The 288,358-nt window shown below is 36.3% G+C and overlaps 1 protein-coding gene across 1 annotated transcript; it reads left to right on the top strand.

The window, feature by feature from the left end:
• Positions 1-70,893: 70,893 nt before the first annotated feature.
• Positions 70,894-237,636, top strand: Kcnu1 (potassium calcium-activated channel subfamily U member 1). Its single transcript, XM_076855278.1, is given in 28 exon segments — positions 70,894-71,088; positions 73,639-73,758; positions 102,108-102,169; positions 103,314-103,404; positions 104,589-104,700; positions 105,648-105,723; positions 107,203-107,278; positions 113,523-113,693; positions 115,496-115,587; positions 118,331-118,441; positions 141,466-141,571; positions 142,913-142,995; positions 144,089-144,158; positions 144,576-144,728; positions 149,118-149,230; positions 149,551-149,622; positions 153,139-153,228; positions 153,372-153,469; positions 209,922-210,007; positions 213,110-213,334; positions 215,199-215,354; positions 217,867-217,877; positions 218,753-218,794; positions 221,522-221,574; positions 224,554-224,693; positions 232,399-232,593; positions 234,769-234,887; positions 237,249-237,636. Coding segments are annotated over 28 exon segments (3,306 nt in total).
• Positions 237,637-288,358: the final 50,722 nt, after the last annotated feature.

The raw sequence follows: 288,358 nt of genomic DNA, 5'->3' as shown, positions 1-288,358 counted from the left end.
TCTTGTTTTGGTCCCATCCCTTTTCTCTCTCTCTCTCTCTCTCTCTCTCTCTCTCTCTCTTTTTTTTTTTTTGGTATTTTTTGGTTGTCAATGGATTTTCTATGTTATTTATTTATATGTGGTTCTTAGGATGAACCCAATGCCTCATACATGCCAGGCAAGTGCTCTACCACTGAGCTACAACTCCAGCCCCCCATACCTTTTTTTCTATACCCCTGTTTTTGTAAATGGAAATGTTTACTTAGTACCTTAATATATTTGATATTTGTAAATTGCTTTTAATTTTACAGGAGTTCACAATGTGAGATTGCCTTGAGCCTCAGAGAAGGCTTTGATCTTGGAACTGTTTAGACTATAGGGACTCTTGGAAATGGACTAAATGTATTCTGCATTGTGAGATGTGGTTGTGAGCTTTGGGGGAGTCATGGAGGAATGTTATGGTTTGGATGTGGGGTGTCCCCCAAAAGCTCATGTGTGAGACAATGCAAGAAGGATTGGAGAAGAAATGACTAGATTGTATCCTTTAACCCCTGATGGGATTAACTGAGCAGTAACTGGAGGCAAGTGAGGTGTCATTGGGGGTGTGGATACAGGGTATATATTTTGTATTTGGAGAATGGAGTCAGTCTCTCTCTCTCTCTCTCTCTCTCTCTCTCTCTCTCTCTCTCTCTCCTATTCAAATCACAGTCCATTGTCCTGCACATCCATATCACTTGAGGATTTTCTCCAATGTAAATTCTCAAGCACCACTTCAGACCTCTTGAATCAGATAACTCTGGGGGTGGGACTGTTCACTTTATGAGGGAAATTCTGGTAATTCTGATGCCCACTAAAGTTTGAAAGATACTGATTGACCTAGACCAGGGAACAAAAAACTGCAGCTCCCAAGCCAAGTCCTGTCAGCCACCTGTTTGGGGAAATCACATTTCACTGGAACACAGCCACAAGCATTTATTTATGTCTTGTCTCTGGCTGCCTTTGCATTACTGTGGCAGTGTTGAGTAGCTGTCTCAGAGACTAGGTGGCCCCCAGAGCCTGAATATATACTATCTGGCTCTTGGCAGAAAATATATTTACACCTTTCAGTGAAACTACCACCCTAAAGTGATAATGTTTGAGGGGTTGGACATCAATAATTGGCCACTTAGAAAAGGCTATTGAAAAGGTACAATTAAAAGAGATAAAATAAATGAAAAGTCAGATCAAAGACTAAGTAATGAGGTTTTGAAGAAGTGCATGCCCCTGCAATCCAACAGACTCTGTGCTGTCCTGGGTGCCCCTGCAGAGGCATCCAGGATTGGCACCTGCGCTTGACCTCTTGCTCTTATTGCTTTGCTTGCCAAACCCAAGATTGGAGAATCTAATGCTGACTCTTGTTCTTACAAATTGAAGCTCTTGTACTCAACTTCTGTGGCTTATCAATTTGCAGTACATTTTTTGAATGTTGAGAGTTTCAATCCTCAGAAAGTAAGGTAAATACTAGAATAATTTAAGAATCAATGTTGCATTTACTAGAATGCTGCATTTGGTTTATCTAAATATTTTCCACCCAAACGAACTTTAAATGACTTGTACACAGCATATGTCCTCACCACTAGAAGAACCGCTTGAGTAATGCTGTTATTAATATGCACAGTCATACCAATTTGCCCCATGAATATAAAAACACTCTCCACATAGTGCACCTACATTTATTCTTATTCTCTAAAATAAACATCTCTCCACTTCACTGGAGTGATATGTACAATCAGTAGCAGAATATTGAGAATGCAAAATGTACTAAAAGAGATGCATGTGTGATGGGACCAATATTAAGCATGCCACAACATGACTGATGGAGTCCTCTGCAGTGAAGTCCACTGCACGGGGAACATCTTGCTGTGCCATACAGGGCAATGTGTGAAAGCTAATGGATAACAGATGTAGAAGCAAATGATTTGAATGAGGCCCTATTCAAATCTCCTGAGGGCTGTAACTGCTTTTTATTTGTAGTTTTGTTTTAAATCAGAGCAAAGCAGTAACAATTTAAATACGTTTTTTAAGAAAGAGCTTTTTTTTTTTTTTTTCCTGCTAAATGTGTCACTCTGGAAAAAAAGACTGAATGCGGAATAGCCTCACTGTGCCACTTTTCCTAGCAAACTGTCCCAGAGGAAGGAAGTGGTTTCATGAATGGCCTTGAGGTCTGGTCCATTGTGGGTGAATGCCTTGGGCAGATGGGGAGGGGACTCATGCTGGCAGTGTGGATCTTGAAGGTTCCCAAACTGGAGCACGTGGCTATAATTTCCCTATACCAAATCCCCCCTACACCATTTCTGAAATTTTAAATTCTGTGTGATTTTTGGAACTTCAGTTTCCTCATCAAGTATTGAGTCAATGATGCACATACCTGATGGGTTTAAAGTACTGGAGAAGATAGTGTATGTATAATACTTAGCATAATGCCTGGTACATTAACAATGGCTCAGCTATTGTTGGTTTATATTCCATTCCAGGGTGCTTATGCTTTTGGATGATACTAAAGAGGGGAGGATTTATTTGCAAGATAGTAAAAAAGATCAAACTTCTATAACAAAACCAAGAAACAATAGATAAGCTAAAAGGAAAATAAATATGAAATTAGAAGAGCATGAATTTTGCTCTCAATTGTGACCCATGTATATCTCAGCAGGTACTTGTTTCTTTTACATTTTTTTTGGAAACTTCATTATATTTCCAAAGGTTCCAGAATTTTCTGAATGGTTTTCAAAGACTCTATACTCCTAACTTTAGCTAGAAGTGAGGGCTAAAGTGTAGGGTCAAATAGTTGTGCCACTCTTGATCCATTTCCCTTTGTGACTTCTTGCACAAGCTAAATATATGCACTATGAAAGAAGCCTGTCTAATGTATAACCAAAATATTTCAGTTGGTATTGAAATTCTGTTTTCATTGCTTTGAATGTAGTTGGCATTGGGATCAGCCTATTATCCTTTTCCACATTAAATTCATTTTATCATCAACTCAGATCATAGGTCATGATTTGAGCTTTTTCTTTATGAAAGAAATTTAGCCCATTTCTCATAGACCTCATTTGCATCATGTTTTTAAATTCTACCAAGTTCAATTGGAAATCACTCTAAAGCCTATCAAAAGGGTGCCTCAAATATGTTTTCTAGTTAATGAAAATCAGTATCATTGCCCCATCCATATGTCTGGAAGAACAAGTTTAATCTTATCCAGTCTGCCACAATTATTTGTTAGGCTGAAAGCTATTGATTATTAATGGTAATTACTTGCTTCAGGAGACCTCCCCAGGTTCTGAAATTCAAATCACAGCACCCCCAGGCTTGCTGGCAGGGGCTGTTACCCAGCCTGAAGAAGAGCAGGGAGATAAAGCCCCGGAGGACACTGATGGAATCACAGATAGTCTTTAACCAAACGCCAAGCCCACCTGACAGGACCCACACAGTAATTCCAAGGGCCCAGGAGTAAGAGCAATGCATTTTAGATATACTCCCAGCCAACGATCTGTCAGTAACAAATTAGACTTGTCACTTTCTCAAGCAGATTTAGTGAGGACATTACCAATGTTAATGATCTGTGTTTGCCACGGGAAGAAGAAGCTGGAAGCAGAGTCTGGTACCACCCAGGGAAAGCTTTCATTTTCCTTACACGACTTTTCTTTGGTAGCATGACAAACGCTGCTTTTTCATGGTCATCTCTCTCTCAAATTTGGGAAATATCAATGTAAAATATCTTAATATATTCTATCCCTAAATGGACCAGCAAGCACTAAGCCACTATTTACTCTTAGGCAAGGGTTCATTTGAGAGATGCCAGGGAAATAACTCTCCAGGAGGAGCATGTGAGAGTGTGTGTGTTTGTGTGTGTGTGTGTGTGTGTGTGTGTGTAAAGGCGATCTTGTTTTATTGGATGTAGGCTCTCCAAGGTTTCCCCATGGAGGGGCAATGTTTTATGAGTCATATGTTTTTAAACAGGTTCCAAACTCCTGTGGACTTTCTTTTGACTGAATCTGGCTATTCTCTAGAGGAAGGAGCTTGAAACTAAAAGACAGGTAGGAGCCTAGTGTCATTATGATGAACTGTCTACATGGAACATCTCTACCTTTGGGAATAAAGTTCCTTTAATTTATCCCATATAATTAAAAAAAAAAAAAAGCCTCTTCATTCCAAGTAGCATTCCGAAGTACTACTTTGCAGTAGATAACAACTCATGCACATGATTCCATCTAAACCTACTAAGTTCAACAATTATTTCAAACTCCAAAATAGAACAAAAAGAAAAGAATGTTGATGGCTCAGGTTGAAACTGATGGAAAATTTAATTCACCAAACACCCACAGAGATTACTAAAAATAAAAACGACTAAATGTAGCATTACATTAAAGGACAAAATGGGTTTTAAAGAGAAGACTATTAAGCAGGGTATATTGAAATTGGGCTATTTATAGACTGAAATCTCCTGAGTTTGTCAATAGCTTTGCATCTTCCTTTGAAATCAAGCAGCTCCCCTCACAAGTCTCAGGTCTGAGCCCAGCTATACACAAACAAGTTAATAATAAACATAATTAAGGATGATTCAGGAGGGAAATTTATTTCATGTTCCTGCTATAATGGGTTGTTCATTAGCCATTATGATTCCTAGGGTTGTGGAGGGTTGGAAGGGAGGAAGATCAATGGCAAAGTGAATATAGATCAAAGCAAAAGATTTTTCTGTGTTTCTTTTCTCCTGGAATTGACAGTTAGGCTTGCTTTCCATACCTGAGCTTGTATCTGTCTTGAGGCTGGAAACATACCAAGAGCAAAGGACAGCCCGAATTGGCACCACCGGGGCAGGATTTCAGAAGCAGGTCTAGGTTATTCATCTCCCACCTCTTGTTCAGGCCATAATCTGCTCCCAATGCAAAGCAGCAGCAGGGTTGTGCGCTCACCCCTTACTGTAAGCTAATAATGCCTTTGCTTTGATTCTCAAGACTTTGAAGTATTTTACTGCACACACACACAGAGAGATGAATTTCTACAGGCAAACTTCAGGTTTTTTTTTTTTTTTTTTTTTTTTTTTAGGATTTGTATCTATTTATTTTTCTTGTCCCTGTCATCTTGCGTCTTTCCCATATACTTTTCCTCAGCATAAACTTTACCTCCATCCCCTTTCCTCCTCTTTAGAGCTATCATCCTTAATTAGTCATTCTTACTGTTGAAATGACTACCTTCTCCGAGGCATCTCCCACTGGGAACCTGGCCTGGGTATAAGCAGGTTTGAATTGCAGGTTGGTTGCCTTTTTGATAAGTCCTGAACATAATGTGCTATCAGCCAAGGATGGATGAAGCCAGTGGCATTTGGACTGAGTGGCTTAAGGCACATATTCTTCAGATATATTGAATCATTCGAAGTTTTCATTGGATTTTGCCCCACAGGAATATAACTTATTTATTCCTTTAATTTCCAAGCCACTGTGGATTTAAGAGGGCCTAAATCTATACGATTGAATTACACTAAAGACTTTATAAGTTCCTTTTAAACCCAAAATATAAAGAAGAATCTAAATGAGTAGTAATTCCCAAATTAGTGAAAAATGGGTTCTTTCTAGTATGTTGAACAAACTATGTTCAAACTCTAGATAGAAGCACAGTCTAACCACAAGGGATATACATGAAATAATGTGTGTATGTTTATGTGTATATGCATATATGTGATATAAATGTATATGTGTGTGTGTGTGTGTGTGTGTGTGTGTGTATATGAAATGATATATCAGATTTTGCTGTGGCAGCAAGTAGTTCTAAAATTTTAGTAGTTTACAACATAAACATTCACAAACTTTTTGTTTCTGGAAATCAGGCTCAAGAAGCATCTGCTCACTGAGGCATACTGTTCTGGCGACAAGGCCCCTGAGCTCAAGAGGAAGAATGGAATTCAAGGACTCCTCAGAAATCCTTCATTTGGAGCTGGCACTCACTGCCGTCTACATTTCATTGTTCTAAGCAAGTCACATGAACCAAGCTCAAAGTCAAGGAGTCATGGAAGATAAGGTATAGTAAAAAGTAAATATCCAGGCTCCTGGAATAGAGTTCCTAAAACCCTTGGTGTTTACAGTCCTGTATATGCTAAGAAGAGGTCTCATCAGGAGGAGGAACTAGTCAGGTTCAGGAGGGTGGATGTTCACCAGAGAAACCAATTGTGTAATTGTGAAGTTGAAACAAGAGCAGAAGAGGGGCTGGCCATGGAGTTCAGTCACCAACGTTGATTTAATGATTTAATGCCTATACGATGAAACCTCCCTAAAAATCTCTAAGCAATGGGTCTGGAAGCTTCCAGGATGATGATCACATCCATGTGCTAGGAGGTCTGTGTGCCCAGAACGGGCATGGAAGCTCTGCGCATGCTTACACTTACCTTGACTAGCATCTCTTCCACTTGGTTGTTCCTGAGGCATAGCCTTTATAATCAGCCAGTAATCATACCTAAAGAATGTTCCCAAGTTCTGGGAGTCATTCTGGCAAATTATTGAACCTGAGTGGGGGTATTTGTTTAACTCTTAAACTGGAAGTCACCAAGCAGAAGTATGGGTAGCTTGGGGACCCTAAGTACAGATGGTATCTGAACTGTGAGCATTTTTTTTTTTTTTGGTGGGACTCAGTCCTTAACCTGTGGTATGTGTACTAACTATGGATAGTTAAGGTCAGAGCTGAAATGTTGGACACCAAGTTAGCATTAGAGAATTGCAGAATAGATTGGTGTTAGAACACTGTATTTGCTATAAAAAATATGAAAACATATTCTTCTAACCACAAAGAAACCCAGTTTAAGGAGCTATTACATAATCAAACAAATAATATAATCTACTATTAATCATGAAACTGATTTAAATGTACCACCAATACTTAGCACTGTGGAATATTCTCAAACCCAATTTTTTAGTCCACTCCCTGTTCAACTCTAGTAAATAACATTAACTATTTAATAAAAAATATCAAGACCGTTCAGTGTTATCCAGGAGTCATTTCTTTCTTAGTCATTTTACATGACTGAATGAAAGAGAGAATTATGGGAATATATCCTGGGTCTCTAGCTAGACTTCAAGTACCTGAAGAAGATCCTTCACCCTACCTATTCCCTGTTCAGTTTCTTAAAGGTTTGGTCCAGAGATAGTGCCAGTTATCTTTTGCCCATTGATTGATATGCTAAAGGTACCTTTTATTATTTATGTATATACTTATAAAGTCATGTATATTCTTAAAAGACTTTCCTAAGAATATTACATATTTATTTTCTCAAACTGCACACACATCCTTGATATGTCTCCTTCTCTAATTTCAGTGAAAATAAAATGGCAAAGAAATGTAAAACAACACAGTTAAGTCCTGCACAGTTCTGGGTGTTTCCTCTTCATTAACAACTTGGATCCTCACTACAGCTCTGGAAGAGGGTACCCCAACACCTCTCCATTCCCAGTTATCCAGATGAGAAAACTGAGTCTCACAAACTCCAGTGCCCGAATGGCACCATTATAATGGAGAGAGCCAACATTTGACTTAGTGCAGTATGACAACAGCCTTTCTCTCTTTTTCATTTTCACACCTAAGGTCCCAGGCCATATTTTAAGGAAAAACAGACTAAGAAATGCTGTCATGTATATTATGAAGTTGATCAAATTATATCTATAATTGGAGAAGAAAGGAATAAAATAAGGCCATGTGAACCTGGAGTAAGAAGACTGATATTAGATGTCTCTGGCAACAGAGAGTTCATGACCAGGCTTAATCTGTTTAGAAATCTTCATGCATCTTACATTAAACAAGTATAAACAAATAATCTGCCCAAAGAGGGCAAGATATATGAGTTATATATTAATTAAGAGAATAAAAAGATGGCAAAGAAGCACATGAAAAGATACCCAAACATAATCAGTCATTATAGGGAAATACAAATTAAAACCCAGTGAGTTGCTGCTCACACCTATAAGAATGCCTAAGTTTTAAAAAAAGACAACAAATAATATGGACAATGATGCAGAATAAGTGGAACTATTCTAAACTGCATTCGAAGTAAAATTGTACAAACAAAACTGTACAACCACTTCATAAAACTTGCAGTTTTTGCAAATGGTAAACAAAGCACTTTGTTCAACTATTTGATGACTAGGTATTTACTCAAGATAAAAAAAATATATACAAATTGTACACAAATGCTTATAGAGCTTCATTTGCAATAGCCCCAAATAGGAAATAAGCCAAATGTTATTGACAAAGTGGTAGATACAGGCATAAACAAAGTTTGGTATATCCATGCAAAGCAATAAATAAAAATGAGTGAACAATAGACATATATCTATATATCTATATATATGAAAATATATATAGATATATATATATATAGATATATATATATAGATATATATATATATAGATTTTTACTATATATATATATCCTTTAGTAAAAATCTATATTGCAAATATTTTCTCAGATATTGTAACTTCACCTTTTATTTTCAAATATATAGTTGATAGCTTTTAATACGTTTAATTTTTTTTAATGTTTATAAATCATTTATTTTATGGTTAGTACTTTTAAAAGTCTTTGCTACTAAGAGATCAGAAAATTATACACCTTTTTAGTTTCAAAAAGATTAAAATTTTTATTGTTCACATCCATATTTATAACCCATTTAAAATTGAGTTTTGCTTATAGTATGTGGTAGAAGTTAAAACACATTTTTATACATGAATTTCCAATTAGTTTATATCATTTATTGAAAACTAGAAAAGCCACTTTACTCCTATTTCTTTGAGGTGGCAATCTTTTCATGAGTCAAGTGAACATGCTCATATAGGCCTCTATTAAATTCTTAGAAGTTTGTCTCTCCTTGCACTAAAACCACATTGTTTCAATTAGTATAGCTTTATGTTGATTCTTGATATCTGTTGGTAATTTTTTTAAGTTTGTCATAGCTTCTTTTGAGCCCTTTACTACCTATATTAATTTTAGAATCAAATTCTCAGTTTACAAAAATAAAATAAAAATCCTTCTGTGATTTTGACTGAGACAGTTTTGAATTTAAATGTTCATAATCAATTTGTAGAAGTGATTCCTCCAAATAATGAGTCCTTTAATTCACATACAGAGATTTCTTCCACTTACTTGTGTCTTCTAAAACAGATCTCAGCAATAGGTTTCAATGCAGGAATCTTGTCCATATTTCATCAGATCTATTCTTAAATAATTGATGTTCTTTTGGGGGGAGGTTCTAATTTTTTTTTACTTTATAATTTTTTATTTGTTTTAATTAGTTATACATGACAGTAGAATTAATTTATGCTCTTCGATATATTATATATAAATAGGGTTTTTCTCATTTTTCCAATTGTACATGTTGTAGAATCACATCATTCATGCAGTCATATATGTACATAAGGTAATAATGTCTGTTTTATTCCACTATCCTTCCTATCCCTGTATCCTCTCCCCTTCCTTCACTCTCCTCTACCTAATCTAAGGTAACTCAGTTCTTCCCTAGAGCCTCCTCCCCATTGTGAATTAGCATCCACATATCAGAGAAAACATTCAACCTTTGGTTTTGTGGGATTGGTTTATTTCACTTAGCATGATAGTCTCCAATTCTATTCATTTACTGGCAAATGCCAAAATTTCATTCTTCTTTAAATCTGAGTAATATTCCATTGAATATATATACCACATTTTCTTTACCCATTCATCTATTGAAGGGCAGCTAGGTTGCTTCTATAGTTTACCTATTGTGAATTGAGCTGCTATAAACATTGACGTGGCCTCCTCATTGTAGCATGCTGATTTTAAGTCCTTTGGGTATAAACCAAGGAGTGGGATAGCTGGGTCAAATGGTGATTCCATTCCAAATTTTCTGGGGAATCTCCATACTGCTTTCCAGAGTGGTTGCAGCAATTTGTATTCCTACCAGCAATGAATGAAGTACCTTTTCCCCAACATCTTCACCAAAGTTCATTGAGTTCTTCATATATCCTAGAGATTAATGCATTATCTGAGGGGCATGTGGTAAAGATTTTCTCCCAATCTATAGGCTCTCTCTTCATATTTTTGATGGTATATTTTGCTGAGAAGAAGCTTTTTAGATTGAATCCATCCCATTTACTGATTCTTGCTTTTACTTCTTGTGCTTTAGGGGTCTTGTTAAGGTTCTTTATTGTATTAAAATAGCATTTTAGTAATTTAAAATAAAACCTATTTTTATGATATATAGATATAGTCGATTTTGTATATGTATATTGATCCAGAATCCAGGTGACCCCATTAAATTAACATCTCTATTCTTTTAATTATTTTTCTGTAGATCTCTATTTACTATTCACATACAAAGACTTTGTATCAATAATAATTTAATTCAAACTTCCAAATCCTGAAAACCTTATTTTATTTTCTGACTTTCATATATTATCTAAGATTTTATTGCTTTATTATGTTATGAATGATGATAGCATAAATCCTTACCTCACTCCCAGCTATAAGACATCATTAAGTATATTATTTCCTCAAGTTATTTTTGATAAATACTGAATTTTTGCTTCTATCACTACTTTGCTAGTTTTTATTATGCATGCCTATTGAATTTTATCAAATATTTTCTCTACATTTTTTTGTAAATGTGTAAATTATTTTTCTCTTCCCCTCATATAGTGAATTCTATTGATTGAAAGTTTATTGTTAAAACACACAACCTTAAAGTAAATCAAATTAAATTGTGTTATTAAAACATTCAAAGGAGAATTAAATTATAGTATTTGCTGGTAAATGGTTGTAGTTGGAGAATATCATACTAAGCAAAATAAGCCAATTTCAAAAACCAAAGTCCAAATGGAATGTTTCCTGGTATATGAAGATGCTAATTCACAATGTGGGGGACACTAGGGAAGAATTGAGTTACTTTAGATTAAGTTGAGGAGAGTGAAGGAAGGGGAGGGGATATAGGAAGGATGGTGGAATAAAACAGACATTATTAATTTAAATATATATATATATATACATATATATATATATATATATATATATACATATATATATATATATATATATATATATAACTGCATGACCAATATGATTCTACAACATGTACAATCAGAAAAAATGTGAAATTATAACTCATCTATGTATGATATATTGAAGTGTATAATTGCATTTTACTGTCTAATTAAAACAAAGTTAAAAAAATTAAAAACATTCATATTTAATTATATGTGACTGAATGATATTTCATTTAAGATATTGGTATTTTTGCTAATGATTTACTCTTCCATAATTTTTTCCTGCACTATACTTGTCAGAATTTGTTATCAAAATTTTAAAGCTCATTACATTATTTCCTTAATTTGCTTATTATTTTTTCTGTATTCTGAAAGAGTTGATAGAAATTACTTGGTTTTTAAATGATTTATCCATTTAGTCTAATTTTTAAAATTTGCTGACATTATGTTCCAGACATATCTTTTTAATTGTAATGTTTGTAGATTTCATAATAATTCCCTCTTTCCATTCCTAATAATTGTTTTATGTGCTCTCCATTTTTTCTTGATTTGTCTTGCTACAGCTTTATCAATTCTATTAATTTTTTAAGGAACTAACATTTTATTTTCTGTCATTAACTTCTACTATTACTTTGTCATTTTTTGATGTTACTACATTGTCTTTTTCCTAACATCTTGAGTTTGATTCTCAAACAATCAATTTCTACATTTTCCTTTTAAAAGTGCATGCACTATAAATTATACTCAAGGAGCAGCTTCAGTTCCATCCCATAAGTTTTAGTATACCGTGTTTTCATTGTCATTCACATAGCAAGGTTTAAATATAGAATTTCTAATTCCACTTTACCATTCTTCCAAGTAAATGAGCATCGTTCACTTCTTTGACACCCATAAATAAATGGTTTGCAAACATTTATGTGAAATGACTTAGACCAAAGGAAATAAAATTGCCATTTTTTTTGTTTACCTACTCTGCCAATAAATGTGTCAAGCTCGTTCTTTCTTTATTTATGCATGGAACTTAATTTAGTTTATTTACTTATTTGTTTGTTTGTTTGTTTATTTATTTAAATTAGGTATATATGACAGCAGAATACATTTTGATTCATCGTACACAATTGCAGCATAACTTTACATTTCTATGGTAGTACATGATCTAGCATCACACCATATGTGCAGTCATACCTGTACCTAGGGTAATGATGTCCATTTCATTCCACCATCTTTCCTACCCCTTTCTTTACAAATGAAGACTCCTATGCATAAAGAGTTTAATTGATAGTGTCCAGCCAACTAAAATGAAACCAGGATTTGAAGACACTTCCCTAACTCCAAAGTCTGCATTCTTCCTTTCCCTTGTTTCCTTTCCCTTTCTTTCCTTTTATGCTCTCTTACCTCATGCTACTTCTCCACATACCCCATGCATTCAAGTCATAAAATTTAAGACTTATAGCCAGGCCAAGAAAAAGTCCCTAAGATTTTGTAAACAAGAAAACTGGATGCTAGGATAGTCACATGGCTCATCCAAGACTATTTAGTCAGTACCAAATACACTGATTTTAGAAAAATGATCTTTCTGCCCTTCTAAATTGTTTCACAGTTCTATCAAGATCAGAAATAGTGCTGCAAGATTAACATTGTTTAAAATACCTTTAAGTTTACCAAGTTGAAAAGCTTGAGAAGAAGCTAGTTTGTGAGTATTGCTATAAAAGAGTATTGAATCCTGACATTAATCCTCATTAGCTTACTAAAAATCTTTCAATAACTTCTTCAATTGATTAAGTCAAAACAATTTTCCTGTATCTTGTTGGTAGTCACTGGAAGGAAGGAATATGGAGTCACTAATTAATAGTACTGAGGGGAATCAAGGTGGAAAGTGGGTGGTGAGAATTCCCAAGTGGCCAGTGAGAACATTTCCTGGAAACACCAATCTGTTAGGTCTGAACCTGACTTAGGGACCAGAATCATAGCACATGAACCTATTGGGATTGACTGGTGAAACTTCACCTGCCAGTTTTTCTCATCTCTTGGCCTTTGGCATTTTTAGTTTACCTGCCCTGTACCTCAGGGGATTCCTTTAAGGTCACAAAAATCTTTGACATGGAGTCCTTTGGGCTGTGACAGGAAAGAGGAGATTGTAGCCACATGATTTAGCCTGTCTTCACTATCCACACCCCTTGTCAGAAAGAATATCTGTCACTAAAGGTGGAGATGAAGCCAGTGAGAGAAACTAGAAACTGTAAAACTCTATTCTGAGAAAACACATCATCCAACGAATGCCTTGCAGCTTTTGCTGAGAGACAATAAATGTTACCGCTCTACAGTAAGGAGAAATGAGAAATCCTATTCCCAAGGGAGAGAAAATACATCTCCACATATGACAAGTAGTTAACATTATGGATAGCATCTGCCTGGGCTCTTATCATGATGTAAATTTGTTTTCTATTCACTGGCTTGAATAGTAACAAAATAATATTGAAATGTGAATGAAGCACAGGATACAAATTTTATTACAGCTTCCACGGTAATCTGACTGTGGGGGGAAAAGTTTAGGAGTGAACAAAGGCAGCAAGCAGTTAGTCAACTTTCATATTTATAATCTATATTGGAAAGCCAATCTGTTTATTAATAATAAGCCAAATGCTTCTTGAAATGGGAATTTTTTTTAAGCTTTGCTGCATCATATAATCAGAGTTTACATAAAGTTCCTGAACTGGTTTGTACTAACTTGTTGACAAGCTTGCTTATCATCTCTTTTGGATGAAACATAAAATGAAACTTTGGCCACAAGGCTCATAAAAACTATCTTATGCTTTTCTATATATACACTAGCAGTGAGGTGCTGGGTGAAATCTATTTCAGATTTATCCTTTATATTAAGCTGCTCAGGGACAGGACTCATATTTCTTAGAACTTAGTGCAGCACATAGGCTCAGGTGGTTTGGAAGGTGTGCCATGACAAAAATGAACTGGGAACTTTTAAGACTTATGGTATCAGAATAAAACTCCTACTTCAAGTGAACTCTAGCATTTTAATTTTCTGTAATCATCATTTTATTTTACATGTTTAATATAGATTTATACTTATTTTAATATACATAACTATATTTTTTCTTACAAAGTCTAAAATTATAACACTTCCATTTTTCTTTTCGTCACGTACTATTTCTGCTTTTTATTTGCTAAGTTTTGTTTTGAGAGGGGGACTTGCCTTGGACTCCTGATTCTCAGTCTTCAGCCTCTTGAATTGCTGGGATTCTAATTATGCCCAATTGTGCCTGATGATTTTTTAAAATATCTCTCAGTAAGAATTTATGAATGATTAACTTTATGAATCTTTGTCTATACAAAAATGCCTTTACCTTGCCTTCCATTTTTATTAAATGATAATTCATGTGGGTATAGAATTCTAAGTGTTATGTTCCCTTCAAACTATCTTGCCTTTGCCATTTATTATGACTGATGAGAAATCTATTGTTAGTTGGTTTTTTTCTTCTCATAAATCTGTCATTTCTGATAGTGTTCTTATTTATATCCATATTTCAGATATATCACACATACAGAGAGGCAGGTGATTAAGCATTTATATGCTATTTAAGGAATAATTGTAAAGTAAACATCCATTCAACTAGTGTTTGTGACATGACAGAATATCCACTGCATCTTAGATGGTTACCATCCCAATCATAATCTCTTCTCTTTCTCTTAAAGTAACCAGTATTCTGACATTTATGAGAGTCATGATCTGATTTTTTTTAATAAGAAGAGTTTTACTCCCTTATATAGACCTCTAAGAAACATAGCATAGTTTTACTTATTTATGAAAATGATGGTTAAATGCCCCAAAACAGATCAACACCTTCCAGGTATGCCCAGAAAGGAGAGAGCAAGTCAGTGTTCTTGTAGGTTTTTGAGATGGTCTCTTTCCTTTGTAGTCGACAGCTTTACTGCAATGTACCTACATATTATTTAATTTATCTTCTCACATTGCAGAGTGAAATTTCAATCTGAAACTGAAGTGTTCTTTTAATTTGGAGATTTTTATGCATTATTTAGCTTTAAACGTAGCTTCTCGGTAAGCTCCTCCATTCTTCTATTATTATACCTCTCTTAGATATATGCGGGTATCTCAAGCTCTGTGCACCATGCCTTTTAAGGATTTGCTTATATATTTTTAAAAAATTCCTGTCTCTCTCTGATGTTCTACATAATTTATTTAGTGAAATCTTTTAACTAGTCTCAAGTCTAGAGTTTTAATACTTTAAATAAACATTTATTTCAATGATCATATTTTTTCAAGATAACAAATTGATTGTTTTCATTTTTTACCTGCTATTGTTTTGTTTCTGTATTTTTCTTTTATATCTTGATATATAAATATTTTATTAATTTCATATCATCTAGCTTTTCAGTCTTCCCCTCCTTTCCTTCCTGCCTTCCTTTTCTTATTGCCCAAAGTCACGTATTACTTCTATAAATTCAAAAATAATATGATTTTGTTATAAGCATACTTAAGTACTTAATTACACTAACCAATTTTTCTGACCATCAATTTTAGGATAATCTAACAGACACATGAGCTCAAGAGCTAGAGAACAATTTCAGAGCCAGAAGTGTCTACAGTCACCATTAGTTCTAATCTCTTCATTTTAAGACAGTAAAACTGTGTTCAAGGGAGGCTGTGAGCTCTCTCTCCAATATTTAGATCCCAAGCATGTGGGAAAGAAGGAATAAGGAGAGATTTCATCCTTTCACCGAGACCAAATCTGTGATAAGTCCTCTTTAAAATGAGATCTGCCTCCCTTGGTATGCTGCCCAAGGGTGCAGGGACCATGGCTGCACTACAGAAGGCAGAGACAAATCAAACTGTTACTAACCTGCACCACACAAACTGCAAGGCTCAAGGAGAGAGGTCAATCAATACGTGTGTTATTGCATTTAGTTCTGGCTGGAACACAATCACAGACAAGCCTTAATTCTGGTTTCTGCTCTTTGTAGCTGTAAAAATCTGTCAGGTCCCTTGTGTTGAATTCTTATTGGTTGTAGTCATCCCCCATAATGGAAAGTATCAGTATTCTGTGTATAGACAAGACGATTCACGTCAATAAATTGATTCCAGGACCCAAGTGAGAACTCTCTTAAAGTGACAAAGTTAACTTATGATACATACATTGAGAGCATCATAACTGTGAAAGCATGATATGAACACGATCCAGCTAAAACCTCTAAGTTCTTCATTGATTTCCTTAGGGAAAAATCCACTGACAGGAAAAACAGAACTTTCAAAAAATACATATAACTTGATACATTTACATTTCTTTTCCCTTCTGCCCCAGGAAGTAAATGTTAATGATACGAATGTCTTAATAATACTTTCTACATTTCACATATCTTATTAAATCTAATTCTCAATAAGATTATGGGACTGTGTTGTTTTAATTACTACTTCACTCAGGACTCCTCATTAGGACCTACTACCTATGCAACAGCTGCAGGGGAATGTTACCTCCGACTGTTCACCATGGTCTGCCTCTGGAGAAATTGTCTTCAGCCTCATAGAATAGGGGAATAGCCATGCCTATAATGTTTCCTGTTTTCAGTAAGTGGTCTATGATTACCTCCAAAGAGCACTCACATTGTTCATCTGGAAAATGCATGATTTTTTCTCTCTCAGAAAAGAGAATTCCACCAAGGGATATTCTCTGCCCAAGATTGTGTTCCTTCCCAGGGGATGTCATTGAGGCAATGAGTATCTGATGTTGGGATATAAAGCCTTGGCCTCTTACCTTGAGTTGGAACAATAAAGATTCCTTGCCCTGATTTTTGCATATTTGCAGAGCCAACCCATTACAGAGTTCCCTTTGGATGCAGCTAAGCCTTTAGTTGTAGCCACATTGCATGTCTTCTTTTTCTGTCCAATAGTCAGTGTGCTTTTCCCATCCTGACAGGCATATATTCCAAGAATTACTTTAAAATAAAACTTTGCATTCAACTGTCCATCTCTCAGATTATTTCTAGCAAACTCAATCTGAAACAATTATTATTACCATTCTTATTTATATGCAAGTGAGTCTTACCAAATTCCCAGTTGGAAGTTCAGAAAGTCAGGCCACTTATCCAAACTGTCTAACATCAAGTCCATATATTTTCTTTTATACCCTAATTCTAGAATTTGTCCTCTACTCTAACAATATGCCTGGGGAAGGATTAAATTTCCCATTGACTTGTCTTTGTGTTGTTAGGGAACCAATAGCAGACATATCCCAGCAGATGGAGTAATGTGCACTTTAGATGCAAGAAACTAATTACTCAGCAGAATACTCAAGAAACCTTTCTTCAATGGCACTATTCATTCCTGATCGATGCATACCATTTATTATCTTTTTTTCTACCTGACAATATTCAATATAGGTTTAAAATTCAGTTCAAATTCTCAAAGAAGTTTTCCTATTGTTCCAGCTTACATTTTTCTCTTCTTTGGTACAGCAGCACTAAATATACCATAATGTCCTCAGGGGAAAGATGTAGTGTCATATTTCAGTCTTTTAAAGATTTTTGGGATAAACATTGTCTCATATACAGTATAGTATAATAGTTAAGAGGCAGGATTTTGAGTCAAAAAGACCAGGTTCAAACTTTGACTCCATCATTCATTAGTTGTGAGCTTTAAAACCCTGAGGAAATAAACTGAGCTCTCAGTGACTCAGTTATTCTGCACTGTTAAGTGAAGATGACAGAGACCATGTCATAACTCAATGATCAATCTTAGGGCCATGAGTAGCATGATAACAAGCCATCAATATGTCTTCTGATATATTGCATTATGATGCACAAGGCACTACCTATGAATAATTTTTGCCACAAATATTTAAACTGAATCTCACCAAGACTTTAGACCAGACTTTCGCTGAAGAAAATAGGAGATAGAGGAATATGTCAAATGATATGACAAAAGAAAAAAGAAAAACAGACAAGTCCTCAAGTTGCTACATTCTACAAATAACTTGCCCAAAGTCTTTTTTTCATTCAACTTTACTTGTAGAACAGTTTTTAATTTAACAATTGCAAAGACAACATAATAAGTTCTGACATACTCAACACCCAGTCTCTCTTGTATGATACATTTGCTATTATTAATGAGGCTATACTGATACATTATTGCTAACCAACATTTCTACTGGATTAATTTCTTAAAATTTTACTTGATGTACTTTTGATGTCCCATTACTCTATCAGGACACCGTAGTACATTTAGTCATCCTGTGTCCTTTAGTTCTTTTTGGCAGTGACAGTTTCAGGAATCTGTTTGATTTGAAGACATTAACAGTTTTAAAGTATACTGATCAGGTGTTTTGTATTCTTCTATTAGAATTTATTTGATGTTTACTCTTGATTAGATTGGGTTATAGGTTTTGGAAAAGAAGGCTACAGAGCTGAAACGCCATTTTCAGTGTACTCTATCAATCAACATACCTTATGACTACCGATAACCTTCATCACCTGCATAATGAAGTACTTGTTGGGTTTCCACTTTTTTTTCCTCTCTCTCTACATACTGTTCTCTTTGGAAGGACGTCACTGTGTACAGCCAACACTGAAGGAGTGAGAAATTTTCTCCACCTCCTTGAGGATAGAATATCTACATAAATTCTGCATAAATTCTTCTGCATGAGAAGTTTGTCTCTTTTATCCTATTTATTTATTCCATCATGCATATCAGTATGAATTCATGGATACTTAATTAATATTTCAGATTAAAATTCAATACTACTTTCTTTCTTTTGTTGCCTAAATGATTGCAGCTGAGGCCACTGGGAGCTTTATCATTTGGTCTCTACATCCCATTGACAAACCCCCATTAATGTGGGAAGGTTTTTTTGTTGTTTGTTTTTGTTTTAGCACTTCTTTTATTTCTGGCATTCAGTATGCTTCAGGCTCTACTTGTGTATTTCTTTAACCACGAATGCAGTGTCTTGACCATGTCTTAGAATCAAACATTTCTTTAAGGCTCATTGGGCAGTGTGGTATTAGAAATCAAAATCTGGGCAATAAGTGTGTTTATTATCACTGTAGTGTCATTGCCTAATTACTGGGGTGTCATTGCTTCTGGGCCCTCTCAGTTGACAAATAAGGAAATACGTGCATATATCTTAATTCATGTGTACATACCTATCTAAATTTTTTTCTCTGTTATCATCTGTATCTGTATTAATATAAACACAAGTTTAAACTTATATCTCCAACTCTAATCCATTACCATATGGATCATTCTGGCTTTCTCTTCTCTAACAGAAATCTGGCAGTCACAGCACCCATTCACTTAATGTTGATTCCAGTATGTGTCCAAAGCAGTACCAGAACCCATACTTCCATGAGAAATAACTTGATTCACTAGATTATATTGCTTATGAATAATTTCTTTGTTGCAGACTCAAATCATTTCCATACTTCCTTAGGCCTTCCCGTTTCCCTCTTGGACCCTTCAATCAGGATTGCTTCATGCATTTGTGATACAGTTAGGTTTCTTTTGTTGCATTGTGCATTACCTGCTAGGATTTTTCAACTTCCTAAATGATTTTTTTTAATTGCATACATTAATGTTAACTCTTTTTCTGTAAAGTTCTATAGGTTTCTACAAATGTATTGTTCCATTTGTCTCTAATACACTAGTGCAGAATATAGTTCACTGCCTGAAATATTCTCCTGTGCTTCACCTATTGAACTTAATCCTCTTCCTGACACTGGCAGGCAGAGACAGTTTTATTGTTTCTGTTAAGTTTGCTTTTCCCAGAATGTCATATAATTGGAATCATACAATATGTAGTCTTTTTCAGGCTGACATCTTTACCTTGGCAACATTCATTTAAGATTCATCCATGTCTTTTGTGGCTTGATAGCTCATTTCTTTTCATTATTGAATAATATTCCACTAACAACCAGAGACATTTTTATTGTTTCTATAATTTTGCCTTTTCTAGTATGTCATATATGATTTACTAACTGTATATTGGCAGAGCTGAAACTGGAAGACTTCTACTTTAAAAAAAAAATGTAATGTCATAAAAGACAAAAAGATTAAGGAAGAATGAGGAGGAAAGGGCATTAAGATAAATGCTTCTGAATAAAATTTGTGATACTCTATTGAATATTACTTTGTTCATACATATATATGCATATATATGAATATATGTGCATATACATATATTGGGTGCAATTAAAAACATTTTAATAGTAACTTGATATTAGATAATATTAAGAAAAAGCTACATCTTGGTGTCATAATAATGCAAATTATTATTTTTGGAAACTTTATTTTTTAGAGATGCATACTAAAGAATTTAGGCTAAAATGACATAATATCTACAATTGACTTTTTTAAGCATAGAAAAAATGAAGAAAATGTGGCCAAATGTTAACAATTAAATTATGAACTGTGGATGATAGATATCTAATGTTCATCATGCTATTGTTTTATCAGCTTTTTCATTGCTGTGAATAAAAGTTCTAACAGGACAATTGTAGAGAAGGAAAAGTTCATTTGGGGGCTCATGGTTTCAGAGGTCTAAGTCCATGACAGCTGGCTCAAGGTAAAGCAGAACATCATGGTAGAAGTGTGCGACAAAAGGAAGCAGTTCGCATGATGATCAGAAGCAGAGAGAGAGACTTAACTCTCTAGCTACAAAATATATATCCCAAAGTCACACCCCCAGGGACCCACCTCCTCTAGTCCTACCCTACCCACCTTCAGTTACCACTCAGTCAATCCCATTAGGGGATCAATTTGCTGATTAAGTTGACTCTTACAACCCAACTATTTCTCTTCTAAATCCTCTAGCATTGTCTCACATATGAGCATTGGGTAAATATAATAAACTTTTCCATAATAAAGTTTAAAGTAAATGAGAAATCTACCTACCTTGCCATGTCAATGAATATTAAAAATCACATATGAGGTAACATAAATAAAGTACTATTCATGGTACACAGATGGTGCTCAATAAGAGCTTCCTAAAATACCAAGTGGGAATTTTCTATTCTTGGGTAAGGATTGTGTATTCAACTGAGAATAAATAATTTGGCCCTCTGCAATTAGTTTCACTTCACCTAACACTCACCTTTTTAGAGTAATGAAGGGTAAATCAATGTTGTTCATTTTTTTAAAAGCCACTGTTAACATGAATGCAGCATATGTTAATGCTATCGCAGGTTAATGATGAATGATCAATAAGCAAGTTAGACAGCTATAATACCATCCCTGCTGTGCATTTCCTGACATTTGGTGACATCCATTCAGTGATTGATGGTTATTGAAGGATTGATGGGAAGGGCAAATTTCTTGATTCTCTGTGCTTCATAAATAGTTTTGGTCTATGAAGATATGCATTAAGAAGGTTAGCAAGTATTTAGTATATAAATAGTTTGTGAGCGTGAAGTTATGTCTTCTTCACACTTCATTAGGCTATTTGAAAGTTCTACATTCTTTGAGCTATGAACTGCTTTCAAAATCAATGAGAACTTAAAAACCATTACAACAATTCCCTCATTTCAAAGATGATGAAACTGAAGCTCACAGAAGTCAAGGGGCTGCCAGTGGGAAATAGGACTCTCAATACTCAGTTCTGTGTCCTAATATACATATCATTCCAGTTTTTTCCCCTTCTTATCTATAATTGCCCATTCTAACAGTAAAGGAACCTGACTCATCCATTCAGCATCCATTCACCTAATATTGAATTCCAGTATGCATGAACAGCAGTACCAGAATTATTAAACCATTCTCCACGAGAAACAAATTTATCCAATGGATTGTATTGCTCATTGAATGGCTCATTACAGTTACTTTTGTCTTTAGTATTACAAACTCCATAAAGGGTGTTAGGAAGTTTTTTTTTTTGTTTGTGTATTTTGTAGTTGTATTTATTTTGAATGTGACTTTTAACATATAGCTTGGAAAATTCTTTGTATTTTTTTCTCAAATAATTTTTACTCAAACACATTTGTTAATTGCTTACTATGTATCATGCAATCAAGATGCTGAAAGAAATGAACTGTTTCTTGCCCTCAACAAACTCAAAATCCAGCGGGAAAATTAAATGAATGTCCAAAATCCAGTGGGAAAATGAAAATTAAACAGGTCAACTGGGCTGTGGAAGGGAAATAAAGAAGAATTGATTCTGTGAAGATTGGGGATGGGAAGAGGGTAGATGTGATGGAGGAAATGGATTTTATCTGGGTCACACAGATAATAAGTATAAATTCCCTGGATGGTATAAGAGTGACAAAGAACAGTTTGAACAATGGCAAAAAATGTGAAAAGTTTGGGTGTATTTAGGGAAATGTGAAGAATGTGGATAGTTGTGGTTGGAGAAAAAAAAAAAAAAGGTGAAGTATCAGGAAGGACAAGGAACTACCAGGATACAACCCTAAACTCTGGCTGTGTATTATAGAATTATAATCCTCAGGCAGTTTTAAGATATGCTAATGCCAAGGTCTCACTGCCAGAACAATTCTTACCTGGATTTCTGAGCATAGCTGCAGGTATGGGCACTTTAAGAGTTCCCGAGGTGACTTATGTGCAAAGCCAAATGGCAGTGAATCAAAGCAAACTTAACTATGGAAGCAAATGGACTTAAGGTCATTAGTTATCTGGATCATGCTGACCTAATCCAGCATCAGATCTTTATTATTAAATGACTTTTTTATTTAAGCAAATAGAAAGGCAACAATTTTACCTACCTAAGGACTCAAGAACCAAACTTTTGCCATAAAAGTATTAGTTTTAGTTGTTAAGGTACTAACTAAATCTATATAATAAACATCAGAGTCGGTGTAAGAAACTCAAAAGAATGTGTTTCCTCAAATCTAGCTCCCACTCAGATATTTAATGGCTCTGGTATTAAAGGAAACCCAATATGGGACACTGTCAATTTGCCTGGATCTGCCAAATCCTTGTATTACAATCTCCACCCAGAAGTTCTCCAGCATTGCTTTAATTATATCACTCCACTTTTCATTCATTCAATGCATATTTATTGACTGTGTGCCAGGGACTGGTGTGGGCTCTGAAGACAAAGCTGTGAATAAGACAACTTCAGTTTCTGGCCGCATGGTGCTTACACTCAGAGAACTTTCAGTTTAGCATTTCTAATTTCAACCTCACATTCAGAAACAAATAATGATAAATATTAGGTTTGATTAAAAGCTCACAATAACTTTGCCATCCCTCTCCCACCATCTCTCTGTCACCCATCTTCCATATTACTCTTTTAAAACATCACTATCATCGTATACCTCTCCCTGCTCAAAAATCATCCAGTAGATCTCTGTGGCTTATAACAGTGAGTCTGCTATATCTTCTATACCCTATGCCGTGGTTCTTCAGGAAAACTGTTGTGCCAGCTCCTGTTATTGATATGACTAGAAATATGCCCCAGGTATATCAGAATAAAAAATGAAATATAAATTTCTTACCCTAACTTCGGTAGCACCTTACTGCATGCTTTCCTGGTCAACTCTCTCTGCTTCTGATACAGGAGCATTAAAGTGCTTTTACATCTCTACCTAAAATGTTTTTATTGACCATGTTTATATTATCTGCAAGGCCTCAGTAGGTTTGACCTCTTTCATTCTTTGGTAATTAAAATTTTTCATTATCTTGAGGTATCTATCATGTTATTATTTTCCTTTCTATTAACCTCAACATAATAATGGTGTCTTGAGGAATCAGTGTTATACATTTTCAATGTAGTTAAGTTCATAGCACCTGGAATTATTGGGCACCTAGAGGCAGTATAGGGGGAATGCAAGAGCTTAGGGTTTGGATCCAATTGACCTTGGTTTAACTTAAAATCTAGCATTGCCAAACTCTTGTCTCTAAAATAAGACTTATGGCAATCACTGTCTGTATACCAAAGAATAACTACACAACTATCTCTTTTAAAACTCAAAACTCAAGTACCAAAGAATAAACAATTTTCTCTTTAAGAAGAACTAATGCTCTTAAAAATTAAAACTTGCCAGCAAAGAAACAAACCAGTAATGAGATTCACTGTGCTGTGTTCTGGGTAGAAAAAAATAAATCAGGGCATTTTAAGTGTTAGGAGGAGTTAATCGTGGATATGTTAATTAAGCATTGAAGCCCAGCGTTTTCCATAGAACAGAATGAGTCCATAGGTCTGATATGGTTAATTGAAATAAGTTCCATTATACAAGGGTTAGTACAATATTTCAATTAGGTCCAGTATTGCAGAGTATTGAGATAATCCCAATTTTATGCTTTCTCTCTACTTCAGCTACTTAGAGTCTCTCATTATGAAACAAAACAGTGAATTTTAGTAGTTCCTAGGAAAGTGCTAGCTTAACTGGAAATTTCACATATAAATGGTTGTTTTAAAAATTTCAAAAATATTTACATTGCCTAGTATAAGATAAACAATAAATTTTATTTTTGTGTTTATCTTGTATCCTATAACCTTGATGAAAGCATTATTTTATCTGCATATAAAGACAGTTTTATTTCTGCTCTTCCATTCTGTTTGCTTTTACTTCCTTTTCTTGTCTTATTGACAATTTGAATTTCCAGCACTCATTTCTTAACAGTGGTCAGAGTGGACATCTTTCTTTTCCTTGTTTCTAACCTTGGAGGGAAACATTCAGTGCTTCACCACTAATAGGTGCTACCTACAGATTGTCATTAGAAATTCTTTATCAAGTTATAGAAGGCATTCTTGGAAAAAAAATAAAACAGAAAGATACACTCCATTTCTATTTTGGTGAGATTTTTATACCATGAAACGGTTGAGTTATGTCAAATGCTTTCCTTATATTTAGCCTCTTGTATTAGTTCAATATTTCATTGTAATAGTGTAATATCTGAGGATGAGTGATTTTTTAAGGAAAAGAGATTTATTTAGCACACACATTGGGAAGCTTAAATGTCCAAAGAGCAGGAAGCTTGTTCTCACAAGGTGCTCCCCTGGGAGAAGTCACATCATGGTGGACTGCACAACCAAGGAAGATGACCTGGCAAAGTAGGAAGCCACAGAGCATGCAGGAGTCAGTCTATTTCTTTTGATAATGACTCTCTCACATAAGAACTGATAGGGGTTCCCAATGAGAACTTATTAGTCCATTTTGAGGGCAGCACCCAAAATGACTTTTCCCTGGCTCCTCCTCATAAGTCCTACCATGGCAACATCACCACATTGTGGGTAAACTTCTACATAGAAACTCTTGGAGGACAAACTACACCAAACTGTATCACATGCTAAATGGATGACCTTGATAGATTTCTGAATATTGAACCACCCTTCTGTCTTTGGAATAAATGCTGCTTAGACCCTACATATCATTCCTATTGTATTTTGCTGATGTCCATTTGTTGATTTTCAGCTAAAATTTTGCTATGTATTGTGGGAAGCCATTCTCACATGTAGATACCTCCCTGACTGGGTGTGAGGCACTCAGACCAGCTGAGTCAGAGCTTTCCCCACCCTTTCCGAGTGCGAGGGCTTGTCCATGTGAGGTGTAGCTGACCATTGACCTGGAAACCAATCACTGACCCTGACTTTGGAATGTTGTCTCCCTCGACCTTCATTGGATGGAATTTTCCCTTGAATTTCTTGTTCCCCAATAAAAGGCCACTCCCTGGCATGCCCTTCCTCTTTCCTGCTGGTCTCTTGTGTAAACCTCACTACCACCTGGTCAGGTAGCTCAAGGCAGGAACCGGGAAGGGCCGTCTCTGAGCTGGGCAAGAAAAAGGTAAATTGAGTTTATGTGTCTTTATTTTGAACTCAGTAGTTAACTTCTATGTTTAGAACCTCTAGTATGAAGCTATCGTACTAGTCGCACGGCAGGATGTATATTCATGAGGTATTTTAGTCTGAAATTTGTTGTTATCATGGATCCTTTGTGTTATTTGATTTTGTTGTCAGATTAATGTTAGTTTAAAAAACATAAAGTGAAAATTATTCCTTCTTCTACTTTCTGGAAAGGGTTATTTTGTGTTGGTGTAGATTCTTTCAAAGTTTGCTAAAGTTCTCCAGTAAAATCATCAGAGCCTAGAGTTTTTGAATTATGAGTTCAAATTATCAATAGTTATAAGACTATTAAAATTGTCGATTTCACATTTTGTGAGTTCTGGAAGTTAGTGTTTTCTGACAAATTGGTTCTCTTCACCTAAGTTATTAAGTTTTTATATATATTATAAATATATGTAATATTCTCTTTTTATCATTTTATTGTTTGCAAGATCTCTAGTGATATTGCCGATTTCAATTCTGATTTTGGTAATTTGCGTTCTTTCTCACCCTCCCTCCCTCTCTTTCTTTCTCTCATTAATCTTGTTAGACTTTGCTACTTTTATCAATATCTTCAGTAAATTCTTTGTTTTATTGTATTTTGTTTGCTTATATTTTCTATTTCATTTATGTCTGCTTTTGCCACTATTGTTTCTTTCTATTTCCTTGCCTTTTGTTGTTTATTTTGCTCTTCATTTTCTGAATTCTTAAGTTAGGACCTTACATATTACATTAAGTGTTTTTTCCAGGTACTGCTTGTTAGTGCTATGATGTCCCTCTCAGCATTGACTTAATTCTGTCTTACAAATTTTTGATATGCCGCATCTTTATTTTCAGTTAGTTCAATCCATGTTTTAATTTATCTTCAGACTCTTTTTTGATCCATAGATTATCTAGGAGTGCCTGTTTACTTTCCAAAGATTTAGAAAGTTTTCTTTTGTCTTTCTATTATTGATTTTTACTCTAATTCCATTGTAATTGAACAGCATATACAGTATGAGTTTGTTTTTCCTTAAGTTTGTTGAAGTTAGACTTATGGCCCAGGATGTGGTTTATCTTAGTATACATTTTATGAACACTTGAAAAGAATGAATATTCTTCTATTGTTGGATGGATGGTTTTGTGAAGGTGGATATGATCCTGCTATTTGATGGTAATTTTTTTCTAAATTCCTATTGATTTTTGGTCTAATAGTTCTATTAATTACTAAGAGAGGGTTTTCTCCTAGTATAACTGCTTTTTCTTTCAGTTTTACCAGTTTGTACTTGACATATTTTGCTGTTCTAACCTTTGATGTATACACATTTAAGATTTCTGTGTCTTCTGGGAAGGTTAGCCCTTTTATCAAATGATGTCTGTCTCTGTTCATTTTCTTCCCTCTGAAGTCTAATTTGTCTAATGTTAATAAAACCATTTCTCCTTTCCTTTTCTTCAATCTCCATGTCATTACATTTGAGTACATTTCTGGCAGAGTGCATAATGTTGGGTCACATTTTTAAATCCACTAGGCCAATCTCTATCTTATAATTGTTATATTTATACCATCTATATTTAATGTAGTTATAAATATATTAGCACTCAGTGAGTTATTTTATTTTATGGGTATTTTTTTGGCCTTTCTAAATTTCTGGTTTTTTTTCTGTTTTCCTCTTGGTTACCTTAATTTTTTTTTCAAATTCCATTTGGATTTTTCTGTAAAATGTTTAGCACATCTTTTTGAATAGCTTTTCTTAAAATTGTAGCTCTATGTATTTTATTATGTTAGACATAATTTATTGCAGCATATTGATGTCATTTTATTGCTTTTAGTAGTATATTTATTCCCTTAATCCTACCTTCCATTATTTATAAAATAACTATCTTAAATGTTTCTACTTATACTAAACATTTATAATCACATCAAATAGTGTTGTATTTTCTGATTCAACAATGTACTATCAGAAGTGGACAGATACAGCAGGCAGAAAACCAATAAGAACATAGGTGAAATCAAGAGTATCATTAATCAATTGGATATAGTTGATATACACAAATAACTTTATGTAATGGCAGCAGAATGTACATTCTTTTAAGCACACATAAAACATTTCTAACTTAAACTATATTATGGGCCATAAAATATACCTTAACAAATTTAAAATACTAGAAAACAAGCAATATCTACTCTTATACCACAACAGAATTAAATTAGAAGTCAATCACAGAAAAACAGCTGGAAAACTCCCCAAATAAATGTATATTAAATAACACACATCTAAATAACACATCGATCAAAGAAAAAAGTCTCAAAAGAAATTTAAAATATTTTGAAATAAATGAAAGTATAGTTTATGAAAATTTATGGAATTTAGTGATTAGATGGAAATTTGCAGCATTGAGTGCATGTATTTAAATAAAGAAAGATTTAAAAATTAATCATCTAAGCTTTTACTCTAAGTAGGAAATGAAGAATAAATTCAATGCAAAGCAAGCACTAAAAAATAAAATTGAAACAGTAATCAATAAAAGAGAAAAGAAAAAATTAAGAATCAACAAAACTAAAAGCTGTTTCTATGAAAAGATAAATAAAATCAACAAATCTCTAGTGAGATAAACTAAGAAAAAGAGAAAAAGAGAGAAAGGACAAATTACTAATTGAGAAATGAAAGTGAGGACATCACTACAAAGCTTAAAAATAAAATAAATGAGCAATTATATTCCCCCAAAAGTTGATAATCTAGATTTACTAAACTCATCCCTTAAAAGACAAAATCTTCCAAAATTCACAAAAAAAGAATAAACAATTCCACTAGATATATTTCTATAAATGAAAATTGAATAAATAATTAATGACCTTGCAAAACAGAAAGCAATATACACAGATGGATTCACTGATAAATTCTGCCAAACTCTGAATGAAGAAATTACATCAAATTTCTACAATTTCATTAGGATGATAGAAAGAGGGAATGCATCCTGTATCACTCTGTGAGGCCACCATTATTTTGGTACAAAAATCAAACAAAAATATTACACAAAAGAAAACTAACAACCAATATTTTTCATGAACATAAATGTAATTTCTTTATCAAAATATTATCAAATTGTGTAAAAAAAATTTATAACACACCAAGTGGGATTTGTCCCAGGTATGCAATGATAGTTGAACATTCAGAAATCAATTAATGGAATCCATCATATCAACAACCTAAAGTAAAAAAAGATCATGTGATTATACCAATTGATACTGAACAGGCATTTGATAAAAATCTAAACCCTATTCATGATAATGACAGTCAGCAAACTAGGAACACAGAAAACTTCTTCAGCTTGATAAAGAATATTCACACAGATCCCATAGCCAATGTCAAACTTAATTGTGAAAAACTAGAAGCTTTTCCACTAAAATTAGAAACATGACCATGATGTTGTCTCTCATTATTCATTTTCAGCATCCCTCTCTTATTCTTGTTAATGCAACAAGACAAGAAAGTGAAATAAAAATTTTACAGATTGATAACAGAGATAAAACTGCATTTGTTAACAGATGACAATTGTTTATGTAAAGAAAATTGAAAAGAATTAACCAAAAAATTTATTCTAATGTTCTAGTAATGAATACAATGTGGCATTGAAAAAAAGAATAGAATAAAAAAGCAACAAACCAATGGAACAGAGGAGTGAGCCCATAAACAGATTAACATAAATATAGTCAACTGGTCTTTTAGAAAGGAGGAAAGGCCATACAATGGAGAAAAGATAGTCTTTGCAAAAGAAGGTGGTGATTGTGATGGAACAACTAGACATTCACATGTAAAAGAAAAAAAAGGAAGGAAAAGAAAGAAAGAAAGAAGAATGTAGACATAGAATGTACAGTCCTCATACTAATATAGACATCAGAAAACCAAAATTTAAATAGAAAATTATAAATTTTTAGAAAAAATAGGAGAAAACCTAAATGATTCTGTGTACAGTGATGACATTTTATATACAACACCAAAGGAATGATGCGTTAAAGAAAGAATTTATAAGCTAAACTTCATTAACATTGAAAATTTGAGTCTGTGGAGGACACTGTCAAGAGAATGAGAAGACAGGCACAGATTGGGTAAAAAAATATTTGCATGAGACAAATGATAAATTACTGTAATCTAAAATATACAAAGAATTCTTAAAACTCAACAACAACAAAAAACTATAAAATAATGGTCAAACGTCTTAAAATGATACCTCACCAAAGAAGATACAGAGATATCAGAGAAGCATTTTGAAAGATACTCAGTATCATATGACACAAGAGAAAATTACAAATTTAGATACAAATGATGAGATACCACTACATGTGACCAAGACTCCAGAACACTGATGATAACAAATGCTGGTGAGAACATGGAACAGTAAAAAAGTCTCATCCAGTCCTGGTGGGAATGCAAGCTGACACAAGCACTTTGGAAGATAGTTTGGCAGATTCTTACAAAGCTAAACATAATCCTACTGCATGCTCCAGCAACTCTGCTCCCTGGTATTTACTCAAATGAGATGAAAACTAATGTCCACACAAATACCTGCATACCAATGTTCATAGAAGTTTTATTCGTAATTGCCAAAAGAAGCTAGGATGATGTTGATTAGTAGGTGAGTGTATAAACTACACTACATCCAGACACTGAAAATTCACATGTATTCAAAGACAGAGAAGAATTAGTTATGAAGCCATCAAAAGACATGGAGAAAACTTAAATGTGTGAGAAAGTGAAAAAAAAAAAAAGATAAACTGGTAAGGTTATATATTGTATGTGCTCACCTGTGACACTGTAGAAAAGGTAAAATGATGGAGACAGTGTCACAACCCATAGAATATACACCAACAAGAGTGAAAACTCTATTGGAAACTATAGACTTTAGGTTCAGACATTGTAACCAATGTACCACTCTAATGAAAAGGGGTGATCATGAGAGAGGATGTTGATAATGAGGGATGGAGAGGAAGTAGGAGATAGATGGAAAAATCTCTGTACATTCTGGTAAACTTTGTTGTGAACCTAAAACTGTTTTTTTTTAAAGTTTGTGTTTTTTTGTTTTGTCTTGTTTTTAGTGGGTATTCCCTGGGATTGGGGTTCAACCCAGGGCTTGATGAATGTCAGGCCACATCCCCATCTGTAAATAAATATTATTTTAAAGATCCTGGATTCATAATTGGCCTGCTCTGACACAGTCTCTGTTAGTGTATCAGTCATCTTGTCACCACTTTCCAAGAGTCCCCATCAGTTCCAGCTTCATCTTTGCTGGCATTCAGGTACTGTGCATATCAGTATGTTTACATTTATGGTTCATAGGGCCACAACTTTTCTGTGGTGTCTGGATAATGGAGAGGGAAAATCCAAAGAACTCAGCATTGTATCATTTCTGTGTTCCTGAGGTCCCTAGCCTATTTTCTACTTCTCACAGTATATATATAGAACATATGTCCAAGGATTTTAGTTGTATTTAAGAATAGGGGAAAGATTTGTAATTTATTTTCCCAGTAATCCCCATATAATATTTTGACTCAAAATTAATGTAAAAACATATGATGAATACAGTATCAAAACTTTCAAGAAAGACATAATCAGTATTATTGAATATCTGTCTTTTCTAAGACTGCAATGTGGACCTGCACAAAAAAGTTATAGATATTGCTTATATTTAAAATTTGCCTTCATGTAGTAAACAGAAGAATAACCAGTTCATGGCTTAGAGAGAAATGTATTTGTTTGCTGCATGGAGAAAATTTCGAGATAGCTAGCAGCTCTGAGCTGGTAGGGTGCTCTTTGGCATTATCCCAAATTTAGGATCCTCCTTGTCTCTTCTATCATCTTTAAGCAATGACTTATTTTTCAAGGTCACCTTGTGCTGGGCATGAACTACAATGACACCTGAAGAAGAAGGAATGAGATAGAAGCGCACAAGTAGTTCCTCTCTCAGCTGAGACACCTCTTTTCAAATAACTTTTCCAAAAATACTACCCATTTCCATTTACATCTTCCTGGTAAAGATTTATTCCTTTGTTACTTTTAAATGGAAAGGAAGGTTGGGAATTGAGTCTTCTAGTCTGACCTGTAATGAGCTCAACTGAAAATCAGGTTCTCTATCTAAGCAAGAGGAAACCAGATGTTGGGGGAAGGTAATGAAAGCAATGATTGCCATACACAAGATACCTCACATTTTCCCCAAGTCTTAAGGGAACCAGCCCAATCCCTATTTATGTTACCATGTAAGAGTTGGTAAATGGGAATAATTTTCTCAGGAGGAAAATGGAATGTCAAATGCAGTGAGTAGAATACAAAGACTCTAAGGTTCATGAACACAGAGATCTGCTGTCAAACATCAACACTAACAGCTCCTGCTTACCCTTTCCTCAGGGCCAATTTAATAGTTCTCCCTTATCATTCTAGCCAATGTGAATGGATGCTGTTTTAGATCCAAGGGGCGGTATCTCCTGTTCACTGATATAAATGTATACATTATTTCTACATATCAGTCCCAATGCTCTGGACATTTAGGAGGCAAGTTCTCATCAGCATTCAGGATACTGTGCATATCAGTATGTTCACATTTCTGGTACTTAAACTCTCTCAGATCTCACTCCTGACAGTTTTACAGAGGTAGCCGTTAAGTTTTCCAGGGCATCTCATCAGTTCAGGGCAGCATACCTATTCAAGGAAGAGAAACCAAACCCCTTATTGTAGCAATTTTGAGCAAGGTCAATAGTTGTTTTATAGTTTTTGTTTGTTTGTTTGTTTGGCGTGAACCCAAACAATGTAGTAACAGAAGAGGAATTCCAAACCAAAGGCTGAAAGACATAACTTTATTGACTCTTTAAGGGAATAAAAACAAGCCAAAAATGTTTGATAGGAAAATTTTTATTTGTTTGAAAGCCAAAAATATACAAATTGATAAAATCACAGAAAACAAATAAAGCACATATGGACTAAAACATTCCATGTTAGTTTTCATTGCTTTATATTATTTATGTGTTTATTAACATTTTATATTTATATAAATGTATACATATGTTTACATATATTTTATAGTTATATAAGTTTATATACACATCTATCATTTGTATACCAATTTTAATGTAGCAAGCTGTTTATAATAAATTCCAAATATATTTTGATCTATTTCAACTAAGGGAAATAGGTGCAAAAGAAAAAAAAATACTTGAAAAGACATTGGAAAACAATTATTAGTGAGGAATACAATTCGAGTGTCACAACAAGCCAATATTTAAGCATGCAGTATTGTTTCTCAGAGCAATGACAAAATTCCCCTAATGTTATACATTCAGAATGAGTAACAGTCAGGACTTGAACGTCTAACCTTCCAACCTCAGGAAAGCATGCTGCTGTTCAGGTATGGGGACATCATAGGCATGAGGAGCAGAAGGCCTAATGCAAGGGAAAGGGCAACAGCGAGGCCAGTGCAAGATGAAGGAGTGACCATTGCCCAAAAGTCCTCAACCTTCATAGATTACTGTCATCACTCCCTGCTATCCATGCACTTGAGCTAAGGATCTCCATGTTTCTCTCTCTTATTACCATAGGTTTTTTTTAATGTGATATATCCCTATATACACTGTTCATATTACTTTTGCTCTTTTCTCCTCTTTACCTGATTTAAAGTACCCATAGTGGTGAATCAGGAGGAAACTGCATACAGGATTAAGCAAAAATAACCACATCATGAGGAAAAGGAACACTCATATATTGCTGGTAGGACTGCAAATTAGTGCAATCACTATAGAAAGCAGTATGGAGATTCTTCAGAAAACTTGGAAGGGAGTCATCATTTGACCCAATTATCACACTTCTCAGCATATACCCAAAGGACTTAAAATCAGCATGCTACAGTGATGCAGCTATGCCAATGTTTATAGCAACTCAATTCACAATAGCTAAGCTATGGAACCAACCAAACTAGATGCCCCTCAATAGATAAATGGATAAAGAAAATGTGGTGCAGGACTGGGGATGTGGCTCAAGCAGTAGCGCGCTCACCTGTCATACATGCGGCCTGGGTTCGATCCTCAGCATCACATACAAACAGAGATGTTGTGTCCGCCAAAAACTAAAAAGTAAATATTAAAAAATTCTCTCTCTCTCTCTTTAAAAAAAAGAAAAAAGAAGAAAATGTGGTACAAATACACAATAAAATATTAGTCAGCCATAAAGAAAAATGAAATTGTGGCATTTTCCTATAAATGAATGGAACTGGAGACTATCATCCTAAGCGAAATAAGCCAATCCAAAGAAAACCAAGACCAAATGTTCTGTCTGATATGCAGATGCTGACACATAGTGGGGAGGAGACTAGAAATTTACTGGATTATCAAAGGGTAATGAAGGGAAGGGATGGAGAATGGGAATAGGAAAGACAGTAGAATGAATGGAACATAATTTTCCTATATTTATATATGAACACATGACCAGTGTAACTCCACATCGTGTTCAACCATAAGAATGGAATCCTCATTAGAATTAGTTATACTCCATGTATGTATAGTATGTCAAAACACACTTTACTGCCATGTATATCTAAAAAAAATTTTAAAAAAATGTTTCCTTGCCATAAAAAAAAGACCACATCACTAACCTTGAAGAAAATTAATTTTGAAGTCAAAGTCCTTTTCCTTCCCTCTGTTGATGGTTCCTCACCCTTATGTATAGAGTGTTAGGAAAAACCTGTCTGCACCCAATTTTTCATACAAAATATGCTGACACACTTGCATGGAGAAGTCAGGAATTGCTCAGCCTGTCTTAAGTCCCACTGTGGCCCACTCACTGTGATTAGTCAACTGCTTTCAGCATGTGGATCCCTAGTACGTTGGCATTCTTAAGATGGGGCTGTGTGAAGTATGCGGGGATCATCCTCATTCCAAGAGTGGAATCAGGAGTTGCTGCTATCCTTATGACTTGAGGAAAATATATGGAACGTGGTCATATTCTTTCTCTTTTGAAGCTCCATTTGTTTCTGTGAGGACTGCAAGAATCTAGGGGCTGAGAATTGCTTGAAAAGAGGTGATTTGCAATGGAGAAATGTCTCTAGTACTACCTGTTGTCTCCTGGATTGTATATTTCTTTTGAAATCTCCTTTTGCTATTCAAGTCTTTCTAGATAGTAGGGAAATTAATGTGGCATATCAAAAGTATGAAGTAAAATTTGTAAAGGTAAAATAATATATTCAGATACGATGCTGTACGTAATCCCACTTAAGGAATGATTCTTTCTTTTATTTAACCTAGTCTAAGATTCCACTGGATATCTTTGGTATCTTTGTAAGATTTTAAACCAAAGGAGATTAGTTTATTATGTTAAAGAGAGGGGGGAAAGCATATTTATGTTCAGAAATGTTAGAAAAATGGGTTGAAATGTTGAATATTGTTACTCTCAAATAAAACTGACAGAATATAAATCACTCTTAATGCAACTTTATCCACTTTTAAAAATGAACCAGGAGAAAATGGTTTCTGCTTCTCATATGGTTTGAACATATTTAATCCTCCTGGTTTGTCCCCTGACTCTTAACTACAAAATAAACATTACTGAAGACCAAAGTAGAGTTTAGGTTTTCATATCCAATCTAGGAGAAATTAGAATTCCAGAACAGTTGCCAAATGAGAAGTCAGTTATGGATTTTCCTGTCACCTGATATTTTCTGAGCTTCCCATCATCTATACCCAAAGTTCATTCAATGTTAATCAAGTTTGTAAATTTATAAGATAGGCAGGATCGACACACCTACCCTAGACAGATGTTCTGTCCCTCAGAACATGAGCAGCCCCTTATAAGAGTTGATTCTTGTTAACAAGAATTAAAAACCCCTATTCACAGACAAAATAAAACTTAGTCAGAAGTATAAATATATGCCCAGAGAAAGAAAACACTTTTCTTTAAGATATTCTCCATTCATTTTTTTAAAGCATTAAATATTTATGGTTTAAATACAAAATAGATTCTTAAGAGCCAGGGATCCAACTCTATTGAGTCTTATAAATCCCTGGAATATGGCAATGGTGATTAGTTTCTCAAATTTGAAATGCTAATTATTTCAACAAATAGAAACACTAACTATTTAAAAAATACTGATTTGATGTTTGGTGGAGAATCATACTTCTATGCTCAAGTCTTGAAAAGTGAATATGATCCAAACATCTTAAAAATCTCTTGTATTTTTTTCAAACTCAGGCTATGAGGACCAAATCAGCATTTATTAAAATTGTCCTGAGAATTAGAAGTAGGAAGACCGAGAGCTTTGATCAACCAAAGCTCAGAAAATCTTTAGAATTCAAAATGGTGAGGTATTTCAAGGTAGAAATCAATCACATGGATTTCAATTCTGGATTCCTAAAAAGAGATGTAGCGGAGGATGTCAGTAGACTGATGAGCTTTTCTTTCCCTGGGTTACCCAGCAAACCATGTTATTGAAAATCAGTGGTTGACTCTGAGACAGAGAGAAATGATGTTCTATAGTTCATAGGCATGTGTTCATTCAGCAATAGGCATGCTGAGTTAGCATGGCAGAGGCTGAACTTTTCTAGGGGAAAAGTAAGAATAGTCCATGGCTAAACTAAGACAGTGAAGGTTAAGAAATGATGTCACAGCAGAATCCAAAGCAAAAACCCTAGAATTTTAAAATATTTTGTAACTGTTTTCATTCAGATTTGATTGGCTAGATTAACTGCAAAATCATCATCATCATCATCATCATCATCATCATCATCTTTGTGGAGCATCTTCAATGTGAAACAAGATACTAAATTTTTTAGATCTACATTATTTCTTTCAATCTTAACAAAAAACCTATAAGATAAGTATTGTTAATGTCATGTTTGCATAGTTTATCCAAAAAGTGATAGATTCACACCTGAGGTGATGTGATTCCAAAACCTGTGCAATTTCCACTGCACTATAATGACTATTTGGAGGAAATCACAAGTGTTTTGAACTAACCATCCTACCTATAGTAATTTATTTTGTAAACATATATGTGCAAGTTCAAAATAGCATTCAGGAAGTTACTGGTATGTGCAGTATTTGTAATAGTAAAAGCCCAGAAAACAATACAAAATGACTCCCAATGAAGGAAGGGTTGAATAAGATAATGTGCTTGCATATTAAATTAATATATATTTAATGAAGTAATTGCTAGAAAAAATTTTTGAAAAAACTACAGAACACTGTATATAGTATGTTAAAATTTGTGTGAGAAACAAGAGAAATCAGATTACCATATATATTTTATACACCCATATGGTTATAAAAAGAATCATGAAAAGGAGTAACCAAAAATTAATACAAAAATTTACTTAGTGGTGGCAAAGAGACATGGGATGAGGTGACAAATGTAGAAACTCAAATTCTCGGAGCTTATTATCATTTTGACTTTTGAGCAATGTAAATCTAAAACAATGACTGAAAATAAATTATGGGAAACTAAAGCTTTACATCCTAAAATGAAAGCCATATGAAACACACAAAAACAATTATATGTAAATTAGCAACATAGAACAAATAATTACTTTGACGGCATTAGAAGACAACACTGATCAAGCACCCATAATGAGACATATTCTAAGGCAAAATGCACACACACAAAAAAATCCTAAACCTCATTCAGAAATGTTTCCTCAGTGGTAATAGTTATTTTATTATTTTAAATCATTTTGTGAATACCAACCGTACTACTGCAGATACATAACCATTTGAAATTATTATGTGTCCAGATTTGATTGTAAGGGGAAAGAGGTAATAATATAATGTTCAAAAAGTTAAGTAAAACTTCTGTCAATTTTTTAAGTTGAAATTTTATATATGATTTTTTAAAATGATGTGTGCATGAAAGGGCATAAAAACAATAATATCCAAGTAGTACTGAGCACCTACTCTACCCAAAATATGTTTTCTAAATACCGTTCTCCACTAAAAGAGACAGTATTTCTTCCTAAAAATGGCTATAGAATAAATAATAGCCATTTACTCATAGAGTTAATACAGGATGTTGGAACATGTTTTTTGTTCAAGAAATCAAAAAGGCATTCCAAGATCAATGTAGTTTTGTCAAAAGAAACCAGGAAACAGTTGAAAGAGATTCGACTGGTCAAACTTGAAAAAATCTGAACCACGAATGTGTTAGATTTCTGTCTCTGTGTCAAAATACTTGATAAAATCAATGTAAAAGGAAGAGAGGTTTCCTTAATAGTTCCAGAAGTTTCAGTCCATGGTCACTTGGCCATGTTGTTTGGGTCTATGGCAAGGCAATATATCATGGTGGGGAGCACAAAGAGGAACAAAGCTGATTACCTCAGGGCAGCCCGAAAGCAAAAAGAGAAAGAGGAAACAGGGTCCCAATATTCCCTTCAAGCAAACACCCCTCAATGACCTTCCTTCCACTAATCCCCACCTCCTAAATGTTCAATCACCTCCCAGTGGTACCATAGGCTGCCAACTAGGGTTTTAGCATATGGCCCTGGAGGGATACTTAGGATACAAACCACAACACAAAATAACTAATAAATGTGATGTATTGCATCATGTAATTTTCATCTACAACACACACACATGCACACACAGAAACTGCTTCCATTATAGATAACAATTGTATCATCTTCTTCCTTGAAAATTGATGAAATAATGAGAAACAATTGAGCATCTGTACTTTTGTTTTACTGACCATAAAATGACACCAAATAGCCTTAATTGATGAAGGAAAGCTCTTTTGTTATAAAAGACAGTCAGCTAATAATTATAGATCGACTAACAGAGGGGGGAAACACCACCATTTAATAGTTTCTAATAAATCTTTAATTCAGGAAAGGATCAGTAGTGAATGCTAAAATTTTTAGGTGAAAAGTTAATAGTGCTAAAAAATATACTGCCACATAGTTATTTCCTAATTATGAAGGGAAAAATCAATGTGTCAGCATATTTTGTATGAAGAATTGGGTGCAGAAAAGATTACTTTACAAAGGAAATAAATCACTGGCACCATCACAAATAATATGTTAGCTAGTCATTATTCTGGTTTGGATATGAGGTGTTCCCCAAAGCTTCTGTGTTAGTACGGAATACTCAGAGGTGAATGATTAGAATATGAGAGCTGTCACCTAAACAGTCCTAGTTTGAATGGGATGAGTGGATGGTAACTGTAGGCAGGTGGAACATGGCTAGAGGAGGTAGGTCACTGGGACTGTGCCCTGGAAGGGCTGTTCTTCCCTGCAGAACTTGACCTAGAGGGGAGAGTCCCCTCTACCCTGGGTGCAGTGGGAGCTCCCCCCGACACCCAGGTTAGAGGTGTCTCCCTCTAACCAGGGGGACTAGAGCTTCTCAGTTGGCCATACCCTTCTTCCAGGATGTCCTACCTCACCTTGGATCCACCATGAACTAAAACTTGAAACTGGGTGCCAAAATATAATTTTCCTCCCCTAAGTAATCCTTGTTGTATATTTTGGTCACAGTGATGAAAACTGACTTAAAAAAACTCACATTATGCAACATAAAGTAGATCAGCATCATCAGTGACTTATTTTTTGATAAAACAAACATTATATAAAATACATAATTTCACACCTTTTAATTGAAAATTTCAGTGGTCTTATATAATTAATATTGTTGGGCAACCATGTTTAGCCTTACCTCAAGCCCCAAGGAATGGAGCCAGCCTTTTATGGACTAAGACCTCTTAAACCATGAGCCTTCCAATAAACTTTTCCTTCTTTAAAATTGTTCTAGTCAGATCTTTTAGTCACAGCAGTGAAATATCTGACTCAAACAAATGTATAACTAATTAGAACAAATAAAATAAGTAAATAAAATTAAAACTATCTTTTGCCCATTAAATGACCCTAGCACCCTTGTTAAGAATCATTCGACCATATATGCAAAGATTTGTTTATTTCTGAACTCACTCTTCTTTTCTGTTGTTCTATATGTCTATCTTTGTGTCAGTACCACACTATTTTGATTGCTAACAGTTGGTAGTAAGTTTTGAAAGCTGTTAAGTGTGAGACCTCTAACTTTCTCACACCATAGTATCTGTGTCTGTCTGCAGTGGCTTCTGCCAGCTTGGGATCCAAACTATGCTCTTTTACATGTCTCACCTCCAAGTTACATGGCAAAAAATAACACTTGCTCCCACAGGTTGTCAAAGGACAGAGTACTATAAACAACTTCTACCCTGCTTTTTTCAACAATCACCTCCTTTCAGCAATGCAGGGATGTAAAAGGTGAGGGCAAAAGAAAAAATATATATGAAATCTCCTATCATTTTTAATGGGGCTTTTTCTCAATTGGATTTGTTTTATTGTTGCAAATTTTTGACATGATTCCAGAGAACCTATAAAGATGTTTCAGTAATTCTGTAGTTTATTTAATTTATCCATGAGAAAATGGGGGACTAGAGCTTCTCAGTCAGCCATCTTATTGGCATCACTATACAAGTGACTTATTGAAAAAAAAGTTTTATCTGAATACAATCATATCTTTAAATCTTACTTCCAGATGAAAGACTATATGAAACATAGGGAAATTACATAAATGAAATGATAAACCAATAAGATAAAAAAATGATGGGCTTGATGGTCTATTAAAAGGGATTTAATATTGAGATAGCATATGTCCTGATTTTTCTAGATAGTCACTAATTACAACTATTGCCCTGCAATGTCTGAATCAAACTAATTAACATATGCATTATATCACATATCATTTTTGTGATGAAAATTCTACTCTGTTAGCAATGTTTAAGAATACAATACATAGTTATTAGCTATAGTGTCTATGTTCCACCACAGATCCTTTGAATTTGCTCTTCCTGATACTTTGAGGATTATCTCCCTACCTCCATCCTTAACACCCATAATAACCACCATTATATTCTCTACTTCTACAAGTTCAACTTTTTAAATTCCTCACAAAACTAAGATCATGTGTATTTATATTTCTGTGCCTAACTTATTTCATTTAACATAATATCTTCTACCATGTTTTTGCAAATGACAAGATTTCCTTCTTTCTTGAGCATATTTCTTTGTGTATATATACCACTTTTCTGTATCATTTATCTGTTGATGGACACTTAGGTTGATTCCATATCTTGGCTACTATGAATAAGGCTGTACAAAACGTGGGAGTGCATCTATCTTTTTGACATAACAATTTCATTTCCTTTGGATAAATACCCAGTATAGTCATATGTTGCTTATTGATGATGACATGTTCTGAGAAATGTGTTTTTAAGGTAATGATTTCATCATTGTGCCAACATAATAGAGTATACCTATACAAACACAAAAGTTACTTCACACGTAGCCAGTACTATAACACAGCATATTGTTTTACATTACTTTTTTTGTAAGTACAAGAAGCACACTGTAAAATAATAATAAAAAGTATGACATAGTATATACAAACATAAATTAAAGATATTTATTATTACTGTCAAGTATTATGTAATAATCACAACTGAATGTGCTCTGCGTTTGTGACTAGCAATTACCACCACAAACACATAAGTAGAGCATTGTACCATACTGTTAGAATGGTGTCACTATCACAGAGTTACAGGAATTTTTTAGTTACAATATAATCTCAGGAGAGCATTCTCATATATGCAAACTATAATTGACCAAAATGATGTTATGCATTATATGATGACAGACAGATCATTTGAATATACCATATCCTATTTTTAACTTTTTGAAGAACTTTCACACTGTTCTCCATATAACTGGACCAATCTAAATTCTAATCAACAGTATGCAAGGATTGCTTTTCTCTACTTTCTCACCAGTACCTGTTACCTTTCATCTTTTTGATAATAGCCATCCTAACAGGTGTAAGGTGATATGTCCCTGTGGTTTCAATTTAAAATTCTCCGTGGTTTTAATTTAAAATTCTCTGATGCATTTTTCATATACCTGTTGGCCATTTGTATGTCTTCTTTTGAGTAATATCTGTTCAGATTTTTTGCCCACTTTAAATCAGGTTATTTGCTTTCTTACTATTGGGTTACTAGAGATCATTATGTATTTTGAAGAGTAAACCCTTATAAGATGTATGGTTTAAAAATGTTTCCATTCCATAAGTTTAATTTTCATGGCAATGATCATTTCCTCAGTTGTGCAGAAGCTTTATAATTGATGTAATTTCACTAATCTAGTTTTGCTTTTGTTACTTGTGCTTTTGGGTTCATGGCTAAAAAGAACCTTTGCTCTGATTGATGTCATAGAGTTTTATCCAATTTTCTTCTAGTAGTTTTACAGTTTCAGGTCTTATGTTTAAGCTTTAATTAATTTTAAGTTGATTTTATATATTGTGTGACATGGAATCTGAGTTCATTATTTTGCATGCAGATATACAGCTGTTCCAAAACTCTACCGAAGAGACTGACATTTCCCCATTGTATGTTCTTGGCACTATTTTAAAAAGCAGTGGAATACATGAACTTATTATAACTTTGTAGTATATTTTGAAGTCAGTGATGCATTACACTTTGTTTTTGGGGTATTTTTGTTCAAGATATATTTGTCTACGTAGGGACTTTTATGGTTAACTACATATTTTAGTGTTCTTGTTTTCTATATACAAAACATTACTATTGAATTTTGGTAGGAATTGCATTGATTTTGTAGATTGCTTTAAGTGTGGATATTTTAACAATATCAATTCTTCCAATCCACTAGCATGGAATATTTTTTCTATTTATTTCTGTTCTTTTCTATTATCTTATCAATGTTTTATAGTTTTCCATGTCTACGGGTTTTTTTCTCCCTTGGTTAAGTATTTATTTTTGTAGTTCATGTAAATGGAAATGTTTTCTTGATTTATTTTTTAATAATTCATTATTAACATAAATAAGTGCTACCAATTTTGTATGTTGATTTTATATTCTGCAAAACAAGGTTCATTAGTTCTATTTTTTTAACTTTTAATAACTTTATTTATTTACTTTTTATGTGGTGCTGAGGATTGAACCCAGAGCCTCACCCATGCAAGGCAAGTGCTCTGCCACTGAGCTACAGCCACAGTCCCCCATTTTTTTTTTATTGGTGGAGTCTTTAACATTTTCTGTATATAAGATAATGTTATCTGCAAACAGGGACAATTTAATATTTAGTCTTTCCAGTTGGATAACTTTCTTTCTCTCTTGCCTAATTTCTCTGGCTAGAACTTCTCCTTCTATGTTGAATAGAAGTAGCAAGAGTTGGCCTGCTTATCTGGGTTTTTTTATTTTAAAGAAAAAGTTTTAAACTTATCAACATCAAGTATGATGTTAGCTATGGATTTATCATATGGGAACTGAATTGTGTAAAATGCTTTCCTTCAATACCTAATTCATTGAGCATTTTTTATCAAGAAATGATATTGAATTTTGTCAAATTTTTATGCATCTATTGTGACAATCATATGGTTTTTGTCCTTCATTCCACTAAGAGGCTGTTTCACATTTATAGATTTGTGCATATTGAACTATCTTTCAGTCACTGAATAAGTTCTATTTGATCACAAAGAATGTTCCTTTTGTGATGTTGAATTTGGTTTGCCAATATTTGTTGAGGACTTGAGAATTTCTGCATCTATTATAGTCATTGTCAATATCTGGCCTATAAGTTTGTTGGGGTTTTTTGTTTGTTGGTTTTTTTGTTTGTTTTCCTTATAGCATTCTTGTCTAATTTTGGTTTCAGAATAATTCTGGCCTTGTGAAATGACTTGGGAAGGATTTCCTCATTTTAAATATTTTGAAAGAGTTTAAAAAGAATTTACATTAGTCCCTTTTCATATATTTGGTAGAATTCATCAGTAGAACCATCTGGTCCTGGGCTTTTGTTGATGAGTAACTTGTTTATTACTGATTTAATCTATTTTTTCCTCACTGATAAGTTTAGATTTTCCATTCTTCATGATTCAGTCTTGGGAGGATTGATGTATCTAGAACTGTATCCATTTCATCCAGATCATTCAGTTGTTTGGTGTGTAATTTTGCACAGCAGTTTTGAATGATCCCAGTATTTCTGTGGTATCAGTTGTAATGTCACTTTCATTTCTGATCTTGTTTATTTGAGTCTTCTTTTTTCTTTCTCTTAATGTAGGTTAAGGGTTTTCAACTTTATGCTCTAAAAAAAGCACATGTGGTTTATTAACTTTCTAATATCTAGTTCATTTATTCTGCTCTGATCTTCATTATTTCCTTGCTCTTGCTAACCCTGAGCTCAATTTTTCTTGTTTTTCTGCTTTTTTTAGGTATGAAGGGAGGTTGTTTATTTGGAATCTCTCTTATTTTTTGATGTAGATATTGTTATATATTTCTCTTTATTTGTAATTTTAATACATAACACACATATTACATATATGTGTTGCATATGTACATGTATTGTGTGTGTGCAATATGGCAAAGTTGATAATTTTTTAATTTAGTTAGTAGGTATATCGGAAATAATTATATTATTTTCCTTCTTGTTAAAATGTTTAAATTATTAGAAAAAATGTTTAAAAATCAATAAGTTGTGTAAAGCAAGATTAAATAAGTCTTTAAAACCACTCACAAGACCTTAATCTGCTAGCAGAAACAAACAAGAAACTGAACTAGCTAAATAAAATAACATGTATTTGAAATTATCTCTATTTCTATTAATTTTTCTGTCATTCATATTTCTCTAGCTTATATGTGTTAGGCTACAATTAGCTGGGGATGTTTGCACCTATAGATCTCACATAAGGGGAATGCTTTTCTTCCTCATAGATTATATAGGCAACTTCAATATAGGAATAGTAGTTTTGTTCCTGTTTTCACTCCTCAGCATCTATAAAAAGTGCTGTAATGATTGCCAGTGACAAAGAAACTCATGAAAGTTTGAAGAGGGAGGTGATAGATCATAAAAATTGCCATAATTCCTCACTGCAGCTTTTATCTATAACTCTTTGAAATGTAACTTTATAGGCCTTCCTATCAAAAGGTAGAATCTATTTATTAATCCTTTACATCTGGGCTGTGAGTTGCTTTAACCAGTAGAAAGTGGATGAAATGCTGCTGTAGCAGTTCTGGGCCTCCTCCTTGAGAGGCCTGGCATGTTCCTACTCTGCCCCAGAACCCTCTCCGCCCACTACATGAGCTGATGCAGTCTAACCCACTGTGTATTAAGATACTCGCTCAGTTGTCTCCAATACTCCAGCTAACAGGCAGCCTAGAAGCAGAGCCTCCTAGCTGACTACCATGTACCACAGAGGGGTAACTGAAGCAACCTGAGAGCAGAATAACTTGTTACTTGTTATTCTGCTCAGCTAAAATTGCTGATGCACAGAATTATGAGCAGCATAAATGGCTATTGTTATAAGCCACTAAATTTGAGGTGGTGGTTTGCACAGAGAAAGATAAATGATATGAGGAAAGAAAGAGAAGGAAAAGGAGAGGGAGAAGAAGTCAGTAATAGAGAATAGAGGTCCCGAAGATAAGAATGACTTTTTCATGGATGTCTTGAATCCTGTATGTTTTTAACCACTTTTTTTTTTTTTGCTATTGCATTGGTAACATTGAGTAAGTACACAAAAGTTATGCCATATTGTTTCTTCTATTATCTTAAATTTGATTTTTGAAATATTTATACAGATAAAAGAACTCTTTAGGGTCCAGGAGAATATTTCATTTACCATTAGTTTATACCTAGCATCTGTCTTCCAGCAATTGGTAGCTACCCAGTCTCACTTAGCAATTTTCCTTTTAATTAACACCATACCAGAATATCATTGTTTTCCTGTCTTTTAGCCCATGGTTACGTTAGTCTGTTTAGTGTTGCTCTAATAGAATACCAGAGAATGGGTGACTTATAAACTAAGTACACTTATTTCTTACAATTCTGAAGGCTGAGAAGTCTAAAATTGAGGAATCTACATCTAGCTGTGGCTTTCTTGCTCTGTCATTTCTCATCATGGAAGGCAGAAGGACAAGAGAGTAGCACAAGAGACAACCAGAGGTCAAAGTCCCATCCTCAACCCCGTTTTATAATTGACATTAACCCATTCCTGAGGATTGAGTCTGATTAGGCTCCATATCCCCACACTCTCATGTGAGGTATTAAATTCCCAGTACTTGCTTTCAGGAGCACACATTCAAACCATAACTCTGGTGCTTCAATTTTTTTAAGACTGGTGGTATTAGGTTAGGAGATTTCTCCACAGGGATATTGACCTTAACGTTTATTCCTGAAGCCACAGATTGTGAATTCCTACCTGGAGCTCCTAATTTCTTCCTCTCTTCCCACCATATACCACCTCTGAATATAATTTAATATATCAAAAAATACATGATGAATTTTATCCAGTGAAAAATATTGACAAAAATAGTGAAAATATTTGATCAGTATCAAAGTCTAGATAAGAAGTGTTGATTCGACTCACAATTGAAATGTCATATTCTTGATACTGTGCAAGGACCAGAAATAATATCTGCAGATATAGGAGATTAGAGAAAAATAAAAGAGGTTAAAAGTAGAAAATATCAAACCAAAGATTATACTCAAGTGCCTATGTTCATAACCCTCCTCTTCTACCACTCCTGCAAAGGGTTTTGAAAACTTAGAGAACTCAGAGGATTAGCAATACAGAGCTGATCATTTTCATCTGGGAATAGACTGGGATAAAATAAAGGAAACATGCTATAAGGACATCTGACCAGATCTTGCTTTTGTAATTTTGGCTTTCGCCACCTTTCCTTGGATCTTGATTTCTCCCACACTGGGGACTGTTCTATCAGATCAATTGAAAGTGATCAACACAAACAGCAGTCCTAGGCTAGTAAAGCGGTCAAACTGTAGTAGTCAATGAATTTCTGTAGTCTTCTTAGTCCTCCCTCACCAAAGAGTAGGAAAAAGAGGAGCCAGTAATTCTTAGGACACTATGGCAACATAGATTGACAAACAAGGTAGAATAGACTCTAACCAGGACCACAGAATCAACATCTCTGAAAGCATGTATCTGGTAATTCAAGTTCAGAAAACTCCCCCAGTTATTTTCTCTGCAGCTATCAAGATGCTGGTCCATGAATGACATTTTGGAAACCACTGGATATTTTTAAAATTAAGGTAAATGCTCTCAAAGAGTTGGTATTTACAGTATTTTTGGTAGAGAAAATCAACTTTTATATAGTTAGTCTGAGCATTTCTATAAATATAGCATTTGAGTGAAACTCTAGAGAATACAAATATGTAGAGAATGAAGTAGAGAAGTGGACAGTATAAAATACTGACCAGAGAGTAAAGTATGATTTTTCAAGTATCAAAAAATCCAGGAATTTTAAAGTGAAATTTCTAGAGTTCAAAATGTTAACTTACTTTTTTTTTTTTTTTTTAATTTAAAACACTGCTCTCGGGCCCAGCTAGACGTTTCTATGGTCTAGAACATGAACACTCTATGAGTTACCATTAGAGGGTCTGCAGATACAATGCTGCCTTTGCATAATTGCATTCTAAAGTATTTTAAGTATCAAAAGAAATTACCTCAGGCTGAATAATGACTAATCTTTACCAAATACAGTTTTTTACCTCCATATGCTTTGTGGTAGTACATAACTCATCCTAAACACATATTGATTTGGTGCACAACACAGCAGCATCCCTATCCCCATACACAAACTTAAACATGAGTATACACTCATGTCTCAATGTTAGTCAGCTCTTCATCTCCATGACAAAATGCCTGAGAACAAAACTCAAGAGAAAAAATAATATTTTGGCTCAGAGTTTCAGTCCATGGTCATCCAGCTTTATTGGGCCTGTGAGGTAAGAGAATATAATGGCAAAAGGGTATGGTGGAAGAAAGCTTCTTACCTCATGGAATCTGGGAAACAAAAAGAAAGGGAACAGGAAAAAGATACTATGCCCAATACCATGCCTCCAAGAACCTACTACCTCCAATTAAGTTCTACCTTCTGCAGATTTCAACGCCTCCCCATAGTCTATTCAGCTATGAATCCCTCATTCATCCACTGATGAGATCAGAGCCCTCAGGATCTAATGGCTTCCCCAAATCCCCACTTCTGAACATTACTACACTGGGGACTAAGTTTTCAAAATAGGAGCCTTTCAGGTATTTTCCAGACCCAAACTATAACTAAGAGATGGTATTCACAGTATTTTTGGTAGAGAAAATTAACTTTTTTGCAGTTACTTTGAACATTTCTATAAATATAGCATTTGAGTGAAACTCTTGGTATCTATTTTTGTGAACTTATATATATTGGGTGTTTGGGGACTGAAGGAAGGTCTTTAACGCAAGAATATCTAGAGTAATAAAGTGATGAAAACATAACTACCACTCTCAGTATTTCATGAACTGAAATTTTTGAATCCGTACTAAAGAAAGTATTGAAAGTACAGGATAAAACATATTTCCTTCAGCTATGTTGTTTGGGCACCTCAATGAGAATGTCAATGTGGAGATGGGAGATAGGTTTTCTCTCTCTGTCCTTCTGATTATTGCATGGCTTCAGCACCTGGAGGACTAAAACAGAATACAGCTTCATTTGGCATCTTTGGCTGTTGTGTGGGGTTAGAGTGAGTGGCTCAGCATTTTAGAGATGGTTCCACTGGCAATGCCGGAAGACCTATCTCAAGTCACTTGTGAGGAGCCACCAATATCCAAGAAGACGGCAGTTGACATAGGCCAACTTTTTCCTGTATAACGGTGAAACCACAAAGGGAATTCCCACACCCAAGAAATTGAACTTGCCCATCATAGACCTACCACTCTTACCATCTATGACCCCACTGAATACCTCATTTGCCCCAAAGTCATCTTTTTAGAATGGATCTAAGCTAACTTAGCCATGCAGAGTCATTAGGTTCTTTTTGGTGAGAATTGGTTGCTACCAATGATCAGTGAGAGATGAAGCCAATTGTTTGTTCTACAATGTTATTGCCATATATATTTGCTGTTTTTTTTAATAGCAAAAAAGCACCCTTAATTCTGCAACAAGTACAAATCATTATTAGTGACCAGGCATGGAAATCTGCAAACAATGAGTTCTTGCACACTTGGAGAATTCCCCACCTTCCAATATTTTCACTCTTCTCTTCAGGTACTCCACAGTGCCTTGCATTAATCACTCACCCTGAGCCAACTGCAATGAATGTAGTAATCCTAGTAAGCATTCCTTATCTATGGTTTTGCTTTCTGTACTGTCAGTTACATGCGGTCAACCGTAATCTGAAAATATTAGGTGGGAAATCCAGAAATAAATAATTCATCATTTTTAAATTATGTAACATTCCAAGTTAGGTGATGCAATCTCACACCATTCTACTTTATCTCACCTGGATGTGAATTACTCCTTTGTTCAATGTATCTGATGTATATACTCTACCACCCACTAGTCACTTAGCAACATTTCAGCTGAGATTACAGTACTTATGTTCAACTAATTCTTATTTTACTTATAGTTGTTCCTAAACAAATGAGTAGCAATGCTGGAGATATGCATATGCCAAAGATAGTTATAATATGCTTCAATAAATAAAAAATTCTTGACTTAATAAGGAAAAAAACAGTATCTGGTGAGTTTACTATGATCTATGCTAAGAATGAACATTCTAGCATAGAATTTTGAACACAGAAAAACAAATGTGTATTAGTTTTCCTATTGCATCTTAAACTGCAAAATTTATGACCATAGAGCATAAGTTCTTAGTTAGGAAGAAAAGGAGAATTAAAGTTGGGTGTGTATAGTGGGGGAGAACAGTATACACAGAGTTTGGTACTGTTCAAGGTTTTGGCCTGCACTGGGGTGGCTCTTAAAACATATATCTCATAGATAAGAAAGTACAACTGTATTGTTAGGGCAGAAAAACTGTTTCTAGTATTATTGAAAAAAATTCTCTATGAAGTGGGAAACTAAGGAATAAGTACAATTCTGGACCTGATGTCCTACTCAAAAATATATTAGCTTACTGGAATTTTAGTGAATTAATTATTCAAGAGTAGAGTGCAAATATTTTCCAGCCAGTACATATTGAACATTATTAGTTTTCCTAAAACATATTTTTATTCATCTTATCAATTAATAAACCCTCTATTTCCAAATCAGACTGTGATATATGAAGCATACTCTATTGCTTCCTCCTGAATTGTAAACTGTGGGATAAGGCCCTTCAGGTATTCTTCAACTGCGTTTGAAGGATCCTAAAGAGTAAATTATTACCTTACAATAGGTTGTCTATGCTGTCCAGGTGATTCTGATGCACAATAAAGGTGGGGGACCTGTAATAACCCTAGGGGAAAAAAAAAGAGTAAATTATTGAGGAGCATCCTTTACATGATATCTGCTATCCACAGAGTATAGATTAATATTAATTTACACATATGTGCACACCTCACGCTGTCCTAATACAACATAGAGAATAATTCAATATCCCACAGAATGTTGATTTTGGCCAAGGAAACTACTTTATAGTGAAGATGTTATAGTTTGGGTGTGATGTGCCCACCAAAAACAGATGTGTAAGACAATGTAAGAAGGTTTGAAGGAGAAGTGATTGGGTTATAGCCTTAACCTAATCAGTGAATTAATTCCTGATGGGATTAACTGGTGGTGGCTGGGTGCAGGTGGGGTATGCCTGGAGGAAGTGGTTCATTGGAGTATATATTTTGTATCTGGAGAGTGGAGCTTCTCTTTCTGCTTCCTGATGGTGACATGAGCCGCTTCCCTCCACCATGATGTTCTTCCTCACCTTGACCCCTACGAATGGAGCCTGCTGTCTATGGCTTGAGATCTCTGAAACTGTTAGCCCTCAAATAAACTTTTCCTCCTCCATAATTGTTCTGATTGGGTCATTTTAGTCATAGCAGCAAAACAGCTGCCTAAACAGGAGAATCTACATTCCTGTAGATTCACTGTTCTTGCTAACTTATCCATCTTCTAGAAGAAGCTAGCCCTGTAATATAGTAGAATAGCGTATGAAGACTGACACCAGGTTAACTAGGAGAAAAGAGAAATAATAGGAGTGTTGTACACAGATTTGATAATCATTCATAATCAGGAATCAACAATGCAACCCTTTCTTCCTGAATGTATGTGAACACATACTTAAAGATTGAGGTGACAGGAGTCTCTTTTAGATTTACACACATAATTGTCTTCTCACAAAATTTCACACCATGAAACAACAAACATATTCTTTGTTAATCAGTTTTCATGGTTAGTATCTTGATATCATAAACCTCCTTTCCTTCCATTTAATCAATGGTGAGAAAAGCCCAAATTAGCTAGGTGAATGTCTCAGTTTCCATTCCAGTGGAACCATTGTTTTACTTGGTGGAAGCCCTGTTCTGAAACATAAAAATCCTGAAACCACAGGAGCACAAAGTTCATATTGATATTGAACAACAAAAAAAAGAGTGATACAGAGCAGTAAGAACACCTTTCTCCAACCATCATTTGAATCTCCTTTCAATTTTAGGGCAACCCCCACATTGTGAGTCTTGCTAAGAAGCACAACATACCTCCCACCCCATTATAGAAACATAGACTGGGTACTCACTTTCCATGCCTCCTTGTAGTTATCATGTGGGCACTTGATCCAAGCAGAGCCAATAACAAATGTGTGTTCTGTAACTTGAATAGAACTGACAAAGAAAAGAAGCAAAACAGGAGGGAATTTCTCCGCAAGTAGATGCGAGGTTCATCCAGTTTTCAAGGGCACTAGCATCTGTATTGCAAGCAAGAACATCCAGTGATGAGTGCAAGGCAAACCACTTGCCTACTCTGGTGCTCAGAGCTCTTGATTTTTCTATTGCTGTGTAATAAATTATCCTCTCTTATCACCTTAAAACAATACATCTATCCTCTCATTATTCTGTCTCCCAAAAGTCCCAATGGTCTTGACTGATCCTATACCATAGGTCTCATAAAGAATAAACCGAGAGAGTGGCCAGCCTGAACTCTTTGTTGGAGGCTCTGGACAGCTTCTGGAAAGGATTTGTGTCATATAGTAGCTCTGGTGGTACACTGGTGACATTGTGTGTATCCATATAAGTCATATAGGCAAAGGCTTGAAGTGCCACTAGATATCTGCTCCTTACAAGAATGCTTGTGATCCTCCAATAATCTTAGAGGATGGGAGGATGGTAAGGAACTTCCCTGAGACCGTCTCCCATTGGATCTGTCTCCCTGAAGGCTTTCATGAGAGAGCTTCACATTTTCTCCAAGGTATTGATAAGGCATGAGATTTTCTTCTCTACCCCGTTAAACAGGGAGCTGCAGGATATAAAACTGCTTAGCTATGGTCTCAAATTTGTTCTTCAGCAACAACATCTCACGATCCTTGTTACAGGCCCCTTTTTGTCTCTGTGTCATCCTTTCTGATGTGTGGAACAAAGAGTAATGGGAGCCAGAGCCTTTGGCTAATCTTCCTTCAGCAATCTATGTGAGTAATAAACTCTCTGAATCTAAAAGTAGCTCACTGTATCTTTACAGTCAAGTCGTAACCTTGCCTTGTCTTGTATTTGCTTGATGATCTACTTCCACGCTCATGTAGATTGCTGACAGAATTCAGTTTCTTTCGTATGCAAGCTGAGTCCTCATTTCTTTGCTTGCTGTCAACTGGGAATTTCTCTCAGCCCCTTAAGGTCACAGTCATTCCTCATCATGTTGCCACCTCTATCTCTATGCCAGCAATAGTACAGAGTCCTTCTTATGCTGCAAATCTAACATTTACCTCTGCCATATTTCTTCTTCCTCTTTTCAGAAGGTTTTGTTTTAGAGATCATTTGATGAAATTGGGCCCATCTGAATAATACAGGATAATTTCCCTGTTTTAAGGTTCAAAAACATAATTTGCCAAGTTCCTTTAGCCATGTAAGTTAACATATTCATAGGCTGTAGGGATTAGGGCAATTAGGGTACTTCTACCTTTGGAGATGCATTCTGCCAATTGTAACTAACAGTGACATTGGTATTTCACTAGATCCGATCTATTGTGAAATTTTAGTTCTTGCCTTGGCTGGGTGGTTTCAGAGTTTAGTTCTCCAGCACTCTCAGCTACTCAAGCTACTGCAAGATGTTCAATACTATTCTATAAAATCCTCTACTGAATATCAGAGTCCATTTTTATTTCTTTCAGCTCAACTTCAAACTGACACAGATCCACATCATTTTCAGCATGGTTTACAACTCTTGGATGATATTACTTGGGGCTTAAATTTGATTTTTGCTAAGTAATTATAGCCCATAGATTGCTTTAAAATATCTTTTTTTTTCTTACAGTTCTCTAGTAGAAATGACACCTTAGTGTGAGAATCCTCTTTTCTTTTTATTGATAGAGTCCTATCTGAAATTTGTGGTACCCATCTCTATAACTGTCTTATGAAGTAATTCCTATATTTTTGACTGACCATTATAGTGGAAAATGATTGAGAAAGTAGTTACACAAAGACCAACATCTTATCTCTCACTCCCAATGCCCTCCTATCCTCAGTTCTATTTCCAGTCAATATTTTTTATACATACATCATCTAAAATTGCAGAGGAAACAATCACTCAATATCATTTAGTTGCTTTCTCAGGTCTATACTTGGAACTAATTGTCACCCTTCTTCCAGGAATGCATCTGGAATAATCCTGCAATATCTTTCATCCCTACTTAGCTGAGATACCACCTGTATTCTCATCTCTTTACTGTCACTTGTATTCTTCTCCCCTGACTGCACTGAACATTTCATAATCTGCTTCCTACCCTTTCTTGCCCCTGAAAAGCCTCCACTGTTCACCGAGGGCCCCCTCACCTGGAAACAGCAAATCTTCCTCCAATTCTTGATCACTTTGCTTTGGTGGAGAGTTGGCTTTCCCCCAAAGACTACATTTCTCCACAATTCTCCCCATTGAGGCCTTTTATCTACCTCCCCTTTTTCTTCACACTGCAGGGCCATGCAGCAGCACAAGTATTCTCATTTGCCCTACTGACTTTTCCATACCCTCTGCCTTCTTCCTGCAATCTCCCCACTAGAGGCAACAAGACACAGAGGAGGGACCACTTACTTCCTGTCATCTATAGACAACTTGCTCTTTCCCATTTCCTTGCTGAGGAAGTGATTCTTGCAGTCTCTGTTCAGATACCTTCTCCTGAGAGCTTTCCATGGTCTCTCCATTTGTTTTCTAGTGCATCATTTGGTCCATTTTCTTCCAAGCTTCTATAGTCTAATTTTTTATTGTTACTCACTTAGATTGTTTCTCCACATTAGAAGAAGCCAGAGTTGTTTTATATTTCGTAGACTTAATATTAACCAGCTTTCCGTCACTGTGACAAGACACCTGAGATAAACAATTTAAAAGGAGAAAAGTTTTAATTTGGCTTATGATCCCAGAGGTTTCGGTTCATGACTGCTTGGTTTTATTGCTTTTGGGCCTCTGGCAAGGTAGTTCATCATGGTGGAGAATGTATATTAGGTGAAAATTGTTCACTCAGAGTAGCCAGAAAGCAAAGAGAAAAGAAGAATATGTTGAGGTCCCAATATCTCTGCCACTCCCAGAAGCACCATCTTCTAGGAACCAAGTCTTCAACACACATGGCCTTTTGGGGACATTTAAGATCCAAATCATAACAGATATAACTGTGTATCTAGAATTGTTTCTGATGCTTTTGGAAAAATTACCTAACTAAACTTGGGTTAAATTTTTACTTCATAGCTACATGAAGTTCTGTCTTGATATTTTATCTAAATAGCCAATTCTGCTAGTACTACTGATACAATAATACACTTCTTTCTCACTAACATTCCTTATTACATATGATGTACTCATATAAAGTCTGTTCTGGGATTTTTCTACTGTCATTTGGATGTATTTGCCTGATTATTCTACCAAAGGCAGACTGTTTTGATTACTGTGACTTGATAGGCTTTGAAAACTGGATGAACATAGCTGGTTTGAAATGGAGGTGGGAACATGATGATGAATGCCCATGGCCTTAAGGGGCTGAGAGATTTCCAACTGAGAGCCAGCAAAGAAATGGGGACTCAGCTCACATCCACAAGAAACTGAATAGTGTCCACAACCTGCAGGCACTGGGAAGGAGATCATTGAGCACACACAGGACAGGAATTGATAGGGCCAGTTTCTCTTTTCCTTTTAAGCATCTCATGGGAAGTGTCTTGCAAATTTACATTAATATTCAGATGCTTGGGGTGTTTTCAATGAAAAAAAAGAAAAACTAAATTTGATTACATAAAAGTTGAACTTCCTTATGCTACAAAACATCAGAAACAAACTTAGGAATAGTATTTGCACAATATGTAAAAGTATATGGGTAGGGGTCAGACAGACATGGTGATTCCCTCAGAGGGTATCACATCAGCCTTGAGCTACCCCATCATCCATCAAATTGCATGATCGCCCAACTGTCACAGAATGCTCGGGGAAAGATTGGGAACACTCAGCTCAGCCTTTCACTTGGGAAGATGGAGGAGCCAATTTGAGAAAGAGCACAAAGCTTGAATACAATCAAGATTGAATGCATCCATAGATCTGACCTGTGGACTGGACAGAAAGAAGAAAATTGAGAATGTCTGGAAGAAAGTACTGGAGCCTATAGATGAAATACAAAGATTTCCAAGAAACAAGTGAAATTGGTGTACCCATTACCCCCAATTGTACTACATCCTAACCCTTGAGAGACCTCTGTTGTCTGAGGAGAGACGATAGTAGGAAGGAACAGAAGGACTCAATAATCTGGTGTGGGAAATCCCTCCCCCAAAACCAGACAAAAGTCATGGAGGTGCCTGCCTTATGGTCAGTCTAGGCAAAGAGTGCCTGGGTCTGTTCAGGAATGTGGAGGAACAGCATCAGCTGTGGTCAAGGACAATGGGACAAAGGAGCAGTCATGACTCCATGAGACAGACAGCTGATTTTCTTGTGAGTTCCTCCCTGTTCCCTAACCAAGTTCCTAGAAAATAATGTGATAAAGGGGAGGTCCCAGAAATGCTTGATCAAAGAGGTGGAGATTCTGCGTTTGTGGCATTACTACAAAAATTTAATTACCAGTAGGTGAGGTCAGGATACTTATGAAAAACAAATGAAAGAACTACAATATTAATATTCCTAAAAGATGTTCCTCACTGGAACATAGGAAGGACTGGCTTTCCAATGGGGGAAAAAAGGTCAAAGTCTATTAACAGATAATTTACTGGTGAAGAATTGTGACTTACAATGAACATATACAAATGCTTAGTTTTAAAATAAAAGAAGAAATAAAAATGAACATGAGAAAGTACATTGAGCCAATATGTAAAAAAATGTTAAATGTGATAATATGAGTGGAATGGAGAAGGCCTAGGAGTTTCAGGAAAAATAAAAACAGCACAAGCTTACTAAGAAGACATTGGCAATAAATATCAAATATTTAAAAATGCTTGAATTCTTGTACATAGGAATTTTATTTTTAGGAATTAATCCAAGAATGTCACTAGAAATGGAGAAAAATATTTACAAAGATGCTTATTGCAGCATCTTTAATAATAAAAGCATTGCAAACAATTTAAATGCATAGGAAATATCTAAATAATCAAGATAATACAGTAAGTATTACACTGCCATTAAAACAATGTTTAAAAGTAATGTTAATGATTTTAGTTGAACAATATTTAATGTTCAACAGAAGAACCAAAAAAAAAAAAAAAACAATAGAGTGTGATTACCTTCAAGCCATAAAATCACTGAGCTGTGCCTCAGGTATTACCCTGGCCCCTGAAATCATTTTATGGATGAAGAAATTAAGATTCATAAAAGAAACTAAGAATGAGAGAGGATAAATAAGTGTTGTCCCCAAAGTCTCAGTGTTGGTTGGAAGCAGATGTAGGACTGTAATTCTAGTTCCTCGATTTTCCCTTCACTGTTTTTGAGATTTGTTCACTTGGATTTCCATACAATATGCATTTTCAGAGAAGTCCAACCTTTAGCTGTATCAGTACATCCTCATTGTGTGTGTCTGTCTCTCTCCATTAGTATTACCTTTATCAAACTTTTTGGACTCTCAAATTGCCTTATCTCCAAATCTTTGTCTGACTTGGTAAAGGGAATTCTTTTTAAAGAACTTTGTATCCTCTCTTCTCTAATACTTTTGTTCTTATCTGTACTATACATTAATACTTTAAGAAATATGCATTCATGAGGAAAATGTTCCTAAGTCTTCTCGAATTCACAAAATTTAATATACCACTATAATTCTCTCTGAAAAATGCCTAAAAGTATTACTTAAAATTTTAAGTGACCCCCCTTAGACAATTAATGATTCTATGAATTCAGAACTAAAGCCTTTTATGAAGCTATTAAAATAAATTCTGGCAGAAGCAATTGCTGAAATAGTTTCCCAGATTGCTTACTCTTGTTTTTCTGTACAGTGCACAATTCTGAGTTGAACTCATTATTTAATTCCTAAAGTTATTTAATTATTTAATTCCTTTCTTTTCTGTTTGAGAAATATAATCATTTAACTTTTTTAAATCTCAAACTTAGTTGTCAATTTTCATTACAAGGTCTTTTTTTTTTTTTTTTTTTTTTTTTTTTGAGAAACAAGTATGTGTTTCTGTGTCCTGAGGGCTTTTTATTTTGGATTGTGAGTTTTTAATTCAATCATCACAAAGAAAACACAACACTGAATATAGGACAGAGCCGAGTCACTATTTAAATTCCGAGAGGCCAACTAAGATCATCTACCAGGAGACTTGGCATCTTATTCCATTCTGAACACAAAGTTCAAGTTCATGAGGCTTACAAAATGACAAGTTAATATATATGTCCAAATAACTAAAATTTCATTGTCATCTACAAATGCCAAGTCTGTTCTTTTTTTTTATGGGTTTGGATTTCCAGTAGGACCTTCAGAGTCTACTTCTTAAATTATCATATGCCTACCTTTCTAGCTTCCAACTAGCTTGTGAAGATGTACTGTGTTTCTAACTCTGTCCCCAACACAATGCTAAGCATAACAATTGCTCAGTACTTACCTGTTTGCAAACACAGCAGGTCCAGGTTGTCATGGGACAAAAAAGAAAAAAAAAAGCAAAAACAGATGTTTGTGGGAAACCTCTGTGGTCTTACATAATCAAACATTTGATAGTCCATGTTGTCCCCAACCAAGTGCTTTGTTTTACTTTAAGAGATTGAAATGCACCCTGATCTATCAGAGGTTCTTAACAATGAAAATATTGACAATTATACAATTCCATATAATGAATAAAAAGAAGAAACTTTATCATGAAAGTATAATTCCACTGTCCCTGGCATGAAATAAAGTACACATGGACACTCAAATAGTCATGTGCTTTCCTTCCTAGCAAATACCAGCTCACTTTAGATCTATCAGCTTGCTGAGGACTATAAATCTAGGATGAGGTGACCTAGGGGCATGCCCTACTCATTGTTACAGCATATTTAAGATTGAAAAAGTAAATTATTTTCTATTTGAACTTAAAAAATATCATCCTGGTATAAATTCACATTGAATAAGGGAAAATTTTAAAGACTTTTCCCCAAAAAATGATAAAGCTTACCAGCTGTTAATACCTTTTTGAGTCAAGTAAATAAATCTCAATTAGATTTCATACAATAAATGTCATTGTGCCTTACCACAGTTCCCACATGCAATCACGAACAAGTACTCACGATTTTATCTCCTAAATAACTCTCAAACCCATCTGCCCTTCTCTGATCCTTTGGCCATCCTTCAATTCCATGATGCAATATTCCCTGGCGTGGCTTTGACAACCATTTTCCATTCTGATCTCCACTGCTGCCATGTCGTCTGCCTATTGCAGAGACAGATTTAGATAAATAAAAATCAAGTGTCTGGTCTCTACTCAAAAGGCTTTGGAGGCTTCCCTGTGCTAGCAATAATCAAATGAACAGGATCAAAATCCCACACCCCACAGGGCCCTGTACACTTGGTATGATTCCAGTCACCTCCGCTGCCAGTGTCTGCACCTCCTCCTCACTTCAGAATCCTGTTGCTCTCAACCCTGATTGTTGTCTTATGACCTAGAGAGTGGCACCTGGGCCTGAGTGATAGGAAAAGGGAATGGGAGGTGAGATTGTTTATTTTTGTTTGTCCCAAGTGATTCTCATATTCAGAGTTGAGAAATGCACCTCATGGATAGTTTGGGTCAAGTGACTTTGTTTTGAATTCTTCTTTACTATTTTTAGTTATATTTTACTTTAGGTTAATAGAGTAATAATTAAATACTAATAATAATAATAATAATAATAATTAAACACACTTATGGGAACAATGTGATGTTTTACAGCATTTAAACATGGTGTAATGACCAAATCAGGACAATTAGCATACCCCTCACCTTAAACATTTATGATTTCCTTGTGATGAGAACCTGCAACACACACATACAATATGTATTTTTAGCTGTATTCTCAGTGCAGTAGAGCACCAGAACTTACTCCTTCTATCTGACTATAATATTGTACTTCATGAACAGCCTCTCCCAGCTCTACCTTTATGAGATCAACACTTTTAGATTCCATATGTTTTGAATCTTAGGGAAATACACTATCTGTACATAGTACTTGTTTTATATTATATTTGATCATTTGTTTGAAAGTTTCCTGGGAACAAGGACCCTGGTGACCACATAGTACTGTTTCAGTAATCTCTTATTATACGGGTGAGTAAAAGAACAGCTAGCTACAAGATAGGTGATTATTTTATCTAAAATATTTGCTATGTTAGAGTGCCTATTCATTATAGAGACTATGAGAATGATGTTTTTTAAAATACCTATAATCTTACCACAAAAGATAACAAGCAGCCTTCATTATATTTTCTTCTACTCCTCTTTTTCCAAAGCATATATATTTAAATATTTTGGGGACAATATTGTACATTCAAGGTTGTTACCTTTATATAAGAAAGCAATGTTGTTTGTGATAATTTTCCATACTGGGTATGACAGGATAATAATCCACCAAAGGATTTCTTCATTTATTTAATCGTTCATTTAACACTTCAGTGTTTTCCATTATTTCTCCATTAAAAGTATAAACTATCTTAAAGAAATGATAGATGTTTGAGGAGATAGATGTTTTTAACCTGATTTAGAGATCATATTCATGTATTGAAACATCACGTGCTACCCCATTTATATGTCAAATTTTATTTATCATTTTAAAAATTAACTTAAAAGTTAAAATATATTTTTCAGGAATTCTTATTCCCAAATTCTGATTACTTCCTAAGGACAGATAACTAAAAATTGACTTATTGAGTCAGATAAGTGAATATTTTGATATTTGGCAACATCTACATTTTCAACAACAATAGATGAGGTGACACTTTTGTACTCATGATGAAGAAAATTTCCTCTTATTTGAACTTTCAGATTATTTTCAAATATTAACTTTTGTCTTTATTACTGAATGTTCCTGTTTCCGTTCTGTTTTGCTTGTAGTGTTTACTATTTCTTAAAAATTTATAAGAGTTATCAAAATTTCTACCAATTATTTCCAGTAAAAATTCGTTGCTTGATTTAATTTTATGATGTTTATAAAATACAAAGAAGTTAATTTCCATACAAGCAAAGAAATTCATTTCCCTGTTGTGATTGTTTTCATTCTTTTTATACTTTCAAAGTCTTTGCCTCTATCAGATCAAATAACTAATTACTGAATTTTCTTCTAGCTTTTAGTTTCTTTCGTTTCTTTAGACATTTATATATAGATCTTTCGTTTCTCCTTTAAAGAATTGAGCTCTGAAATTAAGAGGAGACATAGTTTGAAGGAAAGAACTCAGAATTGAGGTTCAAAGAGTGGGGCTTCTATTCCTGATCAGTTCTGTGCTCCAGACAAGTTAACTCATACCTTTGAGTAAAATCGGTATCTTAACACCTGCCATCTAAGACTCTTACTATGAAGGAGGTGGAAAATGGGGAGATACCAAGGATGTTTCTGCTTTTTTCTCCCCTTTGCACATGTGTTTATTCTTGCATCTGATGACATTTTCTCATTTGGAATGACCCTTTCTGTTTCCTTTCTTTGTCCTCTAAAGTCTACCAGTTCTCTACTACTTTCTGGTCCTTCAGACAACATGTGATCCCATGTTCCTCTTTAGGGTTGCATGGTTGAAGCTATAATTAAGTATCAAATGCCTCTTCATAGTTTTTTACTGCCTTTTGTATGTTTGCCCTAACTGCGCAACTTCTCCTCCACTAAACTCATTTTTTACAACATGGAAAGATTTTGCAAGACGCTGTGGAGTACACACACACACACACACACACACACAAAATAGATGGGTGACTCTCAGCTGAGTGGTTTGTTGATTTATAAAAATGAAATTAATTCACAAGAATTTAATACCCTTCTGTCAACCTACCCCAACCAACAACTTGTGCCTTGAAAAGATCAATGAAGGGTTGACCTAATTCCAGACACGTATACTAAGCACATGATGGCAAATGACATAGCAGAGGTTATATCCCCTTCCTAGTGCAGTTCAGAGCAATAGAGCTATTCCCAGGTTCTGAACATAGTCTCTAGAGTACAGACCTCACACTGAAGTAGTTCTAGATGAACCTGGTCTCACCTCCCAGAGTGCACACCTGCTTGTCTTCTAGGGGACTGCAGCTCCTTCAAAGCATTGCTGTCTCCTAGTCTGGCTGCTGCTTAGGAGAATTCTCCTCTGATCTATGCAGTCTACAAAATACTGCTAATTAGGGTAGTAGCTGGCTTCATCTTTTCCATGTGCTCTCTCTTCCCTTTTCTCCATCCTCCGCCTCCTTTCTTCTCTCGTTAGACTAAAGAGGTCCCCTTAGATACAACATGATTTTCAAATCAGAGCAGCAGAGGCAATCAGGATAGTTATATAAGGCCATTAAAGATCCTTCATTAACATCAAGTGCCCCTTTGTAATGAACCATGTGGCCTGGAAGGAGGAAGGAGGATTAACCTCTCTGCAGGGAGGCAGCCTCAGATGCTGAAGTTTTCTGCCCAAGATAAAGGCAGCAGCTTGCAAAGCACCCATCTGTAAAGCAATCTGCAAAGCTTAGTGGTGAGAACACTTATTTGGAGTCAGTTAGACTGGACTTTGAATCACAGTCACCATTTACTAGCTTGGATACTCTGGGAAGATCACTGAATTCCCCTGCACCTCAAATTTTTAATCTTTAAAGTAGAGAAATTTATATCTCCTGTGCACCATTGTAATGACTTAGTGAGATAATCTGCATAAAGTTTTGATATGGAACCCTATGTTCAATAAATAACTATTATTATTACTCTTGAGTATCCAAAGTTCTCTCCTACTGAGAGTTTAATACTTTAAATTTATAAAACACTTTGTAGTATCAAACTTGAACCCTATGTGAGCTATGAATCAGATGGAATCAGTATTTTATCTCCCAGGATTCTGGACCCCCTCCCATTTACTCCCCCATTACTACCACCAGATTTGTTAAACAGCAAATTCAAGAGTCAGAGCCATCCCACGAGGGTCCAGGATGCTTCTCACCTGGCCACAAAAGCCCCCTTGACTTATTGGTGAAGGAGCCACAATTAACAGAGGCCATGATTCCCCTGTGAATAATGAATTTCTAAATGATGAGCACTGGCTTGCCTTTGTTGTTTTCACTCCATCTACTAGGTTCCAGCCAGGCAGTATTAAAGCTGAGAAGTCCAGCTATTGTGCACTGTCAATTTGTTTAATGATTATTCGAGGAGGAGCAGGTGATTTCTATTAGAGTGCAAGTGACAGATTGCCCATTAGCTGGAAATTCGTGTTTTTCAAACAAGAAGTTCTCAGCCAACAGGGAAGCAAAGCTGGCTTGTCTGCCTCTTCAGGCACTACTCTGCCCACTTCCAGCCCCAGCAAAAAGGTTAATGGATGGTGGAACATCTGGGTGATGTTTGGCCAGGCCAACACTAGACTCTGAACTTATCCACTACCACCAACAAGGAGGATAGGAAACAGGGTAGGGAAAATGACTGCCAGTGTGTGTTCCAAGGCTAAAAAGAAGAGTCTGGAAACCTAGATCCCAAAGGTTATTTTTTAGCTAAAGGAGGTTGGTAGAGAAGACTCCTAAAGCCAGGGAAGAGGCTCCTGGACCACCCTGCTAACAGCAACACAGTCTTGCTAGGGAAACTAATGGAAATTTTTCCTTTTGCACATTGTTTTGCATTAGCACATTGATGAGAACAAATTTTAAGATTCTCCTATGTCTTGATTTCTGTGATGAACTTTGATTGACTATGATCAAGATCACTCTTGGTCTTCATAGTAATAAAAGACAATTCTAAACAAGACATCTGGAGTGAAGAAGGAACAAAGTTATTTGCTATTTTGGTCCTTTTATTAAATTTTCTAGCCAGGCATGGTGGCAGTGGCCTGTCATCTCAGAGACTCAGGAGGTTGAGGCAGGAGAATCGCAAGTTGGAGGGCAGTCTCAGCCACTTGGCAAGACCCCGGACAACTTAGCAAGACCTTGTCTCAAAATAAAAATAAATAAGTGAATGAAATAAAAAGGGCTGGGAATGTAGTTCAGTGGTAAAGTGCCCCTAGGTTCAATCCCCAGTACCAAAAAAAAAAAAAAAAAAAAAAAAAATCTAAACCAAGGATGGTGATCCAGGGCATGGGTTAACTTTGTTAACCTAAGTTACAGATCTCTGACATATGATAGTTCAGAGAGGAAAGGTATCCCAAGCGCTTCCCAAACTATGAGACTGATGTGCACAGCCAGTATTTCTCCTTTTAGCATCACTGAGGTGAGCCAGGGCTTTTGCCAAGAAGTGGAGGTGATGGTGGATAAAGGGCTCTCCTTTTATCTCAATGTTTCTCAAGATTTTTTACTTCTTCCTGCTCTAAGCAGGATGTGGTTTCTGAAGAATGTTTTTTCCTTTTTTTTTTATTTCTCTTTTTTTATTTTTGCATATCCCAAGGCAAAAAAAAAAAAATCTTTTTCTTAAAAATAAATAAGTAAATAGGAAAAGAGAAGGTGGGTGTTGTGGCAGTAATGGTGACAGAAGTTGTTGGTAGCAGTGGTGGCAGAGGTTGGAGGACTTTGTGGGCAAAAGTTAGTTGATATTGCCCCCTTGTGGAAAGATTCCCAAAGAACAATCTTTACTCTGGTGCAAAAATTGCCATAGCACTTTGGTGGAAGGGGACCTGGCCTTTGGCATTAAGGATTACAGACAGTATCAATGATAAAAGAAAGGGATAACTTGTTCAGAGGAGGACATTCCGTGGAGTTTGGCTTTCGTGACAAGCAAATAACATCTCACCACCAAATTGCTATGCTTCTCCTTCCACTATCTCTCCTGGCCAGAAAGGATTTGATTCTTATCTCTTGTGTAGTACTCCCCCGCCACCAGCCCCCATTAGCTCAATGCTTGTTAGAAGTGAGATCAGAAGATATTTTAAAACACTCAGAAGATTCAAAGGTTTTACGAAATAAGCTTACTATTAGTCTTTGATGACTATAAACCTTCATAGGTTTTCTTTTTTTTCTCCAAAATCCTATTTGGTTGCAGTAGCTCCAATCTGCTTTCATAGATTGAAGAACTAATTCCTCTGCCTGAATCCCAGTTTCCTCCTTTTAAAAAAGTATGACTAAAACTAGGGGCTAAGCATATTTAATGCTTAATGATTTCTGTACCCCAATACTTATCTATATACCTTTTGCATATTATGTTACAAAAACCCTTACTTCAAGGACATGCTGAAAAAGAAAATAAGTGTATTAATGTGAAGAGCTTTATATCAAGGACTTCTCATATAAAGGCAATTAAAATAGACAAATGCAATTAAAATCACAATACTGATGAAGAAAGCCAGAAATACCAATAAAGAGGGCTGCATTATCCTTTGATGGGAAAAAGAGCAAAGGCTGGGTAAGTAAGCAAATTTCTGTCTTAGAAGACAATTAACCCATTCCAAGCCATTTCACTCCCCTCATGCACACATCATATATCCCTGTTTTGGATTTTCTTTGAAATGCGTAGATTAGAATGAATTTTATGTTTGGAAAGTTATTTTGTATTTATGGTGTTTTAGTTTCTCTCATGAGATAATTGGAAACTGCTGTGTTGTCCCCAAACCAAAGATGGAGCTAAAGACGGATCCTTTCATGTTTTGCCAAAGCTTGCAAGGAGACAGGGGACCTTGGGGAGGAGTGTTTGCAGGAACATGCCAACTCAGTGGGGACTGACAGGGAAAACATGGCTTTCATCTCCTATGCCATTGGTTACAACTGTTCTTTTCACCTAAGCTTCATGTTGGGACTCAAACAAATGCACAGTTTGTTGTAATTAGGATTTTGGAAGCAGGCTCTGCACAGCACCCACAGGAATAATGCAACCAGCCGCTGGGACAATGGTCTGGGATTTGCTGCAGCTTCTCAATGGTAGACCAGTCATTTCAAACAGGAGCAGTAGAAAGGGTGGGCAGAGGGATGGCAAATCATCAGGGCACTGGCACTGCAGCCAGGATTGCTGGTTGGAACTGCCAACAGTGGGCCTCTGCTGTTGTCTCCCTCACCCCACTCTTGCTGGTGAGCATTAAACATTCAGATAAAATCACCAGCTTGATGTTCAGCTGGCCTGATTGCCAGAGACTGATTGCATTATTCATTCTCCTGAAAAGATTTTTAGGACTCTCAAGGATCCATAGAGATTATATTTTTAAAAAGAAAGAAAGAAGAAAAAACTCCAGAGTTATCAACAGTTTAATTTATCCTTTTGTTCTTTAAAAAGAGAGAGAGAGAGAGAGAGAGAGAATTGCAGAAGATAAACAGAGACCCCAAATAGGAAACAGGTTTGGGGTGAGGTTGATAGATTTTTGGAAGCCCTGTATGTTATAGGATTGGGAGACTCTCCATCTCGTCTTCTTCACTTCCCCTTTCTAGGTGGGTTCCTCCATCTTCTTTAAAAACAACTGTAATAAACAAAATCAACAAAACACAAACCAAAAACAAACCTCTTGCTCCTTCCTAATTCCCTATAAAATACCTCCATCTACTGGTCAAATGAAGAATGTTCACATCTTATCTTTTGTTGTATTTGTACCACAATGATTTATGAGAAATGCCCTCCAAGCACTTAATGCATTAGTTAGGAATCACAAATGTTAAAAAATTAAAGAGATTGAGGAAATTTTTCATTGCATTTCACAATTCACCCAAGTGTTGTGTTTGTATATTGGGAATGCATGCATGTGGACATACATACACAGTTTGCAAACACCCAAAATGAGAAATAACTCCGTACAATTGTAGAATGCAAAATAATGAGAAAAGATTAATGAATGGGAGCCTGGGGGGGGGAGAGAGAGAGAGAGAGAGAGAGAGAGAGAGAGAGAGAGAGAGAGAGACTGACTCTCTCTGGCAAACTACTTAAGCCTATCCCTAGCCAGACCAGAGAGGGAAGGTTCTGGTTTCAGAGATGGAATCAGACACAGTGGCCCAAGTAACCATGCTCCCTTCATGGATGAAAGTAACTCCATGAGATCTGAAGAGAAATTAAATTGGATTCCAAGAAAATTTCTGAAAGACAACACCCTTTCATCAAGAGTCACTCCAAAATGATTCAATCTTCTTCTTCCTCTCCCCTCATTTTTATAAAGAATCCTTTTGACACCAGGTGTGGTGACAATGCCTGTAACCCCAGCACTTGGGGGGTTGAGACAGGAGAATCCAGAGTTCAAATCCACCCTCAGCCATGGTGAGGCACTAAGCAATTCAAGGAGACCCTGTCTCTAAAAAAAAATTCAAAATAGGGCTGGGGATGTGGCTCAGTGGTCAAGTGCTCCTGAGTTCAATCCCTAGCACCAAAAGAAAAAAAAAATCCATTAGAGGAATGAAGTCAGACACTGGAATATGATAAGATGTTTTCAATCTGTCGTATAAATAATCCAGGACTATAGGAAAAAGTTTCCCTAGTATGTAGACCCTGAGAGAGAGCCCAAACACCAGTCTGACCTTCTCACCCTACAGATAAGAAGGTTAGGATCCAGGAAATATAGGAAACTTCTCCAAAGTCTCTACTTCAGATGTTTACCAACAAATTCTACAGAAAATATAAACAAAATTTAAGGTATCTACATGGATTTCAAATCAAATTGTATTATTTAGAACACCAGCCTTTTCAGTACTCTTCCTTTCTAAAAAAACAGACCCAGACACCCACCCTGGACATCTAGCTATGGCATTTTAATTCCTATCACAGTAGGACATCTTGTTGTGGACCATCCACAGGGACAATAGAATTCAGAAAGGACAAGTTTCAGTAAAACACGGATCCAAATAAATAGGGATTACATCACATTTCTTCAAAGACAGGCTTTCTCACTCTCCCTATTGGTGAAATTAAAGAGAGAAGTTAAAGTGAAAATGAAAACCAAAGGTGGAGTTAAGAAATCACTTGGTGACTAAAATCTGCCCATGCACAAACCTGGAGGAACCAAGCTTTTCATCTTTAACATTTCCCAAGTGATAAGCACATTCCATCAACAGAGGTATTTACCCCAGAGACAGCTTACATGAGGCAATTCCACCACCACTCAAGAGCTCTGAAGGAGGCAATTGTTTTCAGCCTTGGCTTTAGACCCAGTTCTGTAATTGTCTACTGTGTGAATGGCAGCCCAAGATTTCATGATGAGTGTTTGGTCAATGGTAATGGATGATCTTTGGGAACAAGAAATAAACCTACTTGTAAAAATAGCAAAAGATAATGTCACAGAATTTAATGAATGGATTTGGGTCCTTAAAAGATAACATTGCAACATCATCTATTGCTTTCAAAAGCATTGCAAACATACATATGCGTACATTCATGAGTACTATACTATGCATACTGTAGAAATGAAGTTCTTACTTTCCCAGATAGGCCATGTTTCTTGAAAGGGTAAATCATTAAAATTAATCATTTATTCAATCTCATTATAAAGTATAATTTTTACAGAAAAATCTGAGTACCCAGAGGTAAATTACAGAGTTGTCTACAAAGTGAAGCAAATTTTCTAATTAAATGACTGATATGTTAAAAAGAATTCATTTGAACTTTACAAAATACAAACAAAAATACTTGACAGCAAGCATAGTCTTCGTTTCTTAGATTTTATTGCAAGGGCTTGGCAGCAAATAGCCCCAACCAAAACCCAGAAGAACCATCTAGAAATCCAAGGTCAACTTGACGACTCTTTAAAAAAAATACCATTGTCCAGAGTGTGTCTTCAGTCTAATAAAGCCTCCCCTGGTCTCCCCACCTATTGGATTTCATAATCTAATCATTTCACCTCTGAACATTCCTGTGCTCATGCAGGAATTTGGGGGGACAACTCATATCGAAACTGTAACAGTGAATAACTTAGTTTACAGTCCCTGAAGATTCAGTATTTCATTCACCTGACATATATTTGAGTATGTATAATTTATTCATTGAATCAACAAATATTTATTAAGTTCATTGCATCTGCCCAGTGTGTGCCAAGTACCATATGAGATGCTGGGTACATAGTGATTAGTAAAACAGGCGATGTACAGTGCTTGTGGAGTTCAGAGTCTTGGGAGAAAAGATATGAAGTAAACCCAGTGGGAGGCTACGAAGTGCAATGAAGACAGGCTCAGAATCACATTAACAGATAACAAGGGGCATGTGGTGGGGTTTTCCTTTCCCTTGGACGGTCAGAAGGAAGTGCTGGGACCTGAAGAAATGGAGAGCTGAAGTGTGACAGGGCTGCCTCTAGAGCCACAGGTGTACTAGGCAGAGGGGACAGAGGCAGTATGCTGCAAAAGCCTGAAGAAGAAAAATGTTTCTATGTTCTCCTGGCTAGGAGGAGGTGGTGTGGCAGGAACACAAAGTAGCTGGAGATTCATGGAGTGCAGGGTGACCAGCCATCTCAGTTACCTCAGGACTGAGGGCATTCCCAGGGCACTGAGCCTAGGACCCTTCTGGAGAACTGGAGACTTTGGGTCACCTTAGGTTCAGTGAGTTAGAAGATAACTTACTTTGAAACCGCTTGCATGCTTTTTGTCTCCTATGCTGAAGCTAATAATGTTATTATGTCGATAGCAGATTATTAGAGAAACAAACCACCTAGGTGTTTGAACTGAATCAAATAGGGAAAAGGAAAAAGATGCCAGGAATACCTTCGAGAGGATTAAAATTCTTTGAAAATATTGAGTGGCAGAAATCAAGAAAATGGGAAAATAAATTGGTGGTGATAGCTTAATCATTACCTGAGAGTAAGCAGACAAAGGGATATGGATAAATTTTGACTTGAAAACTCTGATCTTGTTGTCTAAATAACTACAAGTGTGTGTGTGTGTGTGTGTGTGTGTGTGTGTGTGTGTGTGTGTGTGACAGAGGAAGAGGCTGGGAGGAGAGAGAGAAGAGGAGGGAAAAGAGGAGGAAGAAGGGGAGGAGGAAGAGGAGGAGGAGGAAGAGGAGAGAGGGGAGAGTTCATGCATGTCTAAAGAACAAATGATTTCTTCTTCCCTTCCTTCTTCTCTCACTCTCTTTCCCTTATAATCTCTTCCTTCCTTTATAATCAGTGCTACTAAGAAAAGGAACTGACATGATACTGGCATTTTTTGTTGTTATTCTTTGTTTTATGCTTTTCAAAGTATGTCCATGCTATATTTTTGAATCTTGACAATGATTATACCAAGTAGGTATTGTCCTTGGCATCAAATAAGACCGTGAAAATTAAAGTGATTTGGTAGACATTTACACATTAACTCAGCAGAAGGACCCAGGCTAGAGTTCAGGACTTCTAACTGCTAGAGTTAGAAGAGTTCATCCTAATCTCACCCTAGCTCAATGACAAGATGCTGTGAAAATGCAAGTGTCAAGGAAGGAAGTATGACTGGCAGCAGTTCTAGGAATTGCTCCTGCTCCCTTCAGAGAATAGCCTTCCCCAGAGCAAAGTCATGGTGGGCTCCCAAGGATCACATGAGTTCCCCTGTGTCTCATCTGCTCATGTCAGGTCATCCTCCTAGTGACTGGGGCAAACCAGGCCCTCCATCAGACTGACATTTCAACTGCCACCTGTGTATACTGTAAGGTATGATATTTCTCATACCTCTGAAAACACCTAGATAAAATAAATTTCTCCCATTTTGAATTTTACTTCTGATGGGCCAATCATTTTTCTCACAGTGTAAGAATAAAAGCAAGAAAGAGGAGGGTCTCCAAAAGAAGGGATAAGGAAACCCAATATATAGGCTTAAGTAGTAACCAAACAATGATTGCGCTAGTAAAACTGCTCTTTACAATATCTGTGCTCTATGATAGACCTATCTCATTCAAAGGAAAATAAAAAAAAATTATTTCAATTTGAAGGCATCTTGTTTTCTCAAAATTATATTTATTTAATGAAAACAGCATAATGTGCTGATAACATGCATACCAGATGAAATGGTTACTATAGTCAAATTAAAATATACATCTCACATCTCAAATTAAAATCACATCTCACCTTTGCATGTGGCCAGTGCACCTAGCATCCACTATTTTAGCAAAAATTTGGAATATACTAAAATATTATTAATTATTCTTTGTGTTACACACTGGATATTTAGAACGATATATCCTACATATCTACAACTTTTTAAAAGATAAAAATTTGAAGCTTTCCTCCTCTGTCCTTCTGAGATTATTGAGGGTGTGGCATGCTGTCCAATACAGAACCAACTCATCCACATGCATATATGGGTTGAATGTTATTTCACCCAAAAAGTTGTTTGGGGATTGTTTGATAAAATAAGCCAAACAGTTAGCTAGCTACCAAATCAGTAGGATCATGGTCCCAGAGGATGTGGTTCCCTTGAGGTCAGACAGAATGAATGTAACCATCAGATCTAGCAATCTCATCTTCTGACTACCCATATGGTGAGGTCCTAGCAGTCCCCAGATGATGACCAACTTGAAGCCTGCAGCATGGTTGCATGGTGGATGGAGTCCTTTCCCCCAGAACTCCTCATTGGTTGTCATGCAGCATTCAGATGCTGTAATACAATGAACTCTACTTCCTGGAACGGTTTCCATGCCACCATGACATCACAGAATAACCCGACAATTCTGTCTCCTGATGTATCAAGCTAAGCTACAAGAGGAAAATGGGGAAGAATTTGGGAAAACGACCTGCACATCTGAGGTCCAGGCAGCGTTTATCCTCTCCTCCTTTGTGACCTTCTTCAGTGGACTCATCATTTTATTCCTGTGCAGATTACTCTGGAGAATCATAAAAAAAGGAGGAAATTTCCAGGGAACCGGATTTGTCTTGGTCAGTTTCCTTATTTGGGACCCTCTGTAGGAAGATTAGTGATAGGTTTGGCATGTGTTTGTGTTGAACAAACAATTTAGGCTTCCCTCAAATTTTCAGGCTAATCTTAGGGAGATAGGTCCCCAGGCCACCATTCCAAAGCTTGTAGGCACAGGGCCCTGTTTTCACTCACTCACCATGGGGGGAAACAATGTCTTCTGTTTCTGATGATGAATGTCAGTTCTGGAAACTGAGGTCACTATTCTGACAAAAAAAAAATGTCCATAACTATAATGTCTGTACCTCTACTTATAATCTTAAAAAGATAATTGTTCTAGGTACCACAGGGCACAGGGAGGCAAAAAGGAACAAGATATTAATGTCACCCTCACATTAGTAAATCATCCACACTTATGTGCTCACATGAGTATGCTGTCTCACGTGTACGATGCCAACACAGTACAACTACATCAGCCACAAACACAGACAATTTTTATACCCAAGTCAGCTTTGCAAGTGTTGTTGTTGTGAAATAACAACTGGCGAATGATGATGATGAGAAAAAAGGACACCTTAATAAGAGGAGGCATTGCTTAAGAGTTTGAAATAAAGCTCTCAATGCTGCCTCATGACTGTTCTATGACTAACAGTCAAAGGCAAAGTGTTTTACCATGCCCTGTGTAGTTTTCTTTCCAGTTTGTCTCTCAAATTTTGTTTTGTCTTCCCAACAGTTTATAGTAATTTTCATATAATAGAATACATATTACCTGTGCTTCGTAATTAATATAGAAAAATTTGTTTAAAACATTTAACATGAAAGAGCAATATAAAATAATATAATGTACAATTATGCAGTAAATTTTTAAGGTTATGGGTAATATGCAATTTAGGTTTCTATAAAATGTAACCAATGTTGAAATGTATAAATTTTATAGCTGAGTTCACTCTAGTAATAATTATTTCTACATTAAAGAATTTAAGCAGTGGCACAAAAATATGGGAAAAAATTCTGAGATACTGACTTAGGTGTAAATAGACACGGTGAATCTGCCTCCAGATATCTATTTTTTGAAAACTATGCAACAGAATTTGTAGAATTTTAAAAATCTCCTGAGTCCTGGTACAGGAAGTATTTCTTCTTCTTCTTTAGATTCATTTTTATGTAATGGTGAAAACGTGAACATATTTGTCAGTTCATATTTATTATATTTTTTATTTCCAACTTTGGGTATAATTCAGTCCAGGTATGTCTTTTAATTTCAAATATTAAACAAGTGTTACAAAATGTTAAGAAGCTGGATGTAAGCAGCCAGAATACTATGGGTTCTGCTTTCAAATTTAAGGACGATGTTTGAGAAAGTTTGAGTCTCTTCTCAATAATTTGTTATATTTAAATAAGCCTAAGGAAAAGTTGGCTAAATGCAAAAATGTCACAAATCTTGTTACTGTGAAAAGTTCTTTTAAAAATTATTTGGAGAGTTATAATTTTCCCATTCTCAAGGATTTACTACCTCCATAAGTATGATTCAATTATATCTTGGAGCCAATTTTTTTTCCACAGATGGTGCCTCCAGTTTTAAGATGAAATTCAAATGAGTATTCCATATTAATGCCATATTAAGTATTTTTGATAAAAATCTATTCTCAGACAACGTCTCAGGAATGCACATGCTGAGTCACATGTATTCAAGGACAAAATCATTGATCAGGATGTCAACTCCATCAGACTCTTTTAATGAGGCTTCCCTACATACCACTCAGAAAATATAAGTATAAAAACTGAATGATCTTGAAACCCTGGCTCCATGTAAAATGAGCTTTTCAGAAAATCCAAAGGACTCGGTCAGCTTGCAGCTGCCCTTATTATTTAGCATCCCGCTCTCTGACTGTTCTAGACTCTGTTAACAGACATGGACACTTGCTCTTGGGCAAATTATTTCATTCTTCTATAACCTGGTTTCTTTAGCAATGCAAAATTGATTTAATCATACCTACTCTACCACATACTATTATGATAACATTTCAAGTACAATAAGTAGAGGTGTTCTGCAGATGTAAGGAAAGATGATGAATTGGGGAGAATATGATACCAGGTGAGAAAGCAAGGGCAACAAAACATTTTTGCAACCCTCCACCCTCCTTGTTGTTAAAAAAAATCATATATTTGAGCAATCACTTAAATATAAATTTTTCCTTTATAAATTTTTCCTTCATCCGTGTATTTTGATGGAAATATGTAAAAACACTCATTCCCGGAGCAGAAAGCAGCTTGCTGCTCTCAGTTCTGAACATGACAGCCATGTCCGTTTGGAGGGTCTGGGGCTCAGAATAGGCATGAAAGGCATGCATAAAGACTGCAGAATTCAGAACGAAAAAAGCTGTGCAGAAAATTCAGAGAGACAAACCCATTAAGATACATTCTATGAGATACTGGATAAGCACCTTTGATGTTCCCTGGGTTGGGCAAGGTAGAGTGAACTCTGGCTGATACCATGATAAGAGCCTTCATCAACAGAAATAAGGCAGATAGCATTCTCTGAGTTGCATCTCTGTTGATTTCTTTGTTTATAGGATTTCCTCTCATCGGGTAGCTTTCACAGCAGTACTTTAAGAAGGCTTTATTTTTATGGAGTATTCCGTGATCGTATAGAAATGTTGCTTTCAGCACAGACCTTTGTGGGGCAAGTGCTGGTAAGTATGTTCTCAATGTTAACTTGCTAATGGACTTAAGCCACAGATATGATTAAGGCTCAGTATGTGTAATTTTTCACCCAAATAAGCATCTACTATTCTAGTGGTTTTACCTCCCCACCCCACCTCCCTGTGTCTGCCACTTTCTATCCATTCTTGTGCTTTACTTATCTCTGTACTGAATATAATACTGAGCATTAGGTTTTATAATATTGCTAGATGTTTACAAGAAGGAAAGCTATAAATTAGGGCAAAGGTTGTGTGGATTTTATTCTCTTTATTAGTAGATGGATGAATATTTTTTCAAAATTGACATTTGGTGAACTAATCTAGCCTAAAATGTACACCTACTTTCCCCTTCTTTGATTCCAACAGACCTCTTTCTTTTTTCTTTAGTACACAAACTAGCTTTTTTTTTTTTTTTTTTTTTTTTTTTTTTTTTTTTTTTTGCCTCTCCATGATTTCCACTGCTTTACTTCTTATTGTAATTTCAGTAACTTGAACATATTACGACTTAGTTTAGGCATTGTATCCTCAGGGAATCATACCTTATCCCCACAAGTCTAAAAGCCCCTCCTCTAGCCTCTGTTAAATCCACTGGACACTGATATCAAAATTATCTAGACACATGCCTTTCTGCCCTAGTGCACTGTGAACACCCTGAGAAAAGACTGTGTCATGAAAATGTGTATTTCCCATGGTCTGGGAATAGCAGACGCCCCATCAACAGACATTGCAGTGATCATGATTTCAACAGTACAGTTTGTTCTAAAGCAATAACAAGGAAACTCCTTCTATGATCTGGGATGTGCTGCCATCAGATGGTGATATAGTGGAAGTAGGCTCACATGATCTAAAGATCATACTTTGTTCTTTATAATTAGCAAAAACATGGCTCTTTTCTAGTTGGTGTTGCTGATTCAGGTATAATCAACTGCTAAAGTTTGCTTGGAAGTATATAAGTAAAAGTGCTTTCATTAAAGCTGCATGAAATGGTGAATCATCCGGGAGTGTGCCTCCCTTTCTTCTGTCTTCTAAAGTTTTAGTTTCTTTTCCTGAAATCCCTGTGGGTATGACCTGTTGCGGAGGATTATGCGATTCTCTTTGATTACATTAAGGATTTCTTGGTTAGGATCTCTTAAACTGTTCAAGTCGTATTTGACTATGTGAGTATATGTAATACTGGGAAGGACATATTAAAGGGCACTAGAGGGAAGCAGAAGAAATCTTATAACACCCACCATAGGAGCATTGCCTATGGGGGCAGGTGAGAAAGAACTTATCATTGATTGTGCACCAGTAGAAATTCCTGTAATGATGGGGAAAATGTCCTTTCAACCTGTAACATCTAATAATGATCTAGTTGGAACACCAGAAGACATGTAATAAATGTTAGATTAGAATAAATACTCTATCTGAAAAGGCATAATTGAGTTTATTAGAGGTTCCAAGTCAATGTCTAGGAAAGAATGAGAAGAGAAGGAAATGGATTTTAGATTTTCTTCCTTCCTTCTATTTGTCTTTTCTCTGTTTTCATAGAAATTCCCTTACTTCTTTAAACAAATGGTCAACCACATGCTAGGTCAGTACTCTAGACATGATAAAAACTGTGGGCAAGAGACTTGAACTTAATTCTGGTGGTGAAAGAGGTGATAAATACATACCTAAATCAATAAATTCAGATGCTGACCCATAGTATTATGAATGATGAGTTTGCAAGTTGTGCTTGTTAAGGAGATAGATCACATTAGATAAAGTGATAAGAGAAGAAATCTCTGAAAAGGCAAAATTTGAGCTGAAACATGAAGAACTAGTAAGCTAATGCAATTGAAGAGTGAAGGGAACAGGATCGCAGATAAAGGAAACAAACTTGTGGAAATAAAGAGCTCAGGTTACCACAAGTACCAAAAGAAGTTTCATAGTCTTAGAGACCATGGAAAGTGGGAGACAGTGAGATCTGAAAAGAGACTGGAGATTAGTTCAAGGGCTTGTGCTTCACAGGAAGGCGACAAAGTTCTCAAAAGGAACCATTGTATACTAATGTAAGGGAAGCCATCTAGGATCTAATAGCATGAATGGATTGACATGATCTGATCCTGTTTTTAAATTAAAGAGGCACTAAAGATTGAAAACAAAGAAATCATGGAAGGTATACTGGCAAATGACAATAGAAATCAGTAGAAAATTTTTGATATCATGTAAGTTAAATTCACAGCAAAAAAAAAAAAAAAGCATGCCAAGTAACACGTATTCATTTTCTAGAACTCACTCACTTAACAAAGTACCACCAACAATGGCTTAAAACAGCAACAATGTATTGTCTCATAGTTCTGCTGGCTAGAAGTCCCAGATCAAGGCATTGACAGTGTCGTTTGCCTGTGAAGCTCAGTGGAGAATGTTCCATGCTTTTCTCCATGCCTGTATTCTGTCTTCTGGAAATTTGCTGGAAATCTTAAGACTCTTTAGCATGAAAACACATCACCTTTCCCTCTGCCTTTATGTTCACATGGTGGTGTCCCTGTGTGTGTATGTATGTGCATGTGTGTGTTTGTGTGTCTGTCTATTTAGCTGTGTCCAAACTTTCCCCTTGTATGAGATCACGGTCACGTTGGATTAGAACCCATGGTGTGACCCCATTTAACTTGAGTGCATCTGCAACAACCCTAATTTCAAACAAAATCCTATTCTGAGGTCCTAGAACTAGAACCTCAACCTATCTTTTTGGGGAGGAATATAGCTCAACATGTAATCCTTGTAAAGACCAACATATGACATTATGAATATTATCACACCAAGAATATAACTTCAAAATAATTCATAAGTAAAATTACAAAGATGAAAAGTGTAATATAAAAAAATCACATTGGTAGTATTCGATTTTAGTTCACTTATTTCATATTAGAACATACTAAATCAAATAATAATCATTATAAATACAAAGACTAAAGTAGCTTAATTAATGACAGTTTATTGAAATGATTAATATCCATGCTCTGAAAAGAAAGATTACTTTTACAAATGTTTATGTTTCATTTGTAGACTTTTGGCATATGTAACAATGACAACTATAAACCTTAAAAAGTAGAAGCAGGGACTGGGATTGTGGCTCAGTGGCAGAGTTCTTGCCTTGCACATGTGAGGCACTGGGTTCAATCCCCAGCACCACATAAAAATAAACACATAAAATAAAGGTATTGTGTTCATCTATCACTAAATAACATATTTTTTAAAAAGTATAAGCAGACAATATCACTGTACACCATGCAATTAAATATATCCAAAGAAAAGTAAGATATCAAAGACCTAACAGTTAAGCCTGTTTAAATGACTTTTGAAAAATTACAGAATATTTAGAGAGTAAAGGCAAGGAAACTATTAGATATCCCTTGCCCCTGTAGTATAAATTGGAAGTTGTTCTGAGTTAAATTCATAACATGTAAAAGTTATTTTGCTAAATATAAAATAATTAAAATAAATGAATTAAGCATTAAACTAAAAAATTAATGAAGACAGATTAAATTCAAGAATAATAAATTAAAAATATAGAAATTAATAAGCTATAAAACAGCTGACATTACAAGTGAACAAAATTTAGAAAATCATTAGTGTAATCAGGGGAAAAATTACAAATACTTGAATTAAGACATTAAAGTGAGAAAATAAATACAAATAACAAGGAAATTAAAAGATACACACACACACACACACACACACACACACACATGCAATTAAGTTTAAAAACTGGATGATTCCCCATAACAATGTAAATTCTCAAAACTGTCCATAAAGAAAAGAAACTTAGACCAAATATTTTTTTAAAAAGTAAAGTTGTCAAAGACCTCTAATTATCACCATTATGCACCTCTCCTCTCCCTCCTGTGGGAAACTGATGGCTTCAAGGTGTAGCCCAACAAATTTTCTGAGTGGATATCTCTAATACTAATTAAACAATTCCTGAACAAAGAAAATAAAATAAAGTGCCCAGTTTTCTTTTTCAATGAAGAAGGCACAGTGTTTCTATCAAAACCACCAAAAATAGCAAATAAAAAAATCTACAGACAAATCCCCTTAGTACTTTAAGAGAGGACTTATGGGTTACTACCCAAGGAAGAAGAACAAAAGGAAGGAGGTGGAGGGGAAGTGGTGGTGAAAGAAGAAAGGAAAAAATAAGGAAAAATTGAACAAGAAGGAGACATCCGACAAATGAAAAGAAAAGAAAATGAAAATTATCTTCCAAACAGATGTCTTCTTGAGAACTTTTAGAAGACAACAGGACAAGACATCAATTAGCTGTATAGGATCTATGGGCTTGAAGTTATGGTGCATCACAAAGCATATTTTTATAACCATGACTTGTGGAAGAAATTTTCTTCTGAATTTAATTCTATATATGGCCCTGTTCTCCTATTCTTAGACAATATTGTCTTCCTTTTTTTTTTTTTTTGGTTGTCATTAATTGTGTATATGACTATGCTTCTCTTTCATTTTTGGCTAGAAAATTTAGAATCGAAATTATGTCATTATGTCTTATTTTTGGCAAGTATATCCATTTTTAGCGTAATTCTCGCATCATTTAGTGCCTCTATGCTGTTTTTCTGTCTCCTCTGAATCCTATTTTTTCAGGTAATCTGGGATTCTGTGTCTTTGTATTCTGCCTTAAATCCTTTATGCTGATGCATAATCTTTTCTGTGAATGTGTAATCCTCTCAGTAGATGAATAGGCCTGAGCAGCAGCCGCAGCTCCAGTTGTTAACCCTAACACACAGGATAACTAGCACCAATGGAGCAGCACAACTCATTCAGAAATGAGAACAGTTCAAAAATGATGCTGGAAAGTGGGTCAAATAAAGATTTATTTTGCCATTTTTTACTGATTTTCCTTCTACAGAGAAAAACAAACAAGCAAACAAACATGAAACATGGGAAAAGATCAGTCTCTTACTACGTTCTTCACGGCCACTGTGTGTTTTAAAATAAAATAAGCCTGTCCACCAACTTGAGACAAGTTGTCTCTTTACCTATATTTTTTGTAGATTTCTATTCATTATTCTATAGTCTGAATAGATACTACCAAGCATCAAGGATTTATTTTGGTGAATGGCATAAGATTGTACTCTAGTTTAGAGATCTTTGTCATATATAAAGAAAAGACTGATAGGAAATGTTCCACCATGCTTACATTAACTTGGTGAAGTAAAATTTTATGAAGTGATTTTGTGGATAGCTGCACTGTTGTATTTATATGCACATAATACCATATTCAACAAGTACAAAGGATACATTATAAGAGCTTCCTCACCCCAAACCAAGAAGCAACCACTGCTTTGAGTTTCTTCACATCTGAAAATGCTCAGTAACATTTTCTTTAGGGGTGTAGTCCACTTAAGACAACTCAACTCCTCCCTTAAGTTATATTTATAGAACTATAAACGTCCAAGTAGTAAAATATTTTACTCCTGAGGCAAACCTTGTAGCGAGCAAGTCTAGTTATGCCCGGGAAGGTTAAATCAGATCTGAATTCAAGCTAGTTCATGGATACTGTATCTTTAAACAAGGATACATACTTCCCTGAGGAAGGGGAAGGAAGACAGGTAATCAGCAGATGTAGGTGGGTGTGGACAGGTGCAGGTATTCTCCAACTTTCTTAGTTGTTATTTCCTAAAATCCATCTATCTGAATAACCCTCATGCCAGTTCTTTTTCCCCAAACCCTTTTAATAGTGCATTTTATAAAAGAGAGCTATCATCATTACCTCCTTTTGATAAGTGGAAATTATAACATGGGGATGAAAATGTTATCTATAGAATTTCATGAAGAAGTTAGTTAATATATGAGGATGAGTTAACATAATATTTATATGAATTCATAAGTGTGAAAATATACAACTAGTGTATATAGGTAATAATTATTATTGATATTTACGTCATCAAGCTACCTCAGTGTTGACATCTATAAATATAAAAAGACTAATATTGATGCTGAACTCTGTCTCATTCTAGAAATAAGTAATATTCCTCTGTGCATATATTAATTTTTGAAAATCCATCTTTTGGTTGGATTTTCTATAAAATTTTATCAGTTTTTAATAACATCTTTATTGCTTTGATCAACTTTCTTAATAACAATTGTAACAAAAATTCAATCCAGAAGAAATTTATGAAATAATATTTAAACACAGATATCAGGAAATTTTGATTATCTTTTAAGTTTCTTAGGCTGCCTAGAGATTTCAAACATGTACCTGCATTTCTGCATTGGATTATTATTTGTTAAAGATGTTAAACAGTAATTACCAAATCAACATGATATTGTATATTATAACCACAATGATCATAAGTTTGGGATTTCTTTGGTTCTCTTGATGCAATTATTAATAGAATCTCATTTTCAACAACTTATAGTTTTGCACAATAAATTATATAGCTATATTAGTTTTAATAAAAGTTTTGATTTTTAACTCTACAGGACATTTTCCAAGGAAAAGGAAACAATGAACATAAAGTGTCTTTGAAGGGTTCCTTAACTGCGCAGTAGATTATACTCCACCTTTAGTTAGAAAGAAACATCTCTCTTTCTTCTCTCCCTAATTCATACCTTTCTTCTTCTCACTTGATGTGCTATAATGGTACCTTTTGATTTCATTTAACTTCCCTGCAGGTTTATATATTTCATGAATCTCTTTTTAAAAATAGTTTTATTCATCAATTCTATATACATATTTATACCACACAGCCATTGGATCTTCAAACACAGAGCTCGATATCATCACTGGAACAGCTTTGCTGAGTTCTCTTCTGAACCCTTTTCCTAAACTCATCCTTCTCCTCTGTCATTTCCACCAGAGGCTTGTTGTGGTAGACTCATCAACTGGGTATCCTAGTATTAAAGACCATTTTGTCTCTACCTAATATGACTTAGGCCAGAAGATACAGGACAGCACTACATACGTCTAGTGACAAGCCCCACCATCCTGGTGTAGTCTCCTCCCTGGGAGACAACCATTCCAGATGACCAAATTTCCCCAGATTCTTGAGTTTTGTTTGATTTATTAGAATATTTCCTCAGAGTATTTCTTTGACTGTAGACTTTGGAAAAAAAAAGTTGTTACTTTTTATTAGTGCCTGGTTCATCTTTAAAGTTGTGTTAAATTTAATTTTGATTTCTTCTTTGATTCATGATCACTTTAGAGGAACATTGGAGTATGTCTTCATTTTCCACAAGAGGGGCTTTTATTGGAAGTAGGGTGGTTATTCTTTCTACTTTGGTAGAAATTTATGGTCCAGAGATGACATTACTTGTATGATTTCCAGTTTGTGGAATTTATAAGAAATTCTTTTTAAATTTTTTTATTTATATGTGACAGCAGAATGCATTATAATTCTAATTACACTTATAGAGCACAATTTTTCATATCTCTGGTTGTATACACAGTATATTCACACCAATTCATATCTTGTACTTTGGATAATAATTATCATCACATTCCACCATCAGTAATAACTCCATGCCCCCTCCCCTCCCTTCCAACCCCTCTTCCCTATCTAGAGTGTGTCTATTCCTCCCATGCTCCTGTTCTCTGTCTCACTATGAATCAGCCTCCTTATATCAAAGAAAACATTTGACATTTGGTTTTTTGGGACTGTCTAACTTCACTTAACATTATCTTCTTTAACTCCATCCATTTACCTGCAAATGCCATGATTTTATTCTCTTTTATTGCTGAGTAAAATTCCATTGTGTATATATGCCACATTTTGTTATCCACTCATCTATTGAAGGGTATCTAGGTTGGTTCTACAGTTTAGCTATTGTGAATTGTGCTGCTATAAACATTGATATGGCTGTGTCCCTGTAGTATGCTGTTTTTAAGTCCTTTGGGTATAGACTGAGGAGAGGGATAGCTGGGTCAAATTGTGGGATCATTCCCAATTATTCAAGAAATCTCCATAATGCTTTCCATATTGGCTGCACCAATTTGCAGTTCCACCAGCAGTGTATGAGTGTACATTTTTCCCCACATCCTCGCCAACATTTGTTGTTATTTGTCTTCATAATAGCTGCAATTCTGACTGGAGTAAGATGGTATCTTAGAGTAGTTTTGATTTGCATTTATCTAATTGCTAATGATGATGATGTATTTGTTAATTGTTAATTTGTTATTTGTTAATTCATGTATTTGTTAATTGATTGTACATCATCTTCTGAGAAGTGTCTCTTCAGGTCTGTGGCCCATTTATTGATTGGGTTATTTGTTTTTTTGGTGTTTAGCTTTTTGAGTTCTTTATATGCCCTAATTATTAGTGCTCTATCTGATGTGTGAGGGGTAAAGATTTTCTCCCAAGATGTAGGCTCTCTATTCACCTCACAGATCTTTTTAGTTTGAGTCCATCCTATGTATTGATTCTTGATTTTAATTCTTGTGCCAAAGGAGTCTTATTAAGGAAGTTTGGGTCTAATCCCACATGATGGAGATTAGGGCCTACTTTTTCTTCTATTAGATGCAGGGTCTCTGGTTGTATTCCTAAGTCCTTGATTGATTTTGAGTTGAGTTTTGTGCATGGTGAAAGCTAGGGGTTTAATTTCATTTGTTGCATATATATTTCCAGTTTTCCCAGCAACATTTGTTGAAGAGGCTATCTTTTCTCCAATGCATGTTTTTGGCAACTTTGTCTAATATAAGATAATTGTAATTTTGTCAGTTAGTCTATGTGTCCTCTATTCTGTACCATTGGTCTATCAAGGTGCCAATACCATGCTGTTTTTGTTACTATTGCTCTGTAGTATAGTTTAAAGTCTGGTATAGTGATGCCACCTGCTTCACTCTTTCTGCTAAGGATTTTAGCTATTCTGGGTCTCTTATTTTTCCAGATGAATTTCATAATTGCTTTTTCTATTTCTATAAAGAATGTCATTGGGATTTTGATTGGAATTGCATTAAATCTGTATAGTGCTTTTGGTAGTATGGTCATTTTGATAATATTAATTCTGCCTATCCAAGAGCAAGGTAGATCTTTCCATCTTCTAACATCTTCTTTGGTTTCTTTCTTTATTGTTCTGTAACTTTCATTATATAGATCTTTCACTTCTTTTGTTAAGTTGATTCCTAAGAATTTTTTTAGGCTATTAAGAATTGGGTAGTTTTCCTCATTTCCCTTTCTGAGGATTTGTCACTTATATACAGAAATGCCTTAGATTTGTGAGTATTGATTTTATATCTTGCAACTTTGGTGAATTCATTTACTAGTTCTAGGAGTTTTCTTATGGAACTTTTAGGGTCTTCCAGGTATAGAATCATATCCTTAGCAAATAGTGACAATTTGAGTTCTTCTTTTCCTATATGTGTTCCTTTAATTTCTTTCATCTGTCTAATTGCTCTGGCCAGTGTTTTAAGAACTATATTAAATAGAAGTGATGAAAGAGGGCATCCATGTCTTGTTCCAGTTTTTAGAATGAATGCCTTCAATTTTTCTCCATTTAGAATGGTGTTGGCCTAGGGCTTAGCATAAATAGCCTTTATGATGTTGAAATAAGTTATGTTTCTAGTGTTTTAAACATAAAGGGGTGCTGTAGTTTGTCAAATGCTTTTTCTGGGTCTATTGAGATGATCATTGTGTATATATGCCACATTTTTTTAATCCATTCATCTACGGAAGGGCATCTAGGTTGGTTCCACAGTTTAGCTATTGTTAATTGTGCTGCTATAAACATTGATGTGACTGTGTCCCTGTAGTATGCTGCTTTTAAATACTTTGGGTATAGTCCGAGGAGAGGGATAGCTGGGTCAAATTGTGGTTCCATTCCAAGTTTTCCAAGGAATCTCCATACTGCTTTCCAAATTGTCTGCACCAATTTGCATTCCCAACAGCAATGTATGGGTGTCCCTTTTCCCCCACATCCTTGCCAAAACTTATTATTGTTTGTCTTTATAATAGCTGCCATTCTGACTGAAGTGATATTGTGTCTTAGAGTAGTTTTGATATGCATTTCTCTAATTGCTAGAGATGATGAACATTTTTTCATATATTTGTTGATTGTTTGAATAACCTCTTCTGAGAAGTGTCTGTTCATGTCCTTGACCCATTTATTAATTAGTTATTTTGGTTTTTGGTGGCATATATACACAATGGAATATTACTCAGCAATACAAGAGAATAAAATCATGGCATTTGCAGGTAAATGGATGCAATTGGAGAAGATAATTTTAAGTGAAGTTACCCGATCCCCCCCCCCCAAAATGGTGAATGTTTTATCTGATATCAGATGACTGACTCATAGTGGGGTAGGGAGCCGGGAGCATAGGAGGAATAGACAAACTCTAGATAGGGCAGAGGGGTGCAAGGGGAAGGGAGAGAGCAGGAGCTTAGCAATGATGGTGGAATGTGATGGACATCACTATCCAAAGTACATGTGTGAAGACATGAATTGGTGTGAACATACTTTATATACAGAGATATGAAAAATTGTGGTCCATATGTGTAATAAGAATTGTGATGTATTCTGCTGTCACGTATTTAAAAAATAAAATCAATTTAAAAAAGAGAAGATTATATGATTCTTATTGTTAAGTCTATTGATGTGATGAATTACACTTATTGATTTCATATGTTGAAACAATCTTGCATCCCTGGGATGAATCCCACTTGATTGTGGTGCATGATCTTTTTGATATGTTTTTGTATTTGATTTGCCAGAATTTCATTGAGATTTTTGCATGTATGTTCATTAGAGTTATTGGTCTGAAGTTTTCTTTTTTGATGTGTCTTTGCCTGGTTTTGAAATCAGAGTGATATTGGCCTCATAGGATGAGTTTGGAAGTGCTGCCTCTTTTTCTATTTCCTGAAATAAATTGGAGAGTGTCGGTATTAGTTCTTCTTTAAAGGTCTTGTAGAACTCGGCTGTGTATCCATCCAGTCCTGAGCTTTTCTTGGTTGGTAGACTTTCGATGGTGTCTACTATTTCGTCACTTGAAATTGATCTGTTTAAATTCTGTATATTATCCTGATTAAATTTGGGAAAATTATATGACTCTAGAAATTTTTCAATGCCTTTGATATTTTCTATTTTATTGGAGTATAGGTTTTTAAAAATTTTTCAATGCCTTTGATATTTTCTATTTTATTGGAGTATAGGTTTTTAAAACAATTTCTAATTATTTCTGTATTATTGTAGTGTCTGTTGTGATATTTCCTTTTTCATCACGTATGTTAGTGATTTGAGTTTTCTCTCTCCTTCTCTTCATTAGCATGGCTAAGAGTCTGTCAATTTTATTTATTTTTTCAAAGAACCAACTTTTTGTTCTGTCAGTTTTTTAAATTGTTTCTTTTGTTTCAATTTCATTGATTTCAACTCTGATTTGGATTATTTCCTGTCTTCTGCTGCTTTTGGTGTTGATTTGTTTTTCTTTTTCTAGGGCTTTGAGATGTAGTGTTAAGTCATTTATTTGTTGACTTTTTCTTCTTTTAAGGAATGAACTCCATGCAATGAACTTTCCTCTTAGAACTACTATCATAGTGTCCCAGAGATTTTGAAATGTTGTATCTGTGTTCTCATTCACCTCTAAAAACTTTTTAATCTCCTCCTTGATGTCTTCTCTAACCCATTGTTTATTCAGTAGTATATTATTTAGTCTCCAGGTATTGGAGTGGATTTTATTTCTTATTTCATAATTGATTTCTAATTTCATTCCATTGTGATCTGATAGAATGCAGGGTAGTATCTCTCCTTTTTTATATTTGCTAAGAGTTGCTTTGTAGCATAGTATACGTTCTATTTTAGAGAAGGATTCATGTTTGGAATATTCTATATATGTCAGTTAAGTCTAAGTTATTGATTGTATTATTGAGTTCTATAGTTAATTTTTTTCAGCTTTTGTGTGGGAGATCTATCTAGTGATGAAAAAGGTGTATTAAAGTCACCCAAAATTATGTGCTGTGGTCTATTTGACTCTTGAACTTGAGGAACTTGAGAAAAGTTTATTTGATGAACATAGCCACTCCATTGTTTGGGGTGTATATATTTATTATTGTTAAGTCTTATTGGTGTATGGTTCCCTTGAGCAATATGGAGTGTCCTTCTTTGTCCTTTTTGATTGATTTTACTTTGAAGTCTACTTTATTTGGTATGAGGATGGAAACTCCTGCTTGCTTCCACAGTCCAATTGAGTGGTATGGTTTTGCATGTGGTGGTGTGGTTGGGAGGATTCATAGCATTATACATACATCTGTAAGATTTCTTCTTTATATTTCTACTTTATTTGGTATAAGGATGGAAACTCCTGCCTCCTTCCACAGTCCAATTGAGTGGTATGATTTTTCCCAACTCTTCACCTTCAGTCTGTGAATGTATTTTTATATCTATGAGTTGTTTCTCTTGGAGGAAGAATATTATTTATTTTTTTTAAATTAATTTTTATTGTAGGTTGTTCAAAACATTACATAGTTCTTGATATATCATATTTCACACTTTGATTCAAGTGGGATATGAACTCCCATTTTTACCCCATATACAGATTGCAGAATCACATCAGTTGCACAACCATTGATTTACATATTGCCATTCTGGTGTCTGTTGTATTCTGCTGCCTTTCCTATCCTCTACTATCCCCCCTCCCCCCTCCCCTCCCCTCTTCTCTCTCTACCCCCTCTACTGTAATTCATTTCTCCCCCTTATATTTTTCTTCCTTTCCCCTCACTTCCTCTTGTATGTAATTTTGTATACCCCTGAGGGTCTCCTTCCATTTACATGCAATTTCCCTTCTCTCTCCCTTTCCCTCCCACCTCTCATCCCTGTTTAATGTTAATCTTCTTCTCATGCTCTTCGTCCCTACTCTGTTCTTAGTTACTCTCCTTATATCAAAGAAGACATTTGGCATTTGTTTTTAAGGGATTGGCTAGCTTCACTTAGCATAATCTGCTCTAATGCCAACCATTTCCCTCCAAATTCTATGATTTTGTCATTTTTTAATGCAGAGTAATACTCCATTGTGTATAAATGCCACATTTTTTTTTATCCATTCGTCTATTGAAGGGCATCTAGGTTGGTTCCACAGTCTTGCTATTGTGAATTGTGCTGCTATGAACATGGATGTAGCAGTGTCCCTATAGTGTGCTCTTTTTAGGGGAAGAATATTATTGGGTCTTTTCTTTTCTTTTTTTTATCCAATCTGCTAGTCTATGTCTTGATTGGTGAGTTTAGGCCATTCAGGGTTATTATTGAGACATGATTTGTATTCCCAGCCATTTTTTATTTATTTTTGGTATTTAATGTGATTTGGTTTCTCCTCTGAATAGATTTTCCTTTAGTGTAATTCTTCCCTCTTCTGATTTTCATCATTTTTTTTTCATTTCCTCTTCGTGGAATATTTTGCTGAGGATGTTCTGTAGTACAGGCTTTCTAGTTGTAATTTTTTAACTTTTGTTTATCATGGAATGTTTTTATTTCATCATCAAATCTAAAGGTTGGTTTTGATGGATATAAGATTCTTGGTTGGCATCCATTTCTTTCAGGGCTTGGTACATGTTGTTCCATGATCTCCTGGCTTTGAGGGTGTGGGTTGAATAATCTGCTGAGATACGAATTGATCTCTCCCTATATTTGATCTGATTCCTCTCTCTTGCAGCTTTTAAGATTCTATCTTTATTCTGTATGCTAGGCATTTTCATTATAATGTGCCTTGGTGTAGATCTTTGTAATTTTGTACATTTGTTGTCCTGTAAGCCTCTTGTATTTGGTTTTTCAATTCATTTTTCATGCTTTGGAAATTTTAGGATATTATCTCATTGAAGAGATTGTGCATTCCTTTGGTTTGAAACTTTGTGCCTCTATCCCAATAACTCTTAGATTTGGTCTTTTGATGCTGTCCCATAATTCTTAGATGTTCTGTTCATTGTTTCTAACTTTCTTCACTGTGTGATCAACTTTATTTTCCAGATTGTATACTTTGTCTTCATTATCTAATGTTCTTTCTTCCAAGTGATCTAGTCTGTTGGTTATACTTTCTATTGAGTTTTTTTTTTTTTTTTGATTTATTGTATCCTTCATTTCAAGGATTTCTGACTGATTTTTTTTTCAGGGTCTCTATCTCTCTCTTGAAGTAATCTTTTGCTACCTGTATTTGGTCTCTGATCTCATTGTTTGAGTGATAAATTTTTGCTTGTATTTGTTCATTTAGGTCATTTTTAATTCACATATCATTTAACCTTCTAAACTCCTTCTCTGACATTTCATCAACTTCGCTGTTTATAGATTCTGTTATTATAGTGCACTAGCTTGTTTGGGGTACTTCCCTCCCTTGTTTTTTCATGCTGCCTATGAGTCTTCCTTTCTTGCAGCGTGAATCTGAGAAATTACAGTTTCTTCCCTATATTCCTGTAGTACCTGTACAGATTTTCTGTACCTCACCTTGATGTTGGGCACCAGACCTGCTGTGTCCCTCAATGGATGCTACTGCATCCTGTGTCTGGGACCTGTGTAAGTTGGAGTGGGTTGGTCTGGGCCACTGGGCTTGACCTCCAGTGGCAGTACACTGGTCAGAAGGGGCAGTCCTGCACCAGAGGCTAGGCTCTGGTGAGTGTCACCTACCAGGAAAGGGATGGACCAGGTGTGCTGTGCACCTGGGCCCTGCAGTGGCCAGTGTGGGTGGATCTGCTCTGCTTTTTATTGATAGACCTTTTACCAATAGGAAATATTCATTTTTATTGAATTTAATGTCTTTTTCTGGAATATTTTAGTATGTAACATTGACTTTCCTGCTTTCATTTTATGCAAACTTGTTTGGGATTTCTTTGCTCGACTCTCTTTTAATCTTACTTTTATTCTCTTTTAAGTGTGTCTCTTGTAAATGTCATGTAGTTGGATTTTTGTTCTTGTATTGATTTAAGAATACATTCATTTCTTAATTTACCAGGGGAATTTTATCATTCTCCTTTATAGAGATCTTTTTTATTGGTCTTTAGAAATTTAAAAAAATAGTTTGCTACACCAAAGAATATCTAAATATCAGTGGTTTTAATTAAAAAAAGGAGATCTATTAGTAAAGAAAGAGAATGGACATGTGATACACAACTGGACACCTGTTGTAGTTTTAGTTTCTCAGCCTACTGAAGAGGCAGAATTTATGCTGGTTATGAATTTTAAGAAATGGGCTCAAATATTAGCTCCTCCACTTTCTAGTTTGTAATCTTGGGCAAGTTGATTTTTCTAAATTGGATTTATTCATATAGTACAAATATAAAAAGAGATTATAATAACCTCATTATATTGTAGAGACAATTACATAATAATACATGCAAACCACTCAAAGCATAGTAAACACTTAAAATAAGCTGGTATTTACATTTCTAGTTTATTTTTATTACTTTTTTATTTCTTGGCATCTTCTAATGTAGGTAATTCTATTTTTAAGAGAATATTAAAAACATTAGGTATATCAAATTCACCATTTATTTCTCTGTATATTTCTGTGTGTTTCATATTTATACCCTCCTCTTGCTTGATAATTTTTGTGGATTTTTTTTTTCACAACACCCCTTCTTCCTCCCAGATATTGTTGAACTGGTTTGAACATTGAATTTCAGATTGCAATTATGTATGCTTCTGTGTGTGTGTGTGTGTGTGTGTGTGTGTGTGTGTGTGGTTTTGCATGTGGTGGTATGTTTGGGAGTATTCATAGCATTATACATCTGTCAGATTTCTTCTTTATATTTATCAAGTTGAAATTTACATTAATTTTACCAGTTTTATATACCATGTTTTTATATATTTATCTTTCTCATTTTTTTCTCAAGTTCTTCACATAATCTTCTTTTCTTCTTGGAGCACTTTACATATTCATTTGCAAAGGGAAGTCCTTTGCTGTTTTTTTTTTTTTTTTTTTTTTTTAGTTCTTCTTGATTTGTTTCAATAATGTTGTCCACATGTGTTATATTGACCTGTGAGGTGTCTTGGATTTTACCAAGCCATGATTCAGACAGGTTCCTCTATGACATTTCTTGAGTATCTGTGGCTAGATAAGATTTCCCATTTATTGTAATATTGATTACATTTGTCAATTTATATATTATGAGTTTATGCCAACCTCAGCATTTGATCCTGAGGTATGAGTGTAATACTGCACCTCAGTATTTGATTCAGTGTTTGATACATAATGTATTAGCTTTACAAAGTTTCCCATGTTCTGAACATATGTAGATATAACTGCTATGTTTAAGGGGAAATAATCTATGATTGGGGTAATCTCTTCAAATGTATAATACACTAATTATGACCATTCATACGTAATTTCTTTGTTAATATAATATCCTGAATTGTATAATGGGTGTCCTCTAGCTGAAATTTGATATTTATGATAATTGCATGTTTGTGGTATTGCTATGATGAGATAAGCTATCGATAATGTTTCACTATTCATTATTATTATCGATAATGAATGTTGAATTATGTGTAGTCATAATCTCTTGATGCTGAACATCCAGAAGGCCTGGATGGGTAAATTTGTGTTATTTCTTATTGATGAAGACTCAATGTAAAATGATCCACTTTGCATGCTATTCTGATATCTTGTCATGCACTTTCTAGTACCTGTTGCATCCAGTTATGTTGTGTTTGAAATCTATTTTGAATCACATAGTGTGTGAGAGTTTGTAGACAATTTTTCATGATATCATGATGTCCACTTTATGGTTCAGGTTGTAATTGAATTGTTCTTGGTAATTCTACCAATTGTTGTCTTTTTTTTAGTAGGAAATAAATTGGCTGAATTGATGTAAATAGTGCTGTTACTATGTGTGCTATTGATGGCTGAAAAGCATTCAAGTTCCATTTAAAATTAAATTAAGTTTGTCTTAATTTCCTGAACTTCAGCTTCCTATATTTTGGAAATTGCTAAATGTGCTGTTATGCTAAGTACTACAAACAATTATAGGTGTTTTCTTAAGAGGTATCTGTCAGTGGGTGGTTATTCAGGTAGGTTCTATGGAGATCTATTATATTACTTTAACACCACACAATGTGCCATTGCTTTGGCTGTGACAAAAATCATCCTTTCTAAGTTATATGTGGATTCTAACTGGTGTTGGTTGGTAGATGATTCTAACTAAGAAGTGCATTGGGGTTTACATAGATTGGATTTGTAAAGCTTTGGTGCAGGTAGTGTGAGTCCTTTTGATCACCGTGTAATGTGCTGTTCCTATGGACTGTGTGTCACTTCAGCATACCCTGCATATGTAGCAGGGTTCCTCGTGAGGCATGGTTCATACAGCAAGATTTAAATGATATGCCTGAAGCTACAGTTGGTAACCGTATGTCCTGCAGTGTCAGGTTGTGTTGTACTGGATATCGTATGAAAAATGGACATCATTCTAGGATTTTTATATGAAAATAATAATTTGTGAGTCCAGGGTCAACATGGGTTATTTTATCAAAGATAATTTTTGTGCATTGTCGGCCACTACAGTGAATCCTTTCTTTCGATAATGTCCTTAAGAATCTTTGGAAATGTGAATGTTAACTGTCTTCCTGTATATAGTCTTGTGTTGTGCTAGTAGAAATGGGTTTATGTAATAATTTGTGTTATTTTCATAGGGGTCTATATTCATAATGTTTTCTATCTTAAATTTTGTTTATGTGTTATTAATTTGGTATGTCTTAAATATTGGTAAGTATGGCCTAATTGTTAATGGTGAATTAGAAAGTATTATATTGTAATTTGAAAATAGCCCTTTCTATATTCTTAGTTCAATGGATTTAAAGAAATTATTATTGCCATAATAGTTAACGTGACTGATAATGTCCGAACTGCCAGTGTGATTAGTTCATTTATGCACCTAGTTGTAGAGACTGAGATTGTAGATTTTCTGTAGTTGTCATGTTCCCTTATGTCCTGTTGTTCAATAGGAATTTTCAGTCATGCCAAGATATCCTGTGGGGAGATACTTTTATCTTTAGTTTTGATCTGCACTTGAAAGGTAGCATATTAGGTATTTCTAATTCCTTTCTTTCTATATTTTCATAGGTATATTTAAATAGGAGTGAGGATTTCCCTTAATTCTATGTTCTCTCTGATTTTGATTGAAATAAGCCTAAAGCAATTTTAGTTGAAAAGTCAGAAATTCTGGCAATAATTGTAATTCTCTTTTTAATAGTTCATTAAAATTTTCTATATATTCTAATGCTATAGGGTTATGTGGTAAATGAAAATTCCATTGTATATCCCATGCATTGCTAAGGCATTGCAGCCCAGGCTGCAAAAATGGATCTCTGATGACTTTATATTATCCCAGGTGGCCCTCAGGCTGCATACCATAACATTAATGCTATGGTTGTAAAAGGCTGGTGGCTTAACTGCTTCTACAACTGAACTTAATTCTATGTAAATTTCTACCATTGTTACTGTATATTTTTGTGGGTTTGGTATTGTATTTGCCCTATAAATTCTATTTGCAGGGTATATCTGCAGAGATATCTGTCGGTATTCTGTATTGAAACATTGTCAAAGAGTTTTGGCATTCTTCACCTCCTCATATTACCCTTTGCATCTCATGCCATGTTACTTTTTGGTTTCTATCTGTCTCCATTTGTATAGTTCACTGGTGCCCACATGTTCTTTGAATGCATGTATAATTAATATCTTATGTAATTTTTGCATGTGGATCTTTCTTAATTGGCTATTTCTCTCTTTTCCTTGTTATTTTAATGCTTGGCACCTTGGGTATTTCCCATGTGTCATCTTCTTCCTTTCTAAGTGTTACAGTTGGAAGTGTATGTCTGTAGTTGTAATCTGCATTCCTTATGAATTTTACTTTGGGTATTTTATCCTCCATTCTTATACTTTGTGTTAGTCAGTTTCTTACTTAGTTGTATTTAGTTGTTTTTCATTCTTCTTCCAACAGGGTGATATGTGTGTGAATGTGAACCCAATGTTAATTTTGTGTGTGTGTGTGTGTGTGTGTGTGTGTGTGTGTATGAGCCTTCTTGGAATGCTCTCCAGTATTGGTGGGACTTCCCCTTGTCCATTTATTTTATAATCATTTTGTTTCCACTTGTGTGCTCACAAGCCTATTAAATATACATATTTTTTCATTCTTCAATTATGCATTGTCTGACTGTGAGTACCTTTGCTCTGCATTTGGCACATTGCACAGAAAATGAAAACCCTTACTTCATGAGGACCATATTATCTTGGGTTCTCAGGGCTGCTGATTTCCATTTATTTTCCTTTGGGCTATGGACGTTGATCTATCTGTAAATCAGTAATTATGAATGTTATTTAACTAGGCGGAATTTGTTTTGCCCTTGGAATGAATTCCATCAAGTCTATCTCCCTATTGTGAAGATCTCTGATTGGCCTTTGATGTCAGTATTCATGCTGGGTGTGGTGGCACATGCTTTTCATGTCACGCATGTTCTGGCTGTCTGCCAATGCCTTCATGAATGAGCATTTTTGATGTCCTAGAGCATCTATTACTTAAACTTTCTTTACATCATTTCTTGCTACTATATCATATGCCTCTGCATATGCATTTCTGGTAAAATATCATTGTTGAGATTGCTGGTTTTAGTGGCTTGATATAAACCTAGCCATTCAAATCTATCCCCAATTTAGTAGTATTGCAGTAAGGGCTTTTGTTAAGCTTGATGTTCTCCAGCTCACTGCTATCCTGGTCCTATGATAACATGATTTTGGGTGGTTAGCTGTAAGCTTAACAGATCATGGTTTAAATTTGGGTTTCTGCTAAAGAGAAGAGTTTATACATTTCGGAGATGTTTAAGGCTGGTATTTATCCCTCTACCCCTCAGGGGTACTAGCCAATCAACATATACGATTTGTTTCTGCATAAAATCTGTCCTAAGTTTTTGCAATTCTGCCCTTGTGTATTCCCTGTCTTCTAGTGTATTTTGAGGCCTTTGTTATCCATGGATATAATGTATTACTGTTTTTCTAGTTTAAATTGGTTGTACCATATAGATCCCCCTGCAAGGATCATTATAATCTCCTAGGTCCTTGGGATGAGGGCTCCATGGCCTCAGGGATTGGTCTACTTGCCATCAAATTATCTGCATATTTATGTTTCCTATGTACTTTAACTGCCAATTGTTTGGTTTTGTGTCTGTCCTGATCAATTTGTAACAGACTTTTTAACAATATTGCAAGCACCTTTTCTTTTGCTGTCATATATATAAATGTGTTGACATTATTATTATTAGGATCCCTTATACCTTATTCCATATTCCCTGCATCTGCCATTAATAATTTTCTCCTAACCTTCTGGCATGTAGGATACCATGGATTCCCAGAGGCAAGCAACATTTGAGGGTGTTCTCTGTGCACTCTTTCCCTTATCTTTCTTCCCAGAGCTAGCAGTTTTACTTTTAATTTTCTTGTTCACTCAAATAATATTTTAGTCTTGCATTACTCAGTAGTCCACCTTATAGAGTTGTAATCATACATGTGTGTCCTGAGGTTTGCCTCCCTTCTTTTTACTGCTTTATATATCACTTTTGATAATCAGTACCAAAGTACACGTAATTTGCTTTCCCAGATCACCAACCTTTGGCCATTGATCTGTACAAAGTCAAGATGTGCCTGCCCTCTTTTTAGCACTTGAGTTGAGTTTCACCTCAAATGGTTTACACTGCAGGGAAATACAGGTCTTGGATTCATGCAGCAAGAGTATGGTTTCTGTTGTCAAGTCCCTATCAAAGTATGGGTCTCATATTTTATCTTTATTGCCAAATGATTATTTGTTTGCAAAAAACTGTATATATCTAATTATTTTGCAAGTGCTCTGTTTACTCATTGGATTCCATTTTTACTGAGTGCAATTCTATGACTATGCCAATTGTCAGGAACAAACTACGCCATTAACATACACTGGACATATTTGTATATTTCTACAATGGCATCATTTGTTGAATAACAGTAAATTCACAAGTTACATCATTTTCACTTGTTGCAATTCTCTGAGTAATTATGGGTCACTGGATAGCTCTAAGCTGAGATAATCACAGTTTCTTTTATTTGATTTTAATCTTAATTTTAAGAACTATAACACTTAAGTCATACATCATACTCCACACAATAATATATGTGGGTTACAGAAAGAGAAAGGGTTAAGATGACCACAGGGTTACAGATTACAGTGCCAAAGGTAAAGGCAGAACAAATAGGAATGCAAAGAGTCACTGCAAGTGGTTAGATAAGGGTTTTCACAAACCAGTTCTGAGAGTTGTCAAGGCAAGTGTTCAAAGGAACTACAGTTCCAGGGTGTCAGCCTGAAGTGTCAGATTGAAGTGGGAGTCTGTCTGGTAAGTCTTGTCTTAGGAAGGAGAACCTGCTGAGCTGAAGAGAGTCAGAGTTTCGATGCTGTGGCAATTTGCCTTGGCAAGGGCTCATTATGAGTCGGTGTGCCACAGTGTCCATTCATGGTGTACTCCTTCTTTTGTGGATTGTTTTTATTGAACAGGTGAGAGGTTTACATCAAGTGAAGTTGATACATTCCTGTGTCTGGTGTTTCTGATATGATCTGAGGTGTCCACGTGTCCAGGAGCTCCTTGTTTAGTTTGATAAGTTGTCATGACAAAGTTGTTTATCAATTTGTCTCTTATGGATGTTTTGTGCAGATCGTTGTTGTTTATTTGTACAAACAAGGTGTAGAGTCATTCTATCTTGGCACTTGTACTCAAAATGGAGTAACCACTGCTCTTAAAATAGAGTAAGTCAGTGCTAGGCACAATCTATACACCATGGAGTAACTCAGACCTGGACACAGTCTGTTACCCACATTTATTCTCTTTAAATTGTAGATAACCTGATGTTTTATATTTTCTATATAGGAGAGTATAGTAGAACTGCATTGTGTATATATATATATATATATATATATATATATATATATATATATATATGGGATATCTTCTTAAATGTGAAACTTCTGTGTGTCACCATCTGTATGTCCTTTCAATGTTTCCTGCCTGACCACATTTTTAAAAAAATTTATCAGTGCCTTATATTTATATGTAGTAGTGGGGCTCATTTTGACATATTTATAAACGGATATAACAGTTTGCTCCACTTCAATCCCCAGTACTTCCTCTTTCCTGCCCCTCCTCCCTCCACCTGATTCCCTTCCTCTACTTAGTTGATTATTTATTTATTTATTTTAATTGGTACATTACAATTATACCAAAAATTTGAATGAATTTTAATATATTCCTATATGCACATAGCATAATTTGGCCAACTTCATTCCCCACTTCTTCACCTTTCCCTATCCTCTTCCTCCTTCTTGGTCCCCTGATTCTACTATAGTGATCTTCCTTCAATTTTCAAGGGATTCCATTTTTTTCTCTCTAGCTTCCTCATTATGAGAGAAAACATTTGACTATTGACTTTCTGAGTCTGCCTTATTTCACTCAGCATGATGTTCTCCAGTTCCATCCATTGGCATAATTTTATTCTTATTTATGATTTAATAGACCTCCATTGTGTATATATACCATATTTTAGTTAATCCACTCATTGAAAAGTATTAGGCTAGTTCCACAACTTGGTGATTATGGATTGTGGTACTATAATGTTGGTATACATATATCACACTATAATGTGCTAAGTTTAATTCTTTGGGATAAATACCATGGAGTGGGATAGCTGAATCTTACAGTGGTTCTATTCCTAGTCTTTGAAGAAACTCTATATTGCTTTTCAAAATCTACTAATTTGCTATCCCACCAAGAATGTATAAGTGCACCTTTTTCTTCACATCCTCAACAATAATTATTGCTATTTGTTTTCTTGGTGATTGCCATTCTAATTGGGGTGAAATAAGATCTTAGTTTTGATTTGCATCTCCCTGATTGCTAAGAAAGTTGAATATTTTTTTCCTATATTTGTTGGCCATTTGTATTTCTTCCTTTTAAAAAATGTCTTTTTAGATCTTTTGTTCATTTACCAGTGGGTAATAAGTGTTTTGACTTCTTTATATATTCTCATTATTAAGCCTCTGTCAGAATAAATAGCTGGCAAATATTTTTCTCCCATTCTGTAGGCTCTCTTCATGCTATTGTTTCTTTCTCTTTGCAGATTTTTTTTAATTTAATGTCATCTTGTTGTTAACTCTTGGCTTTGTTTCTTGAATTTTAGGAGTCTTATTAAGAAAGTTGATACCTGTGCCACTATGTTGGAACATTGCACCTGTTTTCATCAAGCAGTTTCACTGGTTCTGGTCTAATTCTTAGGGTTTTTATTCAACTTCAGTTTATTTTTGTGTACTATAAGAGGTAGGGATCAGGTTTTATTTTTCTAAATGTATAGATATGCAGTTTTCCAAACACCATGTGTTAAAATGATAATCTTTTCTCCAACATTTGCTTCTAGCACCTGTGTCAAGGAACATATGACTGTATTTATGTGCTTTTGTCTTTGTGTCTTCCAGTTTATTCCATGGGTCTTCATATCTGTGTCTATGCCAATCCCTTGCCATTTTTTTGTTATTACAGCTCATAGTATATTTGAGATCATGTATTATGATGTCTCCAGCCTCACTCTTGTTGTTCAGAATTGTTTTGACTATTGTGGGCCTTTTATTCTTCCATATAAATTCTATCACTCTTTTTTCTAGTTAAGTTTGATAGGTATTACATGGAATCTGTAGATTGCTTTGATCATATGGGCATTTTGATGATATTAATTCTACTGATTCAAGAACCTGGTAGGTTTTTCCATCTTCCAAGGTCTTTCTTAGGTTTTGTATTTTCTAATTTTTATTGTAGGATTCTTTCATATCCTTATTTAGATTTATTTATAAAGTTTTCTTGAGGCTATTGTGAATAAAGTAGTTTTCTTGATTTTTTTTCTCAGCAGATTCATTATTAAGTAGGAAATTGATTTTTGTATGTTGATCTTGGATCGTACTATTTTGCCGAATGTGTTTATCAGATCTAGAGGTCTTTTGGTGGAGTTTTTTGGATCTGCTAAGTATAGAATAATGCCATCATTAAACAGATTGTTTGACTTTCTCTTTTCCTATTTCTCTTTTCCTATCCCTTGTAACATTTGGAATGAGACTTGTTTACTTGTTTCTTCGTGTTTTAAGAGGTCTTGGCTTGTGCATCTTTTGAGATATATTCCTCTTTCTCTTTTGTGAGGATGTCTCTTGGTATGTAGTTATCATTTTTGTAATAAGCCCCGTGTTGTTGATATCTCTTCACTTCAAAATGTAGGTTCGGGGGGTTCACGTGTAAGTTTGAACCACCAATACTCCTCAATTTGCCACTGCAGGATTGCTGATTTAATTCACTCTGATTGAGCTGCCATAACACTGTGGGCTTTTTTGAGTGATAATTTTGGAATATTTCTCATTTTTCTATAGAAGTAGATGGGCAAAAATGAGGCATGACAGATGCCCCTCTCTTGTTTGTTCAACTTGGGGCCTAGCCATTGATTTGGGAGGGGGGTTGTCTCCCCCATTCAATGAGTTAAAGCATTGATGAAACTGGAATGAGATTAGTCTGTGTCTGGAGGAAGGTGTACTGTCACTCTGCTGAGCTACAGGTATGGTTCAGCTGAGGAAGCTCTACCTTGTGAATTCACAGTGAACCAGTGACTTCCCAGTCCCTCTCAGAAAAAGGGGAAACAAGCAATAGCAGCAATAGTAATAATCAGTACACAGCTTTAGAAGAAATGTCATGGGCCCACTATGGCACATACACAATTAATCACCACAGAAAGGGGAATGGCGAGGCAAGCATTTAACAACAGCATCAGCAATAAAAAGCCACTAGCATTAAAGTGCACAGCAGTTTTCAACTCAACGGTACTAAAAACTCAACAACATGAATGGTGGGGCAGGAATTATATAAATTAATTATTTTTAAAGGAATTACATATTCCAGACTGTTCCTAAAGGTAGTAAAATTAGGTTCACTGAAAGAAGAGAAAATGGCATGAGAAGAAAAGAAGTTTTAAAATATTCAAAAGGCAAACAAGTAAAGCAGGAAAGAGAGAGCATGTGATGGCTATAAAAAGGAGAAGTAAAAAATAACTAAAAAAATAAATAACAAGAAAGATATAGAGAACAAGCAAAGTTGAAAATTGAAGGGAGAAGAGAGAAAAACGCAGTAAGAGAAACAAAAACAAGAGCTAAAACAAACAAAGCAAAATGACAAACCAAAACAAATAAAAACCCCCTTTCCTCTAACATTAAAGCAAGGCAAAATGACAGAAGAATGAGGAAAGAGAAGAAGAAAAATGATAAATAAAAGAAAAATAAATTTGTTTGCATATGAATGAGCCAGTCAGCACAACCAGAACACACACACTCCCATTTATTCTCAGTGGAAAAAGAAGAAAAAAGAAAAAAATCCTAATGCCAAATCATCTTCACTGAGGTGATGAGAACTGTCCTTAAGGATAGAGTTTCACTGCCTGCTCTTCACTGTCCTTTTCTCCGTTTCCTCTCAGGCTGTGTTAACACTTAGGAAGGACAGGGCTGGGGGTTGTTAAACTGTTTGTTTGTTTTTGTTTTTTAGTTGCTCACTAAGCTGTCTGCTAGATTGGCCAGGACCTGAGGCTGGTTGTAATAACTCTCAGTTTCCCTTCTTGCCAATTTGTTAGGATAGAATAGAGAATAGTGATGACTGGAGTTTTGACCACATAACTAGGTGGATACCCTCCTGGATGGACTGATGCAGAGTTCTAAATGTGACGTGCAGTCAGCTGGCATTTAGTTCTGACCTTTCAAACTATGTCCTAAACTATGTCCTATGTAACTGCTCTAGAGAAAATACTTCCACCCACACTTCTGCTGGGCAGATGCCAATCTCTGCTGGGCATCCAATCTCTGGAGGGGTCTCTGGAGAAATCCACTATTGGGGCAAAGTGACCAACTGGATCTCTGCTGGTCAAGCATACCCCACTGCCCATAAATGCCATCTTCCCAGGATCAGATACAGAGTTCAAATATATTCACCTGTTCACTTTCTTTCCAGCTAGTTTTGCAATCCACCAAACCTAAAGGGAAACCTAGCTGTACCTACCACTCCATAGCGCCTGCCTGAGTCCCCTTGGCTGCAATCCCTTCTGTGCCTATTTCAGTTGGGCTCTGCCAGGTGGACTCCAGATCTAATGGCAAGCACATGCAGAGACAGTCAGCTACTATTTGTTATGAATCCCTAGGTTCCCCCAGCAGAAAGCTGCTGTGGCCAATTTAATATGGCATCCTCCTCAGCTCTCTGCTCTCCCTGGAGGAGCAGGGAGCTCATTTCATATACCAGCTCGCCACACTGCTTCTGGGTCACTCAAGTTCAAACTGCCCCTCTGTTCCTTGGGTTCCCCATGCAAAATTTTCTTTGCAAATTTAATCTTTCTGATAAGGTTGTCCATCTCTTCTGCAGTAAACTAGCACCACAGTGCTATCAGCTAGATTCCCAAGATATTCTTTTTAATCCTATATTCAAAGCATACAAACTTCTGTGTGTCTGTGATTTTGATATTTAATTTTGGTGTATTCCCTCTGAAAACCTTCTCACTGAAAAGCAGTGTTCCCACTGTATCCTGAGCCTGTCCTTTGCCAACTTTCCCCACTGTGAGAGAACAGGTCTATGGCTCATTTGTGACAAAAGACCACTGGGCTACCTGCTTTGTCCCAGAGAAGCCACGACCCTGGAGATCATCTGTCCTGTCAGTGTTTGCTGGGGCACAGAATGCTGGTTTGCTTCCATGGACCACATGCGAGTCACAAGTGGGAGCCTTCTGTAACCTGTTCAAGTAGGCATGTGGAGGAATAAGGGCTCCAGAAGAAAATCAAAGCGTGAGGAGTACTGAGGAAAGATTTGCCATCAATCAGTGTGGGAAAGTGGATATGTTCACCCAAATGAAGGGAACCCCAGATGGAACAGTTAACCATCAAATATTATCAAGACTTCCACACCTCTGCCCCTTCCCCTTACATTTCTGACCTTCTTTACATTTCTCTATTTTAATTTCTTAGCATTTATTTTCCTACAGACCATATGTTTGTTTAGCATGTTAATTATCTTTATTTATTGTGTAAGCAGACTCAATGGGGACAGGGTTCTTCATATCTGTGGTTCACAGACAAACAGAACTGTAGTTGGGTCACAATAGGAGCTAAAGGAATATTTGCTGAATTTCAGTAGGGATTGAATTGGGATCAACAAAGAGCAATAGAACCATCCCTGAAAGTAGGCATTAAACACCTTCCCGGAGAGCTACAGGGTGGGAGCCTCATGACCTAACACCAGTCCAGTGAGACATTGCCTGCTCCAACCTCCCCTTCTTTCCCTCCCACACACTGACCTATAATTCTGTAGAGGCCAAAAGCAGTCAGTGGAAAATTAGAAATCAAAAAAGAGAAAGGGTTAGTAGAGAAGACATTGAACAGCCCCCACCCCCTTACCAATACAAGGAGTCTACCCAGGGAACATCTGAGTTGAAAGGGAATGAAGCCTTAATTGTAAGGCTTAATTGCTCCCTGCTCCTCCAGGGAAAGCAAAGAGCTGAGGAGGGAAGCCATATATCTAAAATTTATCACCCTGTAAATATATTTTAGAATTTTATCATTGAACTATATTGGTCTGAAAATATTAAAACGCTGGATGGTTTCAGAACTAGAAACAACCGGGGAATGTTTAGTTACCTAGAGCCAACCTGAAAAATCACAGAGGCTGCCAAGGATTTTATTTAAATGCATTGAGGGCTTTGAATGAGCTGTTTTCTAATTACATTTCACAAGCTTGGCTTATTTCAGGCTAGACGCATTGGTATGTTAAAAGCACTCGTTTTCTTCTTCTTATTTGTAATACTTCATTTTCTGCCAAAATTCCGAGTATCCTTGGGATGGATATGTTTGGAACTGTTTCTTCTACCATTGCCAGTTCAGGTCAAGGGTCTTCATCCTATAGCCTCCATTTTCTAACATATAATGAAGTACATAACACATGGTAAGCATTAAACATTTGATAAGCTCTAGGGGTAGCAGGAAGAATAAACCATTCATCCTCAAGTGTGTGTGAGTCATATTAGGTAAGTAAAGTGCATGCATGTTTATTTAGTAAAAAGTTCAATCCATTTTTCTTGGATGAATGAGTGATTGAATTAATTAATTAAGGCTAGCATACGTGAATGTGTGAATAATTAGTTACACATATGTAGCAGGCAAGGTAAAAAGAGAAAGCACATTTCCTCTTGTCCCCTCTCTACCTAGCAATAAATATACACAATAGAATTTATTTTAATGTATGTTTTTTTTAAAAAAAAGAGACAACATTATTTGGTTATTTCATGTCAATAAAATGGATGTCCCCTTCTCCCCTGTCTTTGTTTCTGTTTCTAGGTGATTCTTGTGTTTGTACTAAGCATCGGGTCTCTTATAATCTATTTCATCAATTCTACTGAGTGAGTAAAAACCGTGTTACTCTTGTCTTCTACATCAATAACTTATTCATCTACTCTAGAATTTTCTCCTTAGGAATAAGGTTTAATATGTTTTCACACAACAAACATGTGCACACACTCACCAAGCTCATAAAAAATGGCAAATGCTTAATTGCCCAAGCAAGCATGAACCCAGTTCTGCACACACAAAATAAAATAAAATAAAATATAAAAAGAAAGAAAGACAAAGTAAAGAAAAAAATGTGAGTTTGCCCTGCATCCTGCCGTCCTACATTATTAGGAGAAATGGGTATGCACAGATAACCCTAGAGTCCTTGGCACACCAAGCCTCTAGCTGTCCCCTCCTCACTAATTAACTTAATGAAAGCTTTCCAATTCCTCAGGTGTTGAAACAAAAGTACTGTAGTAGTTTCAGAGTTTCTCAGAGATTTCAGAGGACTTTGAATGGTTTTGAGAAAGGAACATGTTAGATCTCACCTCAGATAGAGGAGCAGACTGTGGTCTGCTGTCCTCTGAAGGCACTCCTTTCTTATATTAGGATAGATTATTTTTTGAACTAAAACCAACCTAACCTTGAACTCTATAACAATCATCTGGGAATTATATCAAATTTTTAGCTGAGATAAAATTAGGATTTGCAGGGCCACAAATGTTAGGCAACTTTACAGAACCTAGGAAGAGTGGTAGTCTTTGCTTTGTAAAATTCCAAGCAGATCTTTTAGGAAATTTTCTTTGAATTTGGTTCAGTTTAGTCCACTTGACAAAGAATAGCTCTGTATCAAATACTGGAATCTTGCAAATTCTATCAAATATCCCGACTAGATAGATAGTCTTGCAAACCAAGAAGAGTCACATTATCTTTATGACTCTGAATACCAATGAGAAAATTGAAATGAAACCAATAAAGCCTATGACAGAAATAGGGTGTAATTTTCCTGTTATTTTTAGCTCCATGGGTGGTCCAATGGTTTTGTTTATGCATAGCTCTACTCCCAGGAGAAAGGTAATTTTCTTCAGATCTGAACTTAACTGACCATTCATGATGAATAAAGAGAAAATTGCCTATCCTCTCCCTTTATTTGTGCTTTATAGTTATAGCTTTTTTAAATGTTCACCTTTACAAACTGCCCTTATTTCTTTGCAGCCCTGTTGGAAGCTGTTCTTCATATGAAGACAAAACAATCCCTGTGGATTTGATTTTCAATGCTTTCTTCAGTTTCTATTTTGGGTTGAGAGTAAGTACCAGTGGGAAGTGTGGGTAGACACACAAACACAACAGGAACAACTTGAAGAGACCTGCCTATGCCTTAGTTATATAATCTGCACAAGTTTTTCAGGCTGGAAAGATGAAGGGTCTGTTCTCTACGTTGTTAAACATATAATAAGGCCTTAATCTTCTCTCTCCTGCACTTGAAACTGTAAGCCAGGTCCAAAATTTCAACACAAGTAAAAACAATTCCTTTATTAAGTACCATCACCCTGTCACAATATCCTCCTTTCTCACCTACCACTAGGAAAACTCTACTAATAATCACAAGCTAGGAGAGCTTGAACAAATCTTCAGAAGATGCCATTGTTTGACTAATGGTATGTGTGCAATATGGCAATGTAAAATACTATTGTATTGTAGTTTCACTTATGTTACACGCATTTATGAAGCAATTCTTTTATTCCATAGACATTTAGTAAGTACTCATTCTAGTTTTTAATGTATTTATTCATTCCATAACAATGGGAGACTACATACATACACCTTTATATGTACATACAGTATAAAATCAAATATTTTATCCATATGAGCATATTGTTTATGCAAGTGTATATACACATATATAAGATGTGAATTTTTACTACCTTCCTTTAAATCTCACTCTGACCACACTTTCCATCAAAATCTTCTGTTATAGCAGACTCTCCCTCTGGAAATCTAGTTTTCTTAATCTAAATAGCAAAGTTCATAAATACAGGCATGGCAACCAAGGTTCTAGGAAGCTATACCTTTTTCATTGTAGATCATCCTAAATCATATATCTTCATAGCTCACAGTGGGGGTTTTATTTATGTAATTTCATTATCAGAAAACTTTAGGAGCAGTAAAAAGGTGAAAATGCTTATACTGAAATGTGAGAATTAAGATTCAGTAAGTAAAATGCATATATGTTTATTTATTTAACACTCACTAAAAGTACAATATCTGCATCTATGCAAATATATGTACATTTATAATAACTACTATAAGATATATTTATATAGATGCAAAGTTGTTATAGATGCACATATATTTGTGTTTGCACATGTATAAGAACAAGAACAAAGCTTCAGTTGATGAATGAAATGTAGTTGGATAATGTCATCTCTCCTGTTTACTTTAAAATTCCTGAGCATGACAGAATTTTGAATTTTTTTTTCCATTTGACAGTTTTTGGCAGCTGATGACAAGATCAAGTTCTGGTTGGAGATGAATTCCATTGTAGACATTTTCACCATCCCACCAACATTTATTTCTTATTACTTGAAGAGTAATTGGCTAGGTAAGTATGCTGTTGGAATCAATAATAACATATAATGGGGGAAAAACCCTCTCACCATCATCTATAAGTGTTTATCTTTCATTTTCTTTGAATCCTGACTGTTATTTTAAAAATTCCTCTCCTAATCATGTGGTTTTTAGATGGTGTTTACAGAAATCTTTTTTTGGCCTCAACACCTAGTAGTGTACCTGGTATAGAGTAAGCATTCCATTGTTGTTGATGGAATGACCACAGCCACAATCTGAGAGGAAAAGATCAAGAATTTCATTCTCCTGTGGCACTGTTGTATGGGGATCCCACATGCACTGGGATAAAAAGCCTCCCTTAGTTTTCAAAAGCTAATCATCATACCTACACATGCTGCAACATGTTTGGGAATTACTTAATGAGTTGTTTTGCTTTTAAAGTAGATACATTGACAGTGCATTGGTAGTATGTAGCTTTAATTGCTTTTCATGTAATCTTATATTTTTATTTCTTATCTATAAACATATACCAGTTTCCTTGCTACCATTATTAGAAAGCTGCATAAAATAATACATCCAACAAATATTGAAGAGTTTATAGAAATTGGATAGTCAAGAGTTTAAGTGCTTGATGAAAATTTGTTCCGAATTCAAAAGAAGAGAGTAAAATGAACAGTGCTCATTACATGGAAGGCATGCTTTCTATTAACTCTACAACTATATAAAGTAGATGTTATTAGAATTCCCAATTTAGAGATGAGGAATTATAGAAGTTAGAGAATTGTCTGGGGTGACCTTGGCTAGTAAGTGTCAGGACCAGGATTTGAACTTCAGCTCATGTTCTTACTCTCAACACTACACTACATTTAGACGTTTCAGGGAGGAAAAGAATGCATGAAATTCCAGTCACGTTATCATTGAGGCTGCTCCCTGGGGTGACCCTCTTCATTTGGAATCTTTCTCCTTTTGATTGCCCTATAGGTTTAAGGTTTCTAAGAGCTTTGCGGCTACTGGAACTCCCTCGAATCTTGCAAATTCTACAAGCCATCAAGACAAGGTAAATGCTAGCTTTGTCTGGCTGTACTGCTTGTTTAGTAGTTTGGATTAGAAGGAAAATGTTAACTGGACCTCAGGCTCCACTCAATTCCCAACAGAATTTCAGTGTAAAAATCATGAAGTCCCTCAGTATTCATATTATTTACTCATTTTCTCCCATCATGGTACACTGGCCCCAAACTTTGTGATCATTTTAAAGAGACTGTTTGTTTGTTTTTTTGTAAATTCCATTTGACTTCTAGTTTTAGGTCCCTCCACCAAAAAATAAACAAATAATTCAAAGGCTTTGGCTCTACATATTTTTTTTTTAAATGAATCATGTTTCTCCCTGCCAGGTAACATAAGAAGCATTTTTTCAAGTTTAGGAGTGCAGCAATTCCTCTGAATGTAAGAGTTGTCCATTTGCATCAGTGAACTACTGCTTGCAGAAATAAAGCCATGGCACACTAGGTAAAATTTTACCTAGGTGCATGGTTCGATCCCCAACCTTAAAAAAAAAAAAAAAAGAAGAAGACCTACCTACATGTCTTCATTCAGAAAACAACAAAATCCAAACAACTTTGAGCAGCAATACATCTAAAGTTTCAAGCAGTTTGGTCTGTTACCTTTTCAAAATCTATTCACCCCTACATTTTCACTAGAAAAATCAAGTATTATAAGCCAGGTGCATTTCATTGCTAAGAGTTTGTGCATTGTGGAGAAGTCGGAGAAGGAAAGGCTATTCTTTTTTTTCTTTTTTTTTAAGAGAGAGAGGGAGAGAATTTTAACATTTATTTTTTAGTTATTGGCAGACACAACATCTTTGTATGTGGTGCTGAGGACGCATGCCAGGCGAGCGCGCTACCGCTTGAGCCACATCCCCAGCCCAAGGAAAGGCTATTCTTGTGTGACAAATGGTGCTGCCTGAAAATCACAGAGGTTTCAGCTAAACTCTCGGGCTTTCCTGGGGTGACAGGAGGATCTCTGACCCTCTTCCCTCCTAGATTCTGCTCTGAGTTCAGCAATCTCAGGGACTCTACATTTCTGTGATTTACTCAAAATTTCATTTTGCAAGCCCACTCCCTGGACTGCTGGGATTATGCATTTTGTACTTTTACTTTAGACAACATGATAATCTAGTAATTGATCTTATGATGATCCTCATGCTGTGTATTTTTAAAGGATATATAATAGAAGGCTAATGGATATTACAGCAAAATTCACAATTTTTGAAATAAATAGGACCAGTTGAGTTAGAGAGCTGCGTTTTCCAAACTCTACCATGTATGAATCAAGCAAAGACTCTTGTAATAATGCTGATTAGTAGCTGAGGGTGGGGCTTGGAAGTCTGTATGTGACACACCTTCCCCTGGGAATGTCATTATTTCAGGTGTATGATTCAAATCTGGAGTAGAAAGCAAAATCTAAAAGGATAAGGTTTTCTTGTTATTTTGGAGCCTGTTTGAGGAGACTCAACAGCTCTTTGTCTTTCTTTCTCTAGTAATTCAGTGAAGTTTTCCAAACTGTTATCAATAGCTCTCAGTACCTGGTTCACGGCGGCAGGATTCATTCACCTGGTAAGCATTGCATCAGGATGCCTAACAGTGTGCCTGTCAATGTCAGCAACCTTTCTTCAAAAAATGAATAGGAATCTGCATAGAACAGAGGGTTAACTTTTTACTATCCCTATACAGGGCTGTTTCTCACCTTCATATCACAAATGTGTGTCTCTCATGATCACACCTTGATAATCTGCTCTTAGGGAAAGAAATAATAAAGTCTGAAGTTATGCATAATAGGTAAAATTTATTACTAAATTTCATGGAGATCTAGGGATTCTCAAATTATATATATTGCTTAGTATGCCCTAGGCCCTGAGTTCAACCACTGAAAGTTGGGGAGCAAGGGGGAAGGTGGAAGAGGAAGAGAAGGGGGAGGGAGGAGAAACCCAATTAGAAATTTTCAGACACAAAAGCTACATAGTTGTCCAGGAGGAGTTGCTATTGCCAAGGAAAGTTTTTATAAAAAATATATTTTTTAAAATGTTCAATGGACCTTTATTCTATTTACGTATATGCCATGCTGAGAATCGAACTAAGTGCCTCACACATGCTAGGCAAGAACTCTACCACCTAGCCACAACCCAGCCACACCAAAGGAAGTTTTGAGGCTCCTGAAATTAATCTGAATATCTCTCTGCTTCCTTAACCTATAGGAAGGACTAGTTCCTATCCCACATAGTGAGCAACACAGTAAATGGATTGCATCAATATGAAAGAAATTCCTGGTCTTTACTTCTTGAGGACAGTTGAGGAGCAAATGTGAAATTGATGTGAAGAATGTGAAAATTGAAGTGGGAGGTTTAAAGCCTAAAGAATCCTTAATCCTTTGAGAAAAACAAAATAGAAAATATAGGAGCAGTCCTGTTGCCTTGACTCTGCCTCTCAAAATCATTTATAACAATAACAAGAACAAAAAGTCAAACCACTTACCATCCTCAATTTATCCAGGAAAGGTTAAATACTAAATGCACACTATTATGGGACTTTTGAAAAATCTGAAGCCAGCCACATTCCTCTTTAGCACTTAAGCAGGGGAAAGTTTTTCTTGAAGATGTGTCACAGCAGGAAAGGCAGATCCTTGAATGTAGAGAATTAGACCTAGAGTCATGCAACTACCAGGGGAGAAGCAATTATCAGTGTTCCTGTAGAGATTTGCCGGCCATCCTAGAAGGCTGAAGGAGAAGCCATTCTGACCTGTTGTCTTCAATAGCAATTCCAATTAGAGGATTTTCAGCTAATGTGCCTATATGCATGTTTTATTTTACTTAATTATGTTTTATTTTCTGTTTCTATTTTTTTAATTAGTTGCTAACTTTTATGGAGCACTCACATAAAAATCCAGATTTCTAAATTCTTTGGGAAAATGCAAGAGTGGGGTAACCCCACACTCTCAAGGCCACCAAGAGTCGTAGCTAAAGAGTGACTGCTCCCTGTGTAAAGCAGGTGATCTTGGGTTGGGCATGGGATCTGCCTGACCCACTTAAATCATTGAAGTCTCTTGCTTGTCCTCTCTCTAAGCATGTGAGCCTATTCCCCCACTGGGTATGCAGTCCCCCAGCTGAGGAGACCTCCAGGAAGGCTGCATGCAGAAAAAGGAGAAGCAACCAAATGACTTGTGAATTAAAGGGCTCTATTTGGGTCACACTAATTTCCAAAATGTAAAAAATCTAGTGGGACTATACTCATTAGATTTATTGGGAGACTGTTTGAAATGACAAATCAAAATAAAAGTTATCATGATTCCAACTCAACACCTTTCCATACTCACAATATCCTGCTGAAAGTTGATACCGACAAAAGAGACAAAAGATGAGCATTAACAAGAGATGAATCAGTGTGGTACCTAAGATTCAAATCTGTCAAAAATAACAAGGCGTTGGGGAAGGGATAGAGATACCACTATAATAGTAGTTACATAATACCAATCATTACAAGATAATTTGCCTAGGGGAACAAAGAAAAGTTAAGAAAATCCCTCATTTTGAAAAAAAATGCAAATAACTATAAAAAGACTGAAATTATCCTTCATACAATAATTTATAAGGTTTTGACTATGGAATTATTAAACAATTGGAGGAACTGAAGAATAGGTTGTGAGATAACAGAGAAAAAGAAGAAGAAATTATTACAGAGCTGAAATCATATTAAAATAAACCAAAATAAAATGACACAAACATATTCAGAAACATGCATGACAGGACAACAGAAAAAATACTGACTCAGAAGATACATAATTGTGGAGAAGAAACATGAAAGATGGGTAACAAGATTGATTCAACAAAGTATAAATATCATACATACTTTCAAAGGAAAGGATGCAAAAAATGGCACCAGAAAATTGTTTGGAAACATGGTTGTGCATCAATAGATTAAAAAGTACACTGTATTCCAGGGAAAATGACTCTAAATTATTATTATTTGGGGGGGTGGTGGGTTCCAGGGATTGAACTGAAGGGCATTCGACCACAGAGCCACATGCCCAGCCCTGTTTTGTATTTTATTTAGAGACAGCATCTCACTGAGTTGCTTAGCATCTCCCTTTTTTTTTTTTTTTTTGTTTGTTGTTTTTTTTTTTATTTTTTTTTATTTTTTCATCTTCCATACATTTGATTTAAATGAGTTATGCATTTCCATTTTTACCCCAAATACAGATTGCAGAATCATATCAGTTACACATTCACAATGTTTACATAATACCATATTAGTGACTGTTGTATTCTGCTGACTTTCCTATCCCCTACTATCCCCCCTCCCCTCCCTTCTCATCTTCCCTCTCTATCTCATCTGTTGTTGTTCCATTCTCTCCCTTCCCCCCCTTTCCCCTCACAACCTTGTATATGTGATTTCGTATAAAAATGAAGGTGTCCTTCCGTTTCCATGCACTTTCCCTTCTCTCTCCCTTTCCCTCCTATCACTCGTCTCAGTTTAATGTTAATATTTTCCTCATGCTCTTTTCCTCTGTTCAGTTCTTAGTTGCTCTCCTTAAATCAAAGAAGACATTTGGCATTTGTTTTTTAAGGATTGGCTAGCTTCACTTAGTATAATCTGCTCTAATGCCATCCACTTCCCTGAAAATTCAATGATTTTGTCGTTTTTTTATTGCTGCATAATACTCCATTGTGTATAGATGCCACATTTTTTTTATCCATTCATCTATTGAAGGGCATCTGGGTTGGTTCCACAGTCTGGCTATTGTGAATTGTGCTGCTATGAACATGGATGTGGCAGTATCCCTATAGCATGCTCTTTTAAGGTCCTCAGGGAATAGTCCGAGGAGGGCGATAGCTGGGTCAAATGGTGGTTCCATTCCCAGCTTTCCCAGGAATCTCCATACTGCTTTCCATATTGGCTGCACCCTTTTGCAGTCCCACCAGCAATGTACAAGTGTACCCTTTTCCCCACATCCTCGCCAGCACTTATTGTTGTTTGACTTCCTAATGGCTGCCAATCTTACTGGAGTGAGATGGTATCTTAGGGTGGTTTTGATTTGCATTTCTCTGACTGCTAGAGAAGGTGAGCATTTTTTCATGTACTTATTAATTGACTGTATGTCTTCTTCTGAGAAGTGTCTGTTCAGGTCCTTGGCCCATTTGTTGATTGGGTTATTTGTTATCTTATTGTTTAATTTTTTGAGTTCTTTGTATATTCTGGAAATTAGGGCTCTATCTGAAGTGTGAGGAGTAAAGATTTGTTCCCAGGATGTAGGCTCCCTATTTACTTCTTTTATTGTTTCTCTTGCTGAGAAAAAACTTTTTAGTTTAAGTAAGTCCCATTTGTTTATTCTTGTTATTAACTCTTGGGCTATGGGCGTCCTATTAAGGAATTTGGATCCTGACCCCACAATATGTAGATCGGAGCCAACTTTTTCTTCTATCAGGTGCAGGGTCTCTGCTTTGATATCAAGCTCCTTGATCCATTTTGAGTTAACTTTTGTAGCATCTCCCTTTTGCTGCCTTTGAATTTGTGATCCCCCTGCCTCAGCCTCCGGAGCTACTGGAATTATAGGCATGCGCCACATCACCTGGAAACTCTAAATTATTAATTCCAGTCATGTTTTGGAACAATCATTGAATGCCAAGGGTAAGGGAGAGAATCTATGCAGAAGAAAGCAAGACCCACAAAAAAGGGGTAAAAACTAGCATCATATTTCTTGGTAGCATTACTGAATACTAGAAAATGATAGAGAAATGTCTTGAAGTTTGTGCGAAAAAAAATGTAACCTATTTTATTACTTTAAGTATCCAAGGGAAAATAACATCTGTGAAACCCTTTCAGAAATGTATCCTGATCAAAAGCAGCTGCAAAGGTCATGAATCAAAACTAAAACAAAACAAAACAAAACAAAACAAAAACAACCCACAAACAAACAAAAAAACAAATGGACAGTCCGTGATGAAAAATAGCATTAGTGATTACTGACGTAATTTAAAAGACAGCCAATATAACCAGACACCTTATGGTTACAAACTAGAATGTGCATGTTCCACATGACTATAACTAATATAATGTTAGTGGGGAGGTGAGAGAAGATGGGAGAGTGTCCTAGTATTCTCCTCCTATGTGGTGTGTCTTATCTAAACTGCATTGAAAGATAAAGTTTAAGAACATGAGATTCAGTTTTGAAATATGGAACTAGATAATGATTCAGTATCTAAACACTGGTCCATGATCCTTTGCCTTAACTTTAACTTACTTCCCATCTTGGTCTAATGGGTTGATGCCAACATGGTAAGAGAAAAAGCAGAGTGAACAGATGGCTCAGTTTAAGGCTGCCAACTCTCTTTCCCCATAAACTACCCCGGGGAATTTAGAGAGATTCTGGGAAAGTAGAAAGGCATTTGAAACACTGAAGTAAGAAATACTCCCAAAGACAGTGATTTAAATTTTAAAGGGCTATTTAAATTATTTTCAAGGATATTCTCAGATTGAAATCAATTTGCTTTTCTTCTATACAATGTATTTCTCAGGGATAATATTGAATCCCTGTGCCAAGATGTTATGAAAGACAATGGAGTTTAAGCTTCAAGGAAACTGTCCCAATATACAGGAGTGACTTAAATTTGGCTTTCATCTGATGTATACTAGTCTTAAAAATAGTGAAGACCCCAGGAGTCAGTAGAAGCAGATTGGTACATGTTGCAACAATATCTAGTATCAGCCATATCAGTATGATTATACATCCTCTTTTCTATTTTGGAGTGTGGGGTTAAAGGAATAAACAATTTTAACCCTCTGCCCCATCAAAATTAGGAAAAGGTCTGTATTTGGAACATTACTTTTAAAAATTGATCAAATACATGTGCAAATAACATGACTTCTGATCCCAATTCCAGATCCCAATTCCAGTTTTTAATAACAAAACAAAACATACTTTCTCCAGACATCTCCAAAATTTTATCATCATTGTTGCTGGAAAACATCTAAGAAATATGTAAACTAAGGGGGAAAAAGTCAAAAAAAAGGAAAAAGAACAATTATGTATAAATACATACTTATAATTATACATACTTATAAATTGTATATAAATATAAACATATATATATATAAAATGCATGGCATATATAATACATAATAATAATTATTATGTTATATAAAATATGTTATATTTTACATATTTATAATACTCATAAATGCCTGATACTACATTTACTTAATAGAAAAAAATAATATAATAAATTTAGTTTTCTTAAAATGTAAAGACTCCAAGGGAAAAAACAGGAAAATATTTTTCAGAGTTTTTTTTTTAATCACTGGAAATATTTTTGCAAGGAAAGGGAGAAATACATGGGAATCTTGTCTATTTTTCTTATACTAGTATTTATGTACTTAAGCTCACTAAAATGAAGTATTTATTTTAGTGCTTCTTTCCTCAATGGTGTTCCTGATCTGGTTATAAATGAAGATGAGTGGTAACTGCTTGACCTGAGAGACTTTGGGGTCCCTGGGCTCTAGTCTTCGATGGCATGCCTCATGAGGAGAGAGATGAGGTCAGTGGCCTCCACTCCATGGAGTATTTCAGATACCGAGCACAAGCCACACAGATACTGAGCATAAGCCTCAGGTTCAGCAATATTCACAATGAAGAGAACCCAGGCTTTACAATCACACCTGAAATATGCAAAGTCCTCACCGCAGCCCCAGAACCATTTAATTTTTCATTTGGATGAAATTAAGTGAGATTAATCTGAGGTCTTGCCTATTTGTTCTAAACCTTCCCTTAGATTCCATTCAGAAATCTAAGTCTTTTCTCTTTAAACAGGTGGAAAATTTTGGTGATCCCTGGCTCAAAGGTAGAAATTCACAAAATATAACATATTTTGAGTCCATTTACCTGGTCATGGCAACAACGTCAACCGTCGGCTTTGGAGATGTGGTAGCCAAGACATCCCTAGGACGGACCTTTATCATGTTCTTCACCCTGGGGAGTTTGGTGAACAATATTTTTAAGCGTATTTTGAATGTAGTTATATGAACTGAAAAATACTGGTTAGTCACGAGAGGTAAAGGTTTGAAAGCAGGTGTCATGTGAAAATGAGAAGATGCATAAATTCCATGTTTTATAAACTGCATCCCCAAGAGCCCAAGGTACAATTTTTTGGTTTCTAGGGGTGAAGGATGGTAGAAAAGGGAGAAAACTTTCCTTAGCCTCTACCTTGATTTGAATAAACTGATCTTCCTTCATCTTTTACCATCAAATTAAAGTCTTTCTTCTGAAGAAGGAAATTCAAGATTTGATCTAAGGAAAGTTCTGTTTCATCCAGCCCAAATGAGTAAGCTCTTACCCATCAGCATTTAATTTCAGACAAATGAGCATCTATTCTTGGTTCAGGAGTATATTAAGGACAAAGGAAGGCTCCTTTTCTTTTAATGAGTTTTATTTGAGTTACTTAAAAACTATCACAGAGCTGGGTACAGTGGTGCATGCCTGTAATCCCAGTGGCACAGGAGGCTGAAGCAGGAGGATTATGAGTTCAAAGCCAGCCTCAGCAGGGAAGACCTAAGCAACTAAAGTAAGGCCCTAAGCCAGACCCTGTCTCTAAATTTTAAAAAGGGAGTGGTTGGGGATGTAGGTCATTGGTTGATTGTTGCAGAGTTCAATCCCTAGTACCAAAAGAAAAAAAAAAAAAAACAATAAGAGTTCTGTACTCCATCTTCTTTCTCATACCCTCCTGTCCATGGTGTTACATCCTTTCATCTCAATCATTCTCTCTTAAGCTCCCTCAGCCCCATGATCCTTTCATTTTTCCAAGGTCCAAATAGTGCAAAGTCAGAATTAAGAAGGGAATTGAAAATTATGAAGGGCAAAACCAGAAGAGAAGCGACCTTCCCCTTACCTTTGCTTTATTATATTGTATGCTGAAAAACATTTTATTAAATTTTAGCCAGATCCAAAGGCCAAACAAGAAAAATGGTCTCCCTTTTAAAATGCAGATAACTGTCATATCCCCTGCTAGATGGAAGAAAGTTGTACATGACTTTTTTCTTTTATATTCTTGGAATTTGGGAACATTTGTAAAAATAATGAGACCTTATTTTGGTCTAGTTTTCCACATATGAGAGAAAACATTCAACCCTTCACTTTTCTGAATATGGCTTATGTCATAAAGCATCATGTTCCATTCATTTACCAACATGATTTAATTCTTTATAGCTGAGTAAAACTCCATTTTGTATGTACATACTCCACATTTTCTTTATCCATTCATTTGTACACAGGCACTTCAGGTGGTTCCATATCTTACTATATCACTACAGTATATTGATTCTAGTTTTTTGGGGGGTATCTACCAAGGAAACTAGACTGAAATAAGGGGGGAAAATAAAGAGGAATTTCATGAAAAAAAAAAAGATCAATGGAACAGAAGAAGGGGATTGATGGGGAAGTAGAGGGATGGGAAAGGACAGGAATGGTGGAATTGAATTGACCAGAATATGCTATAGATATATATGAATATATATATATATATATATATATATATATATATATATATATATATATATATATTCATCTTTCTGTTTTTTTAAAAGCTATAAATAAATTGAAGGAAGACCAGTAGAATAGAGGAAGAACAGGGGGAGGGTTTTGGAGCAGAAGTACTGGGGACTGAAGGTAGAACAAATTGTAATCTATGCTTGCATGAGTGTGTCAAAATAAACCCCAATATTATATATGACTATAATGCACTGATAAAATATAATGAGACCTAACATTTTATTTGCTGATCCCCTTAGATATTATTTGCGAACTATATCCCTGAAATGGTGGAACTTTTTGCTAACAAAAGGAAATACACCAGTTCCTATGAAGTGGTCAAAGGGAAGAAGTAAGTATCATTTAAGTGTAATTTCTACAGTTTCACATATTCCACTAGGCGAATACCTTATAATAGATGCCTACTAACTGACCTGGTTACAGATCAAAGGTGAACATTTTGGCAATTTTTTTCATCACTGAAGGGACTGTACTAGAATCAATACCATACAAATAAATATTTGATACAAACTACTATATAGACACTTATAAGGACATTAAATCAAGTAGGCAAACCTAAATAACAGAGTAGCAGGGATTCTCCAAAGAATACTGACATTTAATTGGGAATAGAAGACATTTGCAATGGAAATACACATTCTGTAGCAAACTATGAGCATATTTAAGGAGGTAAAGGATGATTTAACGGTGAAATGAAAACTGATCACAGTGGGTCATGCCTGTGCTACTAAGTTCCTGAGAGGCTGAGGTAGGAAGAGCTTTTGAGCAGCAGATAAAAAATAAAGGTTATATGAAGGGGACTACAGAAGAAATATTGAAAAATAATTACTGGCTACAAAGACTAATAAAGGGGTGGTACCAGTGTGAGGTTGAATAGACAGTTGTCACTCAGATGCCCCTGTAGAAGCACTTCTTTGTTCAAGGTTTTTGGGGATCTTGTGCAGGTTGTGGTCTGAGTGTCTTATATGATAGTTGTTATCTTGTAATTTTGCATAAAACTGCTCCTTCATTACCTTCTGTCTTTTCTTTCTTTCTTTCTTTCTTTCTTTCTTTCTTTCTTTCTTTCTTTCTTTCTTTCCTTCTTTCTTTCTTTCTTTTAAACACCAGTGACTCCATTTTTATTCCAAAAATATGTAGAACTAAAATGACAGATAATGTTATAATCCACTGTCAATAAATAGTAGTGATTTTGGCAATATTTCTACATTCTTTTTAAATATTTTTAATTGTTCTAATTAGTTATACATAGCAGTAGAGCGCATTTTGACACATCACACATAAATGGAGTATAACCTCTCATTCTTCTGGTTATATATGCACAAAGGGTCGTAATGTCCTATTCATTCTACTATCATTTCTACCCCCATATTCCCTCTCCTCCTTCACTTTCCCTATCTAATTCAAATCTACATTCTTTATCACTATCTAATCTCTTGTGTTACTAATTGTCTCATTCATTTCCATCATATGGTGAACTTTTGGCAAACTTTACATAATGGATAAAGTTAAAGCCACAATTCAAATTTAAAATAATTAAGGTAATTGAGTTGTCTTAGGTAAAACTCCCCTAAACCACTTGGAGCTCATTTTTGTGGCAAAGATTTGCTACAGTGAAGAACAATTTTTTTTACCTCCTTCTACAGTGCTTTTAAAATTATTGATTTTGTCTAAGTTATGACTATTTAGGAGGAAAACTGTATGTGGAAGTGTTTTTATTCTATTTTCTTCTGAACTTATGTTACCTTTGTTTCCATTATTTTTTTTCATATCTATGAAGAAAAGAAGGCATTGGAGACCTTAAATGTAATATAATTGTTTTTCATTTAGTCCCCACAATAAAAAGGCACATTGGAGATTAATCCCTTTCAAGAGATTTTTTAACACATTTGATTAAAAAAAAACTTTGTTGACCAAGAAGTATAAATAGAAAAGGAAATATATATTGAAATTAATGAAAAAAACTAAGATAAAGTAATGGAATAAACCAGATAAGCCAAAGTCTCAAAATCTGAAACTTTTCATTTTAGAAAAGGCATATGAAATGCATGAAATATCAGCCACTAGGGTTAGGAAATTTTATGTTAATTTAGGCTAGAATTATTCCTTCAGTTTTCTTGAATGATTAATGGGGAAAATAGTTTTTGCAAATATGCTAAGCCTAAGAAAATTGATGGCTGTTTTTCATCCTGAAAACATTTATTTCTCTACCTATCTTAGATTTCTCTCCATATGGCTTATTTTGTCATATATACCTGATAATTTTAGATGTGGAACTGATCTAGAATACGAGACCAGCTCAACCACAATATTTCCCATTTGCTACGGAAAAGTGGATTAAACCATTCTGAGCCTCAGTTCCTCAATGAAAAAAAGTCTGTATCAGAGCATCAGAAATCCAAGGGAGAAAAACTGAATGAGAAATCCATTATAAGTCATAAATAGCTACAATAAATCTAGCAATGATTGTACTCCTGAAAAACTACTTGCAATTCAGTTGTTTGGAAACATGCCATATTTGAGATGAGCTAGAAAACCACAGAAGTCTGGTGCTTTTGTACATTGCAGATGCAGCCCTTAGTGTTCCTATTTAAAAAATCTGAGGATTTAAAATCTAAATTTATTTGTAATCAGGTTTAAGGTAATTGTTATCCCTAAGTCCTAATAAGAAGCTATAATCAGTGGATTCTACCAACCACCGGTAGAAAATTGCATAAAAAATGAACATGCACATACATTTCCCTTGTCATTATTCCCTGAACAACTATTTGCAATGGGAGTACAAGTTCCATAGCAAACTATGAACCTATTCAAGGAGGTAAAGGCAGTGTACTAACTATTTACATAGCATGTACAATGTATACGGTATTATAAGTAATCAAATGATGATTCAAGTAGACATGAGAATCTGCTAAGTTATATGCTATCAATATATCATTTCATATGAGAGATTTGAGCATCTGCAAATTTTGGTATCTTTGGGGGTCTTGGAATCCACTCCCTGTGGATACGGGGAATCCACTCCCCATTGTACTCTGGTTCTTCAGATGACCCTTCTGTCTATTCTTCTTACCTAGGTTCATTGTAGTCTGTGGAAATATCACTGTAGACAGTGTGACCGCTTTCCTGAGGAATTTTCTACGTCACAGGTCAGGGGAAATCAACACTGAGATTGTTTTTCTGGGAGAGTAAGTATATCTGTAAGGTTCATGGGTTCTAAATTAATGCTTGAAATATGTACACATACTTTAATGGAGGAAAGTTACCTTTATAATATTCATATAAATTTTAGAAAATAATAGTAAATAAGAAAGAAAAAGAAGAGCAATATCATGTCCAGAGTTAACCTCTGCAAATATTTTGGGATATATCTTACCAGATGCTTTCCTAAATGTATTTTAATATTACTTAAGTGGCTCTATTAACTGGCATTTAGTTATTCTACACGTGCTATTATCATATTTGACCATAATTTTGTGCACAAATATTATGTCATTCTTTCTTATTACTGATTGAACTGTTAATTCTCAGAATGGGAAGTGTGAAGTTCAAAAAGAAGCAGAAAGGATTGGCCTTCATGGTGTTTTTGTTCTATCCAGTATACCTATCCACCAGCAGAGTTCAAATCAAAGAGTTTGTCAAACACTGAGGAATACATATTTAATACAGAGAGATTTTTAAAGCATAGTTGAAGTGTGTGAAATGAATTCTTATTGTTTCAGTTTACAATATTCAATTTTAGTTCCTAGTAAAATTGAACAATTGTGTGTGTTTTAACTGTTCTCATTTCTTTTTGAAATTCCTATTTCTTTTATGGTCTTCTATCAGGGGAGTCATCTGTTGGCTTATTGACTTTCAAACACTCAGTATATTTTGATAGTCTCTCTTTTGTGTCTTTTGTTGTGTATACATGTTCCACTGTCTTCTGCCTTTTAATTGTGTTTGTGTTTTTAATATGGAAGCACTTAGTTCTTATGTGTGCTAATCCAACAACTCATTATTTCAGCTCTTTGCTTTTCTGACCTTCATAAGCCTCTTGGTTACAGAATTAAGTGAATATTTTTGTAGTGTTATTATATTTTCATATTATGATTTTTATATTCAAGCTCTCTGGGATTGATTGTGTGTGCATTATTTTTCTCCAGTGATTAATTAATTGTTCAAACATCATTCACTGAGTAAGTTAGACATATTTGAAATAGCATTTTGATCTTACACAGGATTGTATGTGGGATTGCCTTGACCTTCGTGCATTTTACAGTTGAGCACTCTGCACAATCCACCATGATTTTGGATCATCACATATGTGATCTACAATAACATTTATTACTTTATGCTGCTATTGATGGACAATAGTTTTGTTTCCACATCATTGCAGAAATGGATAACTAATACAAAAGAATTGATACTGGAAGTGGAGTACTGTCTTTCCAGGAGCCAAAATATAGCCCTTTCCAAGGTAGACAGAGGCTGGAAGGTTTTCATGAATATTGTTGGCAGGGCTGGAAAGACCATGAAGAAATTGCTACCAGGTGCTAGAGGAAGCACAACCAATGTTATTATTATAGAATTTTTGTAATAATTTCTCTGGCAATAGCATGGATGATAGAAAATGTACCTCATGAAATTATGAAGTTGGCTAAGAAGATTTCCCCTAAAGAATACTGAGTCTCACTTATTTTAGTTTAATCATAAGGATATTATAAGGAATTTTTTAAAATGAGAAATTCTTTAGTTTTCAAGCAGAACAAAGAGTAAGTATAAAAGTCCCAGAACAGTCTCTCCAACTAGCTAAAAATATATCACAGAGAAAATGACCCCAGAGGGAAAAAAAATCAAGTCCAATGTGCACCCTTATAGTGTCTGCTCTCAGGGTCAATCTCCAATCAAGAATGTGACTATCAGATTCTTTAGACTTCAGAAAGATGTAGAGTAATGATCTATAGATGCTCTCAGTCAGGCCAAAGGTCTTCAAGAAGCTGAGACATTCTTCTAGGAAGCTTTACATTCTTTAAGAGAAACTGTCTCCAAGAATATGAATATGATCATGACATAAATCTGAATAAGATTTTTAGAAAATATTCAAGTCTTAAATTTTACTAGTAATAGTCCTGACAGTTTAGAGTAAAAGGGACAGAGAGAGTGCATAAGAAAAAGCATGCCTCTAAGCTCCTAATCTAGTGCAAGCAGAAATCAGGTAGTAGCAGTTTCTTAAGTGCAAATGGAGGCCATCTTACTAGGGAAATGAAAGATGAGAATTCAGAGACAAGTATCAAAGAAAAATGAACTAGTTCATGAGGACAGACCTGAGCAACTGGACCATAATCAAAAAAACATTCTCTGCTCAGGAAGTAAGTGATCCCAATAATATGTGCTCAGATAGAGTTCGGAATTTCAGAGAGATAGACTTCAGATTTCTATGTGCTCTCCATTACCACCCACTCCCTTATTAACTGGGAATGTCCCGTACGATTTTTTCTATCTCTATCTCATAATGGAATGTCAGTTGATGATGTGAGAATCTATTCAGTTCTTAGTTCGCTGGTCTTGGTATTAGGTGGAACTATGTCTCAGGAGACACATGCATATCTGAATCAGATTTAGGTGAGAAGATCCAGGAGTTTGAGGTGATGCCATAAAGATATAGGACTTTGGGAGAAAAGTGAGAATGTTTTGTGCAAGATAAGGATATGTATTCTTATGGCTGGACAGTGGGAAGACTATGGTAGATTATTTTTAAAGAAGGTTATTCTTTCCAAATACTTACACATAATCCATTCTTCCAACCCAAAGTGGAGTCCCGTGCTCCCCTTTATTAAGTCCAGGGTGGCCTTTTAACTTAAATCTGCTCTTGCTTTTGATTCCTTTATCTAATAAAACGTGTACAAGTGACAGTGTGTCCATTATGGTCAGCCATCTTTGAAGAGTTCTGACAGCTTCTGCTTTCAGTCTACAATCATCCATTCAGATGGAGAAAGAAGCCCATCTAGCTTCCAGAGGTTTCAGATAGCACCATTGAGTCAACAGACATGTAAATGATGTCATCTCAGACACTGTAGCCCACTAAAGCTCTCAAGACACATGCAAACGTAGAAGTCACTCCAACAAAAACACATGAAGCGGCAGTATCACCCAACTGAGCCCCATTGAACCAACGAATGGAAGCAAGTTATATTCACAATTCCTTGAAGATAAGATTTATCTTCACTTCTTTGAAGCCCCTTGGCTTGAGTAAGAGAATCTTCAGGTCACTGCCTCACATCTTTCTGAGCTGTGAAAACTCTAAGTTGTATCCTTGATTGGAGCCTAACCCTGAGATCAGATGCTATAGGTCTGCACACTGGACTTGATTTTTTCTCCTGAGGTCATTTTCCCTTTGACACCACTTCTTGCTATTTTAAGTCACAAAGATCCCGCAAGAATTTATACAAAAATGAATAACTGATGCAGAAATGAATATATTTCTTTCTTTGGTAACAAAGCTACAAAAAAATCTAAGGTTTGCTTTGAAATTTCACATAGGTAAATTACTAACATTTGTATAATTCAAGATACTGGTTACATGGAAAAAAAACTATGGCTAAATTAAGCAAAATACATAGATTGAAATCAGCAGCTTTCCTCATAAGCAGCCAGATATCTAGACTTAGAGATGACACAATAAGGAATGAAGATGATACAATGCTTCTTTTCTTGAGTAATTTTGATTATTATCATGCATGAGGGGGTACATGGCTGTAGACTTTATTATCATTTCTTGTTTTCAATGAATATATATTATATACTTTTATATGTGCTATTTTTCATGATACAAGTTGAAAGATGAGAACTTCCTGTGGTTTACAAGAGATGTTATTTCTCAGATTGGAAAAATTTAATAATGCTGATAAAGATAAATGAAAATCGTGTACACATAAACTTACTTAAAATGTGGAAAACAAAACAGGGCAAAGAGAGGCAAGCATGTTATTGCTGTTGTAACATAGAAGGGACACCCAATTCAACACTGTTAGACATGGGATATATCAGGGTGGTCATCCAGGAGAAAGTTACCAGTTGAGAGAATAGTGCATGTTCATAGTTTACACATCAAAGAGCAAAATATTCATCATGAACTCTCACCCTTTCCACTTTCCCCAGTCCTACTGCTCAGAGATAACCACCCCAACTTTATAATATGTTATTATATTTCTTCCAACTTTATAATCATGATTGACTATTATTTTGATTTCTCAGTTGTAGGCAGGATTAACCACCACAGGTTGCAGATGAGCATTGCCCAGCTTCCCACGACTACTTCCTTTCATCATTCCAAAATAGTTATCTTAGAACTTGCAGTTACAGGAGTAGTGTTTATAACATTACAGGAATAGTGTTTATATCATTAGACTAATAAAAATTGTTACTTGCAGATTCAATTAGCATGTTATGATATACTGTACTGTATGTCTCCTCAAAATTAATTTTCAATACTTACAAGATTGCCTCTCTTTGTTATATGTCTATCGTATACACTACATCACAGATGATATATCACAGGTATAGCCTGACATTTTTTAAACTACTCCAACATGAAGCAATCCAATAGGAACAAAAGTTAAGTGAAAAAAAACACTTTAAAATATTTTTTTAGTTGTCAATGGACCTTTATTTTACTTATTTATATGTTGTACTGAGAATCAAATCTAGTGCCTCACACATGCTAAACAACTATTCTACCGCTGAGCTACAACCCCAGTCCTAGGTGAAAATTTTCTAAGAGTTGCACATGGTCTATTGAAGTATTTTAAAAAATGTGTGAAGACTTCTATTTACTTTTAAATATCAAGGAAATAATTAAGTGTCATGCTTAAAACTTTTAAAATCTTTTGAAAAATCTTATTTTATTGGTTCTTTTTAGTTATATGTGCTGAATCCATTTTGGTAGAATTATAAAAGCATGGTACATATTTTATTCTAATTAGGACCCTACTATCTCTCCTTCCCTTTCCTTATCCCCTGCGCTCCATTGATTTTCTGCTGTTTACCCAGTTATTTTTAGGTAATTTTTATTTGTTCTATTTGTTATACATGACAGTGGAATGCATTTTGACCCATCAGACATCAGTGGAGTATCACTTCTCACTCTTCTGGTTGTACATGATGTGGAATCACACCAGTACTGTCCAATTCATCCTACTATCCTTCCTATCCCTAGACCCCCCTCCCCACCCTTCAGGGGCCTCTGCCTAATCCAAATTACCTCTATTTTATCCTAGCCATGCCCCCACTGTGAATTAGCATCCGCGGATCAGAGAAAACATTCAGCCTTTGTTTTGGGGGGAATTGGCTTATTTCATATAGCATGGTATTCTCCAGCTCCATCCATTTACCTTCAAATGCCATAATTTCATTCTTATTTGAGGCTGATTAATATTTCATTGTGTATATATACCATTAATTCATTTATATGTTGAAGGGCATCTACATTGTTTCCATAGTTCGGCTATTGTGGATTGAGCTGCTATAAACATTGATGTAGCTGCATAAGTGTAGTATGCTGAGGAGTGGGTTAGCTGGATCAAATGGTGGTTCTATTCCAAGTTCTCTGAGGAATCTCCATACTGATTTCCATAATGGTTGCACCAATTTGTTGTCCCACCAGCAATGTATGATTGTATCTTTTTCCCTACATCCTCGCCAACATTTATTGTTTCTTATATTCTTGATAATTGCCATTCTGACTGAGTGAAACAAAATCTTCAGTGTATTTTTTTTCATTTCTCTAATTGCTAGAGATGATGGACATTTTTTCATATATTTGTTGACTACTTGTATTTCTTTTTTCTTTTTTTTTTGAGAAATCCATTTAGTGCCTTTTGCCCATTTATTGATTGAATTGTGTTTTTTAGTGTTAATTTTTTTTTAGTTCTTTGTATATCCTGGAAATTAACACTCTACCTGAGGGGCAGGTGATAAAGAATTTTCTTCCATTATGCAGAGTCAGTCTCTCTCTCTCTCTCTCTCTCTCTCTCTCTCTCTCTCTCTCTCTCTTTCTCCTCACACTCTTGATTCTTTCCTTTGCTATGAAGGACATTTTTAGTTTGATGTCATCCCATTTATTGATTTTTTAATTTACTCCTTGTGCTTTAGCAATCTTGTTATGGAAGTTGGTTCCTAAGCAAACACGAAGCAGTGTTGGGCCAACATCTTCTTCAAGTATGTGCAGAATTTCTGGTCTAATTCCTAGACCTTCAATCCACTTTGATTTGCATTGTATACAGGGTGAGATAGGGGTTAAATTTCATTCTAGCATATATGGAATTCCAGTTTTCCCAGCAGCAATATTTTGTTTATTTTTTATTGATTTTATTATTTTTTTAAATACACGACAACAGTGGAATTCACTACAATTCTTATTACACATATAGAGCATAATTTTTTGTATCTCTGTATATAAAGTATGTCCGCGTCAATTTATGCCTTTAAACATGTACTTTTTGCATTACAATTCTTATTACACATATATACCACAATTTTTCATATCTCTGTTTGTATATAAGGTATGTTGACACCAATTCAAGTCTTCATACATGTACTTTGTATAGTGATGACCATCACATTCCACCATCCTTGCAAATCCCCTTCCTCCTCCCTTTCCTTCCCAGTCCTCTTCCCTATCTAGAATTAATCTATCCTCCCATGCTCTCCCTCTCTACCCCAGTATGAGTCACCACCCTTATATGAGAGAAAATATTCAGCATTTGTTTTTGGGGGGATTGGCTGACTTCACTTAGCATTATCTTCTCCAACACCATCCATTTACCTGCAAATGCCATGATTTTGTTCTTTTTTAATGCCGAGTAATATTTGATTGTGTATAAAAGCCACATTTTTTTTATTCATTCATCCATTGAAGGACATCTACGTTGGCTCCACAGTTTAGCTATTGTGAATTGTGCTGTTATGTCCCTGTAGTATGCTGTTTTTAAGTCTGTTGTGTATAGTCCAAGAAGAGGAATAGCTGGGTCAAATGGTGGTTCCATTCCCAGATTTCCAAGGAATCTCTATACTGCTTTCCAAATTGGCTGTACCAATCCCACCAGCAATGTATGAGTGTGCCTTTTTCCCCACATTCTTGCTAATACTTGTTGTTATTTGTCTTCATAATAGCTGCCATTCTGACTGGAGTGAGATGATATCTTAGAGTAGTTTTGATTTGCATTTCTCTGATTGCTAGAGATGATGAGCATTTTTTCATATATTTGTTGATTGATTTTTATATCCTCTTCTGAGATGTGTCTGTTCAGGTCCTTGGCCCATTTGTTGATTGGGTTATTTGTATTTTGTTGTTGTTGTTATTGTTTTTTTTTTGTTGTTGTTGTTTTAGTGCTTAGCTTCTTGTGTTCTTTATATAACCTAGAGATCAGCGCTCTATCTAATGTGTGAGGGGTAAAAATTTGCTTCCAGGATATAGGCTCTCTGTTCACCTCACAGATTGTTTCTTTTACGAAGACCAAAACTTTTTAGTTTGAGTCCATCCCATTTATTGATTCTTGTTTTTAATTCTTGTGCTACAGGACTCTTATTAAGGAAGTTGTGGCCTAATCCCACATGATGAAGTTTAGGGCCTACTTTTTCTTCTATTAGACACAGAGTCTCTGGTTTAATTCCTAGGTCCTTGATTCATTTTGAGTTAAGTTTTGTGCATGGTAAGAGATAGGGGTTCAGTTTCATTTTGTTGCATATGGATTTCCAGTTTTCCAAGCACCATTTGTTAAAGATGCTCTCTTTTCTCCAGTGCATATTTTTGGCATCTTTGTCTAATATAAGATAATTGTAATTTTGTGGGTTAGTCTCTGTGTCCTGTATTCTGTACCATTGATCTACCTGCCTGTTTTGGTACCAATACCATGCTGTTTTTGTTACTGTTGCTCTGTAGTATAGTTTAAGGTCTGGTACAGTGATACCACCTGCTTCATTCTTCCTGCCAAGAATTGCTTTAGCTATTCTGGGTTTCTTATTTTTCTAGATGAATTTCATGATTGCCTTTTCTATTTCTATGGGGAATGCCATTGGGATTTTAATCGGAATTGCATTAAACCTGTATGGTGCTTTTGGTAGTATGGTCATTTTGATAATATGAATTCTGCCTATCCATGAGCAAGGTAGAACTTTCCATTTCTAAGGTCTTCTTTGATTTCTGTCTTTAAAGTTCTATAGTTTTCATTGTATAGATCTTTCATCTCTTTTGTTAAGTTGATTCCCAAGTATCTTTTTTTTTTTGAGGATATTGTGAAGAGGGTAGTTTTCCTTATTTCCTTCACAGAGGATTTGTCACTGATATACAGAAATGCCTTTGATTTATGGGTGTTGATATTATATTCTGCTACTTTTCTGAATTCATTTACTAGTTCTAGAAGTTTTCTGGTGGACTTTATTGGGTCTTCCAGGTATAGAATCATATTGTCAGCAAATAGTGCTAGTTTAAGTTCTTCTTTTCATATTCTTATTTCTTTAATTTCTTTCGTCTGTCTAATTGCTCTGGCCAGTGCTTCAAGGACTCTGTTGAATAGAAGTGGTGAGAGAGGGCATCCCTGTCTTGTTCCAGTTTTTAGAGAGAATGCTTTCAGTTTTTCTCCATTTAGAATGATGTTGGCCTGAGGCTTAGTGTAGATATCCTTTATGATGTTGAGACATATTTCTGTTATCCCTAGTTTTTCTAGTGTTTTGAACATGTAGGGATATTGTATTTTGTCAAATGCTTTTTCTGTGTCTATCGAGATGACCATATGATTCTTATCGTTAAGTCTATTGATGTGATGAATTATATTTATTGATTTCCGATGTTGAACCGTGGGATGAATCCCACTTGTTCATGGTGCACAATCTTTTTGATATGTTTTTGTATTTAATTTGCCAGAATTTTATTGAGGATTTTTGCATCTATGTTCATTAGAGATATTGGTCTGAAGTTTTCTTTCTTTGAAGTGTCTTTGTCTGGTTTTGGAATCGGGGTGATATTGGACTCATAGAATGTGTTTGGAAGTATTCCCTCTTTTTCTATTTCCAGAAATAAATTGAAGAGTATTGGTATTAGTTCTTCTTTATAGGTCTTGTAGAACTCAACTGTGTATCCATTCAGTCCTGGACTTTTCTTGGTTGATAGTCTTTTGATGGATTCTATTTCCTCAATTGATATTGATCTGTTTAAGTTGTGTATATCTTCCTGACTCAATCTGGGAAGATCCTATGACTTAAAGAATTTATTGATGCCTTCACTGCCTTCTATTTTATTAGAGTATAAGGTTTCCAAATTATTTCTAATTATCTACTGTATTTCTGTAGTGTCTGTTATGACATTGCCTTTTTCATCACATATGCTGGTAATTTGAGTTCTCTCCCTCTTTTTCTTCATTAACATGGCTAAGGGTTTGTTAATTTTATTTATTTTTTCAAAGAACAGCTTTTAGTTTTGTCTATTTTTTCAATTGTTTCTTTTGTTTCAATTTCATTAATTTCAGCTCTGATTTTAATTATTTCTTGCCTTCTACTGTATTTGCTGCTGATTTGTTCTTCTTTTTCTAAGGCTTTGAGGTATAGTGTGAGGTCATTTATTTGTTGACTTTTTCTTCTAAAAATAGGAATGAACTCCATGAAATGAATTTTCCTCTTATGACTGCTTTCATAGTGTTACAGAGATTTCCACATGTTGTGTCTGAGTTCTCATTTACCTCTAAGAATTTTTTAATCTCCTCCTTGATGTCTTCTATAACCCATTGTTCATTCAGTAGCATATTGTTCAGTCTCCATGTGATGCAGAAATTTTTATTCTTTATTTTGTCATTGATTTCCAATTTCATCCATTATGATCTGATAAAATGCATGGTAGTATCTCTACTCCTTTGTATTTGCTAAGAGTTGCCCTGTAGCATAGTATATGGTCTATTTTTGAGAAGGATCCATGTGCTGCTGAGAAGAAAGTGTATCTGCTTGATGCTAGTTGATATATTCTATATATGTCAGTTAAGTCTAAGTTATTAATTGTGTTATTGAGCTCTATAGTTGGTTTATTCAATTTCTGTTTAGAAGATGTGTCCAGTGGTAAGAAAGGTGTGTTAAAGTCATCAAGATTATTTTGTTGTGCTCAATTTGACTCTTGAACTTGAGAAGAGTTTGTTTGATGAACATAGCTGCATGATTGTTTATGATTGTTATGTGTTATTGGTGTATGGTTCCCTTGAGCAGTATGTAATGTCCATCTTTATCCTTTTTGATTAACTTTGGCTTGAAGTCTACTTTATTTGATATGAGTACAGAGAGCCCCGTTTGCTTCCACAGTCCATGTGAGTGGTATGATTTTTCCCAACCTTTCACCTTCAGCCTGTGTATGACTTTTCCTATCAAATGAGTCTCTTGTAGGCAGCATATTGTTAGATCTTTTTTTAAAATCCAATCTGCTAGTCTATGTCTTTTGATTGGTGAGTTTAAGCCATTAACATCCAGGGTTACACTGAGACATGTTTTGTATTTCCAGCCATATTTGTTTATTTTTGTAATTTAACTTGACTTGGTTTTATTCTTTGATGTTTTTCTTTTAGTGCACTACCTCCCTCTGCTGGTTTTCATTGTTGTTTTCCATTTCCTCTCCATGAAATATTTTGCCAAGGATGTTTTGTAGTGCTGGTTTTCTAGCTCTAAATTCTTTTAACTTTTGTTTATCGTGGAAGGTTTTCATTTCATCTTCAAATCTGAAGCTTACTTTTGCTGGATTAAGATTCTTGGTTGGAATCCATTATCTTTCAGAGTTTGAAATATGTTGTTCCAGGATCTTCTAGCTTTCAGGGTCTGTGTTGAAAAATCTGCCATTATCTTAATTAGTTTACCCCTATATGTAATCCAATTTCTTTCTCTTGTGGCTTTTAAAATTCTCTCCTTATTCTGTATGTTGGGCATTTTCATTATAATGTGTCTTGGTGTGGATCTGTTGTGATTTCGCACATTTGGCATCCTGTAGGCTTCTTGGATTTGGATTTCTGTTTCATTCTTTATGTCTGAAAAGTTTTCTGATAATATTTCATTAAACAGATTGCTCATTGCTTTGGTTTGGACCTCTATGCCTTCCTCTATCTCCATAACTCTTAAATTTGGTCTTTTTATGCTATCCCATATTTCTTGGATGTTCTGCTCGTGATTTCTTATCATCTTAACTGTGCTGTCTACATTCTTCTCAAGATGATGTACTTTGTCATTGTTGTCTGATGTCCTATTTTCTAAGTTTTCTGCTCTGCTGGTGATGCTCTCATTTGTGTTTTTAATTTGGTTTATTATTTCTTTCATTTCAAGAATTTCTGCTTGTTTTTTTTTTATAACCTCTATCTCCCTATAGAGGTGATATTTTGCTTCTTGGATTTGGTTATGTAGCTTATTGTCAAAGTGATCTTTTACTGTCTTATTTGTTGACTAATGTCTTCTTTGAGATTCCAAAACATCTGTTTAATGTAAATCCTGAAATCTTTCTCTGTCATTTTTTTCTGCTGCTTCTGTTAATTATTCTAATAGTGTGTTATCTTGCATTGTTTGTGGTACTTTCTTCCCTTCTCTTTTCATGTTGCTGGCATTTCTTTCCCGCTCTGTGGGACTGGTGTGTTATTGTTTATACCCTATAGATTTGTAGTGCTCTTATATAGTTCCAAGACCCCTCCTTTGTGGGGAAGGACAAAATTGACATTTCCCAATATCAACAATACACCACCTATGAGTAAATTATTGTTATTAAGACACTTATAGTTAGTCTCAATGTCTAGAAATGTTGGATTTAATTATTATTTAAAATATAATCAGTAGTTTCATAAAAGGTATACAGTTTCTGATGGCAGACAGAGAACTGGTGGTTGGGTAAACAACATTATGTTAAAAGATGTGAGGTTATGGGTTAATATAACTTAGGAAATTTGGAGATTAATCCTAATGAAGAGGGTTAGTAGCAGGGGAATAGACTGGAGATAATTTAGGGTAGATAAGTATGTGGGAGGACAGTAGAATGTATAAAAACAAACACATATCTGTATTTAGACAATTGAAAGAAGTAAAAATATTAAAAATTAGGAGGATGAAAGAGGAAGAGAGGGAGGAATAAAAATAAAAAGGAAAGAAAGAAAGAGAAAAAAGAGAGAGAAAGAAAAGGGGGACTTATGCAATTCCTCTACATTATATTATTCTGGAGACTCAGTTCTTAAAGTTCTATTTCTTGCAAAATTCTTGGTTTCACATATGTTGTGGTTGTGAGGACCAGAGGAGGAAGGGTAAATGAGAAAGGAAGAGGATAAAATGGAAGAGAAGAAAACAAAGAAAAACAAAAACAAAAAACAAACAAACAAAAATACTCTTAGATTTTAGTTCTTTTCTCTTCTCTTCCAGTAGGTGAAGTTGTCTATTCCAAGCTTGAGTCTCTACCCTCAGGGTGGTGTAGGTAACTGGTGTGAGAAGATTAGAGCTCTCCCTCTCTTGCCTGGAGCTTTCCTAATCTTGGTCTTTCTGAGTTGTTCCCAGTTTTTAGACTCCTCCCCTCTCTTGCTTAGCAGGTCTCAGCTGCGGGACCTCTTGCCCTCCGCCCTCTTGCCCTCCATCCTCAGATAGTGCCAGGTGGGCAGCACCCTGGCCACACTGCGCTCCTGTTCTACTGAGAGCTTAGTTTGTTCTGATAGTCACTGTGCCGAGTTATCATAGCTGGGGGGAGTTGGAAACCAGGTACCTGTTCAGTAGCAGATCCAGATCCGGGCTGGTAGTGACTCCCACCGAAAGATGGTGAGAAAAGTTTTCCAAGATGGACTCCGTCTGTTTCCCACCTTGAGGTGTCTGGTGAGGTGGGGTGTCTGGTGAGGTGGGGCAGCTGGAATGTCCTCGTGCTGTGGCTAGAACGCAGTCGGGTGACCTGCGTGGGAGTGGAGCATAGTCTGGAGTCTGCCGCTCTGCCGAGGTGCTGATTTGGTGTTTCTGCTCTCCCTCTTGAGAGCCGGGCATGTGCTCAAACTTTTGGCCTTTGGGACCCGAGTCTGGAGTCTTACCAGAACACAGATGCTCAGAGTTCTGCTTGGTGTTCGAAGCTCTGGTGGATTCTGCAAAAATCCTCTGTATGGGGTCCTATCACACACTCTGAGATGCTGTAATCCATCAGGGCGAAAGCCCATGAAGAAGCCATCTGACTGTTTTCTCGGATTCATGCACAGAGCAGCCAGAAACTGTATCTCCTCTACTCTGCCATTTTGGATCCTCTGTGGACAAGTTCTTAAAAAATGGTTTCTGTTGGTTTTGCCAAGTAAACTGCAATTCCTTAATCCTGCATCAATTGCTCTCTGGGCCTGGACAGAAAAGTAGGAAATGGCTTCGGCAGGCAGAGCCCAACATGCCTGTTCTCCATTTTTTTTTTTTTTTTTGTACTTCTAACATTCCAGGATATGGTGTTATTTTATTTTTTTAATTAATTTTTTTATTTATATATGTCAGCATAATGCAATATAATTGTTATTACATATGTAGAGCCCATTTTTCATATCTCTGATTATATACAAAGTATATTCACACCAATTTGTGTCTTTATACATGTACTTTGGATAATGATGTCCATCACATTCCACCATTATTTCTAACCCCATACCCGCTCCCTTCCCCTCTCACCTCTCTGCCCTACCTAGAGTTCATCTATTCTTCCACAGTCCCCCTCCCTACCCCACTATGAATCGGCCTCCTTATATCAGAGAAAACATTCAACATTTGTTTGTTTGGATTGGCTAACTTCACTGAGCATTATCTTCTCTAACTCAATCTGTTTTCCTGCAAATGTTATGATTTTATTCTCTTTTATTGCTGGTAATATTCCATTGTTATATATGCCACTTTTTTTATTCATTCATCCATTGAAGGGCATCTAGATTGGTTCCACAGTTTAGTTATTGTGAATTGTGCTGCTGTAAAAATTGATGTGGCTATGTCCCTGTAGTATGCTGTTTTTAAGTCCTTTGGGTATAGACCAAGAGAGGGATAACTGGGTCAAATGGGGTTCCATTCCCAATTTTCCAAGAAATCTCCATACTGCTTTCCATATTGGCTGAACCAATTTGCAGTCCCACCACTAATATATGAGTGTACCTTTCCCCACATCTTCACCAACACTTATTGTTATTTTTCTTCATAATATCTGCCATTCTGACTGGAGTAAAATGAAGTCTTAGAGTTGTTTTGATTTGCATTTCTCTAATTGCTAGTGATGATAAACATTTTTCGTGTATTTGTTGATTGATTGTATATCATCTTCTGAGAAGTGTCTCTTCAGGTCCTTGGCCCATTTACTGATTGGGTTATTTGGGTTTTTTTGGGTGTTTAGTTTTTTGAGTTCTTTATATGCCCTAGAGATTAGTGCTCTATTTGTGTGTGAGGGGTAAAGATTTGCTCCCAAGATGTAGGCTCTCTATTCACCTCACAGATTGTTTCTTTTGCTGAGAAAAAAATTTTTAGTTTGAGTCCATCCCATTTATTATTATTGATTTTATTTCTTATGCCAAAGGAGTCTTATTACACATAATGGAGTTTAGGGCCTACTTTTTCTTCTATTAGACGCAGGGTCTCTGATTTTATTCCTAAGTCCTTGATCCATTTTGAGTTGAATTTTGTGCATGGTAAGAGATAAGGGTTTAATTTCATTTGTTGCATATAGATTTCCAGTTTTCACAGCACCATTTGTTAAAGAGGCTATTTTTTCTCCAATGCATGTTTTTAGCACCTTCGTCTAATGTAAGATAATTGTAGTTTTACAGGTTAATCTCTGTGTCCTCTATTCTGCACCATTTGTCTACTAGTCTTTTTTTTTGGTGCAAATACCATGCTGTTTTTGTGACTATTGCTCTGTGGTATAGTTTAAGGTCTGGTATAGCGATGCCACCTGCTTCACTCTTCCTCCGAAGGATTGCTTTAGCTTTTCTGGGTCTCTTATTTTTCCAGATGAATTTCATGATTGCTTTTTCCATCTTCTAAGGTCTTCTTTGACTTCCTTTTTTAAGGTTCTGTAATTTTCATTATATAGATCTTTCCATCTTTTGTTGATTCCCAAATATATTTTTAAGCTATTGTAAATGGGGTAGTTTTCCTCATTTACCTTTCTGAGGATTTGTCACTGATGTACAGAAATGCCTTTGATTTATGCGTATTGATTTTATATCCTGCTACTTTGCTGAATCCATTTACTAGTTCTAGAAATTATCTGGTGGAACTTTTAGGGTCTTCTAGCTAAGAATCATATCATCAGCAAATAGTGACAATTTGAGTTCTTTTCCTATGTGTATCCCTTTAATTTCTTTTGTCTGTCTAATTGCTTTGGCCAGTCTTTCAAGAACTATGTTAAATAGAAGTGGTAAAAGAGGGCATCCCTGTCTTGTTCCAGTTTTTAGAGAGAATGCCTTCAATTTTTCTCCATTTAGAATGATGTTGGCCTGGGGCTTAGCATAGATATCCTTTATGATGATGAGATATGTTTCTGTTATCCCTAGTTTTTCTAGTGTTTTGAACATGTAGGGGTATTGTATTTTGTCAAATGCTTTTTCTGCATCTATTGAGATGATCATACGATTCTTATCTTTAAGTCTATTGATGTGATGAATTACATTTATTGATTTCTGTATATTGAACCCCAAACTTGTATCCCTGGGATGAATCACACTTGATCGTGGTGCACAATCTTTTTGATATGTTTTTGTATTCGATTTGCCAGAATTTTATTGAGAATTTTTGCATAGACGTTCATTAGAGATTTGAGTCTGAAATTTCCTTTTTTTGATGTGTCTTTACCTGATTTTGGAATCAGGGTGATATTGGCCTCATAGAATGAGTTTGGAAATATGCACTCTTTTTCTATTTCCTGAAATAAGTTGCAGAGTATTTTTATTAGTTCTCCTTAAAGGTTTTGTAGAACTCGGCTTTGTATCCATCCAGTTCTGGGCTTTTCTTTGTTGGTAGACTATTGATGACAACCGCTATTTTGTCACTTGAAATTGATCTGTTTAAATTCTGTATATTATCCTGATTAAATTTGGGAAAATTATATGACTTTAGAAATTTTTCAATGCCTTTGATATTTTCTATTTTATTGGAGTACAAGTTTTCAGAATAATTTCTAATTATCTTCTGTATTTCTGTGGTGTCTATGTGATCTTTCCTTGTTCATCACATATGTTAGTGATTTGAGTTTTCTCTCCTCTTCATTAGCATGGCTAAGGGTCTGTCTATTTTATCTATCTTTTCAAAGAATCAACTTTTTGTTTTGTCAGTTTTTTCAATTGTTTCTTTTGTTTCAATTTCATTGATTTCAGCTCTGATTTTAATTATTTACTGTCTTTTACTTCTTTTGGTGTTTATTTGTTCTTCTTTTTCTGGGGCTTTGAGATGTAGTGTTAAATCATTTATTTGTTGACTTTTTCTTCTTTTAAGGAATGAATTCCATGCAATGAACTTTCCTCTTAGAACTACTTTCATAGTGTCCCAGAGATTGTGATTTGTGTATTTGTGTTCTCATTCACCTCTAAAAGCTTTTTCATCTCCTCCTTAATGTCTTCTGTAACCCATTGTTCACTCAGTAGTATATTATTTAGTCTCCAGGTGTTGGAGTGGATTTTATTTCTTATTTCAACATTGATTTCTAATTTCATTCCATTGTGATCTGATAGAATGCAGGGTCGTATCTCTCCTTTTTTATATTTGCTAAGAGTTGCTTTGTAGCATAGTATATTTTCTATTTTAGAGAAGGATCCATGTGCTGCTGAGAAGAAAGTATATAATCTCATTGAAGGTTGGAATATTGTATATATGTCAGTTAAGTCTAAGTTATTGATTGAATTATTGAGTTCTATCTTTGTTCAACTTTTGTGTGCAGTATCTATCTATTGGTGAAAGAGGTGTGTTAAAGTAACCCAAAATTTTTGTGTTGTGATCTATTTGACTCTTGAACTTGAGAAGAGTTTGTTTGATGAACGTCGATGCTCCATTGTTTGGGGAATACAATTTAAAATTGTTAAGTCTTGTTGGAGTATGGTTCCCTTGAGCAATATGTAGTGTCCTTCTTTGTCCTCTATGATTGACTTTAGCTTGAAGTCTACTTTCATATGAGGATGGAAACCCCTGCTTGCTTCAACATCCATGTGAGTTGTATAATTTTTCCCAACCCTTCACCTTCAGTCTGTGAATGTCTTTTCCTATGAGATGAATCTCTTGGAGGCAGCATATTGTTGGGTCTTTTTTTTTTTTTTTTTTTGATCCAATCTGCTAGTCTATGTCTTTTGATTGTTGAGTTTAGGCCATTGTTATTCAGGGTTATTATTCAGACATTTGTATTCCCAGCCATTGTTGTTTATTTTTTTGGTATTTAATGTGACTTGGTTTCTCCTCTTATTAGATTTTCTTTAGTATAATACTTCCCTCTGCTAATTTTCATCATTGGTTTTTATTTCCTCTTCATGGAACATTTTGCTGAGGATATTCTGTATTGTAGGCTTTCTAGTTAAAAATTCTTTTAACTATTATGTATCATGGAAGGTTTTTATTTATTATCAAACCTAAAGCTTAGTTTTGATGGATATAAGATTCTTGGTTGGCATCCATTTCTTTCAGAGCTTGGTATATGTAGTTCCAAGGTCTTCTGGCTTTGAGGGTCTGGGTTGAATAATCTGCTGAGATACAAATTGGTCTCCCCCTATATGTGAACTGATTCCTCTCACTTGTGACTTTTAAGATTCTATCCTTATATGCTAGGCATTTTCATTATAATGTACCTTGATGTAGATATGTTGTAATTTTGTACATTTGGTGTCCTATAAGCTTCTTGTATTTGGTTTTCCAATTCGTTCTTCATGCTTGGTAATTTTTTTTTATATTATCTCATTGAAGAGATTGTGCATTCCTTTGGTTTGAAATTCTGTGCCTTCCTCTATCCCAATAACTCTTAGATTTGATCTTTTGATGCTATTCCATAATTCTTGGATATTCTGGTCATGGTTTCTTACTACTTTAATTGTGTGATCAACTTTATTTTCCAGATGACAAAGTATACTTTGTCATCATTATCTAATGTTCTTTCTTCCAAGTGATATGGTTTGTTGGTTATGCTTTCTATTGAGTTTTTTATTTGATTTATTGTATCCTTCATTTCAAGGATTTCTGACTTTTTTTTCAGAGTCTCTCTCTCTTGAAGTAATCTTTTGCTACCTGTATTTGCTCTCTAACCTCTTTGTTGGAGTGATCAATTTTTGCCTGTAATTGCTCATTTAGGTCATTCTTTAATTCACAGATAATTTTAATTATGAACCTTCTGAAGTTCTTCTCTGACATTTCATCAACTTTTCTGTTCATGGGTTCTGTTATTATAGTATCTTGGTTTGTTTGGGGAAATTTACTCCCTTGTTTCTTCATGTTGTCTATGTGTATCTGAGATATTACAGTTTCTTCCTTATATTCTTGTAGTACCCATACAAATTGTCTGTACCTCTCCTTGATGTTGAGCTTCTAGACCCTGCTGGTGTCCTTCAACGTATGCTACAGAATCTAAAGGTGGTGGTGGCAATAGCTGAGGTAACTCGAGATAATAGTTAAGGTGCCCCAAGATGGAAGCAATCTCTTACATAGATGGGACTGAAAGGGTGGATCTTACAGTCCCTTTTGGATGCCTGCTCTGAGATGCAGCTGCTTCTAGACCCTGTCTGTTGTCAAAAATTTAGGGGCTATGACATGAAGGCTATGGTGATGACGGCTATATCCCAAGATGGGAGTGGGTTAGGCTTAGGCTCCCAGATGTTGGGGAGTTGGCAGCAAACTCAGACCTACCCTTTACCTGGGTCCTGAGCAAGTAAGTATGGTGGGATCTGGGCTGGGCCTGGGCTCCCCTGGTATTCTGCTGGTTGGAAGAGGTGGTCCTGTGTCACCGGCTAGGCTTCCACGGGTGTCTCCCCAGCACCATTTTTTGAAGAGGCTATCTTTTCTCCAATGTATGTTTTGGTGCCTTTAAAAATTTTGTTCTTTTTAGATATACATACAGTAGAGTGTATTTTGACATATTATACATACATGGAATATAATTTCCCATTCTTGTGGTTGTGCATGATGTGGAGTTACACTAGTCATGTATTCATATTTGAACATAGGAGAGTTATGTCCAGTTCATTCTACTGTCTATTCCCATCATTCCCTCCCTTCTCTCATTTCCCTTTGTTCAATCCAATGAACTTCTATTCCCACTCCCCACCCCCACTCCCATTGTGTGTCAGCATCCATATATCAGAGAGAACATTTGACCTTTGGTCTACTAGTGTTGGCTTATTTCACTTAACATGATTGTCTCCAGTTTGGGGTACCTTTGTCTAATATGAGATAACTGTATTTGTGTGCATTTATCTCTGTGTCTTGTATTCTATTCCATCAGTCTTCATGCCTGTTTTGGTGCCAATATCATGCTGCTTTTATTACATAGAATTAAGATATATTTTTAAATGAATAACTATAAAGTGAATATTCATGTAATTACCACTCAAATCAAGAATTATTCCCTTGATAGTTAACCATCATGACGCTCTCCAATTACAACCCCATCGTTAGTCCTCAAATTACATTTCCAACATTATATCTTATAATATTTAATTGTCACATCTCCTATGTTCACTTGGAATATTTTTTCTTTTTTGAAAACATGTAAGTAGGTTATAAGTTTACTTGCTCAACATTATATCTGTAAGTTTCATCCACATGGCAACTAGAGAGAGCCACACTTATTTTCATTACTTAGTACTACATGACTCCATTATATGAATACACTGCAATTTTTCTGGATCCACTCTACTGTCCGTGGCATTCCCTCCCCTAAGCCCCAACATATTTTTGCTATTCTGAAAAATAGTGCTGTGGAAATTCTCATATTTGTGTCCTGTTAACCAGGAATAAAATTGCAAAATATAAAACTTAAGTATCTTTCTGTAACACAATCTTCTGCAGAATGTTTTTGCCAATCTGTATTTCCTTCAGCAACTACAGAAATTGCTGTTGTCCTGCATCTTACCAACACTTGGAACTGGAGCGCTATATCCTGTCTAATGCTAAAAAAAATATTTAGCCATTCTTGTGAATATTATTTTATAAAATGATGGTCTATTGTTATGGTTTTTATTTAAGTTTTCTTCTTATCGATGAGGCCAAGCATATTTCCATATTTCTAAGTCATATAGAATCTCTGAAATGAAAATGATTGTTATCTTCTCCATTTTTTCCTCTTGAATTTGTAGTCTTTTTCTTATTTATGTAAGATAATGTGTGGTATAAACCTTTGTAAATTATATACATGATTCTACTTATTTATTGTTCAAAAAAGTTATCAATTCATGGCTCTATGCTACTTTTCATTAAATTTACCCTGTTTAATTGTTTTCTATTTCTTCTTGCATCTCTGATATTCCTTCCCATTTTTATTCTTATCAAAAATAAAAAACCTTTACATTTTTCTTAAATTCAAATCTTCCGGTAACAAATTTTTGTTGATGATGATGATGATGTAATGATTTGTTATTTCTCTCTTGATTACTGAAAGATAATTTCATTGATATAGAATTAAGAACCATGGAATTATTATTCCACTGATTTCTGTATTTTATTGTTGCTATTAGGAATTCAGTTGAACTCTCTCTTTAAGGAGCTATCTTCTTAGAAGATCATGTGTTTTACTTACTATGAAAAGTACCTTGATGTGTATGGTCTTGATTTTCTCTTAGCATGAATCTTAGCATAAATCTTCCTGTATCTCTGAATTGGTGTCTTCATCACTTCTGGAAGATTCTCAATTATTTATTTAAGTATTAGCTATGTCACCATTCTCTCCTCTCAATTCTGGGACTCTTAAATCTAGCTATGCTTGTCTTTTATGTTTTGCTTTTTCATATATATTTCCATTTTATATTTATTTCTCATTTTAATTTTTTTGCTTTTTCAAATATATTTCCCTTTTATATTTATTTGCTGTTTCAAATATTCCCCTTTTATATTTATTTCTCATTTTTTAAAATTTCTGTATCTCTGGATATTTTATTCTGACCTAGGTTCCAGTTCCCTAATTGTGTTTTTATGTGTGTTTAATCTATTTACAAACCCATCCATCGAGTTTTTAGCTCCATTTATTGTTTTGTATACTTTTCTACTTGATTTTTGTGGAGGGGTTATAATTTATTTTGTAGAATTGTGTAATTTTTGCACTAATTCTTCATCAGTTATGCAACTTACAAATATCTTCTTCCAGTTTGAAACTTCTTTTTTCACCGATTATAATATCTTTGATATTTAAAAATCATTAATATTATTATAGTCAAATTCACAATTTTTTATATTTGATATTTTTTTAAATTTTGTCTAGAAAATATTTTCTTATTCTAATATTTTAGTTACATTTAACTAAGAATTTTTTTTTAAATCCTCATTTAAGTCACTAATTTCATAAGAATTGTGTTTTTATATGGTAAGATACATGCACAAAATCTTACTTGTTTCTTTGCCAATGCCAGTTATTGAACAAAGCCTTTGCCTACTCAGGGATCTGACTTGATACTACTGTGAATAGGTCTTTTCTTTACTTTCTAACTTATCAATTTATCTATATTTTCATTAGTAATAAATGTTTTTATTGCTGAAGATCTTGTGGTGAGTCTTCTATCCTTTCTTTCTTTCTTTCATTTCCTACCACAGCTGACAAGCTTTTATTGGGCATTATCTTTCATATAACTTTTATAATAGCTTTATTGTGTACTATTAAAGAATGTAGAAATGTGATGTGAATCTGATGAAACTTTAGAATTCAGAATTGATTTCTTTATGCTACACTCTTTGCAAGTCTAATAGTACTGTGGGTATCCACTTATTTAGCTTTTATGTATTTTCTCTTAATAATATGGGGTGGTTTTATAGGTAGAGAGCATATGCATACAATTATGTGTGTATATATGATATAGAAAAACCTAATTGACTTTTGTATATTAATACACATAAATTTCTCTATTATTTTTAATTTTTATGTAGTAGTATTAGGTACTTCAGTGTAAATTATCAAATAAATCATTCCAAATAAAGGCAGTTCATTTACTTCTTTTCAATCCTATGTGTATAATTTATTTAATTTCTTATGACACTTACTTTACCTATATATATATATGTATATATATATAATGTCTTCTTCATTCAATTTATAAGCCATTTTTGTCTTTTCTTTTTTCTCCATTTGTTTTATCATTTTTGCCTGTAACATTAGGTTATTTTTCAAAGAAGCAACTTTTGACTTTGTTGATCTTCTCTGAGTTTATTCTAATGTTAGTGTCCAAAACTATACATTTCCCCTCAAGAATTGTTATTACTTTATCCAATGGCATTTATGTTTAATATTTTCAACACAATTTATTTCTAAGAATAATTTTTAAAAATATTTTAATTTCATCTTAACCTGCAAAATTTTTATCAGTTAATTTTTAAATAAGAAGAAAGTTTTTATTTATTTTATTATTTTTAACTTATAAATTAAATATATTCAGGTCACAGATCATAATATGTATAGTAACATTTTTGTAATGTATTGAAGTGTTTTTTTTTTATCAACTTATTATCATTTTAAAGTATTTTTGTGTTCTTGAAAATATCAAGTTTTCTATCTGTTGATTATAGGATTAATAAATATAAAACTATTGTGTTCAAAATACTTGATGATTTTTTTTCCTGCTTGATCTGTCAAAAACTGGGAGAGACTTGTTGAAATTACTCATGACATTGGCAGATTTAATTCCTCCCTCTGACTTTGTCTATTTTTGCTTTATATATTTAGAAACCATTATATGAAGTTCACATTTGTTTTAAAATGTATATCTTTTGAAATTTTAGATTACATAGTAAACTTTTTCATACTTATTAATTTCTTTATTGTTTCTCTGACACTACCCTGATTTGTAATTTCTCACATCACTGATTGCTTAGGCCTGAGCTACAGACTCAGCCCTGGAATTAGATAGTTTGCGTTAGCATCACCTAATCACATGGGTTAATAATGAAAGATGGATGTTTTCCAAGAGGAAATTAGGGTTCTAGTAAATGCACTAAATAAGTTCAACAACCTCTAAAACTAATCCAGTCATCTTTTTCCCATCTTTGTCACCACTTTTTTTTTTTTTTTAACCAGGGCCACTCCTTCTTTGGAATTGGAGACTATCTTTAAATGCTACTTGGCCTATACAACTTTTATCTCTGGGTCTGCACTGAAGTGGGAGGATCTGAGGCGAGTTGCGGTAAGATTTTGTTCTTTTCCTTCTTGTTTCCCTAAACCACAACATTTAAGATGATAAGTGTACACTGCTACTTCAACACCTATTATTCCAGATACTTACATTTAATTATTTCACTAAGTTTTCTAGGATAGTTTTACAAGTTTCTGAGATCTGAAAAAGTTATGAATAGCAAAAGTGTTCTATCTTACTACCCAAGGAGGATTCTTACCAGAAGACAGATTAGTAAAGGTTGAATGTTTTATCTGATATGCAGAAGCTAATCCAAAATAAGCTGGGGGTGGGATAAAGAACAGAATACAAGAAATATCAGTGGAATAGACAAAGAGGAGTGAAGGAAAGGGATGAGAGATGGGATGAGGAAAGACAGTTGAATGAATCTAACCTAATTTTCCCATGCACATACATGAATATACCATAATGAATCTCACCATCACGTACACACACAAGACACTAATTAAAAAAAAAAAAACTATAAGTTAGTAAATGTCAAAAACATCAGTAGGACAGAGGGAAGGGAACAGAGGGCAGAAGGAAAGAAGGAGATGTGCTGAGACTGAATAAGAACAAATTATATTCCATGATTTTATAATTATGTCAAAATGAATCCTACTGTCATGTATAATTAAAAGAACCAATAAAGAAAACAAAAGAATCTATCAGCTTTAACCAACTTCTCCAAAACATCCTAATACACTTTCTTAAAGAAGCATGAAGGAAAACATCAGAAACCCCATTAAGATAGTAACTATAAATAAAAAAAAAACTTTAATTAGGTTTGGTTTTAGGTAAAAGCCAGCTTCCTAACATGTTCTAAGTTTCATAGACATGATAAATCAACACATTTCAGTTTAAAGCAAAACAAGTATAAACACTTGAATCAGAAAAATGACAGGTACCATGTAACCTTTATCTCTCTTACCATTCCACATTATAAGCACCATTTTCAATAATTTCCTAGAATCTTAAGATTTCAATCTCAGCTGTCTTAAAAGGTAAATAAATATACAAGCAGTTGCTGGAAAAGGTCTTACTGCTCATCGCAAGACATAAAACAATGGTGATGATGACAGGAAAAGCACAGCTTTGTACTTAACCCATTTTAAATCAACCTTACATCTGCATTAGAGACCCTGTGATCTGGTCCATCAACTGGAGTCCTCTTAGATCTGCAGCATTTGTGTGATCCTGATATAAAGGCAGCCTTATTAAAATTCCTTCTCAAGTGTGTTCTCTTTCTCATTGGCAAATTTATGATGATAATATAAAAAAGCAGGGAGGGGGAGCAGTAGAATATTTCCCACATAATTAACAAGACAGTTGCTGTTTAATCTTGAAGAGTAGGTGGAGTCTGCGGAAGCATGCCTGATTATAGCCAACCCCTTGTGCAGTGATTTACATGCTGAAGACACTTCAAATATTATGAGGTAAGAAGCTGGCATTATGTTCCAATGCTGATATTTGTTCTACCTCTATTAAAACAAATTGTAGGGCACAGGACTAAACAGGAGATATACATATATATCGGAGATTGGACCTACAGGAGCACTTAACAACTGAGCAATATCTCTAATCCCTTTTTATTTTATTATTTAGAGACAGAGCCTCCCTGAGTTGCTGAGACTGGCCTTGAACTCTCCATTCCCCTGCTTAGGCTGTCCTGTGCCTGGTACTTCACATGGTTATTAGCTATCTGAATTTAAAAAGCAAGCATACTGATTACTGTTTAGATAGCACTGTTATGATACAGAGTCTCTCCTCCTCAAAAGCAAAGATTCCCATTTATGAATACTATTAATACACTTTATTTATTAGGACTTCCCTTCAGTTCAGTGTGATGTGCTTGTGAATATTGACAAATATTTTTAGGATGTATAGAGTGTTTCCATCTTTTCACTATGAGCTTATATGAGATGAGGAGGAACTTGACTTGTGCTGGCAGAGATTCAACTGATTGTGAGGGCAATGGTATAGTGCCTAATCCACATGCACTTCCAGTCCCCAAAGCAAAATAAATATACATAGCTGAAGATGACTCTGCACATAGCAATAAAAAGCTGAGAACTTGCACCATGCATAATACACTGCATATAAAATAAATCTTAGTTTCCTAATTCATAAAATGAGAAAGTTGATGTAGACATTAAAGAAGTCACTTGTCTTATAGCTATTCAAACTATAAATAGCAAATAAACTCTGTTTTTTTTTTTCTGTAATTACTGTGTTTGGGTTTAAAGGCTAAAGGATGTGTTTATTTTCTCCCAAGAACTTGTTCCAGAAGACCATAGTCTTCTCTTTCCAAGCACTGACATTTTTATAGATTTGATTTACTTAGCCACCCAAATATGGCACTCTTCTGTGCATGCTACTAAATAGAACAATTTTAGGAAATAACAGAACACTGAATTTTATAATATACTAAGTTTTCCTAAACTACCCACATGACATTTTAACTCATTTGAATTATAATTCAGAATCAATATGACAGCTCACTAATGAGAGTAATTGTGGCTTTTGCAGGGTGCTCTCTATCAAAAACTATTACCCAAAGACTAGAGTCATCATACAAATCCTTCAGTCCCATAACAAGGTAAAGTGACACCCCTGAATGTTCAACCTCCTCCTACTGGGTCTGTGAGACTACGTGAACCCTATTACCATCTAATGGATCTACAAATTAGAAAATATTTACCAATCATAGGTGAAATTTGGTGTATGATTAAGATTGTTGATCACTTAAAGATGTCAATGGGAATCAGAATTACCTTAAGCCATCTGACCTAATTTTGCAACTCCAGCTCTTTTTGTCTTAAAAAGTAAGAGCAATTAAACACTAACCACTTTCCAATGTGGAATTTATTCTTATCATTCCTTGACCTGAGCACCACATTTATTCCCAAGAATGAAGAGTAAATGATTTCAAGGAAAATTAAATAAAATCTGCCAAAAGCTTTATTGAGGTATGTGTGTATTCTTAATGCTTGACCTACTTTCTACCATGAAACAGGATTTCCTGCCAAAGATTCCCAGCTGGAACTGGAGTACTGGAGACAACATCATCTGTTTTGCTGAGTTAAAGCTTGGATTTATGGCTCAAGGCTGTCTGGTGCCAGGCTTGTGTACCTTTCTAACGTCTTTATTTGTTGAGCAAAACAAAAAGGTAACTTTATAAATTGATGTTGAATCTTGGCTCCTTTCCCATGTCCCACATATTAGGATTACAAATAGAAAAAAATATTGAGGAAAGCAAGAAGTAAGTCCCCAATAAATGAGATTTGATTTCTGCTTGAGCTGAGAAGAGATTGAGAGATCTAGACTGAAGTTCTAGGTTCTTCTTTGGTCTTAAATAAGTCACTTGTCTTATTTCTGTAGTATTTATTTGCAAACAGAAATCATAATTCTTCTTCTTTCCTACATTTCAGAATGTTATAAATGTAAATACATTCAAAACTTTGGAAGCACTTTGAGTTATTGAAGGTAGAAAAATAAATATTATATTACTAATAGAGAAGTCATATTTAAAATTTAAATAAAATACAAATAATATAATAATTTATGTTAATAAAATATATATGATACAAATAATAACTAAAATCTAATTTTCCAGATTATTTTGGGAAAGTCCCTGCAGTAGTAATAACAGTAATCACTGATGAGTATTTGCTGTGTGTGTTGTTTCCCCTCAGGGGTATGTTAATGTATATCCTAGCAGTGGATTGTGAAGCTAACTAATTTGATTGTATAGTTAATTAGTGAAAAGGAGACCAAGAATTCCTGGATCCACAATCTTGCTGTTATGCACTTTGCCTCTACTAATGGGTATCCACCCATGGTCTTCCACATCATGCCTTTGATATCTTTTCCTGAGACAAAGTAAGGGCCTAAAAGGGACTGTTGGGATGAACTTCTACAGCACAAAGTGTTGTCATCTGTTATAGTTTAGATATGAGGTATCTCCCCAAAACTCATGTGTGTGATGATACAAGTATGTTCAGAGGTGAAATGATTAGATTTTTATAGTTGTAAACTAATCAGTGGATTCATCCATTAATAACATATTAATGGTAACTGCAGGCAGGTAGGTCACTAGAAGGCGTGCCTTTGGGGTTTATATTTTATCTCCAGTGAGTGAAGTCCCCTCTCTCTTTGCTTCCTGGTTTCCATGTCCTGAGCAGCTTTCTTCCACCAAGCCAATTGGCCAAGATGTTCTGCCTCACCTTGGGCCCAGAGCAATGGAGTCAGTGCACCAAGGACTGAACCTCCGAAACCATGAACCAAAATAAACTTTTCCTTCTCTAAGTTGTTCTTCTCATTCCCTTTGGACACTTTGGAAAGCTGACTTAAATATCATCCAAATGCCATTCTGATGCAATGCTCCAAGAGAAGAGTTCAAACCCTTGACGGGGCCTGGTATTCCAGAAGCCTTCCTGAGAGTGACTTTTCTGTCCATTTAATTCTGGATTCAGATTTGCTATTTTGTATACTCCATTTCCTTCTTGGCCACCTTTTGGGAATTATTTCCTCTGTTAAATACAGATTTTTGCATCTTTTCCTATTCTTTCCCAGTGCTATTAAGGAAAAGCAAAAAAGGTAAAAGATCCAATAGCTAGCAAAATGCTAACTGAAACAATTATTCTGAAATTCCTTCTATAAACATAAACAAATCTAATGTACAGATAAAAAGAGATAACCACCTGGCAAAGTGGCACAAACCCAGCAATTCAGCAGGCTAAGGCAGGAGGATGACAAGTTTGAGGACAACTTCATCAATTTATCAAGGCTTTCAACAACTTAGCAATATGCTGTTTCAAAATTTAAAAAATAAATAAAGAAAGAAAAATGGTAGGAGATGAAATTCAGTGATAAAGCACCCTGGGTTCAATCCCTAGTAGTATTTAAAAAGGGTGGGTAGATGCCCATTAGGACAGAGATGACCATCAGGCAGTAGGAAATAAGCTTTGATAAAAAAATATATATATATATACACACACACACAAATATGTTTACCCACATACACACACTATGTATGTATATTATACAATATGTGTATATATATATATAATATGTGTATATATGTGTTTGTATATATATGCACACACATATATATACACATACAAACATATATAATGTATGTATGTGTGTGTGTGTGTATATATATATATATATATATATATATATATATATATAAAATAAAGTCTGAAACTCCTTCAAAAATTCAAAAATCCTAAACTGGACAGAATCAGGGCAAGATTTAAAGCTAAACTCTACCCTGGTGCTTTAGAGTCTGTAACACACCCATTGACTTTGGTTTAGTTACCAGGACTTCAAAGTTTTATGTCCCATTTTTTCTCAAATTAGGTACATACTTTCCTTGTCAGTTTTTCCATCAATAAAATGAGGATCATTAATTTCACAATCTCAGTTTTCCAAATATTAATGTCTATAAAACTTATGAGAACTCAGATTAGAAGACATTAAATCAATCCCATGTGTTTTAATTATATGTTTAATATTGTGAGAAATTGTAGTCTGAAAACTGTTTCTAGTTGGTTACGGGTTCAGAGCCTTGAACTCATGGATTCTTCTATCCAGAATCCTATTGCTCTCCTCCCTGATCTCTTAACTCAGGAAGTTTTCTCCATCTCCATGGTTGTTATTTTTACCTTCTTTCAAAAATTGAAACGGTAAAAAATTGGAAGCACCAAGCCAACTTCATTTTTAATTTAGACTTCAGTGGTGGTGTGAACTGCCAAATGAGGGAAGCCAGGGGAATTTAAGAGATTGGAAAATGGGAAGAGTCAGCTGAATCTTGGTGTGAAGGAAGGGGGTCAGGGCAAGGTGCTGAGTTATTTGAAATAAGTAGTCCTTCTTAGCAGGCCAGTTTTAAAACCACGAGATGACCATCTGAGGAGAATGGAGAATTTCTGAAGTGGCCATTACTCTCCACAGTGAGAATGCTCTGCTGTCCTTTACTGATCTTTCTTTTATTTCAGTTGAACTCCCCCCCCCCCGCACCACCCAATGCTTTTCCTTTCTCAAATGAATCTGACCTAACTTTCTTATCTGCATATAAGAATGTGCCACAGTGAATCTCACCATCATTATATCCACAAGATACTAATTAGATAGATAGATAGATAGATAGATAGATAGATAGATGGCAAAAAGATCAGGAGAGCAGAGGGAGGAGGGTAGGGTAAAGGGAAGTACTGGTGACTGAATTAGAGTAAAGTCTATTCCATGCTTTTATAATTACATCAAAATGAATTCTAATGTTATGTAACTAAAAAGAATCAATTTAAAGAATTGAGAAAATGCTCCAGAGTCTATAGAAAATTCAGATTCTCATCTGAGACTCTGGATTGTAAGGGACTTGTTGTGCTGTATCTATGAGAACAGTGTGGTGGCAATTCTCATGTCAGCAAGTGGGAAGGATGAGGGAAGGGTCTTACGTCAAGTCCAGGAGGAGTTATTCAACAACCTCCCTTCAGTCTACATTCAGCCTTTATTAAGACATATCTTCCCCTTCACCTCTCCCAATTGTCTAGAAGTCTACTACTATCTTTGATTTTTACATTATTATTGCCATTCATCAAATTGTATCTTTGAACTCATCTGAATCAATAAAGGATTCTTATCCTGGGTAGAAGGCATGATTATTTTTCTTTGTAGTATATGGTTCATCAGCAGAAAACCAAGATGTTTCAAAACTCATTCTAAACAATCACCTCCAGAGGGAGAAAATTTAGATTCTTCATTATTGCTCCCATCTTATTGTTGTCACTAACTCGAAAACACAGACCACGGTGCTGAAATTAGCAGTGGACAAGAGAGAAGAATTCTAATCCTCAAACAGAGGCTCAAATGCTGTTATAGATAGGTGATTTTTTTAATTGTTGTTGTTTTTGTCTGTTTGTTTGTTATGTTTTTGCTGTGACCAAGATACTGGGCAAGAACAACTTAGAGGGGGAAAAGTTTATTTGAGGTTTACAGTTTCAGAGGTCTCAGTTCATTTTTGCCCAGCTCCATTACTCTGGGCCTAAAGTGAGGCAGCACATCATGGGCGGATGGGCCCAGAAGAAGAAAACTGGTCAGCTCATGGAGCGATCAGGAAGCACAGAGAGATGGGGATATAGGAGTCATAAGAAAGATGCACCCTTCCAGGGCACCCCCACCTAGTGACCCATCTTTTCCAGTCATACCCCGCCTGCCTACAGTGACCAGCCAATCGTTCAAACTAGGATGTGCTCATTAGGTTATAGCTCCCAAGATCTAATCATTTCACCTCTGAATATTCTTGCATTAACAGAAGCTTTGAGGAGGGACTTCTCATTTACAAACCATAACAGGACACTGTCTGGGAAGGAAATTAGTCATGATGTATCTGCCTCATTCTGAACTTTTTAGTGAAAACTGTTTCAGTTCTTTCTTTAACATTTGTCCAGTTGTACTTTACAATATATCTCCTTTCTGTGGAAACTGGTTTGCTGCTTAGAAATATATTCAACTTGTATACACACCTTCCATGGGACATGATTGTGTGTTACAGATTTCTCCTAAACAGACCTGGCAAAAATATTTCTTGAATAGCCTGAAGAACAAAATCCTGACTCAACGTCTCTCTGATGACTTTGCTGGAATGAGTTTTCCGGAGGTTTCCCGGTAAGTTATGTGAAATACTTTCCCACCCTCTTCCCACCACAGCATTCTTTCAACACTGTTCATGGAGGGTTCACTGTAGGCCAGAGTCCATGACAAACCCAGAGAATGTAAGAACAAATAACTTGGAGTCCCTGCAACGATACGATGTATGTGGGATAGTTTTATGTCAGTCCTAGTTGGTACACTGGCTCAGTGTGCCTTCAGGAGGATTGGAAAACTGCTTTTCTCCCCAACATGGAACACAGGGTTAGTCATCGCCTTGTAAACTGGCACCCTGCTTATCTCTCCCTCCTCTCACAACTCTTTGTCTTCGTTCCCAGGCTCTGATTTGTGAAGATGAACCTCATGCTGATAGCCATCGAATACAAGTCCCTCTTTCAGAGTGGTTACTGGTACCAATAAGGCTTCTTCCCGTTTTTGTTGTTGTTGTTTGTTTGAGAAAAAGCTTTATTTTTTTTTGAAGAGAGAGTGAGAGAGGGAGAGAGAGAGAGAGAAAGAATTTTAATATTTATTTTTTAGTTTTCGGCAGACACAACATCTTTGTTTGTATGTGGTGCTGAGGATCGAACCCGGGCCGCACGCATGCCAGGCCAGCATGCATGCCAGGCCAGCGCGCTACCGCTTGAGCCACATCCCCAGCCCGAGAAAAAGCTTTATGATTAAGACATTTTTAAAGATAGAGACATAACTAAGCTTTTGGCCATAAAGTTAGAGATATAACTAAGCCAGTCTCTTGGGCACCCAACCCAGGCTCCCATTGCTATGATGATGCTCTTGGTGCTGTCTTGAATGATGGGTTAGAATGATTTTCCTAGTAGCTAACCATTTTGTTTTTGTTCCAAGTACCCTGCCATGGTTCTGCCTTGTGAGCAGGAGAGAGTAGAAATGGTCAAGTCTCAGAGTTGTTCCTTTCAAGAACACTATCCGATCTTGAAAGTCTTGACCATAAATCAATACCACGAAATAGTATTATTTGGAATAAAAATACTCCCATGAACTCTAGCCTTAGAAAATAAGATGCAACATCTCATAAAATGGAAACCTGACTTTTCTACTGAACAAAGTCTGCTGTTGGTTGATAAGGTCGATGAAAGAAAAAGGTGATCACCAGACCATTCATTTGCATTTTTTGAGAAACTGTAAGTGGATAATATGAGAAGCTGTCATGTAATAAAAAATAAAATTTAGGATGAACTGAAGTACATAAACATAAATGAGAGAAGTAAGAAGGAAAGTGAATCAACTATGGTAATATGGAAGTAAAAATGCTAAAATATAAACAGTGGTGACTAACTGGGATGAGGATCAAGAAATGCTATTATCCTAGTTCATGTGTATTTTTAAATGGAGAATTAAATCAAGCCAAATTAAAATCAGAACACTAAACTCCCACTATGATTTGTTAGCCCTGTGGCCTTTGAGAAGTGTTCATTTTTTGTTGATTGAAGAAGGCAAGTTAATGAATCTCTAAGACCCCCGCCAGCTCCAAAATTGGTATTACAAGAAATCCTAGAATTATATGAAACATTCGAAATTAAGTTATTCAGATACACCGTGAAGGAGTTATTTTGCATAAATGGCTTGAAAGAAGAAAAGAACTCTCTGAATAGGGAAGTTGCAGAAGGTAGCTGGGCAAAAGAAATCAGTGGGGTACCATCGGTTGGAATCATTAGGAAGAGAATAACCTATTGTTTAATCAGCTAAATATATTTAACAGTTTTTTCATGCTCAAGAAGATCTCAATTTCAAGAGAATTTCACTATTTCAAGAAAATTTCATGATTTAAACCTATGTTTCTAAATATTTGCAGAAATGGGACTTTCTACCAGAAACAGGTCCTCATTAAAAGAATAGTGTCAGAATATTTAACCAGGCAGTTTGGGTTTCTGACTGGCAAAAACTTAATCAAGTTTTGGTAACATCCTTGGCCTTCAAGAACCTGAGCTATGCATCAAAATTATTTTCAAAATTCAAAGGACAAAGAGATTCCCAAATCCCTTATCTGACTACAAAATCAAAATCTCCAGGGGTGGGATCTTAGACATTTTTAAAGTCTCTATAATTTCTCCAATTTATTCACCAGCCTCTGGAAATTGGCCTTTGGACCACATGCTGTTCGTATCATTTCCAACTCTAACACTCTAGGTTTCTTTAAGCTTTATTAAAATGACTGTTAGGACATTACAAACCAGAAACATGAACGTTTCGCAGGCAGCCAATTTCCACATGGATTAAAGAGGTCCTGGTGCTGTTTACCTCCTCTACACATCTACCTTAATGGAAAAAGGACCTGCTCCAACAGATTTAACTTTAGTTTCTCATTGGAAAGTCAAGTGAATCAAAAGTATTAAATCCTGGCTTGGGGAATGTATTGATTATGGCAATCTCTCACATGGCTGCTGCTTCATGACCATAGGCATTTTATGTACATTCATTCTCATGTCCTTTAACCATGCAGTGCAATGTGTGTAATTATTAGCTCCATTTTGTTGTTGTTGTTGTTCAGAAAGATTAATTAACTTTTCCAAGTTCCCACAACTCTCAAGTGGCAAAGCCAGAACCTGAATGAATACAATCTGGCTCCAGGGACTATGCTTCTGATCATCATTACTAAATCTATCTCAGTCACTATTGTAGAAAGAAGACTAGACATCTCAGTAGCTGGGCCTCAGGCCAGTGTATTGAAATACTAGGGGAAACCTATCTTTTGTCCCCATTCATTTTCGCTTCTAACTGATTCACTTAAATGTGCTCTAAAATTTGCAAATGTCCTGGACTATCATAAGGCATTGTCTTAGGGAATAATTTCTCACCTGCTAAGAGATTGTTTGATCTGACCCTAGTCAGGCAATGTAATGAGTTTGGTCCAGTGGCAAATATTCTGTAATAGAGCAACTGGCCATGTAGGGAAGATCAAGCAATTACTCTGGTTTGGAAAGGTCCAAAAAAGTTTACCTCTTTTCTCAAATTCAGTAAGATACACTATTGTGACAATACCTTTGTAGCTAGATATTTATTATGAGTTAAGAGAACCCTTCCCACCCATAGCATCCAGACAAAGAGGGAGAAATATGAGAAACTCAATAACATAAATGCTGTGACTATACTTTGTGTACAACCAGAGATATGAAAAATTGTGCTATATGTGTGTAATATGAATTATAATGCATTCTGCTGTCATATATAACAAATTAGAATAAATAAAAAATGTTAAAATAAAAAAAATTATAATAGAATACTGTGGCAAGCAGTATCATAGATACAAATTTATAAGACAAAATTTCCATATAAGCAATAAGAAAATAGAGAATCAAATTGTCTAAGTAATGTAGAATAGGCATAATCCGAATGGTTCCTGCTCTCAAAAACCTTGCAAACAAATAGACTAAAAAAAAAGAAGAAGAAGTAAAAAATGTGCAACTTCAAAAGCTGCCTGGATAAATAAATGGAACTTTTGAAACCAGCTGGTTAATTAGATATAATTCCATTTTAAAGATGTGTGGCCTGTGGATGAAAAACCCTAGCATCGCCGTAAGATGATCAACTATGAGGTCCTGATTTATTTGCAGTTTGATAGCCATGTCAACATAGCATCATGTGTCTGAATGGGTTGTACCATCTTAGATTCATGACACAACCCAGGAGGAACTTCTCTTCAGTGTGGCTGTGCATGCAGCTTAATAATCAGGTGGGTTGCATGGTCCCCTCAGCATATTTAGCAGCAGTCAAACAAAGGTTACATATAGTCACATTCACATTTTCCAATATGTTTGTCAGAAAAAGAAGATTGAGTCCTATTAACTCAGCAACTTAGGAAGTCTGTTGGTAATGACAGAATGAAATACCACAGAAAATCATCCTCAGACATCAGAGGGAAAAGTTATTGTATTTGTGTTTTCCATTTTCAGTGGTCTGATACTAAATCCACCTGCACAAATTAAGCTACGGAAGAATACATTAGGATTCTTTATTGCTGAATCTCCAAAAGAAGTCAAAAGGTAATTTTTTTTATTACCTTATGGGGGTGGGCGGTGCCTAAAGCAAATACAACATAATGGGAGGCAGGCTGAATCTCAGTACACCATACCTTCCTAGTGTGAAGCCTCACATAAGTCATTCTTGATTTGCTTTCATTGTCCAGAGCCTTATTTTACTGTGCCACCTGTCACAGTGATGTGTATAATCCTGAGCTAATTGAAAAATGTGACTGCAAAATTAAGAGCCGACATCACCTCTCAGGTAATCCAACTTTATATTTAGCTGCCCTTAGCCCAGCTTTTAACGTTCTGGCCAAGGAAAGAGAAGAGGGTTCCATCAACTAAAAGAAGACAATTCCCCTTTAAATTTGGCCAAGATGAGTCATACTTTTTCCTACTGGGTGTCCAAAACCTAAGATTTAGTCTAACTCAACTGCCCTACAGACAAATGAGTTCCAAAAGATATTAAGTAATGTCCAAAGTCACATAACTAGTTAGTGGCATCACCAAACTCAATTCCAAGCATGCGGACTTTCAATCCATTCCATTTACACTCTTTCACACTGGTCTTCCAACTTCGGCCTGATAATTCATGCTGAATTTTACTGTTTTCTTGGTCATGAGGATGTCACCTCCTGACTGTTCCTTGTGAATTCTGCTTCCATAACAGATAGCAGGCAGTTTAAAGTTTATTCATTTTGACGCAGTGGCAAGGGAATGTATCTTTCTCTATTTTCTCCAGGGCTTTAGCAACAACCATTTCCACTTAAATGCAGGAAAAGGAAAATTAATCTTAAGTAGTTATGATAGCTTAGTCTCTTCTGGTTTAAAAGTTAGTTTCTTCCAGGTGCATTCAGATTCTTTGGGTAAAACCACAGTGTTTCAGAATTTAAACTCAGTCAACTTAAAAATGTAAATTTTCTAAGAGGGATGTTTCTTATTCCTAAAATTATTATTCTCTCCTTATCTTCAGAATGCAATTTAAATCCAGAAATAAACTTGCTTAGCATCATGATTGTTCCTATAGCAGACAGCAAATACAAATTCCTCCTGAGGCATGCAATTCCTTGTCCCCTTTGGTCTGTAATTGTCACCCTCTGTGACCCTCACATTGGCAATCAATAAATCTGCTCCATTTAGTTTGCAGTCATTTATTGTGGAAACCCATTGTCCTTGTCATAGTCTCTAGTCTTGAGGTCTGTGAAACCCTCCTTTTCCATAATTCCAGTCTCTTTGCATTCTCTATGTTACTTTGGTCCCTTTGCTGTTTGGGATATTTCAATCTCCCCATGTGTGTTACTCAGCTTTCCATCACTGTGACAATGAGCCTGAGAAAAATAACTTAAAGGAAGAAAAGATTCATTTTGGCCCACAGTTTCAGAGGTTTTAGTCCATAGTCACTTGGCCCCATCCCTTGGGCTTGAGATGAGGCAGAACAGCATGGCAAGGAGTGTAGGGTAGACTGAAGCTGCTCAACTCAGGGTGACAGGGAAGCAGAGAGAAGGAGAGAAGTGACCAGATATCCCTGTCTGGGACTTGCATCCAGTGGTCTATGTTTTTCAACTGTGTCATCAGCTGGGGAACAAGTCTTCAACACATGAGCCTTTGGGTCACATTCCAGTCCCAAACCATAACAGCCTGTATACATGTCTGACAGGTTGTGGGATCCTAGGTGGGTGCCCTCCTGAGACTTCTCTCTGCTTTCACAACCACACTGCCCTGCCTCTTCCTGTGTAGTCTAGTGGCATTATTACTTCACACGTTTCCAGGTAGTCTACCAAGAGAATGGTGAAAGGGAAACTCCTCTCTCATACCCTCCCCTTGCCCATCACAAAACTCTCACGTTTTCCTTTCTCCTACCAATCTCTCACCAGCCTGACGAAGTGGATAGTGTCTGTGTGTAAGGGTGGGAGACTCGGTCATGTCTCAGGGATCTAGGATCTTTTTTACTTAGTTGTAGATTAAATAACATAAAATAAGCACCATCCCCAATGCACGTGTACAATTTAGTGGAGGTTAGCAAATGAACAGAGTTGTGCAACCGTCACAACAATCAATTTAGAACATTTTTCTCTTCTCAAAGAGAAAATCAACACCTGATAGCAGTCACTCCCAGTTTTCCCCTGCCTACACCTATGGAAACCACTAGTCTGTTTTCTGTCTCTACAGTTTTGCCCATTCTATTCATTCACAAGAGAATCATATACAAATACACTATATATACTTATACAACATATAGCATTTTATATAACTCCTTTAGAAAACTCAGTCACACTCTAGCATGTATCAATACCTCACCACTTTTTATGAATAAATAATATTCTGTTGTATGCAAATACCTTGTTTTGTTTACTCACTCACCTGTTAACTGCTCTTAGGTCTCTTTCAAACTTTTGGATGTTGCCAAGAATGCTGCTATGAACATTGATATACAGATAACTGTTCAAGTTCCTGCTTTTGGATTTTTCTATACATATACTCAGAAATAGGATGCCTAAGTCAAATGTTAATTCTTTGTTTTAATCCCAAGGAAACACTATACTGTTTCCACAGCAGCTACATCATTTTACCTTCATACTAGCAGTGCACAAGTGTCTCTATCTCTCCACATTCTCATCAACACTTTTTAACTCCCATATTTTTTGTTTTGATCTTCAGTTATAGTCATCCTAATGGATGATGTGAAGTGATATCTCAGTACGGTTTTGATTTGAATTTCCCTGATATTGATGTTGAGCATCTGTTCTTGAGGATCTCATTGACCATTTTTGTATCTTCTTTAAAGAAGGTAGTACTCATATCCTATTTTAATTAGGTCATCATCTTTCTATTAAGATGAATTGTAGAAAGTCCTTAGATAGTCTGAGAACCCATCTCTTATCAGATATATGATGGGAAAATATTTTCTCTCATTTTGTGGTTTGCATTTTCATTTTCTTCAAATACTTTGAAGCATATTTTTAAGTTTGATGAAGATCAATGATGTATTTTTTTTCTTTTGTCATTTGTGTTTTCATGCAATATCTAAGAAGGTTTTGACCAACCTAAGGTCATAAAGATTTGCACTGAGAATTTTGGGCTCTGACAATTAGTGCTGTGATCCATTTTGAGTTGACTTTTGTGTATAATGTAAGGAAAGAATCCAACTTCATTCTTTTCAATGTGGATATCCAGATATCCCAGAACCATTTGTTAAAATGATTATTCTTTTCCTATTGAACTGTTCATGGCAATCTTTAAAAAATATATAATAATTAATTAAAATGTATGGGTTTATGTCTGAAGTCTAAATCTAAATTTTATTTTATTAATCTATGTCTAGCCTTATAAGTATCATACTGTTTTGATTATTACAGTTTTGAAATAAGTTTTGATGTTGGGACATATGAGTTCTCCAACTTTGTTGTTCTTAATCAGGTTATTTTGGTTATTCTGAATTTCTGCATTACCATGTGTTTTAGGATTTGTGTGTAAATTTCTGTAAGGAAGCCAGATGGGACTTTGACTGTGATTGTGTTGAGTTTATAAGTCGATTTTAGAAATATTGATATCTTATATTAAATAATTCAATCTATAAACATATTTTACATCTGTTTAGTTCTTTAATTTCTTTCAATAATTTTTTTGTTTAGTTTTTAGATCTCAGGTTTTATATTACTTTTGTTAAATTGTGAAGTGTTTTATGGTTTTTATTATTGTAAATGACATTGTTTTCTTAGTTTCATTTTAGAGATATGATTCATTATAGCATATAGACATACACTTGATATCTCTCTCTCTCTCTCTCTCTCTCTCTCTCTCTCTCTCTCTCTTTTTCCGTACTGGGATTGAACTCAGGATCACTTGATCACTGAGACACATCTCCAGCCCTATTTTGTATTTTATTTAGAGACAGAATCTCACTGAGTTGCTTAGTGCCTCACCATTGCTGAGGTACCTTTGATCTCGAAATCCTCCTGCCTCAGCCTCCTGAGCCACTGGGATTATAGGTGTGTGCCACCACGCTCGGCACAATTGATTTTTGTAGATTGATCTTGTATTCTGCAACCTTGCTGATTCCAATACTTTATTTGATTGCCTTCCATTTAACTTCTTGCCTAGTTCTCTGGCAGAACCTCTAGGATATGTTGAATAGAAGCAGTGAGATCCCACATCCTTATTTCATTCCTACCTCAGGGGAAAAATGTTCAGTCTTCCACCATCAGGTATCATGTCAGCTATGAATTTTTCATAGATAGCTTTTATATGGTTGAGGAAGTTCTGCTCTATTCCTAAATGGTTAAAGTGTTTCTCTCGTGAAAGGTTTTAACTTGATTTTTTTTCCTTTTGTTTCCTTTCTCTTTATTGAGATAATCATGCTTTTGTCTTTTACTCTGCTGATATGGTGCATTACATTAATTGATTTTCAGATGCTAAACTAACCTTGTGTCCTGAGATAAATCCCACTTGATCATAGTGTGAAATCATTTTTATGCATTGCTGGATTTGGTTTGGCAGCATTGTGTTGAAGAATTTCACATCTAAATTCAATAGAGATTTTGGTCTGTGGTTCCCTTTTCTTATGATGTCTTTGTCTGCTTTTACTATCAGGGAAAAGCACTTTATTATTTGAGTTAGAATGTGTTTCTCCTCTTTCATGTTTTGGAAAAGCTTGAGAATTAGTGTTGATCCTTCTTTGAACATGCAGTAAAATTTTGCCTGTGAGAGAATCTGGGGCTCACGATACTTTTTTGATTATTAATTTACCATCTTTGCTTATTCTTAATTATGCAGATTTTCTAATTCTTCTTGAAAAATATTTGATAATTTGGCTTTCTAGAACTTTGTTTACTTACTTGACACTGTCAAACCTCCCATCAAGTATTGTAGACATAAGTATTATCTTGTATCCCTTTCTTATTTTTTATCAGGTCAGTACAATATTCACTATTTCATCTCTGATTTTAGTCATGTGAATGTGACCTTTTGTGTGGCCAGGCTTGCTCAAATATTTGTCAATATTGTTGATCTTTTCAAAGGAATGATTTTTGTTTTAATTCATCTTGCTCTAGTGTTTTTATGTTCTTTAATTGATTCATGCCCACTCAAATGTTTATTATTTCCTTCTTTCTCTTTGATTTTTGTTAACTTCTCTTTCTTCAGTGCCTAAGATGAAAAGTTTAGTTGAACCTTGATTTCAGGTCTTTCTTCTTTTTCAAAAAGATAGGCAACTACTTCTATAACTGTTCTTCAGCTATGAGTGTTCTGCAGCACTCATGAGGGGCATGCCATATTTTTGATATATCATGCATTTAATCTCATTTGCATAGAAGTATTTTTGTAATTTCCCCTGTGATTTCTTTTATTCCCATTGATGACTTACGTACTGGTTGTTTTAATTTCTACCTACTTAGAAATTTATCTGATTTTCTGGTTTTGTTGCTTTAGTTCATTTTATTGTGGTTGGAAAACATACATTTTATTATTTAAATTCTTTTAAATGTATTGAAACTTTCTTTGTGGCTTAGTATGCAGTCTATTCTGAAGAGTTTTCAATGTACATCTTGAGAAGAAGATTGTGCACTCTTGGCTTATTGGGAGGAGTATCTATACACATCTGTCAAGCCTAGGTCTTTATCAAGTCATTCAGACCTTCTGTTTGCTTTCTGAGCTTTCTAGTTGTTCTAGCTACTATTTAAAGTGAAGTGCTGATGTCTTCAAATATTATTGTTTTTAAATTGTCTATTTCTCCCTTCAAACCTGTTAATTTGAAACATACTCACACATTTTTCCTTTATATTTTTCTATGTAAATATTCCATTATAGATGTTCTTTACTTCTTCATGAGGATTTGTGTTAATGTCAAACGTTCCTTCCTTTCAACCTCAGGGACTCCCATTAGTATTCATTCTAGGGCTTATATCCTGTGCTAGCAACAAACTAAGATTTGTCAGTCTTAAAATGTTCTAATTTATTTGTCACTTTTCATGGATAGTGCCACATGGAGAATTCTTTATAGGCAGTTGTTTTTCATTCAGCACTTTATTTAATGTCACTTCTTTCTGGCCTCCATTCTTCTTGATTAAAAATCACCTTTCAAGGTTTTGGGGAAGCTTCCTTTGTAAATAAAGAATCGATTTTTCTCTTGCGACTCTGACCAAAATTTCTTTTTGTCATTGGGTTTCAAGACTTTGATTGTGAAGTGTCTAGCTATGTAGATAACTTAGAATTTATACAACTTAAAGTTTATTGATCTTCTTAGTAGTGTAGATTAATGTTCTACAGGTAATTTAAGAAGTTTCTTGTCATTAGTTTTTAAAATATTCTTTCTATCTCTTTCTTTTTTTCCTCTCCTGTACCTTTCATTAAATATGTTAGTCCATTGAATGATATCCCAAAGGTCTCTTAAGCTCTGTTCAGTATTCTTTATTCAGTTTTCCTCTGTCACCCATACTAGATAATCTCCACTGACGAATCTTTGAATTTGTCAGTTCTTTCTTTGTATCCTGAAATTTGATCTTGAGCTCCTCTTGCCAATTTTTCAGTTCAATTATTGTAATTTTCAACTCCAGGATTTCTACTTTGTTTCTTTATATAATTCATAACTATTTACTGACATTCTGAATTTATAAGTTATGCTCAAATATTTTAGTTATTAATGTTTTTCTTTCGATCTATAACTATATTCAAAATAGCAGATTTAAAGTGTTTGACTAGTAAGTATAATTCTGAATGTTCTTAAGGACAGTGTCTATTAGTAGCTTTTCCCACTGGGCATTGGTTATACTTTATTGTTTCTTTCTGTGCCTTAAAATAATTTGTTGAAAACTAGACATTGAAATGATTATAATTTGGCAGTTATGTAAATCAGATTCTCTTAGCCTCTTTCTTAATGTTTCTTGTTTTCACTTTTATAATTGTCATAATTTTCTTAGTGACTTTTCTGATCTAATTCTGTGAAATCTATATATCTGCCATTTGTAGCCACTGAAGATTCTGTTAGTTTAGTGGTCATCTTATACTTGGACAGATTTTGTTAAATGAATGGAACCAATAATTCTATATCAGTGTTTGTCAAAGGATTCTGCACTTGCATTGAGTCATGCCCTCAGTATTCAGCTAGATAGTTGACCACTCTGCTTTAACCTTCACTTCCTGTTTGCACAGAAACTCAAAAAATCAGTTACAGAGCACAGCTTAGGGCCTTCCTGAGCATCAGCACAACTGTGCATAATGCTTGGCAAAAGCATTATTATTTAGATTCCCAGGAATATTACAGAGCTTCCCAAAATACCTATGGACGTATCATTCCTTGGTCTTCCCTTTAGGATATAGTGTAGGCTCTTGCTTTCCTAAGTGCTATGTATTTCCTCAGGTACGGTGCTATTAAAAAACACTCATTAAAACTCTCTGGGGAGAGACTTTTAGTACTAGGTAATTTCAAGTGAGGTTAAAGGAAAAAAAGCATTCAAGTAGTTCATCCAGAGAGCTAACAGACAAATCAAATAATGACTCTTCCTTGGAAATAAGGCTTTGAAAGAACTGAAGTTCTGCTTTCCTCTTCTGTGGCATTATTTTTTCAAGGCTACCAATAAGCTGAGGAGCTGTGGGGGAACTGGTGTAAATTAAAACATCATAATATTTTTTATTTTTTATTTGTTCTTTTTATACATATCAGTAGAATGTATTTTGACATCATACATACACAGAGTATAACTTCCCATTTTTATGATTGTACATGATGTGGATTACCCTGATTGTGCATTCATATATGAACATAGGAAAGTTATGTCCAATTCATTCTACTGTCTTTCCTATTCCCATCACCCCTCTCTTCCCTTCATTTCCCTTTGTTTAATCTGATGAACTTCTATTCTTTGCTCCCTGCCTTCGCCCTGCTTATTGTTAGTTAACATCCATAGATCAGAGAGAACATTCAGTCTTTGGCTTGGGGAGGTTGGCTTATTTCAATTAGCATGACAGTCTCCAGTTCCATACGTTTACCGGCATATGCATAATTTCATTCTGCTTTAAGTCTGAGTAATGTTCCATTGTGTATATACACCCCATTTTCTTTATCTATTTATCTGTTGATGGGCATCTAGGTTGGTTCCATAGGTTAGTTATTGTGAATTGAGCTGCTTTTAATATTTATATGGCTGCTGTTATATACTACATGTGATGTCTGTATTTCTATAGTTCGTAGCCACTGAAAATTCTGTTAATTTAGTGGTCATCTTATAATTGCATCACTATTATCACATAACTGCATCACTGTTACATACTACATCACTGTACTATGCTGATTTTAAGTCCTTTGGGTATATGCTGAGAAGTGAGTAACTGGGTCAAACGGAAAACACCACAATTTTTGCTGTTCTTACTAAGATGTATCTATTTCTTTGATTAAATATTTCCTGGTTTGATGGTGGTTAATTTTCATTTGTGCAAAAAAAAGTGACAGTTTTTGCCAGTTTATTCTATGTGTTATGGAAGGGCAATGTTCTGAGATCCTTATTCTACCATATGTTTCCTGGTATCTTATCTTTATGTTTTAAAGATAGTTTTTCTGGACATAGAATTATTGACTGATAGTTTATTTCAGCACTTCGTATATGTCATATATGTATATGTATATGTGTGTGTGTGTATGTATGTGTGTGTGTGTATATATATGTGTGTGTGTATGTATATATATATATATATATATATATATATATATATATATATCACTGCTTTTTGCTTCCATTCTTTATGATGAGAAGTCAGCCATAAATCTTTGTAAATCACATTTCATTTTTCTCTTGACAAGTTTTTCTTCTTGTCTTTGGCTTTCATCATTGTCACTGTGATGTATCTGTCTGGATATTTTCTTGTTAATCCTACCTAATATAATGTAGTAGTGTGAATATTGCCCCCTGAAGATATCTGGCAGTATGTGAATGTTATCTCATGTGGCAAAATGAACTTTATAGATGGGCTTAAATTAAGGATCTAGATATGGAGGGATTATCTTAGATTATTTAGGTGGAACCTAAATGTACTAAGAAGGGTCCTCATAAAAGAGAAGCAGAGGGAGACTTACGTACATGGAGAAGAAAAAGTTTCTTTTGCCTGCCTGTTCCATACTTAAAGGACTTTTGTGATTACATAGGACCTACATAGATAATCTAGGAAAATCTCTTTATGTTACAGTCAGCTGATTAGCAGCTTTAATTCTATCTACACGTTCAGGTAGATAAAATTTTGCAGGTCCTTGGGATTTAGGTATTGTTTGTTTATTTGGCAAGGGATGGGTGAGGCATTTTTCTACCTACCACATATTCCTTAAAACATTTGTAAAGGTTATCATAACAAATTATTAAAACCTTGGTGACTTGAAGTAATAAAACTTGATTCTCTCACAATTCTAGAGATCAACAAGCCCCCCAAATCAAGGTACTAGCAGTGTCCCACTTCTTCTGAAGGAGTTAATGGAGTACCTCTCCTTGCTTTTTCCAACTTCTAGTATCTCCTATCATTCTTCAACTTGTGGGAGTGTAACTCCAGTCTCTCCTTCAATTTTTCTATGTTCCTCTTTCTTGATTTCTTCTTTGTTTAAAGACATCAATCACAGGATTTAGAGTTCATCCAGAACTCCAGTATGTTTTCATTTTGAAATTCTGGACTGATTGCAAATTCAAAAGCACTATTTTCTTTCTTCTTTTTTTATTAGAACATTATAAATATACCTTATAGTGGAATTAATTATGCCCTTTTTGTACATGTATATAACTTGGTCAATCTAATTCCTCAGTACACTCCCTTTCTCTTCTTTTCTCCCTACCCCAGATTCATTGCTAGACTTTATTGATCTCCATCTTATCATCATCATCATTATTATTGTTTTAATAAGTGAATGATGGTTATATATAAAGATAGGGTGAATTGTAGTTTATTTATATATAGACATAGCAAAATTTGTTAGATTAAGTTCCTCAGTACTTCCCCATGCTCTTTCCTCCTCCCCCCCCCCCCCAGTCCCCTTCCTCTACTCTGTTGGTCTCCCTTGTATTTTCATAAGATTCCTTTTTTATTCCTTTTTATTTCCTCTATGTCCAACTTTCACATATGATAAAAAGTCTTCAACCTTAGACTTTCTGGGTCTGCCTTATTTCACTTAGCATGATACTTTCCAATCCCATTCACTGACTAGTAAATAACATAATTTCATTCTTCCTTATGGCTGAGTCAAATTCCATTTTGTGTATATGCCAATATGTTTTTTTATCCATTTGTCTGTTGATTAACACCTAGGGTGGTTCTATAACTTGGCTTTTGTAAATTGTGTTGCTGCAAATATTGGTATTCATGCTTCCCTATAGTATTCAGATTTTAGTTCTTTGGGATAAATATCAAGGAGTGGGATAGCAAGGTCCTTTGATGATTCCTTTTCTAGTCTTTTAAAGATCCCCCATACTGCTTTCCAAAGTGGTTTCATTCCTACCAACGATGTGTAAGTGTACCTTTCCCCCTACATCCTCATCAGCAATTGTTATCATTTGTTTTTGTTGTTGTTTTTGTTCCGGGGATTAAACTCAGGGGCACTTGACCACTGAGTCACATCCCCAGCCCTATTTTGTATTTTATTTAGGGACAGGGTCTCAATGAGTTGCTTAGTGCCTCACTTTTGCTGAGACTTATTTTGAATTTGCGATTTTCCTGCCTCAGCCTCCCAGCCACTGGGATTACAGGCATGTGCCACGGCACCCCAAGTGTTGTCATTTGTGTGCTTGATGACTTGATGACTGCCATTCTAACTCAAAAGAGACAGAATCTCAATGTAGTTTTGATTTGCATTTCCCTTATTTCTAAGAATGTTGAACTTTTTTTTTTCATATATTTGTCAGCAATCTGTATTTCTTCTTTTGATAAATGTCTGTTTACATCATTTGCCCATTTATTGGTTGGGTTATTTGTTTTCATGGTGTTACATATTCTTAGTTCTTTATATATTCTGGATATTAATCCCCTGTTGGAAACGTAGGTGGCAAAATTTTTTTCTCCCATTTTGTAGGCTGTCTCTTCATGCTTTTGTTTCCTTTACTGTGCAGAAACTTTTTAATTTGATACAATCCCATGTATTGATTCTTGGTTTTATTTCTTAAGCTTTAGGAGTCTTGCTGTGTTTCACTACATAATTGTCACCACCATGTAAAAGCATTGCACCCTGTTATTTCAGTTCAAAAATTGGTTTGTAATGTTTCATCATGTAACTGTCACATAGTATAATTCTGTTCATCACACAACATAAAAAGTAAACAGAGCAGTAGTGAATTCACTAGGGACATATGGATGCACATTTGCCCAGGATTGCTCTTATTGTTCTGAATGGCTTTGGTTTCTCAGCTTCTCCTTTTTCTGTATGAATTTTAGGATTCTTCTTTCTAGTTCTGTGAAAAATGTCGAATACTCTAATTTTTGTGTAATGTCCATGTATTAATCAACATGAGATGACACAATAAAATACTATAGACTGAGTAGTTTACACAACATAGATTAATTTTCTTCTGGTTCTGGAGTCAGGTAGATCAAGGTGCCACTTTGGTCCCTGGTGAAAGCCCTCTTCTTAGCTTGCAGACAGTTTCCTTCCCACTGTCTTTTCACATGGCAGAGAGGGAGAGAGAGGAAAATATGCATGCTGGTCTCCCTTTTCTTATGAGAATGCTGATCTTGTCACATCAGAGTTCTGTTCTACCCTATGATCTCATTTAGCCTCAGTTATTTCTGTACAAATCCCATCTCCAAATACAGTCACATTGGGGGTTAAGTCTCTAACATATGAATTTGGAGGGGAGGCACAATCCTGTCCATTATGACCCCATTTTGAGATTCTGGGTGGACATGAATTCTGTGGGACACCATAGTTCATCAACCCTTGTGGTGAATAATCAGCTTCACTTAGTGTACTTTTCAAAACAGAACTTCCGCTTGATTCTTTTTGAAATTTCTATCTGCTTATTGATAAGGTCTCTTTGAAGAAGTGTTGTCATCTTGCCTTTCTTTACTCATTTAATCACGGTTCTCTTCAGCCCTTTGAACATATTTAAAACAGCTTCTCTGAAGACTTTTGTCTGCTTTATTCTGACATCTGGACTCTTGCACAGGCAGAGTTTCTTTGCCACTTATTTTCCCCCTGTGCCTGGGCCATGCTTTCCTATTTCTTTGCATGTCTCATATTTTTTTGTGGTTGCTGAAAAGTGGACAGTTTAGATTATGTATTGTAGCAACTCTGGACACTATAGCTGCTTGTTGTCATTGCTTGTTTGATTAGTTGGTTAGTGACTTGGCTGAACTATTTCACTGAAATCTATTTCCCTTCATTGTGAAGTCTATGATGTTGCTCATCAGAGGTGCACCGCTGGGTTGCAGTGGTTGTGATAGTCATTGGGTTGACAGCGGTCCTAGCTGGGCTCATTGTAACTGTCTCTTCTCTGCTCTCCCTGATAAACTCATTGCTTCTATTAGTATCACATTCAGCTCTTAGTATCCACTAATTATCTGCTGATTATTATTTTTGACAGTGCTCCTTGGCATCTATTGCTCCACTCTAGTATCCTCTCAAATCTGGGTCTTTCGCAGGAGAGGTTTTATTATTATTATTATTGTTTTTATTTATATATGACAGCAGAATGCATTACAATTCTTATTATACATATACAGCACAATTTCTTCATATCTCTGGTTGTATACAAAGTATATTCACACCAATCTGTGTCTTCATACATGTACTTTGGATAATGATGTCCATCACATTTCACCCTCATTTCTAACCCCATACCCCTCTCCCTTACCCTCTCACCTCACTGCCCTATCTAGAGTTCGTCTATTCCTCCCATGCTCCCCCTCCCTACCCCACTATGAATCAGCCTCCTTATATCAGAGAAAACATTTGGCATTTGGTTTTTTGGGATTGGCTAATTTCACTTAGCATTGTCTTCTCTAACTGTACCCATTTACCTGAAAATGCCATGATTTTATTCTCTTTTATTGCTGAGTAATATTCCAGTGTGTGTGTGTGTGTGTGTGTGTGTGTGCGCGCCACTTTTTTATCCATTCATCTATTGAAGGGCATCTAGATTGGTTCAAAGTTTAGCTATTGTGAATTGTGCTACTATGAACATTGATGTGGCTGTGTCCCTGTAGTATGCTGTTTTTAAGTCCATTGGGTATAGACCGAGGAGAGGAATAGCTGGGTCAAATGGTGGTTCCATTCCAAATTTTCCAAGAAATCTCCATACTGCTTTCCATATTGGCTGTACCATGCACCAATTTGCAGTCCCACCAGCAGTGTGTGAGTGGACCTTTTCCCCCACATCCTCACCAACACTTATTGTTGTTTGTATTCCTAATAGCTGCCATTCTGACTGGAGTGAGATGAAATCTTAGAGTAGTTTTGATTTTCATTTCTCTAACTGCTATTAATGATGAACACTTTTTTCATATATTTGTTGATTGATTGTATATCATCTTCTGAGAAGTGTCGGTTCAGGTCCATTTACTGATTGGGTTATTTGATTTTTGGTGCTTAGTTTTTTGAGTTCTTTATATACCCTAGAGATTAGTGCTCTGTCTGATGTGTGAGGGGTGAAGATTTGCTGTAGTAGCAGTTTTGTGAGACTAGTATTTAAAGTTTGTTCTGATCATGAGAGGGCACTTATTAGCTGTCCCTTTTCCTGGTTCACCACAATAAGCTCTGAGCTTCCACTTAATTGTGTACCACCCAAGTCGGCATTTACTGTCAAGAGCATCCTTGGACCTATTCTCCATACTCTTGAGAAGAGCTTCATAGCTCCTTGTTCTCATGTTCTGACTCCCCCACTGGGAAAACCCCTGAACCACTGCTCCAGAGCTGGGAGGGAGGGTGCTGTAACAGTGGTCTGTTTCTTGTGATGTGGCATATATGCTTTATGACTAGGGCATGGGCAGTGATGGCTGCCTCTGGCCTTGTTTGTTTGCCTCTTCTACTCTGGAGCCTGTGGTACAGTTTCTAAAATAACTTTTCATTTATTTTCTCTATTCTCTTTTTTTCTACATTTTTATTGGTGCATTATAGTTGTGCATCTAGGGGATCTGTTGTGATGGGATTTGTTGTTACAGACTCATACATGCACACAATATAACAATATAATTTGACCAATATCACTTCCCAGCACTTCTTCCCTCCCTCCTACCCCTTTGGCCCTTTCCTCTACTGATTTACCTTTTATTTTGGGAGATGAGATACAACCCCCCTCACATCTTTGTTTTCCTTTTTCCTCTTTAGCTTTCACATATGAGAAAAAACATATGACCCTTAACCTTATGGGTTTGATTTATTTTGCTTAACATGATGGTGATTTAAATGGTTGTGTGCATATATGGTTGAATAATTTTCAGAAATCAAACTTTTTGGAAATAAATCACTATGCACATATACACTGACATCAGTCATCCATCAAGACAAAAATGCCTTACAAAAATGAGTATTCGTCCATTCTTTTAGATGACTTTTAAGTATGGTTTTATTACAAATATTTTAAATGAGCAAGTTACTCTAGTATTTAGATGAAAATATTTATGTATAAAAATAAGCTTTGCCTTCCTATTTGTAGATACTCCAAATTCTGCCCACTTCTATGACATTTTATAGTATCTAGCAAATAGACCAGTGGAACTTTCACTTTGCAATCTAATTTCTTAGCCTCAATGTAATCATAAAACTCCTTAGAATCTTTCATTTCTGTCAGAATAGAAGCATTTCTTCCTGTCACACACTGATCTTGGATCACCACTACTGTGGATCCTATAGCACTCCATCCAGAATAGCAGGCATCTGTCAACTGTTGTTGACTTACATTTGCCAGACGATGGCAGCAGAGCACCATAAGATGGTCAGCAGTCCCACACCTAGCATATAGACTGCTCTGCAGATTTGCATCTGGAGAGCTAATTCTACCCAAACTACGCCAAAAGGGAAATTATTTTAGAAGAAGAGTGCTTGGCCTCGAAGGGCTAAAAGTCATGATAATATATGGAAATCCTCCTATAGAATTAGCTTTCAAAGAGGGCTTAGGAATCCCAGTGTGGTGGTGCACACCTGTAATCCCAGCAGCTCGGGAGGCTGAGACTGGAGGACCTTGAGTTCACAGCCAGCCTCAGCAAAAATGAGGCGCTAAGCAACTCAGTGAGACCCTGTCTCTAAATAAAATACTAACTAGGGCTGGGGATGTGAATCAGTGGCCGAGTGTCCTTGAGTTCAATCTTCAATTCCTGGTACCCAAAATAAAATTTTTAAAAAGGGGGCTTAGGAACTATTCAATGAATGATGAAATAGAAGTTTTCTTTGTTACTCCCACTTTATTCTAGAATTCTAGAAAAGCAGCATGGTGTGATCTTTAGGAACATGGATTCCAGTTTTTTCAGTTCTTAGGTGTCTGACTTTGGCCCAATGACTTAAGTTCTCAGTATGTTTCATATTTCTTTGAAATGTTGATAGTATTACATATCTTAGAGAGCTATGTGAGAATATGTGTATATGAAGAGTATCTAAATTGATTGTATTGATGAAAAAAAATATGATTAGTGCCTGGAAAATATTATACATATATGTTAATCATCCAATTTCCCATGGAAATCTAAACTCATGAAGAATCTTTGATTGCTTTTCTCATGAATGAAATCCAGATAAAATGGGAAGAAATGTGCTAGCAGTTTATACTTATTTTAGCCCATTCTCTGATGTCTTTTGGTTTCAGAGCATGAACACACCAGTAGGGTCAGTCTTCAGAGTAGAAGTAGTAATTTCTGTTCTTCTACTTAATAAAAATTTAAAAAGTTATTAAAATTCCACAGCCCAAATTTCACAGCTCAGAGTTGTAGTTTCTTCTTATTTTTTAAATTTCTTTGATATTGAACCCAAGATTACTACTGAGCTACAACCCTAGCCCTTTTCATTTTTGATTTTGAGACAGGGTCTTGATAATTTGCTGAATCTAGTCTTGAACTTGCAATCTTCCTGCATCAGCTTCCCAAATCTCTGGGATTACAGGTGTGCCCCACTGTACCAGGAACATGATTGTAGTTTCTATTGACTCCAGTTTTAGCATAGTGGTCCTCAACTAGGTCAGGAAGGAACTCATAAGAATCTTTGTATATGGTGAAGGAGAAAGAATGGGCAATTTTAAAATGATTCTCAGGAAATGTATGTTCAATTCCTTTGTGAACTGTAATCTGTTTTAGAGTTCTTATTAAAAGGTTAATATTAGGATTATAGGTGTAGCTCAGAGGTAGAGCACCTACTTAGCACACAGGAATTCCTGGGTTTAATTTCCAGTTCTGATAAAAAAAAAGTTTTAAGTAAAATAAAATGGTAATATTCTGTTGTGATGGAGTTATACCTAAAGGATAACAGAATTATACAATGAAAACTGGAGACAGATATGAAAAAAGTTAGACACAGAAAAAATAAAGTGATAAGAAATAGTTTGAGTAGATGGTCCAAAGTCTGTTGGATAAATTTATGGATTTATCCCACTACAGTTTCTTCCCCTTTGACCTGGGTTCTCTTTTTTCACAAACATACAAGACTAATAATATAGACATTTTAGAAAAGTATCACCCCAGTCAATGTCCCCTAGACAGGAGAATTCCAAACCCAGAAGTATAAAATATATAAGTGCCCTAATGAGTCTCCAGGCTCATCTCTCCAGCTTGGCCTACCAATGAAGTGCAGTCAGAGTTCCCATCTCCCAGTGGCTTTAGGTAAGACACAGACGAGGTGTCCTCACGTGATTTTTTTTTTTTTCTTCTCTAAAGTGGAGTTCAGGCACCTCATTTCGACTGATTTCCAATTCATAGGAAAGTAATTTGGTAGCAAGTCCACAAAGAGTATACACAAGTATTAGTACTCCTGTGTTTGTGACAGTTGCAAGTAATCTCCCAAATAGGTAGATAATTGTCACCCCCCTGCTTTTTGTCACATTCTGTTGCATTGCAGCTTCTTCAACTCTGAAGAATAATGGTTCTTATCCGGAATGTGTGATGTCATTTTGAAGGCGTGTCATGGTGATTGGCAAAGTACCAAATTTTGTAAATAATTTCAGCAATTTAGCTATTTAGCAAATTGTAGCAGATTCGGGATTATCTAAATAATATAGACATTGTTTTCACTCATTTGAACTGATTAAATTTAAATTTCCTGAGTGAAACAGAAAGAAGTAGATATTTTTCTTTCCATATGGAAACCATATATGAGGTATGTCTTAACATGCAACCCTATCATGTAAATTCTTGTTGCTTTTTAAAAAGTCATTTCTTAAAACAAAAACGATTCTCAGAAAGTTGGCCAAGTCCAGAGGGACTTTGATTTTTTTCAACCCTTCACAGGACTCAGATATATGGCATTTTGTGTGTCTAAAGCTTTATCTAGAATTCTCCTTAGGTTATCCATAGGAAAGTTACAATAAATGTTGGCATAATATTAGCAGTCTACCTAGTGTAAAGCAAAAATTCATTTCAATTTTTCTGGTCTAAATTATAAGAAAATAATTACTTGCACACTTTCAGTTATAGGTAGAAAAAGTATAAATTAATCAAATGATCAAATGTCTTAGAATGAAATCAGAGATACTTCAGTGGCTTTCCTACCATCTAAAGGAAGGGATTTCATCTTTCTATTTCTTTTTTTCTCCTCTCACCCCAAGTATTAGCAGCATCATTGGAAGTGAAGCAAGGACAATGATGGTCTTTTGCAACTTCTTTATGTATCCTTTTTAGCATCCTTGGAGAGAAAACCACCTTCAGACTTCCTTTTGAAGGTCAATAGAAAGATACAATTTTCAGTTGAAAAGAAATCAAAAGAGCTCATTGGGGACAGTACATTCTTGACCTTCAGACAATGAACACCTAGTCAGAAACTTCACTAATCCTGGCATATCTGCTCCTTCCAACCCATCCCACATATATGTACATATTTCCAATATTCCCATAATTATGAAAGCTTCCAAAATTACAAAAATTAATATTTTCAGAAGATATTTATCAAGAATGACACAAGGGAAGATTCAAAAGCTTTAGCAAATATTTTGAAAGATGCACACAAGCGCTTGTCTTGCCCACCTATCTTCCCCTCCTGCCCCTCCCCCCATTTCTTTAATAGCTGGTAGATGTTGTTGGCTAGAGTTAGGCTTTGAGAAAAGCAGTGACTTTTCAAAAGTTCTTTTGTTCCTAAGCCAGTTTGGGCATGTTGTATTTTACATTCCAGAACAGCTTTTTATCTACTAAACTGCTGGCCCTTAACGACTATGGGTTAGTAACACAGCTAGTGTCCTCTCAGATTTAATTCAGATATCCCCTTTCTAAGCCATTCCTTTAGGGCAGAAGGTACCTGCCAAATTATGAAACATCAGTCAACCTGAAAACCTGGTCCAGCCTCCATAAATAGGCAAGAGAAGGCTTCTGGGGATTATAGGTAGGGAACAACATCATTCCAAATCTGATTCTTGCATCACACCAGTGTGATACAATTATGGCTGACTTAAGCCAACAAATTTATTTGAAGGATGTCCTTCTTCCAGAAGTGTGCTTTGACTCAGTTATTTTTTTAAATGAATTAGATAGTTCAGAAAGAACTACATCATAAGGATGGGGAGGGATACTGAGGTGTTTCTGAGTGTCATTGTTCAAAATGAGGTGCTTGTCCCACGTGTGCTGCCCATTCAGACTAGCCTAAGTTCAGAAATGAACCGATGCTTAGGTTGAGGTAGAAGAAAACAATGGTGTTTTTTTTCTCCATTTGAACGGTCAGGGGAAGGGAAGTAGTAGTGATGGATGTACCTTGAATCTCCCTCCTCTTGGTAATTTCTGCTCCAACAATCTCTTGCCTCTGATCATCCAGCAACCAGATTCAGGCAAGCAGGTGATGTAGGGGATTTAAAGAGTGGATAAGAAACATCCAAAACATTGTTTAGAATGTAATATTTTTAAAATCACCATGCCAAGTGCCCATTCTTATGGACCGACACTGACTTCCTAACTCAGAGTGTTGTTTTAAAAAATCCCTGGGTTGAATCAGGATTTCAGGAGGAGAAATGACAAGATTGTGTTCCAACATGTGAATGCAGGAAGAAATAATGGTTTATGTCATTTTGTTTCTACCTTAAAGAAGCTTCCTATTTTTAATCTACTAACTTCAAAATTTCTTACATATATCCACATAATCACTCTCCAAAGTAATGGTATTATCCCCATTTGGCAGCAGAGAAAATTATTTGTTTTTGTGTTATTTCAAGATTTGAAAATTCCCAAAGGTTTTTATACACATCCCCTGTAAGATCCAGAGTTTTCAAAAGTCAAAATTAACCATGAAGGTAGCTTGAAGGAAAGATAAATTATAACCTGGTGATATTCAAGGAGAATGAATTGCAACATGACCAGTATTTATAGAAAGGAGATGGAACTTGTACAGTGAAGCTTTCTTGGAGTTGTCAGGTGTCTCCAGACCTTGTCTGTGGCAGGAAGGTTTCTTAAATGCTGCTCCCTTGGGTGAGATGGTAAGGGTGACAGGCTAACAATGTGTGGAAGTAACTCAATAGTGTTTATTTTTACATGACACAGGGATTTGAAATGCTCACACTCTAATTCTAAAGAAAGGAATCCAAGAATTTGCTATAATTCATTCTTTTAGAAGTAGTCTATAGCTAAGCATTCCCAACCTCTCTCTAGTCAAGAACCTGTAAATGTCTCAGCCAATGGGAATGATCCCAAAATCTCTTATAAAAGGTATTATGCCGGCTCACACTAAGGTTGCTATGCTATTGCAGGGACAGCAATGATGGTAATGAAAAGCGTCAGGAAGTCATTCTGTGGCACAGTGGCATCAGATTCTTTTCCAAGACAGCACAGAAGCTCAATTAGCTTTTCAAGTCTGGCAACCAAGTAAGTGCCTCAGAGAACCCTGGGACCCTCTGTTATTTTGTAAATCACTAAGCAACAAAAGCTTGATTTAAACCACACTACTTGTTTTATCATTTCCTAATACAGACCAATGGAATTGTTTCTCACTAAAATAAATTTATCTCTACTTCCCCATATCATTAAGTAAATACATCTCCTCCATCTTGCCTATAGATGATAACTCAAGGTCATCTATAACCATAAGAACAAAAGCTATGTACACAATTTTTTTTCAGACCACCTTTCAGGTATCCTAGAAATAAAGGTTGTGGTCAAATTTCAGCTATTTCTAAATGGCTTTTCTATTATTAATCCATTCCCAATTTCTAATAAATTGGTATTGAGATTACCTAAGATGTGTATTTGCAAAATACGGTAATAAAAATCCTTCATCCCCTGCTTTTTTTTTTTTTTCCTTATAGCTCTTCAGTGCATTAAAACTTCTACTCACCAAAAAGCAAGGTTGTAGGTGAAGGTTGATTTAGTTAGCTGACTTTATTTAAATAAAGGATCAGTCCAAAATTTTATCACTCCAAATTTCAGTGAAAACAAAACTCTGTAACATGTTGTTAACATCTGTGTTTAGTAGTTGTAATATACTATGAAGAGCTTTAATGATTAAGAATTGTGATGGTCTAAAGATAAATATTATCAGTGCAGCATAACTAGTTATGCTTTGAAATTATATAAAGTAATGAATACTTTTGCAGAAGTTTTGAAATAATTAAATAATGTTAAGTATTTAAAGTACTTTCCTAGTATAGTCATTATGCAAAACAGTATGAAAATTCCTCAAAAATTAAAAATAGGAACATATGATCCAACAGTCCCACTCTTCAGTATTTATTCAAAAGAAATGAAGTATGTATCTCAAAGAGGTTTCTGCATTCCCAAGCTATTGCAGCATTATTCAAATTAGCCAAGATGTGAATCCACCTAAGTGTCTGTGAAAAAGTAAAAGGATAAGGAAAACGTGTGTGTTTACACACATGCAAAATGGAATACTATTGACTCTTTAAAAGGAAGGAAATCCTGCCATTTGCAACAAAATGAATGCATTCCCAAGCTATTGCAGCTATTGCATCATTATTCAAATTAGCCAAGATGTGAATCCACCTAAGTGTCTGTGAAAAAGTAAAAGGATAAGGAAAACGTGGGTGTTTACACACATGCAATGGAATACTATTGACTCTTTAAAAGGAAGGAAATCCTGCCATTTGCAACAAAATGAATGCATCTGGAAGGTGTTATGCTAAGTGAAAGAGACCAGACCCAAAAGGACAAATAATGTATGATCTCACTTATATGTGGAATCTAAAATGGAACCCAGAGGTACAGAGAAGAAAAGCAATTGCCAGAGTTTGAGATATGGGGGGAGGCAGGGAAATGATAGCCAAAGGGCAACAACAGCAGCAGCAAAAACACTTTGATTTTTGGCTGTTACTGATTGCTCATTAAATATTCATTATTATTGCAATAATCCATTTTTGTATTCAGGAAAGTGTATGAAATTGGGCTGAGTAGGTCATAAGTGTAGAGTCTTCCAAGACTATAGATTTTGAAATAAATCCATTGCTTAATCTTGTTTTTTGCTTTAATTTACCTCTTTCCTTTAATATATGAAGATCCACACTTCTGTTAGAAGATTCTGGACTAGTGGGCCTAGTTATCATAGCTTTTACTGTACCATTCCCCCAAGAAGGATAGGCATCAAGTCTGAGACTCCTTAGGTTGCCCCAATTCGTAGGTACACTTTCTAACAGGAAATTAAAAGTCCTGGGCTAACTATTTCTGCCCCTTCTAACTAATTCTATTCCAGAATTTTTTTATAACTAGCTGCATTCATCTGTGGTAAAAGTTTTAAGAATTAGTTGAAGGGAAGATGCTAAGGAATTTCAGTAATTGAGAATTAGCCTCACTAATTCCAACAACTGAATAGTTACAGACTACATTTGGGAGTTGCATATTTTTCTCCTTTGAAAATAGTTGGTAAATAGGTATTTATTGAGTACTGCAACTGCCAAGTAGGCATTGTGCCTGATGTTTTCATAGATAAAGAAATCATGTTTTGACTTTCATGCAATCTTGTTGGATAAACAAGATAAATTCATATAAAATAAATCAGAGACCAAATAAAGCAATATTTCTTCAAGTATCACATTGATGGTTCTGGCAGAAGGTCAGAGGAAGAGGTCAATGCTGGATAGATTTTTTTTTCCACGAATATTCTTATGGGAGGTAGAATTTGGAAAGGTGGGACATAGTGGGAACTTCAACTCTTGTGAACAGTGAAACTCAGACAAGACATGGGGGAAATGTGGCACCTCCCATGTACCAGCTAGCCAGCCTGACAAGAGTGTCATGAGAAATAACATCTCAAATCCCTCAAGAACACATTCTTGGCTATTGGTATTGTGCATGCGTGTGTATGTCTGTGTACATTATGTTTATGTTAATGCAAAGTTGTTACAAAAACATGATTCAAATTTGAAAGTTGTTTTGAGGCTATGAAGACAACATATGTAACAACACACAAATGCTCCAATCATGTTTGTGCTTTCATGTATTCCTTTCCATGATAATAAAAGGTTGGCTAGCCATGGATAATCAAGAGCTACAGAAAATCCTTCAGTATAATTTTAGCCATTCAATTTCACTGGCTTTTCTCATAATTCTTTAATGCAGCTGTGAAAACAAACTAATTTAACTTACTGGTATTTTTCTCATTGTCTTTAATTCCCCTATTATCTACAGTAAACCAGGACATGGTCTAAAGCAGTCATCTAGGAGTGGAATCAGTGCAGATGGCCTGGTTCATCTGTAGATCTGATCCCTCATCCATCTATGTCTGGTTGGAAATTCCTGAATATGCTTTGAAAGCACCCAGAGAGGATCCAGAGGTCCAGTGATCTTTAAATCTTATTTTCACTTACATTTCTTAATTCAAAAGTAAGATATTTTCATATGAACTATAGAGCTTAAAAAAGCTAATTAATGACGCATTCTTGAATCTCTTACAATAGTAGTATAGTAGTTCCCCTTATCCATGGTTTGCTTCCCATGACTTTACTTCCCATGGTTTTAATTAACCACAGTCAACCATGATCTAAAAATATTTAATGGGAAATTCTAGAAATGGACAATTCATAAGTTTTAACTAACTCTTATTACAATATGTTGCTGTAACTGTTCTACTTTGATATTGTTATTAATCTTTTACTGTATGTAATTTATAAATTAAACTTTATCATAGATATGTATATATAGGAAAAAATATCACATAAGTAAGTTCCAGTGCTATCTGTGGTTTCAGGTATCCACTGCAGGTCTGAATGTTTCTCCTATGGGTATGGGAGGACGACTGTATACACTTCAATAGATAGGTTCCTCTTGAGGGTGAATTTCTGTGATGTTTCATCAGTAGAGTTGGTTAGCTCAGGGGATTCAAGTGCAGTGTTCATGGGTGAATGGACAATCTTGCTCCCACTTCATATTATAGGATAGAGTTTTTGTTTGGTTTGTTTGCTTGTTTGTTTTGGTTGTGTTTTTTTAATTTGCAGGTCAAGGATAATTCCCCCTGGCAAATTGGCAAGCATATGTCCTTGGTAACAACAATGAGTGGTATAATAGACTAGCTGGCTTAATAGAGACAAGCAAGCATTCTTGAAGTAAAAATGTGAAATATGTGTATATGCTATTTGTGATCCAGTTTTGAGTATTGCATTCACATACCAAAACCAGCTGACGATGGACTTGATACTCAGAGTTGTAATCTTCAGGCCACCATTGAGCTTTCCAGTAAGTTCAGAAAGTACTGTCTTCTTAATAGCTCTAACTTAAATACAAGTTATAGTCCAATTTCTCATTGTGTATGTGGTGCCTTTCTTTTCCCATAGAATAAGCAATGTTATAAATAGCTATTAGGCTCTCAGACAAGCACACAGAAGACCATTTAATAGATGGTAGTTAAATATATATTTATTGATGAATGAATAAATAAACAGTAGCTCTATTCAGTTGAGGTCTGTGTCCCTAAATCTAGGGATTGTGTGATATGAGAGAGAAGATAAGTATTTTCCTTTTTAGGGAATAAAGTAAGATCTATACAAAGTTTCATGATGAATGAAAATGCATCACAGGCACCTCTGGATCCCTTTGCTCTAGCTTCCATTTTTTTCTTTTTCTTTTTCTTCTTCTTTTTTTATTTTAACTATTGTCACCCAACTTCGGGCAAACTTATTTCAGCCCATTTTACTTCTTCATCAATTATTTACTATTTTCTTCCTCTTCTCAATCAAAACTCACTTCTTCATTAAAAATTCTTGTAGTCAGATAATAGAAAAGATTTAGATACAACTAAATTCATATTGTATTGTCATGAACCGATTACCCATAAGCACACTTGAACTCAACCAGACTCCTCCATTCCATTGCTCATGGAAATTTCTAAGCAGCATATGATAGACCTAGGTCAGGTGATGAAACCATTTTTAATAGAAAGGTTTGTCTTCTTTGAATGTTATCAGTCTTTTTCTAGAACTCCTCCCTTTGTGTCTGCATAAATCAATTCTTAAAGACCATATTGAAATCTGAACACTTTCTTATATAACTTCCCCTCACACAAGGTCTTAGTGACACCTAAAAATGAAATCATATTTATAATGTCAACTTCATTTTTATGCTCTCCATGTCCTTTTAGACAGAGCACAGAACACACATGATATTTCTTTCTCTCTTTTCTAATGCCTAACCCAGCCTCAGTTCTTTCAAGGTCAAATGGTCCAGGAATACAAGTACAAGCAGAGCTCCAAGGGAAGACATCCTCTCTAGTCTTTAAGCTTCATTTTCCTATTCTGTACAGTGGAGATAATATTAAAGCCTGAATAATTGAAATGTTGTGAGGATTGTGCAAAATAAGACAGACAAATTTCTTATATAGCATCTAATACTTGGTGAAACTATAGCAAGTGAAAAATGATTCCTGTTGGGTTGATTTTTGGTGGCATTTCCCATTCCACTTTGCCATTATTTCTCTGGCTCTTAGATTCTCATGATTTTGCAATCAGTTTTTTTGTGGGAAAGGCCACGTGATTACAGACCTCTCAAGGTTTCACCCACTGTCTACTTCCACATGCACAGTCCATCAACCCAGTGGATCACACCAATGGGTCCATTCAGTGAAGATCTGCAATGCTATAGCTCCCACTGGTGCAGTTGCTATACCATATCCAAATCTGCCTATGGCTTTCTGTCCTCCTCCAGAATATTCTTATCCATGAAACTCCAGTTCCTTCCTTATCTACTCCCTGTGCTGAAGACATGGCTGTCTTTAGTTTCTGAGAAAATGGTAGCCCATCCCAAAAGAGTACTAGGATAGCCTCTGCCAGGTCCAAAGCTTGTTATTATTAGTGTACTGGCCACAAATATGCAGAAAAATTCCTCCCACTGGGAGAAATCCTTTGTTTCTCTTCTGCCACATGCATGTCTAACCTAACCTAATTTTTGCCAGGCATGACTCCTAAGGCATCTGTCCCCATATCTTCTCACTCTCATGCCCTTGCCACCACAGTATCACACACTATTCTCTCAGAAAAGAAAGTTGAGTATTTTCTCCCTTTTCACTCTCAGTTCTGTACACTTTCTGAAATTCTGTGCTCCAGATGACCTAGGTAAGAAAATCACCATCAGTAGCCTCAGTGATGTCTGAACTACTGAGGACCAACTTCCAGGGTCCATCCAAGGGCAGAAGATTGAATATAAGTCTCACCACACATAGATCTTCTTTTCCCATTAATTTCTGAGCTTTTTATAGAAATGGATCCTATGAGATTACCTGTGAAGTTACTTAATCCTCCCCTTTTCCATATTAAACTTTTAAAACCACTTTCCCTCTGGATACACACAGGCTTTTCTATTTGAGTGTAATACAGCTAAATCAAAAGCATTCATTGGTTCTATCTTTATGTATGCTTACTGACTATGCCATCACTTGCGAGGACAAGTGCATAGAGTACTGCATACAGGGCATATATTAAGGGAGTCTGAGTGGCAGCCAGCCCCTGTTAGGTGCGTGAGTGGCAGACCATTTACCCTGTAGGTACAGCCCTGGGTGTGGGGCCATGTGTTGCAATCCCTGTGCTTATTCCATGGCCCACTCCTTGATTGGTTGCTGCAAGGACAGTTAGCAGAAATTACATTGGTGGCTTCCTGTAATCTGCTTAGCTACTTCCTGAGTATACATACATGGTAACTGTAAAATAAAATTAGACCTACTTCCAGCTTGGTCTCCAGAGGTCTTGATTAGCAACTCTTCAGCCACACTGTCCTCTACCCTGTTCCGTGGACCTCCTCGCTGGATGAGAGAGAGCACACGCAGCTGGCGCCTGAACAGGGACCTGAGGTAAGCCTATAAGACAGGGTGTGGCCCCTCACAGAGTGGTGAGGAGGGAGAAATGGGGAACTACCAAGTTCCACCAAAGACTCCCAATCATTCTAGCATTTCAAGTAATGTTCTAGAAATTCACATTTATCTAATTAATACTGCATAGCCAACATCTCATTTTCCAGAGTTTTTCTCCAGAAATCCCAACAACACTTATTTTCCCAGTTTTGACATTACAAAACTCTAAAGATGTTTCCCTCTCTTTATTGATGCTATTGATAGTAGGGGTATATGTGTGCTCTGAAGTCTAATAAGTATCTTCATCAAGTCTCAATACCAAGACCAAAGAAAACCATCAAAATGTGTTCTTATAGAGTTATAGGGATAGGATAGGGAAAAGAGACACACCCGTGCAGAAAGAAATAAGTTTGAATCACAGTGCACCTGGGTCCCACAGACAGATGAGTTAGAGTGGCAAGGAATATAAGAATAAGAATTTGGAAAGGCTAAGGAGGTATTTTCCTTTCAACCCTCCAAATACCACTTCTTCTTATTTTGTATATATAAGCAAAAATCAGATTTTTAAGAAAAGCCACAACCCTAGCAAAATACCATAGACAGTAATAATTCATTATGTATGTAGGGAATGAATTAATTCTTGAGATTAGCAAAATTTTATCACTGTTGCTTAAAAATAGCAGATAAAGTAGCTCTAAGCTTCATAAAAGTATCAGAGCTGTACCATAGAAAATTCATCACATCTCTTCCATTTCTCTTTTCTCCTTCACTCCTTACAGCCTAGTAGGCTGCAATGAAGGAGAGATAAAGACACTTCTTAGACCTCTATGTGATTCAGTGGACAAACCTTAAGAAAACTGAAGTCAAATTCTTCTAGAAATTGTGGATTTGGAAATTTCCATTCATTTGCCTGGGTGATAAGACGAGGAAGTGGCCCTCAGAGCATGGGAATAAAAATTACAGTGAGATGACTGATCACTCACTGAGTTTATATATTTAGTGTATATATATATATATATATATATATATATATATATATATATAAATATATATAAATATATTCTGTAAATATATATAAATATATATTCTGTAAATTGTAAATGCATATATTATAAATATATAAATTTGCACTTCTAAAACAACACCTCAAAATCTATTGTGTGACATGGTATGTGCTTTCACTTTTCAGAAAGAGTGATATAAGAGAAAGACACCAAGTTCTATGGCTATTGTGGGGGTTCCAAACGTGGTCAGATTTCAGCTCTGTGGTTTCCACACTGTGTGACCATGAGCAAGTCACTGAGTGTCCTGTGGCTCAGATCCCTCATCTGTAAAACAAATCATATTAGTCTCCTAACAGTAGTGAAGGGGTTAAGTCTAAGACATTTAAAGAGCCTCCTAACATAGAGTAAGCACACAATGGGTGTGAGCAATTATCTCTACCCAGAAGATGAAATTGTCCCACAAAATTACAGAACCCATGATCTTGGGAAGCCACCTTCAAGCAGCTTTCTGCTTCAATTGTATTAAAAGTCTCCATTTATGCTAACACCAATGGTTTGAATAAGAAAGACAACTTGGAGATAGATGTCATTTCACTTTAAATCAGAGGGCTGACAAAGCTGCAGCACAGCTCACCTGTAGGAGCAAGAGAGGCAGGCTCAGTTCCAGTTTGGTTAAGAGACAATATGATCTTGGCCTGCTAGGAATGATTTGTTTTCCTTAGCTTTTTCTCTGCAGACATGAGAATTTAAGAATTCTCTTCTTATGTTTGGTTCCTGAACACCATAATGACTCTGATAATAAAAGTCAAGGACAGGACCATAACTGTTTTTTTTCAACTCAGCATCAAATATAACAGGTGTTTACCTAATATATCATTGGCTCTCATGCAATAATTTATAACTTTTATTTATACACTTACCAATAATAAGTGTTTTGTGTCTATAACGGTCCCCAAGTACTTGGGAAAAATCCTTCTTATCAAGAGAGTGTTAAAAAAATACACCTTTCACAAACTCTTCTTCCATTCCTTTTCCCCTCCTTGTCCCCTAGCCCATACCATAGTTATTTTGTAAATAGAAGGCAGACAAAACTTCAGGGTCCATGGGTGGATTCACAACTTAGCAAATATCGTCAGCATATGTGCCGTATCAGGACAATAAAATATTGTTCCTTGCTTTTATCCCACAACCAATTAGGTCAGCTGTAAATATTGGAGTTGCTTGGTAAACATGCTGGAAGATTGTGCTGACTTGCTAATATAAGTGAAAATGTAATTAGATTTATAACACTTTTTTTCCAAACCATAATTTACAACAACAGAAAAAAAAGACTCATGCAACCTGCTGAAATATCATTATTAAAATGCACATGAAAAGTCAATTGTGCCAGAGGGAGGTATTTAAGAGAAGTGAGTTTTCATACCCTGGGATTACACCATGGGGATTACATATTTCTTATTTATTTATTTTTCCCTGAGATCTCTGCTATTGCCAAATGAAAAGGAACAGATATTTTACTTATTTCACTCTGAAATATTGCTGAAGATGGTGCTAAGAAGTAAACTAAATAACCTGGCTCCCTGGAAACCTACTTTGTTCTCCTCAAAGCCCCAGGAAAAGCCGAGAACGGTAGTCACCATTCTTTTTTATTTACAAGCCTGTCTCTCTTTAAGCAATAGTCATATTCCTTAACACATACAGAAATCAAATATTTTTCTGTGCTAAATGCTGTTCTGTATTATAGTCTAAAAGAGGAGATTATCATATGGAATTCTGTGGGGGCCATCCTTAGGTAAGGATAAAAGTAATCCTCATTTTCGTTTTAAAACCTGGGGTTCTCTCTGCTCCCGAAATCTTAGTTGGAGCACAACTTGACCTTCAGTCAAGGATGGTACAGGGTGATGGGACAACTATGTGTCTATAGATGCAGGTTCCTCCATGGGTCCCCTTTGGACCCTAATGGCTGCACTGTCCCAACAGATGATCCTGGGTTTTCTAGCAACATTCAGTCCCACTTTCTGAGGCTTCATTTGGTTCTGATCCCAGTTCCATCTTTCACCCAGCCCAGTTGCTGTTGTCTCCTTTTGGATTTCCCCCTAATGAATGCAGGTACTATTATATCTCATCAGAGTTTAAGTTACCAGTGAGGGAAGAGCTAGTTAAAAATAAATCATAAAGCAGTTTATAAGTGGGAGTGAAGCTGCCCTTTTCTGTCTCAAACTTCTCCTAACATGTTTGGTTTAAATAATGAAGGAAATTTCTCATACCCATTTTTTAGAATATATATATATATATATATATATATATATATATATATATATATATATATATATCTCAGATAAATTACTCCTGGGGAAAGATTTTGGTGGCACCATATAAAAATCAGTCAGCAAAGTAAATCATATACATACATGCAAACATGCAATTTGCTTTATACATTTATTCTCTACCCACACCACTACATGCACAGTTTACAGATATACCTACATACAGGAAATTCTATTAAAGCCCAAGACAGGGAGTGGCCAAATTTCAGACATTAATTCAAAGTAGTGTCATATTATAGAGCTGTATGGCCTTGTCACTAAAAACAGTATGAATGAGCTGCCAACGTATGAATGCCTATTATTTATTTATTTATGAAATGTCGTCAGTCATTATTAAGAGCCCTTTAAAATTTCTAGTTTGTGGGTTGAGGGTGTAGCCTTAGAAAAATGCAAGGCCTTAGGTTCAATCCCCAGTACTGCAAAAAAAAAAAAAAAAAAAAAAAGAAAGAAAAAGAAAAAAAAATTCTAGCTCATAAAATAATATTTCACAAAGCATAAATTTTCATACAGATTAGCTAGATTTGCTTCAACTGAAACATTCTGTTTGATTTTACAATCAGGCAAATCTGGTGCCTGCATCTTACACTGTTTGGGTGTAAATCTGGAATATTCTGGGATCTTCCTAAATATCCCTCGTTTCAGCTTTTTCCCACAGCCTAGGTATTCAGCTGCCAGGGTATATTGTTATCTATCTCTCGTTTGAATTTCATTTTACTCCTTTGAGAAACCCTTTATGGACCAGAATTGGAGGCCAGTTTTCAGAGGCTGAGGTAAAAGGCAACTGGGAACGTTTGGCAGGGCCAGCTCCACCTCTGCTCAGCTGGGAACGGTCTTCCAGGAAGAGTTAGCATCTCCTTGCCCATAGCAAGCTAGATCTCACCCATAGTCATTGATTTCCATCTTACATCCCTTAAACTCACTCAGGACAAGGTCTGAGGTAGGCAAAAGTAAATAAATAGAAATCAATGAACCTAGCAGTGTAAGGTTCTGAACCCCTCTAGGCAGATTCTATCTGCAAAGTTTTACAACCAATCTATAAGGATTTGGGTGAACGTATTAAAAACAAAACAGACAGGAACAATCCTGGTTGACTTTTACATTCACCTGTTTTTCAAAGTCAAAGATCTATTTTAGAAAGCCCAAAATCTGTAGGGTTATTTAGGACTAGGAAAAAGAACACAGAAAAAAAAAAGAACTTGTAATCAGTGAGCAGATCACCTCTGTCAACCCTGATTATGTCCCTCTTCCGAAGGGGCTTTGAGGGTCTCTCTTCCCACCCAGAATCCTTGTTTTTCTTGGGGAGATGGGCAGAGTAAAGGAAGGCCATTCCTAGTGAAGTGCTCTTTCACCAGATACTCTCCTCTCCACCGCCAGGTCTGTGGGCACGGCCTCAAGTTCTCTTCCTCCCTTCCCTTGGTCCACCTGTCCTCTCCCTCATTTTACTGTTGGAGCCAAGGATCTGGCCATGGTCTTTTTGTAAGTCAAGAAATAATAGAAAGGTAGTGAAGAACCCAACTCTAGCTCCCAAGCGGGAGGGTGTGCATAGAGGTATGGAAATGAAAACTTCAGGAGACAACAGCTTTCTTCAAGCTCTATTTGGGTCAGGGGTTGGTACTGGGGATTGAACTCAGGAACATTCAACCACTGAGCCATATTCCCAGTCCTTTTTCTTTTTTTTTTTTTTGTATTTTATTTAGACAGAGGGTCTTACTGAGTCGCTTAGTGCCTCTCTTTTGCTGAGGATGCTTTGAACTTGAAATCCTCCTGCCTCAGCCTCCAGAGCTGTGGGGATTATAGGCATGCGCCACCATTCCGTGCTCAAGCTCTCAACCTAAGCTTACACCTCACCTCATACAATCCTTGGCTTTCTTGTTTCCCACTGTGCATTGCAGTACACAAAGCTTGATATGGAGGGGAGGCAGGGGACAGTGAAGTAGAGAGAAAGTGCGGGAGGATTGAAGAACTGGGGAAGTAGGAAGCGTAGCCTGACTGAGGAACAACTTCCCTGCACCAGATCAAGGGAAAAATAAGAAAATTAGAACTGTTCCCAAGTACCTGATTTTTATTTTGCCTACCTCTATTAACTGCACTCAGAAACACACACTAAGGTATGCAAAAATAAAGGATAAGAAAAAAACAGTCAAAAAAAAAATAGTGAAGCCAGCCAGGTCTGAGAACTACTAACCCCTGGACTGAGAGTCTAATCAAAGAATCAAGTGAGGAAGCTGTGAAAGAGGACTGCTCCTAACTTCAGTCCTTATGCCTCCTCTGTTCTGCCCCTGAGAATCTCTTACCTCTAAGAATCTCTTCAATCGCTTGACTGTTTCCATCTTCAGTTCTAATCCCAATCCAAGCGACCATCGCCTCTTCTAGATGGTGTCTCTTCTTTCCAGAAATAGTCTCTTGACCTGACCTTCCCTCATCTCTTCTTTTCCATTCCTATATCACAGTTTGAGTGATGTGTCAAAAATAAAAATTTGACAGTGTCACTTTCTTTTAATTTTTTTTTCAGTGCCCTTAGAAATGAGATCAAGATCCTTAATAATGCCCTACAAAAAAAAAATATGGCTCCTACCTCTCACAGAAATTTTTTAAACCCAAACTACACAATATCTTCTCACTTCTCCACATAAACAATATTCTTCTTTTCCTGCCTTAGGCTTATTTCATACCCAGAAAACATTTCCCTTCCCATCTTTGCCTAGTAAATTCTTGCTACATTACAAAACTATTCTAAAATGCAACTTTAAACCAGGCATGGTGGGGCATGCCTGTAATCCTAGCAACTTCGGAGACTGAGGCAGGAGGATCCTAAGGTCAAAGCCAGCCTCAGCAACTTAGCAAGACCCTGTCTCAAAATGAAAAATAAAAAGAACATGGAATGCAGCTCCATGGGTTCAATCACCAGCACTGGCCCACTCCCAAAAAAGTAACTCTAAAAACTCCAGAAAACCAGGATGCAAAAGACTTTATATTTTAGTGACATCCAAAAAATTATCCAGCTTCTCATTATGAGGAACTAGCTCCTTTCCAACAAAACTATTGTCTCTTATGTGGTCTTTTGTAACAAATTTAGTATTTAAAATCTTCTAAAATAAAGACAAGAAAATTTCTAACAAAGAATTATAAGTCAGAATATCCATAGGGGAAAAAGTGATGATGGTCTTCAGGTTAGACTGGATCCAGTAGGAAATTGATCTGGCCCAGGTATCTGCGGTCTCAGCCTCACTCAGCCATGGGGTCCTGTATGCAGTAGTCTTAGATTCACATCTAAACCAAGGCTTCCTTTTACCTCTGTGCAGTGGAAGATGGCTGAGCAGGCATAAAGTCATATCTGAAGTCAGGTACAAACTCACTCTAGAGGACTAGTTCCCAATGTCCTGGTTTTTCAGTGAGTGAGTGACTCAATATTTCAGATTTCCCTGACTTGCCTGATCCTCAAAAGCAGAGTCTTCCATTGGGTGGGGAAAGCAGCCAATCTCAAGCTTGGTAAACATCCCAAAGGATTTACTTCAAATAAACATAAGAACCATAGTCAGATGATATAAGTACTTTTAAATATTAGCATGTCAATTAGGATATCCACATAGGTGTAAACATCATAGGGTACACACAGTGGTGTAGTGAATACAGGAGGTGTCCATTAAACAGTAAATTGGATCTCAAGAGGCACATGTCTAAAATGCAAGAAAAATGGTCAGCAATTTAATTGTATTAATGCAATGTGTATTTCTATCTAGTATTTGGTGAGTGCCTTGGATGTACATTATGTTTTCATGGATTCATTAATTAGAAAATTGTACTGAGGCCTGGGTTAGGGATTGTGCTGGAGATCAGAAAATCAGCGAAATTAACAAGGAAACCTTCCTGCAGGAGGCAGATCTTTTTGGCGTGATAAATGCTTCAACAACTGGGAAGCCATGCTCTTCAAGAAGGAGGAAAAAAAACATAATACAAACCAAAGCAAGCCTGATTGAAGGGAAATGCAAATTGGCTTTTCCACAGATGAAATTCACCTGGAAACCAGTAAATCATCAGGATTTCACTCAAGTCACTCTCTCAGGTCCTCTGGAAGGCCCACCTAGAGTGGGCACAGTAAAGATTGGTTTATGGCTGGGATATTTGTTACATTTTAATAAGGCTTGGAAACTTAGATGTTATTCAATGCAGCCGCCAATCAAGTACCTGTATAAAAGCAAGACAAACATAACAGTAAATGCTAAGCACTTCAGTGTTCAGCGACTCTGGCAGGATGCGCTGTAGGCTTTATGAATGTGTGAGAGTGAATATACAGAAGCTTGGGAAAAGGTCATTGGTATTTTTGGAGCAATAAATCAAGTATGGAAAGATTTGCATTTTGGCTGTATAACATGCAGGACTGGATTAGAGGGAGAATACTTTGAAGTAATATTTCTCTGCTGACTTGTTTTATTAGCTTCCTTTAAACATGTTACATTATTGCTTATAGAATTTCATTTACTCGGATTGGCAGCTTGATAAATACGTCTATTGGCGATGATTTGGATTGCTCTGGGCATTAATATTATTAAAACCTGTCACAAGGAAATGTCTGAAAGATGACTTACTGTAAAGATTGCAGCATGAAATAAATCATCCAGTGGTATTTGTTACCATTTATGGCCTCTTGGAGCTGAGTCAATCCCTTTTTATGTTGCATTATTTTTCAAGTTTTTATAGCTTTACATTATATATTGCTGTCAGAAATGAACAGATGGGGTGTCGAACATGAGCCTTCTGAATAATTCCCACCCTCCAGTTATTGGTATGAAGGACAAGTGCAAAACTGTGTGTTCTCAAGCAAAAAAAGGAGAGAGAAAGAGGTGGGGAAGCTGCTGTTGAGGAAAGGGATCCCTTTTGTCAGATTGTTTAGGCCAATTTCACCAGCTGGTTGGAATCCCTGACTGGCAGTCACCCTGTTTGGGTTTCAAGCAAGAGATGAGGTGGCTGTATTTGGCTCTAGAGAGCCAACAAATGTGGTTTTTGAATGCATTTTCTCTGAGTGCCTCTTGCTGAGACACCTCCACATTTGGGGATGAATGTATCATATTTCCAAAAAGCTGAGAAATTATTTTTTTAAAAAAAAAGCAAGAAAACAAGAGGGAAGACAGAAAGGATTCAGTATTCTTTGAATCAGTGACAAATATGCAAGCCTCTTTGTCGGGGTGGGACACAAAGGATTATTTCTCAGAGCTCTTGGAATCTGTAAAAGGGGCCCCAGGAAGTTCTCAGCTTCTTGTGGAGGAAGCAGGAACAGAGAAAGCCCTCCAAGGTCTTATGCTCCCTCGATGAAGAGCAGTATACCCTTGGGAGCCCCAAGCTGTGCTCTGCTGGTGAGGCTAGGCAGTTTCCTAATTGTCTCACAAGCCCTTCTGCAGGGTCCTGAGATTTGGCAATGGAGGAGACAGAAGTAACCCACTAAAACACCAGCCAACTTTTCAGAGCGTCAGGGGAGGAATCATGTGAGAATTCTCCTCATTTTTTTTCACTGCCTACTACCGCATGCCCCTTAGCAGTGGTACACATTACCAGCACATCGTAGAGGAACAATTGATAAATATGAATTTTGGATGTCAGGAAATCCAATGCATTGCTCATCATCTTGGGACCCTAAATGAGTCACTTAATCTCTCATTATTCTACAAGGTGCATGAGAATTCTTTGCTTCTGCTTACCTCATAATGTTGCTGTGAAGAGTCAAACCACCCAACACACACACACACACACACACACACACACACACACTCACACACACATGCACACTGAAAGTTCAATGATCCCTGTATTTGTCAACAATGGGTGGTTGGATAGTCATGCTGCAAGCAGATTCATGCCTTCTCTCCTATCAAGCTCTGCATTTTCAATCTCTGATACTTATCTGCTCATCCTCAGATCCTTAATCATTGAGCCCCCTCTCCAGCATCTCTGAAAAGTGTTCCCACTAAAGGAGTGTTTTGCATATGACCATGTGAGCTTCAGCAGCTCCCTCCACCAAAGCAGACCCATTCTTCCCTACCACACCTCTGATTCCTTTGCCCCTCTTGAATTGCTTCCTCTTTTATGTCATCTCCAAGAGGATCTTCCATCTGATTTGTCTATTGGTCACCCTCATGTGAGAACCATCTGGATAAGCCCATGTGACTGTTGATGTCAATCAGTCACACCTGAAACATGAAGGACACTTGGGGGTGGGTGCCTTTCATCTGAGGTCTACTGTCAGGTAGCATAGACAATTTGCTGTCCTTATCCCAAGGAAGGAGTATAAAGAATGAATTTCAGAGAGCTGATTGTTAAAGGTAGTTGATCAGTTGTGTATGCAGAGTTGAAATTTCTGAACTCCAGTGAGAAATACCTCCTCTTGTTACTTTTGCTTGGTTTCCCCATTGCCCCTCCCAGGGAACATTTGCACTAACCCCAACTCAACCAACTTGGTGATGCTGAGCCCCACAAGCTAACCAACACAGAAAATGATTAACTCTCAAATGTTACATCTATCTATAAAACATGTATATCTTTGCTTTCTCCCTCTCTCCCTCCATCCCTCCTTCCTGTGTTCCCTCTCTTCTTTCCTTCTTTCCCTATCCCTTAACTAGCATTCACTTTTGCTTCCCCAGAGATATATTGATTGAGTCATCCAAAGTTTTAGCCTTTTTTTATACCAGAGATTGTACCCAAGAGCCCTTAACCACTGAGCCATATCCCCACACCTCCAGTCCTTTTAATTTTATTTAAATTTCGAAACAGGGTTTTGTTGAGTTGTCCTAAGTTGTTGATGCTGGCTTTGAATTTGCAATCCTCCTGCCTCAGTCCCCAGCCACTGGGATTACAGGAATATTCCACTGTGCCTGGTTTAGCCTCTTTTGAATAAGCATCCAGATTTGTTTCCATATAGCAGTTCTCTTATATCTCATGTGTGGCTATGATTCACCAAACTAAGCAACCAGTGAATTACCTTCTCTGTCCTCAGGGCACTTAATGTGAACCTGCCTTACTGTTTTTTCCTTACCCAGACCAGTGTTGAGAAAGATGATGCTCAACAAAGTCCCCGTCATTCTGTGTCCTAGCACACTTCTGAGAAGAGAAGCATGGCCCCAAGGTTGAAACCTGGCTCTCTTATTAACTGGCAGCCACATACTTCCCCTAGGCTAAATCCCCTGTATGTTACATCAGAGAAAAGATGAGACAGGAGAATCTAAAGCACCTCGGAGCCTGAAGTTACCACTTGCATCTGTTCCAACACCATATCCTGAGACAACCTCAGTGCAACTGTTTTCCCCTGGTGGTACTTTGACTTTTCTGGAGGCAAAGGATTCTGCTGTTGATAATCATTACCAAATATGTTTCTCTGACCAGTTCCAAGATAATTCCTCGAGCAGAATTTATAAATTCTCCTCTTCCTTGTTTTGGTTTCTATTTGAAAATGTATCCCAAATTCACTAAAACAATCAAGCCATTCTTTTACATTAAAGGTCAGGGTATGTATATGTGTGTGTGTGTGTGTGTGTGTGTGTGTGTGTGTTTGTGTGTGGTGTGTAAGGTGTGAGGTCAGGAAGAGATGCAAGTTGGACCCAGAGTGACCTGACATCATAAAGTACCATAGTAATGTCTAATTACTGCTATCTGCCTCTTTATTATTAATTTCACAATTCTAGCACATAAAATAACTTAATCATTTTTCAGAATTTGCATGACTAATGGAGTGAGTTCTGATAGAATAAGGATAAGTTTCATAATTAGGTTTGGCCAGGAACTTGTGCAAACCAGTCTATTTATAATTTGGTCAGCTTCTGATTTTTAATGAGGACACTGAGAGGGACTGAAGCCTCTGGCAGCATTCACTGCAAATTTTAATTACCCACAGTAATTCTGACAATTACACACATGTCATAAATCACATCATAATGACCCATGAAGAAAGTGTATTTAATTACTGAAAGGGGAGTTCTCAGGTTAAACAGGTAGATGGGAAGTGCCGAGATGTGAATCACATTTGAAATCAGAGCTGCCTGATTTTGTGGCATAGAAGAATAGCCCTCTAAAACTGGTGTCACAGCAAATAAAGAAAAAGTCATTGTCAAATTTCTGACTCTGTCTCCAACATGTAAACAGCTTTGAGTCATCACTTCTGTCCTTATAACAAGAGAAAGCTGAGCAAATCAAAATTTAAAGACTCTCCTGGGTCCATTAGAGAATTAAGGCTGCAGGGAAAACTGTCACCCTGAATTCTAGAGAGTCATGGCCAAAATTTGCTCACTGGGGAGCAAGGCACTGGAGGTATAAACTGGTAAGGACCCTCAAATCCTAGTCTTGATGAAGTACTGGAGGCTTTAGTATGGGCTAAGTGAAGTACCAGAAGCTTCTGGGGCTGCAGCCTTAGCAGTGTCCCCACACTTTATTTATTTATTATTTTTTATTAGAGCATTATAGTTATACATAGAAGTTGGGTTCATTGTGGCAAAATCATACATAAAAGGAATTTGAATTCTATCCCCATTTCTCCTATGTTCTCTCCCTCCTCCTTCTTCCTATTCTTTTTCTACTCTACCCATCTTCCATTCGCTTCTTTATTTATTTATTTTTGATTGATACTTTCTACATATATAGAAAGGGTGAACTTTCCTTTGGTACATTTATATATGTATATAACATGATTTTGTAAAATTTATTCTGTATTTCCTCCCCTTTCCCATCCTTCTTCCCTCACCCTTGATCACCAACCTTCTACTCCATTGATCTTCCCTATATGTCTATGATATTCAATCCCCCAACACACTTTTTTCCCTTATTTTTCTCTAGCTTCCACAAATGAGAGAAAATATTTGACCCTTGCTTTTCTGAGTCTTATTTCACTTAGTATGGTATTCTCCATTTCCATCCATTTACTAGCAGATGCCATTATTCTATTCTTTATGGCTGAGTATCTCCATTGTATATATGTACCACATTTTCTTGATCCATTCATCTATTGATGGGCATCTGGGCTACTTTTATCATTTGGTTATTTCGAATTTTGCTGCTATAAACATTGAGGTGGCTGTATCACTATAGTATGCTGATTTCACTTCTTTGGATAAATACCAAGGAGTGGGAGAGCAGGGTCATATGGTGGCCCCATTCCTAATTTTTTGAGGACTCTCCATATTGTTTTCCAGAGTGTTCCAGAGTGGTTGTACTAGTCTGCAGTCCCACCAACAATGGCCTTTTCCTTCACATCCTTGCCAGCATTTTTTATTGCATGTATTCTTTATCATTGCCATTCTGACCAGAGTAAGATAAATTCTGAATGTACTTTTGATTTGCATTTCCCTAATTTCTAGAGCTGTTGAATATTTTTTTTACATATATATTTGTTGGCCACTTGTGTTTCTTCTTTTGAGAAGTTTCTCTTGAGTTATTTTGCATATTTATTGATTTTATGTGCCTGTGTGTGTGTGTGTGTTCTGTTTTTTTTTTTTTTGAGTTCTTTATATATTCTGGTTATTAATACTCTATCCAGGAGGAGATAGCCAAGATTTTCTCCCATTCTGTAGGCTCTCTCTTCACACTCTTAATCATTTCCTTTAATGTGCAGAAACTTTTTAGTTTGATGCATCCCACTTATTGACTTTTGATTTTATTTCTTGTGGTTTGGGAGTCTTGTTAAGAAAGTAGGCACCAGCAGTTTTACAATGGGGTGTTGATGCTATGTTTTCTTCTAGTGTATGTAAATCTTCTGGTCTAATTCCTAAGTCTTTGATACATTTCAATTTGGGGTTTGTGCAGGGTGAGTAATAAGAGTCTAGATTCATTTTTCTACATATAGTTATCAGTTATCCCAACACCATTTGTTAAAAATGTTGTCTTTTCTCCAAGATATATTTTTGGCACCTTTGTCAAATACAGGATGGCTATAGTTGCATGGATTTGTCTCTGTGTCTTGTTTTCTTTTCCATTGGTCATCTATTTTGATGTCAATACTGTGCTGTTTTTGTTACTATCTCTGTAGTATAATTTGAGATCAGGTATTGTGCTGCATCCTGAATCACTCTTTTTGTTTAGAATTTCTTTGTCTATTCTGGGTCTCTTATTCTTCCAAATTAACTCCAGGACTGTTTTTTCCTAGTTCTTTGAAGAATGTCCTTGTATTTTGTTGGGAATTGCATTGGAATTTATACATTGTTTTGTTAGTGTAGCCATTTTGAAAACAATAATTCTCCCCATCTGGGAATATGGCAGGTCCTTCTATCTTCTAGGGTCTTCAATTTCTTTCTTCAGTATTTTACAATTTTCATTGTAGAGATCGTTCACAACATGGTTAGACTAATTCCTAGATATTTTCTTTCTGTGTGTTTTTGTTGTTTTATTTTGTTTTGTTTGAGCTTGTTGTAAAAGTCTGATTTTCGTGGCTTCTTTTCTCAGCAGAATCACAGTGGGAGTATAGGGAAAGCTGTTTATTTGTGAATGTGGATTTTGTATCTTGTACTTTTCCCAATTGATTTATCAAATCTAGAAGTCTTCTGGAAGAATTTCTTGGGTTTTCTAGATTTAAGATCATGTCATCAGCAAGTAGAGATAATTTGACTTCTTTTCCTATTTATGTTCCTTTGATTTCCTTCTTTTGCCTGATTGCTCTGGCCAGAGTTTCAAGAACTATATTGAATAGAAGTGGTGAGAGTGGAGATTCTGTTCTTTTTCCTGATTTTAAAGGAAATATCTTCAGTTTTTCTGCATTCCATGTAATGTCATCTTTGGGCTTACCATATATAGCCTTTATAATGAGATTAAGTTCTTTCTATTCCTAATTTCTCCAGTGTTTTACATGAATTTGTGCTGTATTTGATCAAAGGCTTTTTATGCACCTATTGATATGATCATATAATTCTTGTTCTTAATTCTATTTAAATAGTACATTATATTTATTAATTTGTATATGTTGAATCAATCTTGCATCCCTAGGATTAAGCCCATTTGCTCGTGGTATTTTATCTTCTTGATGTGTTTTTAAATTTGGTATGCTAATACCAAGGATTTTTCATCTATGTTCAGCAGGGATATTGGTCTGATATTTTTTTTTTCTTAATGTGTCTTTGTCCGATTTTGGTATTAGGGTTTTCCTGGCTTCACAGAATGTATTTGGGAGTGTTTCCCTTATAGTTTTATGAAATAATTTGAGAAAGATTGCTATTAGTACTTCTTTAAAGGTCTGATAGAACTCACTGAGAATTCATCTGGTCCCAGGTTTTTCTTTGGTGGTAGACTTTAAAAAAAAAAGTATTGGGAACAATACCTTTATTTTATTCATTTAGTTTTATGTGGTGCTGAGGATCAGACCCAGGCCCTCACACATGCTAGGCAAGTGCACTGCTGTTCATAGGATTTTAATTGTTGTTTCAATTTTATTGTTTGATATTGTTCTGTTAGGTTTTCTCTATTACCCTGGTCCAATTTGGGTAGTTTACATATGTCTAGAAATTTGTCAATGTTTGATAGATTTTTCAATTTATTGGAGTATAAATTTTCAAATTAGTTTCTGTTGGTCTTCTGTATTTCAGAAATGTCTGTGGTGGTATTTCCTTTTTCATTTCCAATTTTGTTTATTTGGTCTTCTGTCTCTTTGTATTGGTTAGTTTGGCTAAGGGTTTGCCAATATTTATCTTTACCAACTCTTCATTGAATTAACCATGTATATTGTTTTTTTAATTCTCCATTTTATTAAATTCTGCTCTAATCTTTATTATTTCCTGTCTTCTACTGATTTGCGGATTAGTCCTCCCTGCCCCCAAGGCCTTGAGGAGGAGTATAAGTTTATTTATTTGTAATCTCTCTATTTTTTAATATAGGCACTCAATGCTATAATTTTTTTTCTATTAGAACTACTCTTATACTGTCCCAGAGATTTTGATATATTGCATCTCTGTTCTCATTTATTCTTAAGAATTTCTTGATTTCTTCTTTGATCTGTTCTTCATTTAAAAGACATTGTACAATCTCCATGTGTTTATGTGTTTTCTATTATTTTTCTGGCTGTTGATTTCTAATTTCTTTCCATAATGATCCAATAGGATGCACATGATTATATTGATTTTTGTGTATTTGCTTAGAATTATATTGTGATATAGAATATGGCCTATTCTAGAAAAAGTTCCATGAGTTGCTGAGAAGATAAATTCAAATGTTTGAGGGTGAAATATTTTGTTAATGTCTATTAGATCTATTTGATTTATATAGTACTATTTAGACTGGGAATATCTTTATTCATTTTATGCTTCGATGACCTGTCTGTTGGTGATAAGGTTGTGTTGAAATCACCCAGTGTTTCAGTTAGCTTTTTCACCACTATGACCAAAAGACATGACAAGATCAATTTTAAAGGTAGAAAATTTTATTTGACACAGTATCAGATGTCTCAGTCCATAGACAATGGGCTCCATTGCTCTTTGTTCAAGGTGAGGCAGAACATCATGGCGGAAGGCTGTGGTAGACAAAAGAAGCCCAGTACATTTACATCAAGAAGAGAGAAAGAGAGAGAACTCCACTCTCCAGGGACAAAACATACTACAAAGGACCATGCCCAGTGACCTACCTCTCCAGTCACACCCTACCTGCCTGCAATTACACCCACTTAATGTACTGATAAGTTAAGACTCTCAACACCCAATCATTTCACCTCTAATCCTTCTTGCATTGTCTCACACATAAGCTTTAGGGGAAATCTAATATCTAATACATAACACCCATTATTATTGGGGTCTATCTGAGATTTAATACCAAGGAATAGTTTTTGTTTCATGTAATTTGTGCACTGATATTTGGGGATTAAATATTTATAAAAATATCTTTTGGTGGGATTTTTTCCTTTACCAAGACTCAGTGGCCTTCTTTATCTCTTATGATCAATTTTTGCTTGAAATTATGTCCCCACACTGTATGTAGATGGTTTTACTTTTAGAAACCTTACAAGATTCTCTCAGTTAAGAACCAAAAAAATCCCCTCAGAAATTCTGACAGGGTGAGAAGAGTCACCATTGTGAAATGCACCCAGAGGATTTTTCTCTTTTTTTTCACTTTCTTTTCTTTATTAATTAAAAAAATGACACCAGAATGCATTACAATTCTTATTACATGTACACAGCACAATTTTTCATATCTCTGGTTGTATATAAAGTATGTTGACACCAATTCTTGTCTTCATACCTGTACTTTGGATAATGAAGTTTATCACATTCCACCATCCTTGTTAATCCCCTAACCCCTCCCTTTCTCTCCCACCCCTGTGCCCTATCTAGAATTCATTATTCCACCCATGCTCACCCTCCCTATGCCAGTATGAGTCAACCTCCTTGTATCAGAAAAAACATTCAGCATTTGTTTTTTGGGATTGGCTATCTTCACTTAGCATTATCTTCTCCAACACCATCCATTTGCCTGCAAATGCCATAATTTTATTCTCTTTTATTGTTGAGAAAAATTCCATTGTGTATATATGCTACTTTTTTATCCATTTATCCACTGAAGGGCATCTAGGTTGGCTCCACAGTTTAGCTATTGTGAATCATGCTGCTGTATACATTGATGTAGCTGTGTCCCTGTAGTATGCTGTTTTTAAGTCCTTTGGGGATAGTCCGAGGAGAGGGATAGCTGGGTCAAATGGTAGTTCCATTCCCAGATTTCCAAGGAATCTCCGTACTGCTTTCCATATTGGCTGCACCAATTTTTAGTCCCTCCAGCAATGTATGAGTGTATCTTTTTCCCCACATCCTAGCCAACACTTATTGTTGTTTGTCTTCATAATAGCTGTCATTTTGACTGGAGTGAGATGATATCTTAGAGTAGTTTTGATTTGCATATCTATAATTGCTATCCATGATGAACATTTTTTCATATATTTGTTGATTGATTGTATATCCTCTTCTGAGAGGTGTCTGTTTTCAGGTCCTTGGCCCTTTGTTGATTGGGTTATTTGTGTTTTTGGGTGCTTAGTTTTTGAGTTCTTTATATACCCTAGACCATACTACCAAAAGCACTGTACAGATGTAATGCAATTCCAATCAAAATCCCAATGACATTCCTCATATAAATAAAAAAAGCAATCATGAAATTCATCTGGAAAAATATGAGACCCAGAATAGCTAAAGCAATCCTTAGCAGGAAGAGTAAAGCAGGTGCCATCACTATACCAGACCTTAAACTATACTACAGAGCAATATTAACAAAAACAGACTAGTAGACAATGGTACAGAATAGAGAACACAGAGAGTAACCTACAAAATTACAATTATCTTATTTTAGACAAATGTGCCAAAAACATGCACTGGAGAAAAGATAGCATATTCAACAAATGGTGCTAGGAAAACTGGAAATCCATATACAACAAAATGAAATTAAACCCCTATTTCTCATCATGCACAAAACTCAAAGTTGATCAAGGACCTAGGAATTAAACCAGAGACTCTGCTTCTAATAGAAGAAAAAATAGGCTCTAATCTTCATTATGTGGGTATAGGCCCCAACTTCCTTAATAAGACTCCTATAACACAAAAATTAGAACCAAGTATCAATAAATGGGATGGAATCAAACTAAAAATTTCTTCTCAGGAAAAGAAACAATCTGTGAGGTAAATAGAGATCCCACATACTGGGAGCAAATTTTTACCTCGCATACATCAGATAGAGGATTTTTCGTTACAACAGCGTACTCTCCAAGAGGACTGGAGTAATAAACGGCATGTCTTTGAATCTAGCCCCTCTATGTTTCTGTTTTACCTGGAGTCTGAGATCATAGGATCTGGGAGATAGGATAAGATAGATTTTTGAAGGTTGCAGCCCCAAGACACAAGATCACTAAAAAACTGAAACTTAATCATAAAAATATGTAATCTTCATTTATTTCACAATTACCACCACATCAAAAGGGCTCCATATAACACAAATGAATTGTAGTTGAAATAACTGTAAGGTGCAGACTATGCAAGAAGAAGTTCTTATGGAGACCCATTAACATTAGAGGAGATGAAAATAATGATATTAGAGAATGTTTGGAGGCTCTGAAAACTACAGCTACACCAAGCAAATACAATGCAACTCTTAGACATATTAATATAAAACCTCTAGCTAAGGACCTCTTTACCTTAATGTCATAAGAGATGAGAGAACATAATTGGGAATACTCTGTTATAAGCTACCTATACTACACATGAAGTAGTATCGTCTTATTCTAAGGTGGACTTAGTTTAGGTAAAAATAAATAAATATTGACAATCCCAAGGCAAATCCTAAGTTTTTTTAAAAGGAAATATAAATAATATGCAGAAGAGAAATATAATCATACTGAAGGCTCAATTAAAACTGGAGAAGGTAGGAAAAAGAATGAAAAGGAAGACATGAAGAACAAACGCAACAAATAGGAAACCAATTACAAACATGGTAGACATTACTCCAACTATATAAACAATCATTTTCAATATGAATGGTGTAAACATAACAAATAAAAGTTATTATCTGAGTAGATAAAGAAGCAGAACTCAATTATATGCTTTTCACAAGAAAGTCACTTGTAATATAAAGATTTAAATAGATTAAAATGTAATTATGGTGGAAAAATAAACCATGCTAACACTAATTGAAAAGAAAGCTACCTACATTCATTTTAGCCAAAGACAATTTAGAACAAGAAAAATTGTCATAGATAAAAAAAAGGACATTACATAATGATAATGAGGTCAATTCTCCAAAAAGACATAGCAATTATATTCATATAAAAGAACACAAAAATGAATGCATTGTGTGTGTGTTATCTTTCAGATTTTCCTATGTAATTACTTTTATTGGCACTCTTTATTTCTTCATAGGGTTTCAAGCTAATGTTTCTTGTTCTTTCATTTCAGCCTGAAGGACTCTCTTTAGAATTACTTGTAGTAGAGGTCTACTAGCAACAATTCAGGCACTTTTTGTTTATCTGGGAGGGTTTTATTCTACCATCATTTTAAAATGATATTTTGCTAAATTCCTGGCAATCTTTTTCTTCCTTCAGAACTGTTTGAATGTTCTTCTATTTCCTTCTGGATCGTGTGGAAGAAATCTAATTAATCTGATTAGAAGAAATCTAATCTCCTCACAGATCTCTTGTAGATGATGAATTGCTTTGTATTAGCTGCTTATAAGGTTCTTTAGTTCATGTTAAACCATTTAATTATGATGTACCCAGGTGTGAATTCATTTAAGATTATAGAGCTTGAAATTCTTTTATGTTTCTCAAAGTTCTCATTAAGTTTTTGAAGTTGCTGGCCATCATCTCTTTAATTTTTCTCCTGTCTCCTTTCTCATCTCTCTTTTGGAACTCCCATAATGTGTATGTTGGCACACTAGGTGATATTCCACAGTTTTTCAAAGCTCTGTTCATTTCTTCAGTTTTTACCCTATTTCTTAGTCTGGATTCTTTCTTTTGTCACTCCAGTCTGCTATTTAGCCCCTCTATTAAAATTTTATTTTTGGTTATTGTATTTTGAACTCCAGAATTTCCATTTTTCCCCTGATATTCTATCTCTTTACTAGCATTATATATTTGATGAAATATATTGTTCTCATAGTTTCCTTTAGTTCTTTAGATAGTTTCCTTAAGTTATTTAAATGTATTTATAATAGCTGCTTAAAAATCTTTGTCTAAGAAACCCAGGGTATGGGTTCTCACTGGAAGAGTTTTATTGACTATTTTTCCTGTGTATGGACCCTTTTTCTTTTGAATGTTTTTATTAGTGCATTAGAGTTACACATATACTGGGGGCCATTTTGACATAATCATACAAGTGTGGAATATAATTTGCTCCACATCAGTCCTCAGTACTTCCCCTTTCCCATTCCTTCTCCTTCCCCCATTCCCTTCTCTCTACTGTATTTTGTGTTTCCTAATTTCTTGTTAGAACTCAGACATTTTTAAATAATGTAACATGGTATCTAGAAATTACTTCCCTCTTTCACCCCAGAGTTTACTGTTGCTATGTTTTTCCTACTCTTTAGTGATTTTCCTGAACTGATTCTCAAAAGTCTGTATTCTTTTTAAGGTGTTTACATTTAAGTCTCTACTCATTTGGTTTTGTGATTGCATTGAGACTTTAAAATGTTGAACCATTAAGTTTCTTTGACTCTGACATTGGATTCTTTGTGCATGCTAGGGAATCCTGTCACCACTCTAGTGGTTTACATCTTTGCCTTAACCTTTATTTATTGTTGATGAAGAATTTCAAGGGCAGCCAGAGGTAAGGGATTAAATAGGTCCATCATAGATCTTTCTTGGGCATATGTGCTCTGCAGATGCACACTTTTTAAAAAAGATTCCTAAAATTAGTATTTCAAAATTTTTCCAACTATCCTTGGGCTTCTTAGTCTCCATCTTTTCCTTTTAATGAGTTTTGTCATTCTCTTATTTGCCACATTGATATCCCTGCATCAGGTATCAGCAATCATGAAATTTTTTATGGTGATTATTTTTGAAAAATGTCCTAGGGAAAATGGTTGTTACCACTGAGGAAGCTCTAAGTCAGTTTAAATAAGGATAAATTTTGTGAGTGGGTGGTTCCAGGGAGCTACTCAAAAACTCAATAATGATAATGGGGTTTGGGGAGCTTCAAATACAAAACTATTATTACTATATTTTGAATATTATCAGTGGGAATTTATTTTTTCATCTTGCTATATAAGTACCTACATAATGCCAATGTAGCCTCTTGAAATGCAGGGCTTAATATATGTATTATTTGGCAATTTACAGAAAAAAATTTACCAACCCTGTTCTAAATAGTTAAGTTGACCAGTATTACATCAAATATCTCAAAATAATAGGTAAAGATTAATTTTAAGATAATTTGGTTGGGGCTGAGGATGTGGCTCAAGTGGTAGCATGTTTGCCTGGCATGCATGCGGCCAGGGTTCGATCCTCAGCACCACAGACAAAGATGTTATGTCTGCTGAAAACTAAAAATAAATGTTAAAAGTCTCTCTCTCTCTCTCTCTCTCTCTCTTAAAAAAAAGATAATTTGGCAAAGGCAATCACCCTTAAATGATTATTAAAAGTTTTAAGTTTGGATTAAAAGATAGTTGGAGAGCTGTGAAAAGCAGGGTGAATAAGGAACGCCCATATTAAGAGCAACTAACCCTAAATTATGTAATCACATTTTTCCATTAAAACAAACAAACAGGAAAAAAACATAGAAAATAGAGGAATCGAAATAGAATAAAATGGTCATTAAGAATTTTGATACTGTTACTGTTAGACCTTTTCCCTGGAATCCTGAATGGAAGACAGCTCCGTTGATAAAGTCAGTTGGAAGAGGTTGGGGAAAGACTTCACAGGACATGTAATTTCTCTACTCTTTCTTAGAGTAAAAAGAGCTCAGACATTACTGGGAATCTATTCCCATAGATATTGTGATATGGGAAAAAAGGGATGATTGAAAAGCATTGCACTTACAAAAGAAACAGTCAAAAACTTATTCCCAGGAGGACACATATTATTTATATTTGTATTAGATAGCTCTTATACAGATGCCAGTTTATTGTAGTGTAAGAATTGCCTACAATTTTGGATCTTCCACTTGGCCCACAAGGCCAATAAAGAGGGACACACAGGCACTTCTGCTGGCTGGGTGACTTACTGCTAGGCCACAAAGTGATTTTTTTTTCCCTTTCTGTGAGACATAGCAAGAAAGTTCTGAGTCAAAAATCCCTGCAGATTTATCTCAGTGGTAGAGTGCTTGCCAAGCATGCAATAGGCCCTGGGTTCCATCCCTAGTACTAAAGAAAACAAGCAAACAGAAAACTCTTACTTACCAACATGCAAAAAGGTTTCATGACTTATATCAAACATAAAATGAAATTATATTGCCAAAAGTTGTGTTTGTACATGTGTGTTTGGTGTTGATTATTAAATTGTAGGAAAGTTCCCACAAAGTTTCCAGAATCATATTGTTTCTCCACATCTTCCCATGGCTACAACTAAAATAACAATATTGGAAAGGAAATAAATAAATAAATAAACTCTTCCAAGAGTCCCATCTTGAGTTTTAAGAGATGTAGCATAATGTTTCTTTATGCTACAGTCCTCAGCTTCAAGAAATTCAGATTATAATGTCACCTATAGATTCACACATAAGGAAATAGGAGGACTTAATGAGCTTCAGTAACATAATTTCAAATTACAAGTAAACAGAAGCCGGGGGGTGGGGAATCTTCTCTTTCTTACCCACTCTTATTCCAGTTTACCTTTAAAGAACTGACACATAGGGAACATCCAAGTAAGAGACTCTTCCCTGCCTTATTAAGACTATCTCACCCTGTAAATCCTCTTCTACCTCCCACTAAAATACCCCAACTCTCACCTTTCATCCCTTAAGAACAGCCCAATCTTAATATTCTTGTTAGAGATCACAAAACACAACCTTCCCCAGCCCCATCACAGACCCCTAATTCTAACTTTTCATCTTTAATCAAGGCATGTCAGATTTTTAAAATAGCCATCATGTAGCACACCAAGCAGAAGGAGGGTTCAACATCATGAGTGATCCCAAGTGGCCTCTGTCTCCATTATCCTCATTGCTCCTTGACAGTTCAAGGTGCTAGGTAAAATGTTATAACATTCAGGATACCCATATTCAACAGGCTTCTTCCCCCCAGTGATTGCTTCCAGATGGGAGGAAATCTTGAAAGTCCACGGCCCTCAACACATCATTAGGTCCTGCCAGTGCTTCCAAGAATCCGTAATCACCAGCACTCTATTTCATCTCCATTTCAACATTTGGTCACAAGGATTTCAGAGAAGCTAAATGATATGGATGCAGAGAATTTCACAATTACTTATTATTTCTAGGAAAAAAATATCCATAGTGTTCATGTACCTTGGAATTATTTTTAATTTCCTCTGCAGAGTTTATACCCTTCAATCTGATGCTCACCCCCTCTCCCTCTTTTCTATATTCACACAAGCACACATGCACACTCATGCCAGTAACATGGATACCATTTATTTTTCAGTCCTAATTTATTTCTGGGGGTATTATTGTTAGTAATTTTCCAGGGCAAGCCTCTCACCCCACTGCATAAGAAAAGCATTTATGTCATGCTGATCTCTGACCTGGGCCCAATTCCATAGAAGCTCGGAATATGTATCCATTCAATGAAAAGTATGGTGATTTTTCAGGTATTTTATGCTCTCATTCATCATCTCCACAGACCACCCCCCCCCAAAAAAAAAAAAAGAAAAAGAAAAAGCCTTTTGCCTAAGATTTGCATTTTTCTCATTGATGTATTATACAATCGACAGTATCATAGCAATAACTTAATTATTTATTTCCCATTCAGTTGAACAAAGAAGACCCTGTATCCTAAAACTGTTTATGGGGAATCGGGTGGGGATATCTTTCACTTAGATCAATCTGTATGTTTACTATGTCATTTGATATTTAGAAAGTGTTGGGGGAAAGTGTGGGAAAGAGCATCTAAAAAATACAACTTTATGCTGAAAATATTGGCTAAGGAAATGGTTCTCATGAGAGGTGAGACATGCCCTGAGCACCTGGCTTTCCTGCCCAGGGCACAGACTCTAGTCTTTACTAAAGATGTCTGCTGCAAGGGTCATGTCTCATTTGTCCTCACATTGTAGAAAATCTCAAATGCAATATCCATAAAATGAGGGTCCATCTGGGAATGGGTAAAAAAGGGGGAAATTGCCTTTTTATCTTTTCTTTGCTCTTCTGTCTGGTAACAATTTAAGTTTGAGATACCTACCCACAGATTTTCACAGAAAATGTTCTGCAGAAAAGCTGTCAGTTTTTACTCATCAAAAATAAAGCAAAGCTTAATAGAGAGATGCTCCACTGCAAACTACTTGGGTTTATCTATCCATTTCTGGAATCATCATCCCATTTCTGCCTTCACCGGGACTGGGGCCACTCTGACCTTGGGTCTAACTTTTAAGCAAGAGGGTGGAGAAAATTTCTTTGTGGAAATTTTAAATTGTAAACATTGAGAACCAGAGGGCCATAGATTTGATAGGCTCCATCTGTAAAGCAGCAGTTAAAAGCAAATGGAACACCATTCACAGCTGATTTGCTTTACCCTAAAATTCATTTTCTGTTCTCCTATATAGACTGAAATAAGACTATATTGGATATACTGATACCCTGAATTTTTATAAACCTTTTTTAAAAAAAATACCATTTACAGATTTTTAAAAATTTTATCTGCTGTCTTTACTATTAGAGTTTATAATTCCTTAGTGACTCCATGAAGACCTCAAATATGCAGAGTCTGGAGAGATTAGAAATCAGAAGAAGGTTGGGAATTATAATTCACTAGAATCAATTGTCTTAAAACAGGACTTTGGCCACCTAGCTATCCTCTTCTTCTTTGAACACCAGCAAAAGTAATTTATAAACAGCAAAGGAGTGGAAAGTTTTTCCTGGACAAAGTGTGAAAGATTTTTCTGGGTATAATGTTTCAAGTGTTTTGTTCTTCCTGCCTCTTCTTCCCTCCCTGGGAGCTTTTCAAATCAGTACCTCATTTTGGAAATAGAGCAACCAGTTTTAACCCTGAAAGTCTTACATCCCAGGAAACGCCCATCCCAAGCAAATCAGAACCCGAACAGTTGATCACCCCTAGGTGGTGGGTAGAGGGTTCCTTAGGTCCTTTTTCTCTAAGGTTTTTCCAGAAATCCACCAAGTGGGCTTGATGCCTTGGAAATGACCAGGCTCTTGTCAATGCATGGCATGTGCCCTGACATTTCATGGCAGGTTTTCTGCCATTTACCCAGGAAAGGGATATCAGCAAGGATAATGGTCGAGCTGAATAGAAGGCAGAGAGATTGGTCTGTGCTTTCCTTCTGTCATGGAAGAGGAAGCAAGCACAGAGGGCTTTTCCTGCAGAGAAGATGGATAGCATTCACGACCTTTCCAAGCCTAGTCTATAGTCACTGGGTCCTGGAAGTCACTCAGAGCTGACAGATTCCTTTTTCAGGCTCATCTGTGTGTCTATGGGGTTGGGGGCGGTGAACTGTACAAACTTATCTGTTTAAAAAAAACTCTCAAGTTTACCTGTCTTGTAATGAATAAGTGGCAACTAGATGAAACTTAGAAAAATGAAATCATATTGTGGTCTTAAAGATTAGGCTCAGATTCTGATATGTGACTATGTGGGTGTAAGTATACGATGATGTGGAATGGGGGTGCAGACCTTGGAGCAGGAGAGAGTGGGAAACACTGGTTATATAACAGGCCCGTTTTTTTCCAAATTTTAGGTAAATTTTTTTCATAATACATAAAGTTGTAGTCATTACTGGCGATAAATGAGTATTTGTAAGTCAAGTATGGACTGAATAGCCTTGTGGGTATATACTAAGTCATTAGAGAGAAGGCAACTATAGCTTTCCAAATACAAAATTCTCGGCACCATCAAAGGCACCCTGGGACTCCAGATTTTCCCTTCTTCCTTTGGTGGAAACTTGACCTTTACTTTCAAGAGAGAGCTATAATGAATTTTTCAAATATTAAACTAAGAAAGTCACTTAAACTCCTGAACACCCAGATACATTCCTCCTGTCCTTTCCAACACTTGGCCAGAGGACTTTCCTCCCTTTGCTCAGACTTTATATAACTTATTAATTTTACAATTCAAGCCTTGAATTAAAATATATATTGAATGAAAATATCTACATATCTATATCTCTATATAGATAAATATTATATATGATATTTTAAGGGATTTCAAGTGAAATAGGCATTAATTTAGGATTTCCTAACATCAAAAAAATGAGGCTTGCAAAAAAGGAAAAGGAACTGTAGATACATTTTGAACTTTCTATTAGGTATGGTGAACAGCAGAGGATTTCAATCATCATCAGATTTTTTTTTTTCAGGAATAATCCAAGTATACAAATTGAGGAAATAGTGACAGCATATTTTTTACTCTTGGAAATCATGCTGCCTAACACTATGAAGCTAATCAACTATCTTAATAGACCTTTAAAAGCAACATGATTTAATCCTATCGCATCAGGTGCCATAATTGGAAACCAAAGGCATATGATCCTTTTCTTATATTTTTCTTTACATGATAGGATTCTTTTTTTTAAAGAGAGAGCAAGAGAGATAGAGCAGTAGAGAGAGAGAATTTTTAATGTTTATTTTTTAGTTTTTGGCAGACACAACATCTTTGTTTGTATGTGGTACTGAGGATCGAACCCGGGCCGCACACATGCCCGGTGAGTGCGCTACCACTTGAGCCACATCCTCAGCCCCTACATGATAGGATTCTTGCAGGGTAAGTTGCTGTGAACATGTAAGACCAGAATGGTTTCAGAAAAATGAAATAGAGAAAAGAGTACATCTTCTTTTCTAGAGCACCTGCAAACATGAGATCATAAGACATTGGCTTCAAAAAAAAAAAAAAAAGACATTGGCTTCATGTCTATCAAAACAACCCCCAAAAGGCAGGCATAGGGGAAAAAAATAGCTGCAGGTATCAATCATGTGTTGCACAGTGCATCCATCAGTAGACTGCTGAGAGAATTGTTCTCACCCAGGACACTTGACCTATCAAGTTCCAAAGGTGGAGGCCAGAGGCCGAACTCCAAGAATGTTTCAAGTTCTTTCTGACTGCTCCTAAGTGGAAGTACCACACTGTAGCTTGAGCAATGAGAAGCACATCTTGTGACCAGAGAACCACCCCTAGAACCATCCTCATCCTAAACACATTCTTCTGAGGACCATCTCAGATAACTCCTTTCACATTTTAGTCAGCCTCTCTCACACACAAAGCCCCTCGCCCAAGAGACTTCTGTCAATGGTCAGGATGTGGCCTTTCCTGGATGGTGTTCTACAGCTACTTTTTCCTTCAATTGCATCAACTTTTACATTCTATTCCTTGTTCTCAAGTTCCAAGACTGCTCAGACTCAGATTCACAGAGATGATTTTTGGTCTCTTTGGGAAGATATATTTCTGCAAGCATCATGCCATTTACAAAGCATATGGCAGAAGGGAACTTTAGATAAGGACGGTGACTGAAATTGCATTAAGTTTTGCTTTGGCAAGGACATCAGATGGATGCCTTTAAGATGAAATGGGTCACCTCCAGCCTTTTCTTTTATGCATGTGTCCAACAGGTGTTTCCTGTAAGGCATATATCTGTTTTCCATAACATCAGAATGAAGAAAGATGTTTGTGACAGCTTGTGTACATAGATCATGTTTTCATTATGATAGAATAGTGTGATTGATTTGCTCTTCCAAGTCAAGTTAGAGTGTTCTTGGGACATCATCTTCCATTTTCAAAATGGGCATTTAATTACCAGACCAAGGACTCTTCATCATAGGAGTAGGGGGAGGGTGGAGATTCAAAGAAATGGAAAAAAAGCTGAAGAAAGTAACAAGAAGGAAAGTAGCATTATTCCCCGTGAACTCAAATGGAAAGAATAGAGAAAAAGGAAGCCCTTTCAATGAAGATAAAATAGAAATTTCCAAAATGTTTTCAAAGTATTCAGGAAAAACTAACTTGGGAAAGTTATGTAAACACATATTTTCAGAAATCTGAGGGATAGTGGAGAGAGAAAGGTTCTATGAGTAAGTAATTCAGCCAGTTCTCCAAATCCTGTTAAAAAAATCAAAACCAGATCCAGATGTTAGGTGTGTTTCCTTGTGAGATCCTTTCACATGCTCAGCATAAAGCCACCACCATGGTTCTGTCTAGTACCATTCAGAGAGCCATAGGAGTTAAAATTCAGTACTGGGGCTCATGAATTATTGATATTTAAACCACCAATCATATTAATTCAAATGAACAAAGAATCCATTTTAGTCAAGCCGAACTTGAGGCTTACATTACATCTTCTGAATGGTAAAATGACTAGAACCTACTAACTCCACTACAATTATAAGTAGGTCTTAAATGCAGAGGTAGACAAAGGATTTGATCAAGGTCTTATCTGATCTCCTTAATAATTGCCCTCTGCTTTTCCAAACTTTTCTCTAGAGCTCCACCCTCCCTACTCAGGTTTTGCTGCTCAGGTTCCCCCTCCCTCCCATGACTTTTGATCTGAAACTTCTATAACTTTGAATAAGCTCTTTTATCTGAAAAATTGTGACTATCTAGGCACTTTAGCGCTCAGAAAAACTCCTAAAACTCCATCCAGCACAGATGACATTAGGTTGTATTTCTCCCAAGATGTACAGGAAAATCTCACAGGAGAGTGATGTCATAAGCTACTGATTACCAGGGCTGAATGTTTAGTGTCATTGGTATGTCCCCAAAGGTACTTCAGCAATTAGTAACAAATATTTTTAAATAATTAAATCAATTAATCAAATGAGTAAATAAATAAATATGTAGATAAGTAAAAAGAGTTTTTGTTGTTAGATAAATTTGTGAAGCACTGGATTATATAATTTTTAAAGGGTTTCTTCATTGTATGACTTTTGAGGACCTTTCATATGCTAAAGTGTAGAGTAAATCTCAAAAAGGGATTTTTTTTTTCAAACTTCAGAAAACAATCCCTCAAAACTTTTCCAACTACTGATAGAATATGGTACATGATTTGGGGAAGAGCTATTTGTGTCAGTATAGGATAGACTTATGCTTACTTAGCAAACAGGAAATCTCTGAGGGTTTAGCATGATGAAGACTCCAACATAGGTCAAAGGAGGCACATGTTCTGCTCCTCAATACCACTCATGCACCCAGGCTGATCTTCTCTATAGCAGGTTAGGACAGAGTCTGCAAAGTCACATGAGGGCTTTTCACTACCTCAGTCATCCTTTCTTACATTTCACTGGACAGAACTTGTCATGTGGCTCCATATAACTGCTCAGGAAAGAAAGGAGAATGGGGTATTGTGAACACTTGTGACTTTGATCTCAGCATTATATTCCTGAGCTGGTTTTACTATTTGTCAGCTCTTTCCTTTTATCTATAAAATAAGGGGGGAGGTCCTTAAAGTCTCCAGCAGAGATGGAAATGCTCACCAAATATGGCAATTGTTTCTCATGTCCCCCAGTCCCTTTAAAGTTAACAGGAACTATGTGACTGGTTCTGGCACCATGTGAGCAGAAACTATGTGTGTCACTTTGCAAAAACAATTAAAGGCCTAGGCTTGGTTTTCCAGTTCTTTCCATTTCTGCTACACTAAGAAGGATGCATGTGGCCAAAAGATGGTAGAGCCTCTTGTTACCCCAAGGCTCTGAGTGACTGCGGGAAGCCAAGGCACCTGTTCCCCAGAATAAACTATACAGTGCACTAGAAATAGCCTGTGTTGTGTTTTGGCCCCTGAGATTTTGAGGTTGCTTATGCAGCCTAAGCCTAGTTTTACCTGGCCTATCTGGGTCGATTCTATACCCTAAACTTTCTGATATTCTAGAGTTGATTTTTTTTTCTGTTCTCCAATAAGCACATATACATTTCTTAGCAGTTGAGATCCAAGAGATCATCAAACTCTTTCAGTGGCTGAAAACATACTGCAAAGCAATACTGTGCCTAACTGCATTGTGGAGCTATCAGGTGGAGGCCTTTTCCAAGAGTAGATCAGGATCAGAGCAAAGCCTAGACAAATGCAGGGCAATGAGGGAAGCTGTAAAGAATGCAAAGAGCATTTAGCAAATTGGGAAGTTTCAATTGGGACCCATGAGGAAAAAATACAGAAAGAAGACAGGAGAAAAACAGGCTAAGGAAAAGGGTTACACATAATTCAATCTCTTACAGCCTTTTAAATTCTAGATCAAGGTGCCAACAATACCACTCATGATTTCTGCCAAGCAATAGTGGCATCATAATAGTAACAAAATAAAGAATAGAAATAATACCTTCAAGGCATGTCTAATCTACAGAGAGAACCGGATTTTTCCTCCTTTAGGAGTTAGTGTTTCTTCAGCCAAGAGGTAGTCTGGGCAGACTCTACTTTGGGCTCCAGGCTCTGATGAGTTCCACAACTTAGCTCTTTACACTGGAGCCCCAAATGGTCTCAAACTAACTTTTCATTCTCCGTATTTAGGACTCTTCTAGGCAATACAGAGCAAGAATCTGACAAACTTGATGGCTCGGGCATGTTTCACTGGTGCAAAGCAGTCCCTTTGGAAATGGTAACTTTGGTAGGTGATCTTGCACCACCTATCAAATAAAATAGACTATCTGTCAGGGTAAAGGATGTCATTCTTCTGATTATAAGCACCTGTCATTTTCCTTTGTAAATGGTGAATTTGCAAAATGAAATGATATGCAATATAATCCCTGAGACATTTGACTGCAGGGATAATATAGTGGGATTTGAAACACTTCAATTTCTTCAACTGCACCTCCTGTTTTAACACTTTAGCTGACTCAATTATTTAGAATAATGCTTTTCTGAAACTTTGAGGTTTTTCCAGTAAATCTAATTCATTTAGATCCACCAGGAAAACCTACTGTTTACAAGGACTATGTAGTCATTCCTTTGTTTAAAATAAACAAACATCTCCCCCAAATTACTGGATTTGAAATGTTACTTTTAGAATACTTTTTTTTTTCTTGAAGCTGGCCCTGCTTCTATTACACACCCTAGCCAAAATATGTATTTGTTATATATAACCTGGGCAAATTCTATTAGATATGGTTCTGTCCCTCCTGCTCCTCTCAAGGAGAAAAACTAATCAGTTTACTGAAATGCTAACAACCAAGTTGTAAGAAGCTTTGCATCCTAACCCAGGCTCTTACATCTGTTTTCTGGATCCCCATCTATTCCCATTATCCAGAGTTAAAAACTCAAGCATAATTTCAGGTTTTTTTTTTTCTCTATAAAAGTAACTGATACATTTAACTAATAAAAAATGATTGTTTTCATCTGTATGAACCCTATATAATTTTCTTCTCTATGACTAATTTATAATTATAATTTTTGTGTTGCTTTCCAAAAGTAGTTTAGTTTCTTTTTCCTTACTCACATTCACATAAACACAAACATCTTTGTGGCTCAGTGCCAATGTCCTGACAGAATATGTTCCAATTTCTGTAAAAGTATGATCAATCATTTAATCAGAAGTATCAAATTGTCATAGCTGTCATATCAACTGGAAGACTATTAGGGTTGCTGAAACGCACCATTTTAGCAATTAGGTCTTATTCTAAACTATGCAAAATAAACATCCGTTGAGCAGGAAGCCAAACATGTTTGCAGTGGGAGGCAAATCTTTAGAAAGAAAGGTGAAGAAATCAAATTCTGATAAAGGCAGCCAAGAGACCAAGAAAGGGAAATAACACTTAATTAGAACATTTATTAAGCACAAATTGCCAATGATAGATATTTCCCTTATGATACTTGATATGGAATATAGGTCACTCAGAGCAGCCACTGAGTCCTTTAAGTGTAGAAGGCCTTTTAGTTTTAGAAATGCTAAGGGTTTTAAAACTTGTATCTGTAAGGGATAAGTTTCCAGACTACAAAATTCAAGAAGGCTTCAAACTTGGTTCTATTTGCAGAAGGATCAAGTGGAAATATTCAGTTTAAGCTACTTTGAACAAATAGTACAACCTCTCCTTCCCCCCAAAAGCCACCATCTTTCTTAATTGGGAGACAGTTTTGTGCTACAGTTTGTTAAAGAAATCGCCTCTCTAGCTGTGCCCATAAATGCATTCCGCCATGTATCTTGTTTCTAATTGTTTAGTTCTCCTCAGAAGAGTAATTGTTGGACTTCAGGCATGTTACGTTAAATACCATTACAGGCTTCATTATTCAAGTTAAAACTAATCAGATTAACTGCAGACAATTATTTAATAGATTTGGTTAAGATTCATATCACTCTCTAGCAAAGCTCTCCAGACAAATAGTTTTATTTCCCCTCACAAGAAGATCCCCTTAGAAAGAGAGTATTTCCCAGTATTGGCTAATCTGATCAACTTTAATTGGGGAGATGTCAGATGCTACTTATTTATCCTGTTAGACTTTGTCAAGCCCTGTTTTGTAGAAGTTTGTCATTTGACCTTAAAAACAACAGGCATAATAAAGAACGACATATCCATTTGAAATATTGTACATCTTTATGTGCCTAGGAATGCAGAACATGCTCACATGTGAAATTAAAATGCATTTAACTTGTTCTCTACCAGCTTCCCAATGTCCAAGTAACATTCGGATTGGATCCATAGTTACAAAACAACAGTTAATCCCTCAAGCATGATGCTTTCAGTATGTTGTTTAATTCCCGCAACAAAATTAATGTTTATTTTTATGTTTTACCATTTGAAACATAAAGAAATTGAGGGTCAGAGAAGTTAAAGTGACTTGTTTATTCACATAGCTAGGGATAGAGCCAGAATACCTAGTCGAGTCTTCATCTTCACGTCCAGTGCACTTTGCATTCCATCTCAACACCATAGATGAGGCATCACCCATTCCCTGAAAGACTAGAAAGATGCCTAAAATAAGTTTCCTACAGAATATCAATTTTTCACTTACACTTGCTTTTATGAGTGTCTATGAAGGAGGAGCCCTAATCTCAATATATGTCCTACAAATTATATTATATTCGTCTTAGAAACAGAAGTGATGTTAATAATTGACCTGTTTAGGATCAAATGGCTTTTTTGTAAACTTTCTTTTGGGTGCTTGGCTTGATGAATTTCCTTGACTCAGGAAAGTTTATTGAATCAGTTCCATGTATTAGGTTAAGCCATATGAAATGGCCAATACTCAACCATTCTTGACCTGCAAAAATGCAATTCCACGTGGTTCAAACAACTGTATGAAAAACCACTGAATGACTCAACATATTACAAACTTAATATAATTTTCAGGGCTCTCCAGCAGACTTAAGTTTGACAATGGAATTTGGAATCTCAGCTTTTCACAATCAGACTATAGCACATATGAGGCTAAACACAAATAATAAAAATTAAGAAATATTTTCCCTATTTGACCCAGTGGTTTTACATTTTGAAAACTAATGTTGATCTGAGTTTTACTTGATTCACTCTAGGTTGATAGGAAACTAAAAGAAGAAAAAGGTGAAATAGGAAGTAATTTCACAGAAAAGACACAAATTATAATTGCACCACTTAAGCCTAAGTTGCACTTTTATAAGCAATTTTCAAAATCTATTAACTTTATGAAGGTACCACTGTGGATGTACCTAGACAAGTCAGGATGAAAGTAGGTGTCCTCCTTGAGGAACTCTTATCTTGTTTATGAAATGACTCAACTTTGGTGTGCTTATCCTTAGAAACGATCTGAAAAGTCAAAACATGATTTTCGGAACCACATCATAGCGTGCGTATTTGGAGATGCCCACACAGCCCTGATGGGGCTTCGGAACTTTGTGATGCCCCTAAGAGCTAGCAATTATACCCGGCAGGAGCTGAAAGACATTGTGTTCCTTGGGTCTCTGGATTACATGCAAAAAGAATGGCGATTTCTCCGGAATTTCCCCCATATATATATTCTGCCTGTAAGTATCATATAAGGAATAATGAATATTTATAATGATAATAATACTAGAATTAATAACACAACAGTTTGCAATTGTATTCTGCATACCAAGGGCCAGAACTGTTCTAATTATTTTTAACTGTATTAATTCATTTAATCCTTGAAATGACCCTAGGGGATAGATATTAATGATGTTGAACTTCAAGTATGGAAAGAATAACTAACTTGCTGAAGATAACACAGCAATTTAAAAAAATAAAATTTATATGTAGACATCATGGTTCCTGGGTTTTTGCTCAAACTACCATATTTTATGGTATTTATACAAAGAAGAGTTTCTCTGCATTTCTGAGATTGACTCTTAATGGCCAAACCTAAGCCAATAGTCTTTGCACTCTTTCTCATCTTTTTTGGAGACATCTTATATGGAACACACTGTGCTACATGGTCCCTTATAAGTGTAGGAAGTGTTAGAATTGGGTTTACATTTTTGAGATATAGATTTTCTGTAATTTGAATATTCTTCCAAAACTCATGTTAAAATCTAATTGCCATTGTAACAGTGTTGATAGGTTGGACCTTAAATTGATGATTATGTTAGCAAGGTTCTGTCCCATGAATGGATTAAGTCTGTTGTCATGGGTGTGGGATTAGTTATTGTGAGCATATGTTCCTAATTAAAGATGAAGTTTGGCTCCATCCTCTCTTGTGGGTGTGTGAACTCTTGCCATTTGATGCCCTCCACCATGATATGATGCAGCAAGAAGGGCTTCACTGGATATAGGTCTTCCATCTTGGATTTCCCATATTCTAGAATTATGAGAATTATCTTTATAAGTTACCCAGTCTGTGATATTGTATTGTAGCATCAGAAAATAGTCTAAGACAGGATCCATTTAGACAGGATGCTTATGTGGTATTGCAGTTCCAATCTATTTCATTACTCTCATGGGTTTTATCCCAATGTATGCTACCATTTTTCTAGATAAAAAGTCTACTATGTATGCCAAAGCATTTGGAATTTTTCTAAAATAATATTGGCAATATGTAAGCAATATTTTTCAAACTTCGAAAAGGTTTCTCTCAAAAATCAAATTACATTTGCTCTATTAAAAAAGACATCACAGGGGCAGGGGTTGTGCCTCAGTGGTAAAGCATTCATCTAGCACTTGTGAGGCCCTGGGTTCCATCCTCAGCACTACATAAAAATAAATGAAATGAAGGTGTTGTGTCCAACTACAACTAAAAAAATTAACATTTTTAACAAAAAAGACATCACAAAGTTCTCTGTTCCACCTCCCTTGCTTCAGTTCATATGATGAAGAAAAGAAAATGACTAGAAGTCTCATATCCAGCTAGTATATGGTATTACCAATATTAGATTCCATGTTTCCTGAAGATAGATAGAAGTAGATAATTCCCTATTTGTCCACTAAAGGAAAGATGTAACTGCCATGTTGCTAGTTAACCCAGAGTATACATATAGGCTGGGTTACTAGCAAGATTGCAAGGATGCAAAATTTTCATTCAGATCCATAACCTCTCCTTTCTCTGAATGTTTTCTCACCATTGTCACCATACACTACTTCTCTTCTCCCACTTAAGTCATGTAAATGAATTCTTGTTTTCTCCACACTGCCTGCTTTTATCTCATCCAAACTTGCTCTCTGGGAAGGGTCTGTGAAATCTATTCACAACAAGGTAATAATGATTAGCATAAATATGTCATATATCAAGTAAATAAGTATTTAGATCAAGCCAGTAGATGCTGGAGATATTTGAGTGTGCAAATCACATCACCCACAAAGACCCACCACTATGAGCCATGATATCAAATCCTTTCATCTGAAAAGTTCCTTCTCAATCTGGTTTTCTCTCATCAGGGATCTGCACTCTATCCTGCAGACCTACAGGCACTCAACATAGAGAAATGTTCCATGTGTGCTATCTTAGCACCCTCATCTAAGCCATCAAGCAGCCAGACTCTGGTAGACACAGAGACCATCATGGCCACTCTCAATATCGGATCACTGCGGATCGTCCCCTCTACTGAGAAACATTCAACAAAAGGTCAGAATAGTACTCCTGATAGGAAGAGGCTAGGAAAGATGAAATAAGGACAGAAAACTAACTCCTCTCTGAAATACTTTCATTATGAAATATAAGAGAGGTTGATTTAGATATCCTCAAAGATTCCTTCCAACTCTGACAATACTGTAATAGGAGTAGCCTACAATTATTTTCTCTGAAATTCTAAGTCAAATGAAGACCAATATTCATCTTCTAAAAAAATTCATGTAACACTGTTTTCCCATTTTAAGAAAAGAAATCACAGAATTCTAAGTGCTATTATTTTTGTTGTTATTAATCTAATATCAGTGAACCTAGAAATTGGCATGGTATAATTAATAACAGTATTATTATTAATTATTTTTCACTGAATCTATAGGTATTCAAGGTACAACTCTTAGTTTCATGGTTGAGAAAAGGAATTGTAATTATCTTTTACTCTTCAAGATGCTTTCAATGTGTTAATTTCAGAAAATTATCTTAAATGTCCTTTATACACTGTCCCATTTCAGAATCATATTGGGAAGAAATAGTAAGAGAACAAAGGGGATCTCTTTAGGGTGGAGATCATGTATTTTCCTCTGTGGATTCCTCCTAGCACCCGTACAATTACTATCATTTATTAGATGCTTAAAAAATACATATTGAATTGCAGTAAATAAGCTAGTGGGCTGGACCAAAATGTGACTGAGATTAATACCCACTACAAAGCTGTGATTTTCCTTCTTCCCACTAACTGGGAAAAGTCCTACACCTTAGTATCTCTCCAAAAATTGACCACCACTCAACTGAATGTGAAAGTACTATTACTGCAGAATATTCTATATCTAAAAGAGACTTACAATTCAAGAAATAAAAATAAAACCTAATTGAAATCACTTCAAGATGAAACACTGGGTCCTCAGGCTACATCACTGCTGACCACAGCTTATCCACCTTGTCTGGTACTTAGAGAGTCAGAAATATCAATGACAATGTAAGGCTCTCCAGGATTATGGCTGTGGATAAAAATGTTCACAACTGGGAAACCAAAAGAACCCCCACTACCACCTCCCAGGTATTACTGTTAGTCAGGAACATAAAAGGTTTTGGGGACAAAGGATTAAAGGGGCAATCTAAACTTTGGTAGCTGAACAGAGCTGGCTACACATCCCCACTAAGCAATCAAATCCAACTCAAGATTTCACATTCAGAGTTTTAAGGTTTTTTTTTTTTTTTGAGAATAGATCTAATAAAAGAGTACTTCATGAATATCAAAGTGTCATACACAGCTCAAGTGAGGAGATGTGAGCCTTTCTTCTTTTGAAAGAATCAGAAGATCTATAAACAGGCTATTGTGTTGTGCTACAGGATTCCTTAGCTTAGCAAATAGAGTCATTCCTCATATTCACACATGATGTGTGTGTGTGTTTGTGTGTGCATGTTGTGGTTAGATGCATGCATGCTTGCAAGTGGACAGAGAAGATGTGTTCACTTTGAAGACAGTATCATGCATATAGAAATGAAAATGTGCACAATATGTAAACCTGATATAAACTGATACCATCATAAGATATCTTGTTAATGGGCTGGATGAATAGTCCTTCCTATTATTATTTTTTAACCTCACTTCCTCTATGTGCTAGGAAAACATTAACATGTGATCCTAATTCTGGTTTCCCTATATTTAGTGATTTTCATATATTTATTTATTTACTTATTCAACAAAAATATGTTGATTTTGTGTGATGGGTCAGGTACTTTGTTACAGTCTAGAAAGTAGCCCTTAAGGTACCAATTGACTGGTTTGGTAGAAGGAGATAGAGGAAAGAGTGGAATAGGAATAGAAAGAGGAAGAAAAAAGGAAGGAATGTCAAACTATTTGAAAGATCATAAGGAGTGAGCAGGCAATTTCCCCAAAGATAAAAAGACAAGTACTTGTAGGCTTTGCACCATTCCTTATATGAATGGGATTTTACCCATCAGAGTGATGGGAAATTTGGGTCCACATAGACTCTGCAACCTACCTGACAAAGCTCATCAAATCTGCTTATCTGGTAGTAAGCCATCAATGAAATTCTAGTATGAGCACATTTTGAGGAGACACATGAATAATTGCTCAGGAATTTCACCAATTTCTGTAGCATCATAAGAGTCAGTCTGGAGTTTGAATGTAGAAATTTCTAATCCTCAGAGAAGCCTCTTTGTCCCTCTTAATCAGTCTTCCCTTTCCACATTAATAATCCTCTTGCACCATATTGATTGAAGAGGTGTAAACTCTCCTCTAAGCATTGAAATATGAAGGATTGTGCAATCCCTCCTCACTGAGTACCTCAAGGGGTGTTTTCTTTCCCTTTCCTTCAGTCAGTGGTTCTCAGCCAAGGGCAGTTTTTCCCTCTGACAGTGTATGGTGACAGCTTTGATTGTCACAACAAAAGGGATACTTCCAGTATTTAGTTGGCAGAGGACAGAAATGCTACTGAACCTTTTCCAACCCAGAAGGACAGCTCCACGTGATAAAGAAATGTCATCAGCACTAAGATTGAGAAACCTTGTCCCAGCATATTTGGTGAGCCTTTTGTGAGGTCATGGGGCTTGTCCACATCTTCACACCACGACAAACTCACATATGAAGTTAAGTTACGGCAGAGATTCATACAGCATGTTAGGTGCGAGGGAAGAACCGAGTAAGGACTCTGCAAAGGTCCCTAAGAACACCAGGCTTCCTGGACATCTTCATGGCAAACCCAAAGGTTTTTCAGTAATGCTCTAATTATTGCCCTGTCATGTCACAAGAACAGGTTGGCAAACCTAGGTACTGAACTAAATAATCTGTGGCATAATCTAAACATATAACGGTAATTAAGTCTGACAACTTAATACGCTACTGAAATTTAAATGTACAGTAGTAATCTACAATTAAGCAATCTTTTGTAATAGCACCCTGCCAACCTGGAAGATTTCAGGTATAATACGATGTACTATTAGGCAGCAAAAATATTGACATTAGTAAAATATACTCAGGCTATGATCTGACGCTTATTCAAATTAACCATCGCTCTATAAGGGAGATAGGGTTGAGGTGGAAATTCCGTTGCTGTCCTTCAGTCAACTTTGGAAACAGATGTTTTATGCAGTCACCTTAGCTAAAGTGGATGTTTCTGCACACACAGAGCATTCTACTCCAAGTAGAATTCCCAAGTCCTCTCAGCAGGGAACTGGAGTGAGAAAGTAGGATTCGAAGGAGGGTTTCCCCACTGAGATGTTTCCCCTTTGAGGGAAACTGATCCCAATATTTTACTAAGACCAACTACACATTGCATACCTAATAGAGGGACAAAGTAGGTACTCTGAGAAGGACATGAGCTTTGAAATGGGTGCTGATCAGGACACCCCACCCATCAGTTACAAGCCAGTGACAGGGGACAAGGTATGAAAACCTTGAGTTTCTCCTTATTCTCCTGGAGGATCTAGTCACACTCCATTCACAGAGTTGATGTGACGGTCATGTAATTCTCTTTTCACCTGGCAGTGTCTACTGTTCACAGCCACCAGAGGGATCCTTTACAAATATTTATCAGATAATCTCAGTTCCCTGCTTTAAACTGTAATGTTGGCCAGTAGTAATTATACAAAAATTATATAGGGTCTTGTGGGCTGATGGGGAGTTTGAATTTCCTCCTAATTCATCCTGTTCATGCTGGACCTTTCCTCCCTTAGGTCCCTTATTCCATTCCCTCTGCCTGAAAAGGGCTGTTTCTCATTCCTCAGGATTATGTTCTGGTGTCAAAGATGCCTCCCTTTGAGCCCCAACTGGAGTCACCTCCCCAACCTCATTTATTAGTCTCTAAAATCTTTAGGGGTTTTATAGGCATGACTATCTGAAAAAAAATATAATTGCAACATGTGACATATAGCTGGGTCAGGGGGACTGTTCTTAGTCCTCTAGTGAGGTAGATATGATTTAAGTGTTTGTAGAAGGGAAGGAGGGAGGAAAGAGGGAAGGAAGAAGGTAAAGAAGGAAGGGAAGAAGAGAAGGAGGGAAGGAAGGAAAAAAGGATGGAAGAAGGGAGGCAGGAAGTGGAGGGAGGGAGGGAGGAAAGGAGGGATAAAGCAGATAAAGCATCTTGTACATCCCGAGAATAAGGTAGCATTTCAATTCCCTCAAGTATTCCTGCATTATAAAAATCTCAGAGATTTTTTTTCAGTCCATCAACTGTAAGATTTATCTCTAGCCACCAATATAAATTTTCCTCTTAAAAAACTGTGGATCCAGTTAGCCCTCTAGGCTTCCATTTCTTCCCCTACAACTAAAGGACTTTAGGAAATTCCTGAGGTCACTGCTGGTTCTAAATGCCAAGTGCATTGGGTTAATTATGGGAGCTTCTATATCCATGACTATATCAATGACTCAGAATATTGGTGGATGTCAGAGATATATTCAGCTCCACTGTGCATTGACAAGAAGTGTCTCTTTTACTGAAGACTTCTTGGGGAGATGGAGGATGTGATAAATACTGTTGTACATAGACTTCCATCTGGGGGAAAAAATCTCCCTTTGGATTTCATCTTTTCCCGTCTCGATTTCAGTGGCTGGATTCTCTTGTCCTGCGTCTGTTCTCAGAAGGCCTCGCATCTCCATTCACTCCCTATCCACCTTCCCTACCTCCCCTCTCCCTTATGGATCACCTAGCTCAGTTCAATAAAAGACCCTATTACTTGTTTTTTCCCAAAGCAATGGAGAATCTTAATCAAAAGCAGACTTTGAATTTTTACAGTATATTTTGTCTGTTACATAGCATCCTCAGAAAAGTTCAAGAACAGGGATCAACAGTTTTGAGGCCTCACTTATGATGAGGTAGTTAACATTTTATTTATTTATTTATTTATTTATTTATTTATTTATTTATTGTGCAAGGCAAGCACTCTACCCACTAATTAACTTAAAAAAAATTTACCCTCATTTCCCATAGCTCTGTCTCCTTTATACTTTTTCCTTTAACTTTGGAGAGTAGTATTCTCATATCATGCTTTTTAAAGACTCTTCAAAGTTCACTACATGAGGAAACCATGTTCCAGGCAGGTGCTGTATGTCATCCCTCTTCTAGAGTGGAGGCTCACACCAGATTGAAGTGTCTTGTCTCCTAAGGCAAAAGGAAGATTGTTTATAGACTGAGCACAGCAGTCAAGATCCCCAGGTGGTACCTCACCCAGTCAGCTCTGCTGAGCAGAAGGAAGACATACACAAGTGCCTCTACCCAGAGAAGATCTCAAAGAAAAGGATACCAGGAAACAGAATTCATTTGCCATGTGTCCAAAAACACGGATGGAGCAGCACTGCCACGTTGTGAATGGTTTTCTAAAAGTTCTATGAGTAAATCAATGTGGTTTGAGGAACTGACTGAGTTATTACCCAGCATCATCACATCATGGAGGATAATCATATCTTAATCACGATGTCAATAAGCAACTCCAAAAAGAGCTTTGACAGTTTTTGCAGTCCAGTCAAAGTGTTCAAAGTGTTGTTTAGAAAATATGCACATAAATATGCACACACATACATACTACCCCTCTCAAAAGGAGATGCCGAGGAGACCTAAATATAATTGGCTATCTTCATCTGATGGATCCACCACACCTGGATTACACCCAAACACAGATGGGAAGTATTTGGAAAAAAAACTCTTGAGACTTGTACAGACCTGTTTCTCCACTAGTCTCTAAACAATACAATATAATATTTAGGTGCGTAGCATTTGCCTAGTGTTAGGTATTATAGGTAATCTGGAGATAAAAGATATGGGAGAATGTAGATAGGTTATATGCAAATACTATATAACTTTATAAGAAGTGTTTTGAAAAGAAAATAAAAGAAGGGATTTGAGTAATCAAGGGTTTTGGGGTTTATGGTGTTTCCCAGAACCAATTCTCTACAGAAAAGGTACAATTGTAATATACTCTTTTTTCTAAGTATAGGAAAAGATTTGGGATTTGAGTTTGAGAGCAAATTTGTTAAGATAAAGCATCAATTCACATTGTGTTCATATAAATCCTTGCCAAGGTTTGCAAACTATTTTATTTACATTTGTGCTCTCTTGTTGTTGTTGTTGTTGTTGTTATTGTCTCTTTCTACAGAAGTGTGTTTGCTTGACTTCAGAGACTATTGTGGGAAATCAAAATACCGACGAATCCCCACCCTCACTGAACTGAGTAAGTTGGGTTTCAAGGGCGAAATTCAAAGCAGAAATCTTTATGATGCATAATTGATGTCCCAAGGTTCTTTCTAAGGACTGAGGAATCAGAATGGGACCTAAAGAGCTTTAAGTGCTTGGCTTAATGTCATGGTGGGTTTTTACCTGACTGCTGACTTCATCTTGAGGAGCCTATTCTATCTTGGTGTCAGGGAGCAGGAATAATATCTGACTTCTCCATTCTCCTGGATAACAGGAGAGGGAGGGAGACCAGTAACCAGCTCAGTCTTATTCAAAGGGAGGGGATGTGAACTTGAAGATTGCTACATCTCCTTGTAACTGTATCTACCCATCATGAGACTTTTCCCCATGACTATCTACCCATCATAGGCAGATGAAGCATTCAAGCTGCAGACTTTGAGGAGGTGCTCATTCCTGAGGTCATTAAATTTTAACTCCCAAATGTCTCCTTTGCATCATCTGAATCCCAACCCTCTGTGATGTGCTTCTAATATGGAAACACACCTTGGAAGAATTACAAAATAAGCTGTAATCTCTCATCAACATCTCATGGAAAATGAAAATGTATAAAACTTTCTAAGATACGAGGAGCTCTCAAGCAGAAAGCAGTGGGGTGGGGGTGGGCAGGAAAGGAGGTTTGGGTGCATTTGGAAGGTGTTGATGGAACACTGTGGGACATGCTGAGATTCATTACTGAGAAGAACTGAGGAGAAGGGGAAAAACAAAGAGGAAAATGATGTCTTCTTAACATAAATTGAGCCAACTCAAAGAAGCTCTCTTAAGCTGGTCCTAGGCATGTGATTTGACTGATTTTATGATATAACAAAGTGTTTAATAGGTATTTTGTGATTTAGAACACCTAAGCCCAGTGGGACATTAACCAAATTACATGAACAGATCTCTTAGTCCTAAGAATAAAGTATGGGGACTTGGAGAAGAATCAGTAGCCCCTCTGCCACCATGGGAGCTGGAATCAAAGTGCAGCAGGTGAGAAACACCTAGTACCTGAATCCTGGGCCTGGGCCCATAAATTCAGCTTTGAGCACATCAGATCCATAGGTCCCAAACTGGTACCTGCCAGCCTATTTATAAACATCTTGAGACTGTCAGCTGCACTTTTTATTCATGTATTTTTTCTTCCCATTTTGAACTATCTTTAACTCCCTGCGTGTAAATATACTAAATTCATGAATTAAAAGACTGTAAGTTAAAGTGGCTCAGGGATTAGCTGGCTTCTTGCTAGTCCATAGGTACATCTGGTCACTCTCCAGGGACTCACAGATTTTGTTCAGCCAAGTATTTTCTGACTCCAGGCAGACCTCATCAAATTAGCCTAACAAGTCACCTGCCAGCTCACTCAATTTCTTGTTTCTTTGTCTGGCTGGAAAGGGTCATACTGACATGGGAGCTGCAGGACTGACGGTTAGCACTTTAGTACAGAATGTACAAGGGCCTGCAAGAAAACAGCTAGGAAATGTGAGGACACTGCTTTAGAATGACACAGTGAAGTCTGGACAAAGGCTCATGGGTTATATGTATATCCTGAGGATTGGCACTGCAAGGAGAGGGAAGTGGGAGTATAGGAGATGTGGGTTGGTATTAGTCATGCCCTGCTCATCTTTTATAAAAATATTGCTGTTCTCAGAAGAAAATGATTCACTAATACCACCAGTCTGACACTTCCCCCTAACTTACTGAGAAATAATTTAAAGAATTAAGGAATAATCCAATCTTAGTAAAGAATGTATTCTGGATTGTATGTCCAGTGAATTTGCTTTGATCTATAACATCAAGAACTATAATGTCAAGAACTGTGAAGTTTCTAAGATTTTATCCTACTTGAAATCTTAACAAGTTAACCTGCCACTGTCTCATGGATGCTGGTAGAACATAAGACCTCTAGGTCAGAGACCAAAAAAATAAAAAAGTTTGTTACTTACAAAAATAACAGTAGCCAGGGTATCATCATTTTTGTGATGGTTGCCAAAGTTCTGTTTACCACAGAATGACATGAAGAAGTCCAAATGATACCTCCTGCGTCCACAGTGGATTGTTGTACAAAAGAGGAGCCTGAGTTTTGGAAAACAGAATCTTTTCTAATTGTATAGAAAGTAGCAGCTCCATCTTCAGTGCTTCTTTCTATTCAAATGTTTTTGAAGCAATAGTCCAGGAACAAAGGCAGCCAGCCCTCTGTTCTCCCCAAAGGCAGCCAGTTGTATGGACTATAGACTCTGCTTACAGGGGTCTAAGTTGTAGCCTCAGGTTATTTTGGTACTGCTGTACTGGCCTCATTAAGAAGATTCTCTAAGCCCTTGCTATTGGTCCACAAATGTGCAGCACTTAGGTGCTTGGTGGATGTGTAGATACTCAGACCCCACCCTGGACTGAGGAAATCCGAATCTGCATTGTAATAAGATTGCCAAGAAATTCTTTTGCACAGTAAATTTCAAGAAGCACTCCTTTAACTCACTCTGGGCTCAATTAACTCTAGGAACCTATATAAACACCATGTCATATAAAATGCAATGTGCCCGCCCTCCCTTTGTCCTGATGGGAAATAGCATCTCTACCTGGGTACTGCCTTTCTATCTGGATCACATGGGTGGCCAAATGTTCCTTGTTTATACCTGTTTCCCCAATGAACTTGTTCCCAGTGCTCCCTTTTGTTTCCAGAAGCATTCTGGTTGGAAAGATAAATTAGGTAAGGGTGACCCCAGGACACTTCCCTGGTCAAACTGAGCCTGGGGTAAAAGAATGTTCCTTTGATGGTGAAGTACTCAAGAGGGACTCGTGTTTTTAGGGGAGGACAATATTTGGAAATGAAAAAAACAATGTAGTGAGTTAAGGGTAGAAGCCACAGAGACTCAAACATTAAGACACAAATCCTTTGATGAGTGATCACCCTTGGCCTGCCTCACACGGAAACCCTTGTCTTCTTGTCTGCCTGCCTTTCCCTTTTGCCTCTCTTGCCTTGCAGAAAATCCTTCCAACATCCACTTCATTGAGCAGATTGGTGGACTGGAAGGGAACTTCACGGGAACAAGCCTGCATCTGAGTGCTTCCTTTTCCACAGGCGCCGTCTTCTCTGGCAACTTCTTGGATTCCCTCCTGGCCACCGTAAGTCCATTTAAGCCAAGAAGTCCCCCAAACCTCTTGGAGAGAGGTGAGTGGGCGGATTAAGGTTTGAGAACATCACAATTCACAATTCCGATTTCTCTTTGATTAAAAAAAAATGCCTATACATTATTTCATAACTGCTTGAGGAGAGAAGCAAAATTTTGAGATTATCAAGATTATAAACTTGAGGCCTTGGGAACTGTAACATTTGATGCTAGCCCTTCAGCTTTAAGTGCATCCCCACAGACCAGGGCCTTTGGTTTCAGAACTTCATGGATACTACCTTCTCTTCTCTCTACAATTTCCCAACAGCTCTTTCAGAAGTTAGCCCTAAGAGATTCATGGGTTTCATGGAAAAAGGTTTGGCATTAGGTAGTTTGAATTTTACTCAGAGTTAAGTCAAATCTTCCTCCACCATTGTCCCTCTTGTGTGATGCATTTCTGAGTACATGGTCACTGTTCAGTTTTCAGCAGCTCTTTAGCCATAAAGTAGATCCCTAGCATTCATTACAGGATTTCCATAAATAGAATCCACTTGTCATTAAATACCTATCAAACTCCTACACTGTGCAGGGATACAGCAGTGATGAAACAGACCAAACTCCGTCTATGTGCAGCTTGTACTCACAGAAGAGACCGATATGAACATCAATAAGTAATGTACAAAGGATGCCAATCCCAAAGACTGAGGAAAGATGAGATAGGAAATGTAGGGTTTGGGGAAGTAGTTGCAGATTTCAGTATGTGACCAGGGAAGGCAGCATGCTATTCAGGCTCTGGAGGAAAGGAGGATGCACACCACTCAGATCCTTGGGGAAGAAACTATACAGGCAGAGGTCAGGAGGCAGCTGCCCAGACTGTTGAAGGAATTGCAATTTGATTAAGAAATACAGGATCTGTGTATGGCCATTTATAATGACTGCAAAAACACCTGAAAGGAAATACACATGTTCCACTACCTCAGAGTTTTCATCCTAAGATTTTTCAGGGGAAGGATTACAAAAAGGTCCAAAGTCCAATATGCACTTGCTTAAACATGGCTCTGAGTACAGTTTGAATGTACTCAGAATGTACTTCTGGAATGCTGTGTAGAAGAGGCACCATTCCTGAATGGTATGCTTGTCTCAAAGCAGTTTGCACATTTAGGAGAATGTGACCAGGACATATATGTTTCTCTCCTGACATCAAGGAAGGTATTATGTGGCCCTTGACTCTGCCTTTCTTAGCCATGGAAGGGTCTCGTGAACCCTAGGGAACTCTCAAACAGATACCACTGCTTCAGGAATAGTTTAACGTTAAACAATTTTGTGGGTTATCAAGTTTCTAAAGGGTTAAGTAACATACAGCCCCTGACTGAGCCAGAGAGGGATGCATTGGAGGGAATCAAGTCAGGTTACTTTTCCGAGAAGGTGACTCTGTCAGACAGAGTGTTGTATCACTGTCTGTCACTGATATGTCAATTAACTTGCCTGGAATTAATGACTGGAGTGTCAGGCAGAAGGTGACTTCTGATGAACTTGACCTGTCGGCAGGATGCATTTTAGATGGGTTTAAGCTCCTAGTTCTTTTCAGAAACTCTTAAGTGGCAGGAAGCTTCATGCCTTAAATTAAACTTGAGACTTAATTAAACTCCACTGCTCCACTGGGCCACACAGGCAGAATAAAGCCACAGATTCTATTTAGAGTTAGTCAGAAGGTAGTGTCTTGGTGTTTTATACCTCTATAACAAAATACTGGAGACCAGGCCATTTATACACAATAGAAGTTTATTTGGCTCACAGTTCTGAAGACTGGGCAGTCCAAGGGCATGGTGCAGTCATCTGTGTGGCATCTGGTGAGGTTCTTTCTGCTGTGTCATCGAACGGTGGGAGGCAAGAAGGTAATAGAGCACATGCAAAAAGATAAGAGAGGAGAGGGCCAAACTCATCTTTGTTATCAAGAGCCCACTACTGTAATAACTAATCCACCCCAACAATAATGGCATTAATCCATTTATGATCTCATAACCTGATCATCTCTTAAAGGTCTCACCACTTAACAGTGTTTAGTGTGGAGTGTTTCCAACATATGCTTTGAGCAGGGAGTATATTGAACCGTGGCAGGCAGAATAGATGATGAAGGGTTGGAAGAGTAGAAATAAAGGAAATGAACATACAGCATAAGCCAGCATAGGAAACGCAAACTTGATAATTAAGTCTTGAGCCAGGTGTTGGCGCCTAGGCTTAGTGCTGACTTCTATAACGCACCATGAGCGTGATCTTGACCTTGGGCAGTCAAGATGAGAAGATGATCCCTTGCTAGAAAACAAAATGAGCTACATAAAATCTCAGAAGTCTTTTCTTAGGCTAGATGGTGAAGTCCATGAGAGAGAGACAAAGTCAAGTAAGTGTGCCCTATATAGGAAGTTGTCACATGAGGTTACAAGCCACGCTGGACCATCACTTAGCCCTTAAAGGGTCCTGATAAGTGTGTAAGTTAGGACTGGCTCTTGGTCAGCTGTCTATGGAATGGGGATGGTAATGGAGCACCAGGGCAGAAGGCACCACTTATGTCAAGGAGGCTCACAGGGATAGTGAACCTCTAAATACCTATCTGGTAGCCTTTTATTCTAGCTATTACTTGCATCTTTAATGGTGTATGGCACATTACATGTGATAATGCTGAAATGTTGAGCTAAACCAGACTACCGAACATAATCAGTGAGTGCTGCCCTCTCTGGTTTTCCTTTCCTTGGATGATGTCCTATCCAACCATTCACACAGAAAGAAAAACAAACCTAAGGATTAGGCTGGAGTTGTCCCTGAACTTCCAATTTCACAGGCTCCTCCCCTCTGGGTACCATTTGGTCTTGGTTCGTCTCTGGATCTTACCACCAGGTCACATGGAAATAGTCTCAGAGAAAAAAAGAGAACATTCACCATCATCTACTGGAAATACCAGAATACGCAGATGTTCTCAAATCCTACACTTTATTTTCCTTACATAACAGAGTATCTCCTGGCTGAGTTTGGGAGGAAGCAAAGACATCATTCTTCCCATATAGTTAGGATGTCAGCTATGGGCTCCATGGCCTTCATCCCCTCTAACATAGATTCATGGCGACATCAACAAGATCCACAGCTCTTCTCTCCTAGCTCATACCTGCAAATTTTCCCCACAATAGACCTCTATGCAACTAATTCTCATAATTTCTGTTGTTGAGATGTTACCAATAACAATAGCAATATCAGTCATAGGAAGAGTAGTATCTTTCAAGCATTTCTCTTGTGCCAAGACTTTGCTAAAGCATATTGTATTACCTTGTTGATTCTCCTGTCAACTCAATTAAGGAAATACTATTCTTAGATTTATTTTATAGATAAAGACTCTGAGGCTTAGAGGGATATAATCTGTCAAAGGCTACATCACTGACAAATAAAAAGTTGTTTTTAAACCCAACTTTATGTGATTCCAGAGACAGACCTCACCACCACAATCAACTGCCCCTCCAGAAACCTAGTTCTTTATTACTAGTATTTTTCCAATGCAAGAATTTTCAGGTTTTTCTTAGAGGAATCCAACTCTCTGAGTGCTCAGGGGTTGCTGACGAGACAGGCAGAAAAGAGACACAGACGTGCCTTCCCACACCTCTCTCCTTGATTAGAGCAACTCTGCTTTTTTCTGGCCATATTTGAGGCACATCTACATAAGATTTCATTGGAAGAAATATTTCTATTGCTAAGAAGACTTTAGAAAGCACTCCCTACAAATTATATAACAACCAACAGAAAAGTATAGGAGTATCCTGTTCTCCTCTCCAAGACAGGTTTCCCATTTCCAGTCAGAAGTCCTAAGTGGGAGGCAAGATTCAACCATTCCCTCTATTTTTTTCATTCCTTTTATACTATAATGTCCCTGCCCCAAGAATATCTTAGGGGTTAGGCTCTTCCAACCTGATGCCCACCTCAATGTACCGAGAGATCGGGGCCCTATGGCTGTACAATCAGTGGGTATAATTAAACTAAAACTGTTTGTTTCCCGGATGCCCACACTTACAGGAGAGCAAAGCTAAGAGATGTCTTCAGAATAGACTCTCTCAGGAAAAGGGGGCTCACACTTCAGCAAACAAACCGTGAAATAAGAGAAAAACACCAGCCTCAACTTCAATCTTGGTGAAATATTCCCCACATGATGTTTATGGGACTGCTTCCTTCCTATATGTACTTGGAAAACTTCACTCTTACTTTCCATCTTTCCCTCCCAATCATCCTTATAAATTCTAAGGAGAATGAATATACAAGTCCCAGGATGCAGCAAAGCCCACAGTAATGTGTTATGAAGTAGTCGCCACTTAGAAATAATGAAGTCTTATATTTTCACACAAGTTTAAAATCTCTACATTGTGATGGATATTATATATTTTCACTGAAATATAATGGGTTTTATCTCCAAATATCCAACTGATACTGTTGATACTGTTGACAATATTCCCTGGTATACTACCTAAACTCCTGTCCCGTTTACAAGAATTTGTCTATACCTAATTCATATTTGCTTTAAAATCTTTATCAGTTCAGTGCTATGAAAACTAAATTATGGCAAGACCAGTCAGGCCTTATGTGCAATAATCCTACATAGCTTTACAATTAAAGAGTCTCATAAATAGACAAGAACTTAGGGAACACTTTTCCTGTACTTGTGAGAAAACTGAACAGCCCACAGAAGTTAGATGAAATTCTCAAGGTCTCTCAGCCGGTTAGTTGCAATTTTCCAACCATAGAGCCTCACTTGGAGTTGAAAGTTATTTCCCAAAAGATGTTTGATCATAAGGCCTTTGGAAAAATCTCAGAATAAAGAACAGCAGATGGCTTCGATATTAGTATGTATACTATTAGGTAATACCAGATTATGAAAGAGACCTCATGTTTTATTGCAGTTAAAAACTTAAACAACTTGGGCTGCAACGTTTTCTAACATTGGAAACTCAATGTTAGAAATTCTAGTATTCTAGTACATGCTATTGCATTAGAATTGCAGTCCAAAGTCCAAAAAAAAAACATTTCAAACACATTTTAACTTTGAAATTTTCTAGAGAAGGAAAAGAAAGAAAGCACGCAAAGGAGGAAGAAAAGATGGAAGGGGAAGGAAAGAAGAGAGGAGAGGAGAAGAGAGGAGAGGAAAGGGGAGGAGAGGGGAGGAGAGGGGAGGGGAGGGGGGAGGAAAAAATGTGAAGTTGAGAAAGGTCAATAGCAAAGAACTCCAAATAAGAATAAGGAGATGAACTCACAGTATAAGGGTGACATATAAATCCCATTATTTCCCCCAATTTAGAATTGCAATCCTTTTGATGTCAAAACTGAAGAAATGATATATTCAAAGGCTAAGCCTCTCAGTTAAATATGTAAAGCACACGTTTCCCTAGAGCCATCAACAGCAGGATAACCCAAGAATTTACACCTTTTCTTTAATCAGAGGAGAATTATTCTAACAGTATTATGTTTGATCACTCACACTATGGCCACATGTGCTTAAACGGATTGTGGCTCAACCTGGATTTATATCCTCCATTTCCTCCTGGATGTCAGGGGGCTGATTCCAAAAGCACCTTTCTGGGTGCTAGTGGGATGGAATAAAGAGAAGAAATGCAAGTAGATTCTCCCAGTCCAAGGACTAGAGTGAAGTCATCTTTTAATCCAAAAACTATGTTAACAGTTACATTGATTTTCTCTTAATCCATATAACTTAACGTTATTTCTTAAGTCAACTTGTACCAGCCACCTCTACATTTTACTAGCAATATTGGTTTGTTAAAATTCTCCTGCCTATTGTAGTCAGTAAATACCCTTACATCCCATAAATACGTGCCCCATTCAAAACAAGCACTTCTGAAGATGATGGTAAGTAGATTAAGGCCATCCTCTGAGAAAGCACATAATTTCAAGGAAGGATTTCTCTGTTCTGAAAACCAGCCGTGTCAGAATCTCTGGGGTATTCTTTAAATTCTCTCTCCCACTTCCATTCATCAATTCTGATTCAGGAGATCTGGGATCTCATAAATCTGCACTTGTTAGTGTAGCTCCAGATAATCCAGGTACATGAGAACTAATAATAAAGGGAATAGAAATTAGTAATAGGTAGATTTCATTAAATCCTGCAAACAACGATAGAAGGCAGGTATTGTCATGTCAACTTTAAAGGAAAAAAAATGCATAAATTGCCCAAGAATACTGGTCAAGGGTGTGACAATACAAGATTCAAACTCAGGCCTATTTCATATGAACAATTAACTATAAAATACAGAAGAAGGAAATAGAGTAAAAGCCAGAGGTCATGGGATCCTAAAGAGAAATAAGCTTCATTCTGATGAGGAGACCCAAGCTGGTAAGAGATGAACAAGGTGTCCAAAAGCAAAGCTGGAAGAGAAGAAAAGAATAGGCCAAGCCGCTACAGACTGACTAGTATGTGTATTGCAGTGAATAGTTAATGAAGGTGAGCCAAGAAAGGGAGATGATATCAGATCACAAGGGCTCTGAAGACCATAGTAAGGTATCTAAGTTTGAGGAAGCAGATGGCACGATCTGATTCATGATTGCAAATGAGAAGAAAACTAGTAAAAAGGTCCCTTTAGAAATTCAGGCTTCAGCAGGGTATGGTGGTGCATGCCTATAATCTCAGCACTCAGGAGGCTGAGGAAGGAGGATCACTTGAGTCCGAAAGTTCTGGGCCAGCATAGGCAACACAGCAAGACCCTGTCTCGAAAATTACCACCACCCTCATCATTCACCATCATCATCACACAGGCTTCAGAAGAAGAGTACCTGAGTTTGGCTATAGAGAAAATGAGTGATAAAAATTCTAGACTAATAACAGTCACTTATATTATTTATTATAAAAATGATTGCTTTCCTGTAATTCTTTTTTCTGTAATACTTATTTCTTCAGGAGTAAAAGTATAATATAGATTTTTTTTTTAAAGATAGAAAGTTAAGAATGACACTTGCAAATATGTTCATGCCTAGGTTACAGATTATGGTAGGAATTGTGGAGAAAGGGAGTTCATGAAAATGAACTCAATTCAGACTCAATCCTGTTTCAAAATAATTAGACCCACGTCATCATCCTGTTTCATTTTGATGTCAGTCATTCTAAAACCCCATACATTTACTTATCCAGAACCTATGATTTCTTAAATGTATAATAATAGTCATGGGAAATCCAAATATTAGTAAGACCTAAGTCAATGTCTGTCCTCAAGTCAGGCACAATCAGAAGGAGTATAAGTAGGCTCACATCCAAAAAATAGCCCAAGTATAGATGACAATAGTATCAGAAGTCCCCTAGGAGAAAGTCTGTAGGGTGTTCCACTAAATACACATTTTTAAAATATATATGTTGCCGATAATTATGGTATCTGTGGCTTAACATACTCCTCTGGTCTCTGTGAAAGAAAGAAATCCTTGGTATCTATATCATTACCCACTTTCTCCTCCTTCTACAGCATAAGCTCCAAGGAAACAGGATCATGGTCCAGGTTGTTTTCACTCAGTTGTACCTAACCCAGTCTCCTATCCAAAGTGGTTTTGATAATAATAATCACAAGAGGAGTTCTCTGCACTATCTGGTCCATGTCAAACAGTGACGTCCACTAGATCTCCAGGTCTGAACACCTCCACCATTTACATGCTGGCTGCTCTAACATTACACATGAATTGTCCTTGCTCCTCAGGCCTTCTACAACTACCATGTCCTGGAACTACTTCAGATGCTGGTGACAGGAGGAGTAAGCTCTCAGATGGAACAACAATTGGATAAGGAGAAGTTCACTGGGTTGACCGACAGCTACTCTACGTATTCGTCTGGAAGAATGCGGTGTAAACTGGGGCTTCTGTCCTTAGAGCAAACGATTTTATCAGACATTCAAGTGAGTCTACTCTTATCATACTCGATTCTCTCACTTCCTGAACACTCTGAGTTTCTGAAAATTGTGTTGGCTGTTTGTGTTTATAGATGGTCTACCACATAGAAATAATAATAGCAGTAACAAAATTAATACCATCTTATATTCATAGATTGTTTTACAACTCAGTGCATTTTCTTGTTATTTTTTGTAGCAATACCAGGAAATAGACAGTGGAGTGGGTTAGTAATCATGAGAGTGGACTTCTGGCAAAAGCACTAGTTTAGCCCATTTACCTTCTCTCTTGCAAATGTGCTGTCTTTCCCTTCTACCTTCTGCCATGGGGTGACACAGCAAGAAGAGCTTTGCTAGATGTGGCCCCTTGACTTTGAACATCTCTTCCTCTGGACTGTAAGAAATAAATCTTAGATCTTTATAACTTATTCTGTTACTGTAGCATAAAATGGGCAAGAATACCTAATAACTTTGTACCTTGACAAGGTTATTACTGATAATTATAATACTTAAAGCTTACTAAGTATTTTCCCTGTGCCTGACTACTTTAGATTTTTTCACTTAATCTGTCCAAGGATTTGTACAGTAGGCATCATCATTGATTTTATTTAACAGATCAGAAAACTGAGGTTTTCAGAAGCAAGGGCTTACCTGAAGCCACCATATTGTTCAACAATGTCAGAGCAGGGTTCCATCTCAGGAATACTGTCCCAGGGTCTGACCATTCTTTCAGTAACCACAATGCTAAAGAAATCTGATCAGGTCAGCTGACATCAGGCAGAATAGCTCTGTGATTAAGTCAAAGAATCACAGTGGGCTAACCAGTAGAAAATGCTTGACTTTTCTTAATCCAGGTTGCTACTGAATGACCAATTATAGCAAAGGGAGGCGATAAGAATTCTGGCAAATTCTAGTGGCTCATCTAGGCCTCAGAGTAGAGTGCCGACTGGACATGAATAATCTACTGATCAGTGTGTTGCTTTTTTGTTTGTTTATTGTTTTTTGATGCCAAAGACTAAACCTAGGGGCACTTAACCACTGAGTCACATCCCTAGTCCTTTTTTATTTTTAATTTGAATAAAGAGTCTCAATAAGTTGCTTAGGGCCTGGCTAAATTATTATGGTTAGCTTTGAACTTGCAATCCTCCTGTCTCAGTCTCCTGAGCCACTGGGATTCTAGGCACGGGCCACAACTCCAAGCGCTGGTTTGGTTTTGATTAATATTGTTATCCACCTGTCCAGTATTATTGTTAGAGGCAGACCTTGACAAGGAAACATCTTTTTCTGGTTCAGTGGACATCAGAAAAAAATTGCTCCCTTCACAAGGAGTATGGTGTTCCAGGCCTCCTTGCCCAGTGTGTCTCAACATATGCTACCAAAAAGGGCATATCCTGTGCTCTTTACATTTGAAGCCCAGGTACAAACAACTTTCCAAACACTCCCACAGTATTGTCTGATCTTGTGCATTTCTGTGGACCCGGGTGCCTCATCTGCAGTTGACTAGTGAGTGATTTTATGCCCAGAGACTGCAGCTGGCAACCGCCTGCTGGTATCAGAGAAATAATAGATTGGTCTGCCCATGTGTCTTACCTTCACTCACTTTGCTCTTTTCTTAAGAAATTGTAGAACTGAGCAGACTGTTTTCTTTTGCCCTTTCTGAACCTATTTGTCCTATCTGCTGCTGCTTTTGAACTCATTGTCTATTTGTGATAAGTTTGTTGGCCAGAGCCAGAGACCAAATGTAAGAAGTGTGCTTGAGATTGTGATCTCAGTAAGAGTGGGATAAGATGACTCCTTGGGGGTCATCTAACATCCAATCATGGACTAACTCAAAAACTGAATTTGGAACCCATTGCTCATTGTTAATTCTCAATGATGGTCACCAAATAGGAAAAGTAATAAGAATACACACGTACCACACGCATCCGAGGCTCTCAGAAGAACTTGAATGACAAAAAGAAAAGCAAATCAAACAGATTAGTATCTCAAAACTAATCATCAGTTACTATAATTACCAAGTCATTAAACACTATTATCATAAATATATTAGGAAATGTCTTTCAGGTCTTCTAAAGTTGGACCGCAAAAAAAAAAAGGAAAATAACATTTGAATATGTGCTTGTTATTGCTTGATGAATGTGCCCAGCAGACACATTTTTCTCTCTCTCTTTTTTTTTTTCACAGCCAAGAACCACCTTTGGACAACTATTCTGTGGCTCATTAGATTGTCTTGGAATCTTATGTGTTGGCTTATACCGCATGATAGATGAAGAGGCGCGCAACCCAGAACATAAAAGGGGAGTGTGCTAATTTGAAAAGTGCTGGCCACCCACCCAAGCAGGAGAACCAAAGCTACTTTATATGTGAAAGAGAACTCCATAGCTCAGAGTCCACAGTTATTATGGAAAGATGCTGATAAATCATGATGTAGGAAGAAAGAAGAATGAGTGTAAACAATAGGAATGCTGATGGTTAAGGCCCAATTAATACTGGCCTTCTAAGGAGGATGGTGTTTGTGTCCCCAGTGAAAACTGAAATATGCAGACCTAAATTTTAAATAAGTTCTTTTGCAACCTAACTTCCACCCACACTTGTACAACTTTCTAAAGATAAAGACATTGTCTGCATTGGAAAGATTTACTTGTTTTTTGCTGGACTCATTTTGTAAATATTTATTGAGTGCTTCTTTCCAGCCACTGTGCTTTGTGTTTATAAATCAGGGATGCACTTTGTTCAGATTTCAACTTTATTAACTGGAGATCCTTCTGCCAGGAGTGTGGAAGAGAGAGGAAATGTATATAGAGGATATAAGAAAAGAAGATAAAATCTAGAGACAATACAATTGTTTAGGCCCTAGACAAGATTCTCACAGTAGAACGCACAGTAGTCAATAAAGAAGGAGGAATTAAAAATGATGGAGTGGAAATAGACAATCGAAACCCATTCTAGGAGAAAAGAGAAAGAAACAAAATTATTAATGTGAATGGTCTCAAGTAGAAGAAAAAAGTCCCTGTAATTTCTCTATTAATAAGAGAAAAGGAGAAAAATAACAGATGCTTAGGAAGACCTATAATATATCTAGGTGGGAGGTATACTTTTGGGGATTTTTATTTAGTACTAAGATTTCTCAGTTCATAGGCATTGCTGAGAAAGAAAATAAAAATAATTCAGGGAACTGAAGAAAGGTAAGACTTGAACTACTAAGAAGAATGCAATGAGGTTTAACCATGAAGCAATGCTAGACTGTAAAGAGTTAGAGTAGATATACCCAGAGGAAGGAAATGAGAGAGAAGGAATGATGGGGTGTTGTGGTTGGAGAGTGACTTACTGAAGCTTAAGATTTTGGACAGGCAATGACAATATCCAGAATGTAGCCCTGAAAATGGTTTGGAGATAAACCATCATTCAGTAGTAGAAATCACAGAAATGTGTCTGGATGTCAGAGCTGTAACCACATAGATACTACAAGCACATAGGATGATAGTGGCCCTGAGGTTGGGGGGAAAAATTATATCCCAAGTGCCAAAGACCTTAATAAACATGAAGGTCTACAGATGGCACTGAGGAATCAGTGGGGAGGGTTATATAACTTTACAGAACTCACTGTGAAGTAAGTGCGTGAGGTGTGAGGTTATGGAAGCAATCCTGAGAAGCATACTTGATTCCGGCATGCTGTTTCTCTGCTTGAACTCTAATCCCTGGCCCCAACACCTCAGAAAAACCTGTGGTAATTGAGACAACCATGTTAATTGAGAAAATATGCAGTTTATACTTGAGAGGATCTCAAGGAAGGAAATGGCACTCCTGTTTTAAATGATCTATGTGATTAGGGTAAATCTTGTTTAAAATAAAATAGAGGTTACAGTATTTTCAATGGAAAGATAATAAGGTATGAATTATTCAGTAAAGGAAAGTCAATCATGCATTGAGGTCCATGTTTAGGAGAGAAGTAACCATTGGGGACAGCAATGAAGAAATACAGGGTGAAAGTCATATGAGGTTATCCTCTCTGTGTTCTGTCGTGAACACTAGGTATTAATTAATTCATTTATTAAGGATTTGCTATGTATCTGATATTTTGCTAAGACAACTTGCTTCCCTACAAAGTCTTCCTATGCAAATACAGACTTTGAATTTTCCTTAAGATTCATTGACATTCCCTATTTGCTTACCAAAGTTTCAAATAGAACTTTGTGTGAAACCTGTTTGCATGAGTACTAGCTTATGGTAGGCCTAAGCCAGGTTGGAAATATCAGGAATACCTGTTATCTTCCAATTTGACAGAGCCTGGCTTGGTGTTCAGTTTTGTACTTACAGAATTCATTAGTGTGGTGCATGTTCAAAGAAGTTAAACCCGGAGTTAGGAAGTCCTTAGAGATCAGCAAACCAAATCACAGTCTTATTCCTTTCCCACTAAAGCAGTGAGAACAGCAAACCCCCCAAAAGGGAGATTTCATTCCTAAGGTCCCCAATCCCTCCTCTGAGACTTCCTCTATTCGGTGTCCCAGAGATCGTTACTATCAATCAGAAACCAATGAAGCAAAGCAAAACAAAAGCAGTTCCTCTTTTGACCCAGCAAAATGATGTCTTTATTTCGTTCATTGCCTATAACCATTCTGTCCTAGCCACAGAAGCTCAGAATTCATCTTTGACTTTCCTTATAGGTTTGTGATTACCCGGCCAGCCAATGACCTTAAGTTGCTGCCTTCAGATCTTGTGTTTTGTGCCATCCCTTTCAGCACCGTCTGTGAAAAAAAGGATGGTGATTCATCTCAACCGATACATGAAGTTCAAAATATCGTATCCAGAGAATCACCGATGAATGCAAACCGAAGTTATCCTACTGCGGTTGACCCAGTGAGTGAGAGTACGCCACAGAAATTGTTTAGTTCCGTCCAATCTATGGAGGTAAAACCTTCTTTCTTTTCTGAAACTCAACAAGCAACACCTAGTTTGAGTTTTAGGCTCTCAACCGACACAAAGGCAAATGAAAATGTGAAAGAAAATGAAAAGGAAAACATGAAGGAAACCCTGAAGGAAAATGCGCCTTAGTGTCCAAGCTAAACTGGACACATTGATATTCTCCACAAACTTCTAATCTGATACTAACAAGGCATCTCCAAAGATGATGACTTTGAACAAAGAAAATAAAAATGGAAGCATGCCAATTTTGTGCCCATGGCTTGCTGGGTAGTTGACCAGCAAGCCACACTGTTTTGGAAGAGACCAAAATCTAATCTTGTCCCACTGGATCTGGTGTGATAAATAAAGAGATATATGATAAATGCTATTAAGGGAAATTCAATGGTCTATTTCCTTTGAGCAAAAAATGGGCCAGTTTGGGTTGCATTTAAAGAAGTCGTCCAGGTAGAGAGATGCGGATTGAAATTGGAATTAATTTGTTTGTAACTAAGACTTACGTATGTACTGGTACATAATTGGTATATAATAAGAATGACTATTAAAGCATCTTGGAATGGGATGCCTGGGTAAAGTCAATTAGATTGAAATAGGTAGACTTTCAAATTCCCTAACTCAGAAATAGAGACATTATTGCATGAAAAGTTTAAAGCATTTCCCCATAGTTCATGTTCTAAAATAAACCAATCCACTGCTCTTAAACTTCTCTTCAATCAAGCCATTTCCCCTAGGTATTACTCTATTAACACAATAAGCAAAAGTTCAGTGCATCTAAGAAATATTCACTACCAGTTGATAGTCTTGGAATGATGAGTTTGGTAAACAAAGCTTTCTTGCAAAGGGAAGAAAAAAAGGAAATAATGAACTATATTTCTCATAAACTATTTTACATAATGTTTACTATATCCCTTAAATATTAGCATATTTGAGGATTTTGTCTCATTACCTTTGTTTTTACAAGGAAGAAAGTATGTCATACACACACGTCACCAAATAAAATGAAACACACCCACTTAAATTTGAATTTTAGATAAACAACAAATAATTTATAAGTATGTCCAAGCTATTCACTTAGCTAGTCAGCGATCAAATCAACATTCAAATGGTTTGACTTGAGCACTTGGAGACATTATGCCTTCAAATGTACAAATAAAAGAAACAGAACAAACTAAAATAAAAACAAAGACATTCATCCATAGGAAAAAAAATGCATTAGTTAAGCCTTGGCTGTAGCAAAATCAACTCAATCTATATAGAAAAGAGAGTAATTGTCAGGAAACAAGGAAATCCTTTTCCTTCCTTCCTTTCTTCCTCCTTTTATTCTTAATTTCTAATTCCTTTTCTTCCTTTCTTATTTTCTTTTTATTTTCTCCCACCTTTATTCCCTCCCTCCCATTTCCTCTTTCTTTCTTCACTTCTTTCTTTCTTTCAAGGGTGCCTGCATCTTCATCCTACTCTCCTTTTATCCTTTCTTTGTTTTTTCATACACATAGCACAATCTAGTTTCCTATAATTTGAAATGTATCCGTAGAGTAATGCACGCTTAACCGACTGTCTTTGAATCTCCAATAATAATTTCTGAAAGTATATGATGGCCTCAGCTTTGGCCCCTCCATTCCAAATGCTAACACCTGAGGAGCAGGGTGCCTCTAAAGAGAGGATTGTCCTCATGGAAGCGAGGATGGCTTGTGGCCGAGGAAGACGCGGCACTAAAGTCTACAACAAAGACAGTGTTATTCCCCTTGCCCATTTTATACCACAGGCATTAAATATACAAAGCAGGTTTAGCAACAGCAAAATATTCCTAACAAAGAAACTGCGGTTTAGCCCTATGGATATTCAAGATCCACAAACCACTGCTATACATATATTGACCAATTTGCTTAGCACCCCGGCTTCAGTTCTCCTGAGTAAAAACCTCCATGTGACTACATTTCAACAGTGTAGACCGATTCAAAACATAAATACTTTGGTTTTTTTATAATTCATAGGAATAAGTTCCAGAAATCTAGCTAAAGTAATATTAAGGTATAGCCAATGTGTGAGCATTCATATTACCACTCTCGATACATAAAATCATCAGAGTACCCCTAAACTCATTTGTCAAATGATTCCATACTCCAGAACTAAATTATTCACCTTTAAATGACATTTTAATATGACTCATACCATCAGATCCTTTGGCAATGTAGTGGATATTTAATTCATAGTAATTATTTAACACTCATTAAGAGTAGAACCAATATGAAGACAAGGGTAAAAAGACAACAAACACATGCTACAATATTTAAAGCTTACAAATACATGCTACAATATTTAAAAATTGTTGAGGCTTTGGCATTGTCAAAACTGGATGAAAGCTACATATTCCTTACTCAGAAAAAATTTATGTATGTATATAGTCCACAAAATTTATTACTTAAATAGAAGGCAGGTCATGGATCCACCTATAGTCTATATCCTTGATAAAGATTTTCGTTAACCAGAAGAAAGGTCACCAGAAAGAACAGGGCAGGGGAGTCAAGAGACTTGAGTATTTTTTTAAACATCTCATTAATCATTTTTTAAACTATTGGTAAATTATTGAACCATTCTTGGCTACTTTCTACAAATCAGGGTACACAGTTCTTCATTAGGAAAAAAAAAAGGAAACTTAGAGTTTTTTTTTTAATGTGATAAGCCTTTGATCAAAAAATTAAATCAGAATAGTCATTTGGAAGTTATCCTCATAAATGAGTCAGGAGATAAATTATTTTACTGTTTGTAAAAGGAGAATGTAATTTTAGAAGATTAAGAACAAGGCTTCCATATTTATTGATTGAATTTGTATATTCCCTACCACCATACATCAGGCAGGGTACTAGATGCTGAGGAAAAAGTAGTGACCAGGGAGTCAAAAGAAGTAGATGAGAACCAGGACCCTAATTAACCATCAACTACTGGGAGGGGCCACCTCATCTGTGAAAGACTCACTAGATTGCTTTCACTGACCCAAGGAAGGAGCAAGGAGATTTATCTTCACTTAGGAATGTGGGTCCAAAAAAACACCTATCATGAGGAATCTCCAAGCTCATGTCATGAGCTGGTGAAGTATCCACATTTATATCATGTTATGGCAGGAGTTTAAAACTGCATAAATAATGTGAGGAAAATCTGATTGCAAACCAGTGTGATAGTAGGAGCAAATGTGACTCCATTTTGTTTTATGACTTCATCCTGTAAAACAACCATGCCAAGTAGAAGAGTCATGACTGGGGCAAGATGTTCTTTTCCTTTTGCTAAAGAAACCTTTAAGAACACAAAACTACCTAATGGGGCATTGTTTCTGTAACTAGGGTAACAGGGCTCTGTTTCTGTAACTGGGGTGACTGGGCTAACTGTGATTAATTAGGCTTCCCTCCGCTTGACTGCACTGTCCCGCTTCTGTAACCTGGTTTGCTTGCATTGGCTAGACCCCCCAGAACATCCCTTTTGCGGTTTTCAGGCTTATAAGGAGTGCCCTTGCAATTGTTCGGGGCTGATCAGGGGAGCAGCTTTATGTTCTGGTCAGCCGCCACCGGTGTGCTTCAATAAGGGCTTGATTCGATTATACGTGAGTGGTCTGGAAGTCAGTTCATGAAACTCTGGGACAAAGCTTTAACTATAACACCAGCAACATTCTTGAGGTAACTAGTTGAAAGAAATCTTGCAGGAAAGATTTCTACAACTCAGGATATACAGGACTCCATCAAGAAAAAAAGAAAATTAAGTTCCAAACTTCAAAAAACAATAATCTCATAGTAGAAAAAGTAAATAAATTAGAAATGACATGAGAAAGTCATGATTCTCATAAGTGAGAGTTGGAAGATAAATCAAACTAGAAGGTTAGCATGACCCCAGACTTTGGATATTAGAACAATCTGAAAAAGACCATAAAATTGTTGTATTTAATATGATGAAATTATTTTAGAATATGATTACAAGGTAACTGTGGAAAAAAATGAACAGGTAGACTTGAAAAGAACCAAAATTCCAGAAATAATTAAATTTAAAATTAAATTTATAAGTTGAGCAATAAATTAGATAAATATAAAGAATATAGCTAAAATTCATGTTGAAGAGAGAATGGAAAATATGAATGAGAGGTTAAGAGACAATAGATGGAAAAATATGAAAATGTACAATATACAAATCATTCATTTCCACAAAGGGAGAATAAGAAAAATGAAAAAATCTTATACAATTTAGAATTAATAAATGACAAGAATTCTATGATTTAAGAAGTCTAATGAATTATCAGCAGGAAAGTTAAAACAAATTTACATGTATGTATATCTATATCCATACAAGACAGCAGTTTTTTTCTAAGGAGATTGCTATTGAGAAATTGAAGGAGAAAAAAATAATGGACTAGCAAAAATAACAGGGGTGGGGTTGGGGCTGGGGCCCAGTGGTAGAGCACTTGCCTAGTATGTGCAAGGCACTGGGTTCAATCCTTAGCACCATATTTTTAAAAAAATAAAGGCATGCTATCTATCTACAACTACAAAAAAGTTTTAAAAAATAAGAGAGATATAAAAGTATACTATACTACCTATGTTGCCACTCAAGAGGGGAAGACATAAATGCTTACCATTTTAATGACTAAGAACACATAACTTAGAGACCTTTATTGAAAGAACTAATAAAAAATATATTTCAGTAGGAAGAGAATGAAATTTAAAAGATGGAGTAATACTTAAGAAACTATGATGAGAAAATAATTGAAACTTATTGTAAACATGTATCAGTTATAGTAATAATGGTAATAACTTGGGAAGAGTTAAAAGTAAATTAGCACTAACAAAGAAATAAGAGAGAATATGAAAGAGATGATCAAGTAAAATTCTAAAATTGTAGCATTTTTCAGAAAGAGCATAGAGATAATAATTGACTTTAACATCAAACAAATCACGTAAACATTTAAATAATAAACCAGAAAAACAGGATATGAGTTCTATATCAGCTGAGAGAAGCTAATCAGAAAAAAAGATGAAAATAGAATTTAAAAACAGTAACAATTTAGAATTTTTTAAAAAATTAATGAATTATATGTAGAAAACAAAATTTAAAAGATAGTGATAATTGTAATGTAAACGAGTCAATCTTGTTAGGTAAAGGACAGATTTTCAGATTATACTTTTAAAACAGATATATACTAGTTATAGCAGAAAATAGGATTCAGAAAATGTAAAACTGAAAATAAGTAAAAAGATATGCTAGAAAAATATGGACATTTGGGGGCTATTATCAATAATGTTGCTTGTGTAGACTAGGGTACAAGTTTTTTGTGAGAACATTCAATGATTGTGAATTGTTATGCACATGTAAAGGCCTTGCAGTACATAAAACAAAAGAAGTTCACAATCATTGAGCAAACCACAATCCTAGAGAAGGATTTTAACATACTTTTCTGATAAACAAATAAATCAGACAGAAAGATATTAACATATACATCGATAATGTGAACCACATAGTTAACTGGATTGAACTAATGGATGGAACTACATATAAAAATAAATGTACATATAATCACTAATCCAGCAAATAGCAACAAGTTTTCCCAACACATTTATATCTTAATTTTCCTATAGTCATCACGAAAATCAAACTGTATGAATCAATAATATCATACCAACCACATTGCAATAAAATTAAAACTTGGTAACAAACACTCAGACCTCAACAAACAAAATTTAACACATTTAAAGTAAATAATAAAAAATCTAAACTCCATTGGTCAAATTTAAAACTTCATGGGATATTACTAACTTTTGAGATGTCAATTATAATGCAAAGATAATATATTAAAATTTATGGTGTATGTCTTTAATGATATTGAAAAAACTAGATATCCACTTGCAAAAGAATAAATGTTGACCCTATACCATATACAAAAATTAACTCAAATGGATTAGAGATCTAAGCCCCAAAAAGTCAATGATCCTGAAAGAAAACAAAGAAAGAACTTTGTGACATTGGATTTGGCAAAATATTGAATATGTCACCAAAAGTATAAACAATAGAAACAAAATAAACAAAAGGAGCTATACTAACTCAAAAGCTACTCTACAGCAAGGTAAACAATCAACAGAGTAAAAAGGCAACCTAAAGAATGGGAGAAAATATCTGCAAATTATTTATCAGATAAGGGATTAATATATAAATTATATAAAAACTCCTATAACTTGGAAACAAAAAGCCTGATCAAAACAATTTAAAAATGAGCAAAAAACCCTTGACTAGACATCTCTCTTTCCCTCTCTCTCTCTCTCTCTCTCCACACACACACACACACATGTCTAATACACATAGGAAAGTTAGTCAACATAACTAGTCAACAGGGAATTGCAAGTCTAAAACAGAAGCTATCACCTCTCTCCAATTAGGATAGGAGAAGATATTAAAAACAAAAAGCAAAAAGAAACAGAAAATAATAAATGTTGGCAAAACTGTAGAGGAACTAGAATAGAACCATTTTGCACCGTTGGTTGGAATGTAAAATGGTATAGTCATTATGGAAAACAATAAAATTAAAAAATAGAATCTCCATATAATCCTGTACTTTTGCTTCTCAGTATTTATACTCCCAAAATTGTAAACAGGATCTTGAAAGGGTATTTTCACAAGCTTGTTGTACCAGTTTTATTCACAGTAGCCACAAAGTGGAACCAACCTAAATGTTCATTGACAAACGAATGGAAAAAAAATTGTGATATATGATATATGCATATGAAAATATTATTCAGATTTCTTAAGGAAGAAAATCAAGACACAGGTGAACTATGAGGATACTATGTAGAGTGAAATAATCCAGCTACAAAAAAAAATGCTGATTTAACTTATATAACATATCCCAAATCGTCCAACAACCAACTCTTAGAAACAGAGAGAAAAATGGTGGTTGTCAGTATCTCAGGGGAAGGAAGAAAAGCGGAGTTGTTCAATGGGTATAGAATTTCAGTTTTTTTGCAAGATGAGAAAGTTCTCAAGATCTGTTGAACAACAATGTGTATCTAGTTGACACTATTGTACAATGAAGAAAAAAAAGCCAATAAAATGGTAAATTTCTTGTTATGTGTTTTTGATCACAATAAAAATTTGGGGGTATGTATAATTAGTAGAAAGAAATGGATTTATATTCTTATCATGCTTATGTGGCAATAGGCAAAACATTAAAAATTGATGAACTAATTGCTCAACTTAGTAAATTGGAAAATAATAGTAAATTGGTATAAATCTAAAGAGATTTTGCATCAGTTTTTATATTTTCTAATTACTTGACTAGAAAAGGAAACCAGAACATAAATTATATACAGGTCAACTTTGCAGCTGGGCATAGTGGCACATGCTTGTAATTACAGCAATTTGGGAGGCTGAGATGGGTGGATTGCAGATTTGAGGCCAGTCTTGTCAGTTTAGCAAGATCTTGCCTCAAAATAAGAAGGGTTGGGGATGTAGTGGAGTTCAATTATAGTACCCAAAACAAAAAGGTCAAGAACATTTAAAGTTGTTATGTAATAAGCTGGGCATGGTGGCACATGCCTATAATCCCAGGGACTTGGATGATTGAGGCAGGAAGATTGCAAGTTCGAGGCCACCCTCAGCAACTTAGCTATGGTTTTTCCTCAAAAAAAAAAAAAAAAAAAGCCAAAGGACTGAAGGACTGAGGATGTAATGCAGCATGGAGTACTCCTGGGAAGAATCGGCTTTACTCAGTGTCTATTTGCTATTTTGAGAAATAGCAAAAATGCCCTTTATTAAATGAACTTTTTTTCAGGTAGCCTATGAGAATGACAGAGCAGTATTTGAACAGCACTGAGAAATAGAACAACTAGGTTAAGATGAAAAGGCTGGAGACAATGTAAAAATCTCTAAGATCCACCATTATGAATGCAATCCTCAAACATGCAGCACCAATATTACCTGAAATTGGACCCCATCCCAGACCTATTGAATCAAAACTTGCATTTTATAAAGTTCCGTGGGTGATTCATACACTAAAGCTTGGGAAGCATGTTTATGTATGCAAGCTTTTAATATACATGCTACATATGTGACATATGCATGCCACATATTACATATGTGCATATAAATGGGAGTATATATGTGTGTTGCCTATGGGGCATGTATTGCATATATGCTTACACATAAGTATTTTGTGTGTTGAACATGCATGTAGTATTAGAGGTGTGCATACACATGTGTATGTATTATATGTGTGTTGTATATGTCATATATTACCCATACATATGCATATGTATATATACATACATACAGTTATGCACATATAAATACACATCATATACATATACATTTAGGTATAGTGGTTTCTGAAAAATTAAAAAGAGCTGGAGGTTTGGTTTTAATATTAAAAAAAACCTCTTCAGATATCATGCTATTAGTATGTTATGTTTTATTTAAGACTTACAGTCTAATCCAAACACCTCTAATTAATTATAAAATCCTCAAGCTGGGTAAAACTGTAAAGGAGCATGGGAGACTGGAGTCGCAAGGTTGGTGCATGTTTTCCTACAGGAATATTTTTTCTTCCAGGACAAAGTAATAAAAAACCCAACCTCTGAATGTTATCTTCCTTGAGTTTCTTGATTTGCATGCACAGGGAGTACTAGAAAGTGAGAAGGAAAGGAGACAGCAGCGAAAGGAAGCCAGGGCTGCTGGGGACTGCAGAGAGAGGGAGAAAGGGCCCTAACACTAATTAGGTTTGAAAGACTACAGGATGCGTCCAGCCACTGCGTGCTGAGAAGAAAGCAACCTGAGCTGCTGAATGCAAGTTCAGACTAAACTCACCACCAGCCCCCTGGGGACGCCACAAGGTAAACCTGATCGTCTCTGTCATTTACAATCATTATCAGGCAGGCTGCTCCTGTAATTTTACTGGGGAGCCAATTAACAGATCCCTGACGCTAGGGGGGATATGTCCCAGACCTCCACCTGTTTTTTTTTTAAAAGGAAAAATCAGGCAGCATTTGTACTGCTGTCTTCTGATGGGCCTCTTCTAAAGGCAGAAGAAGGGGATGATTTCATACAAGACAGTCACTCCTCAGGTCAGACAAGAAGTTGAAGTCCGTCATTTCACTCCCTTAATTTTATCTTTTTACTAGCAACTTAAATTAGCTTCCAGATAGCCCAGGAAGCCTTGTTTCCTTCTTTTCTAAGCTATGGAAATGCTGACCAGTTCTCTTACTCTAGCTTGCCTTCCAGGAATGTCTGTGCAGTATTTCATCTTAGAAGAACTTGGGAAAAGATGGGCTAGTGCCACTAAGAAGGCACTGAAGAAGGGCCGCTCACATTGATTGCTCAACCCCACCTATTTTCCCCTTTCTGTATCCTTTCTCTTGCCTGTCTGTCACAGTAAAATTTTTTAATCAGTTGTTTGCATTCCCTGTTTTATGTCTACATCTGTTCCCTTTTTAGACCACCCCAAACTGGCAATAAAATTTCATTATTCTACCAAAAATACTCTTTCTGAGAGTATCAATAGCATTTATATAGCATTTGTATCACTCAGGATTTATATATCATTTATATGACTCGGATATTGGTAGTATTTGTACTTGAAGACTTAGCAGGATTGAGTACCATTGATCCTCTCCATGCTGAAAATCCTCCGTCTGACTTCCATACTATAGCAATTTTCTAGATTTCCTCTTCTATGATTATGCATTCTCACATTGCTTTCAGCTCTCCTTTTCTACAACTTGATTAGGTATTAGCATTGCTCAAAGGTTGATTATGGACCCTCCTTTTTTTAACTTGCAGGGATAATTTAATGCATTAGAATGCTTTTTATTACTGTAACAAAACATCTCAGATAACCATCTTGAAGAGAGGAAAGGTTTATTTTGGCTCAGTGTGTTGGAGGTTTCGGTCCACAGTCAGTTGACTGCTTTTGGGCCTGTGGTGAAGACAGATCATGGTGGGAGTTTGTGGAAGAAGAAGCTGCTTAGCTCGTGCAGCCCTGGAGTAAAGGGATGAAAGAAGAAGAGGGACTAGAGTCACTAAATCCATTTCAAAGGGATAGCCCCAATGACTAACTTCCTCTCATCAGGTCCCATAGCCACAGGTTGGGGACCAAGCCTTTAGCACACAGGCCTCTGGGGAACATTCAAGTTCCAAACTGTAACATTTAATGATTGAGATAAATAAGGAAAACTGGACATGACAGTGTGTGACTTAAATTCAAAGGACAGGGGCTACTTGTCCATTCATTATTGTCATATAAGAAGGTGGGCCCAGTGTTACCAGATATTTATTTTTAAAGAGAAACTGGAAACCCTGATTATGCTTTAAAATGTTTTTGTTTATATCTTTGATAGAGTAGCGGAAGTCAACAAACTCTCACCCTAAGAAAAAAATTAGAACTGGGTAAAATACTTTAAATTGAAGTAATCAGAGAGCAACAAAGTCAGTATGAACTTGAAAGGCTAAGATGCAAGAGAAATGAGAAACACTGAGGTGAACCTGCCATTCTCTGCTGTTTTTCCCTGAAGGCATAGGCCAATTAGTAAGTGGTTCTGGACAAGAGATCAAGTCGAATCTTAAGGCTCAGAGTTTTCAGCAGTCTCATGGGGATAGGATGGGAAAAAAATCAGAGTTAAGGGCTATCACAGTAGTCAGGTATTGAGGGGAATAGGTTGTGGAAAAAAGAGAATTGGAAAACAGTGAGCATAACTTTCTGTGTTGCTTCTCCCGCCCCCAAGGAAATGGTAGAAAACACAAGTGAAGATACGAATTCATAGTAAAGTTATTAAGTGAAAGATGCACATCTTAATCTCTTAGGTAAATATTAAGAGATTAATAAAATGAAATCAAAACTATGAAAAAGCCAAAGCTGGGGGGGGGACTTGATTGATCAAAAAGAAATTAAAATACAAAAAGAAAGAAGAAAAGGGAAAGGCTAATCATAATCAATGAGCAAGATGGTAGATTTTTTAAAATAAAAATGGGCTGAAACTCTGGGGCAGTAACCACCTACTTGAGTGCTGGTAAAACTCACTAGAAGCAAATATCCTTGAGATGCCACCCACTGAGGAGCTGGTCAATCTCCCTAGACAACCCCCTTTTTAATTAAATGGAATTCTAATAGGTACCACCACCCCTACTTTTGTTGTGGTGTTGGTTTCTGAAGATCATTCATGGATGGTTATTTCTGATTTTGGTGGGGAGGGGAAATTCCAGCAGCTTCCACTGAGTCCTTTTTACCATGGTGTAACTCTCTAGCTCAGTGTGGATTCTGGCAATTCCTAAGCGTTCCTATTCTAACTATATGTGCAGGAACTGTGGGAAGTAAAAGTGAAGGAGAGTCCACCTACCAGCTGGGCCAATGAGAGCTAGTCTCTGGCTAAGCCTCCCTCTATTATCTTATCACTGTCTCACTTTCACTGGGGGACCACCATGGCACTCACTCGGGGCCTTTAGGAATTAGGACCAAACCTACCAAATGCACTTTAAGAGGTTTATTTTCATAGATTCTTTAGTTTATAACCATTTTAATTTGGAGGAAGAAAATGTTAGAAATTCTACAGGAAACATGTATGATAGCCCAAGCATCAGTGATTATTTCTGGCATTTAGTACTATTTCAAATTTTTGTTTAAATACAATATTACAGATAAAATTTTATATTTTATTGGACCCTGAACACAATCCCATTCAGTCTTTGCTCCTATTATTAGTGTTGTCTAGAGGTAAACATTACTCTAAATTTAATATGTTTCCTTCTAGCTTATTTTTATACTTTTACATGGATGTATATTTTTATTTATAATTTATGCAAAGATATCAAAGTTCTGAAACCCTGTGGGCTGCGGTCACTTCCAATGACTCTTCATCTCAACCCTGGGACTCTGCTGTATTTTCTCTCAATCCTAGAGCTACCGTGGCTTTATATACCAATATACTTTTCTTCATTTTTATTTGCAGTCTTGTGTGTGTGTGTGTGTGTGTGTGTGTGTGTGTGTGTGTGTGTGTGTGTTGGGGGTAATCTATTTAAGCTGTATCTAAAAAACATCCTATAGTTTAGAGTTGTTTATTCAACCTAAAAATTTTTACTTTTTGAGGAAATAGTACCACCTATTTCTGCATACTTTTTATTTGGCTTTATCATATATATATATATACCCTGAAATTATTTTTTCCTTACTTTTGCTGGTTTTTAAACTCTGTTATATTGCTTGAGGTGTTTTTTTCTCAATATTATATTTCTAAGACAAATTTTTGGTGTTGTGGTACTTCTACTTCATTCCTGTCAATTGCTGTATTGTATTCCCCTGGCTCAGTATAGCACAACTAACCATTTTTGTGTCTATGGACATTTGAATTTTTGTTTTGTTCATCATTTTAAATAATTCTACACATTTCTAAAGATGTATATACGTGCAACAGTGTCAAAATAATGTATAAACAGGAATATAAAAATGTATTTTCTCTATCATAGAGTATGTGAATTGCCATCAATCCATTTTTCCCCTCTGCATGCTTTAAACAATTTGTATTTGTCACTAATTTTGAGTAGCTTCATTACAATATCTCTTGGTATAGTTTTCTTCATATATCTTATAACTGGTGATTCACTGAGCCTCCTGGACAAGCAGGCACACTTTTCTGTCCATTCAGAAAAACTCTTCTTTATGTCTTCATTTTTCCCTTCTCTCACTTCAGGGGCTTTAATAATCTATATCTAATTTCCCTCAAAAACTATTTTGTAGTTTTTTATACAAATCATATACATATTAATCCCTTTGTATATTAATTAACCTTGTGACCTTTCAAACTCACTTATTAGTTATAGTAACATTTTCCAGATTTCTTGGAATATTTTGCATAGATCCTTATGCCACAGATATTAAAGTCTGCTTTAGGTTTTCCTTTCTATTTATTATGCCTCTTCTTTCTTTATTGCTGTGGTTGATATCTCCAATACAGTATGGAAAATCAGTAGTGCTATTATTTATTTTTGATCTTAGTAATCTAAAGATCCCTTACATTCTCCTCAGAGTTTTATGAATTCTCATGGGAATTTTGCTATAATTCTTGTATTTATTCCTCAATATATTTTTTTTTCTCTGGCTGTTTTCATAAGTTTCTTTTCATCTTTAAATTTCAGCAGTTAGCTCTGATGTGTCTAGGTGTATGGGTGTAAAGTTTTCTTTTGCATGGTATATATTTCATAGACCTGCAAGCATAGTATATGTTTTCTATTTGTTCTTTGTTGTCTAATCAAATTTCCAAATCTTTAGGCTATTATCTCTTCATTTTTTTTTTTTTTTTTTTGGTACTGGGGATTGAACTCAGGAGCACTCCACCAATGAGCCATATCTCAGCTCTATTTTGTATTTTATTTAGAGACAGGTTCTCACTGAGTTGTTTAGCGCATTGCTTTTACCAAGGCTGGCTTTGAACTTGCTATCATCTTGCCTCAGCCTCCTCAGTCTCTGGGATTGCAGGCATGCACCACCACACACAGCTTCTTCAAATATTCTTTTGTTCTACTTTCTCTCTATTTTCCTTCCGGTATTCAATGCATGTGTCAGTCATCAAATATTCTCACACAACTCTTGGATACTCTTTTACTTTTGTTTGTATATTTTAAAAATTGAAATATTTTCCTCATTATTTCATTTTGAATAATTCTTTAGGTTCTTTTAATTTTTTTTGTTCATTCCCTCATATACAAAATTTTGATAAACATCATTGAAATTATCCATCATTAATATTAGGTATCTACTATTGCCTTGACCTCTCCTTCTTTCTATGCTTTGCCAAAAATAAGGATATTGGTGTGTCCTGTCTTTTCTCAGAGAGTCTTTTCAGACTTTGGAATTTAGTTCTTCAGATTGCCTTGCAAACTCAGCTCTTCACTGAGCTCTAAAAATGATTGGGGCTGTTGGATTTTTGATTTTATGTTGAGATTAACATTTTTCTTATGGCTTTCTAAATTCTAAAATTAAGCATTAAGCATTGATGGTTTAGATGTAAGGTATTCTCCCAAAGCTTATGAGTGAGACGATGCAAGAATGTTCAGAGATAAAATGATCACATTATAAGAATGGCAACCAAACTGATGGATTAATCACTTGATTGGATTAACTGGGTTACAGCTAAAGTCAGGTAGGGTGTGGCTGGAGGAAGTAGGTCACTGAAGGCATGCCTTTGGGATATATATTTTGTCACTGGTGAGCAGAGACCCCACCCCCTCTGAGCTGTTTTTCTCTGCCACACCCTGCAGCCATGATGTTCTGCCTCACGCTGGGCCCAGAGCAATGTAGTTCACTAATAAAGGTCTACACCTTGTTGGGTATTTTTGGTTACAGAAAGGCAAAGCTGAGCAAAATAAAGCACAAGTCCGTGAAACTTTAATAAACCATTCAAATTAAACATAATTTTTGTAATTATTTTATAAAGACAACATTTATTTGGACTAACCAGAAGTATATTTTATATATGTACCACACCATCTTTTTGTTGTTGTTGCTGTTCTGGTAAGAACAGGAACATAAGATCTACCTTCTAAATAAAATTTTAAGTATACACTAGAGTCTTGTTAACTATAGGCACAATGTCATACCACAGATCTCTAGAACTTGGTTTTCCTGCATAATTGAAACTTTATACCTATTAAGTAGTGATTCCCCATTTCTTCCTATTCCTAACTCTTGACAATCACAGTTCTACTCTTTGCTTCTATACATTTTAATAGTTATATACTTCTTGTAAATGCTATCAGTAGTGTTTGCTCTTCTGTTACTGAATTATGTTACATGGAATAATTCTTTCAGTGTTCACCTGCATTATCACATTTGACAAGACTTCCTTGCTTTGTAAAACTGAAAAATATTCCATTGTGTGTATATGCCACACATTCTTTATCCATCATCTGTCAATGGATGTTTATAGACTGTTTATACATCTGGCCTATCATGACTAATATTTGCATTAAAAGTGAGAGTCCAATTATCTTCTTGAGATCTTATTTTCCATTCTTTTAGATAGATATCCAGAAGTGGAATTGCTAGATCATGTGGTAATCCTATTTTAAATTTTTTTTAGGAAAATCTTCATTCTTTTCCATAGCAGCTGCACTATTTTATATTCTCACAAATTCTGGACAAGGATTTCAGTTCCTTTACCTCCGCATCAACTTGCTAGGTTTGATTTTTGGCTTACATAGTAGTCATTCTAACCTGGACAAGTGACATATCATTGTGATTTTGATTTGCATTTCCCTGATGTTTAGTTGTGTTGAGCGTTTTTCCTGTACTTTTGATAATTTTTATATCTCCTTTGGAGAATGGTCTAGGTCCTGTGTTCATTTTGAAACTGGGTTATTTGATTGTTTGATGTCTGCTTGACTAATGAGTTGAAAGAATTTCTTATATACTTTGGAAAATAACCTCTTTTCAGATATATGGTTTGCAAATATATTCTGACATTCAGCAGGTTGCATTTTTGTTTTGTTCATTGTTTTCTGTGCTAAAACTTTTTAGTTTGGTCTCATCCCATTTGTTTTACTTCTGTTGTTTGAAATTTCTGGTCATATTCAAGAAATCATTGCCAAATGTAATATCATGAAGATTTTTCCTCATGTTTTCTTCTAAAAGTTTCGTATTTTCAGGCCTTATACTTAAGTCTATGCTCTATTCAAGTTTATATTTGTTTATGATGTAAAGTAAGGATAAAACTTCATTCTTTGAATGTAGAGGAACTGATCTTCTCCTTTGCAGAATAGGAAAAAATATTTGCATGACATACATCTGATAAGAGATAAATATATATGGAACTAAAAAAACACTCAATATTATAAATTAACCAATAAATCCAATTTAACCAATGGAGTAAAATTCTGAATAGACTTTTATTTTTTAAAAAAAGACATATAAAAGGGCAACATATATACAAAAAATGCTCAACATCCCTAACCATTGGTGAAATTCAAATCAAAATTTCAGACACCACTTTATCCCAGTTAGAACCACTATTATCAAAAAAAAAAAGAAAAGAAAAAGAAAAAGAAAAAAATCTAGCAAATGCTGGCAAGGATAAGGAGAAAGAGGAAGTCTTGTACAGTTTGTGGGAATATAAATTAGTACAGCCATTATTGAATACAGTATATAAGTTTCTCAAAACACCAAACATCAAACTATCACATGATCCAATATTCCCACTACTGGGCATATAATCAAAGTTAATTAAATTAGCATGTCAAAGAGACCTGCATTCTCATATTTACTGCAGCACTAATCACAGTATCCTGGGTGTGGAATAAAGCTAAATGTCCATAAATGGACGAATTGATTAAGAAAATTAGATATAAATGCACAAAGGGATGTTCATCCATACAAAAGTATGGCTGTCGTCTGTGACAACGTGCATGGATCTGGAGGGTATTGTATTGAGTGAAATGTCAGGCACAGAAGGAAAAACACCATATGATCTCACTCACAGATAGAATCTAACAAAGTTGATCTCATAAAAGTTGAGAGTAGAAGAGCTGTTGCCAGAGACTGGGGAGAGTGGGGATTGAGAGTGTGGGAAGAGGTTGGTTAATAGATCTAACAGATAGGAAGAATAAGTTATGGTACTCTATGGCACAGTAAAGAGAATAGAGTTAATCATAATTTCAAAGGAGAGGGGATTATTATTAATTAATCTCAAAGGAGAGAGGATTTTCAATGAACTCACCATAAAAAAACATAAAAGTTTAAAGTGATGTGTAGGCTAATGACCCTGAGTTGACCATTATCCAATATGTACATAAACCAAAACTCCACATTGTGTTTCATACATATATACAAATATTATTTATTGATCCAAAAGAAAAATCAGTTAAAATAAGTAAGTAAATAAATCTTTTTTTTATTTCTTCAACCATCTCTGCTTGCATTTTCTTGATTTGTTGATATTTTATTTTGAGCTTCCTCAATCTTATTAGCTAGTGGAACCATACAGATCTTAGCCTGTAGATCAAAACCTCTGTATCCATCAATTATCTGTTTTTACTCATGCCAATGTTAGTGGGTAATCACTACCTTGGAATCACTTCAATACCACCACAAACTCTTCTCCCTCCAAACACACACACACACACACACACACACACACACACACACACACACCTCAGATTCAGTGCAAAATCTCAAAGTCAGATTTCTACTTTCCAATAGAAGCTTTACGATAGAGAGTCCACAGTCCATCTAGGTCAAAGCCATCCCTTTAGGGTTTTCACCATGTGAGCCCAGCAAAGCTCTGCCTCTGTGGCCCCAGCATTTAAATGTGTGTTTATTTCTCCTTTTCTAGGAGTGCTCTTTAGAGAACTCTTATGCCCCTTATGCAGCCAGTGATTACTCAAAGCACATTTTCTATGCAGGCTATATTTATTCTTCAATGAAATAGCCCTGCAGAATATCTATCAACCATAATGACAAAAGGAAAAGTTCTAGTTTAATTTGATGAGAAACCAACTGAGATATTTACATAAGTAACTTTGAAAAACTCTGGCTATACACAATACTAAGCTGGTATATGTGGATGCCACTAAACTCAGTTATCCTTGAATTTCAAAACTACTGGGCATTTGGGTGGGTGGGGATGCCAGATACCTAGAAATCTGGGGAGAAATCAGAATGGAAAAAACAAGGAGTAGCAGTTTGATGCTGGGTGCTCTTGGCAAGAATAGTGGCAAACTTGCTTAATTTCTATGGCATATACAATTTATATTATTAAACTGAGGGTTTCCCTCTATTATTCTGTGTGTGTGTGTGTGTGTGTGTGTGTCTGTCTGTCTGTCCCATATTACTGAAAATTTCCTTTTGCCTTTCTTAAAAGGTGACCCAAAGTAATCTATTACACAACCAAACAAGCTAGACCTATATTCCTACAATCCTACTATCTAAAATCCCACAGGTTGTTGGTCTCTCCACAGTGGCTTGAGGGGAATTAGTACAAGAAGAGAAAATTAGTCTGTTTGTGACCAGGACAAGGTCAAGCCTTGGTATTAATCCACATTTGCCTGTCTTCATTGCAGTAAGAACTATTCTATTATTTTGAAGAGCAAAGCCTAATTGCCCTCATAGTTTAACAGTTCTTCAGGGTGGTACATTGATTTTACACATGGTTTGTACCTGTGCTTAGTGTTTAAATCTTTTGTAACAACTTCCAGACAAGGACATCAGCTTACTCAGAGTCACATAATGGGACATGGGCCCATGCGCCCAGTGTCACATAGACTAATGATTAAAATCTGCTTCCACCCGATGATTACTCTACTGGAAAATAAGAAAACAGAATGCACAGATTTTTGAGAGCTAGCAATACTGATTGTGAGGTTGCTCTTTCTCACATCAGATACAAAGCAGGGAATTACTCTCTCAGCTAATGCAAATATCTGAAATTCTTAAGTTTTGCTTTCATAGTAAATCTAGAAAATGCATACTCAATAATCCCTGGGCTGTTTCTGAGAGGTCTTATAGGTTTGGTCAGGGACAGAAAAAAAATTTAAAAAAAAAAACACCTTCTACTGGGAATCTCTGTAGATGGGGATTTGATTTGGAAGTCTCCTTTAGTCCACAAGGCAATCCACTGAAATGGGTGTGTCTTTCTAAAACTGTATATCGAGTGCTGAGTTGTCTGCCTGTGGCATTAGAAATCACAGAACTAAGTAGAAGTGCTATGTAAAGCATGTAGATTATAGACATCAACAACTCCAACTGAGTGCTGCTGCTATAGAGGTGACAGAGCCTTGATCAGAAGCCAGTTCTAGTGGTCACACACTGCCAGTAGTTTCATGTGGTTTAATTCTGGATCAGGTTAGGAGGCGAGGCCCTTTGGTACAGTGGAAGGAGAGTTGGGGTCACTTAAGGTAATGGCTTATTTATCAACTAGCATAGAAGTACAGTCATCCCACAATATCCAGAGGGATTGGCTCCAGGACCCACAGCATCTGCCAACACCTTCCATGCTCAGGTTCCATTTATAAAATGGAATGATATTTACATACAACCTACAAACATCCTCCCATATACTTTAAGTCGTCTCTAGGTTACTTACAATGCCTTGTACAATATAAACACTATGTAAACATTTGTTATATTATATTAAGTAATAATGACAGGACAAAAGTCTGTCTGTGTTCAAAACAGATGCAGGGTTTTAAAAAAATTTTTAATTTGCTTTAATTAGTTATACATGAAAGTAGAATGCATTTATGCACTTTGATATATCATACATAGATGGGGTATAATTTTTCACTTTTCTGAGTGCACATGTTCCCGAATCACACTGGTCATGCAGTCATATTTGTACATAAAGTAATAATGTCTGTTTTGTTCTACTACCCTTCCTATCCCCACATCTCCTCCCTTCCCTTCATTCTCCTATTCCTAAATTAAGGTAACTCTATTCTTCTCTAGTCCCCCCCACACACATTGTGAATTAGCATCCACATTTTAGAGAACACATTCGGTTTATTTTTTTGGAACTGGCTTATTTTGCTTAGCATGATATTCTGCAACTCCATCCGTTTATAGGAAAATGCCATAATTTCATTCTTCTTCAAAGCTGATTAGTATTCCATTGGAATATATATATATATATATATATATATATATATATATATATATATCACATTTTCTTTATCCATTCACCTATTGAAGGACAAATATGTTGGTCACATAGTTTAGCTATTATAAATTGAGCTGCTACAAACATTGATGTGGCTGCATCACTGTAGTACGCTGATTTTAAGTCCTTTGTGTATAAACTGAGGAATGGGATAGCTGTGTCATATGATGGTTCCATTCCAAGTTTTCTGAGGAATCTCCACACTGCTTTCCACAGTGGTTGTACCAATTTGCAGTCCCATCAGCAATGTACAGGTAAAGCTTTTTCCCCACATCCTCGCCAACATTTATTGTTGCCTATATTCTTGATGATTTCTAGTCTGACTAGAATGAAATAAAATCTTAGTGTAGTTTTTATTTGCATTTCTCTAATTGCAGAGATATTTGACTTTTTATATATTTGTTGATTGAATGCCTTTCGTCTTCTGTGAAGTGTCTGTTCAGTTTCTTAGCACATTTATTGATTGGGTTATTTGTTTCTTTTATGGGGGGGATAAGTCTTGAGTTCTTTATATATCCTAGAGATTAATACTTTATCTGAGGTGCATGTGGTAAAGATTTTCTCCCAATCTGTAGGCTTTCTCCTCACATTATTGATGGTTTCCTTTGCTGAGAAGAAGCTTTTTAGTTTGAATCCATCTGTTTTCTTGATTCTTGATTTTACTTCTTGTGTTTTAGAGGTCTTGTTCAGGAAGTCAGATCCTAGGCCAACATGGTGAAGACCTGGGCCTACTTTTTCTTCTATTAGGCACAGGGTCTTTGTTCTAGTGTCCAAGTCTTTGATCCACTTTGAGTTGATTTTTGTGCAGGGTGAGAGATAGAGGTTTAATTGCATTTTGCTACATATAGATTTCCAGTTTTTCCAGCATCATTTGTTGAATAGGCTAGCTTTTCTCCAGTGAATGTTTTTGGCATCTTTGTCTAGTAGGAGATAACTGGATTTGTGTGAGTTTGTCTCTGTGTCTTCTATTCTGTACCATTAGTCTACATGTCTGTTTTGGTGCCAATATCATGCCTTTTTTGTTACTATAGCTCTGTAGTATGGTTTAAGTCTAGTATTGTGATGCCTCCTCCTTCACTTTTCTTGCTAAGGATTGCTAAGATTATTCTGGGTCTCTTATTTTTCCAAATAAATTTCATGACTGCTTTTTCTTTTTCTTTGAAGAATGTCATTGGGATTTTAATAGGAATTGCATTAAATCTGTATAACACTTTCAGTAGTATGGCCATTTTGACAGTCTTAATTCTGTCTATCCATGAGCATGGGACATCTTTCCATCTTATGAGGTTTCTTCAATTTCTTTCTTTAGTATTCTATAGTTTTCATTTTAGAGGTCTTTCACCTCTTTTGTTAGATTTATTCCCAGTTATTTTATATTTTTTAGGCTATTGTGAATGGGGTAGTCTTCTTAATTTCTCTTTCAGTGTATTCATTATTGATGTATAGGAATGCCTTTGATTTACGGGTGTTGATTTTATCTCCTTATACTTTGCTGAATTCATTTATTAGTTCTAGAAGTTTTCTAGTGAAAATTTTTGGATCCTCTAAATATAGAATCATGTCATCACCAAGTAGTGATAGTTTGAGTTCTTCTTTACCTATTAGTATCCCTTTAATTTCTTTCTTCTGTTTAATTGCTCTGGCTAGAGTCTCAAAGATGATATTGAATAGAAGTGGTGAAAGAGGACATCCTTGTCTTTTTCCAGTTTTTAGAAGGAATGCTTTCAATTTTTCTCCATTTAGAATGATACTTGCCTTGGGTTTAGCATATATAGATTCATGATGTTGAAGTATGTTCATACTATCCCTAGTTTTTCTAGTGTTTTGAACATGAAGCAGTGCTGTATTTTGTCAAATGTTTTTTTCTGCATCTATTGAGATGATCATATGAGTCTTGTTTTTAAATCTATTAATATGATGAATTATGTTTATTGATTTCTGTTTGTTGAACCAACCCTGCATCCCTGGGATGAATCCCACTTGATCATGGTTCACTATCTTTTTAATATATTTCTGCATCTGATTTGTCAGAATTTTATTGAGAATTTTTGCATCTATGCTCATCAAGGAGATTGCTTTCATGTTTTCTTTATTTGATGTGTCTTTGTCTGGTTTTGATATCAGAGAGATATTGGCCTCACAGTATGAGTTTGGAAGGGTTCCTTCCTTTTCTATTTCATGGAATACTTTGAAGAGTATTGATATTAATTTTTCTTTGAAAGTCTTGTAGAACTTGTCTAGTCCTGGGCTTTTCTTTGTTGATAGGCATTTGATGACATTTTCTATTTCATTACTTGAAATTGATCTGTTTAAATTGTGTATGACCTCTTCATTCAGTTTGGGTGGGTCATTTGTCTCCAGAAATTTGTTGATGCCTTTGATATTTTCTATTTTATTGAAGTATAAATTTTCAAAATAGTTTCTAATTATCTTCTGTATTTCAGACATGTCCATTGTGATATTTCCTTCTTCATCTCATATTTTGGTAATTTGTGTTTTCTTTTTCTCTTTGTTAGCATGGCTAGGGGTTCATTTATTTTATTTATTTTTTCAAAGAACCAACTTTTTGTTTTGTCAATTTTTAAAATTGTTTCTTTTGTTCTGATTCCATTGATTTAATCTATTGTTATAATTATTTCCTGTCTTCTACTGCTTTTGGTGTTGATTTGTTCTTCCTTTCTTAGAGCTTTGAAATGTACTGTTAGTTCATTTATTTGTTGACTTTTTATTCTTTTAGTGAATTTGCTCAATGCAATAAATGTCCCTCTTAATACTGCCTTCATAGTGTCCCATAGATTTTGATATATTGTATCGGTGTTCTCATTTACCTCTATGAATTGTTTTCCATCCTTGATTTCTTCTACCTTCTGTTCATCATTCAATAGTGTATAATATATCTCTATTTGTTAGAGTAGCTTCTAGTTTTATTTTATCATTGATTTTAAATTTCATTTCATTGTGATCTGAGAGAATGCAGGGTATTATCCTATTTTTTTTGGTTTTTGTTTTTTATTTACTAAGAGTTGCTTTGTGGCATAAGATATGGTCTATTTTGGAGAAGGAGCCATGTGCTGCTGAGAAGACAAATGCAGTTTTTGTTTTAAAAAAAATGTTCTAACTTTGTAGTTGGTTGAATCCATGGATGTGGAACCTGAAGCTATCAACTGTATTTTAAATGATATGTCAACAAGTATTGCAAAAAATTTATACCAGTCTCATTATTAGTTCAGATCCTAAGAAATCTAAGGTGTTTTGCTATTCACTTAGAGGAAAATTTTCCATTCTGTTAGGGACTAGATGTGTTCTTTAAGAGGCTTTTCTAGAAATTCCCACTAATTTTCAAATGACACATTTGATATATTATGTAGATGAGATTATTTTGAAAGTTCTTCTAATACATTTTTTTTCCAATCAAAGTGATTATTAGTTGATGACTTATTTCCTTACCTCTTATCTTACCTTATTTATTTTTCCCCAGCTCACTCCAGTTGGTCTTTCTATAAAATGACTCATAGACACAATTCTTGTCAATGTCACCAATGACCTTCATGTTATTCAGTAGAGGGGTTACTTTCTGTTCTCATTTCACTTGACTGCTTGGCAACACTTTACACACATGATCATTGTCCTCTGGGGGGGAAAAAACTTTCTTCACTTTTGTAACCCTCCAAACTCTTGATTTTCTTTCTTTCCCATTGGTCACAACTTCACAGGCATATTGAACAGATTCTTTAGCTACCTTTTAGCTTTTGAATGTTCCAGAGCTCAGAGCTAGGATATCTCTTCTCCATGTTTATTATCTTCCTTGATAACCTCATTCAATTCCATAAATTTAAATACATTCTTGGTGTGGACAACTTCCAAATTCATATATCTGGCCTTTACATCTCTCCTGAGTCTTCTGTGTCCACTAACTTTAATATTGTGATGTCTAATAGCATCTGAAATTCAATTCAACCAAGAAAGAACAACTGGTTCCACCCTTCCTCTGTCCCAACTCTGTCTTACTCCATTGTTATACATGGGCAATAACTCAACCTGCATATACCCTATTGCTCAATGTTCATGGAGGAAGACCTTGAGGTCCCCTGTACTGAGGTGCATATGCAGGGATATGGATATGGACCACTTGGCTTTTGCTTCTAAAACATATCCTGGTTTAGCCCACTCATTTTCTCTCTGCTTATTACCACATCTTTGCTCATTCTAGTTCATTGTTTCACAACTAGACTATTCTCCCAGCCTCCTAACAGGTCTTGTTTTAACTGAATTTAGGTAATATTTTGTAAAAAACTCATATGTACCATTTGTGACATAGAATAGTTAACTTTGCAAATATTAAATATTAAATAGTTATTAGTCAATTGGATAAATATGAGATTTTTATACCAAAGGAACATTTTTTTTGTAATTTTTCAGAATCTCACTTAACTAGTTCACAAGTACAAATATAAAATCTTTGTCAGAACATGTATCCTGAAGTTTTATACCAGTAAAGACAAGAACAAAAACAGTTCAGAATAAGAGCAGCTCATTATTTTATCAAAGATACACAGTGTTTGGGCATCTTCCCCCACTGGATTCTGATCCAGGACTCAGAAGAAATCTTCCTAGCCTGCTGCCGAGGCATTAGTCCTCCAAGTCTAAAAAGAATTATTCTCTTAAATATTCTTCAGAAGGTATGCTTCTTTTTAATCCATGTGTTTACAGCAAACTATTAAAAGTTCCACAGTTAATAGAATTTACTACTTTTCTTAAGTCATCCCAACATTCTCAAAGCCTATTTTCACAGCACTGTCATTTTATTCTTGCCTTTTAATAACCCCAAAGCCAAAAAACCAAGTCCTATACCATTAGATAAAAAGTTATATTCCTAATGGGGTGATAGGAAAATGACAGTACCAATCATGTGTGAAATGCAAAGAAAGTAGAAGGTTCAATGGCAGAGAGGCTTGGGCTCCATCCTTGGCTCTGTTGATCCGTGAGCATGAGTTTGCAGAAGTAGTCTAACTTCCTCTTATCCCATTTTCATATCTCAGAAAGGTTGCTAATAACCCTCTGTTACCAGATGTTTGTGAGGTGTAGATGTGTTTTACCTGGGTCAGCACACAGAGATGAAGTGCAGGCCCAGTGCCTGGAGCCAATTGACTCCTGAAAACTGCTCTGGGTCTTCCCTCCAATGGTTCTATTTTGATTGCTGTCAATCAAATGTTACTGGTCACTATTATAGTATCCAGTGGCAAGGACCTTCAGGATCTCTTCGCAATGCAGACACTGTGGAAACATGAGAAATGGGGGAGTCCTAAGACATCTGTCAAACATCTCACTCAAAGTCAGTTCAGCTACCTGAGCTGACAGCAGCCACACTGAAGATAATCAATAAAGATTTCAGAATGAATTAATGAAGATGGGTGTTCTTCTCCATCAGTTGCCTATTAGAAATGCTTAATCACATTTTTCATTGTTTTATTGCAGTTTATAGGCAAAAAAAAAAAAACCTCTTGGACTTAAAAGACGGCACTTTAAGAAATGCTGCAGTGTACAGAGTGACTAGAAAGCAGACGGAGGGAGGGGAGAGAAGTTATGGGTTAAGGGACAGCAGAGATTTGATTCTGAAGAGAAAATCCTTACTGGGTCAAGGCCGCTTTTGCATAATTCTATTATCACAAGAAGAGAAGAAATAATCATATTAGGTGTGTGCTATCCTGCTCGATGTGGCTTGTCTTACCTTACTTTTTGAAGTCATACAGGTTTAAATGCTTTGTGTGAGTGAGTTGTTCAGAAGATGCCAATCAATAAGGCAGGTGCTGCCAGAGCAAAGCAGGGAAGTTTTTGATGTTGACAATGACATACATTCTTGTGCAGAAAGGAGTAATCCATTTGGACACAGTTATGAAAAAGTTTCACGTGTACTGCTTTATCAAACAGAGGCAGTGTCTTTCTGAAAGGTTGCCTCCAGACAAGGCAACCGCGGGACCACAGCCTGGCAGGGGGGCAGCCCAGAATAACAGCAGCCTTTTATCTTGTCTCTCTCCATTGGATGAAAAAGTGGGCATTCACATGAGCAGCTGCATAGGGTTATTAAGAGTTACAAAGGAACTGTAAATTGTAAATTATGTTAATATTTTATAGACATGGTCTCCTTTATCCACAAAACAACCAAGTCCCTACACCCCATTTTACAGGTGAACATAAGCAAGTAGAGTCTAATTCAAAACTAATAATTTACGAACGAATAAAATTTGTTCCGGGCACCCTGCTGGGAGGATCATGAGTTAGCAACAACGAGGCACTAAGCAATTCAGTGAGACCCTGTCTCTAAATAAAATGCAAAATAGAGTTGGGGATGTGGCTCAGGAGTGGTAGAGTGCCCCTGAATTCAAGCCCTGGTACCAAAAGAAAGAAAAAGAAAATGTGATACACACACTAATGAATTTCATCTAGCTGTAAAAAAAAAAGAAGTTAATCCTGCCATTTGCAATAACACTGATGAATGTGGAGATTATGCTAAGGTAATTAAGTCAGGCAAAGAAAGATTAAATACCCTATGATCTCACTTATAGGTGGAATCTAGAAAGTCAACCTCACAGAAGCAGAGTATAGAACATTAGCTAGCTAAGGCTGGGGAACAGACGGGAAAGTGGGAGATGTCACTCGAAGGATATAAACTCTCAATTCTGACACAAATTAGTTCTGAGGATCTAAAATGCAGCATGGGTGCTGATGGATATGTTAACTTGCGGGTAGTAATAATCATACAATGTATACATCAAATCATCATGCTGTATGTCTTAAATATAAAATCTTTATTTGTCAATTAAATATTTTAAAAAGCAAGTAACCTAGATTAGATCTTCCAGAAGATAGAACTGAGCACTTCCAAATATGCCCTTACACAGAGAACACCAACTTGCCAGGTATGCATTAAGCAGTCTTTATTGTCAGCTGTCACCTCCCCTGGACTGTGTGGAAAGGAAGATGAGCTTTCTAGCAGTGATAGGATTTTACTCTAACCCCTGCAGGCAGGGCCAGCACGTGCTGATCATAGAGGTTCAAGTGTTGGCCAACAAGAAACTGGGAGTTCACTTTTTCCAATCATAAGAGGGATTAACATAACAGGGCAGAGTATAGTCCTCTTATGTGTATACATGTGTTCAGAAAAAAACTGCAAAATCATTTTATGGGGCCAAAGGAATTTTTATCCAGGGCAGCCAGGAAACTCAAGTCAGAAACATTTGGGCAGATAACCTACCGTTCCTCTCAAATCACAAAGTGTTTGCAACTCCACCACTGAACTATCACAACATCATGTCCTCTTTCTGAATCATAGACTCTACAGGCTCCAATTAGTTTAGGGAAAAGTTTGGTGAGCAAAGGTAATCTCAGTTTTTCAATAAGATTAAGATTTAGAGTATTGCATGCCACAGTCTGGCTGGGCACAAATCACGAAGCCACTGAAGCAGGAACAAATTTTACTTTTGAACTCCACCAGCAACTGCTCCCGAACGCCACGCGGCTCGTCCAGGAACCAGTCACTGGAAATATCTCCTCCGGAAATCCCTCCTCCTGCACTTCCCCAACCAATGGGAACTCTCTCGGGGAATCCCCAGGAATCCCCACAAGAACTCCAAAGTAGCGCGAGAATTCAAAAGTAGCGGCCGAGGCGGATAGTAATGCCTCGCCTGTCAACCAATACTGTTGGCAAAATGCCAGGGGCCATACCGACTTGGGTGTGGCTCTCAGCATCTCCCCCCTTCTGCCACTCCTAGGCCTCGAAGCATTTGAGTGGCTTGTTGTAACGGCCAATGTTTTGGCCATTCTTGATGAGATATGATGCTAAGGTCTGCACCTATATCCAGTAGCCCATTAAATTCATGTCCTTGAATATTTAGTTTTAGCATTGGGCAAGAATCTAAATTTAAAGACAGCATAGCCCAATCTACACCTGTGGAGCCTAATCCCCTGGAACCTCTTTCTATACTACTACTGGAAAATTTATCATGTAGGCTGGGTATTATTAATAATTGTGCTATTCTATCTCCTGGTGAAATTACTGATATACCCTTTGGAGAACTAGCTATAATTTTTATTTCATCTTCATAATCGGGATCAATTACCCCAGGACTTATCATAAGTCCTTTTAGAGTAGAAGAACTGCATCCTAACAATAAGCCTACTGTTCCTTGGGGAAGAGGTCCTTTTACTCCTGTGGGAATGATTTGAACTCCCATCTCTGGAGTTAGTACTGCTCTGGTGGAGGTGCAGATGTCCAACCCTGCGCTCCCTCTGGTTCGTGTGATGAGAGATCTGATGGATAATGTGTCCTGGGCACTACCCTGATGGTGTTTCTGGGTTCCTCCATGGTGTTTCTGGGTTCCTCCAGTGCCCCATATATTTGTGGTCGTGGGCCCCGGAGCATTGGGCCCCCCTGTCCATTTTTTGGCAATGGAGCCTGATGCCTTTCTCCATGATATCGTGGGTAAACACCTGGTCCTTGTCCGTTTTTTGATAATGGAGTACCCTCTATGGTGGTTTGAGAATGGCATTCATTAGCCCAATGTCTCCCTCTACAGCATCGTGGGCAAATACCCGGTATTCTACTCCTTTGATACCTAGCTTTGTTAAACCCTCCTCCTATGGGGCAATTCCTTTTAAAATGTCCTGTTTGTTCATAATTGTAGCATGTTTTTGGCCTGGCATCTAAAGCCTGTTGTACTGCAGCTGCCAAGACTTGCCCTTGTTTATTAATGTCTCTACATAATTTAATATATGTGTTTAAATCTCCATGTTTCCATGGTCTAATGACCTCTCTGCACCAACGATTTGCTTGCTCATAAGCCAGTTGTTTAATTAATGGCATTGCTTGTTCTGTATCCTCAAAAACTCTGGTAACTGTTTGAATAAGCCTATCTACAAATTCAGCGTAAGGTTCATTAGCTCCCTGTATTACCTTAGATAATTGACCTTGTACATCTCCATGTCCTTGTAAAGTCTTCCATGCCCTAACTGCATCTGCAGCAATTTGTGCATATATAGCAGGATCATATTCAATTTGTTGCCATTGACCCTCATAAGGTCCTTTTCCTAACAACATATCTAGATTTCTTTGAGGGTAACCGGCTGCTGCATTTTGCCTAGCCGTCTCCATGCAAAATTCCTCATTGGCAACCTTCCATAACAAATATTGTCCTCCATTTAGCACAGATTTACACATACTAGTCCAATCTGCTGGTGTCATGTCCAAGTTGGTAATGGATTCAACCATGCTTACAGTGAAGGGTGCTTGAGGACCATAGGCTGTTACAGCCTCCTTTAACTGCTTCACTGTTTTGAAATCTAAAGCACAGTGAATTCGCTGCACTCCTGCCTGCTCAAGTACAGGGCATGCTAATCTTTGAGGTCCTGTCTCAGGATCCCATCTATCAACTACGGGGGTTAAGGGCCACTCAGCTGTCTCCATAGGTGGAGCTGTTGGTTGAATTATGCCCTCTGGTGATAGAACGGTGTTAGTAGCAGCCTCCTGTTGTAGTTTTTCCCCTAATAGCTGTTTCTCCTCTAAGCTTTCTTCCTTTAAATTTTCTTCCTCTGTCTGACTAGCTCGAGAGACCTTCTCTTTTGCTTGATCTAAAATGTCTTTCTCCATGGTCTGAACCTCTAAAAATTTACTTAACACTCTTTCAGTTTGTTTTTTTACTAATTTATAATCTATTATAAAGATAATGCAACCCAATAAGATAACACAAAACAAAACTGAAACAGAATGAAACAAAAACGGAACAAAAAATTGTTGTATCAATTTTCCTATTTTCTTGACATGTGCATTTGTGGTCTATTTCTATCTCTTCCTCAGGGGCGAACAACTTCAAACCTTGAGCCAACCATTTTTCCCAGTTTGCCTGAGAAAGTTCTAGGGATAGGCAGCTTGAAACAAAAACAAAACAAATCAAAACAAGAACACATTGTTTTTTAAAATGGTCACCCATTCTCTCACCTTTCCTTAGGGGCGAGCAATTTCACTTACCCCCAAGCTTCAGATGTTCCCCGTATGGGCCGCCAAATGCCGCAGTCTGGCTGGGCACAAATCACGAGCCACTGAAGCAGGAACAAATTTTACTTTTGAACTCCACCAGCAACTCCTCCCAAACGCCACGCGGCTTGTCCAGGAACCAGCCACTGGAAATATCTCCTCCAGAAATCCCTCCTCCTGCACTTCCCCAACCAATGGGAACTCTCTCGGGGAATCCCCAGGAATCCCCACGAGAACTCCAAAGTAGCGCAAGAACTCAAAAGTAGCAGCCAAGGCAGATAGTAATGCCTCGCCTGTCAACCAATACTGTTGGCAAAATGCCAGGGGCCATACTGACTCGGCTGTGGCTCTCAGCAATTGCAGAGTATAGTAAAAGAATCAGAGCTGGGCAAAGTATGGAGGACTTTGCATTTTAGGCTAATGAATTCTGGCTTTGTTCTACATGTTTTAAACTATGTTCTAGTCACTTGAGGAATCTTGCATTCAAAGAAGCACTTTTGCAGCTATAGTCAAGGTATATAGTACATGCACCTATTACAGCTCCTCATATTCATGGCAAACATTACTAATTAATCATAGCATAGAGGCAATTCAAAAATCAGTGACTGGAGCCCTCTGGACATCTGTTAACCTCTGATCAGTTTTTATAAGATGCCTATTCACCATTCCTAGATCATGAAATCTCATATGTACCAGAGGTAAAGAGAGTCTCTCTGATTGAGGCCCAAGGATAGTTGAGGAGGTGAGGACACTGGTGTACTGGAACAGGCTTGCACCACCCGTGTACCTTTCTTCCAAAATCCATAGTCAGTAGGTATTCTAAATAGAAAGTCTGTGTCCAAATCTGGAAGTCATTTGGCCAAGTCTAATGTAGCTTGAAATTGGCAATAGTGGGAGTATCTTTCCATGGAAATCAGCATTCTCTACAAGTAAGAATTTTGTGGGTTTGTTCATTTGTTTCACTTTTGAGACTCACTGAATGAGGGGAAGGGGGCAAGAAAAAGTCTACAATTCATGGTTCTTAATTACCCTCTGTGTTAGTCAGTTTTTTCTCACTATAACAAACACTTGAGATAATCAACTTATAAAGGAAAAAGGGTTATTTTGGCTCATAGTTTTAGAGGTTTCAATCCAGGATTGGTTGGTCCCATTGCTTTGAGCCTCTAGTGGCATATCATGGCAGGAGTATGTGTAGAGCAAAACTATTCACTTGACCAAAGAGCAGAGTAAAAGAGAGAGGGGAAGAGATTGGGTCCCACAAGCCCTTCAAGGGAACACCACCATTGACTTAAGACCTCCCATTAGGATCCACTTCTTAAAGTTTCTATCACCTTTTAATAATGCCAAGCTGTGGACCAAGCCTTTAATACGTGAGGTTTTGATGGACATTTTAGATCAAAACTATATCACTCCTCACTGAGGCCATTCAAATGGCCAGCCAAACCTCTTCTCCACATGTGAACCATTGCAGGCACTGGTCAGCCACAGAGGTTTTTGTGTGTACTTTTGTTTCAAATCAGATTTGGACTTTAGAAAAGCAACCCTGGCTGCAATATATCAGGTAGACTGAAAGGGTGTCACATCAGAAATGCTATCAGAGGCAAGGATATCAGATAGTAATCAAATTGCCTTTGTCCAAATAAAAGATGATGAGACCTGGACTAAGGCCAGAGCAGTAGGAAGGTGAATGAAGAGAGGACAGATGTAATCGAAGGTTAGAAAAATAGAGTTGACAGAACTTATTGATTAATTGGGTGTCAGGGTGAGAAAAGAAAAAGGTAGATGATAACCTCCAAGTTTCAGATGATATTGTCATTCATCAAGACAGAGTATACAGAAGGAGTGGCAGGTTGTGGGGGAAAATTGCTGACTTAAGTTCAGAGCAAGTTGAGATGCATGAATGGCAGGTAGATAGGGCTGAGGCTCATAGATGTAGGCTTGACCAAAGAGCATTTTGAAAGTCATGAGATGGTAGGAAATTGAGAGCAGGTAATTAGAAGAGATCCTGCATTGTGAAGAGACCTAAAGGAGAAACACACATAGAAAAAACAATATTTGAGGGATGTGTCACAAAATAAATTTTAATAAAAGGACAGGAGTGGGAATGGTCAGTGAAGGAAGAAGAGATCTGGAAGATAAGCAAGAAAAAGAGAGAATTAGATGGCAATCAATGTAAAATAATGGATCATGGTCTAGAAGGATAAAGTTGAGGGGAAATAAAAGCAGATTAGGTTTAGCTGTGAGAAGTTTGCTAAGACCTTTGCCAGAGTGGTTTCTGTGGATGGTGGGGAGAGAAAGGGCCTATGGGTATTTAGGGAACAAAGGAGGAAGGTAGACAGAAGAGAAAACAGAAGCAAGGATTGCAGGTTTAAAGGTAAGAAAAAGAAGAAAGGTACAGAGTCGAGACATAACACTTATTTTTACAAGGACAAATTGATCATAATTTTATGACATTAAGAAGCAACCAGTTAAGATGAAGACGTTGATTTGCAAAGGAGAAAGAGAATCACTGGTACAGTATGCTCCAAGAGAAGACGAGAGCATTGATCAAGGGCACAAGTAGAGGGGAAGCCCTTAAACAAGAGAAATAACAGAACTTCCTTCACGATCAGAGAGAGGGAGTGAGAATAAATGAAAATATGGATATCTTTGCAATGGTTGGAAATTGAGGGAGGTTAAGTATGATGTTCCGTTTGTTCTTGAAGTTTGAAAAAGTTTGACAGGAATAGCAGAAGTTGAAATAAGTATGGGGGAATGGAAGACAGCATAATACCCTGCTTTAAACCTGTGCTATATTTTAATGCCTTAATACACACACATGATTTTATTGCACTGTCATTTTTGTACATTCTGTGTCCCCTTAGTCACTGCACTACCATAGTCATAATAGCACAGCTCACACCCCATTACTATTGCTCATTTATTTAGGGGAGGAACGGTGCCTCTAGCCTAGCAGAGCACCTGAAATGTAATGGCTGATTAGTGAATGTCTGTTGAATGGATGAATGAGTGAGTAAATGACTAGATGCCTGAATTAGTCCAGTCTCTCCAACTAAACCGTTAACTCCAGAGTGCAGATTGTGTCTTCAAATTGGTTACTCAGCATGTTTGGTACATAGGAGCTACACAATCAGGATGCATTAAAATAAATTGCGCCGCTTACAGACAAAATGTTGATGTAAAAATCAAGAAATGCATTCCAGGGGGGAAGACATGAGATGAGATGAGATGAGATGAGATGAGATGAGATGGGAGGGAATGAGAGAGGTATTGACTTCAAAACCAGCTAATCCCATTGAAGAAAATACAAACATCTTTCTCTTCCCAGTGGTTTGTGTTGATGGGTGGACTGATTGAAATTTTAGGAAAAGTATCCTTTGAACATCCTGGTGCCTAGTGTTTTCCACTTCTTACAGGAGTAGGCAGATTATGCAAAGGGATTACCAGTGTTTCACACTGAATTTATTCTCCGGTTTCTTAGAAACTGGTTAATTACTATGGTCTAGAGTCGAAGGCCCAGATAAAGTAGCCAGTGGCTGTTGGCTGTTGCCCACTTTGTGGTTTTCCTCCTTCTAAAGCTGCTGTCCCCGCTGCCACACCTCCCTCTGCAGTGGTGAGAGAGAGAGAGGCCCTCAGGCAGGCAGTGAAAAGCAGCTCCTCTCCTTCCTGCTTTGAAATGTCCCACAACAAATGATAGTGGCAGGGAAATGTCTTAATCCAGCGTGTTGTTTAGCATAATTGATGTTCAGATGCAGCGTTGGTAGAAACAAGCCCAGTTAATTGGTCTCTCAACCTACATTAGCTCTTGCATTGCAGCCAATTAGGCAGGGGCCAGAGGGCCCTCTGCTCTGCCATTAGAGCCCTCCACGCTGAGGCAGGGAAGGTGCAGCAGTGAGGTAGCAGAGCTGGCATAAATGACTTTGATGAGCCGTGTGCAGCTGCACCACAGCCGGAGCCATCTGTCCAGTTAGGAGTGTGAGCCCTTCAACAACTAATCTGAAAGGTGAAAAAAGAAAGGTGATGCGCAGAAGACAGAAATCTGGGCCCTCCCCAAGGGATGGAGTGCTACAGGAATCTTTGAAGAGGATAGATTTGAAGGGTTTAAACCTAGCACTGGTCCGACATTAATATTCTTAATGAACTAAGAGTCCATCATTGTTGGAAATGCCCTGGAAATAGAGAATTTTTTTTTTCTTTTTAGTACTAGGGACTGAACCCAGATGTACCTCACCACTGAGCTACATCCTTAGTCCTTCTTATTTTTTTTTATTTTAAGGCAGGGTCTTATTAAATTACTGAGGTTGGCCTCAAACTTGCAATCTTCCTGCCTCAGCCTCCTGAGCTGCTGGGATTACATGTATGCACTACTGTTCCCAAAAGGAAGGACATATTTTAAGGAGACACTATAGAGCCTTACTGCCCAAAGATCCCCAAACCAGCAGCATCCTCATCATCTGGTGGGGTGTTAGGAATGCAGACCCTTAGGCTCACTGTTGACTTCCTGAATCAGAATCTATAGTTTAACAAGATCCCCAGGTGTTTCATATGCCCATTAAATCTGAGAAGTGGCGCTCTAGGCCAGGGGTCATCAGACACCTTTTATTGGAAAGCATCCATGTCCATTCATTTGCCTATTGATCATGGCAGCTTTCTCTCTACAATTGCAGAGCTGAGCAGTTAAAGGGGCAACATAATGGCTCATAAGCCAAAAATACTTTCTCTCCAGCCTTTTACAAAAAATGTTTGCTGACCTCTACTCTGGGCCACACCGATGAGCATGGCAGAAATTTCTTTAAGAAACTGTGTGACTAATGTGTCTGTGGGTTCTCTGAGAGCAGCTAGAGCCAGATATTCAAACAATATTGTTGTCCTGATATTTTTATGGACATTGTGGACTTGTGGAACAATATGTGTTAGATGATAATGATGTTGATTCTAGGGACTTGGAAGTTGCAAAATTTTGTACTTCCTGATCCTATAACTGAGTCTAATTGTTTGAAGGATCCTTTTCCTCCCTCTTTCACAGAGACTAAAGGAAAAAAAATGATAAACTGGCATCCATAATAAAACAATCACTAATTTTCTAAAAGTGCATCCTTGAGAGCATATTCATTGTCACTAGAAATATTAACTTTTCCAAATATACCAAGAACTTGCTTTGACTTTGTTGCCAAACTTTGGGGATAATTTTATACCTAACAAATTACTCAAAGAGACCACTTTCTTTGCTGCTGTTTTTCACCAGCATGAAATGTTAGCGAGCCACAAGCTCTCTTAAAACAGGTTCAGCTGCTCTGTTTTATATATAGCAAAAGGACTGTTAAAAATACCCATTGCTGGGTGCATCCCATGAAGACAGCTTAACTCGTCGGTGACTAATAGTGAGGAAGGCGCTTGCTAAACCAACATGTCTGAATTGCTGAAATATTTTGATAGGAGATCCTGGCTTGGAGCTTCTAGATCTGCACTTAAAAGAAGTATTAAGGAAGCTTCTCATTATGTCTTTGAAACTCTTGGAGTTTCTCCAAGCTTTTGCTACCCGAGTGTGTCTCTGTCCTTCTGTCTCTCCCTCTTACACACACACACACACACACACACACACACACACCATCAACAAAAGCCAGGCTGTAGCCTCAGACTCCAGACGCATGCATCAATCATAATTGCAGCTCTGCCAGCAGTCATGTAACTGCTTAAAGACCTCAACAGCCTTCTGGCACTTAAAGGGGAAAAAAAAAAAACATCTAATTAATCACAGGTGAAACAGCTTGGACCGTCTCCAAAAGCCCCTGAATTTACTGCCAAGCTTTGATGCTAATTTTCTTTCTAAGTAACCCCCTAAAGAAATTTACGATTAGGTAATTAAAGTAATGAATAAAGAGATACTTAGGTGGAGGGAAATGAGGAGAGGGAAAAAGTCTATATCTCCACCCTGTAATAAACGCATCTGGGTAGTCATCATTTGTGAACCCCAACTTAAAGGTCCCCAAGTGACTTTCTCCTGAAGAATATTTTAAAGATCAATATTTGAAAGACCAAAATCAGGCATATAAATGAAGTTGGGAGCAGGTCATTCTGCTAGGGCCTCTAAGACAGGGAAGGGAATATGCCTTCAACCAGATACTTACTCTTGACTTTTTTTTTTTTTTAGTGTCACAGCTTATGTCCTATGGGAAGCTTGTTGTGGTTTCTCCTGTGAGCTGATTCGCTGGCATTACTGGGTTTGATTTAGAACCCCCCTCTCTCTCCTGTTTCCCCAGTTTCCTCCTGGGATAGATTCTAGATTTCTGGTTTTAATTGGCTGGAGAGAAATTGTTTCATTCTTTTGTCCTTAAAATTGGAAGTGTTCAGTAGGGAGGACTTTAGATTTTATAATTTCAGCCCAGACCTTCCCTCCCTGACACTTAACATAGGAACACTATAGGAATGGGGGATATTAGCTAATTGGTTACTTTAAGTTATAGAATTACACAGATATGTTCTGTGTTTAAATAATGAATCAAACAAGTTTCTGGTAAACTTCTAAGTGCCTAGAGCTTCAAACCATGTTGGAAACTCATACCAGCAACTATTTTGTTTGTCTTAATAAATATAGTGTGATAAGTACAATGCTTTTTTGAATAATTCAGAATCTTGAATTTTTTGAGTGAAAAGCGCTTTACTCTGATTTATATCAACACTGCAAAATAGTTTGTACAAAGATAGAGCAGATCCACATTTTGTCTCTTTACCATGTCTAATAGAGTGTGAGTGCTTACTATTTATTATTTATTGGTGGTTTATGTAAAGAATGTATGAGACAATTGAGGATGTAGTTAAGCGATTAGAGCACTTGCTTAGTATGTATGAGGCTCTGGGTTTTCCACCCCTAAAACAAGAAGGAGGAGGAGAAAGAGAAAAAAGAGGAGGAGGAATAGCAGATTGCAGTAAATCATCACTGTCTCAAAAATATCCTGGAAATTTATTGTTGTTCTTTTTTTTTTTCCTTTTCTCCTTCTTCTTCACTAAGCTACTCTATGAATTTACATATACATACTTGTCCTCTACTGAAAGAAATAGGGTAAAGATCATAAATTCAGAATTTTAGCTTTATAATGAGATAGGTAATTTTATAGTTTTAGTACTTATTTCTGGACTGAGGATACTGAGCCTCAGAGAGGTAAAATGATTTGGCAAGGATACACAGCCACCTAAAGGTAACAGGCTTAGAAACCAGATATGCCTGCATTTGTAAACAGTTCCTGCTACATACCAGGTAGGGTATGTAGGAACTACTTGAGAAACTATTTGCTTTCTGAGTTTCTTTTTCTGACGTACAAAATGAAACAATAATATTCTTGAGGTGAAGATTAAATGCACTAATTTAATAAAGTGCTTAGCACCATACCTGGAACATGGTATATGGCAAAAATATTTATCTCTTAATTCTACTTATTTTAAATTGTCTTGGGACTAGGGATGTGGCTAACTGGTAAAGCACTTGCCTGGCATGCATGAGGCCCTGGGCTTGATCCCAAACACTGCAAACATAAATAAACAACAAACAAATATTGAAAAACAAAAATCTTAGATTTAATTGTAATTTTTTGGTGTAATTTTTTATTAACTATTCATAGTTTCTTACTGCTTTCCAAGGAAGGTGGAGCCATAGTCAAGGACAATCAGACATGTGGATGCAGCCAGAACTCAATTGCTCTGCAGAAGAAAAAGCCACATATTTCAGAGGCCTCTAAGTCAAGTACTGCATTATCCTCTTATGTAACAGAATTATATGAGTTTTGAATTTATTCCTAATTAAGGACTAAAAGAGCCTGTCCCCAGGAAAAGCAATTTCAAGACATGAGTGAGCCCTAGTGAAGAAGTGGTGTATGGTATGATGTGAGATGTTCCCCAAAAGATCACCTATGTGTAAGACAATGCAAGAAGGTTTAGAAAAGAAATGATGGATTATGAGAGCCTTAACTGAACCAGTGTGTTAATCCCCTGATAGGGATTAACTGGGTGGTAACTGTAGGCAAGTAGGGTGTGGCTGGAGGAGGTGGGTTAATCGGGGCACGCACTTGGGGTGTAGATGTTGTCCATGAGGAGGCACTCTCCCTCACTCCCTCCCTCCCTCTCTTTGTCCCTTGTCCCTCCTTTCTCTCTCCCCCTCCCCCCACTTTCCCTCTTTCCCTCTCTCTTCTTCCCTATGTGATGCCCTGAGCCACTTTCCTCCAGCACATTCTCATACTCTTCCTCCATGGTGTTCTACCTCACCTCCAACCTCCAGGAATGAAGCCGGCTGTCTACAGACTGAGACCTCTAAAAGTGTGAGCCTACAAATAAACTTTTATTCCTCTAAGACTGTTCTTGTCAGGTCTTTCAGTCATTGTAGAAAAAAAAAACCTGACTAAACCAGGTGGGGAACAGGAAGAGGAGTCATTTAAGGATCGGGAAGACCTCCCAGTCCTCCTGAGTCAGGAGGTCATCATCCACTCACCCCTAATCTCTGTTTTCCTTCCCAGTCTCAAGGACCCCAGGGCTTGTCTCCTCTCTGAGCCTTTATCAAAAAGCTGAGGGAAGTTGGAGAGTCCTGCCAAATAGGAATTAAAAATGACAAAACCACTGATTAGATCTGAGGTGACAAGAATGAGAAATAAAAGCCATTAGAGCCCATTTGCAATGTGCCCTCAGCAAGTCTAGTTTCAAGGTGCTCCTCCAAAGATTATTAATGACATGACAGTGTTTTCCGTGCAGGAATCTGATATGTGAAATAACACTGGTGTACACACACTGCATTGTAGATGGTAAGAGGGACCTGCCCTCATTTATTTAGTTTTACAGATTTGAAGAGACACCCTAATTCGGCTGTCAGGGTGAGTGCCAGTGTTAAGCACCCAGCCCTTGGAGGAACAGATTTCCACAATAAGTAGTTTTATTTGGTAGTAAGGATCACCAAGGGTTTGGCCCAGGGGCTAAACCTGGCCTTTCACCTAGTTTGTATAGTCAGCAAGCAAAGAATGCTATTATATTTTTAAATGATTAAACAAATTAAAATAAGACTAGTTTGTCACCCATGGAAATGTGATAAAATTCAGATACCAAAGTCCATAAGTTAAGTTTTATTGGAGGGCAGTCATTCATATCCATTCGTTTATATATTGTCTCTGACTGCCTTTCCACTACAATGGCAGAATTCAGCAGTAGAAGCACCAGAAAGCCTAAATCATTCAGAAAATGTTTGCCAACCCCTGTTCTGGAGAATCCCTCAACGAAACTATTAACATTTCTTTTTGCAAAAAGGAAAGTACTTGCAACTGCAAAATTATTAAAAGGGTTTTCTCTAGAAAACTATAGCCTTATTTTAGACTCACAGGATGGAAATCAATATATCTGCTACTCCCTGGAGACAAAACACCTAATCCCCAAAGCAGTAAGTTCCAGGTTTTTTAAGAAGTCTCTAGAGTGAAGGTCCACCAGGTTCCAACTGCCATTCAGACCCAGGACAAGTCAGCAGTCAGTCCCAAAAAGCAATGCAAATATTTTATTCTTTCAGAAGTCATCAATGGCTATTGATCAGGAATCCCCCATCATTGGTCTTCTCTCATTTTACCTTCATCAGTAGAGAAAAGCATGAGTCCAGAAATCACATAAACCCTAATTATTTTTATATCCACCTCTGAGCCATTCATCTCCAGCTCATTTCTATGCCTAGACCTATTTATAAAATTTAATAAATGTGATTTTATTCCTTTCTACATCACTCCCTCCATCCAAAAAAACAAGTATCGCCCTCAACTGGCACCACCAGTTGTATCTAAGATACTCATCATCCTAGAATATCAGATTGCTTACAGTCATTGTCCACTAAGTTTTTATTATTTTTTTTTACAAACTAGAGAAAATGCATCTTAAGATGAAGAACAATTTTGCTGTTGTTTGGACGATAGAATGGATGAGGATTGATAGTGAACAGCAACAGCCACATCACCCTAAGGGCCTCAAACATCAACCCTCGTGAGACTAATCATGAAGTCATTCACCAAAGACATGTTCAGGAGTGCTCTTAAGTGCCATTACTGATGGGCTTAGCCAGCAGGACTGATGCACATACATACTCAAAAGTAATGCAGAGGAGAAGAAAAAGGATCAAAGAAAAAGGTCTAATAGCAAATAAAGAAGCCCTAAAGGGGAAGGGAGTACACACCCTGGGCAATTTATGGACAAGGGAGGACTAGAGTTGAGCAAGAAAGAGGGGTCAGATTGCACTATTCAGAAGCGGGTATTAATGGATTTTGGGTTTTTTATTTTGTTTTGTTTTGTTTTGGTACCACGATTGAACTCAGGGGCACTTCATCATTGAACCACATCCCCAGCCCTTTTTTTATATTTTATTTACAGACAGGGTCTCACTGAGTTGCTTAGGGCCTTGCTAAGTTGCTTAGGCTGACTTTGAACTCCTATTCCTCCTGTCTCAGCCTCCCCATCCACTGGGACTACAGGTGTGTGTCACCACATCTGGAATTAATGGAGTTTTACGGTGAAAATAAACAAACTCTTAACACATTCATTACAATTGTGTCCCTATTTAAGTAGAGCTACAATAACACAATACTTTAGGTATTTATAAGCAGCATTCATTAATATCTCACAGGACTAGAGGATGGGAAGTTCAAGATAAGGTTCTAGCAGAAGGTGAAGGCCCTGTCCTCAGGAAATGGTGCAACCTTGTTGCATCCTCACATGGAAAAAGGGACAAGAAGGCTGGAAAAGCCAACTCACTCCCTCAGTCCCTTTCTAGGACACATATCTTATCCATAATCATGAAGCTCTCATGAACTATTCATCTCCTAGAGGCCTAACCTCTTAATACTATCATGTTGACCATTAAGTCTCAATACATGAATTTCAGGGGACACATTCAGATGACACCAAATAAAATAGTGGCAGAGCTGATCTCTTGCCATCCCAATTGAATCCTCTTTCAAAACAATAGAGTGGACAAAGAACCTTTACCCAGTCTCTCAGTTGCTCAAGGCACAAAACCACCTTGAGCCCAAACACAAAATCCACGTGGATAGGCCTATCTTTAATGAGTTGGAAGAAGGAAAATAATAAGGATTTGAATCCTACTCTTTTGTCAGAGGAGATAAAATTTAGACAATCTTACTCTTGGACTAATGAGACCACAGAGCTTCAGTTTTAAGAACTCTTTTGTAGGATAAATAATCTCTAGAATGAATTAAAGAATTGTAGGTCAAGTGCTACCCAAAAGATTCCTAAGCCAAACACTGGTGTGAGATCACAGACACAACATTTTGCCCATTAATCTTTAAGGGCTCTCTCCCATAAGCCTTTGCAGTATATTCTTATTCTTTTTTTCCATAGGGTGGAATCTATCGTCCATGGATGTTGAGATTTCTTTCTATCAAACACAAAAGAAAAAGAACTTATTTGAGGATATTGACCTCATAAAGGTAGAGGAGAGAAAAACTGTACCTTTAATTGAAATGACTTCAAAGGCTCTTTTTTGTGTGTGTCTAAATTTCACTCTTTTAAAAATGCACTCCTGAGTTATAAAGAGATGCCATCACATCAACTGGATAGGGACTGTGAGACACTCAAGTTAATGGTCTTGCAAAAAAAAGTAGGTTGTGGAGAAATCTGACAGAAATAGTGTCTGAAAGCAACAACTGTGACATAATATCCTACTCACAAATAATATTGCATGGGACTGCAAATTGGTGCGGCCAATTTGGAAAGCAGTATGGAGATTTCTTGGAAAGCTCGGAATGGAACCACCATTTGATCCAGCTATTCCACTACTCGGTCTATTCCCTAAAGACCTAAAAAGAGCACACTATAGGGACACTGCTACATCCATGTTCATAGCAGCACAATTCACAATAGCAAGATTGTGGAACCAACCTAGATGCCCTTCAATAGACGAATGGATAAAAAAAATGTGGCATTTATACACAATGGAATATTACACTGCATTAAGAAATGACAAAATCATAGAATTTGGAGGGAAATGGATGGCATTAGAGCAGATTATGCTAAGTGAAGCTAGCCAATCCCTTAAAAACAAATGCCAAATGTCTTCTTTGATATAAGGAGAGTAACTAAGAACAGAGTAGGGAAGAAGAGCATGAGAAGAAGATTAACATTAAACAGGGATGAGAGGTGGGAGGGAAAGGGAGAGAGAAGGGAAATTGCATGTAAATGGAAGGAGACCCTCAGGGGTATACAAAATTACATACAAGAGGAAGTGAGGGGAAAGGAGGGAAAATATAAGGGGGAGAAATGAATTACAGTAGAGGGGGTAGAGAGAGAAGAGGGGAGGGGAGGGGGGAGGGGGGATAGTAGAGGATAGGAAAGGCAGCAGAATACAACAGACTCCAGAATGGCAATATGTAAATCAATAGTTGTGCAACTGAAGTGATTCTGCAATCTGTATATGGGGTAAAAATGGGAGTTCATATCCCACTTGAATCAAAGTGTGAAATATGATATATCAAGAACTATGTAATGTTTTGAACAACCTACAATAAAAATTAATTAAAATAAAAAAAAAAACAAATAATATTGCAATCAATAGAAAGCATTGTAAGGAAAGGGTGACCCGGTGGCTAAGACACTCCTCTCTAAGCACTACCTGCCACTGTCTCTCTCTTGGGAGTGGCCAATAGGTAAAATATTACAGGTTGAAATTTCACATCAACAAGTCACTGTCCCCAGGGGCCCAGTACAGGTTTGCATACGTTATCCAATTCCTGTCCTTTGAGAAAAGCATGGGACTATTCATGTCAGCAGGTTATGCTCAGTGCTTTGGGGTAAATTTTCTAATAATTGAGATCCCTCCCAACCCTTCCACCTGATCACTAGCTAATAGAAGGGCAGCTTCACCAGAGGTTGGCAGCAAACACATTGTTCTGCTTGCTGCCTTCCAAACAGCTGGAATGAATCTTTCAAGAGCCACAAAACCACCTTGAGCCCAGAAAAATATCAACAATTGAGGTGAGAACAATTGCTCTACTTAGGCGTCAATGTATATTTCCGTATAGAGAGGGCAGATCCTGCTCCATCATGCAGTCATGAACGTAGCGTGTTGTATAGGATAACCATCCTTCAGGAAAAAAAAGAATAAAATGCTCTAATTGGCAGTGTGCGATTGTTATAATTAAAAGCCTCTTTAACTTGGAACAGAGTTTATTCCTGGAGAGGAAACAGTGGCTGGGAGTCGCACCCAGCAGTGTCAGCAGGCTTGAACTCGCCTTTCTCCCTCCTTGATTCTGACAGTCACAGGAAGCCTGAAACCCCTTTGACACTCACCACAGTGATGACAGATCCTCCCAGAAGACTCGACAGCAGCAAACAAATGCATTGTTCTCCTTGTCAGCCCACTATTGAAAGGTGATCCACAGCCCAGCTGCAATTGGCCTCATTTGTTGGTGTTAGCAAGTGTGAGGCTGAAAGCTCATTAGAAAAGCGAAAGCTGAGAACAAGTTCCTCAAATCAGGCTGCAGAATCAGGGACCTGTCAGCAAGCTCTGAGAGAGGAACCCACCCTCCACCTTCTGCTGGTGACGGAGGCCCCTAGTCCCTTCCTGCACTCCTTCCCTGTCTCACCTTGCACAACCCATCTCCAAAAAATGGGATCACAGGTGTTTTTGGTCAGGGACTTTGATTTCAGTTGGTTAGTTTTCTTTTCATCACTAAATGCTGCCTCTCTGCGGATCAGGAAATGCACTGGCTAGTTCTTTTAGGAGCTCTTGAGACATGTGCCCTTTTCTGTCATCCTAGTGCTCTTTAATTGTTACCCACCTCTGCATTACACATACATGGTAAAATGCACAGCAGTTGATTAAACCTTTATGTGTTGGTCTATCTTTATTAAACTATGGACTCCTTAAAAACAGAGGCTTTGAGGGTAGCGTGGGTAGCAGGGAGCACAGTTTTTGGTCTGGGTTCAAGAGCTAGTGCCATCTATGGTCAAGGTCAACTCTTAAATCCTTCTATAACTCAATTTCTCACTCACATAAGAAAGGAAAGAAGAGAATGTTAGGGGCCTTTGTCCTTAATTCCTAACTCCTGGTACCTCAGAAGGGGTACTTAACTTCAAAGAAGTTATTAAAATTATGTGTCATTAGAGTGGGTCTAATCTTATATAACTAGTGTCCTTATTAAAAAGAGGAGATTAGGACCCAGATAAGCACAGAGAAAAGGCCATGGGAAGTCATAAGAAGAAGGCAGCATCTCCAAGCCAAGGAGAGAGGTTCAAAAGATGCTAGCCCTGCTCACCTTGATCTTGGGCTTCAGCTTCCAGAACTATATGGAAATGAATTTCTATCGTTAGACCCTGCTGGACTATGGAACTTTGGTATGGCAGACCTAGCTAACTACGACAGAAAGGTGTGACTAGAGCTAACAATCTGGGGTCCTGGTTTATAACTATGAATATCATACTCATTTTTGAGATGGTGCTAGAAGGTGTGGCCCTTCTAGGGAAAATGCACATACACACAGAAGTTTGCAATCCATTTGGGGTCTCAGTGCCTGACTATGATTCTTGATGTTCTAAGTCCTCTGGAAGCTTGTTGATCATTTAGAAACAGAAAGAAAACACAAGGGTCAGATGGTAATGAGACTCTTCCAAGAAAACAGGCCTTTCACAACCTGGTCAGAAGGAAGAGTTAAAATTTGGGGAAAATGAATGTCACTGTCATTTCAATTCACATTCCCTGGAAGTGACTTCAGCCCTTTGTTTTAGGGAAAAGAAAAAAAAATGATTTTCAGATTTTTTTTTTAAACTATCTTTTCAGACATCAGAAGGAAGACCCCCTCAGGACATTTTCTCTATGTTAGCAGACCTATTTAAAAACAAAAATAAATGAGCCGAACTTGATATGCTACGATATTCAGAGATATATTTCTTTTCTACCCAGATCTAAAGAATGAAAGTAGTTGGCCATCCCATTTTATTTACAAGAGAATGGGATATGATGGGCAAGGATTGGGGTGACTTGGGTTCTAGTTCTAAAAATATTCAGCCATTCAAAGACACAGAGAGTTTAGTTAGAAAATTCTAAGTAAATCTTGACATAAGTTAACCTTTAATCTTTCCACCCTGTTCACCCACCCATAATCTAAAACAGCAATACTACCAGTGTTGGCCATTTCAGCTCTAATCTGCTCTCTGTGGTCTCTCCTTTCTCCATCTCCTTCTCTCCCATTTCTCCATTATGTAAATTCAGCAGGTTGAAAAGATCTCGATGGTCCCTTCCAACTAAAAATTCTATGATTTTATGATTCTCTGAGTCCCAGTGCTGTGGTAGCTCTAATTTCAGGCTTGTCTTTAATTCTTTGCTTTGCTTCACAGAGCAAGAGAACAGCTTATGTTGCAAAATGCATCCCAGAGAGTTGCACCCCAGAGACCACGAACAGGGCGGACGCAGGCAGCAGCTAATGCAGAGCACAGCAGCCTGACCGACCGGGGGACGGGTGTGTGCATGCGGGGGAGTCTTGTTATTGATTGTGGAAACCCTTGCTTAGCAAGGTAGCTGTGCTGGCAATTACAGGGCGGAGGTAGTGTGAAGTGGTGAGGGGAGTTTCTTCTGAGAGAGTTCTTCCAGGGGTTTCTCCCCAGTTTAGCTCTGCGGGACAACTGAGAGAGCTGACAGAGAGCCAAGGATAAACTCTAAAGGGAACAAGTCAGCTTCCTTACCTATCTAACTTTGGAAGAAAATCCACAGTAATACCAATGTTTTGAGAAAGGAAACATTTGCCAGTACTGCAATGCTGGAAGGGACCTTTCCTTGCCATGCAATGGAATTCCACTGATTCACCCTTTCACTTCCTGTAACAGGTCTTCTCAGACAGTCCTTTCAGACAGAACTCGGGAAACGTAATTATGATTTAAAGCACTTCAATAAGAATTCTATGAGATACAATTGGCAAATGAAACAGACGTTTTCCTACGCTAGTCCGAAGAGACAGGGGTGTGACAGCAGAATGGACAGAAAGATGGCAGGGTTAAGATCTGGCTTTGCTTTTAGTACTTAGTGAGACCTTGTAACCAATCCTCTTTGCCATACTTCTGCTAGCATCAAAGCAGAGTGGAAGTGGTTATTTTAATAGCAGTTTTAGGGTGAGTCAGGGGTGGCAGAAGAATTTCCTTTCAAAAGGAAAATGAACTGCCCTTCTTTGGGAACTTGAGCTTTCCCCTTGGCTCTGATGGATATTCTCCTTGAAGGTCTTTCTCCGTGGAGTTGACTGGGTCAAGAGTGTTCTGGTCACAACAGCAAATGACATTTTCAAATTTCCTAAGCCAAACCCCAGTGCCACCAATAAAAGCATCCATAAGAGGTATCACTCACTAGAGCTGCCAAAGAGTGATTACTTTTTTAAAAAAATATCTCCAGAGAGTATTCAAAATGTGGTGAAACACATTGGTCAGACGTCCATGAGGCTAATACAAAAATAATTGCAACGATAGCAGAGTACAAATATAATATTTATAACTGTTATGGACATATGTAAATCCATGTTGTAGAGATATGGTGGGTAATAGAATTATGGTTGATTTTTGGCATCTCTTCTACATATGTCTTTATTTCCCATGCTGTTGGCAATGAGCATATATTTTTCCCCTTTGGAAGGGACCTGCAATGACATAAAGGCAAAGCATTTTTATCTTCCTACTTAAAAACAAAATTAAGTCGGGCTCAGTATAATCCTAGTGGCTCTAGAGGCTGAAACAGGAGAATTGCCAACTTCAAAGCCAGCCTTAGCAACTGGGCAAGGACCTAAGCAACTCAGCAAGAAGTTATCTCAAAATAGAAAAAAAAATAATAATAAAAAGAAGGGTTTGGGATGTGGTTCCGTGATTGAATGCTCCTGGGTTCAATCCCTGGTACACCCTCCCCCCCAAAAATTAAGAACATGCAAGAAGAAAGAGCATGCATGCACACACACACACAGGCACATACATATACATGCAAACAAAATTTAAAAACATACATCTGAGAGAGGAAGCTTGCTTCGTATTCCTAATTTTTTAACCTTCTTTGTGCAGGTGGATAAAAACCAAGAGTTCCAACTTCCTGGCAACTAATGGATATTTTTTCTTTTATTCCACACTTTTCTCATCATTTTATTCATTCTTTGGGTTAAGGGAAGAGGGAAAAGTAGACAGAGGATAAAGTTCACAACAATGCCCAGGCCTGCTTCAAGTGGAAAGAAGGTGCACACATGTCCAATTCTTCCTGAAAGCCGGCCCTGTTCTCTGTGCCTTGCTGCAGACACATGAGTGATTTATTGCTCACAATGTCTCTGAGTTTGTAATAAAGTTTTCAGCAGCTCTTTTTAGCTGCTGTAACCTCTGCCCCTGAAATCTCTCTCTCCCTCCCCCTCTCTCGGTCTGTCTGTCTCTTTCCTCTCTCCTTCTCTCTCCTCTGACTTCACTTTGTTCTTTTTTTCACATAATGTCAACTCATAAAGCTTTCATCAAGTCAACCAGGTGGAAAAATTCCTTTGCTGAAAGATGCATTCATCCAGGCCTGGGTGGTGAAGAAGAGGCATTGGGCAGGAGAGAGACATGCCAGACAAGGTGGGGAAGGGAAGAAAGTGTTCACTGGTTCACAGCTGGGAAAAGCTTTGAGCTTGGGGAGGGAGGTGAGTGCAAGCTTTGCAGGGGCGTGCCCCCTAGATGAAAGGTCCTCTCCACATGCCCTGGCTGCCAACATCCACAGAAGCTGATGAATCTGTCACTACAGGATTGAGGGATGTAATTCAAATTCATAATATCCATATTCAAAGAAGTAGAGCTTTGGACCTAGCAATGATGCTAAGAAGGCTTAAGGAAGCCAGGCACTCTCTAACATTATACACCAGCCTCTTGTGGGCAGGTTGACTTTCCTCCCTCCTCCCATGGTCCACTCAGCCTTTTTCTACCTCCAGCTCTGCTACATCCTGCCATGGTCACCCCTGCCACCATACCCCATACTGTGCCGCAGGATCTTTAGCACACCCAACTAATATCATCCTAGAGCTATGTGAGAAGTAAAAGGGTTACTACAAGTACTTGAAGAAAGGCCAGAGGGATCAAGACTACAAGGAGCAGTATAATAAGATTTGTGATGCTTTTTCTCAAGGACTAGAGCCACTGCACAGAAGTTTAAGATTTGGAGAAAGGATAAGTGTGGCCAGATGTCCTGGGTTTTTTTTTGTTTTTTGGGTTTTTTTGTTTGTTTGTTTTTGTTTTATTTCTCATAAGACCTTAATTTGACAGATACTCCCTAAATTCCTGGGATCCTAGTGAAAGTCTCATGATAAATCAAGGGTTTCCAGTGCTCCCAAGAAACACCTGGATGTCAACTTAGGCCTCCAGTCTCTGAATTCTGACTCTTTCTTCCTTTATTCATTATACTTGATAGAATACTTACCCTTATGTTGCAAATTAACTTCATTTGAGAATCATACTGTAAATCAGAGAGCAAGAATACAACACCAAGAGACACAGTTTGCATTAATGAGCTTCAAAACTGTGGTCTTGCTCCCCTTTCCTCAAACCATAGTGGGATGTCCAAAACTAATATACTAACACAACATTGCTGATTTTATCAGTATTTTCTTTCTTTTTTTTTAATTTCAGCAGTTCAAATTAAATGTGTAGTTGTGTAGTCATTATTGTTTGCTTGTTTTCATATAATTCCTGCTTGGGGGTTGCTTAATCTATAAATTGATATATTTTATAAAGGTACAATCTGTAAATTGATACATTTTATCTAACTTGACAAAATTCTTACTTTACTTTCTTTGATTTTTTTCTCTTGAACCATTCTCTCTCTCCTTTCCCTCTGGCTCCTCAATTTTGTTGGACCTCTTGATATTGGTTCACACATGACTTAAGTTTTGTTTTATTTTATTACTCTATTCTTCAGTTTGGAAATTTCCCCTTGACTTCAAATTCTGACTTCAAATTCACTGACACTTTTGTTATCTCCAATCTGTTGTTAAGCCACTTCAGTGAATTTTTAAAATAACTTTTCATTATAGATAGATAGATTCCTACCTACCTACATACATACCTCCATCAATACATACATCTCCTTATGGACCTATGGAAATTTATTTCAAATTTTTAGTTTATAATTCAATACTACTTTATTTTTCTGCTTAAATTATTCCTGCTTTGGTCACTAGGAGCTGTGTGTGTGTGTGTGTGTGTGTGTGTGTGTGTGTGACTGACTACATCCTTACTTTATGGTAATACAAGACACTCAAGGCTTATCTTCCATTTTCCCTGATTTAGCTGTAGAATTATCCATTTATCCAAAGAGCTCTGGATTGATCTTTTTTTCTTTCTGTCTTTCTTCTTTCTTTCTCCTTTCCTATCTTGCTTTCTTGCTTTCAGATGATATTTAAAAATCAAGATCTGGGTGCTACCTGTGCTTCTTACTATTTGGTTTATTTTTAAATTTCAGATATTTATTTTTTAAGGTTTAGAATCCCATTTGTCTTTTTCATAGTTTATATTTCTCCATTGAACTATCATATTTGTTCATTTACTATGAGCATACTGCTGTATTATTTTATGAAATTTCCAACCTATGATCTTAGGGTTGGTTTCTACTGATTGCTTTTTGTAAGACTCTTAAATATGAGTCACGTTTTTCTATCTTCATGTTTAATAATTGTAGGCTTCATGGTAAATGTGAGTGATGTGTTATAGAGAATGTGAGCACTGTTATATTTTTTCATCCTCCAAAAGTCCTGATTTGTTTGTTTCAGTGGGTAGTTAATAGGACTCAAACTCCAACCTCTGTTTCTCTAAGTGAACAACAGCTGATATCTCTGCCCAGTTCATTTAGACTTAAATACTTGGAGTTTGCCCTGCAAGTGTATAGTTCATTGATCAACCAGATATTTGGGGCATTTTTATACAGAATCGTACATCTCCTTCTCAACTATACACTCACCCCCTTTCCAGTTGCTACAGTCACTTCTGTGGTACCTTGGTCAGCAAACCTATGGGTTTCTGTCAGAGATGTAGCCACTCTACATGAAAGCAAACTAAGAATCAGGCTCTGGTCAAAGAGCCTTAAAAAAAAAAAAAAAAAAAACAAAAAAAAAAACAGGAAATTCCCTTCTGCCAAATGTTGATCCTTGCTTTAGTTTCTGGGTTTAGTCATTTTTAAGTTCCTTTGGGTAGTTGTTTTCAACTTGTTTGCTTTTGTACTCTGTCCAGAATTGATAGTTGTTATCTGTGAAACGTTAATCCAAAAGAAGCTAAAAGAAATAAATTTTGCTACTGATTTTAATAGTAGGAAAAATATTCACTTATCCTATTACTGTCACCTTTGAGTTGTCTATAGAATACTTTTTAAACTTTTTAGAAAGAAAATTCTATACCGTATGTATTCAATAAAACAGAATTTCATCAAGAACTAATGTTCAACAATTATAAATTTCCTAGGGAACACATTGTATTGATGACCCTGTAACTCTTCATCTACCACCAGAAAGGAGACAGTCCAATCAGAGAAATAAATTGGCCACAACAGTTAAAGTGAGATGATAACAAATACTGAGACCAGGAAGAGGTCTTAATGGGCAGATTTTGTTCAGGAAGTCTTCCTAGAGGAGGAAAACATTGACCTGATCTTGAAGGAAGTGGAAAGAAATAGTATTTTCTAGGAGGGTATTAAAAATATGAACCAACAGCACCATTTGATTTAGGGATGAGAAGTTAGGCTAAAGCAGAGAGTTCAAGTGTGGAAATAATGAGCTATAATGTTCAAACAGTTGATCAGAAGATCAGGATTCCAAAGAAAAGTTATTTGAATTCCATTTTCTTAGAGGGATGGAATTAAGATTCAGTGTATACAGATCCTGTGTGTGGTGGGCTCGGGGTAAGATGTATGATAGAAGTAACATGGGGTTTTGCTTTTGGCTATGTTCTGATGAAACAACCTTAAAATATGTCAAGCAGCCCATACCCTGTCTGTTGTGGTTGGGGTCTCTACCTGAATGGCAAATATATGTGGAAGAGGAAGACTTTAGAAAGGCATCTGGAACCTCACTGAAACTACCTAGAAAGGAAATTCCATCTTTCCCTGCTCCTCACTCTCTTTTATTGTGTTTCTGGAAAAAAGAATCAGATGATCCTACCAAAAAGGACAGGCTGG

Source organism: Callospermophilus lateralis, chromosome 4, assembly GCF_048772815.1.
Source record: "Callospermophilus lateralis isolate mCalLat2 chromosome 4, mCalLat2.hap1, whole genome shotgun sequence".
NCBI lineage: Eukaryota > Metazoa > Chordata > Mammalia > Rodentia > Sciuridae > Callospermophilus > Callospermophilus lateralis.
Note: the sequence above shows the minus strand (reverse complement) of the source record. Positions and strands in the feature narration are given on the sequence as shown.